Source organism: Hakea prostrata, chromosome 2 (assembly GCF_041222555.1).
Source record: "Hakea prostrata isolate BN-2017 chromosome 2, UWA_Hpros_2, whole genome shotgun sequence".
Taxonomy (NCBI): domain Eukaryota; kingdom Viridiplantae; phylum Streptophyta; class Magnoliopsida; order Proteales; family Proteaceae; genus Hakea; species Hakea prostrata.
In genome coordinates this window covers 70,104,068-70,338,869 of record NC_142601.1, presented here as the reverse complement: position 1 = coordinate 70,338,869, position 234,802 = coordinate 70,104,068, and the positions used below count along the sequence as shown (strand labels likewise).

General features: G+C 37.4%; 11 protein-coding genes and 4 pseudogenes across 17 annotated transcripts; 10 read left to right on the top strand and 5 right to left on the bottom strand.

Annotated features, from left to right (window-relative positions):
- Positions 1-488: 488 nt before the first annotated feature.
- Positions 489-3,823, top strand: LOC149026189 (LEAF RUST 10 DISEASE-RESISTANCE LOCUS RECEPTOR-LIKE PROTEIN KINASE-like 2.3). Its single transcript, XM_089146434.1, has 4 exons — positions 489-1,715; positions 2,179-2,259; positions 2,395-2,418; positions 2,523-3,823. Exons 1-4 carry the CDS (start codon positions 788-790, stop codon positions 3,641-3,643), a joined length of 2,154 nt encoding a protein of 717 aa, XP_089002560.1. The 5' UTR covers positions 489-787; the 3' UTR covers positions 3,644-3,823.
- Positions 3,824-5,622: 1,799 nt separating this feature from the next.
- Positions 5,623-8,257, top strand: LOC149026188 (rust resistance kinase Lr10-like). The gene is made up of 3 exons (XM_089143263.1): positions 5,623-6,594; positions 6,810-6,836; positions 6,941-8,257. Exons 1-3 carry the CDS (start codon positions 5,688-5,690, stop codon positions 8,074-8,076), a joined length of 2,070 nt encoding a protein of 689 aa, XP_088999389.1. The 5' UTR covers positions 5,623-5,687; the 3' UTR covers positions 8,077-8,257.
- Positions 8,258-9,986: 1,729 nt separating this feature from the next.
- Positions 9,987-26,902, bottom strand: LOC149026187 (putative LRR receptor-like serine/threonine-protein kinase At1g53440). 2 transcript variants are annotated; one of them, XM_089146431.1, is made up of 24 exons: positions 26,561-26,902; positions 25,178-25,340; positions 25,019-25,090; positions 24,726-24,794; positions 24,532-24,603; positions 24,399-24,445; positions 21,955-22,000; positions 21,807-21,878; positions 21,594-21,665; positions 21,412-21,489; positions 21,201-21,275; positions 18,985-19,053; positions 18,631-18,699; positions 18,383-18,448; positions 18,241-18,279; positions 18,103-18,152; positions 17,605-17,978; positions 17,180-17,378; positions 16,966-17,100; positions 14,062-14,171; positions 13,591-13,801; positions 13,212-13,449; positions 10,809-10,959; positions 9,987-10,557 (listed from the first exon to the last, which is right to left on the bottom strand). In XM_089146431.1, exons 1-24 carry the CDS (start codon positions 26,685-26,687, stop codon positions 10,144-10,146), a joined length of 3,018 nt encoding a protein of 1,005 aa, XP_089002557.1. In that variant the 5' UTR covers positions 26,688-26,902; the 3' UTR covers positions 9,987-10,143. The 2 variants fall into 2 exon arrangements, with proteins under 2 accessions (XP_089002557.1, XP_089002556.1); XM_089146430.1 differs by having other exon boundaries at positions 9,988-10,557; positions 21,955-22,026; positions 24,374-24,445.
- Positions 26,903-27,848: 946 nt separating this feature from the next.
- On the bottom strand, positions 27,849-28,313 carry LOC149026186 (uncharacterized). Its single transcript, XM_089143629.1, has one exon. The coding sequence runs from the start codon at positions 28,311-28,313 to the stop codon at positions 27,849-27,851; it is 465 nt and encodes a 154-aa protein (XP_088999755.1).
- Positions 28,314-43,331: 15,018 nt separating this feature from the next.
- On the top strand, positions 43,332-45,611 carry LOC149026185 (rust resistance kinase Lr10 pseudogene; annotated as a pseudogene).
- A 1,625-nt stretch (positions 45,612-47,236) lies between these two features.
- LOC149026184 (rust resistance kinase Lr10-like) lies at positions 47,237-49,709 on the top strand (annotated as a pseudogene).
- A 2,681-nt stretch (positions 49,710-52,390) lies between these two features.
- On the bottom strand, positions 52,391-64,954 carry LOC149026183 (putative leucine-rich repeat receptor-like serine/threonine-protein kinase At3g14840). Of its 2 annotated transcripts, none has more exons than XM_089146432.1 (23): positions 64,594-64,954; positions 63,982-64,150; positions 61,829-61,906; positions 61,615-61,683; positions 61,445-61,516; positions 61,222-61,293; positions 61,034-61,105; positions 60,857-60,928; positions 60,656-60,727; positions 60,476-60,550; positions 58,925-58,996; positions 58,755-58,817; positions 58,533-58,598; positions 58,373-58,411; positions 58,170-58,213; positions 56,332-56,711; positions 56,056-56,254; positions 55,460-55,606; positions 54,942-55,060; positions 54,629-54,839; positions 53,440-53,674; positions 52,985-53,135; positions 52,391-52,850 (listed from the first exon to the last, which is right to left on the bottom strand). In XM_089146432.1, the coding sequence occupies exons 1-23, from the start codon at positions 64,715-64,717 to the stop codon at positions 52,443-52,445; spliced, it is 3,009 nt and encodes a 1,002-aa protein (XP_089002558.1). In that variant the 5' UTR covers positions 64,718-64,954; the 3' UTR covers positions 52,391-52,442. The 2 variants fall into 2 exon arrangements, with proteins under 2 accessions (XP_089002558.1, XP_089002559.1); XM_089146433.1 differs by having other exon boundaries at positions 58,170-58,210.
- Positions 64,955-67,273: 2,319 nt separating this feature from the next.
- LOC149026182 (rust resistance kinase Lr10-like) lies at positions 67,274-69,508 on the top strand (annotated as a pseudogene).
- A 3,178-nt stretch (positions 69,509-72,686) lies between these two features.
- On the bottom strand, positions 72,687-99,622 carry LOC149026181 (putative LRR receptor-like serine/threonine-protein kinase At1g53440). Its single transcript, XM_089146428.1, is given in 24 exon segments — positions 72,687-73,314; positions 73,571-73,721; positions 75,998-76,235; positions 76,382-76,592; positions 76,852-76,961; positions 79,524-79,658; positions 79,738-79,936; positions 80,212-80,585; positions 80,711-80,760; positions 80,849-80,887; positions 80,998-81,063; positions 81,245-81,313; positions 81,600-81,668; positions 83,699-83,773; positions 83,910-83,987; positions 84,092-84,163; positions 84,306-84,377; positions 84,454-84,525; positions 95,177-95,248; positions 95,335-95,406; positions 95,530-95,598; positions 95,821-95,892; positions 95,980-96,142; positions 99,248-99,622. Coding segments are annotated over 24 exon segments (3,069 nt in total). The 5' UTR covers positions 99,375-99,622; the 3' UTR covers positions 72,687-72,900.
- Positions 99,623-102,676: 3,054 nt separating this feature from the next.
- On the top strand, positions 102,677-105,779 carry LOC149026180 (LEAF RUST 10 DISEASE-RESISTANCE LOCUS RECEPTOR-LIKE PROTEIN KINASE-like 2.1). 2 transcript variants are annotated; one of them, XM_089146427.1, is made up of 5 exons: positions 102,677-103,787; positions 104,108-104,188; positions 104,323-104,346; positions 104,451-104,975; positions 105,057-105,779. In XM_089146427.1, exons 1-5 carry the CDS (start codon positions 102,851-102,853, stop codon positions 105,569-105,571), a joined length of 2,082 nt encoding a protein of 693 aa, XP_089002553.1. In that variant the 5' UTR covers positions 102,677-102,850; the 3' UTR covers positions 105,572-105,779. The 2 variants fall into 2 exon arrangements, with proteins under 2 accessions (XP_089002553.1, XP_089002552.1); XM_089146426.1 differs by having other exon boundaries at positions 104,451-105,779.
- Positions 105,780-106,984: 1,205 nt separating this feature from the next.
- LOC149026179 (rust resistance kinase Lr10-like) lies at positions 106,985-109,710 on the top strand. The gene is made up of 3 exons (XM_089146425.1): positions 106,985-108,018; positions 108,236-108,262; positions 108,359-109,710. The coding sequence occupies exons 1-3, from the start codon at positions 107,382-107,384 to the stop codon at positions 109,483-109,485; spliced, it is 1,791 nt and encodes a 596-aa protein (XP_089002551.1). The 5' UTR covers positions 106,985-107,381; the 3' UTR covers positions 109,486-109,710.
- Positions 109,711-117,379: 7,669 nt separating this feature from the next.
- Positions 117,380-122,059, top strand: LOC149026178 (rust resistance kinase Lr10 pseudogene; annotated as a pseudogene).
- Positions 122,060-123,703: 1,644 nt separating this feature from the next.
- Positions 123,704-152,667, bottom strand: LOC149026177 (putative LRR receptor-like serine/threonine-protein kinase At1g53440). Its single transcript, XM_089146429.1, has 24 exons — positions 152,334-152,667; positions 150,146-150,308; positions 149,946-150,017; positions 148,901-148,969; positions 148,699-148,770; positions 148,537-148,608; positions 134,093-134,164; positions 133,946-134,017; positions 133,798-133,869; positions 133,589-133,666; positions 133,383-133,457; positions 131,271-131,339; positions 130,866-130,934; positions 130,614-130,679; positions 130,478-130,516; positions 130,342-130,391; positions 129,849-130,219; positions 129,432-129,630; positions 129,219-129,353; positions 126,531-126,634; positions 126,043-126,253; positions 125,676-125,913; positions 124,465-124,615; positions 123,704-124,320 (listed from the first exon to the last, which is right to left on the bottom strand). Exons 1-24 carry the CDS (start codon positions 152,452-152,454, stop codon positions 123,907-123,909), a joined length of 3,054 nt encoding a protein of 1,017 aa, XP_089002555.1. The 5' UTR covers positions 152,455-152,667; the 3' UTR covers positions 123,704-123,906.
- Positions 152,668-156,316: 3,649 nt separating this feature from the next.
- Positions 156,317-219,284, top strand: SEC6. Of its 4 annotated transcripts, none has more exons than XM_089146421.1 (27): positions 156,317-156,670; positions 156,822-156,847; positions 158,605-158,760; positions 172,744-172,782; positions 175,897-175,985; positions 176,131-176,221; positions 176,408-176,497; positions 176,609-176,688; positions 177,840-177,932; positions 178,939-178,965; positions 188,028-188,135; positions 188,338-188,479; positions 188,579-188,623; positions 189,417-189,472; positions 195,449-195,557; positions 207,649-207,789; positions 207,872-208,051; positions 210,086-210,169; positions 210,251-210,337; positions 211,412-211,456; positions 216,017-216,095; positions 216,518-216,587; positions 217,749-217,836; positions 217,943-218,032; positions 218,199-218,315; positions 218,545-218,607; positions 218,894-219,284. In XM_089146421.1, exons 3-27 carry the CDS (start codon positions 158,632-158,634, stop codon positions 219,023-219,025), a joined length of 2,274 nt encoding a protein of 757 aa, XP_089002547.1. In that variant the 5' UTR covers positions 156,317-156,670; positions 156,822-156,847; positions 158,605-158,631; the 3' UTR covers positions 219,026-219,284. The 4 variants fall into 4 exon arrangements, with proteins under 4 accessions (XP_089002547.1, XP_089002546.1, XP_089002548.1 ...); XM_089146420.1 differs by having other exon boundaries at positions 158,589-158,760; XM_089146422.1 differs by having other exon boundaries at positions 156,822-156,853.
- A 1,443-nt stretch (positions 219,285-220,727) lies between these two features.
- On the top strand, positions 220,728-232,935 carry LOC149026175 (putative leucine-rich repeat receptor-like serine/threonine-protein kinase At3g14840). The gene is made up of 25 exons (XM_089146419.1): positions 220,728-220,963; positions 221,051-221,173; positions 221,460-221,631; positions 222,858-222,929; positions 223,031-223,099; positions 223,197-223,268; positions 223,368-223,439; positions 223,618-223,689; positions 223,781-223,852; positions 223,951-224,022; positions 224,143-224,214; positions 224,316-224,387; positions 226,089-226,160; positions 226,278-226,343; positions 226,466-226,531; positions 226,631-226,666; positions 226,786-226,829; positions 228,254-228,627; positions 228,711-228,909; positions 229,446-229,589; positions 231,099-231,217; positions 231,322-231,532; positions 231,644-231,881; positions 232,076-232,232; positions 232,366-232,935. The coding sequence occupies exons 1-25, from the start codon at positions 220,960-220,962 to the stop codon at positions 232,729-232,731; spliced, it is 3,036 nt and encodes a 1,011-aa protein (XP_089002545.1). The 5' UTR covers positions 220,728-220,959; the 3' UTR covers positions 232,732-232,935.
- Positions 232,936-234,802: the final 1,867 nt, after the last annotated feature.

The window sequence follows — 234,802 nt, the reverse complement described above, 5'->3', positions numbered from 1 at the left end:
GCAAGAAAGTAGCATTTTTTTGGGGTTAACATCAGGCCAGTCACAAGGGCTAGGGCCCATAGGCCCAGAGAACGGAAAGTGAAACTGAATAATGAAGGCCAGGAAAGTAGAACTGAATAAGCCCACATTGGTTTGGGTGAGGGAAATCGTAGGCCGCCTCTTAAATTTTTCAAAAATGTTCAATTGGAATATGGCCATGGTGGGCCTACAGTATAAGGCCCAGGCCCTTATCAATGTGTGAACTTATTGGTTATTTTAATACTAAAATGGACAAGTTTAAGACAAAGATGATGGTGGATTATCTTTGAGTAAACACACTAATGTTGGTGATTACTGAGCTCTAATCCTCCTCTAAGGTTATTGCAGCGAAATCAATCATTCTCCCATCTCCTGATCTCCCAACCAAAATCAATAGATCTTTAAACTTTGTGAGTTTGATTCCATGGTTATGCCAGCTAGCGCTGAAGAATAAGCCCAAAAGTACGGTATCCGTCACATTGATTTATAGAAAGAGCTTTTGAGTCTTCGTTGTTATCCAAATGGTCCCCAGAATTTTGGCTTCTTTCTCCTTTCTAGTTTCCACAGATTCAAAAAGAGACGATATTGAATGGAGTCTTCTGCACTTGCAAGGTCTAGCTAGCGAGGACCTAAATTAGGCCGTGGAGACCACGGTAAACAAGGAAATAATGTATACTTCCTTGTGAATTGAATCAATGCATGAGTGATCTGCAAAATATTAGAAACCCATCTTCTGAACTGAACTTGTCAGATTCAATTTCAGCTTACCATGATGATGATGATGATGATGATGAGATCAATGGGTGGAAAGGAATTCTTCCGTTTCATATACGAGGTGTTAGTGATCGTGTTGGTTGTTCTTGTTCTGGCTGCTTCTTCTTGCAGAGTGGTTGCTGAGACTGAGAGGTCGAATTGCTCTTCCCGCTGTGGAAATATCCACAACATCGGCTACCCCTTTCGATTAAAAGGCGATCCCAGTAGTTGTGGAGATCCTTCGTATGAACTCACTTGCGAGAGAAATCAAACATTAACTTTGCTGATTAGCTCCCAGAAATATGTCGTCAAGGAAATCAATTACGAGCTTGGCAGGGTTCGAGTCATCCACTGGGACATAGAGAACGACAGCTACTGCCCCTCTCCACCGCCTGCCCTCACCCTAGAAGAACTCTTGCATCGCAGTCCATTTGTCTGGACATTTAAATCGAAGTGGGATTACAACTTCGGTATTTTTGCATTTGTAAATTGTTCGGTTCCGGTGGAAGAAGACAATTCCACGTACATACCCACCGCTTGGCCTTGCCCTGTCAACGACGACGACGACGACGACGACAGAATCAACACCACTTCCTCTTCCTCTTCTTGGCATATGTACTCTGTTTCTTCGATAGGGTTGGATTTTCAATTAGAATCAGCCGCAAATGCTTCCATTCTCCAAAAGAATTGTAACGTCGCTGCTGCATTTTCAGTTTATCCGGATGAATGGATTTCTAGAGAAAATTTCAGTGCTCATGCCCTGAACCGTTCGTACATTCGCTCTATTTTAAAGATGGGCTTTTATCTATTTTGGAGATTTCCCTCGAATACTAGCACAGAGTATTTGGTCCCTTGTTGGGACTATTACGATGAAGATAAACAAACTTACTATTATGATTGTCTGTCTAATGCCTGCAACAACAAGAGATTTTCATCCCTTCGCTGTAAGTCTTTCTTCGCATTTCTATTTCTGATTACCCACATGTCCAGATAGAACAAGGCAATTTGAAATCTGTCGTGGTGGTCGATGTTGCATTTGAATCAGACAATTTCTCTGATCTGATTCACCCCGTGTGGAGTGGACATCGTGAATTTCATTGGTGGAAACTCATGACCAAATATTTTCTTCTCAGCTCAGTAAGACTAAACAACAAATGGGCTGGGGGAATAAATGTTTAGACGGCTTCAAATTGTTTTCCCCACCAGAATACTAATTCTGGTGCAACAGGACACTCTCGACTCTCTCTCTGTGTCAACAACTTCCACGGTTTAAGTGTTCTTCTGGATTAACCTCTATATATAAGCTTTATCTTCAGAATAACATCTCTGAAAAAGGGGGAAGGGTGGGTATGAAACCTGGCCTATATGATTGACATATTGCAGTGGATTCTCTCTTATATTTACCAGGTTTTGTTTACAACTTCCGTCAAGTCATGAACAATTTTTTTCACCATGATGACTTCAATGACATCACATACTTCTTCCGCGGTAATGTTTCTCTAACAACTCTTCATTGCTAAAAATATGTTTCCTTCAAGTGTTCATTCTCTTCTACCATTGAAACAAATTTTCCAACCACATCTGCTGATTTTTTTCTCTCTCTGGATGTTTATCGTTTGTCAGAAAATCCTGAAGGCAGGATCCTTGGTACGATTATACAGGAACATTTCCTACTACAAGAACCATTCTTATTAATTTAACTAAAGGGTGATGAAGTGCTTATATTAATGTATCCGGTTCTGCTCTTGCAGAAATTACCATTTTTGGAGGAAGGGAGGTCATTGGCATTTTATGCATTTCTGCATTTTTGTTCCACAAATTTAGAAGAAGACATTTATGGATGGATACTACCGTTGAAGAATTCTTATCTACTTACAAGGATCAAACCCCAACAAGGTACTCTTACTCACAAATCAAGAAGATGACTGACAATTTTAGAGAAAAATTAGGGGAAGGAGGCTTTGGCGCAGTGTTCAAAGGAAAGCTCATCAGTGGAGGTCTAGTTGCAGTGAAGATGCTTGGCAAATCCAAAGCAAATGGACAAGACTTCATGAATGAAGTTGCCACCATTGGAAGGATTCATCATGTCAATATTGTCCGACTTATTGGGTTTTGCTCCGAAGGACTCAAAAGAGCTCTTATCTATGAATTCATGCCCAATGGGTCACTAAATAAGTATATTTATTCTGAAGAAGGTGAAGACAATCTATTAAGTTGGGAAAAGATCTACGAGATTGCCCTGGGGATAGCTCGTGGGATCGAATATTTGCATCGAGGTTGTGACATGCAGATTCTTCATTTTGACATTAAACCTCATAATATTCTATTGGATGCCAATTTTCAACCTAAAATTGCAGATTTTGGGCTTGCAAAGTTCTACCCAACAAATGACAACACAGTGTCAGTGACCGCTGTTAGAGGAACTTTTGGGTACATGGCCCCAGAACTATTTTACCGTAACATTGGAGGCGTATCATACAAATCTGATGTTTACAGTTTTGGAATGATGTTAATGGAAATGGCTGGCAGACGGAAAAATTTGAATCAATATGCGGAGAAGACAAGTCAGATTTACTTCCCTTCATGGATTTACAATAGGCTTGAACAAGGGGAAGACATGGAATTGAGATACAACGCAGAGGATGAGAAGCACATAGCCAGGAAGTTGATCATAGTGGCACTATGGTGCATTCAGCTAAAGCCTTTGGATCGTCCTTCCATGACAAAAGTTATGGAGATGCTAGAAGGAAGTCATGAACTTTTAGAAATGCCACCCAAACCTTTCTTGGCCACTGAACCTTCAGTTCCCAATGAAGTTGATGCAGTAATAAGCATGAATACAATGGAAATCACAATCACTTCTAGAACATGATCAATCATTGCGTATCACAAATTGAGAACTTTTCCTTGTAATTAGTTTATGTTGTATGTGGTATTTGAAATGTGTTATGATGTATGACACCTAATTTTTATTTTTTTTTCTCATTGCCTCTTTAATTTTCATACATTGTTGAATACTTGAAGCTCTTCTATGTTTGAATTAATAGAACTAAGTAGAAATTAAAGTTTTAGCGACAAGAGAGCAATTAAGTTGAAGAATACAAAGACGGAGGAAATTACAAAATCACAATATAATCAACTTGCGAGTTATTGTGGTCAGTGACGTCAGTCTGCAATTTATTTAGGTTAAAGTGATCCCAAAGGTTGGTGGGGGGGGGGGTGAACAAGTTACCTATAATTGATTATAAAAATTCTTCAAATAATGGCAAATTTTTACATTGATTTGGCAAATAAAATAAATTTATCAAATTTGCTCTTAAACACAAGAATTTATAGTGGCTGGATTTATCAAGTTTATGTCCACTCATCTCTTAGTCTCAGAAGATATTTCCATTAGTGATCTCTTTTAATATAATAGGTAGAGAGTCAAATCCTTACAAATCTTTGTTGGTTAAGGACAATAGCACATTTTACAATATTTATTTATGTAATTAAGGGCAAGAGAGCACCCTCTGCAAATTGTAATCTACCTAGACTAAAATTAAAACAACACAATTACAAGAATTAAGGTATGATATTATCTATCAAGGGGTGTGACACTCCCTTGAGTGAGAGTGATGCAATGTGGATGAATGTTCAAATTGAATGAATTATAATACTCAAATGTCTTCAATCACCTCAGGTTAGCTTCAATAAGCTTGCTTTGATTCCTTGGAATGTGTTTCAAGAAATGGGTATGGGTGAGAGGTAAGAATACAAGTAAGTTGGATAGATTTTGAGAGCTTGAGAGTAGTCTTGAGTGTATGATCAATGCACTTGATAGAGAGTCTTAAATTAGGGTGTTTCGGCTTAAATAGAAACCCAAAAAGTCTCGAGTTCGAAGTTATAATGGCTAGAAATCAGTTAGTTTATGACTGAAACGATGCATGATTTGGGCAAATATAACCATTTGACAAACGGTACACCGTTTTAGACAAGACGGTTTGCCGTTACAAGGTGGTGCACCAATTGGTCTCTAGAATGCACATCATACATTTTTTTGTTTTAGAGGCGGTTTTTGAAACGGCAAGCCATTATGGGCAGCAAGCCTGGACATATATTTTAGGGATTTTGGTCATTTTGATCAACCCTGTGTCCATAAAAACTCTCCTAATATGTCATAGGACATCCTGATGAAATGATACACATATTTACAAGGAATTTGAAAGCAAATCCTAAGCCCTCGGTGGACTATGTCTTCATCTTGAGCTTGACTCGATCTTCATTTTCATTCTTAAATCTGTTTATGTTTCAAGCATCAGGTCCTCATGTTCGGCACATTGCTTGTGACTGGATTATTCATTTGAGTTGGTTCTTTATTGGAGTATTTATCAATCTTATCTTTGGTCACGTTCTTCATTTGATTCACCTAGGATGATCTAGACATGTACAACTCAATTTGATTATTAGTACTTTGTATTTATTATCATCAAAATCAATGGAAGTTGATGTGATAACGATGTGGTAATACTGATATGGTATTTCTCTAACAACTTATAAATAGAATTACAAACAATGGGAAGTTGGAATCTAAGTGCAACCCTGAAAGTAATTTATTTTTGAACAAATTAGTCAATCAGGTCACCTTGTATTTCTCTAACAACTTAAAAATACATGGTTTTTTTTTTTTTTTTTTTAACAACTCAGTCAATCAGGTCACCTTGGAGTCTTGATCAGTTGATCCATTGCACTTGCCAGCTCCTCTTGAAAAGCAAAAAGCTAGTTTGCGAAAAGCCAGTCTACATAAAGGTCCATTGACTGACTCGAATAAGATGACTACTAAGATATTCGCATCGCTCCCTTCCACCCATTCCTGACTTCGGTCTCCGTATCAATTATTGCTCTGTCGTCGTCGTCGTTTGTATTTTTCTTGATCCATGCATTTGCAGAATCTATCCATAAGAAACGAAGAAATTGCGCTTCACTGCTACTTTGCAACGGACATGGCAAGGATCAGTGGAGGCTTCTTCATCATCGTGTTCTTGCCATCGTTAATCTCTCTGCTGCTGTTGATCGGAGCATGCCTAGGTAACGACAAGTACTGCCCAACAGCCAAGTGTAGCCGCCATGGCCCCGAGATCCGCTTTCCGTTTAGAGTCGTTAAGGGAGACCATGAGCAGCCGAAACATTGTGGGTACCCTGGTTTCGAGTTGTACTGCAACGGTAGCCGCACTGTGCTAGACCTTCCATCGTCGTCTTCATCATCATCATCATCATCATCAGGGCTTATCTACGTACGATCCATATCTTACCGTTCTCAAACTCTGTCTATCTATAACTCCAACAATTGTTTTGCTGGCCTCTTCTTCGATCTCAATTCTTATCAAGTCCCGTACCAATCCTATGATTTGATCGGTTCTACTGACTACTCTTTTACCAAAAATTACTGTGAAGTATACAAGTACAGAAACGCATCGATATCTTTTCATGATCGACATCAATGGGGTCAATACATGTTGTTTTATTGTTCACTACAAAATGATGCAGAAGCTGAAGTCTCCTACTTTCCTTGCATGAGCAACCATGGGCATTATTATTCGACCATCGACCCTGAAACCCCTCTAGGTGAACTTCGCCCTTCTTGCTACTCGATGAATAAGACAGTCTGTGTCCCTTATCAATACCGAAATGTCTTACTCCATGGAGGTGGTGTTTCAACAATCACTTTGACCTGGGACTTGCCGGAATGCGACATCTGTCAGCAATCTTCCGGGAAGGCATGTGGGTTCATCAATGAAACTACTGAGGAATTTGGATGCTTTGACAAACCACGCCCTGGAAAAGGTACCTCGATCATCTCTACTCCATCTCCAATTAATTATCCAGATTCTCTCTGTTTTTGGTAGTTAATATGGTTACAGATATGCATAGCTAGCTTGAGGATTCATATCTTAGAACAGTTTCATGAAGAAATTCAAATCGTAATTTCCAATTACAGTAGTGGAGCACAGATTAGCAATGGGACTAATTAAATTTTTGCAACTATTCATTCCCTGCAGGTGCCCTGGTAAAGCACACAATCACAGGTGATATATACTTTCTCACTGATCATCGATCAATGTGTCTGTCCGCATAAATGTTGATATAAAGATTGGTGTATGTCCTAGTGATTATTTTCTCAATATTGTAGGTGCGGCGGGCATTGGTTTTTTTCTTCTTGTGGTACTAATGAGCATTGGCATCAAGGTTTATTGGTCCAGAGAATTGGAAAGAAAGAAGGAAATGGAGAATCAACTTCAGGTGGAAAAGTTTTTGGAAGCCTACAACTATCAGAAGCCAACCAGGTACTCCTATTCAGACGTCAAAAGAATGACCCAACAGTTTAAGTGCAAATTAGGACAAGGAGCGAATGGAACCGTATTCAAAGGCAGTCTCCCTGCTAATGGGACTCTTGTTGCTGTGAAGATCCTTAAATCTCTGGGAGGTGATGGAGTGGAGTTCATTAATGAAGTGTGCACAATGGGACGGATTCACCACGTCAATGTGGTTCGCCTTTTGGGTTTCTGCTCTGAAGGGTTCAAGCGAGCTTTACTATATGAATTCATGCCGAATGAGTCACTAGAGAAGTTCATTTTCTCTGAACATTCTAATGCTGCTCCACCATTAAGTTGGTCGAAGCTTCAAAACATTGCAATCGGCATAGCTAGAGGAATTGAATATCTTCATCAAGGATGTGAACAACGCATCCTTCATTTTGATATTAAACCTCATAACATTTTGCTTGATGAAAACTTCAACCCCAAGATATCAGATTTTGGATTAGCAAAGTTATGTTTGAAGGAGCAAAGCATTGTTTCTATGACTGCGACTAGAGGGACAATGGGCTACATAGCACCTGAAGTATTCTCTAGGAACTTTGGAAATGCTTCTTACAAGTCAGATGTCTATAGTTATGGAATGTTATTGCTAGAAATGGTTGGGGGAAGGAAGGCCACTGATTCTACTGTAGAGAATTCGAGTCAAGTGTTCTTACCGGAATGGATTTATAATCGTATAGAAAAAGGGGAAGAATTTGGACGTGAGATGGCTGCCGAAGGAGATCCCGAGATTGCCAAGAAACTAGCAATGGTGGCTATATGGTGTATACAATGGTACCCAGTGGATCGTCCAACTATGAAAACTGTTGTTCAAATGCTAGAAGGAGACATGGGAAGCTTAACAATGCCACCAAACCCATTCACTTCAACATCAGAACAAAAAGTTACCGCATGCTGCACTGAGAAGCAATATGAAACAAAGCTAGAAGTTATATTAGAAGAAGAGTGAGATGTCACATGCTAATGGTTTTGTAAATTTAGCAAAGCAAGTATTTTGTGAGATCATTCCATATTATTAAGGTTTATGGGGGTAAAATAAGTATTAGCAATAATGAAAGATCAAAGCAACTTAATGTTGTTCTTTCAAGACACCAGAGTTATGGTGTTAAAAGTGTTTTAGGATTTCTAGCCCTGATATATATGTTACTAAAAGAAATTAAAATTCCAAGCATAAGCACTAATTAATTAGTCTTGTTTATTTTTAAACCTTTTTTAGTTCATCATTTGTTACTTCTTTTCTTTAGAACCAAGACTATATCATCAGCAAACTACGTACACCGCGAAGCTCTATCTTGAATGTCTCTTGTGCATCGATTTATCATTGAAATGATTCATATGAAGTAACCTAGCTCCCCCGGTCAACTGTTTAATCTAATAAGTTCCATAGTCCAATCATCAGCTGGGAAGAAAAATTTCGTGTTTTCCTTTTATGGGCGGGCTATCGATCTGAACTCATCAGGTTCAGTTCCAATTTCAATTCCCTTTCTTTTTGAAGGTTCGTGATGATGAGATGAATAGGTGGAAATGAATTCTTCGGTTTCATAAACGACTTGTTAGCGACCACGATGGTTGTTCTTGTTCTCTTCTCTTCTTGCGCGCAGAGTGGTTGCTGAGAGAGCAAAGTGCTCTTCATACTCTGGAGATATCCACAACATTACTTGCTGAGAGAGCAAACTGCTCTTTACACTGTGGAGACATCCCCAACATCACCTACCTATTTCGTGGGATGTACGTGCTCATTAGCTCTTTAATTTTCGTATGTTGTTGGAATTCTTGAAGCTAAGCTCTTTTTTGCCTGAATTAATAGAATAAAGAAAAAATGTTTTAGCAACAACAGAGCAAGCAAAAGAAGATGGGGAAAATTACTGAATCATGCTATATTCAACTTGGGAGTCATGTAGTTAGTCTCTTATTTATTGTAAGCCTAGGGAATTTGGACTCTTGAAGTCAGTACCGTATTAAGAGTACAGAACACTAATTAGTAATTACACGAGAGAAAGGAAACAAAAGAAGCAGAGACATAAATAGTTTTCACATTACAAACCCACAATTGTGACAACAATCACATCTTTTTTTTTTGGTAATAACAATTTGCTGGCTTGTAATTCTGTCTGATCCCTTCTTGAACGTTGGATTGCCAGGTAACCGTTGATTATTGGAGGAAGTTGTGGATCTTGTATAAGCCCATAAATATATGATAACTGTCTTAATTAGCCTGTCTAACTATTGTGGGGCTACAAAAGATCACACATAGACCTTACAATAGGATCATTACTGTGGACTAGACTAAATTCCTAGTGGGGTTATGCCAATGAAATCAATGTTTGTGCGCTCTAATAGTTCACAGGAATAATGCTTGCATACCCTATATAAGTAATTACAGAAAATAGTTAACACATAATTGTGACTACAACTATACCTCAAGGCACACTGAACAACTTCCCTTGACTAGTAATTCTATCTAGTTCGTCGTCGAACTTTGGGTTGCTAGTAATATAGACGGTCGACGCTTGATTATCTCATAATAATCGTATCTTTTGATGTTGGTTAGCCTCTCTAATTAACAAATGTGGGGTTATAAAAAGTCATGCATGGACTTTGGCTATCACAGAACACGGCCTACATAGACTTTGCAAGTAAATATTGTTTTATCAAAAAGAAAAACTTTGCAAGTAAAGAACACGGCAAAGAAATGGCAATCGCGTGTTACACAATGGGAATTTCAGTCATTCCATATTTTCAACTAAGGGTATTCCAAATGGGGTAAACAAACTCAAGGTTACTTGAGTTTTTGTACCTCATATCTATGAAATCCATCCAGTCTTTAAGCAAATGCTTAGAATAATTATTTATTAAAAAATATTTTTAATACAGACAGGTGTTGTTCCAATCTACCTCATCTGGGTTTAACATCATTCCCTCACCCACCACTGCCCACTCAAAAAAATATGAAATCTTCTGTCCAACCCTAGTGTCACATTTGCTGCTTTAAGCAATCTAAACATCTCTTCTGTAGTCACTCGGGATCAGGGAGAAGCTTGCTTTCTGAGGATCTGCGTTGTCTATCTTCTTGGCTCTGCAAAGACATCGAAGAATTAATCCAAGGCCCATCCATTGATTGGTTACTTCGCGGATGACTCTCTTGGGAAGTGCTTGAATAATGTGTTAGACTATCCAATGAAAGCTTTTCAAATGCTTTAAACCTCAAATCATCAGTAGCAGAGCTGCGCATTACAAGAGGTGCTTTAACTGCAATTTTGCCTTCAAGCATGCTCACAACAGCAGACATAGCGGGCCTGAGAGAAGGGGATGGGTTTGTGCATAAGAGAGCTAGATCTAACATCTTCAATGCCTCTTCTTTGGAGTAGTTTGACCCAAGGATGGGATCCATGAGTTCTAGCAGATTTCCCTGCTCTTGTAAGACGTAGGCCTGTGAAAAATTACAAAAGAACAAAACCAAAAGACAGATCAGAAAGGTCAAAGATATTTTAATCTTTTTTTACCAAGAGGATATCAGACAAGAGATTACTATTTGATCATGAAGCCGATTAGGGCACTCATAAATACCAACATGGAGATTAGATGTTAATTTCACACTTTCTTATTTCTAGCAGTAGAGCTATACGACCATGCAGTAGCATTCTTCTTCCCATGGAAAAAATAAAATTTGAGGTTACTTACCCAATCAAGAAGGTAAACAAAATCCTCTCTTGGCCTGTAATTTGTGTTGCTTGTTCCACTGACAATCTCTAGCACAACAACTCCAAAGCTGTAAACGTCTGCTTTGTCTGTCAAATAACCTCTCATAGCATATTCAGGGGCCATATATCCTCTACAAAATTAACATTTCGTGGTACTAATGTATTTAGTATCATAGTAGAAACTATGTCACTGCAACATTAACATATCAATCCGCAAACAAAATAAAAAGAAAACTTGAACAAGTTGCTGGATACTATTTGATAGGTAACTAGATCACTTATACCAAGGGAGGATAAATGCCATGCCATGTGAAATTGAGTAAAATAAAGTAAAACCAACAGAAAAATAGAATGAGAATTTTTGTAATCATCATCAAGGAAAACTTGTAATTAACATATACCAAAATATGATGATTTAATTTTTTTTTTCTTCACCTTCCAAACAAAACATCAACAAGAAGTGTTTTCTAATCACCTTGTTTAAGCTGTGGGCCTTTGACTATTCTTTCAACCAAAAGCCCAATTGAAAACTTCTTGCTTCATTTTTATTTAATTTACTTTACACTTACCGTCTGTTCTACCCAAAAAGGAGGGCTAAATTAAGAATGGATTGGTTAGACTCATAAACCAAGCACCTTACCATAAATAATATTCATAGTAGATGTTTTATGATATATATAATCCAATGATCAGGTTACATATTTGCTAATAGTCCACAAACAAATGGAAAACATATCAAAATTGAACATTGTGTAAAATGAAAATGTGGAGGATACGCATGTTAGAGTGATGTGCAAGGAAAATAAATGCAATTAGTAGATAAATCTTTCACATTTCTTCTTTATCATATCATAATCACAAGTCGAGGATTCTGTTCTCATTTTATGCCCATTTGGCATCACTGCATTTAGTGGGTGCATTTAACTCAAGAGTTTGCCCGGTCTTCACTATTTCTTGCATGGTTCTAGATTTCGTTATTTTTTAAATGAAATAAGACTACACCAGGTCTCTGTATTTATTTAATTTAATCAAATGACTTTCAAGTTGTACTGACACAATCAGAACTATCCTACATCAAACTAAGTATTGCATTTATCTACAATTTTGTTTACATTAGCTCATCAGGTCATTCGACCATTTATTTTTATCTGAATTTTTTTTTTCCTTTGAAGTATTCATCAGACTTATGTCAATTTGGGTATGTTTCAAAATTTAACTTTCATATTTTTTGCAAATTAATTTTGAAGATTAAATGACAATCATGTAATATGTGGTAGATTCTTCTTTTCTAGTTATTTAGATTTTTATTAGCTTGTACTATGTTTTGACATTCCTATTTGCTAAGTACATGTTTAACTTGAGTTACTTTTATTTCCTTCGTTAATTTACTCTAGCTATGTTAGGTAAATTTAGATTTGTACTAATCCAAGAATGATAAGGTGTGGTTTTGCTAGTGATTGGAATTGGATCTTGAGAATCTTTTCGGGCTCCTCTATTTGCGACCAAGTAGGTAAGCTACTCTTTGGAGCCACCATCCACCACTTATGGTGGGAGCGCAACCTCAGGAGATGGACATCCAAATCTCACCCCTTAGACTTGATTTGAAAGGCCATCTGTTTCGATGTTTCTTCGAGGCTATTGTCTCTTCCCCACCCCTGTAGCAAATTCCCCAAGGACTAGCTTACTATTAGATCCTGGGGTCTCTCTAGTCTCCACTACCTTCCAATCATCTTCTTGATCAGTTCCCCCCCCCCCCTCTCCTCCTTTGTATCTTCTTGTTGTCTTTAATATATTATTTATTCACCCCAAAAAAAAAAGAATGATTAGGTACTCAACTTGTTTCCTTTCTATTGCTTTCATTGATACGATACACTACATTAAAAAAAATGTCAACCAGTTAAAAAACCTGTCTATACAGATGGACCAAGGGCATAAGCCCTTCTCTCTCAGATGGTAATAGACTTTTAAAATTGAATGAAATTTTAGTGGGAACGAAAGAAATTCCTCACATGCATAGTTCTCAAGGCAACTAGAGAATCCAAGGCGTTGGAAAGGATGCTTAGGTGTGCAGTATATAACTTATATGTAACAACAATGATAATTTCATATGGTCATTTTGAAATGCAATAGAGAAACAATACCAATGCAATCTGATAAAACTATGCTAGTAATGACCCAATAAATAACTATAAAATAAACAAAGTCTAGAACATACATATTTATCGAAAAAAGAAGCAAAATAATCAACATAAACTTGTGGGAAAAAAAGGTGTGCTGTCATCTTGACATAAGAAAAAGCCTGAATCCATAGGCGGATCTTAGTGACCTCATGACTATACTCACATGCAAAAAAGAAGAGTAAGAAAGAAAAGAAATCGCTCACATAGTTCCAGCTATCCGAGTGCTAATATGGGTGTTCTCCTCTTCATCAAGTTTAGCCAAACCAAAGTCCGAAATCTTAGCATTAAGATCCTTATCAAGCAGCACATTAGTTGCCTTTATGTCTCTATGGACAATTTTTAACCTTGATGCTTCATGAAGATAAGCTAGACCTTGTGCTATCCCCAAGCAAATCTTGTGCCTTGTCGGCCAGTTCAAGTATATTCTTTGATCCTCACGACCTAAATGCATATCACAACTTTCCATCATTTGACCATTAATTCTTATGTAAACTTATTAATCTTTTATAGACAATGTGATTGAATATAATTCATTTATTAAAAGAGTAGACCTTATATCCAACATGATAGTATAGGATTTACCAAATAGTGCACGGGCTAGGCAATTATTTTCCATATACTCATAAATCAACATTAACTGGTTCCCTTCAATGCAACATCCATAAAGCTTCACAAGATTTGGGTGTTGTAAAGCAGAGATCATGCCTATTTCATTTACGAATTCACGGTTCCCTTGCTTGGACTTGGAAGAAAGCTGCTTGACAGCAATTACCTTACCATCTGATAATGTACCCTAAGATAATACAAGTAAAATTTGAATCATTATTTCACCAAAATGCACAAGATGAAATTTGAAACCAAACTGCTTTTCATTTTCTTTTCTAGTTATAAGCTTTTCATTTATATCCTAAATTTTTGTCTTTCCTATTGAAGACTAAAGCAAACTGACAACATTTAAGTGTTGCAGCACACTGCTACCATAGCAATTTAAAGGCTCAACCCACAAAAGATAGAAACAAGAAGGGTGAGCGAAAGAAAAAATCACTGACATACCTTATGTACAGGCCCAAACCCACCTTCACCTATCTTATTTGCAGCATTGAAATTCTCAGTTGCAGCTTTAACTGGTTTCAAACTGAAGTGACCTGTTTGTAGCTCTATGGCTTTAAGTTGACCAGAATTAGTAATACTCCTTGCACAGATGAAATTACAATGATACATAATATATCCAATCAATGATATGTGTTATGTGGCATATATAAACATTTTGCATGGACACTATTTTTGTTAGATACAAAGCATGTATGTATGTATCTGTGATACAAACATGAAGATATGAAATGAAGTGTGATGCATGGAGAAGAATGATCCAACCAATAAATAAAATGAAATATAAATAGTAGACATGTGAAGTAAAGGAGAGCAGACACAAGTTCTGATACACCATTAGAGCATAGACCTAGAACCAATCAATAGTAAGACTTGAAGACAAGAAAGCAAGCAGAAGAAGAATAAGGAAGAGAAGATGGGGGAAATTATTGAATTATGATAATTAGGGAGTTATTGGGGTTAGACTGCCATTTCATTTATAAATAGAATTACAAGCCAAGGAAAGATGGACTATAAGTAGGAACCCTACTAAAAGTACACAACACTAATTAGTAACTTGAGAAGATGGACTTCCAAATCGCAATCCCATGATATGATTTGGAATGCCATCTATTTTGATGTTTCCTTCGCTCTCTTCCCCACCCCCTTATTGCTGATTCTCCAAGAAATAGGCTGATTGTTAGTTCTTGGAGTCTCTCTTCTCCCTTTCAGTCTTCTTCTTGACTGTTCTCCCTCCCCCCTCTTCCCCTTTGTATATGCTCTCTTGTTTTCTTTCTGTTATTTAATATATTATTCATCCAAAAAAAAATTACATGATGAAAAGGAAACCAAAGAAGAGGCAAAAACAGTTATCACATCAAAAAGTCTTAACCATGACGACAACTACCATATTACTGCTAGGACAATAATACCACAAGGGCACACTTAACGACTTAACACTCTCCCACAAGCTGAAGCATATAGATCATCCATGTGATCTTTCCAAAAGGTAAGACCAAACAAAGGCTTGCTAAACATATCACCAGCTATTTCACATATGAAATGAATGTTGTCACAATCATTTTCTACATAACTGCATCCACACAAAATGAAAATGGACTTCAATATGTTTAGTACTTCAATGAACATTGGGTTGCCAGTATGTACATAGCCATTTGATTATCAAAGAGAACAGTGGATTTTTGTATAAGCCATTAAATATGTGACGACCATGTTAACTATTAATGTTTGTTGGCTTGTCTAACCTATGTAGGGCCTAAAATGGTACAAAAAGCAAGTTAATATTATATTATTTTTTCCCAAGCCTCCATCCTACAAACTACACAAAAGGAAGAGAATCATTGGGGAGGATTGAAGAGAGACAGATAAGCCCATCCCCAAAAGAAGTAACTGCAAGAGGCATGAGGGGAAATAAGAGGAAATGGTAAGAAACAAATTTTCAATAGAGAAAGAAGACACCAACTAGGGCTAGAAGGGGCACACAAATAAAAAGGAATGGTGGGCTTAAGGACAGATGGCTGAGAGGAAAAACATAGAAGAGATAGGTTGGCGACTGGGCATCAGCTGTAGGTGAGGGTTTGAAGAGGACCAAAGTAAATCCACTTTATCTTATTGAAATAAATCAACTGAAATTCTAGTTGATATCTTCTTCAAATCTTTAGAATCTTCCACAATACATGATGGATCAATGGAGGAAATTCAATTGGATAGATTCTTGCTCTTCAACCACCAGTGATCCAATCAGAAGGCAGGGGAAAGAATCCCATATTGGCATTGTGGTAGTCTTTATCCTTGGATTTAGGATAAATCATTCACATTTAAAACTATAAGTAGTTTAGTTTAGTATTGTAAAGTTATTACCATAGGTAGATGATACAGGATAAAGTGCTCATGTGTGTGTAACCTTTACTTGAACCATGTTATGATGAATTAATGTCATCCTATATGTGCAATCAGGTTTGCTGGAAATGGAACATCATGGTTTGTAGCATGTGATCTAGAGTCTAATTTCCAGAATTTGGAGAATTTTCTCAATGGTTGTCGAATGGCTCCTTCTAGTATTCAGAGTATTATTGATGATATCATGTGTATTAAGCAGGGATTTGAATCTTGTGTTTTCTCATACATTCCATGAGAGTCAAACTTTGTCGCTGGCTCGAAGAACCCTGTCGCTCGTGAGCATGACAACTTGGCCCAATTCCACTTCATGGCTTCAGGGCCTTCTTCCTGGTCCATGAGCTTGCTCGTCTCTTTTAATACAATCTCAGTTTACACCACCACCACCCCCCCCCCCCCCCCCAAAAAAAAAATAGATGAAGAAGTTATGATGAGTTAATATCAGCCTACCTGGTATCAATAGATGACTCCAATCCTTTAACCAGTAACTTAAAATATTTAAGGTATCAAAAGTTAGGATTTAGCAATCCATTGTTTCAATGAAGGTGTAACTGCAAACATGACCATGGCCTGTGGTGAATGCATCTAACCTTATTCCTTCAATCAATGTTATTATCCTTCATTTAGTTACTAGTTTATATCCATTGCATGAATTTTACTCTGTATAAGCATGTTTATTTTGTTCTCTCAACCAATAACCCTTGTTTTCAAATTAAAACTACCCCAAATGAATTACTTTTATATCGTTAATTGACTAATACTGAAACCCCTATAATTTTTATTTTATTCCTTTCCTATTAGCTTCAGACCTCCTTCCTGCTATATCTAGGATATTACTTTTCCTGACCCTAAATAATTTACCAGGATTTCTAACTGGAAGGTAATTTCATATCAATTATAATGACACCTACTCTAGGAATGCCGTGAAAATAATGCATTGTGCTTTCTAACCTTTTTCATCAAGATCCTTCCTTCCCAAGCAACCTTTCACCCAAAGAATCAGTAAAATCAATGCTACAAGGACACATGAAGCAACAATGATACCAATAATTGCTCCAACTGAAAGTCCACTGCTTGTGTCAAAATCTGCACAATCAAGCAAGATGCAGTATCATGATGAGGAGCGCAAACAATGGGGAAAAGAGAAAGAGGCTAGGTAACTTACTTGGTGTCACTGAAATAGCTGATATTAGGGGTCCATATACTCCTCTACTGGGAATTGCAGCAGTCCCTTTTCCAGACCGGTAGAGGTGGATCTCCAAGGTACTTCCCGTGACAGTAACATTGTTAAATTCCTTAATGATGCTCTTAGCAGTCCCATTAGCTTCCTCTGCAATATTAAAATCCTTCAAACATATTTCTCCCTACAAGAACGCAAAAGTATGTTGGAGAAATTGTGTTAAAGAAATGATCATCCATGTTCTTCAGAATGTAGCTGGAAAGTTAACTAGAATATATTCAAGAAACATATTAAGAAGAAAAAAAGAGAAGTAATGGAACAAGAGCATAGTTTCTTAAGGGAAACTGATAAAGAGAAACTAAGTGGCTAAATAAACAAAATACCAATGATGGAAATTATCAGTCACTCACTTGGATTGATACATCAAATATGCGCCTACCAAGGCTATTAAATGTCTGGTCTTCTGTAAAAGTTATTTCAGCAAAGTGGAGACGCACTGTATAATTACCACTCCGTAAACAGTGGCCATAATATCTTAGTGAGATAGGAGCAATTCGAGCTGTCATATATATGGATGGATCAGTTATTTTCAACATTGATGAGTTTGTGGTGAAGTACTGAGCATCATCTCTATTCAAAAAGGTTCCTGTAGTGCTAGAAGCCCATCTGTCAGTGTGATAGACGTATGATGCTGAACCATCCACTTGAGGTGTTAAATCCTCTTCATATGCCTCCCCATCAAAATTTGTCAACGGGCCTCCACAATTGATAAACAATGAATGATCTGCATGCATAGTTGGAATTAGGGGGATGTATCCATATATGATTATTTCCGGTCAACCACTTGTATATCCCTAATAAAGGCTCTAATGTTTATCATCTAAAAAAGTAAACAGGTTCATGATTACATTTAGGCTTTCCATAGCAAGGGAGGTCCTTCTTCAAGCACCAATCAACTCTGCAAAAGTTTCTGTAGATGAATTTGTTTTCTTCACAAGACTCACTAATCAATAAAAATTAGCATTCTATGAAACGAAAAAACTTACGAGTTGTCTTCTGAAGATGAATAACTGGCAATTGTTTTCCTGTTTAAGGAATAAGCAAACCAATTTCATCAGGAAAATTTTTTAAAAAAAATCATCTATTGATATAAAATCCAAAGGAGATAATATAGGGTATTGAATATACAATATAGTTTGTTCTGCACAGCTAGTTCGGGAAGCATATCCAGTAAAATTGTTGTAGGATAAATCACTGACAAACAAAGCAGATCATGTCATGGTACTGTAGTTCTTGATAAAAAAAGAATATGTCAAGACACATAAAACAATTGCCATAAAAATATCAAGTGTGAAATTCATCAAAAAACAAATCAATTGAAGCTAAAAGATCTAATCAACCATGACTCAAAACTTTTGACGAGGAGAAATACTCACATTCTTATTTGATCTGTTGCAAACAACCACCCTGGCACTTCTCCAGTTAGCAAATTCTTAGTAAGAAACCTATGTCCATAAACAATATAGTGCCTACCGTGAGAACAAAGATATCTATCATTGATATATTTAGAGAAATCATTAATAGGAAAGTTGAATTATCCTATTTATGCAATAGACCTATGACTATGCCAGCAAGAAAGTGTAATAAAGTGCTAATCACAGATAACCAGAAATAATGGGACATATTTCTCTTTGTGAGGGACCAACAAACAATTGTAATCGGATGTGAATACAATTAAACAATGACCTACAAAAGGAAAATATATAAATAAAAAATTTTCTTTTACGTACAAGAATTGCAGATTTGCTGAACTCTGAAAATCTGGAATTTGACCACTCAACCTGTTGAAGCTTAGGTCTCTACAAAGGGTGAAAAAGATAAACCACTTCAGAACATAACTAGAAAAGTTGTCTAGATAGTTTAATTTAATGGACTTGTGAATTGTGATACATTTTAATCAATGTAGGGTAAAATTTAGCAATATAAGCCCATGAAGACATTTGATCGATATATCTATGGAGAATATTGATTTAAAATAATAAATCAACGGAATTATTGTTAGCAGTCAAACTGCCTTTGGTACCAAATATACAGTTAATGGAACCCTACATTCATCGGATTATTACTTTAGTGTCAAATCCTTGAAGTAAATTTGCCTTGTGTTTTGATAATCACGAGATCAAATTTGTCAACCACAAAATAATATATGGGGTGGCAAAGTAAATCAACCAACGACAAAATAAATATCAGCCTTCAGAAATATGCACCTAGACAAAGAGTTACCTCGCTAACGAATAATCTGTGCTTGTCATATATTAACAAAATACAATTGAAATTAACACTTAGACAAAGAGATACTTCTGTAAACAATCAGTGGCTGCCCTATATTAGAAAAATATAAGATACAACTCAAATTAACCAGATGTTTGATGGAGTGGTTTTATTTTGCTAGAAAGTTGTATCTATTCTTAGTATGTCTTGTGAATCTTGTGGAAAAGACACGATGTTTGAGCATATCTCTAGAAAAACTTCTTTCTGGTCTCTTTCCATATATATGGGAGGTCAAGCCCATTTTTAACAGTCTTTTAAGATAATCCCATCTTTGTTTTTCTCGTGGGTTTATCCCTCTTCGTTGCTTACATCCAATTGAGTACAACCTTCAATATTCTTGGATGCATAGTACAAGAGCGTGCGAGTTCTCACTTTCTCCATTTAGCACATAGAGTCGCAAGTCTCAACGCCTGATTTGTAACTTCGATGATTGAATTATCATTTGAACTTTGTAATTTATTTTTGGTGAATAAAACGATGTAATTTGAACTATGAACATAATTGGTGTGTTAAATTTGTTTGAACTTTGGACTTTTAGCATTAATGTAATGTATGAGTATATGACGTGTAATAGGTTTTAAAGTTTCACTTCAGCATAGTGGTTTCCAACTGGGGTCTGAAGTGGAACTCATATTTACCTTCTTCTTTTTCCCCCATAAATCTAAGGTCACCATGTGCTTAGAAGGGCTGAAATAGGCTGGACTAGAAGTCCCAAATAACCCCAAAAACTCCTTGAGTTGAGCTCAAGTTGGAAAAAAATTCCACCTACTCAATGAGATCTGGCTGAGATATCGAGCCAACATTTGGTTTTGGGTTGCCGAGATCTCAAGCCAACTCTCAGTTTTGAGTTAGTGAGATGAGCCTTGAGATCGAGATGTTGCACATGCTTGGGGGACTAGTTAGTGGTGCAGCACTATTAGGTAGCCTCAAATTTTGGGGTTGTTTTCCCTTGGGGATTGATTTGCAAATATGCGGCTTTTCACTAATAGGGGCCTCTACAACCTTGAGGAGGGTGACAATTTGGCACACCTCTATCCATATCAGTGTTGCACTGTTGCAGAATCCAAATCTACAATGCTGTAGAATATGAATAAAGTAAAGGTGGTATACTCCTTCAATTGGTGGATTTTGCTACATAATAGGTAAGTTTTACATAACTTTCATGTAACATATTACTACAATCCTTAAGGTTGTAGATTGCTTAAGTTTTTGTCATTCTGATAAGATTATGAGAATTCAATAAAGGTAATTTGGCAAAAGAAAACGGAAAGCTTTCCTAGAATGGTAAAATATACTTAACAAGTAATCCATGGCATGAGTTCTAATTGTCACAGACAACCATTTTTTTTCTGGAGGAGATGGGCGGAATGGATAATCCCGAAGGAGGTATGAAATTGTTACTTAACAAGTAATCCATGGCATGAGTTCTAATTGTCACACACAACCATTTTTTTTGGAGGAGAGGGGCGGAATGGATAATCCCGAAGGAGATATGAAATTGTGAACTCTCAATAAACCACCATCTTTTATCATCATAGTACATTATTTATTCAATTAGATTGAGATTGTGAAACAGAATATACAAATACTGATTTCTGATGGATTATTGTTAGTAGATCCATATTGAAAAACATAATCTTAGTCAAAGGGAAGAAATTTATAAAATGAAACTCACAGAGTTTTCAAATCTGGCATCAGTTTTCCAATGTATTCTGGAATTGAACCCATAAGAGAACAATTTCTCAGTACCCTACACCACCAAAGAAAGCAAGTCCTCATGAGCATACTAAACCATAAACAAACTGGCATACGCAAATGCCATGTCATCAGCTAGATCGGTATTTCAACCAACAATAAATTTCCTCAACTGAAGCAGAAAAACTCACAATTCATTTATATTTGTCAAATTCTGCAAATCAGGGAAAGGAAAAGTCATATTTGACCCATGAAGATCAGATATCCTCCTGAAATTCAACATGCAACAAGTCAAATCTCTGTTGATCCTTCAATGTTCTCCTTCAAGTTGACTAAGTATAACAACTTTAGAAGTTCTAGATGGTATACTCACAGTGCAGTTAGGTTTTTCATGAAGGAGATGTTAGGAGGAACAGGGCCCTCCATGGAGGTGCCCTGCATATCACTGCAATAGACGGTTTGAAAAACCCAAAAAAAGGAAAACAACATAAGAACTCTTATATAATAGAAAAAATCCTTGTCATATTTGTCTACATTTATCAAATGAAGAAAATAGAAGAAAGGATGGCAAAAATCTGGTACATACAGCCTAACAAGTCCAGTCCAATTTCCTATAAAATCAGGGATCTTCCCTGAGATGCCAGTCCCATCTATCAAACTGCAAATAGCAAGTTAATTCAGGCATTCATTATTTAAAATTTTTAAAACTGACCAAGCAACCACCTCTAACTTACAATTCTTGCAAGCTTGTAAGGTTGCCATATGTTTCTGGTATAATTCCTGTGAAATTGTTTGCAGAAACAATGCTGCAAAAATAAGAAATCTGTATACACTAAGTTCATTTGAAACAATGATAATAGTAAAAAAAATTATAAAGTGAATGTTGATGATGATAATGAAGGTTTGACCCAAAAAAAATAAAATCAAATAACCCTTATTTCTTCAATACCAATACCAATCTGCAATCAGATCAATAAACTGATAAGCTTAATCTATGTGACTTTAGTCATATTCTTACCAAGCAAAGAAGATAAAGGTTTCTTAGCTCACTTCAGCCACCCACCCACACAACCCCCCCCCCTCTCACCTATCCCCTTACATAGCTGAGAGTCCATTCATTTATCGAAACAGTTGATTCAGGCATGCAAAAAACACTTAAAATATCACTTCAAACTACGATTGGCATAAGCAGAGTTTAACTATGAAGTTTGTTGTCGGAGATGCACTTTATTTGGTTATGTTGGCTAAAGGATTAGTAAGTAGTTTTTCTGAAAACATACACCACCTATGCTGTGACATAATCTTAATTGGTGAATTTTCCGATGGTTAATTCCTAGTTTGGATCCATACAATGATTATCTTAGATCATATGGGTCGTTTCAACCATTTAACACATAAGCTTGTATACATGTCTCGGCAAAAAGAACACACTACAAATCATTAGAAGAAAAAACTTGATACAAACATTATATATAATGAAGATACCCTTTGATCATCATATATAGGTAAATCTTCTATCTTGCATCCAACCCGTCTAGCATCTTTATACCAATGATGAGACCATACCTCATTTGCCTGTTCACCCATCCCATTTGGCTTGTATATCCCATATTTGGCCTAGATGTAGGTGCCTCCAGCCACTAGACATTGAATGCCGCTGGTTTGGTTCTATTTCTGGAGGTTCTTTAAAGGGTGACACTATTGGGAAGCTACTTCCAGGGGCCTGCATCTTGCACACCTGGATGGAGTGAAACTTCTGTAGATGGACCGCCAAATCTCAATCCTCTGATCAGACTTAGAAAGCCATCTGCATTGATGTGAGCTCCAAGCTTTCCTTTTGCCTCATAAGGCTCTTGTAGATTCCCCAAGGAACAGGTATATTGTTGTTAGCTGGAGACTTGATAGTTCTTTGTTAGTTTTGTCCTAGCTTGGTTCAAACCCCCTCCCCCCTTTCTTCCTCTCTTGCTTTTCTCTTCTTCCCTTCAGGGTGTTTATAATGTATATTATTCATCTAAAAGAATATAGGTAAATCTATTGCCCATCCACGCTGTTGATTCTTTCTAATAACAAAGATAGTGTGGGAACTAGACTGCTGTTTAAACACAAGGTATTGCTTCAAATAGGCCAAACTTCTCCTCATCACATTTTTGTTGACTACAAATCACCAATAAACAGTTCAATTTTTTCTGCAGCAGATTGGTTGTTTGTTTTTCAGAAAGTGAAACCATTAATAGGTTAGTGTCTCTCAGCGCAGGCTCTATAATCAAAGCTATATCCTGACACATTCAGTGGTTAGCAGAGGACAAAGTGTAAATTTTCTTTGTTACTTTTCCTCTTATCTTTTAATTTAACCACCAAAAATTAATCCTCTGATGCAAGGTCCCATTCAGTTGATTCAACTCTAAAATTGAGCAGAACAGCGTGAAAATTAAACCCAAAAAATAAAGTTTCTGTTGCCTTCAAAGTTCTCATGATTTTGTTCAAACATCTGAGTCTTCCCAACTTCAGAGCTTTTTTTCTTTTCTTTTCTTTTTGGCCATGCTCAAGGTAATCAAGGATCAACCGTCTCTAAAAACTCTAATGATCATCAATTCCATCAGTCTGTTATATCCAACTCGTAACCTACTGCAAAGCAAGCTCAGTAATGTGTGATATTCAGCAGATAGGTCCAAATTGTTCTTATCCTAATGTGCCACAGTAAGAGGGGGACAGAAGACAAAGTGAGAATCAATTGTTGTTCCTCTATCACAGGCAATTACTCAACTGATGGAACCCATATCCAGAGAAGTGACATAGCTTTTCTTTTCCTAATTTGATTTGACTATCAATATGCCTGGATTTCACCTACCCCTTATGCAGATACAAATACTTAATCTTCGTTGATGCAGCACCCTTACCTATTCTCGCCTTGAACCAAGTTCTTAGGTCAAATATCCACTTTGGGCAAGTTCACTCCAAACACTACGACTACTATCAGAAAAAAATTGGCTCCATGAACAGAAAATGTTTGCCACCAATGCACAAATATCTTCAGATGACTATGTAGGTTTTGAGGTTCTGTAACTGTGATCGGTATGCTCGAATGTGCAAGATACTTCACCCAAACGACAAGTAAGCTGAAACAATGGAATGAGAAGAGAAGACTAAGCTCACAATATCTTCAACCGAGACAAATTACCAAGCTCTGGAGGAAGGGTTCCTTCAAGTCGGTTATCTTCCAAGACCCTGTAAGTGACCATTTTAATGAAAATCAGTTTACGTGTCGATTCACTGCCCTAGCCTACCAAGAAGCTTAAGTTATCGATACTCACAGTTGCTCCAGCGAAGCGATGTTACCAATCTCCTTAGGAATTGATCCACTGATGCGGTTTCCCATAACAGCGCTGCAATGTGCCGAAGTTTCGGTTCGGTTAGATTCCGCCTGACTAAAACGGTTCTTTGAAGAACTGAAATCAAGCAGCCAAAGAATTGGAAACAGCAAATGCAATTGAAGAGACTAGCTTACATGATGACGAGAGGGATCTGAGTCCAACGAAGAGGAATTGATCCATTCAGATAGTTCCGGATTAAGTCACTGTTCACCCACAAAAGAATAAGAAAAAAAACACAACACACAGCAATATTCCTCAGTTCAAATGCCGCTGGGGAAAAAGTTTGGCGCCAAACCCTTCTCCAGCACAAGGGTTTTAATAATCGATGAAGAACGAAAAACACATGGGAGCTGAACAGATTCAATCGAACATGTATGTGATCTCAAAGCCGAATCACACCAACTAAGTAGAGAATAAGAAGACTTACATTTCTTGCAAATAAGGAAGATCTGCGAACTCTTCAGGCAAAACACCAGTGAGGTTCAACCCCTTTAATTGACTGAAATTCAAATAATAAAAGAAATGGAATTAACAACAACCCTTGAAAAGTAAAGATGATTGAAAATTTTGAAGTTAAAATACTTACATATTTGTGACGTGGCAAACAGTGGTGGAGCAATTACAAGTAACATTGCTCTTTGCCCCAGAATCAAAGGTAACATTTAAACCTACACCAACGCTGCACGAACTTGAACTCACATTCCAATGAGTGTTCTTCAATTTTGCTGCTATTTTTTTGAGTGCTACTACTGTTACCATCAATGTAAGAAAAACTTATATGAGTAGATATTTTCTATAAAATATATATAATTTAGTGATCCAATGTGAATCCTATCATATTTTGCAGAGATTCTTTTATACAATATAGTCTTAAAAAGAAAAAAGACCATGTATATATGCATACCATCAAAGGCTAGCTCAGTAACAGTGACCAATACTTTTTAATGAAGAGATTTGAAAGTTTGAAATTTCTCTGTCCCCGCACTTAGGCCTTTGGACAATTCCATTCTCTATTATGCTATTTAAATAAATAGTACAATAATCTTTGGTCGAAAGGTTGATTATCGAAATAATTTGAAAATAGTTTGGTTCAAAATAAAAGTTGAAAATGATAGAACAGGAAAAAAAATGTTGTTAAAGTGTGTGACTTTTCCCTCTCTCGCTTGAACTCCAATGAGTAATGAATTCCCATCCTTGGAAGTTCTTTGGTTGGGTTCTATTTTTAAATAAAAATAAAATTCGATGTGCCACTTTATATGATTTCTCTTTGGTCAGGCTTAAACATGCATTTTTTTCTATTTATATATATATATATATATATAAATTCCTTTTATATTAGGGGAAAAAAAAAAAATAAATAACCACATACCTACTAGCTAGTTTGACGACTGAGAGTAAAATATTGTATAGCGGTTTTATGACTAAACATTTATAATTAAAAAAATATAATATAGTGGTCCAACCTAAATCCTTATAAAACATGAAAAGTGTTTTTTTATATGTATACCACATATAGTCATGAAAACAAAATAGCTATTCTTTCACCATGTAATACCAATTTTTTTCCCTCTGGATATTCTCTGAACCCATGTTTCAGTGTAAAGAAAAAGTATTATGGAATTCTTTGTTACTATGAAAAAGATCAGACTCAAATGAAAGAATAATAAAGATCAGACTCAAATGAAAGAATAATCGAAAAAGTAAAATCTCAAAACATTAAATAAATACTGATTGGGTATTCATGCAAGAAATTTGCTTGAGATATGACAACTTTTGCTGAAATCATGTGAAAACACTCAGAGAAAAGGTAATCAATGATTCTATGAACATCTTCACAGAGATAAATTGAAATCTTGAATGGGAAAAACAGTTTTTTCTAAATTAAAGAAAACAACTCTCAAGAGAAAATATTTCACTGGTATCTGCTGGGAGAGAGTACTTCTATTATTGAGTTATGGCAGATACTCACCTTCTTTATTGGGCAAGGTCTGAGCTTCAGATGTCAAAAAGGGGAAGCAATTCAACGAAAGAACAACGATGAGAAGAACCCATGAAACCTTGTTTGGAAGCGCACGAGTTGCAGGTCTCATCGCCATGAACTCCTCCTCGTCAACTACCTTCTTCTCTACAAAAAAAAAAACTCTCCCTGTGACATAACAAATAAATTAAAAAAGCGAGCTCGATTGAGAATCTTCAGAGACAGAAACTCGAGCAAGCTCAGGAGATAAAGAGACAAGAATTCATCTAAGTGGTTTTTCAGCATTGAAAACTGAAGTTTTGCAATAGAAAGCTCAACATCAACCCGTTCAGAATTACGTGAAATGATTAGTTGAGAATCCAAGTTGAATACAATTCGGTTTAAGTCAGTTTTAAAACATAAAATAACCATGCAGGACTTGGTCCACCGAAAGTTGGATAGATTCAGTTTCCAAAGATTATAAAAGGATAAGCTGCTGAGGCCAGATTCAAATAATTGAGTTGTTTATGGCACGGAACTTAGAAAATTTGAAGTGATCCATAGGGTTTTTAACTTTTAATTGTCATTATCGATGATGGGTTATCAGTTATCTCATTTTCATCTTTTACTGAAAACGAAACTCCATAGGAACATCCTTGATGGTTGGCTCATGGTTTTGCTCACGCTGTTTGGCCATCTAGATAAATGAGAGTTTCTGAATGGTTCAAAAATGGTGACAACGCTGTTGGTTTTATAGGGTTAAAAATGCCCTTGTTGTGTAGTTTTTTGTCTTAGTTGTAAAATTCTAGCTATTGAATTTTATGCAAGAATAAACGGTGCAGTCAATGGATGGCAATGCATGATTTATTAGTTTTTTATAAGTATATTAGACATATTAACCTCAAGGGGTTGCTCGGTTGGTAAAATATCAAATTTCATGCGGTTAAGAAATTAATTTTCTTCGGGGGCCAAGGCAAAGCTTTGTTTTATAGTCAACATGTGTAAGCTGGCCTGGGCAAATCTCTTTCTTCTTTTTTTTTGGTAGAAAAAAACTTCATTAAGAATGGGCTAAAGCCATGGCTGAAGAACTCAACCAAGGAGAGGAAAGTGGCCAAATAGTCGAGCCCAAAATAGACTTGGCCTTCCGGGCTAGGGCATTCACAACACAGTTGCTAGTCCTAGGTATTACATCAAATTTATAATCCAAAAAGTAGGATTTTAGGTTGTTGATATCTAATAAGATTGGATCCAAATCAATATTAACTGTTGTGGCCGGTTGTTGAAGATGGTTGATCAGGACCTAACAGTCATATTGGAATATGACCCTCTCTATACAGTCTCCCAAAGCATCTAGCATGGCAGATCTCAATGCAATAGCCTCACCCACAAGTGCTAATCCAAAGGAGTCATGAGTTGAAACCGCTTTAATGAGTATTCCAGCATCGTTATACTTGGCGAAGCCCAAGCCCATTTGAGTGATATGTGTGCCAAAACCTGCATCGCTTCTCACGAGGTGCCAGTTGGGGGGAATGGTGACCTCTTGATTTCTTTGAATCTGGAGCTTCTCGAGATGTGCAGAGACCTTATCGTCGAACCCATTACCTTTCCAGAATTCTTCATGATGCATTGTAGCTCGAGTTGCAACCTCCATTGGAGAGTGAGTACCCAGCTTGAAGAGGGTGTCGTTTCTTGCAAGCCACAGCTCCCAAATTATAAAGCAGGTGAGACTGAAGATTTTACGAGCATCCCATTTATCCTTGGGCATACTGAGTTTCATACCTTCTAACCAGTCTGCGAAGTGGAGCGGAGAGAGTTTGGCGGGCGAAATGCTAGAGGACAGTGGAACCAAACTCTTCTAGCGAAATCACAGTCCAGAAATAGGTGACCTGCAGATTCTTCAGAGTCACAGCCCCTCGGGCATGAGTAATCAGCACCAATCTGTCTCCTCCTGAGGTTCTCTCCAGTTTGGATTCCTTCTGCACATATACGCCAGAGTAAGCTACAAATTTTGGGTAAGGTGTAAGCTTTCCAAATCATCTTCCAGCCCTCTCTAGGTATTGTTTTCCACCTTGGTTGGTGTGAGGTAGATGATTGAGATTGTTCTTCAGCAGGCTTCTTGTTTGTCAAAGCATGATATGTCGATTTGACTAAAAAAATCCCTTTTTTTTCCGCACCCCATATCTGTTGATCCTCAAAAGGGAAGATTGCGAGATTAATGCTTCTTATCACATCGGCTTCATTTTGCTGAAAGAGTGAGTTCAGCAGGTAGTCATTCCATCTTCTTGTAGCAGTATCTATGAGCTCTGCGACCCAAGTAACCGTGCACCCTTCTGGTTTTGGGGATTTAACTTTACCATCTAAGGAGTTTGGCAACCATCGATCTTCCCATATCTTTATGTTTGTTCCCATTCCAAAATTCCTATCAAATGTTCTTCTAGAAATTTTTTTTCCTTCCATGATGCTGCGCCATGCCCAATTGGGACTTTGTCCTAGAGATGCTTGTAGGAAATCCATGTTATGGAAATATATGGCTTTGGTAAATCGAGCCCACAGATTGTCTGGTTCACTCCAAAGTCTGTAAGCAACCTTAGTGAGCAAAGCTGAGTTTTGTCTTTGAGTATCTCTCAAGCCCATGCCTCCGGCTTCCTTAGACATGCACATTCTTTTCCAGCTAATCCAGTGAGTTTTCTTTTTGTCACCATAATTTCCCCAAAAAAATTTTGCTGAGTTTTTCTTTAGTTCATTGTGTATGCAGATTGGGATCTTGAAGTGAGCACTTGCAAACTGTGGAAGAGCCAAAGCCACGGATTTGAGTAGGGTTTCTTTGCCAGCAGGTGAAAGTAATTTAACTTTCCAGCTATCTAACTTCCAATGTATCTTTTCTGAGAGGAAACCAAAAGTCTTGGCCTTGGAAATTCCTATCTTTGGGGGCAATCCCAAGTACTTGGTGGGTTCTTTTGTATATGATACTTTCAATATTCTTGAGAACCATCGCCTGAAACGCATTGGTGTATTTGGGCTGAAAATTATGCTTGATTTCTCCATATTAATTGCTTGACCACTACCTTTGCAATAAGTATGTAGAATGGATTTGAAATTTTGTACCATCTTTAAGTTTAATTCTGAGAACAGTAGGGTATCGTCAGCAAATAATAAATGAGAGATTGATGGTGCTCTATATTTGATGGAGATACCTTTAATGTTACCTGCTTGTTCTTCCTAGTTGATAAGAGCACTGAAGCCTTGAGCGCATAGAATAAACAGGGCAGGAGACAAAGGATCTCCTTGACGGATGCCTCTTGTAGGTGAGATGGGATTACTAATTTTTCCATTGATTAGTAATTTATAGGAGACTGTAGTGACACAACTCATGACCAGAGAAATCCAAGATGGATCGAAACTCAGTTTGGTCAATATTGCTGTTAGGTATGGCCACTCAACCCTATCATAAGCCTTTTCCATATCTAGTTTGAGCCCCAGAAATTTCTTCTTTCCTTTTTTCCTCTTCTTGATGTAATGAAATAACTTGTGAGCCATGAATATGTTGTCTGAAATATGCCTTGATGGAATAAATGTTGATTGAAAAGGGCTGATGAGTGCTGGAAGGAATCCCTTTAGTCTGTTTGCTATAAGTTTTGAGATGACTTTTGAGGTCACTCCACACAGACTTATTGGTCTAAACTTCACAGCAGTGTCAAGATTTGGCACTTTGGGAATGAGGCAGATGTATGAAGCATTGATTTTGGTCTTGTACCTGTTGCAAAACACTCAAGCACACAGTTAGTTAAAGTTTGGCTTGTGACTTCCCATAGCTGTTGGAAGAAGACAGGGGGTAAGCCGTCAGGGCCAGGGGCTTTTAGTGGGCTCATGGAAAACAGGGTGGATTTGATCTCTTCGGTTGAGGGGGGGGGGGCACAAAGCTTGAGGTTCATGTCTTGAGTGACTATGGTTTGAGTAGCAGAAATGATTTTTGAGAGCTCAATAGGATCAAGGGTTTCAGAAGTTAAGGCTTTAGCAAAACGAGAGGTAAGTATGTTTTTGATGTCTGGTTTTTTTGTTGTCCAAACTCCATTTGAATCTTTGAGTTTCAGGATCTTATTGACTTGTCTTCTTTACAGGGTTGTTGCATGAAAGTAAGAGGTGTTGCTATCTCCTTCCTTAAGCCATGAAATCCTCGATTTTTGCATCCATAATTTCTCTTCTTTATTCAATTCCTACACCAGTAGGTCCGAGAGGATATTCACCTTTTGTTGAGAAAACACCTTTGATGGTAACCTCTGTTCCTTTTCTAGATCACCAGTAAGCTTCCTAATGTTGTGCTGGATGTTACCAAAAGTTGTTTTATTCCATTTCTTGAAAGTAGCTTGGGTGAATCTTATCTTCTTAGACAATTGAGAAGCCGCAGATCCTCATGATTTCTATGCCATATCTCAGCTGACATTGGTTTGCTTTCAGGGTGACTCAGCCAAGCATATTCAAATCGAAATGGCCTCCTTCCTTTGGTGATACCTCCTTCAAAATCTATTAACAAAGGCGCATGATTTTATCCCAGCATGGGTTGAACAAAGAGGTTTGCTTCCGGGTATAGGTGTCTCCAAGGAAGATTACACAATCCTCTATCAAGCCTGATATGAATTGTGTCTTTCCCTAATCTCTTATTAGACCATGTATAGCTAGCTCCTTTGTATCCCATATCCAGAAAACCACATCTGTTTAACAGCAATTTGAAACGATCGCAATCATGTGTGATTCTCCTAGAGCCACCCTGTTTTTCTCTCCATCCCAGGTGAGCATTGAAATCTCCTAAGCACAGCCATGGTTCAGATCGTGCTTCTGCTATTACTTCCAATCTTTCCCAGGTAATGTGTCTATTCTTTTTTATGGGATCTCCATAAATAAAAGAAGTATAAAAAGGAAGTTCATCCAGAATTTTGATTGATGTATCAATCATGCGAGAATCTGCTGATAAAATGTGAACTTGCAGGTGTGATTTCCAAAATATAGATAGCCCTCCTGCAGTTTCGATCGGTGGGACATGGAAAGATTGTGGAAAGTTTAGAGAGATCTCCAATTTCTTGACAAAAGTGGTTGATTGTTTTGTTTCCATCAAGAAGAGCATATCAGGTTGTTCCGATTGAATCAACTTCTTAAGGAAACTTTTTGTAGCAGGTTTCCCCATGCCTTGGACATTCCAGCTCAAGATTTTTGCAGGTGCCCGTGGTTCATCTGGTGTGATGCCACAGGCGTATCCATCAAAAAATGTTGAGTCACTGCGTCATGATCCATTGGTGAAACAGGGGAAACTAGAGTAGGTGAGGTCGAGGGTGAAGCCATAGCCGAAGTTTCATTACCAGTTATTGAGGAAGAAAGGGTTGGTGGATGGGCTTGGGGTATGGGAGTGGGCCTTGAAGTGTCTCGGGTAGATCTGGCTCTTTTGTTTTTTTTTTTGAAATGGTGATTGGATGGGTTATGTGATGATTGTATGGGTTGGGTAGGCAGTTGAAGATTTTCCTGGCTGATTGGGTTCTGATATGGGCTTTCATGGTGGGCCTGGGGCAGAAATAACTGATGTACTGAGTTAGCCGAAGCCAACTCTAAATTGGGTGCAGGGGTCTGAGTATGTACCTCATGGGGGCCCAAATGGTTGATGGGTAGGGGTTGAGCCATCAAATTAATGGAGACTCCCGATTAATGTGGGAGTAATTGGAGCATTTGGTGCTGCCAAAATGTTAGGTGGGCCATTGGAGTATGTTGATGATTTGCAAACCGAGGGTCCAGAGATTGTTGGTGGTAAAGGGGAAGAGGATCTTCCGATGTTGATTGTAGATTTGGAAAATTGGCCTGGGACTGGAAACAAAAAGGGTATGGATACTGTAGCAATACATTGGGCTGCAGGGTGGTGTGTGTAAGAGGCGTATCAGGGTGAGGGACGGGTAAGAGAGTGGGGACCATTTGTAGACCGTTATTCGCAGGCGAAGACGTGTTCTGAGTAGCAGACGGTAGTGTGCCAGGCGTGACAGTTATGGAAGCTTTTTCTTGTTTTTCTCCGGCCATACTTCCTTCTCCGGCACTGAACAACAGAGTAGTTTTGATTCCTATCTCCAGAAGTCTAGGAGATGGGGAAATTCCTCGGATTTTTTCATCGAAAACCGCCGACTCAAATTCTTCACAGAAATCGTAGTTATCGCATCCATGGATCTTTTGATGTGTTGTTTGATCATCAAACAAACTTTGACATCTGGTGCTCTCATGGCCTATGAAACTGCAATATTCGCAGTATAATGGTAGCCTCTCGTATTTTATGGTCACCACTGAGGTGTCTCCATTCTTTCGTTGTAGTGACAAGGACTGTTGAAGTTGTTTAGTAATACTGATGGTAGTACGAACCCGAAGGTAACGAATCTATTCTCCGAATTGCAGTCCAGAAATAGCCATTGCCTGTTTAGGTTTACCTAACATTTGGGCCAACTTCAGAGTGACACTTGTTTTTGCTACTTCCTGCGGCATTCCATGTAGTTGAATCCAAATATCACAGGAATCAAACTCCCATGTTTTCTCCGGGTTCCATTTCTCAAGCATGAGAAGATTACTAGCCATAGTCCATGGGCTCTCGTTTAGGACATTCTTAAGATCTAATTCATGCGCGAAATGAAAGAAGAAAATAGATTCAGAAAAAGGTATTACCTCCACCTGTGCTACTGTATTCCAATCTTTTAATAGTCCTTCTGTGAGAGCTCGCGTTCTGAATCTCTTTCCATCTAGGATTTTTCCAGCTAGAGTGTTGTTCGGTGAGAAAAAGGGACGATCATTGTCTTCTTCATCCAGGTGGAAGATCGAAGCTCCTGTTTCAGTTACTGGTTTGGGTGATGCAAATGATGAAGCGATACTAGATTAAAGGCAAAGGAGCAGAATAGTGAAGGAAATGGCCAGAAACATGGTTGAAACACTCGAATAATCGAGGAGAGGCACTCTCATTGGAGAGGAAAAAACGACATGGAATGGTTAGAGAGACAAAGAGCTCTTATAGCGGCTTAAGTCTCGTCCTTTAAATTATATATTTTTTGTAATATAATAAAAAGTTGTTTATATTGACTTTCCTTTTAGCATAATTTATATTTATGTTTTTTATTTGTTTGTAATTAGTCAATTATGACACTAGGTCATAAGTGATAAAGAATAATCCTTTGAGTAATACAAGAAGTTAGTTTGACATAGGTAGATGAATAATATATTGTATATCATTGTTTTGGTTTTGGTTTACTTTGTAGATATTTATTAGCTTGGGTTTTGGTTTCAGTTGCCTTTTGTTAGTTTATATTTGTTTTGATATCTTTAAATAATTATTAAAAGGGATAATTATTGTTGTCCCCTTGTACTTTGATTTTATTACTACTTTATCCTCTACTTTTTAAAATTTACTAATCCAACCTTTAACTTTGTCTAAAATTACTAATGCCCCCTTCCGTTACTAAAATTATGTGGCATTTATATATTTTTTCAAAAACCCAAAAATAACCCTACAATTATCTCTTTACTTATTTACTCTTTTGCAAGTTATAATACTATCCTTAATTAACTATGGAGAAAAATTAACTTTAAATTAAAATTTCTTTTCAAAAAAGAAACTACTGAATAATGAAAAGACTTAATTTTTCTTCTCTAAAAAGAAATCGCCAAATAAAGGAAATATGTGATTAAATAAAACTTAAAATAGAAACTAAAATATTAGGAAGGGATAATTACTGTTGCCCCCTTGTACTCTGATTTTATTACTACTTTATCCCCTCTATTTTTTAAAATTGCTAATCCAACCTTTAACTTTGTCTAAAATTACTAATGCCCCCTTCCGTTAAGCTCAGTTAGTTTACTGATGATGTGGCATCTATATATTTTTTCAAAAATCCAAAAATAACCCTACAATTATCTCTTTACTTATTTACTCTTTTGCAAGTTATAATACTATCCTTAATTAACTATGGAGAAAAATTAACTTTAAATTAAAATTTGTTTTCTAAAATGAAACTACCGAATAAAGAAAAGACATGATTTTTCTTCTCTAAAAAGAAATCCCCGAATAAAGGAAATATGTGATTAAATAAAACTTAAAGTAGAAACTAAAATATTAGGAAATATCAAATGTAATTCAAAGTTGAAAATTGAAAATCTCCTAATATATGCTAACCATTGTACAAAGTGTGTGGTCCCACCAAAACCAAAATTTATTGTAAAATATAAAATTTTAAGGATATAATTGACTTTCAATATAGTTTCTATAATGAGGGTAATGTCATATTTTTTAACTTCTTAATTTTAATGAAGGGAAAAATAGACATTATATATTTGATGTTAACACCACTTAACACCGTTAGAAGTGAGGGGGTCAACAGTAATTTCATAAAGAAAGAGGTTTGATTAGTAATAAAACTAAAGTACAAGGGGGCAATAGTAATTATTCCTATTAGGAAATATCAAATGTAATTCAAAGTTGAAAATTGAAAATCTTCTGATAGATGCTAACCATTGTACAAAGTGTGTGATCCCACTAAAGCCAAAATTTATTGTAAAATATAAGATTTAGGATATAATTGACATTCATATGTTTCAAAATGAGGGTAATGTCTATTTTACTTTTATTTTAATGAGGGCAAATGGACATTACTTTTGATGTTAACCCCACCCTAGTGGGGGCAATAGTAATTATCCCGTATTAAAATAAAGATGAAAGCAAAGTAAAGATTAGAAAGTGTAAGCATACCAAAAAAATTGGAGAGAGAAAGAAAAGTAAGTTTTTTGTTCTAATTTCTATAACTTTATCAATTTATTTTTAATTAAATAATATGTATTGCATATTTTCATTAGTGATACTCATACAAACAAAAATTACCATTTTATTATGATAAATCAGACTCATAAGAATCTACTTAAATTAATTTTTTATTTTTAAGTTATTTTCAGACCAATGACAGAGACAAAGGCACACAAACACAGAGGATGGAGGGAGAGAGAAAGGTATAAAGAGATAAATGTTCGAATCCAAGACTTGCTTGAACTTAGTGCTACTAGCTTTCATCATTTTGCTAGAAGCATCCATTAAAAAAATAATGTAATAAAATAGGAATTAGAATTTCTAAATAATATTATTTATTATATTTATAGTAAAATCATGATTGCTTAATTTAAATTGAAGCAAAAAGAATCCCTTGCGATGGCTGCTAGCAAAACAAGTGGACCCCACCTGGAAGATGATATATATATATATATATATTTTTGGTAAGACCTGGCAGATGATATTAAAGAGTTAGGCTTGTGGGCCTCCAATAATTACAAGGTTTTAAATAAACCTTTAATGAGGTGGGCCAATGGGCCAAACTAGAAAGGAGGTGTGTCATTTTCCTTTTTTATTTTGGTGAACAGGAGGTCGGCCATTGACTTGTTTTTTTTGGTCATTGACTTTGACTTTGCGGGCTTCCACAACTTGTAATATTATCTTATGCTAGTTTGTTACCAATCGAAACACTAGTTTCACAAGAAATGAAAAAAAGATCCAAACACCTGCGTAAGACTTGGGTTTACCAGTCAAAGTTGGAGAAAGAAAGTCAACAAACCCAACGCAAGAACGAAACATTTCTTGGTTAACATCAGGCCAGTCAACGGGGGGCCCATAGGCCCAGAGAACGGGAAGTGGAACTTTATGACGAAGGCCAGGAAATAATAACTGTATAAGCCTACATTTTTTTAAAAAATGTCTTATGGGCCTCCTCTTAAATTTTTAAAAAAAATGCATATGGGCTTACAGTATTATATGGTCTAGGCCCTATCAACGGATGACATTATATGGTTATTTAAATACCAAAATGGACAGGTTTAAGACAAAGATGATTGTGGCTGGTCTTTAAATGACACACTAATGTTGGAGATTAATGAGCTCTAATCTTCTAATTTTTGGTCGTTTTGAGAGAGAGATGTAGGTAGTGGATTGGTCAAGGGATTCTCCCTTCACCTCCTAGGGATTGGGTATAGAAGGTAATTTTAGTCACAACATTTTCAAGGGCAAAATGGTCATTTTTCAATTTCAAAGTTAACAGAAAAGATGAGAAAATTTAACAGAGGATAACGATTATTTTTTAAATTGTAAAATGTGGCAATGAGTAACATTCCCGACATAAGGGCAATCAAGAGTTTGACCCCAATGATATGTTGCAATGAGTAACATTCCCAATTCGTATTTGCATCCGTTAGGGGTATCCAAATCCGTCCGATTACTAATAGGATGCTTATATGGTATATCATTTTCTTACCAATTATTATCCATCCGATTAAATTATCTGATTAATTTACTTATTTACATTTATTTTTACAAATTTTTTACCTATGATATGTGACTTTTTTTTTTAGATTTTCTACTAAAATATCTACTAAATTGCTAAATCTTAAATTTCAAACCTAGCCCTCACAAATAAAATGGTAAGATGTAAACAGGTAGTCGAAAATTTGTATTCATACCCACTTAGAAGAATTTACTTAAGAAAATAACTATCCGATTATCATCTGAATCGGACTAAATCCGTCCGAAAACCGATAGGATATTATTCGAATCCGTCTGAATATAATAGGATGCGGATATGGGATTACCACTATCCGTTCCAAATCCGAATCCAATCCGTTTACATCTCTAATTGCCAATTGAAGAATCAACAGGTCCATTAACCAAATGATGACGAACTTCATGAAGGATGGATGGCTCAGGTCCATCCAAAAGAGTTAACCCATGCAACCAGTCTCTGGAAAGCCCACAGGACCATCACTATTATTAAGATCCAAAGATCCACTACGGGTTTAAATGAGCATTACAAGCCCTTTTGTATCCAAATGTTGCCCAGACAAAAAAGAATTCATAGAAGAATCTTGAAACCAATTCGCAGCAGAACAAGTTGAAGCCACGTCCATCATTTTTTTATTTTTTTTTTGGTAATAAGCCACGTCCATCATGGCAGCATTAGGAAACTTGTCTTCAACAAAAACAACATCACTAGACTTGTAGGTCTTACTCGCTAGAAGGTTCATATTGAAAATTTTCGAGGAGAAAATCAGATTGGCCGTGTGACTTATAACCAATTATAGTGGAGCAAAGATTAGCAGTGGTACAAAATTCTTGCAAATATCAATTCATGCAAGTGCCCTGGTAAAGCATATAACCACAGGTGATATATACTTTATTGCAATTTATCAATGTGTTCCCGTAAGTGTCGATAAAAAGATTAGTGTCCTAGTGATCATTATGTACTCAATATTGTAGGTGTGGACATATTGGTTTTTTTCTTGTTCGGGTACTAATGTGCATCAGCATCAAGGTCTATTGGTCCAGAGAACTGGAGAGAAAGAAGGAAATGAAGAATCAACTTCAGGTAGAAGAGATTTTGGAAGAGTACCATTGTGTTTGGTTACGCAATTCCCTTGGCCTGCAGGGAATCATGTTTCAAACTTTTTTTTAAAAACCGTTTGGTTAGAAAATGATTCGAAATCCTCATGAGTCCAAGAAATTGGGTGTTATTCTAGTGTAAATTAGATAACTCTATGGAGAACACCTCAATTCTGCGAGAAGTGTGAGACTGTTTTGAATTCGAAACTTCATCTTCTTCAATCCCTCTGCTAGAAGCATTGAAAAAAATTAAGTCAGAATTCTTGTTTAAGCTATCTCCTGCACAAAGATGAGATCAGCTGGGTCTCATCATTAGGTCCTTTTCTTTGGGCATTTTAATTTCTTTCTCCTCTTCTCGGAAAGAGTAGAGGGAACTTTCGTTCCTTGATCACTGGAATTTGTTTATTATAAAAAATCCTGATCCAAGTATTTGTGCAAAAGTAATGCTAGCTATGCTTAACTTTGAGATAGCAAGGTTTTAGTAAATAAAAGAGGAGAAATGTTTAGTGTAACCAGGGACATGATATGGAGTCAATTTATTTCCATCTGGCATCTACATTGCCTATAACCCCATAACCCCATAACCCCATTACAGGGTTTTACAGCTACAAAGGTCCAACTTTGTTATTCTCCATAACGTATCAAATAATGGCCAAATTTTTTGACAGATAGACCCCTAATTTTTTCTGTTCATTTTCTAACAATGGTGGCGATATGGTACGTGCATGCAATGGTACCCAGTAGATCATCTAACTATGAAAATTATTGTTCAAATTGTAGGAATTATGTGGCCCAACACATGTTATTATTTTACTTGCACATTCACATTGGACATTTGTAAGGTTATTTTGATTATATGTGGTATTTATTGTTTATGATGATTTATGTGGTTATTTGGTCCATTGGATTGTTTAGACTGATTTTATGGATGCATGATCATCTGGTTTAACCATCTTGTAGTCCTTGACTTGACCGCACCCATCATAATGTATTATTGTCTAAATATACATTATTGGACTATGATGGGTTTGAGGGGTGTAAGTTAAAATTGCTCAGACTATGGGAGATATGAGGACTAGTCTCTCTATGGTTAGTACACTTTGAATCTGTGGAGTCCATCCATGAAAATATATGTGTACGTTGAGTGTTGATCTTAGTGACTAGTGCTCCATTGCCAGTGAATTGACAATTGTGAAAGTGTACGCGTACCTACAGATTGCCTTTTGAAAGGATTTATTGATAAAATGATTTTGCAAAATTTGTTTTTATTTATTAGTAAAAAATTATATATTTTCTTCTCTATTTTTGTTGTAAAATCAATTTGTTTTATTTTATTAGTGGGTGTCCAGTTGGGGTGAGCACCCTGATTTTTGGGAACTGAGGTTTATCCGGGCCAACTTGCGTGCACGATTTACTTCCTGGGGGGGGAAGGGGGGAGCTTTATATTAATGCTGCCGAGTGGGTGCGAACCCCTAAGGAAGTTGGATCTTTAACCGCTTTAACATACCACCTTTAACGGTTAATTTAGTCTTTAATTGTTGTATATGGTATCCTAAATGTGTAACGTTGTTACCCAGAAAAATGTGTTACGATGGAAGCTAGATGCTTAATTGTGGTTCTGGGCATTAGCTCTTAAACTATCTGATGCTGTTGGAATCCGTGAAGGCCTACTGTATTTATATTAATGGAATAAAGAAGAAATACTTCAGTGATTAGTGTTGAGAGACCAATATGTACCACCATAGTACGGATTGGTAGGAATCAGGCTTGCTGAGGAAAAATGCTAAGGTTTTACGCTCGTTAATTGAAAATTGATGTACCCTAACATATTTTATGATCAGATTTTGTGATTTTGCAACTTTGAGCAAGTTCCCCACAACCTCAAATGTTTTTATTGCTTGCAAAGGTCCAGTACTTTTGCCGGCAATAGCGGTTGATCTAGTTTTGATTCATGAAGTTTGATCGTCAGCAGTACAAATGGAATTTTCTGGTAGTTAGTTCCACAACTACTAACAGTTTGGAAAGTACTTGTCATTATTTCAGTTATGTCATATTATGATGATTTATCTTTATGTTCTCCCTTGCCACATGTAATGTTCCTTTTATTCCAAGGGAGGAAAATACTTTCTATCACCACCCCAGTTTTCACAGGCTTGGTGGGGCCCACATCATGTACATTCCACTAGGGCACGTGACAGCTCCTCTTCGTTAACACCTCTTTATAATCAATAAAAACAAAATGCTAGACAAAACATTCTAAAAAACAAACAAACAACTTGGTTGACAGTTTGACTCATAACCATATATATGTACACAATCTATAAAGTCCTGTTATAAGCGGGGCATTACACTTTCTGTGGCTCTCTGACTTGGATGACCCTTTCAGTGCTTCGTCTGATAGTTTAGCCTATTTCTACTCGGTGAGTTTGACGTAACTAGGTCATGTGTTTCTCAGATTTTTATTTGCAGCAGCTGTTATTGCTAGTAGCCGACAGTTAAGATTTGACCACGTCATCAAATTTGGTCCAGATTAAAAACTCAAGGGTATATATATTTATATGCAAATAAAACTTTTTATTTTACATTTTAAGGGTTTCATAATTTTTAAATTTACAAACTAAAGCCCTTTATATGTACCAATATGACAGAAGAAGAAGATGACGTGTAGGTGTTATTCGTGGTCGCAAAGCATTGGAAACCCTACCCTGACTGATCTTCACTAGTTGCAAGAATCAAGCATATGTGTTTTGTCCGAAGGTTAGTCTAATCAAAGTTCAAAAATCACAACTTTGAGAAAAATCTAGGGTTTTTGTTCTTCTTCATTGTTTGTCTAGGAACTGGCGGATGCAGTAAGTGAACAGGACTGTTTATATTGGTTTACTTAATTTTCGTGTATTTTGATTTTTGTTTGTTTTATGTCCGAACTCCAAACATGACCTGCTGCTGGCTAAGCAAATTATTATCTATTTATTTGATCTAAGGTGAGGTTTCAAAATCCTATCATGTCTGATGAGACTTCCTCAAAAATGCAAAATTTAATTTTCAATCCTTCGTGCTTTTAGATGACTTTTGGTGAATATATTTTCTTTTGGTTTTTTGATAAAAGAAGAAGAGGGTGTAGGTGTAGATGAAGTTTTGAAAAGGTGTGATTTAAGAGACTGGTACGGATTCACATCGTCTGTAATTTCTTTCCCTGCAATTCCCTGTAATTTTCTCATAGGATTGTGCCATGTGGCATTTAAGTAATCCAAAGGTTATCCAACAAACTAGAGTTGAAATAAATTCAAATTTATGGGTGAGTTTAAATAAAATACAAATTTAGTTTAAATTGGATAACCATTGGATTACTTAAATGCCACATGACACAATCCTATGAGAGAATTACGGGGAATTGTAGGGAAAGGAATTACAGACGATGTAAAATGTCCCTGAGTTTGTAAATTTACAAACTCTACAACCCTTAAAAAGTAAAATAAAAAAATTATATTTATATGTAATATTCTTGAGTTTTTAATCTAAACCGTCGAATAGAAATTTGTTGTGTTGGAATGAGCCATATTCAAATTCATGCTAGAGTCATTTGATTGAGATAAATATCGTGATTTGACAAAATGATGTATTGATGTATTGAGTTTTTACCTCTCTTTCACTCCTCCCTTCTCATTTGATAAGTCAGATCATCTCTTCAGAAGAATTATATGCATTTTTTGCTTTTGTGTATTTTGTCAATGGAGGGTTAGTTGAGCAGTTAAAAGCCCGTCCGTCAGTCAGATCATCTCTTCGGGAAAAAATATGTGCATGCTCACCTAACGCTTCTTCACCAAACAATAGATGTAAGTTTTATGTGAGATTTACTAGAAAGTAATCTGGACTCTTGTTAGTTATTTTCCTTTAATTTAGAGTTTTCATTCTCATTTGTTTCACAGATGAGGAATCTTTTTCTCTCCTCGTATAGTTTTGCATCAAAATTTTATTTAACTTATTAATTAATTGATTTTTTTGAACTAGTGATCTTTTTAATACTAAAATTGAAATGCCGTCTGCAAAATTGAACTCATAACCTTTCCACTACGAAATATGAATCTTATCGCTCAACCAATCTTGCATTGACTCAAATAATTAATACCATTTACCGTTCCAAGTTATTTTAAAATCTGAACCGTGCAACTTTTCCAGCTTTCTGTACGAAATTTCATTATTGTGTAAATGTAGTTTACCATTTTTAGATATTATAAGATCTAAACCCTGCAATTTTTCTGTTTTCTATATTAAATTTCATTATTCTATAGTTGTGGTAGACTAGTAGCTTTTTAAAGTTAGTTACCTTTAACGTTGAGTTGTTCCATTAACAGCTTTTATTATTATTATTATTATTATTTTTTTTGTTGTCAATCCTGGTTTCTAAGGCTTTGCCTTGACTAATCCGGTGTTCGATCCGACTCGCACATCCTGGTTGTGGTGAGTGAGTTTTCCAGCAAAGATTTTTTACATCCACAATGTTTCGATACCGAAATTTTCTTATTAATATATGGGAGGAAGAGTTAAACTTAGAATCCATGATTTTTCGGTTAGAGATATTGACCATTGCAAATGAAAACCCTCTGGTGATAAACTGATAATCATTGTTATTTTTTTTTTAAAATAATTTATAATAATAAAAAAAAATTTAACAAGATTACAAATTTACAATATGCAGTATACATATTAACTACAATAAATAAACAAGATTCACTGTGTAAGTGTGTAGTATATTTTTTCGTTGACATCATTTATTGATTCCTGCAGTGGGGGTGGATTTCTCTCAAAATCTAAGAGGATCTCCTCCGCGCCATTATGATATTCGGCAAGAAAGTCAGTTCTGAAATTTAATTCCCCGACATGATGTGTTAACTAATTTTTATTTTATTTTCTTAAACCTGCTTCGATTTAAGCTTGACCAATCCGTAAGCGTGAATGACTTTTTTTTTTTTTTTTTTTTTGGTTAAATAACCGTTGAACGACTTTGGATAGTCAAGAGTCAAGAGTGTAAAATTACTCTTATCTTAAAATATAATTGTTATTCCATCGAAAAATAACCTTTTTGATCCTCCCACACCCGTTGCGCCAGTGTCACGTTAGTCAATTAGGTCTTCCACGACTTATACGGCTCCTCTGGAAGGCTACTTTGGAAAAACCAATCTACATAAAAAACACCAATGATTGACTGGAATGTCCATGATTCTTCTTCATCCACTTTAAAAATAAAATATCATTTCATTGTCACCAATTATGCCAAGCAAATGATGTGTTTTTCTTGATCCATGTATTTGCAGAATCTGTAAATAAGAAACGAAGAAATTGCTTCGCTGCTACTTTGCATCGGACATGGCAAGGATCAGTGGTGGCGTAGTGCGGAGAGGCTTCATCATCGTGCCATCGTTAATCTCTCTGCTATTGGTCGGAGCATGCCTAGGTAACGCCAAGTGTAGCCGCCATGGCCCCGAGATCCGCTTTCCGTTTAGACTCAAGGGAGACCAAGAGCAGCCGATACATAGTGGGTACCCTGGTTTTGAGTTGATCTGCAAGGATGGCCACACTGTGCTAGACCTTCCATCGTCGTCTCCATCATCATCATCATCATCTTCAGGGCTTATTTACGTACGATCCATATCTTACCTTTCTCAGACTCAGTCCATCTATAACTCCAACAATTGTTTGGCTGCCCTCTTCTTCGATCTCAATTCTTACCTAGTCCCGTTCCAACTTTATGAAATGATCGGTTCTACTAACTACTCTTTTACCGAATACTACTGTGAAGTATACAAGTACAGAAACGCATGGATGTCTTTTCAAGATCGAGATGATTGGGAGCAATACATGTTCTTTGATTGTTCACTACAAAATGATGTAGAAGCTAAATTCTCCATCCCTTGCATGAGCAATAACCCTGGGCATTATTATTCGCTCGTCAACTCTGGAACCCCTCTAGGTGAACTTCGCCCTTCTTGCTACTCGGTGAATAAGACAGTCTGTGTCCCTCATCAATACCAAGATGGCTTACTCCTTGGAGGTGTTTCAATAATCACTTTGAGCTGGGACTTGGGGGAATGCCACATCTGTCAATCTTCCGGGAAGGCATGTGGGTTCGTCAATGAAACTACTGAGGAATTAGGATGTTTTGACAATTAAACCACGCCATGGAAAAGGTACCTCATCTCTCCCTCTCCATTTATCCAGATTCTCTCTATTTTGGAAGTTAATATGGTTACAGATATGCATAGCTTGGGGATTCATATCTTGAATAGTTTCATGAAGAAAATCAGATTGGCCATGTGACTTGTTTTCCAATTACAGTGGAGTACAGATTAGCAATGGTACTAAAATTTTGCAACTATTCATTCCCTGCAGGTGCCCTGGTAAAGCATACGATCACAGGTGATATATACTTTCTCATTGATCATCGATCAATGTGTTCGCATAATTAAATGTTGACATAAAGATTGGTGTCCTAGTGATTATTTTCTCAATATTGTAGGTGCCTGCATTGGCTTTTTTCTTGTTGTGGTATTAATGAGCATCAACATCAAGGTTTATCGGTCTAGAGAATTGGAAAGAAAGAAGGAAATGGAGAATCAACTTCAGGTGGAAAAGTTTTTGGAAGCCTACAACTATCAAAAGCCAACAAGGTACTCCTATTTAGATGTCAAAAGAATGACCCAACAATTTAAGTGCAAATTAGGGCAAGGAGCTAATGGAACCGTCTTCAAAGGCCGTCTCCCTGCTAATGGGACTCTAGTTGCTGTGAAGATGCTTAAATCTCTGGGAGGTGATGGAGTGGAGTTCATCAATGAAGTGTGCACAATGGGACAGATTCACCACGTCAATGTGGTTCGCTTTTTGGGTTTCTGCTCTGAAGGGTTCAAGCGAGCTTTACTATATGAATTCATGCCGATTGAGTCACTAGAGAAGTTCATTTTCTTTGAACATTCTGATGCTCCACCATTAGGTTGGTCGAAGCTTCAAGACATTGCAATTGGCATAGCTAGAGGAATTGAATATCTTCATCAAGGATGTGAACAACGCATCCTTCATTTTGATATTAAACCTCATAACATTTTGCTTGATGAAAACTTCAACCCCAAGATATCAGATTTCGGATTAGCAAAGTTATGTCTAAAAGAGCAAAGCATTGTTTCTATGACTGTGACTAGAGGGACAATGGGCTACATAGCACCTGAAGTATTCTCTAGGAACTTTGGAAATGATTCTTACAAATCTGATGTTTATAGTTATGGAATGATTTTGCTAGAAATGGTAGGAGGAAGGAAGGCCACCGATTCTACTGTGTAGAATTCGAGTCAAGTGTTCTTACCGGAATGGATTTATAATCGTTTAGAAAAAGGGGAAGATTTAGGACGTGAGATGGCTGATGAAAAAGATCCTGAGATTGCCAACAAACTAGCAATAGTGGCTATATGGTGCATACAATGGTACCCAATAGATCGTCCAACTATGAAAACTGTTGTTCAAATGCTAGAAGGGGACGTGGGAAGCTTAACAATGCCACCAAACCCGTTCACTTCAACATCAGAACCAAGAGTTACCACATGCAGCATTGAGAAGCAATATGAAACAAAGCTAGAAGTTATATTAGAAGAAGAGTGAGATGTCATGTGCTAATGGTTTCGTAAATTTGGCTAAGCAAGTGTTTTATGAGATCGTTCCGTATTATTAAGGTTTATAGGGTAAAATAAGTATTAGCAATAATGAAAGATCAAAGCAACTTAATGTTTTTTTTTATCTCAAGACACCAGAGTTATGATGTTAAAAGTGTTTTACGATTGCTAGCCCTGGTATGTTACTACTATATTATATTAGAAGAAAATTAAAATTCCAAGCATGAGCACTAATTAGTCTTGTTTATTTTTAAACCTTTTTTAGTTTAGTAGTTCATCTCTTTTCTTTAGAGCCAAGACCATATATCATCAACAAAATACGTACACCGTGAATATATAATCTCCATCTTGACTGTCTCTCCTACATTGATTTATCAATGAAACGACATAAGAAATGTTCCTAAAGCTTACTCCCTACATTACTTTATCTGAAAACTCAAACAGAAGAGAAAATTACCCATCCTCAATCACCTCCCACATCGTGATTGCTGACTTGCAAACAAAAACAATGGCAAGATGAATAACAAACAAACACGAAAATTAGAATAAAATGCTTGTGTTCAAATCGAATTGGCAATGGAGAAATGTTGATAATAGACCTTGCTGCTACAGGTGGGGTTGAATATATAGGGGGTAATGTAAATATTGGTATCATGGGTAAAGGCATGTGGGCATGACTCATAAGAAAAGTAGAGGGAGACTGGTATAATGATAATGTATGATGTATTTATTTCTCTAGAATAAAATTCTTTTTCTTTTTAACTTGGTTCTCATTATTTCTATTTACAAGCTCAATTAACAACTAATAAAACCCTCAATATGACTTGGTTCTCATTATTTCTATTTACAAGCTCAATTAACAACTAATAAAACCCTCAATATGCTGGATTTCATTATAAGAAATCTCTAATTAGCCTTGTGAGCTAACCAGGCATGGGCTCAAGATTCTAACTTTGAGTTAAGGTCGAGATTTTGGCTTATCCCCACCTAACTCCGATTTTCAATCTTGAATTTAATCTTGTTATTGATCTTAATCTTTGATTTTGACCCTGGTAACTTTAAAGATAGGCTTTTCCAGAAAGCAATTTCTGGAGGTTAACTATTTAATTTGTTTTATCTTTTGTTTGTGGGTGAGGGTGAGTGACTGAGTGTGTGTGTTTTTTTTCATTTGTTTGTTGAGAAGATAAAGTTCATTACTTAAGTACATACAAGTGAAAAGATCTGAGAGAGTTACATTTATACCATGCAGAGTTTAAATCAAGGTCAAGACCTTGAGTAAGACTTGGGTTTACAAGTCAAAGTTGGAGGATGAAAGTCAACAAGCCCAACCCAAGAAAGTAGCCTTTTTTTTTTTTATTTATTTTTTAATTTTTTTATTAACATGAGGCCAATCACAAGGGCTAGGGCCCATAGGCCGAGAGAACGGAAAGTGAAATTGAATAATGAAGGCCAGGAAAGTAGAACTGAATAAGCCCACATTGGTTTGGGTGAGGGAAATCGTAGGCCGCCTCTTAAATTTTTCAAAAATGTCCAATTTGAATATGGCCATGGTGGGCCTACAGTATAAGGCCCAGGCCCTTATCAATGTGTGAACTTATTGGTTAATATACTAAAATGGACAAGTTTAAGACAAAGATGATGGTGGATTATCTTTTTAAGTAAACACACTAATGTTGGTGATTAATAATGAACTCTAAGGTTCTTGCAACAACGAAATCAATCATTCTTCCCAATTTTTGATAGCCGGTATGGCAACCCCGGTGCTTTTATTTTTGTAAATTGTTCAGTTCCGGTGGAAGAAGGCAATTCCAGGTACATACCCACCGCTTGGCCTTGCCCTGTCAACGACGACGACGACGACGACGACGACGACAGAATCAACACCACTTCCTCTTCCTCTTCTTGGCATATGTACTCTGTTTCTTAGATATGGTGGGAACCGCAGTATAAATCAGCACCAAGGGCTTCCATGCTCCAAAAGAATTGTAACGTCGTTGCTGCATTATCAGTATATCCTCCGGATGAAGGGATTTCTAGAGAAAATTTCAGTGCTCATGCCCTGAATCGTTCGTACATTCGCTCTATTTTAAAGATGGGCTTTTATCTATATTGGGACATTCCCTTGAATACTTGTAGAGAGTGTTCGGCTTATGGTGTCCCTTGTTTGCAATATGACATTGAATATTCACCTTACGACTTTACTTGTCTGTCTAATACCTGCGTCAACAAGACATTTTCATCTCTTCGCTGTAAGTCTTTCTTCGCATTTCTATTTCTTACTACCCACATGTCCAGATAGAACAAGGCAATTTGAAATCTGTCGTGGTGGTCGATGTTGCATTTGAATCAGACAATTTCTCTGATCCGATTCACCCCGACATCGTGAATTTCATTGGTGGAAACTCACCAAAGATTTATGTTAGCCACACCAGACTACCAGTTCGATCTGGTGCAAGAACACACCCTCGACTCTGTTTCAACAACTTCTGCGGCTTATTTGACCTCTAGATTAACCTATATCTCTATCTTCCAGTTTATATTCCAGTTTATAAACAGAGATGATCAAGGATTGATATATTCCAGTTTATCCTTTCTTATGTTACCAGGTTTTGTTTACAGCTTCCGTCAAGTAATGCAGAAACTTTATTACTATCATTTGAATTTCTTCTTCAATGGTAATCATGTTTCTTTAGTTATTATTCATTACATAATGTATTTTTCCTCCAGTGTTCACTATAGAAAGAATTTTTTCTAGCACATCTGCTGATTTTTGCTTTCTCTGGATGTTTATCGTTTGTCAGACACTTATAACGGCTTGTTCCTTGGTATGATTATCCAGAAACATTTCCTACTACAAGAGTCATTCTTATTAATTTAACTAAAGGGTGATGAAGTGCTCATATTAATGTATCTGGTTCTCCACTTGCAGCATCCATCATTTTTAGAGGAAGGGAAGTCATTGGCATTTTATGTATTTCTGCATTTTTGTTCCACAAATTTAGAAGAAGACATTTATGGATGGACACTACCGTTGAAGAATTCTTATCTACTTACAACAATCAAACCCCAACGAGGTATTCTTACTCACAAATCAAGAAGATGACTAACAATTTTAAAGAAAAATTAGGGGAAGGAGGCTTTGGCGCACTGTTCAAAGGAAAGCTCATCAGTGGAGGTCTAGTCGCAGTGAAGATATATGCTTGGAAAATCCAAAGCAAATGGACAAGACTTCATGAATGAAGTTGCCACCATTGGAAGGATTCATCATGTCAATATTGTCCGATTTATTGGGTTCTGCTCCTAAGGACTCAAAAGAGCCCTTCTCTATGAATTCATGCCCGATGGGTCTCTAAATATGTATATATATATTTCGAAGAAGGTGACGGCAATCTATTAAGTTGGGAAAAGATACACGAGATTGCATTGGGGATAGCTCGTGGGATCGAATATTTGCATCGAGGTTGTGACATTCAGATTCTTTATTTTGACATTAAACCTCATAACATTTCTATTAGATGTCAATTTTCAACTTAAAAATGCAGATTTTGGGCTTGCAAAATTCTACCCAACAAATGACAACACAGTGTCAGTGAATACCATTAGAGGAACTTTTGGGTACATTGCGCCAGAACTATTTTACCGTAACATTGGAGGCGTATCATACAAATCTGATGTTTATAGTTTTGGAATGATGTTGATGGAAATGGCATGCAGACGGAAGAATCTAAATACATCTGCAGAGAAAACAAGTCAGATTTACTCCCTTTAATGGGTTTACAATAGGGTTGAACAAGGGGAAGACATGGAATTGAGATACGACACAGAGAATGAGAAGGTCATAGCCACGAAGTTGATCATAGTGGCATTATGGTGCATTAAACTAAAGCATGTGGATCGTCCTTCCATGACAAAAGTTATGGAGATGCTTGAAGGAAGTTATGAACTTTTAGAAATGCCACCCAAGCCTTTCTTGGCCACTGAACCTTTAGTTCTCAATGAAGTTGATGCAGTAATAAGCAAGAATATAATGGAAATCACAATCACAATCACTTCAGAACGTGATCAATCATTGTGTATCACAAATTGAGAACTTTTCCTTGTTTAATTAGTTTATGTTGTATGAGGTAATTGAAATGTGTTATGATGTATGACACCTAATTTTTGTTCTCATTACCTCTTTAATTTTCATATATTGTTGAAATTCTTGAAGCTCTTATGTGTTTGAATTAATAGAACTAAGTAGAAATTAAAGTTTTAGTGACAAGAGAGCAATTAAGTTGAAGAATACAAAGATGAAGGAAATTACAAAATCACGATATAATCAACTTGCGAGTTATTGTGGTCAGTGACGTCAGTCTGCAATTTATTTATGTTAAAGTGATCCTAAAGGGGGGGGGGTAAATAAGTTACCTATAATTGATTATACAAATCCATCAATTAATGGCAAATTTTTACCTTGATTTGGCAAATAAAATAAATTTATCAAATTTGCACGTAACACAAGAATTTATAGTGGTTGAATTTATCAAGTTTACATACACTCCTCTCTTGGCCTCAAAAGAGATTTCCAATAGTAATCTCTTTTAATACAATAAGTAGAGAGTCAAATCCTTATAAATCTTTGTTGGTTAAGGGCAATAGTACATCTTACAATCTTTATTTATATAAGGGCAAGAGAGCACCCTCTGCAAACTGTAATCTACCTAGACTATAATTAAAACAACACAATTACAAGAATTAAGGTACGATATTATCTATCAAGGGGTGTGACACTTTATCCCTTAAGTGAGAGTGATGCAATGTGGATGAATGCTCAAATTGAATGAATTGCAACACTATTAAATGCCCCAAATGTCTTCAATCACCTCAGCTTAGCTTCAACAAGCTTGCTTTGATTCTTTGGAACGTGCTTCAAGAAATGGGTATGGGTGAGAGGTAAGAATACAAGTAAGTTGGAGAGATTTTGAGAGCTTGAGAATAGTCTTGAGTGTATGATCAATGCACTTGATAGAGAGTCTTAAATTAGGGTGTTTTGGCTTAAATAGAAACCCAAAAAGTCTCAAGTTCAAAGTTATAATGGCTAGAAATCAGTTAGTTTATGACTGAAACGATGCACGATTTGGGCAAATATAGCCGTTTGACCAAACGGTACACCGTTTTAGACAAGACGGTTTGCCATTACAAGTTGGTGAGAATGCACATCATACATTTTTTGTTTCAGAGGCGGTTTTTGAAACGGCAAGCCATTATGGGCAGCAAGCCTGGACATATATTTTAGGAATTTTCATCATTTTAATCAACCCTATGTCCTTAAAAACTCTCCTAAAATGTCATAGGACATTCAGATGAAATGATACACATGTTTACAAGGAATTTGAATGCAAATCCTAAGCCCTCGGTGGACTATGTCTTCCTCTTGGGCTTGACTTGATCTTCATTTTGATTCTTGAATCTTTTTATGCTTCAAGCATCAAGTCCTCATGTTCAGCACATTGCTTGTGACTTGGTTATTCATTTGAGTTGGTTCTTTATTGGAGAATTGATCAATCTTATATTCGGTTCATGTTCTTCATTTGATTCACTTGGCATGATCTAGACATTTACAATTCAATTTGATTATCAGTATTTTGTGTTTATTATCATCAATTAAAATCAATGGAAGTTGATGTGGCAGTGATGCGGTAATACTAACATACCATTTCTCTAACAACTTATAGATAGAATTACAAGCAATGGGAAGTTGGATTTAAGTCTAACCTTATTAAAGAGTATATAACACGACTATCACTTAATTACAAAAAATAGTTATCACATAATTGTCTCAACAACCATCACGCAATTGTTATACAATAATACCTCAAGGCACACTGAACAACTTCCCTTGACTTGTAATTATATCTAGTTCATTGTTGAACTTTGGGTTGCTTAGTAATATAGACAGTCATAACCATCCTATATATCTTTTGCTGTTGGTTAGCCTCTCTAATTAACAAATGTGGAATAAATGACATGATTAAAACATATATTTAAATAAAAAAATAATAATATATTGAATGAGGCAAACAACAGTAACATCAATTTATGAGTTATTTCCATTCTCTAGCAGTACACCATTGCGGGAGTCTCGATCCTCTATCTGTAGGGCAGGTTTGTATGTTACTCTCGATCAGGTCTAGCCACCAGATATGTAAGGGGAGGAGAGTATCACATCTGAGATCAACTTGCTCTCAGAGGTGAACCACCTTGTATTTCTGGTGCGGGAGATTTGAGGGGCGACATGCACAAGTCGATGACCCTCAACCCCTCATGAAATCTGGGCTACATATATGACAAAGTAGTGATCTTTTCGAATCCAGATTTGCCTTTTATAAAGCAAATAGAATGAAGAATCTTGTCTAGCAACCTGTCTTAATTCATCAATATCTGCAGCCATACATGAGGAAAAGAGACAGATTTTTGTTCGACACTGGAGAGCAGTCAATTAAGCTGAAATATGCAAAAAACAGAACTTTATAAATCATGACCGTTTATTGGAGTAGAATGCTTGTTTTTATCATAACTCCATGCTAACAAAAATTTGACACAAGTTGCCACAACCATATGTGCATCTGTCTGTTGTGCCAAGAAAACGAAGAAAAAAGATAAGCATAGAAATGTGTAAAATAAATTATATACCAAAACCTGTATTTGTAAACTACACGAAACTACATGTTGGTCAATGGAACACACACTCACATGAGTATATCTCTCTCTGTCATCTTGTTTTAAAGAGGAGAAAGACACAGGAGAGTATTGGCATAACCAACACTCTACTCAGTGTTTACAGTAGCCTATTTCTGTCGTTCCAGTATTGGGAATCTGGATTGACTGGGTAAAGATCAGGAACAGACCCAGTAGACCCAGTCCACGGTCCATCTATAGATGTACTATGGGTGAGGCTCTCAATTGTGGACGTGCTCAGATCTTGGTTATATTGACAATGGTTCCTGATAGCCTTGAATTTCACATCTTCACCAGTGATACTTGAATGTGGTGCAAACTCCTTAATTGTAGCTCGGCCTTCAAGCATGCTTACCACAACTGACATGGTAGGTCTAAGAGTTGGAGATGCATTTGTGCATAGCAAAGCCACATTTAACATCGTCAACACCTCTTCCTTGTTGAATTCCAAATCCAACTTTTCATCCACTAATTCCATTAAGTTTCTTCTTTCTTTCAGAACAAGGGCCTGAGATATAATCAAGGGATAAGAGTTGTTGTATTGAAGATGAATACAATCACATAAATTTATCTTCCACAACATGCAAACGTATCAAATGTAAAGACAGACAAAACTGAAATATAGCAAGCTAACAAAGTTACCCAGTCTAGAAGGTAAACACATTCCTCCTTTGGCCTGAAGCTGGTGTTACTCTTCCCACTGACAATTTCCAAGGCAACAATCCCAAAACTGTAGACATCTGCCTTATCAGTCAGGTAACCTCTCATGGCATACTCTGGTGCCATATATCCTCTGTAAAGTAGAGATAAATCAGAGATTTCAACATATGAAGTCAATCTCGACGACAAAAAATTCACTGAAATTCCTGCATGGGCAATAGTTCTCAGAGTTGAAATAGCTTTCAGAGTAAATAGTTTTCAGGATATGTGTGTATATATATATAGTCACTCTGATCAAATATTTTAAAGAAAGATATAAGGGATTTGGTAATCTCAAGATGTGAATATACATACTAATGGTAATGAAAAAAGAAATAATGGTCTTCTCTTTTTTGTTAATGCTACAGGATTTTCCGGGAGGGATTAAAATGACTCACATAGTTCCAGCAATTCTTGTGCTGATGTGAGTGTTCTCCTCTTCATCAAGCTTGGCCAAGCCAAAGTCAGATATCTTGGGGTTAAGATGTTCATCGAGTAAAACATTAGTAGCTTTGATGTCTCTATGAACAATCTTCAATCTGGATTCTTCATGGAGGAAAGCTAATCCGCTTGCTATCCCAATACAGATCTTTTGTCTCGTAGGCCAATCCAATTTCAGTTTACATTCTGAACCTTTACATTATCAAAATAAAGACAAATTAGAGATGCTCATATTACAAACAAGTGCTTCCTAAACACACATAATGATAACCCTTTCTACATGCCCACCTTAAGGATCAAAGAGTAGAGTCATTTTTTTTTTGGGAAGACAGGCTCAATATAACAAGTGTAAAGACAAAACACAAGCACAAGTGGCACAAAGCCACATAGTCAAACCAGAAAATACAAAATGGACCAAAGGGCAATAAACATAACTAAACCAATGCAGACTCCCCCGATTGATCAATGGCACAAAAAGCATTCATTGCAACAAAGTGTGGGACAAGAGGCAGATACCATCAAAGCACCATAGGCGCCGGGGCTGGTAGCATCCCAAGATAGACAGGACGAGCGATAGAAAAGGGAGAGAGAAAGAGAATGAGAAACAGAGGGAGAAGATTAAATCGAAACTGAGTTCAAACTTGATACGGAGAGATAAACAACAATGGCTCTCCCCCAATGCTAGAGAGGCTATCAAGGGCTGGATCCCTCGATGAGTTGAAGCTGAAACCTGAAACAGAAAGGGGAGAGAAAGGAAACAGAAGAACAAAACAAAGCAAAAGCGCAAGAGAAGGGGAAAACAGAGGGAGGAGATGAATCTGGATCTGAGATCGGACCTGAAATGTCGCTATTCTGTACATCTGATAGAGAGATAACAGTGGACACCATCATCTTTCAATGCACATGTATGGAACTTCAAAAACTAATGCTTAACTTCCCATAGCCCACATTTTTCATGTGGCAAACCCTAGTAGGCCTGAGGTTGATAAATGAGCAGTGACTAGGGGTCTACCTCCTAACAAAGTTTGGTTTCATGTGGTTTGCCATTTTGGTTGGGCATGTAGGAACTAGGCTCTCATTCATTATGCTTACATAATTGGGTTGTCTAACACCACAAGAAAATGTGAACGAACAAATGACACTTACCAAACAAAGCACGAGCAAGGCAGTTATTTTCCATGTACTCATAAACTAGCAACAACTGGTTTCCTTCAATGCAGCATCCATAAAGTTTTACAAGATGAGGATGTTGAAGAGCAGAGATCATGCCTATCTCATTAACAAACTCACGATTTCCTTGTTTTGACTTGGAAGAAAGTTGCTTAACAGCTATTATGGTGCCATCTGATAATAAGCCCTGCAGTGTGGTAATAAGTGTCTCATTTCTTCAAACTAAGCATATATGCATTTGGAAGGACTAATACAACAAATTAGTAATGACTGAAGCTTTTTGGAATACCTTAAAAACAGATCCAAAACCACCTTCTCCTATCTTGTTTGCAGGATCAAAGTCATTTGTGGCAGCTTTAATTTGCCTCAAGGTAAAGGAACCCGTTTGCAGGTCTAGACCTCTCAACTCTGCACGATTAGATAAGTTAAGTAGAAGCATTGTCCTACTAAGTTCTGCTTCATGACTAGTAAGTTCGATTCAACTCTCAAATCTTGAAAGTGGGAAAAAGCATGCCATCTAAAGAACCCAAGTGTGTGTGAGAAACCATACTTAATATGCATAAGGAAAGAAAGATAGGGAGATTCCATGTAACTAGAATATAAGTAACTGGATCAAACAAATATTTTAAACAGTTAGTTGATTGCATGGAAACATCAAGGTGAAACTGATAGTTCATCCATGGTGTTCCTTTGTTAGCTGATGTTAATCATGAAATAGATGAAAATGAAATTGGAAAATAGTTGTCCATTTTTTCTTATTTACTTTTTCAGCAATTCTAAGCTCTCTCTGTGTTTTTGTGTTTGTACCTTGGTGCATCATCTTTTTACGTCCTAGACAGCCTCTCCACCAAAGAATCCCAAGAACCATAAAGGTAAGGGCCACCACTGAAGCCACAATCCCAATGACAGATGCTGTAGACATCTTCTTTCCGCCTTCTGGAGGAGGTGTAAACTCTGCATGAAGAAAGAATAAAAACGGTTAAAATAATCAGATGATGTTCTGTTGCATTGAACTCAAATACACACACAGAGCAAGAAAATCTGAATTCCTGTAATTGTAATTTGAAATAGAACAACCAAACCGAATAAGCCAATAAATAAGAAAGAAAGAAAGAAAAAAATTCGTGGATTAGAATTTAAAATATAAATCACCTTCTCTGTAATTTTTTTCTACCCTATTTCAGTTTTCCATATATAACGGATAAAATTATGTCTCAACTATTTTGCCTTTTCATGTGGATTCAAACCAAAGGAAAAAGGATGATGAGTGACAAAAGGATGCATTTTATATACTTTAATCAACTGAAACTAAAGTCTATCTTGACATCACAAATATAAAACTCATGTCACCAACAAGATGATTCATAATGAGAAAAATTGGCTTCACAGATGACAATCATTACCAGGATCTACAGCAATTGCTGATATGAGAGGACCATAGTTCCCAAGAATAGGGAGTTCTGTTGTCCCTTTCCCAGCCCAATAGAACCGGATTTCTATAGTCCCATCCGTTACAGCAATTGAGCTAAAATTTCTTGTGACAGCCTTCCCAACTCCACCAGCTTCATCTACTATATTGAAATCCTTCAGTGCCAATTGTCCCTGCATAGAATTAGTTATAACCAAACCTCCTTTTCTATAAGCCACTAAAAGTAATTTATGCAATGTCATTTAAATACCTGAATATAAACATCAAATATTCGCCTCCCTAGACTGCTATAATTGTGATCGTTCGTAAAAATGATTTCCGCAAAGTGGAGGTTCACAGTGTAGTTTCCAGTCAGTAAACAGTACCCAAAGTAAGTGAGAGAGAGAGGAGAAAGACGTGCCGTTGTGTACAATTCAGGGTTTCTCATCAAGAGCGTGGACACATTTGAAGTTGTATAGGTATCAATATCGATGTTATCGTCCATGAAATTTCCTGTGCTACTAAATCCCCAATTAGATGATCTACTTAGGAAAAAGTTTGAAGGACCAGCAGGATCCCCGTCATCTTCATAAGTGGTACTGCCATTTTGGACAATGTGTCCACCACAATTGATATGGAATGAATACCACTCTGCACAGAAGACAAAATTCATGAGTTCGAATTAGATAGAGCAAAGCAGATGAACATCATTAGTATTTTTTAAAGAAAAATCTCTTTAAGTGCTTCAAGTTGGAAACAAGCAAGACGCTATGGGACAGAGGATGAAAGAGCTGGATACCCCCATTCTGTAACCCCCCCCCAACTAATGATATCAGTAGGATGACAATAGATCCGACATCTCTCTCAAGAAAAGTGCAGTCATGGGAAAAAGACAAAATACTCTCACTTGCTTGATAATCAACAATTCAACTATTTAGGGTGGTTATAAATGTTCTTCTTACTGGTTCTCAACCATTAATTCACAATTTAATATCTGAAAGTTCAATAACAATGTTTTGATAACGTTTTGAGGCAAATCATTACTTATATAGATGAGAAAATCATATCAACATCTGTAAATCTCTTTCATATGCGTTTCTTTAATGGAAAAAGAGTTGGGTAATCACTGAAATTGGTTATTGTTTTGTAGTATGTGTAATAAAAAAATAAAAGTTTTCCCTAGGCATCTCAACAAAAATAAGTTTGTCCTTTATTATGCAAAGTGATTCAGATAAGTCACCTAGAACAGCCTACATAACAGATTCTTGCATTTGGAGCCATTGAAATGGGAAATCATTCTATACGAAATATGAGATGACTAGTAATTTGTCTTCCTATTCACCTGTACGTTATTTTCAATTATTTGCAAGTTTCAGATTGAACCAACAATCTTCAGCCTTCTCATCCTCTATAAGGTATATACTCTGATGAATTTCTGTAGTCAATTATATTTACACATATACATTTAGTCTTAACTAATACTGCAGCTCTCATTTTCAAGTAGTGGGAAGACGTATATGCAGTCAAATTTCAATTTGCAGAATTTGGATAGCTTCACTTTTCCCAAGGAAAAGGTATATTAAATTCTTAAAATGGTTCATCAGCCTTTAAAATGGATTAGATCAGCTGCTTTAATCCAATAATATTCTGATTATGTTCATCTAGGCTCCAAGTTACAAACAAGGGAAATGAAGAGAAAATAAAATTGATACAAACGAAGAAAATTGGAATCTTTATACTTTTGATTGTGTAATTGTGTAATGAACTTAGATCTTACCAAGTACAATTGATGAAATTTTCAAATAGAATCATATCCCCATCAGAGTTTCTATTCAACACAATAAGTAATTTTGTTGAAAAATGAGGTAACATCATATTCAGTGAGATTTTGAATTAGTTACACTTTTGGTAATGATTAGAAAAAATTTACTTTAATTTCTTTGTTTTCATTTCTTTTTTGTTCATTTTACATTCAACTAGACAAAGTGTAAATGAAAACTATACCATGACTAGCTTAGGCGTATGTCAACAGAACCAAAAACAGGACCAAGGCAAAATTTTCATTACAACTTGAAAATTACAACTTTGAAACAATATATATATACTTACTCTTTGAGCAGGTAAGACTCTTCAAGCAAGGAACATCTCCACTTCTAGACCAAAAGAAGGTTAATATCAAGTCAGAATTATGAGATCAACAACGTTACAATTTTTTCTCGTCTTTGCATTTGAATATAATTTAAAAAATTAATTCAAATGGGAAATACATAAAATTTGTTACGCAAATTCACCAAAAAAATGGAGAAACTTACAAGTTTTTGGAGGCCAATGAAGAGCTTCCATACAAGTTTCTGTGTGGGCCAACAAATGAAAAGAAAGAAGGAAAAAAGATAAGAAGATCCAATACTAGAAACTGCCATTAAGATGAATGTTATCAAGGAAGCAGCTGAAACTACTGGTATGCATTCTTACACATTATACTGTTTACAGGTAGACGCTCCCGAGCTTCCGTATGAGAAGTTGTTGTAGGAAAGATCACTATGCATCACAGAAAATTATAATCTCAATAATCTGAAATATTTTTCATATTAATTACAAATTTTCAAACCTCAAAAATAGGTATCATAGAGTAGTAATACGAAAACCATCTTGGAAGTACCAGTCAGGAGTAAAATCAAAGGGGTACCAACATACATGCTTTTGGCATTCTTCATCCAGTCAGGAACAGCACCATTCAGCAAATTTCCAGTTAGATACCTAATCACAAGAGATGGAGTTCTTGGATTATGCAGTTTCCAAATCTTACTAGTATGGTAAGCTGACACTAATTCTCCTAGAGGTTATTACAACGGAAACTCACTTACATGAATTGTATGTTTTTCAATCTAACATAAGAGAATGGAATTTCTCCAACCAGCTTATTAAAGCTGAGATCTCTGCATACAAAAATGGAAGCAAAAATGAGGTTTTGGGTCTAAAGAAAGTCCCCTAAGAGAATTTTATCTTTTGACATCTGCTATCAGCAGTTACCTATATCAACAAAAAGAAAGAACATTTCAACATGTCGTGTGCAATATTTACGATAGGAAATCTGGGAACAAACTCCTAGTAGAAGAAACTAGCATCATATCAAACTATGTTAGCATTTATTGACGACACAGGAGCAAATGATAGAGACAGTAGCAACTAGCAAATGCAGGTGGGCACCTGCCACTTGTGTACGTTGGTGTTGTTAGCAGAGGAAGTAATGTTCACTTCTCCCCAATAGTGAATGTTTTTTTCTTGGGTGGCTGTTTTATATTTTTGGATACTCAACATCGGTTCCTATGTAAATGTCTGCTTAATATTGTCATTTAGTATTATACTTACTTTATTAATACTAAATGACAATATTAAGCAGACATTTACATACGAACTGATGTTTGAGATTCTCTTGCTCTTGCACCATTGGTTTGCATCTCTTACTCTAAAAAAAATTGGTATATATATATATTTGTATTGTTGTTTTAATTTACCTATATTTTGTGGAGAAAAATATCATTACTAAAAATTTACATTTTTCTTTCAAATATGTGTGGGCCCCACAAATATATGTAGGTTATTCTCTAATATAATAAAATAATTTAGAGGTGGGATCCTCAATAGGTCTTATAAGGGCCACACAATATGTGTGGCAAAAAAACATTAATGCTTCCCCAACGGGAAGGTTATCTGGCTTTCATTCTTCGGCCCCCTAATATTAAATCCTGGGTCCGCCCTTGATTGAGAACCTAACTGTTGCATACAACACATAACCAATTCCGAACCCATGGAGTAACTTGTCATCAAAATTCTTTTGACATCTCACATTGAGAATACTTTAATGAAGTCCAACGCAGATGTAACAGAATAAACCTTCCCTATATATATAATATAAACTGACATACTTACACTAGAGGTTCTCACTCTTCACTTCATTAACTATGGGTGGCCATGGATATTTGCAGTGGTAATATGTTCTTGGTACTTCTTTTTCTACACATTAGTTCACTCTTACTTACTTTAGCCTCTATTTCGCAATTTTTTTCTTTTTCCTTTTTTTTTGCAAAAAGTACGACTGATATGTGTTAGTTGGTGATGAATTCTTTATATTGCAGACGCTGGAGCCCAATCTACAGATACACTGTTTTGGATTCCCCCTCCCCACTGTTTATGTATAATATATATTATTTCAACAGGTTTTCAAAGATGAACTTAATTTGTCATGGCCAATGTGCAAAAAGATGAACTTATCATAATATCGTCTCATATATTATGGAAAGGTAAACGTATATTTAGGTCAACGGGTGGTAAGTAAAAACCAAAAGATAAAGAGACTTTGGTAAAGAATGGGTCGAGCGGGAGGGGGGAGGTGACAGAGAAAGGATTGTACTTACAATTGATTTGGTGTTTTCTTCCCACGGAGACAATAATCGGGCAGTCGTCCAATAATATTGCAACTCCTTAATATTCTAAAAGAAGTGATCAAAGTATTGTAACTTCAACCAGCCAAAATAATAAAAACGCACGACTTGCAATTAGCTTTGAGAGATAATATAAACATTAATTCAACTTACAGAATATTCATGCTTTTCATGTTACACAGTGAAGGAAACTCCATTTCTGGTCCGGTTATGTCACTGATCCGCCTGGGTAAAAAAAAACAAAAAAAAGTTTCATCCATACTAGCTATCCGAGTTTGCTTCAATGAAGAACACAAAAGGAATGTAACAACGTACAAACCAGAAAGATTATAGAAAGATAAGTCTTCCACTCACAAGTCAGTTAAAGATGTCAAATTAGAAATTTCAGGAGGAATTGGCCCTTCCAAACCACTTGCCTGCATGGCCCTGCCAATGATACAATAAAGACAAGGAGAATTAACCAAGTGAAAATTTTGAACTACTCTTCTCTTAGTAGGGCTCTTGGAGGGATTCTGTAAAGAAAATTCTTACAATATTTTAAGTTTTTTCCAGTTGTTTATAAAACTGGGTATCTTTCCAGTGAAGTTGTTTTGGCTTATCCGACTGCATGTCCCGGAAAAGTAAAGCATTTTGGGAAAAAATGAGTCATCATAAACCTCAAAAAGGAGGAGAGAAAAAAAAACAGAGCAGGACAGGTTGGTATAGTAGTAGAAACTTACAACTCCACCAGGTTGGTTAGGTTTCCAAGTGCCTCTGGCAATGGCCCAGTGAAATAATTCGAGGAAATCGCACTGTAATAACCAACAGATCGAATCCCAATGACGAGAGCAGTCAAGACATTCCATGACATAATAAATCTCTTAAAAAGGATATCAAATTCAAGAGGAATTAAAAAAAAAAACCCAATGAAAAAGAAAATAAGGGTTGAAAATCAAAACTTACAGGAATCTGAGAGTGCTGATGTTCCCAAGTTCCACTGGAATTGGACCCGACAAACGGTTTCCACGAAGGTAGCTACAAGGACATCTCTCCGTCAACCTAAGTTTTCAGGGACTAACGAACAAAATATCTTGATTCATACATATAGCGAAGATAAGAAAGGGAAAACTTACACGTCCGCCAATGGCACGGAACCCCATTCTGCAGGGATTGTACCGCTAAGGAAGTTGAGACTGAGCCGACTGTGCAGAGAGATCGAGAGAGAAGGAGAAAACGGGTTTGAAGTTTGAACTTTGAAGTAAAATTAGTTGACAAAGAAGATAATTGTTTCTTTTTTCATTTTTCTGTGTTAAGCCAGATAAGATGAAATACTTCAAAGACTCTTACAGTTGGCTGAGGTAGGGAAGCTTAAGCAGTACTTCTCCAGCAGGTAGGACGCCTTGTAGACCCTGAGCTCTAAGAATTCTGCAAATCAAACGGTCATTTATTAGTGCAACAGCTCAGAGATATCCTCAAAAATTGACCCATCGGACCGGATCCAATTGACCCATCAGACCGGGTCCAACAAGCTGGCAGAGTGGCAGCCAAAAGACATTCGGTCCTACTTAATGGAGATATTGGTCTTTCTATCTGAAATTAGAACCGAATTGGTAGAACAAGCCATGTTGGAATCGATTATCGATAGCTGTACTTCGATTTCAAACAAGAACTGATTGAATATTTGAATCTCGATGATCAAAGCATAATATATATATAGTGGTAACAATCTTTTAAATTGATGTTTTAATAGAGTAGTAACAGTCTCTTTATATAGACTTTCTGATATATATAATAGTGGTAGGTGCCATCATATCAATATTAATCACGGTCCCGACAGGTCGACTAGTGTCCCTGTGTTGGTGCCTAGCGACACCATCGACACGTCGACACAGGGCCGACATGTCGACGAATTTTACTTCCGAGAATCGAACACCCAATTGAAATAACCATTACAACTTGGGCAAAGAAAAAGAAACATCTCATCAATAGAGACAGAGAGACAGTGAGCACTAACAGCTTGCCGCTTCACCATTTCAGCTTTATCAAAGTTCTGATTTTTCGCCGGAGATCTATAGCAGCCTTTCATAGTGTCTTGGGCAACCACCAGAACACTAGGGTTTTTTTATCCCCGCAAGACCAGAACCGTTAATTTCCTTTGCTCTGTTTTTTTTTTTTTTTTTTTTTTAGCAGAGAAGTCTTCGGGCTCGACAATGAAGACATTGTGATTTGTGAGACAGGTGCAAGGAGCGCGCCGCCTCATGAAAGAAGCCGTTTACGCTTGGCACACCTCGCCGCTGCTCATTCCGACTACCTCTGCTCTCTCCACCTCACTGGCTCTACTCTTACCAACTTTGCTGCCGGAGAACCTCTCTCCGTCTCCGATCAAACCCCATTTGTTCTCCTTCGAAATCCCTCTTCAAGAGGGTCCTTCTGTTCAACACAGTCACCACCCTCACCATCACGTCCACTCACTACTCCATCTCCACAACCTCCTGCTTTCCCTCCTCCATCGCTAGAATAATTGCCAACTTAAGGGATATATCGTGTCACTAGGGGGTGTTTTGTGTCGTCCCCTAGCGACACACCAATTGATCGCCGTATATCGCCGACACACAGTACCGTGGTATTAATGTATTAGATTCTATTAGAATTTCAAAGTTAAGCATACTTGGGCGAGAGTAATACTAAGATAGGTGACCTCTTGGAAAATCCTCACAAGAGTGTGTGTGTGTGTGTGTGTGTATGTGCGCGTGTGTGTGCATGTGTGCGTGCTTGCTTGTGTGTGTGTGAAAAGTCAAAAGTGTTATAAAGCTGAAAGATTAGGCGGAGAAAAATCTCTGTGGATCGATGATTTCCATACCTAGACTTAGAAATGATGTGATCAATAATTCATGGAGAATGTCAATCTTTCATTAACATGGACAAGTAAAACTAATAAATTATCTGCTACCTACATTGCACAACTGTTCTACTCTTCAATTATATATGTCAAGTTTGGCTCAAAGAAAAAGAATTATTTCAAATCAACACATGGTAGAAAGCACAAGAAATATGGCATAACTGCAATTTGAACTGCAGCTTGATGCGCAGCACTAAGCTGCGTATGGTTACGATCTTTTTTAGGGGTCAAGGTCAAAATGTCGACCACTCATTTTGCATTTTTTTTATTTTTTTACAAATTGGTGTGGTTGAAAAGTAAAAAAAAAAAAATGTAAATCAAGTGATTGAGATTTCACCTGCTTTTCATTCCATCCTCACCGCACGCAACTCAATGTTGTGCATTAATTGCACAACACTGAAGCTCCATCCGGTGAATATACATCGGACAGATTTTTTTAGTAAGAGTTTATCAATTTCCCTTCCTGAATGTAGTGATCAATATCTTTTCAAAAAGAGCTCATAGATTCAACTCTATAATAGCCTTCAACCATGCATCGTTATTTAAAAAAGAAAAACCTCCCACTTTTTAACTTTTTAACCTAAAAAGATGACAAACTTACATGCTGATGACATGACAAGTACCGCCGGGGAAGGAACAATTGCAAGTGACGGCATTCTCGAATCCCCTGGTGGCATTAACTATTGCCCATCCCGATTTACCGCTACATGGATCCACACTGAAATTCCAAGTCTTCCCCAACGATATCCCTACTTCTCTCAAAGCATTCACTGCAACAACAATAGAAGAGATCGATCATTTCTTCATAAAATATATTTTTTTGATGACAAAGGTTGAGGAAACACCGTATCCTGCATGCCCGTAGATCTCTTTCGAGAACTCAAAGTTGGAAAAAGCAACGTTTTCTTGTAAATTCTCATCTTTCACGTTTTCATTTAATTCAATGAAGGTAAGTTGTGCAGGACAGCCGGCCGTGAAACTTCCCGTTTAGGGGCTTCGCGATCTTAGAACAGCTGCTACGTACAACCACTCAACCAACAGTTCATCATTTTAGTAAATGAAGAATGAATAATCAAGATTCCTTTTTCCGGAAGAATATCTGAGTTCTCCGATGATCGAGAAGGGAAACTAATAATGTAGAAGAGAAACTTCAAAAAATAAAATAAGTCAAAATTTTAGAGAATAAGTTGGGAGTATTATTAGAATAAGTAACCTTCGTCATCTGGTAGAGGAGTAGTCATGGCTCCGACGAATGAAGAAGCCAAACTCATCAGAGTAACTAACCAAATAACAACAATAACTGAGGAAGAAACACCAGAGCTTCTTCCCGATAACATCTTCTTCTTCTTCTTCCTCCTCGTAGTTCCTGAATCTTTAACTTAACAACTCCTCGTGGAGCAGAGGTGAATAGCAGCAGTAGCGAAGCAGAATAAGTTCCTGTATGTTGTTAGTCTTTGTGTAGCTAGTTGCACTCGATTCAAATGCTTTCTCAACCATTCACCATCGTAGAGAAGATGAGAAAGAAAAGCAGATCTACTTATTGATATTTGATACTCAACATACCTAAACTCTAATTAAATAACCCCGGATCATCTCTATACGAACACAAAGTGCTCCTGAGGGCAATTGACCACAAATTATAGGGGCCACAAGATTAGGGTGATGAATTTTTTTTTAAAAAATAAAAATATTTTATTATTTTTTACTTATAAGCCCCACAAATTGATATCTTTTTAATGTATTTTGCCAGCTTCAATAATACAAGTAAACCTGACTTAAGTTGAATCTTTCTCATTATATATAAAAATGACGTGGTTAGTTGTTAAATGGTTACCCATCTACAAATAATTATATATCACATGTTGAAGTATTTCTTTAAAAGTTTTCAAACATATAAAATTATATATATATATATTTAGGATGACTGAGTTTCTCTTCATCTACTGGAGAGGAAAGATTTTTCTTGCATTAAGACAAATCTGAATGGATGGTCGCATTATCTATAGTTGCCACCATTGATGAAGAAAAAATTTTACTAGAATTAAAAATAAAATAAATTAAAATTTATTGAATTAAATCTGGATTGTCTATGATCGACAATTCAAATGTAATCCTATCAAATTTAATGATAGAATTTCTTGGAGCATTTAGCCTAGAAATTTACACGACTGTTCAGCCTCTACCTTCTCTTTTTTTTTAGTATTATCTATTTGCTTAATTGCTTTCTTTTTATTTTAGGTTAGCATTTCAACAACAATATTCAATATTCAATCCAAAATCTATCAATAAATTTATTTACAAAAACATTTTCACTTAAAAAATTAAATCACTTGTTGGATAAGAGAGTACATAAAATAAAATATTAAAAATATTTAAACAATTGCAATTGATTCAAACAATTCTTTTTGATAGAAACATACATATACAATATATATAAGATGTACTCACTTGATTACATCATGTTCCACACTTCTCGGATCAGGGCCCATGATAATATGACCTTTCTTGATTAAAGCTGACGACCAAAGTCTCAAGTCATATAGAATTATTAATATTATATAAATTAATATATAGCTATGATTGGGTCACTCTAGGTTCTTGCTTGGTTCAAATCTCATAAGGGTTCAATCATTAACCTCAAAAATATATTATATTAGTTCATTACTTTCATTTTGCGTGATCTAACACTAAGTTTCCATTATAGAAATCATAAGTTATAAAAAGTCATGCATGGACTTTGCATCACAGAACATGGCCTACATAGACTTTTCAAGTAAATGCTTTATAAAAAGTAAAAACCCTTTGCAAGTAAAGAACACGGCAATTCAAAGAAATGGCAACGCGTGTTAGACAATGTTACTTTAATTTTGGACGGGTTGGAAGCACAACTAAATGAACGATTTCACATGACTACCAACAAAAACAAAAAGATGAGTCTACCAATGTCTTAGTCTCTTAGACCTCTTGGTATTCTTAGGCGTGTGATGCTCTGGTAGTCAACATTACATATATGCATGAATTGACTTGACTTGACTTGAAAGAAGGTCTGGCTGGGGCCGGGGAAACTACGCCAAAGAAGAAAATTTATCTTAGAATTGTGTTTGATTGGATAGAAACAGAAGAAGACAATTTTCTGCTGGTGCTATCAGCCTATCACAATAGTTTATTCTTAGCCAATCAGGTCACCTGGGAGTCTTGGTGCAATATTTGCAACTTGCCAGCTCCTCTTGAAAAGCTAATTTGGAAAAAGCCAATCTACGTAAAACTCCATTGACTGATGACTCGAGAAAAATGACTCCATCGCTCCCTCCTAGCTTACACCCTGTTAATGACCAAAATGGTCATTTCACTATGACCGGTCCGACCTTCTGGCTCAGCTAGGGTTAATTATCTCGACCATACCGATAATGGTAGGTCCGACCAGCTTGTTCACGGAACCTGATAATGATAGATTCCTATTATCTATCAACTTGATGAAAAGATAAGTTAGGTAAAGAACTCTTTATGGAGTTATTTTCCTAGAACAACTCATCTTAAAGTTACATTCCGAATATAACTCTATTATCTCACACTATATAAACATTTCAGGTAAACATTATGGGGTAAGCATTCATACTTTGTGTGATCAATTACTTGAATTTTCCATTGAGTAGTTGAGATCATATCATTGGTACTGACTTGCCCGTCGGAGATGTATCTCGACCACCCAAGGTCGAACATGTGTTTTGCAGGAACGGAAGGACAAGCAGGCTTTCATATCAACACACACATTCCTAAATTCTTCTCCGTATTAATTATTGCTCGATCCACGTTCGTATTTTTCTTGATCATGTATTTGCAGAATCTATCCATAAGAAACGAAGAAATTGCTTCACTGCTACATTGCATCGGACATGGCAAGGATCAGTGGAGGCTTCATCATCGTGCCATCGTTAATCTCTCTGCGGTTGATCGGAGCATGCCTAGGTAACGACAACTGCCCAATGGCCAAGTGTAGCCGCCATGGCCCCGAGATCCGCTTTCCATTTAGAGTCATTAAGGGAGACCATGAGCAGCATAAACATTGTGGGTACCCTGGCTTCGAGTTGTACTGCAACGGTAGCCGCACTGTGCTAGACCTTCCATCTTCGTCATCGTCGTCATCATCATCATCAGGGCTTATCTACGTACGATCCATATCTTACTGTTCTCAAACTCTGTCCATCTATAACTCCAACAATTGTTTTGTTGCCCTCTTCTTCGATCTCAATTCTTATCATTCAGCAGGCAACTGTGAAGTAAACAAGTACAGAAACTCATCGATATCTTTTCAACGTCCTAATTGGTTTGAAGATAACTGGGATTACGGGGTTGATTACACGTTCTTTGATTGTTCACTACAAAATGATGCAGAAGCTAAAGTCTCCATCCCTTGCATGAGCAACCCTGGGCATTATTATTAGCTCGTGTACTCTAGAACCCTTCTAAGTGAAATTCGCCCTTCTTGCTCCTTGGTGAAGACAGTCTGTGTCCCTTATAACTACCGACATGGCTTGCTCCATGGAGGTGATTCAAGAATCACTTTGAGCTGGGACTTGCCGGAATGCCACATCTGTCAATCCGCCGGGAAGGCATGTGGGTTCATCAATGAAACTACTGAGGAATTAGGATGTTTTGACAACCTTGGTATTATCTCATCTCTCCCTCTCCATGTATCCAGATTCTCTGTTTTTTGGTAGTTAATATGGTTACAGATATGCATAGCTTGAGGATTCATATCTTGTACAGTTTTATGAAGAAAATCAGATAGGCCATGTGACTTGTAATTTCCAATTACATTGGAGCACAGATTAGCAATGGTACTAATTAAATTTTTGCAACTATTCATTCCATGCAGGTGCCCTAGTAAAGCATACAATCACAGGTGATATATACTTTCTCACTGATCATCAATGTGTTCGCATAAATGTTGATAAAAAGATTGGTGTCCTAGTGATTATTTTCTCAATATTGTAGGTGTGGCCATTGGTTTTTTTCTTCTTGTGGTACTAACAACCATCAGCATCAAGGTTTATTGGTCCAGAGAATTGAAAAGAAAGAAGGAAATGGAGAATCAACCTGAGGTGGAAAAGTTTTTGGAAGCCTACAACTATCAGAAGCCAACCAGGTACTCCTATTCAGATGTCAAAAGAATGACCCAACAATTTAAGTGCAAATTAGGACAAGGAGCTAATGGAACCGTATTCCAAGGCCGTCTCCCTGCTAACGGGACTCTTGTTGCTGTGAAGATCCTTAAATCTCTGGGAGGTGATGGAGTGGAGTTCATTAATGAAGTGTGCACCATGGGACGGATTCACCACGTTAATGTGGTTTGCCTTTTGGGTTTTTGCTCCGAAGGGTTCAAGTGAGCTTTACTCTATGAATTCATGCCGAATGAGTCACAAAGAAGTTCATTTTCTCTGAACATTCTAATGCTCCACCATTAGGTTGGTCGAAGCTTCAGGACATTGCAATCAGCATAGCTAGAGGAATTGAATATCTTCATCAAGGATGTGAACAACGCATCTTTCATTTTGATATTAAACCTCATAACATTTTGCTTGATGAAAACTTCAACCCCAAGATATCAGATTTCGGATTAGCAAGGTTATGTCTGAAGGAGCAAAGCATTGTTTCTGACTGCAACTAGAGGGACAATGGGCTACATAGCACCAGAAGTATTCTCTAGGAACTTTGGAAATGCTTCTTACAAATCTGATGTCTATAGTTATGGAATGTTATTGCTGAAATGGTTGGGGGAAGGAAGGCCACCGATTCTACTGTAGAGAATTCGAGTCAAGTGTTCTTACCGGAATGGATTTATAATCATTTAGAAAAAGGAGAAGATTTTTTTACGTGAGATGGCTGCCAAAGGAGATCCTGCGATTGCCAAGAAACTAACAATGGTGGCTATATGGTGCATACAATGGTACCCAATATATCGTCCAACTATGAAAACTGTTGTTCAAATGCTAGAAGGAGATGTGGGAAGCTTAACAATGCCACCAAACCCGTTCACTTCAACATCAGAACCAAAAGTTATCACAGGCTACATTGAGAAGCAATATGAAACAAAGCTAGAAGTTATATTAGAAGAAGATGAGATGTAACATGCTAATGGTTTTGTAAATTTAGCAAAGCAAGTATTTTGTGAGATCATTCCATATTATTAAGGTTTATGGGGTAAAATAAGTATTAGCAATAATGAAAGATCAAAGCAACTTAATGTTGTTCTTTCAAGACACCAGAGTTATGGTGATAAAAGTGTTTTAGGATTTCTAGCCCTGATATATATGTTACTAAAAGAAATTAAAATTCCAAGCATAAGCACCAATTAATTAGTCTTGTTTATTTTTAAACCTTTTTTAGTTCATCATTTGTTACTTCTTTTCTTTAGAACCAAGACTAAATCATCAGCAAACTACGTACACGGTACACCGCGAAGCTCTATCTTGAATGTTCTCTTGTGCATCGATTTATCATTGAAATGATTCATATGAAGTAACCTAGCTCCCCCGGTCAACTGTTTAATCTAATAAGTTCCATAGTCCAATCATCAGCTAGGAAGAAATTTTCGTGCTTCCCTTTTATGGGTTATCGATCTGAACTCATTATCAGGTTCAGTTCCAATTTCAATTCCCTCTCTTTTTGAAGGTTCGTGATGATGAGATGAATAGGTGGAAATGAATTCTTCGGTTTCATAAACAACTTGTTAGTGACCATGATGGTTGTTCTTGTTCTCTCTACTTCTTGCAGAGTGGTTAATGAGAGAGCAAAGTGCTCTTCACCCTGTGGAGATATCCACAACATCACTTGCTCAGAGAGCAAAATGCTCTTCACGGCATCCGCCTGAGATATCCTACAAGTGAGCCGGGGAGATGAGCATCACCCTAATATCCATTCCACCGCTGGGAGGGCAAATCACTTGCGTGGCAAAATGCTCTTCTCGTGGAGATATCTACAACATCACCCTATCCATCGCATGAGTATAAGAATAAGAATGGGGTCCACGCGGATCCACATCCTCTATAATTACTTTCCATACAATTCCTTACAATTCCTTCAAAGAATTGTGCCAAGTGGGATTAAGTAATCTAACGGTCATCAATTAAAATTAAATTTGATTTTATTTAAAACCACCAAGATATTCCTCTCTCCTCTCTCTTTCTGAAATTCAGAAAAACCTTGAATCTTCTACGTTTTTTTTTGCCTCTCACTTTCTCTTCTGTTCACGGCTTTCTCCTCTCTCTTGAAGAAATTTTGCTCACAGCTCTCTTTTCTCTCTTCAAGAAATTTGGAAAAAGCCTGGATTAAACCTCTATAGGCTCACGGCTCTCTCCTCTCTCTTCACAAAATTCAGAGAGATCTCTGGAATTGGAGCGATCGTCTCACTCTGTCTTCTATGCTCACAACGGGCAGAAGATTCAGGGTTTTTCTTAATTTTGGAAAGAGAGAAGAAAGAGGAGAGAGGAATATATCTAGGTGGATTTAAATAAAATCAATTTTAATTGGTGACCCTTGGATTGCTTAATGCCACATGGCACAATCCTAGGAGGGAATTGTAAGGAATGTATGAAAAGTAATTATAGAGGAATTCGGCGGCATTAATTATATAAAAGCTCCCTTGAGAATGTAATCGTTGTGCGCGCAAGCTAGCCCGGGATGAACCTCATATCCAAAAAAAAAAAGTAATCATAGAGGATGTGGATCTGGGTCCACATGGGATTTAACTTAGTCTTACCTTTGATACATTATCAATACTCAAAGGTGGGTCCCACCTTTATGGTGTGGTGGAGAAACATGAGAGCACATATTTGGTACCACAAATTGGGTATTTTTTCTTGTTTAATTAGTTCTTGTATTGGATAGTTGTAGGCTCTTTAACTTGGGTATATGATCGTTACCTGCTTTTGTAGACTAGACAAGATTCACAGAGGGGCTAAGCCAATGAGGTTAATGCTTGCACTAATAGTTCACATGACTAATACTTGCACACCCTATACGCAAAGTTGTCACGACTTTGTAAGTAAAAAACATGGAAGCAGCAGTCATCAATAGACTTTGTATGACTTGACCTATTCACTATTATTATTATTATTATGGGCGAATCAAACTTCCTCCCACATTACAATTTCGTTTTGGCTAATTTAGAATGAGACATGAATGAAATTTGCCTCGAAGGTCCAGGAAGGACCGCGGAAACCACGGCATAGAAGTCATGACCTTTTGTTTTCTTTTCTCTGATAGAATTATGAACTTGTCTAGGAATTAGGGATGTTCCTGTGGTTAAATTTATCTTTGAATTGTCTTTGATTTGGATAGAAATAGATCGATAGGCAAATAAATACAGAACTCAGTTTTCTAGTGGTGCTGTCACTCTGTTTCGTTGCCTGTTTGTTGGTGCTGACTTTTCCTCCTATTGATGGCTTTGACCATGATTGGAGGAAGGGTCAAGGCAAGTGTGAGTTTCAAGTAACTTTTAAATGTTTCATTTAATATTTGAATGAATATAGTTTATCAAGAGAAGAGAAAAAAAAAAAAACCCTATATTCGCCTCTCTAGAGATATTCTGGAAGGAGGTGTTTAAAGAATTATATGCAATAAAAGAGGGGGTGGGGGCAAGGACTGACTACCACAAAGACGAAGAAAATTTTCTTTGAACCCTTTTGCAAAATAATTTGCAAACCTATACTTTGTTCTATTAAACACAAAGAAATTTCAAAGATGCAAAACTAGATTGATGTTTAAGGATATCCAAGACTAAGCTACTACTAGTCCAATCCATAGACTGATCTTTCCCCACTAAGGTCTAACACTGTAATCCTACTACCTGAGAAGATTGCAATTCGATCCAGTGGGAGAATTCTAGCCATGTAAATTGAGTCCTGAACGGCTTTGAGCTCATTTGTTAAAGCTGAAAAACCTATACAAATCTGGCTCTTGCTGCAACAAAAGCACCACCGATCGAGGTCCCATCCAAATTAGGCATCCATGTCCACTACCTTTTGTGGAGGCATCCCAAGCTCCATCTGAATGGATTCACTGATGATTTTCCAGCTGAGTATGATATGTTGAGGGAGCCAAATGAGTTGGAGTTTGAATATGCTGCTGTACATAATTATTAAGATTGTGTTTACCTAATAACTTGGGTAAAAACAACATGACTTGGTTCGAGAAGGATAAACACATTGAAAAAGATAGGAATTTCGGTCGTTCCATACTATTTAACTAAAGGTACTCCAAATGGAGTAAACAAACTCAAGGTTACTTGAGTTTTTGTACCTGATATCAATGAAATCCATCTGCTCTTTAAGCAAATGCTTACAATAATTTTTTATTAAAAAATGGCTATAATACAGGCAGGTGTTGTTCCAATCTACTTCATCTGGGTATAACACCATTCCCTCACCCCCCACTGCCCGCTCAAAAAACATATGAAATCTTCCGTCCAACCTTGGTGTCACATTTATTGCTTCAAGTAATCTTAACATCTCTTCTGTAGTCACTCAGGATCAGGGAGAAGCTTGCTTTCTGAGGATCTGCGTTGTCTATCTTCTTGGCTCTGCAAAGACATCGAAGAATCAATCCAAGGCCCATCCATTGATTGGCTACTTCGCGGATGACTCTCTTGGGAAGTGCTTGAATAATGTTTTTGATTTTCCAATGAAAGCTTTTCAAATGCTTTAAACCTCAAATCATCAGTAGCAGAGCTGCGCTTTACAAGAGGTGCTTTAACTGCAATTTTTCCTTCAAGCATGCTCACAGCAGCAGACATAGCGGGCCTGAGAGAAGGGGATGGGTTTGTGCATAAGAGAGCTAGATTTAACATCTTCAATGCCTCTTCTTTGGAGTAGTTTGACCCAAGGATGGGATCCACGAGTTCTAGCAGATTTCCCTGCTCTTGTAAGACGTAGGCCTGTGAAAAATTACAAAAGAACAAAACCAAAACACAGATCAGAAAGGTCAAAGATCTTTTAATCTTTTTTTACCAAGAGGATTTCAGACAAGAGATTACTATTTGATCATGAAGCCAATTAGAGCACTCATAAATACCAACATGGAGAGTAGATGTTAATTTCACACTTCCTTATTTCTAGCAGTAAAGCTATACGACCATGCAGCAGCATTCTTCTTCCCATGAAAAACTATAAAATTTTAGTTTACTTACTTACCCAATCAAGAAGGTAAACAAAATCCTCTCTTGGCCTGTAATTTGTGTTGCTTGTTCCACTGACAATCTCTAGCACAACAACTCCAAAGCTGTAAACGTCTGCTTTGTCTGTCAGATAACCTCTCATAGCATATTCAGGGGCCATATATCCTCTACAAAATTAACATTTCATGGTACTAACGTATTTAGTATCATAGTAGAAACTATGTCACTGCAACATTAACATATCAATCCGCAAACAAAATAAAAAGAAAACTTGAACAAGTTACTGGATACTATTTGATAGGTAACTAGATCACTTATACCAAGAAAAAGGATAAATGCCATGCCATGTGAAATGGAGTAAAATAAAGTAAAACTAAAAGAAAAATAGAATGAGAATTTTTGTAATCATTATCAAGGAAAATGTCTAATTAACATATACCAAAATATGATGATTTAATTTTTTTCTTCACCTTCCAAACAAAACATCAACAAAAAATGTTTTCTAATCACCTTGTTTGAGCTGTGGGCGTTGACTGTTCTTTCAACCAAAAGCCCAATTGAAAACTTCTTTCTTCATATTTATTTAATTCACTTTACACTTAACGTACGTCTGTTCTACCCAGAAAGGAGGGCTAAATTAAGAATCGATTGGTTAGACTCAAAAACCAAGCACCTTACCATAAATAATATTCATGGTAGATGTTTTCTGATATATATAATCCAATGATCAGGTTACATATTTGCTAATAGTCCACAAACAAATGGAAAACATATCAAAATTGAACATTGCGTAAAATGAAAATGTGGAGGATACGCATGTTAGAGTGATGTGCAAGGAAAATAAATGCAATAGTAAGTAAATCTTTCACATTTCTTCTTTACCATATCATAATCACAAGTCGAGGATTCTGTTCTCATTTTATGCCCATTTGGCATCACTGCATTTAGTGGGTTCATTTAACTCAGTTTGCCCAGTCTTCACTATTTCTTGCATGGTTCTAGATTTCGTTATTTTTTAAATGAAATAAGACTACACCAGGTCTCTGTATTTATTTAATTTAATCAAATGACTTTTATTCTGATTTCAAGTTGTACTGACACAATCAGAACTATTCCTACATCAAACTAAGTATTGCATTTATCTACAATATTGTTTACGTTAGCTCATCAGGTCATTCGACCATAAATTTTTATCTGAATTTTTTTTTTCCTTTGAAGTATTCATCAGACTTATGTCAATTTGGGTTTGTTTCAAAATTTAACTTTCATATTTTTGCAAATTAATTTTGAAGGTTCAATGACAATCATGTAATATGTGGTAGATTCTTCTTTTCTAGTTATTTAGATTTTTATTAGCTTGTACCATGTTTTAACGTTCCTATTTGCTGAGTACATGTTTAACTTGAGTCACTTTTCTTTCCTCTGTTAATTTACTCTAGCTATGTTAGGTAAATTTAGATTTGTACTAATCCAAGAATGATAAGGTGTGGTTTTACTAGTGATTGGAATTGGATCTTGAGAATCTTTTCGGGCTCCTCTATATGCGACCAAGTAGGTTAGCTACTCTTTGGAGCCACCATCCACCACTTATGGTGGGAGCTCAACCTCAGGAGATTGACATCCAAATCTCGTCCCTTAGACTTGATTTGAAAGGCCATCTGTTTCGATGTTTCTTCAAAGCTATTGTCTCTTCCCCACCCCCCCTAGCAGATTCCCCAAGGACTAGGCTTACTATTAAATCCTGGGGTCTCTCCACTACCTTCCAATCCTCTTCTTGATCAGTTCCCCCCCCCCCCTCTCTCTCCTCTTTTGTATCTTCTTGTTGTCTTTAATACATTATTTATTCACCCCCAAAAATAAAATAAAAATGATTAGGTAATCAACTAGTTTCCTTTCTATTGTTTTCATTGATATGATACACTACATTAAAAAAAAAGTCAACCAGTTAAAAAACCTGTCTAAACAGATGGACCAAGGGCATAAGCCCTTCTCTCTCAGATGGTAATAGACTTTTAAAATTGAATGTGGATCACAGAAATTTTATTGGGAACAAAAGAAATTCCTCACATGCATAGTTCTCAAGGCAAGTAGAGAATCCAAGGCATTGGAAAGGATGCTTAGGTGTGCAACATATAACTTATACGTAACAACAATGATAATTTCATATGGTCATTTTGAAATGCAATAGAGAAACCATACCAATGCAATTTGATAAAACTATGCTAGTAATGACCCAATAAATAACTATAAAATAAACAAAGTCTAGAACATACACATTTATCGAAAAAATAAGCAAAATAATCAACATAAACTTGTGGGGAAAAAAAAGGTGTGTTGTCATCTTGACATAAGAAAAAGCCTGAATCCATAGGCGGTTCTTAGTGACCTGATGACTATACTCACATGCAAAAAAGAAGAGTAAGAAAGAAAAGAAATCGCTCACATAGTTCCAGCTATCCGAGTGCTAATATGGGTGTTCTCCTCTTCATCAAGTTTAGCCAAACCAAAGTCCGAAATCTTAGCATTAAGATCCTTATCAAGCAATACATTAGTTGCCTTTATGTCTCTATGGACAATTTTTAGCCTTGATTCTTCATGAAGATAAGCTAGACCTTGTGCTATCCCCAAGCAAATCTTGTGCCTTGTTGGCCAGTTCAAGTACATTCTTTGATCTTCACGACCTAAATGCATATTACAACTCTCAATCATTTGACCATTAATTCTTGTGTAAACCTCTTAATCTATTATAGACAATGTGATTGAATATAATTCATTTATTAAATTAAAAGAATAGACATTATATCCAACACGGCAGTATAGGATTTACCAAATAGTGCACGGGCTAGGCAATTATTTTCCATATACTCATAAATCAACATTAATTGGTTCCCTTCAATGCAACATCCATAAAGCTTCACAAGATTTGGGTGCTGTAAAGCAGAGATCATGCCTATTTCATTTACGAATTCACGGTTCCCTTGCTTGGACTTGGAAGAAAGCTGCTTGACAGCAATTACCTTACCATCTGATAACGTACCCTAAGATAACACAAGTAAAATTTGAATCACTATTTCACCGAAATGTACAAGATAAAATTTGAAACCAAACTGCTTTTCATTTTCTTTTCTATTTATAAGCTTTTCATTTATATCCTACATTTTTGTCTTTCCTATTGAAGACTAAAGCAAACTGACAACATCTAAATGTTCAGCACACTGCTACCATATCAATTTAAAGGCTCAACCCACAAAAGATAGAAATAAGAAGGGTGAGTGAAAGACATAATCACTGACATACCTTATATACAGGCCCAAACCCGCCTTCACCTATCTTATTTGCAGCATTGAAATTCTCAGTTGCAGCTTTAATCTGTCTCAAACTGAAGTGACCTGTTTGTAGCTCTATGGCTTTAAGTTGACCAGAATTAGTAATACTCCATGCACAGATGAAATTACAATGATACATAATATATCCAATCAATGATATGTGTTATGTGGCATATATAAACATTTTGCATGGACACTATTTTTTTGTAGATACAAAGCATGTATGTATGTGAGTATCTGTGATACAAACATGAAGATATGATATGAAGTGTGATGCATGGAGAATAATGATCAAACCAATAAATAAATAAAATATAAATAGTAGACATGTGAAGTAAAGGAGGGCAAACACAAGTTCTGATACACCATCAAAGCATAGACCAAGAACCAATCAATATTAAGACTTGAAGACAAGAAAGCAAGCAGAAGATGAATAAGGAAAAGCAGATGGGGGAAATTATTGAATTATGATATACTCAATTTGAGAGTTATTGTAGTTAGACTGCCATTTCATTTATAAATAGAATTACAAGCCAAGGAAAGGTGGACTATAAGTAGGAACCCTACTAAGAGTATACAACACTAATTAGTAATTACATGATGAAAAGGAAACCAAAAAAGAGGCAAAAACAATTATCACATCAAAAAGTCTTAACCGTGACGACAACTACCACATTACTGCTAGGACAACAATACCACAAGGGCACACTTAACGACTTAACACTCTCCCACAAGCTGGAGCATATAGATCATCCATGTGATACTTTCCGGAAGGTAAGACCAAACAAAGGCTTGCTAAACATATCACCCAGCTATTTCACATATGAAATGAATGGTGTCACAATCATTTTCTACATAATTGCATCCACACAAAATGAAAATTGACTTCAATATGTTTAGTACTTCAATGAACACAGGGTTGCCAGTATGTACATAGCCATTTGATTATCAATGAAAACAATGGATTTTTGTATAAGCCATTAAATATGTGATGACCATGTTAACTGTTAATGTTTGTTGGCTTGTCTAACCTATGTAGGGCCTAAAATGGTACAAAAAGCAAGTTAATATGATATTATTTTTTTCCCAAGCCTCCATCCTACAAACTACACAAAAGGAAGAGAATCATTGGGGAGGATTGAAGAGAGACAGATAAACCCAACCCCAAAAGAAGTAACTGCAAAAGGCAAGAGGGGAAATAAGAGGAAATGGTAAGAAACAAATTTTCAATAGAGAAAGAAGACACCAACTAGGGCTAGAAGGAGCACGCTAATAAAAAGGAATGGTGGGCTTAAGGACAGATGGCTGAGAGGAAAAACATAGAAGAGATAGGATGGTGACTGGACATCAATTGTAGGTGAGGGTTTGAAGAGGACCAAAGTAAATCCACTTTAACTTATTGAAATAAATCAACTGAAATTCTGGTTGATATCTTCTTCAAATCTTTAGAATCTTCCACAATACATGATGGATCAATGGAGGAAATTCAATTGGATAGATTCTTGCTCTTCAACCACTAGTGATCCAATCAGAATGCAGGGGAAAGAATCCCATAATGGCATTGTGGTAGTCTTTATCCTTGGATTTAGGATAAATCATTCACATTTACAATTATAAGTAGTTTAGTTTAGTATTGTAAAGTTTTTACCATAGGTAGATGATACAGGATAAAGTGCTCATGTGTGTGTAACCTTTATTTGAACCATGTTATGATGAATTAATGTCAGCCTAGATGTGCAATCAGGTTTGCTGGAAATGGAATATCATGGTTTGTAGCATGTGATCTAGAGTCAAATTTCCAGAATTTGGTGAATTTTCTCAATGGTTGCCGAATGGCTCCTTCTAGTATTCGGAGTATTATTGATGATATCACGTGTATTAAGCAGTGATTTGAATCTTGTGTTTTCTCATACATTCTATGAGAGTCAAACTTTGTCGCTGGCTCAAAGAACCCTGTTGCTCGTGAGCATGACAACTTGGCCCAATTCCACTTCATGGCTTCAGGGCCTTCTTCCTGGTCCATGAGCTTGCTCGTCTCTTTTAATATAATCTCAGTTTACACCCCCCCCCCCCCCCCCCCCCAAAAAAAAAAAAAAAAAGAGATGAAGTTATGATGAGTTAATGTCAGCCTACCTAGTATCAACAGATGTCTCCGAGCCTTCAACCAGTAACTTAAAATATTGAAGGTATCAAAGATTCAAAAGTTAGGATTTAGCAATCCATGGTTTCAATGAAGGTGTAACTGCAAACATGACCATGGCCTGTGGTGAATGCATCTAACCTTATTCCTTCAATCAATGTAATTATCCTTCATTTAGTTACTAGTTTATATCCATTGCATGAATTTTACTCTGTATAAGCATGTTTATTTTGTTCTCTCAACGAATAACCCTTGTGTTCAAAGTAAAACTACTCCAAATGAATTACTTTTATATCGTTAATTGACTAATACTGAAACCCCTATAATTTTTATTTTTATTCTTTTCCTATTAGCTTCAGACCTCTTTCCCGCTATATCTAGCATATTACTTTTCCTGACCCTAATTAATTTACCAGGATTTCTAATTGGAAGGTAATTTCATATCAATTATAATGAAACCTACTCTAGGAATGCTGTGAAAATAATGCATTGTGCTTTCTAACCTTTTTCATCAAGATCCTTCCTTCCCAAGCAACCTTTCACCCAAAGAATCAGTAAAATCAATGCTACAAAAACACATGAAGCAACAATGATACCAATAATTGCTCCAACTGAAAGTCCACTGCTTGTGTCAAAATCTGCACAATCAAGCAAGATGCAGTATCATGATGAGGAGCGCAAACAATGGGGAAAAGAGAAAGTGGGTAGGTAACTTACTTGGTGTCACTGAAATAGCTGATATTAGGGGTCCATATACTCCTCTCCTGGGAATCGCAGCAGTCCCTTTTCCAGACCGTTAGAGGTGGATCTCCAAGGTACTTCCAGTGACAGTAACATTATTAAATTCCTTAATGATGCTCTTAGCAGTCCCATTAGCTTCCTCTGCAATATTAAAATCCTTCAAACATATTTCTCCCTGCAAGAACGCAAAAGTATGTTGGAGAAATTGTGTTAAAGAAATGATCATCCATGCTCTTCAGAAAGTAGCTGGAAAGTTAACTAGAACATATATTCAAGAAACATATTAAGAAAAGAAAAAGAGAAGTAATGGAACAAGAGCACAGTTTCTTAAGGGAAATTGATAAAGAGAAGTAATGGAACAAGAGCATAGTTTCTTAAGGGAAACTGATAAAGAGAAACTAAGTGGCTAAATAAACAAAATACCAACGATGGAAATTGTCAGTCACTCACTTGGATTGATACATCAAATATGCGCCTACCAAGGCTACTAAATGTCTGGTCTTCTGTAAACGTTATTTCAGCAAAGTGGAGACGCACTGTATAACTACCTCTCCGTAAACAGTGGCCATAATATCTTAGTGAGATAGGAGCAATTCGAGCTGTCATATATATGGATGGATCAGTTATGTTCAACACTGATGAGTTTGTGGTAAAGTACTGAGCATCGACTCTATTCAAAAAGGTTCCTGTAGTGCTAGAAGCCCATCTGTCAGTGTGATAGATGTATGATGCTGAACCATCCACTTGAGGTGTTAAATCCTCTTCATATGCCTCCCCATCAAAATTTGTCAACTGGCCTCCACAATTGATAAACAATGAATGATCTGCATACATAGTTGGAATCAGGGGATGTATCCATATAAGATTATTTCCTGTCAACCACTTGTATATCCCTAACAAAGGCTCTAATGTTTTATCATCTAAAAAAGTAAGCAAGTTCTATGATTACATTTAGGCTTTCCATAGCAAGGGAGGTCCTTCTTCAAGCACCAATCAACTCTGCAAAAGTTTCCACAGATGAATTTATTTTCTTCACAAGACTCACTAATCAATAAAAATTAGCATTCTATGAAACGAAAAAACTTACGAGTTGTCTTCTGAAGATGAATAACTAGCAATTGTTTTCCTATTTAAGGAATAAGCAAACCAATTTCATCAGGGAAATTAAAAAATATATTAAGAAAATCATCTATTGATATTAAATCCAAAGGAGATAATATAGGGTATTGAATATACAGTGAATTTTGTTGTGCACAGCTAGTTCGGGAAGCATATCCAGTAAAATTGTTGTAGGATAAATCACTGACAAACAAAGCAGATCATGTCATGGTACTGTAGTTCTTGATAAAAAAGAATATGTCAAGACACATAAAACAATTGCCATAAAAATATCAAGTGTGAAATTCATCAAAAATCAAGTCAATTGAAGCTAAAAGATCTTATCAACCATGACTCTAAACTTTTGAAGAAGAGAAATACTCACGTTTTTATTTGATCTGTTGCAAACAACCACCCTGGCACTTCTCCAGTTAGCAAATTCTTAGTAAGAAACCTATGTACATAAACAATATAGTGCCTACCGTGAGAACAAAGATATCTATCATTGATATATTCAGAGAAATCATTAATAGGAAAAGTTGAATTATCCTATTTATGCAATACACCTATGACTATGCCAGCAAGAAAGTGTAATAAAGTGCTAATCATAGATAACCAGAAATAATGGGACATATTTCTCTTTGTGAGGGATTAACAGACACTTGTAATCAGATGTGAATACAATAAAACAATGACCTACAAAAGGAAAATATATAAATAAAAAATTTTCTTTTACGTACAAGAATTGCAGATTTGCTGGAACTCGGAAAATCTGAATTTGACCAGTCAACCTGTTGAAGCTTAGGTCTCTACAAAGGGTAAAAAAGACAAACCACTTCAGAACATAACTAGAAAAGTTGTCTAGATAGTTTAATTTAATGATGGACTTGTGAATTGTGTTACATTCTAATCAATGTAGGGTAAAATTTAGCAATATAAGCCCATGAAGACATTTGATCGATATATATATGGAGAATATTGATTTAAAATAATAAATCAACGGAATTATTGTTGGCAGTCAAACTGCCTTTGGTACCAAATATACAGTTAATAGAACCCTACATTCATCGGATTATTACTTTAGTGTCAAATCCTTGAAGTAAATTTGCCTTGTGTTTTGATAATCACGAAATCAAATTTGTCAACCACAAGATAATATATGGGGTGGCAAAGTAAATCAACCAACGACAAAATAAATATCAGCCTTCAGAAATATGCACCTAGACAAAGAGTTACCTCGCTAATGAATAATCTATGCTTGTCTATATTAGAAAAATACAATTGAAAGTAACACTTAGACAAAGAGATACTTCTGTAATAAACAATCTGTGGCTGTCCTATATTAGAAAAATATAAGATACAACTCAAATTAACCAGATGGATGATGGTGTGGTTTTATTTTGCTAGAAAGTTGTATCTATTCTTAGTACGTCTTGTGAATCTTGTGGAAAAGACACGGTGTTTGAGCATATCTCTAGAAAAACTTCTTTCTGGTCTCTTTCCATATATATGGGAGGTCAAGCCCATTTTTAACAGTCTTTTAAGATAATCCCATCTTTGTTTTTCTTGTGGGTTTATCCCTCTTCATTGCTTACATCCAATTGAGTACAACCTTCAATATTCTTGGATGCATAGTACAAGAGCGTGCGAGATCTCACTGTCTCCATTTAGCAGGACAAGACGATGTGCTTAGCACATAGAGTCGCAAGTCTCAATGCCTGATTTGTAACTTCGATGATTGAATTATCATTTGAACTTTGTAATTTATTTTTGGTGAATAAAACAATGTAATTTGAACTATGAACATGATTGGTGTGTAAATTTGTTTGAACTTTGAACTTTTAGCATTAATGTAATGTATGAGTATATGACGTGTGTAATAGGTTTTAAGGTTTCACTTCAGCATAGTGGTTTCCAACTTGGGGTCCACATTTACCTTCTTCTTTTTTCCCCATAAATCTAAGGTCACCATGTGCTTAGAAGGGCTGAAATAGGCTGAACAAGAAGTCCCAAATAACCCCAAAAACTCCTTGAGTTGAGCTCAAGTTGTGAAAAAAATTCCACCTACTCAATGAAATCTGGCTGACATAACGAGCCAACTCTCGGTTTTGAGTTAGTGAGATGAGCCTTGATATCGAGATGTTGCACATACTTGGGTGGACTAGTTAGTGGTGCAGCACTATTAGATAGCCTCACATTTTGGGGTTGTTTTCCCTTGGGGATTGATTTGCAAATATGCGGCTTTTCGCTAATGGGGGCCTCTACAACCTTGAGGAGAGTGACAATTTGGCACACCTCTATCCATATCAGTGTTGCACTGTTGCAGAATCCAAATCTACAATGCTGTAGAATCTGAATAAAGTGAAGGTGGTATACTCCTTCAATTGGTGGATTTTGCTACATAATAGGTAAGTTTTATATAACTTTCATGTAACATATTACTACAATCCTTAAGGTTGTAGATTGCTTAAGTTTTTGTCATTCTGATAACATTATGAGAATTCAATAAAGGTAATTTGGCAAAAGAAAACAAAAAGCTTTCCTAGAGTGGTAAAAATATACTTAACAAGTAATCCATGGCATGAGTTCTAATTGTCACAGACAACCATTTTTTTTTTTGGAGGAGAAGGGCGGAATGGATAATCCCGAAGGAGATATGAAATTGTGAACTCTCAATAAACCACCATCTTTTATCATCATAGTACATTATTTATTCAATTAGATTGAGAATGTGAAACAGAATATACAAATACTGATTTCTGATGGATTATTGTTAGTAGATCCATATTGAAAAACATAATCTTAGTCAAAGGGAAGAAATTTATAAAATGAAACTCACAGAGTTTTCAAATCTGGCATCAGTTTTCCAATGTATTCTGGAATTGAACCCATAAGAGAACAATTTCTCAGTACCCTACACCACCAAAGAAAGCAAGTCCTCATGAGCATACTAAACCATAAACAAACTGGCATACGCAAATGCCATGTCATCAGCTAGATCGGTATTTCAACCAACAATAAATTTCCTCAACTGAAGCAGAAAAACTCACAATTCATTTATATTTGTCAAATTCTGCAAATCAGGGAAAGGAAAAGTCATATTTGACCCATGAAGATCAGATATCCTCCTGAAATTCAACATGCAACAAGTCAAATCTCTGTTGATTCTTCAATGTTCTCCTTCAAGTTGATTAAGTATAACAACTTTAAAAGTTCCAGATGGTATACTCACAGTGCAGTTAGGTTTTTCATAAAGGAGATGTTAGGAGGAACAGGGCCCTCCATGGAGGTGCCCTGCATATCACTGCAATAGACGGTTTGAAAAACTCAAAAAAAAGGAAAACAACATAAGAATTCTTATATAATAGAACAAATCCTTGTCATATTTGTCTACATTTATCAAATGAAGAAAATAGAAGAAAGGATGGCAAAAATCTGGTACATACAGTCTAACAAGTCCAGTCCAATTTCCTATAAAATCAGGGATCTTCCCTGAGATGCCAGTCCCATCTATCAAACTGCAAATAGCAAGTTAATTCAGGCATTCATTATTTAAAATTTTTTAAACTGTCCAAGCAACCACCTCCAACTTACAATTCTTGCAAGCTTGTAAGGTTGCCATATGTTTCTGGTATAATTCCTGTGAAATTGTTTGCAGAAACAATGCTGCAAGAATAAGAAATCTGTGTACAATAAGTTCATTTGAAACAATGACAATAGTAAAAATAATTATAAAGTGAACGTTGAAGATGATAATGAAGGTTTGACCCAAAAAAAAATAATATCAAATAACCCTTATTTCTTCAAAACCATTACCAATCTGCAATCAGATCAATAAACTGATAAGCTTAATCTATGTGATTTTAGTCATATTCTTACCAAGCAATGAAAATGAAGGTTTCTTAGCTCACTTCAGCCACCCACCCACCCACCCACACAACCCCCCCCCTCTCACCTATCCCCTTACATAGCTGAGAGTCACTTCATTCATTTATCAAAACAGTTGATTCAGGCATGCAAAAAACACTTAAATATCACTTCAAACTATGATTGGCATATGCAGAGTTTAACTATGAAGTTTGTTGTCAGGAGATGTATCTTTATTTGGTTATGTTGGCTAAGAGGAAATTAGTAAGTAGTGTTGGATTCTATTAGGAGTCTAATAAGAGTTTGTATAGGAGTTAAATTAGAGTTTGCATTCATGTAAACTTCTATTCCTTGTAATAGTCTACTTTCCACTTTATTATAAATAAGGGCTTGAGATCATGGATCAATAACCATCCGCCAACTTGTATTTCAACATGGCATGAGCCTAATTCGATTTGGGGGACCTACCTTCTTCTTCTTCTGTTTTTTTCAACCCATCGAATCTTCGTTCTGGAGTTTTTCAGTACCATCTTTGTTGGATTCTATTAGGAGTCTAATAAGAGTTTGTATAGGAGTTAAGTTAGAGTTTGTATTCATATAGAATTCTATTCCTTGTAATATTCTACTTTCCACTTATTATAAATAAAGGGCTTGAGATCTGGATCTGCCATTCTACTACATCGTTTCTTTCAACATGGCATGGCCTAAGTTCGATTAGTATGTTCTTCTATTTTTTCTGTGTCTTCAAACCTATAAACCCACGCAGATTTTTTTCTCCAAAACCCTTCGCGTTTTTTCTTGTTCTTCAACAACCTAATTCTGCAACCATCGTTTGGCAGAATTTTTCCCTTTTCAAACCCATGCCCGCACCGCTGCACTATTTTTCAGTTCCACCTGGACCGAGGAGGAAGAGGAAGACCACAACCTGCTGCTGCTTCTTGCGATTAGAAAACGATCGCGGCCACAACTGCTGCTGCTTCTTGCGATTAGGTCTGAATCACGGTGGGCTAGACCAAGAGGGAGAAGCCACCATCGCCATCGCCTTCACCTTACTGCTGTGCATCATCTTCCCAATCGTGCACATTCTTTGATTTTTCGGTGTGTGGAGGTATCGATTGTTATTTGGTTGGTTTTTTGGGTTCCTTCTGATTTGGTTCTTTAGTTCATTGTTTGGTTCAATTCTTGGTTCATTGTCCAAAATAGACTGACCGCCATATTTTTCTTTTTTTTTTTTGTCTCTGGTTCTATTGGCGACCAGATTTTTCTTTGGTTCAAAAAAAAAAAAAAAAAAGGGGGTTTGTCATATCTTGTTTGGCTATTGCATTGTGGGCGTTTTAGTTTTTTTCGGTGGCTGAGACATTTTTTCAACATGGCAACTATCGGTGGTACTCTTGCTCCCACCGCCCCGAACATTACCCAATTTTCATCCTCTTTCGGTGTTTGATGGGCAAATTATTTGATTTGGTCACGATCTGCTTACTTAACTATTCTTTGGGGGACTTGTTGGATACATTACGGCACCATTATCAAACCTTCTACCACGGGCGTTTCCGATGGATCTCGATGCTCTCTTATTATGTCATTTCTCTTGAATTCCATGATTCCAAATTTGCCCGTGGATATCTATTACTTGATCTGCTGCCCAAATCTGAAGGCTACTCGACATATGGCGTTGGGGAATGTGCACGGTTTCGAGCTACGGAGCTTCTGAGACTACCCAAGGCTATTGTGGCCCACTATTATCTTGAGTTGCGATCTCTTTGGCGAGTTGGATCATTATGGGGATTATCACCCCACTAATCCGGATGATGTGGCGACTTATAAGGCACATTGATAAGATTCGAGTATATGACTTCTTGGCGGGTTTGAGCGTGGGTCGATCGGATCGAGTACAAGTCTTAAGTCGTTCTCCCTTTCCTACACTGGCAGTCTTATGCTCTTGTTCGGTGTGAGGGTCGTCATTAGCCATGCTTCATACTCCTATTTTGGAGAATCGCTTTCGGTTGTTGACTATCTGTCCGGCTGGAGATTGTCGTGTGAGCCCGTCCAACCCTATCATACTAGGATTGTTGGAACTCCATGGGCCTGCTGATTTTGAGGGCACAAGGAATCGCTCGTATCTCCGGCGGTTTCCACGACCCTCTGCGGATGTTGGTCTCTCACGGGAGGAGTTCTTCTTTGCGCGTATTCTGCAATCTTCTTTGCCGGTCGCCTCTCCCTGCTTCCTCTACTAATCAAACCAACTCCTACCTTGCTACTTGGGTAAAACTTTTACAAGCTTCCAAGTTTCTTCGGTTTCTACTCCTTGGATTATTGATCCGGAGCCCGATCATATGCGGGTTTATCCTCTTTTTTCTTACAATATTCTCCAACTTCGGAGGATGTTCGAATTCTTGTGGCTCCTATTCTTCCATTGCTTTGGGGACCATTCGGCGTCTTAAGTTTTACATGTTCCCTCTTTCTCTACTAACTTGCTCTCTATCGTGGTCTTACACATGACTTAAATTGTAAAGTGACATTTTTCCCATCTTATTGTGTCTTTCAGGATCCGTAGCGGGAAGGAGATTGGACGTGGTAAACTAACATGGACTTTATTTGCTCGAGCCGATTGAAGGATCTATTCCTCGACTACATCTTCTAATCGGTCCATTCGGTAATATCGACCTTCATTATGGCACCGTAGGCTGGTCACCCCCTCTAGGAACTCTTAGAAAATATTTCCGATTTAGTTTCTTCTTGTAATGAGGATGATTTTTTTGTGAAGCCTGCATTTTGCAAGCGCACTCGTTCTACTTATTTACCTTCTCTTCATAATAGAAAAAATATTCCTTTTATGTTAATTCATACGATGTGTGGGGTCCCGCCGACGTGTGTCTATCACTGCCATGGTACTTTGTTACTTTTATTGATTGTCACTCTCGTTCTACATGGATTTATCTTTTAAAACAAAAAATGAAGTTTTCCGATGTTTTCGTGATTTTCATAATATGATTAAAACTCAGTTCAATGCCACTTGTGAAGATCCTTCGCAGTGACAATCACAGTATATTGATGGTGAATTTCAAAGAGATCTCTCGACTCGCATAATACATCGACTAGTTCGTTGATCGCTGCCCAAAATGGGGTGGCTAAGGAAGAATCGCATCTCTTAGAGATAGCCCGTTCTATTATGATTGCTATGAATGTACGACCGATCTGGAGTGATGCTATTCTCACTGCTTCTTACCTTATGAATAGGATGCCCGGTAGGATACTTGGTTTTAAATGTCCTAATGAGATTCTTCAGAGCCTCTTCTTTTGTTATTTCCCAAAGGTTTTTGGATGCGTGTGTTATGCCGAATCACGCCCACCGTAATGTTGGCTCCCCGCGCCTACGCTGCATATTTTGGGTATTCTGCTCTCGAAAGGGTACAAATGTTATCATCCTCCCTCCAGAAAACCATTGTATCCATGGATGTACTTTTTCATGAGTTTTGCCCTTACTATACACCTCTCAGGGGGAGAGTCCTGAGGAGAGGTGTTCTTTCCACTCTAGATCTTCCTTTCACACACCAACACAACTTAAGAGTCCCGAAGAGTTTCCACCGGGGAGACTTCGGCCTATACTCGAGGACTCTAAATCCTCCCCCTTCAATTTCGAACCATGTGAAGAACCTAGCCGGAGACCACTCTTGAGACACCTGTTGGGGTCTTTCAAACCGATTACCAAAATAAAGGTGCGACTTATCAGGAAAAATACAACCGCTGCGTGGAGAGGGATACTTACCACTTCGTCTCCCGCTCCGTAATCTTCTCCGGGTATCTTCTTCATCTTCCTATTCTTTGTTAAAAGGGTCATCTTTACTCCATCCCTGCTAAATATGTTTCTTATAACTCTTTTCCACTCCTACCGTGCTTTTATATCCTCTCTCCTCCATCCTATCTGTTCCTAAAAGTTGGCGAGCCTTCTTATAGAGATGGAAGAAGCTATGTAGAGAATCGCATGAGAAATGACACTTGAGCTATTACACTTCCTCCGAAACCATCTCAAATGGGTATTTGTGGTTAAACAAAATATGGATGGATCTCACATTAGCTACTAGTTGCAAGTTTCCCCCTTGATTATTATCAGACCTTTGCCCTTTCACTAATCGTCTTCTTTTCCTTGTGAACAACCCGAACTTCACCAACTAGCGTAAGATGCCTTCTTACTGGGAGTTCAAGTCTATTAATCCCACTGGTTTTTCCGTGCAATCTCGAGTCCTCTTAGGTCTTTGGGTTCTCTCTAATCTTGGTTTGCCCTTCACATGACTTCTTTGGGTACACGCATCTATCATACACTATTTGTCAAGTCGTACTAACATCACACTTCTCATTGTCTATGTCATATTGTCATCACATGATGTGAAGAATTCAATTAGACTATCTTCAGAGTTTATTAATCTAAGTTCTTTTCTTATTGGTCTCGATCATATATATTCCTATCCCAAAGTATGTCCTAATCTATTATCATGGGAATGTTGGTGTGTATTGATACCCCTATTGCTTTATCTTCTTGCTATATCTTTTCTTTTTAGCTCTTTTGGCTTCTCAAATATTAGTCCTTCCCCCCTGATGTTATATTTGCACAGGCTCTATTAGTATTCTAATAATCCGTCACTGATCCTACCTTAATTCTTTTTTGTCAGGATTCAGCTTATCTCTCCTTTTGTAAGATCTAACCATTCATTTTTCCTGGGATTGAAATTTCCTTCCTATTTCGTTAGCATGTAATATCTATCCTCCTAGGGGAGTGTTGTTCTATTAGAGTCTTAAGTTTGTATAGGAATTGTTGAGTTTGTATTCATATATTCTATTCCTTTAATATTCTACTTTCCACTTAATTATAAATAAAGCTTAGATCATGATCATAGCCATTCTACTACATCGTTTCTTTCCAATCTTGGTCCCACCCAAAAACTTCTTCCTCTCATTCTGTCGAAGAAAAAATCCACTTCCTCTTCCCCTCCTTCCTCTCTTTTTTTCTCCTTCTTCTCGCTCTTCTCTTTTAGTCTCCCTTCTTTTCCTTTTTCTTCCTCTTTCTCCTTCTTACCTCTCTTTATGGTTTATTTATTTTTGATTCAGTTTTTGAATTCATTTTTGATATAGTTTTGAATTCTTTTTGAATTTAAGTTTTGAATTCAGTTTTTAATTCAATTTTTGAATTTAAGTTTTGAATTCAAGTTTTGATTATTTTGTAAATTTGCTTTCGGACTTATATGTAAATTTGTATAAGTTCAATTTATTTCAAATTCCTTTTTTCGACATATTTTCATTCTGGGGAGGTAGTCTTTTGTTGTTTGCTTTCTTCTCCATTTCATTCTTAGGTTCCACTATATTTTGTCCATCAACTATTGCTCACCTCCCCTTCCTTCCTCTCTCCCTACCAACTCTTCCTTGCTATATCTAAAACTTTTACAAGCTTTCAATCTTCTTCATTTCTACTCCTTGGATCATTATCGAGCCCAGATCATATGCTTTATCCTCTTCTTTCTTACATATTCTCCACTTCAAGGATAAAGTTCTCCTGGCTCTTTCTTCTATTCTGAAAAGGAACCATTCCTTCTCCATCACTTTCTTTGTCTAAGTTTTCATTTCCCTCTTTCTCTGTAACTTGCTCTCTATCTAGTCTTCCTGACTTGATTGTAGTGACTTTTTCCCATCTTTTGTTCCTTCTCGTCCAGAGATTGCTTAACTACTCTTTATTTGCTTCCATTAGATCTCTCCTTTGACTACTCTTCTAATCCTCCATTCGTAATTCCTTCTCTGGCCCTCTGTCCCCCCTCTGACTCTTAATATTTCTTTGGTTTCTTCTTATATAGATAATTTTTTTCCTCTTTTTCCTCTTCTCTTATTTTTCTTCTCTTCTCAGACCTCTTCCTTTTATCTATTCTCTTTGGGTCCCCCTTTCTTTCCCTTATTTTGTTCTTTTTTTTCCCTCTCTTCTCTGTTTATCTTTTAACAAAATGATTTTCCTGTTTTCGTGTTTTCATAATATGATTAAACTCTTCTCCCCTAATCCTTCCTGCTCCTGTATATTTGGTATTTCGTATCTCTCCCTCCATAATACTTGCTAGTTTTTGTCCTCCCTGGGGTGGCCAATCCATCTCTTATCCCTTCCTTATTTCTTATTCCCGTCGTGATCTTCTCCTCTTCTTCCTTCATAGGATGCCCTTCTTGTTTTAATGTCCTTGATTCTTCCCTCTTCTTTTGTTTTCCCCCTTTTTGGATCTTTTATGCCGAATCACAGCCCCACCGAGTAGCTGGCTCCCCGCGGCTTACGTTGCATATTTTGGGGTATTCTCTACTCAAAAGGATACAAATGTTATCATCCTCTCTCAAGGAAAACCATTGTATCCATGGATGTAATTTTCGTGAGTTTTGCCCTTACTATACACCTCTCCGGGGGAGAGTCCTGGAGGAGAGGTGTTCTTTCCGACTAACATAGATCAACACAACTTTAGAGTCCCGAAGAGTTTCCCGACCGGGGGGAGACTTCGGCCGGTAAGCCGAGGACTCTAATCCACCCCCTTCGTTTTCGAACCATGTGAAGAACCTAGCCGGGGAGACCACTCTGTGAGACACCTTTGTTGGGGTCTTTCAAAACCAAATTGACCAGAATAAGGAGGTGAAGACTTATCAAAGGAAGAAATACAACCGGCTAAAGCAAGTGGAGAAAGGTGATACGTTACCACTTCGGCTCTCTGCTCCAGAATCGATTCTCCAGGTATCTTCTTCCAATCTTCCTATGCTATTAAAAAAGGGGTCGGATCTTGTACTCAACATCCCATAGCTAAATATGTTTCTTATAACTCTTTGTCGACTCCTACCATGCTTTTATATCCTCTCTCTCATCTGTATTTGTTCCTAAAAGTTGGCGGGAAGCCTATCTGATAAGAAATGGAAGGAAGCTATGGTAGAGGAAATGCAGCAATGAAGAAAAATGACACTTGGGAGCTAATTACACTTCCTCCGGGAAAAAACCAGTGGGCTGCAAATGGGTATTTGTGGTTAAACAAAATATGGATGGATCAGTCAACAAGTTGAAAGCTAGACTAGTTGCAAAGGGGTTTACCCGGACCTATGGGATTGATTATCGGGAGACCTTTGCCCCTGTTGCGAAACTAAATCTGTCGAGTTCGTTGTCTGTAGCTTTGTGAACAAACACTGGAACTTGCACCAACTAGCGTAAAGAATGCCTTCTTACTGGGGAGTTAGCGAGAAGAGGTCTATATGGAAATCCCACTGGTTTTTCCGATGGCAATCTGCAGGGAAAGTCTATCGGTTGAAGAGGTCAATATATGGGTTAAAGCAGTCTCCCGATGCTGGTTTCGACGCCTTGAAGGCAATGACTTCATTGGGTACAAGCAAAGCAATGCTGATCATACACTATTTGTCAAGAGTCGGTATTAACATCACACTTCTCATTGTTTATGTAGACGATATTGTCATCACAGGGAATGATGGTGAAGAAATTCAAAAGTTAAAAGACTTTCTTGGCAAAGAGTTTGAAATTAAAGATCTAGGGAAGTTACGTATTTCTTAGGGATTGAGGTGGCTCGATCAAATAAAGGTATATTCCTATCCCAAGAAGTATGTCCTAGATCTATTATCGAGTGGGAATGTTGGGGTGTAAACCAGTTGATACCCCTATTGAAGTTGGAGCTAAACTTAAAGAAAAGAGGGAGAACCGGTGGACAAAGGAAGATACCAAAGGCTGGTAGGGAAGCTTATTTACTTGTCCCACACCAAGCCAAACATCGCTTATGCTGTAGGGATAGTGAGCCAATTCATGCATGATCCATATTTAGCTCATATGAAGGCTGTTATCGAATACTACAGTATTTGAAGGGAACTCCTGGAAAAGGAATACTTATCACCCACCGATAATCTAAAAGTAGAAGCATACACTGATGCGACTGGGCTGGATCTCCGCGGTCAATTTCAGGTTCTGTACCTTTGTTGGAGGTAATCTAGTTACTTGGGAAGTAAGACGAATGTGGTAGCTTTATCTAGTCCGAGCTGAATATGAGCTATGGTTCGTGGGTTTGTGAGCTCTATGGTTAAAAGGCTTGCTGCAAGATATTGAGTCCAAGTTCCAAACCCATGATGTTATATTGTGACAACAAGTCTGCTATTAGTATTGCTAATAATCCTGCAACATGATCGAACTAAGCACATTGAAATTGCGGTTTTTGTCAAGGAAAGTTGGAACAAGGGCTTATCTGCTGCCTTTGTAAGATCCGGAGACCAAGTGCGTGTTTTTACTAAGGGTTTGAAAGAAAAGATTTCCTTCCTATTCAGGCGTTGGGCATGACTAATATCTATGCCTCGCTGAGGGGGAGTGTTGGATTCATTAGGAGTCTAATAAGGTTTGTATAGGAGTTAAATTAGGTTTGCTTCATGTAAACTTCTATTCCTTGTAATAGTCTACTTTCCACTTTATTATAAATAAAGGGCTTGAGATCATGGATCAATAAGCCATTCTGCCAAACATTGTATATAATACAAAGAGAGGGATGTAAAAACAACACACCTCCCTTGTGGGGACATAATTTTGTGGGTTGGGTTTTGGGTGGGTTGTTTTTTGGTTGGGGGCACAGATAATGTTTCTCCGGGTGGGTGGGGGTGGTTCCACCCTTCCCCCACAAAGGTTGGGTGGGGTGTGGGGGAAAGGAACACCCAACAATCATTAGAAATAAAAACTTGATGCAATTTTGAGTATCTCATGATATGATTTGCAACATTATATATAATGAAGATACCCTTTGATCATCATATATAGGTAAATCTTCTATCTTGCATCCAACCCGTCTAGCATCTTTATACCAATGATGAGACCATACCTCACTTGCCTGTTCACCCATCCCATTTGGCTTGTATCTCCCATATTTAGCCTAGATCTAGGTGCCTTCAGACACTAGACATTGAATGCCGCTGGTTTGGTTCTATTTCTGGAGGTTCTTTAAAGGGTGGCACCATTGGGAAGCTACTTCCAGGGGCCTGCATCTTGCACACCTGGATGGAGTGAAACTTCTGCAGATGGACTGCCAAATCTCAATCCTCTGATCAGACATAGAAAGCCATCTGCATTGATGTGAGCTCCAAGCTCTCCTTTTGCCTCATAAGGCTCTTGTAGATTCCCCAAGGAACAGGTATATTGTTGTTAGCTGGAGACTTATAGTTCTTTGTTAGTTTTGTCCTAGCTTGGTTCAAACCCCCTCCCCCCTTTCTTCCTCTCTTGTTTTTCTCTTCTTCCCTTCAGGGTGTTTATAATGTATATTATTCATCTAAAAGAATATAGGTAAATCTAGTGCCCATCCAAGCTGTTGATTCTTTCTAATAACAAAGTGTGGAAACTAGACTGCTGTTTAAACACAAGGTAGTGCTTCAAATAGGCCAAACTTCTCCTCATCACATTTTTGTTGACTACAAATCACCAATAAACAGTTCAATTTTTTCTGCAGCAGATTGGTTGTTTGTTTTTCAGAAAGTGAAACCATTAATAGGTTAGTGTCTCTCAGTGCAGGCTCTGTAATCAAAGCTATATCCTGACACATACATGGGTCAGCAGAGGACAAAGTGTTAATTTTCTTCGTTACTTTTCCTCTGTCTTTTAATTTAACCACCAAAAATTAATCCTCTGATGCAAGGTTCCATTCAGTTGATTCAACTCTAAAATTGAGCAGAGAACAGCGTGAAAATTAAACCCAAAAAATAAAGTTTCCGTTGCCTTCAAAGTTCTCATGATTTTGCTCAAACATCTGAGTCTTTCCAACTTCAGAGCTTTTTTTTTTCTTTTCTTTTTGGCCATGCTCAAGGTAATCAAGGATCAACCGTCTCTAAAAACTTTAATGATCATCAATTCCATCAGTCTGTTATATCCAACTCGTAACCTACTGCAAAGCAAGCTCAGTAATGTGTGATATTCAGCAGATAGGTCCAAATTGTTCTTATCCTAATGTGCCACAGTAAGAGGGGGACAGAAGACAAAGTGAGAATCAATTGTTGTTCCTCTATCACAGGCAATTACTCAACTGATGGAACCCATATCCAGAGATGTGACATAGCTTTTCTTTTCCTAATTTGATTTGACTATCAATATGCCTGGATTTCACCTACCCCTTCTGCAGATACAAATACTTAATCTTCGTTGATGCAGCACACTTATCTATTCTCGCCTTGAACCAAGTTCTTAGGTCAAATATCAACTTTGGGCAAGTTCACTCCAAACACTACGACTACTATCAGAAAAAAATTGGCTCCATGAACAGAAAATGTTTGCCACCAATGCACAAATATCTTCAGATGACTATGTAGGTTTTGAGGTTCTGTAACTGTGATCGGTATGCTTTAATGTGCAAGATACTTCACCCAAACGACAAGTAAGCTGAAACAATGGAATGAGAAGAGAAGAGAAGAGTAAGCTCACAATCTCTTCAACCGAGACAAATTACCAAGCTCTGGAGGAAGGGTTCCTTCAAGTCGGTTATCTTCCAAGACCCTGGAAGTGATCATTTGAATGAAAATCAGTTTACGTGTCAATTCACTGCCCTAGCCTACCAAGAAGCTTAGGTTATCGATACTCACAGTTGCTCCAGCGAAGCAATGTTACCAATCTCCTTAGGAATTGATCCACTGATGCGGTTTCCCAAAACAGAGCTGCAATGTGCCGAAGTTTCGGTTCGGTTAGATTCCACCTAACTAAACGGTTCTTTGAAGAACTGAAATCAAGCAGCCAAAGAACTGGAAACAGCAAATGCAATTGAGGAGAGACTAGCTTACATGATGACGAGAGGGATCTGAGTCCAACGAAGAGGAATTGATCCATTCAGATAGTTCCGGGTTAAGTCACTGTTCACCCACAAAAGAAGAAAAAAAAACACGACACACAGTAATATTCCTCAGTTCAAATGCCGCTGGGGAAAAAGCTTGGCGCCAAACCCTTCTCCAGCACAAGGGTTTTAATAATCGATGAAGAACGAAAAACACATGGGAGCTGAACAGATTGAATCGACCATGTATGTGATCTCAAAGCCAAATCACACCAACTAAGTAGAGAATAAGAAGACTTACATTTCTTGCAAATAAGGAAGATCTGCGAACTCTTCGGGCAAAACACCGGTGAGGTTCAACCCCTTTAATTGACTGAAATTCAAATAATGAAAGAGAGGGAATTAACAAGAACACTTAAAAAGCAAAAATGATTGAAAATTTTGGAGTTAGTAGACTTACATATTTGTGACGTGGCAAACAGTGGTGGAGCAATTACAAGTAACATTGCTCTTGCCCCCATAGTCAAAAGTCACATTTAAACCTACACCAGCGCTGCAAGAACTTGAACTCACATTCCAATGAATGTTCTCCAACTTTGCTGCTATCTTTTTGAGTGCTATTACTGTTACCATCAAGGTAAGAAAAACTTATATGAGTAGATATTTACTAGGTCAAAATATATATAATTTAGTGATCCAACCTATATCCTATCATATTTTGTGGGGATTCTTTTATACGATACACAATATAGTCTGGAATATATAATATATTTTCATCAATTGAATCCTAATTAATTATTTTTCTTTCAAATAAAAAAAAAAAAAAAAAAAAAGACCATGTATGCTTACCATCAAAGGTTAGTTCAGTAAACAGTGACCAATACTTCTTAATGAAGAGGTCTGAAATTCCACTATCCCCGCACCCAAATATGCATTTTTTTGTTTATATATATATAAATTCCTTTTATATTAGGGGAAAAAAGAAAAAAAAATAACCACATACCTACTAGCTAGTTTGACAACTGAGAGTAAAATATTGTATAGTTGTTTTATGAGTAAACCTTTATAATTTAAAAAATATAATTTAGTGGTCCAACCTAAATCCTAATAAAATATGGAAAGGGCTTTTTTATATGTATACCACATATAGTCATGAAAACAAAATATATTCTCATCTTGAATCGTGATCATTAAATGAAAGAAGAAAAAAAAAAATCATGTGTCTAGACAATCAAAGGATAGCTCAATTGGTAATGACCAATATACTTATTAGCGAAGAGGTCTTATATTTGGCTCTTCCTAATGGTATATGCAATAATTCTTCTCTCACCTTGTAATACGATTTTTTTTTCCATCTAGGTACTCCCTGAGTCCATGTTTCAATGTAAGTAAAAAGTATTATTGAATCCTTCCATGTTCATAAGAAAAAGATCAGGCTCAAATATTATAATTTATTGGTTCAAACTTGTCTAAATATATATAGTTTAGAGGTCCAAAACTATCATATTTTGCAGAGATTTTTTTATACACATACAATATAGTATTGAATAAATAATATATTCTCTTGACAAAAAAAAAAATTTAGAATTTTTGTTAAAAAAAAAAAGATAATATATACATACCATCAAAGGTTACTCAGTAGGCAATGACCAATAGCTCTTGCCGAAGAGGTCTCAAATTTCACTGTCCTTTCAATCTCTATATATAAAAACTCCTTTTATGTTTGGAAAAGAAACAAAACAATGCCACATACCTACTAGCTAGTATGATGATTGAGAGTGAAATACTCTACAACTATTTTATAAGTAAATATTTATAAGTCAAACAATATAGTTTAGTGGTCAACAACTAAGAGTGAAATACTGTATAGCTGTTTTATAATAAATATTTATATTAGTCAAAAATATATAATTTAGCGGTCCAACCTAAATCCTTGTAAAATATGGTGGGGACTCTTTTATATGTATACCATATATAGTCATGAAAACAAAATATATTCTCATCTTAAATCATGATCATTAAATAAATAAAAATTCATTTGCATAGACTTTCAATTAGTAATGACCAATATGGATTTTTATTTTTATTTGCGGCAGCAGCTGCCTGCTGCTGCCGAGGGGCTAGGATTAAGCCACATAAGCTAAAAGAGATCAGACGGTTTAAAATGTAAAAGCAAATCTTGATTTTTACATTTAAAAGTATAAAGCTTTTCAAATTTACAAAACACATCCCTGCTTCTATTCGATCCAATCACTCCAAACTCGTCCGCTTCATCTTCACGTCATTCCACCACCGTCACCTGCAAACTTTTCCAGGCAACCCTTTCTATGAGTTTGTCTAAATTTTGTTAGGTTGAAGCACATTTGAGATTTGTGAACTACGAAGCACGAACTGTGAACTTCTCGGTTGCGCGGGAGTTTTCCATCCGAAGAATTCCATGGAGGCTTCCACCAATCAGAACCTCTACAAAAAATTTAGTCACCTCCGCCATTCAAAGATGTTGGATCGCTGAAAATTTTTGCAGATTAACGGTTGTTCTTAAAAGCATTCACGACTCGGTTTCTCCGCTCGTCAAAACAGAATCCATTGTTTTTTCGCTTGGAGATGCTGTACTCGAAGAAAGCAACTCTGAAACTGGAAAACTTATTGGCTTGGAAAGATGTTAAATCTAAAATGACTATCTGGATTCGAAGCTGAACACTCCTCAGATAGATATATAGAGAGAGAGAATATGCACCACAACAGCAGCAGCTTTTGCCCTGGAGGAAAACCCATCTAGCAAATCAAAATCCAAAACGTGTATATGACACATCCTTACGCTGACAACGCCTGCACTTGCTTTCTCCCTCCTTAGTCTCTCCGTGTCTTCTCCCCTGAAAACTTTCCAGGCCACCATGAGGGTCACGGTCACCTCCACCAGCTTCCACGTTGTTGTAAAAACCATCATTATATTCCTGATTCTATCAACCATCTCTATCTTGGCTAGCTCCTGAAACCTAGTTATACAAGTGGGTTTAGTTCAATTCTTGTGTGTCTGTGAGAATCCCAACGCTCATACGTATACATTAAAGAAGTATAAGATTGAATTCCTGAACACAAGAAGAGGATGTGTTTTGTAAATTTGAAAACCTTTAAACTTGTAAATGTAAAAATCAAGTTTTGCTTTTACATTTTCAACCGTCTGATCTCTTTTAGCTCATGTGGCTTAATCCTAGCCATCGGCAGCAGCAGGCAGCTGCTGCCGCAAATAAAAATCCTGACCAATATACTTATTGGTGAAGAGATTTTAGATTCTGATGGTATATGCAATAGCTATTCTTCCACCATGTAATACAATTTTTTTCCCCCACTGGATTTTCTCTGAACCCATGTTTCAGTGTAAAGAAAAAGTATTATTGAATCCTTCCTTGTTACTATGAACAAATAATGATCAGACTCAAATGAAAGAATAATCGAAAAAGTAAAATCTCAAACATTAAATAAATACTGATTGGGTATTCATGCAAGAAATTTGCTTGAGATATGATAATTTTTGCTGAAATCATGTGAAAACACTCAGAGAAAAGGTAATCAATGATTCTATGAACATCTTCACAGAGATAAATCGAAATCTTGAATGGGAAAAACAGTTTTTTCTAAATTAAAGAAAACAACTCTCAAGAGAAAATATTTCACTGGTATCTGCTGGGAGAGAGTACTTCTATTATTGAGTTATGGCAGATACTCACCTTCTTCATTGGGCAAGGTCTGAGCTTCAGATGTCAAAAAAGAGAAGCAATTCAACGAAAGAACAACGATGAGAAGAACCCATGAAACCTTGTTTGGAAGCGCACGAGTTGCAGGTCTCATGGCCATTAACTCCTCCTCGTCAACTACCTTCTTCCCTACAAAAAACTCTGTGTGGCATAAACAAATAAATTAAATAAGCGAGCTCGATTGAGAATCTTCAGAGACAGAAACTCGAGCAAGCTCAGGAGATAAAGAGACAAGAATTCATCTCAGTGGTTTTTCAGCATTGAAAACTGAAGTTTTGCAATAGAAAGCTCAACATCAACCCGTTCAGAATTACGTGAAATGATTAATTAAGAATCCAAATTGAATACAATTCGGTTTAAGTCAGGTTTAAAGCATAAAATAATCATGCAGTGGACTTGGTCCACCGACAGTTGGATAGATTCAGCTTCCAAAGATTATAAAAGGCTGCTGAGGCCGGATTCAAATAATTGAGTTGTTTATGGCACGCAACTTAGAAAATTTGAAGTGATCCATAGGGTTTTAAACTTTTAATTGTCATTATCGATGATGGGTTATCTCATTTTCATCTTTTACTGAAAACGAAACTCCGTAGGAATATCCTTGATGGTTGGCTCATGGTTTTGCTTACGCTGTTTGGCAATCTATCTAGAGAAATGAGCTGAGAGTTTCTGAATGGTTCAAAAATGGCGACAATGCTGTTGGTTTTATAGGGTTAAAAGATGTCCTTGTTGTGTAAAATTTTGTCATAGTTTTAAAATTCTAGCTATTGCATTTTATGCAAGAATAAACGATGCTGTCAACGGATGGCCATGCATATTTATTAGTTTTTTATATGTATATTAGACATTTTAACCTCGGTTGGTAAAACATCACATTTCATGAGGTTAAGAAATTAATTTTCCTAGGGGCCAAGGCGAAGCTTTGTTTTATAATCAACGTGTGTAACCTTGTCTAGATTCACATCCTCTGTAATTCTTTTCCTTACAATTCCCTGTAATTCCCTCTTAAGATTGTGCCATGTGGCATTTAAGTGATCCAACGGTTACCCAACATACTAGAGTTTAAATAAAATTCAAATTTAGTTTATATTGGGTAATCGTTGGATCACTTAAATGCCACATGGCACAATCCTAAGAGGGAATTACAGGGAATTGTAGGGAAAGGAATTACAGAGGATGTGAATCCAACCTTGTCTGCACAAATCTCAGTTTTTAATATAATAAAAATTTGCTTATATTGACTTCTCTTTCAGCAGAATTTATATTTTTAATTTATTTGTGATTAGTCAATTATGACACTAGGTCGTAAGTGATAAAGAATAATCATTTGATTAAATTCAAGAAGTAGGTTTGACATAGTTAGATGAATAATATATTGTATATCATTGTTTTGGTTTTGGTTTACTTTGTAGATATTTATTAGCTTGGATTTTGGTTTCAGTTGCCTTTTGTTAGTTTAGATTTATTTTGATATATTTAAATAATTATTAAAATGAAGATGAAAGCAAAGTAAAAGTTAGAAGGTGAGCATACCAAAAGAAAATAAATAAAAAAATTGGAAAGAGAAAGAAAAGTGAGTTTTTTGTTATAATTTTTGTAACTTTATCAATTTATTTTTAATTAAATGATAAGTATTGCATATTTTCACTAGTAATACTCATACAAACAAAAATTACCATTTTATTGTGATAAATCCGACCCATAAGAATTTACTTAAATTAATTTTTAATTTTTTGAATCATTTTCAGACCAGTGACAAGGACAGAGGCACACAAACACAGAGGATGGAGGTGATGAAAAAGATGTAAAGAGATAAATGTTCGAATGCAAAACTTACTTGAACTTAGTGCTAGTAGCGTTCACCATTTTGCTTGAAGCATCCATTCAAAAATAATGTAATAAAATAGGATTTAAAATTTATAAGTAATATTATTTATATTTATAGTAAAATCATTGTAGCAAAAAGAATCCCTTGCGATGGCTGCTAGCAAAACAAGTGGACCCCACCTGGCAGATGATATTAAAGAGTTAGGCTTGTGGGCCTCCAATAATTACAGGGTTTTAAATCAACCTTTAATGAGGTGGGCCAATGGGCCAAACTAGAAAGGAGGTTTGTCATTTTCCTTATTATTTTTTATTTTTATTTTGGTGAACAAGAGGTGGGTCATTGACTTTTGAATTTGCGGGACTTCCACAACTTGTAATATTATCTTATGCTAGTTTGTTACAAATCGAAACACTTGTTTCTCGAGAAAAGAAAAAAATCCAAACACCTGCGTAAAGACTTGGGTTACCAGTCGGAGTTGGAAAAAGAAAGTCAACAAGCCCAACGCAAGAAAGTAACAAAAATGGAACTGAATGACGAAGGCCAGGAAATTAGAACTGAATAAGCCCACATTGTAAAAAAAAATGTCTTATGGCCTTATGGGCCTCCTCTTAAATTTTTAAAAAATGTCTACGGGCCTACCTTATTATAAGGTCCAGGCCCTATCAATGTATGACATTATATGGTTATTTAAATACCAATATGGGCCAGAAAAAGGACAGGTTTAAGACAAAGATGATTGTGGCTCATCTTAAATGACACACTAATGGTGGAGATTAATGAGCTCTAATCTTCTAATTTTTGGTCATTTAGAGACAGAGAGATGTGAATCCATGTAGGTAGTGAATGGGTCAAGAGATTCTCCCTTCACCTATATATATATAGGGGTTGGGTATGTAATTTTAGTCACAACATTTCCATGGGCAAAATGATAATTTTTCAATTTAAAATGAATAGAAAAGATGAGAAAACTTAACAGACGATTATTTTTCAAATTCTAAAATGTGGCAATGAGTAACATTGCCCCACAGAAAAGGGGCAGTCAAGAGTTTCACCAATTTAAGGGCGGCAGGGAGCCAAGTAAATAACTCAAAAAATATATATATATATATATATTTTTTTGCTGCTAGTGTGGAATCTATACTGCAAAAATCATTTGATGTGTTTATTTTGTTTGATCACAAGAAAAATCCCCCAACTTAAACTTAGTGGTGGATTTCTTAATTTGGATAAACGTTTTTGATTGAGCTATAGATTGATTTGCCTATTATCAAATACCTTGATCTAGAAACTCTATTAGTATGATAATCATGGAATTGGTGGGTCAGCTTTTGTGCACCACGATTATATCCTCAGGAGAGTTTTTATATAATTAATATAGAAAGGTCTTCGCCCCTAACTCCGAGAAGATTCAAATTCTAACATCCTATGTGGAAGCGTTGGTCTTTTGCCAACTAAATCACTAAGTTGTAAGAAAACCTTTTTAAGTCTTCATTCATATCCAAATGGTCCCCATATATTGGCTTACTTCTGCTTTTATATGATTGTATCACATATTTAGAAAGAGATAATGAATGGACTTCGACTTGAAGGTCTAGGAATTAAGGACATTAATTAGGCCGTGGAAACCACGGCGAAGAAGGAAATTTTGAAAACTTACATGCCAGTGCATCAGTGATCAGCAAAATATTGGAAACCCCGTCTTCTGAACTCATCAGACTCAATTCCAGTTTGGATTCCTTTTCTTTTGAATGACCATGATGATGAGATTAATGGGTGGAAATGAACTCTTCGTTTTCATATACGACGTGTTAGTGACCGGGCTGGTTGTTCTTGTTTTTGCTGCTCCTTCCTGTTGCAGAGCTGTTTCGGTGAATGGTGGGATATTAAAATGCTCTTCATACTGTGGAGATCTCCAGCGAATCACCTACCCTTTTCGATTAAAAGGCGATCCCAGTAATTGCGGAGATTCTTTGTATGAACTCACTTGCGAGAGAAATCAAAGAGCAACTTTGCTGATTAACTCCCAGAAATATGTCGTCAAGGAAATCAATTACGAGGGCAATTACAGGGTTCGAGTCGTGCATTGGGACATAGAGAACGACAACTACTGCCCCTCTCCACCGCCTGTCCTCACCCGGAAAGATCTCTTGCTTCCCAGTCCAATTGTCTGGACATTTTCTGGTGTATGGTTTAACGACCCCAGTTTTGTAGCATTTGTAAATTGTTCAGTTCCGGAGGAAGACAATTCCACGTACATACCCACCGCTTGGCCTTGCCCTGTCAACGACGACGACGACGACAGAATCAACACCACTTCCACTTCCTCTTCCTCTTCCTCTTCTTGGCATATGTACTCTGTTTCTTCGATAGGGTTGAAACGGTACATTGCACAACCCCCAGTTGCTTTCATTCTCCATAAGAATTGTAACGTCGCTGCTGCATTTTCAGTTTATCCGGATGAAGGGGTTTCTAGAGAAAATTTCAGTGCTCATGCCCTGAACCGTTCGTACATTCGCTCTATTTTAAAGATGGGCTTTTATCTATCATGGGACTTTCCCCTGACTTGCAGAGAGTGTTCGGCTTATGGTGTCCCTTGTTGGCAATATGATGAAGATGAAACACCATATTACGAATATGGTTGTCTGTATGATACCTGCGTCAACAAGAGATTTTCATCTCTTCGCTGTAAGTTTTTCTTCGCATTTCTATTTCTGATTACCCACATGTCCAGAACAAGGGAATTTGAAATCTGTCGTTGTCGACGTTGATTTGAATCAGACAATTTCTCTGATCTGATTCACCCCGTGTGGACATCGTGAATTTCATTGGTGGAAACTCATCTACTCTATGTCAACAACTTCCACGGTTTAAGTGTTCTCTGGATTAACCTATATATATATAGCTTTATCTTCAGAATAACATCTCTGAAAAAGGGAGAGGGGTGGGTATGAAACCTGGCCTATATGATTGACATATTCCAGTGGATTCTCTCTTATATTTACCAGGTTTTGTTTACAACTTCCGTCAAGTAATGAACAATTTTTTTCACGAAGATGACTTCAATGACATCACATACTTCTTCCGCGGTAATGTTTCTCTAACAACTCTTCATTGCTAAAAATATGTTTCCTTCAAGTGTTCATTCTCTTCTACCATTGAAACAAATTTTCCTACCACATCTGCTGATTTTTTCTCTCTCTGGATGTTTATCGTTTGTCAGAAAATCCTGAAGCCAGGATCCTTGGTACGATTATACAGGAATATTTCCTACTACAAGAACCATTCTTATTAATTTAACTAAAGGGTGATGAAGTGCTTATATTAATGTATCCGGTTCTGCTCTTGCAGAAATTACCATTTTTGGAGGAAGGGAGGTCATTGGCATTTTATGCATTTCTGCATTTTTGTTCCACAAATTTAGAAGAAGACATTTATGGATGGATACTACCGTTGAAGAATTCTTATCTACTTACAAGGATCAAACCCCAACAAGGTACTCTTACTCACAAATCAAGAAGATGACTGACAATTTTAGAGAAAAATTAGGGGAAGGAGGCTTTGGCGCAGTGTTCAAAGGAAAGCTCACCAGTGGAGGTCTAGTTGCAGTGAAGATGCTTGGCAAATCCAAAGCAAATGGACAAGACTTCATGAATGAGGTTGCCACCATTGGAAGGATTCATCATGTCAATATTGTCCGACTTATTGGGTTTTGCTCCGAAGGACTCAAAAGAGCTCTTATCTATGAATTCATGCCCAATGGGTCACTAAATAAGTATATTTATTCTGAAGAAGGTGAAGACAATCTATTAAGTTGGGAAAAGATCTACGAGATTGCCCTGGGGATAGCTCGTGGGATTGAATATTTGCATCGAGGTTGTGACATGCAGATTCTTCATTTTGACATTAAACCTCATAATATTCTATTGAATGCCAATTTTCAACCTAAAATTGCAGATTTTGGGCTTGCAAAGTTCTACCCAACAAATGACAACACAGTGTCAGTGACAGCTGTTAGAGGAACTTTTGGGTACATGGCCCCAGAACTATTTTACCGTAACATTGGAGGCGTATCATACAAATCTGATGTTTACAGTTTTGGAATGATGTTAATGGAAATGGCTGGCAGACGGAAAAATTTGAATCAATATGCGGAGAAGACAAGCCAGATTTACTTCCCTTCATGGATTTACAGTAGGCTTGAACAAGGGGAAGACATGGAATTGACATACAACACAGAGGATGAGAAGCACATAACTAGGAAGTTGATCATAGTAGCGTTATGGTGCATTCAACTCAAGCCTGTGAATCGTCCCTCCATGACAAAAGTTATGGAGATGCTAGAAGGAAGTCATGAACTTTTAGAAATGCCACCCAAGCCTTTCTTGGCTAGTGAACATTCAGTTCCCAATGAAGTTGATGCAGTAATAAGCATGAATACAATGGAAATCACAATCACTTCCAGAACATGATCAATCATTGCGTATCACAAATTGAGAACTTTTCCTTGTTTAATTAGTTTATGTTGTATGTGGTATTTGAAATGTGTTATGATAAATGACACCTAATTTTTGTTCTCATTGTCTCTTTAATTTTCATACATTGTTGAATACTTGAAGCTCTTCTATGTTTGAATTAATAGAACCAAGTAGAAATTAAAGTTTTAGTGACAAGAGAGCAATTAAGTTGAAGAATACAAAGATGGAGGAAATTACAAAATCATGATATAATCAACTTGTGAGTAATTTATTTATGTTAAAGTGATCCTAAAGGTGGGGGGGGGGTGAACAAGTTACCTATAATTGATTATACAAATTCTTCAATTAATGGCAAATTTTTACATTGATTTGGCAAATAAAATAAATTTATCAAATTTGCTTGTAAACACAAGAATTTATAGTGGCTGGATTTATCAAGTTTACGTCCACTCCTCTCTTAGTCTCAGAAGAGATTTCCATTAGTGATCTCTTTTAATACAATAAGTAGAGAGTCAAATCCTTACAAATCTTTCTTGGCTAAGGGCAATGGTACATTTTACAATCTTTATTTATCTAAGGGCAACAAAGCACCCTCTGCAAATTGTAATCTACCTTGACTAAAATTAAAACAACACAATTACAAGAATTAAGGTATGATATTATCTATCAAGAGCTGTGATACTTTATCCCTTGAGTGAGAGTGATGCAATGTAGATGAATGCTCAAATTGAATGAATTGTAACACTATTAAATGCCTCAAATGTGTTCAATCACCTCAACTTAGCTTCAATAAGCTTGCTTTGATTCCTTGGAATGTGCTTCAAGAAATGGGTATGGGTGAGAGGTAAGAATACAAGTAAGTTGGAGAGATTTTGAGAGCTTGAGAGTAGTCTTGAGTGTATGATCAATGCACTTGATAGAGAGTCTTAAATTAGGGTGTTTTGGCTTAAATAGAAACCCAAAAAGTCTCAAGTTCAAAGTTATAATGGCTAGAAATCAGTAAGTTTATGATTGAAACGATGCACGATCTGGGCAAATATAGCCATTTGACCAAACGGTGCACCGTTTTAGACAAGATAGTTTGCCGGCCGTTACAAGGTGGTGCACCAGTTGGTCTCTAGAATGCACATCATACATCTTTTTTGTTTCAGAGGCGGTTTTTGAAACGGCGAGCCATTATGGGCAGCAAGCCTGGAGTCTGGACATATATATATTTTTATGGGACTTTGGTCTTTTTAATCAACCCTATGTACATAACAACCCTCCCAACACGTCATAGGATATCCTGATGACATGATACACATGTTTACAAGGAATTTGAATGCAAATCCTAAGCTAAACCCTCGGCGGACTTTGTCATAGTTTCTTCTTAGCCAATCAGGCCGGTCACCTTGGAGTCTTGGTCCAATATTTGCAACTTGCCAGCTCCTCTTGAAAAGCTACTTTGGAAAAAGCAGCCAGTCTACCTAAAACTCCATTGACTGATGACTCGAGAAAAATGACTACTGCGCGCATCGCTCCCTTCTAGCTTACACCCATTCCATTCCTGAATTCTTCTACGTATTAATTATTGCTCTGTCGTCGTTTGCATTTTTCTTGATCCTTGTGTAGTTGCAGGATAATCTGTCAATAAGAAATTAAACGAATAAATTGGTTCACTGCTACTTTGCATCGGACATGGCAAGGATCAGTGGTGGCGTAGTACTGCGGAGAGGCTTCATCATCGTGCCATTACTAATCTCTCTGCTGTTGATCGGAGCATGCCTCGGTAACGACAACTGCCCAACAGCCAAGTGTAGCCACCATGGCCCTGAGATCCGCTTTCCGTTTAGAGTCATTAAGGGAGATCATGAGCAGCCGAAACATTGTGGTTACCCTGGTTTCGAGTTGTACTGCAACGGTAGCCGCACTGTGCTATACCTTCCATCGTCGGTCATCGTCATCATCATTTTCAGGGCTTATCTTTGTACGATCCATATCTTACCGTTCTCAGACTCTGTCCATCTATAACTCCGACAATTGTTTTGCTGCCCTCTTCTTCGATCTCAATACTTACCTAGTCCCGTTCCAATATTGTGAAGTAAACAAAAACTCATTGATATATTTTCAATATTCACATGGGGGAACTGATTTCATGCTCTTTGATTGTTCACTACAAAATGATGCAGAAGCTAAAGTTTCCATCCCTTGCATGAGCAACCCTGGGCATTATTATTCGCTCGTCGACTCTAAAACCCTTCTAGGTGAAATTCGCCCTTCTTGCTCCTTGGTGAAGACGGTCAGTGTCCCTTATCAATACCGACATGGCTTACTCCATGGAAGTGTTTCAAGAATCACTTTGAACTGGGACTTGCCGGAATGCGACATCTGTCAATTTTCCGGGAAGCCATGTGGGTTCGTCAATGAAACTACTGGGGAATTAGGATGTTTTGACAAACCTGGTACCTCATCTCTCCCTCTCCATTTATCCACATTCTCTCTGTTTTTGGTAGTTAATATGGTTACAGATATGCATAGCTAGCTTGAGGATTCATATATTGAAAAGTTTCATGAAGAAAATCAGACAGGCCATGTAACTTGTAATTTCCAATTACAGAGGAGCGAGCACAGATTAGCAAAGGTACTAATTAAAATTTTGCAACTATTCATTCCATGCAGGTGCCCTGGTAAAGCATACAATCACAGGTGCTATATACTTTTTCACTGATCATCGATTAATGTGTTCGCATAAATGTTGATATAAAGATTGGTGTCCTACTGATTATTTTCTCAATATTGTAGGTGCGGGCATTGGCTTTTTTCTTGTTGTGGTACTAATGAGCATTAGCATCAAGGTTTATATGTCCAGAGAATTGGAAAGAAAGAAGGAAATGGAGAATCAACTTCAGGTGGAAAAGTTTTTGGAAGCCTACAACTATCAGAAGCCAACCAGGTACTCCTATTCAGACGTCAAAAGAATGACCCAACAGTTTAAGTGCAAATTAGGACAAGGAGCGAATGGAACCGTATTCAAAGGCAGTCTCCCTGCTAATGGGACTCTTGTTGCTGTGAAGATCCTTAAATCTTTGGGAGGTGATGGAGTGGAGTTCATTAACGAAGTGTGCACCATGGGACGGATTCACCACGTCAATGTGGTTCGCCTTTTGGGTTTTTGCTCCGAAGGGTTCAAGCGAGCTTTACTATATGAATTCATGCCAAATGAGTCGCTTGAGAAGTTCATTTTCTCTGAACATTCTAATGCTCCATCATTAGGTTGGTCGAAGCTTCAAAACATTGCAATCGGCATAGCCAGAGGAATTGAATATCTTCATCAAGGATGTGAACAACGCATCCTTCATTTTGATATTAAACCTCATAACATTTTGCTTGATGAAAACTTCAACCCCAAGATATCGGATTTCGGATTAGCAAAGTTATGTCTAAAGGAGCAAAGCATCGTTTCTATGACGGCGACTAGAGGGACAATGGGCTACATAGCACCTGAAGTATTCTCTAGAAACTTTGGAAATGCTTCTTACAAATCTGATGTCTATAGTTATGGAATGTTATTGCTAGAAATGGTTGGGGGAAGGAAGGCCACCGATTCTACTGTGGAGAATTCGAGTCAAGTGTTCTTACCGGAATGGATTTATAATCGTTTAGAAAAAGGGGAAGATTTTGGACGTGAGATGGCTGTCGAAGGAGATCCCGAGATTGCTAAGAAACTAGCAATGGTGGCTATATGGTGCATACAATGGTACGCAGTGGATCGTCCAACTATGAAAACTGTTGTTCAAATGCTAGGAGACGTGGGAACCTTAACAATGCCACCAAACCCATTCACTTCAACATCAGAACCAAAGGTTACCACGTGCTGCATTGAGAAGCAATATGAAACAGAGCTAGAAGTTATATTAGAAGAAGAGTGAGATGTCACATGCTAATAGTTTTGTAAATTTGGCATGGCAAGTATTTTATGAGATTGTTCCGTCTTATTAAGGTTAGTGGAGTAAAATAAGTATTAGCAATAATGAGAGATCAAAGCAACTTAATGTTGTTTTTCCTAGACACCAGAGTCATGGTGTTAAAAGTGTTTTACATTTTCTAGCCCTGATATGTTACTCCTATATTATATTTAAAAAAAAAAATTAAATTCCAAGCATGAGCACTAATTAGTCATGTTTATTTTTAAACCTTTTTTAGTTTAACGTAGTTCATCATTTGTTACTTTTTTTTTAGAGTCAAGACTATATCGTCAGCAGTTCATCATTTGTTACTTCTTTTCTTTAGAGCCAAGACTACATCTTCAGCAAACTACGTACACCGTGAAGCTCTATCTTAAATTTCTCTTGTGCATCGATTTATCATTGAAACGACATAAGAAATGGGCCTAAATTAAGCTAAACTCCTTACATTACTTTATCTGAAAACTCAAACAAAAGAGAAAACTAGCCAAAAGGTGATGATTGATAACTTGCAAACAAAAATCATGACAAGATGGATGATTTCTTTTGTCTTAGACCCTGGCATGGAGAAATCATCCATTGGTGATTTATGTTTTCATTATTACTTGCTATTTTATTTGGAAGGAGAGGAATAGCAAGCTATTTGAAGAAAAAAAAACCCCAGCCCAATGAGAGTCTTAAGAAACATCTCAGTTTGGATCGATGATCTAAACCTTAAACCATATGACATGGCTGAATATCCAAATACCATGACAAATGTAGAGGTTTCTAGACTGGATACTTGTTTTTGTAAAAGCGTTACTAACTTAAACTTGTGTTCAACTTTGCTATGTGCATCACTAAACAGCACAGGATGGAGTGTGGGAGTAATCTGGGAAGGCCAGTTAAAATACTTAAGCACAAGAGGATTAGGGAAGGGAGATATCAATGAAACACTCTTGGTTGGATTAAAGGATGGAATAGCCCAAGCACAAATCAACAACCTTAAAATGCAGGAAATATGGTGTAATGAAAAGGAATTAACGACCCCCCCCCCCTCCCCCCCCCTCTCCGCATTTCCGTTCCTTTCTTGTTCTTTCTCTCTCTCTTTTTCCTGTCTTTCTCTTTTTTTTTTTCCTTTCTTGTCTTTTTTTTTTTCTCTTCTGCTTCTTTTCTTTTTTTTTTCTTCTCCTTTCTTTTTTGCTCTCCTTTCTCTTCTCGTTCTCTCTCTTCTCTCCTCTTCTTTCCCCTTTTCCTCTCTTCTCTTTTTCCGCTGTTTTCTTTCCCTCTTTTCTGTTTTTTTCGTGGATAGCATTGCCCTTGTATCTACATTTTGAGGCATTTTTAACAATGTCAACATAGGCTCAACAACATGTGTTCAATAATGCCATCATAATGAGTATTTTTTAATTATTTTGTATTTAATCAATCACTTATTTAATCGAATACAAATAATACATCTATTTCATAAGAACATTTTATACAAATGAAGATCTAAAGTATATATTGATGCTTACACATTCTTAAATCACCTCCATTTAGGGTTCCAATAGCTATACAAAATCCCAAAAATCAACATGAACATATTATCACACACCCTGTTCCAATCAAATTTCCCTAAGACTGTAAACTCGTTCCCCAATACACCGTCGTTCAACTTTGATAGAGCCAAATTTAGGGTGGGACTCTTAATTCAGCATAAGTTTGTCCAATTTCCTCCTCTTTGCTTCGGACTACTAGGAGAATAATTTTCTCGTGACCCAACTATTACTTCGACTGTAACTCTAGCATACAAGGTCCAGCTCCCCCTTGGCGGTTGTGGCTCGATGGAATTAGCTTGTTGCACCAACTTTAATTAAACCGTTAATCAATAACACATCTTTGATCGGTTAAAGACATTTTAACAACCTCTCCTGCAAAATAAAACACAAAAGCACCTCCAACCACTTAATCAAATGGCTTCTTAATAAAGGGAACTAAAGCTGGCCAGAACTTGCAAAACCAAAACAACTCATATATTCTTTACCTTGTCTATACATGCGTGAAATAAGATAAAGCCTTCTCAATGTCCATGGTTTTGCTTTATGAAATTGCCACGACGGTGCAATCTCTAATGGCCTATCATTTGAGAATCAATTCCTGCCCGATTTTTATACCCAATCGCCGGTCGATATTTCCTCAATTTTATATATATTTTTAATATAGCTTAACGAAGAGGTTAACAAAGGGATAAGAAAAACAGAATATACAACTAATTGTGCTTAATCTAATTCTTGAAAGCTTCAGCACGGGAAAGGGGAAAAAATTGATCTTGAAACCTTAGTATCGTGTGTTATATTCCCGCTATTGATCTTGAAACCTTTCAATGGTGATCTTGAAACCTTTCCAATTAGAGATGTAGAGATCCGGTGAGAAGAGAATCCGCTCCTTTGAAAAACCCTCTTGTCAAATCCTAGATAGAAACCTAATTAACGCTTAAACTTTCGCAAAAAAAATAATTATAATAAATAAAAAGAACCCATCTTTCAGTGATAGTTGTAAACCCTAACATCATCAAATTGGAGACAAATCGCGTTGTAGAATACTGAGAGAGTTGTCTAACCTTTTTGCTGGTGGAGACTCACTCTATCATGTTATTTTTTCAGCCATTCATCTTGAAGCCTTCCAATGGTGATCTTGAAACCATTTTACAAATTAGAGATATAGAGATCTGGTGAGAAGAGAGTCTGTTCCTCTAAAATATCATGGATTGAGTTTTTTCAATCCTTAGGGATCAGACATTTCTCGTTAACTTGGATCAATCTCACGGCCTCATTGAAGAAAACCACTAAGATGAAATAATTGCTACGATCTCCATCTTTGTTTTCAGTTACTTTCTTTTATAAAAGTACTATAAAGGTATTAGAAGAAACCTATTTTGTGGGAAGAATTTCATTTAAATTTTCTATATTGAATTTAAGCGGAAGTGTATTTTTTGTTTTTTGGTAAGTAATGGAAAATATTCTCTTCAATATTTTGGGATGAAAAGCGTATTCCATCGTTTCAATGTACATTTACTTTTTTATTAAAATAATCATGATATACTTCTATAGTAAGAATAAATATGTTTACTACAATTTTTAACCGCAGTTCTATTTATGTGGCTAAAAGAAATTGTTCTGCAATTACAAATCTGCAATTATTATATAAAATATATTACTACATTTGAAAATGCATATTATTTTGGTAGTTAAAAGTAGATGTTGTTACACTTTTAATTCCGCAACATTAAGTTCCACATATTGCTATAATTTTTAGTTGTAGTTTTGTTTATGTAGTTACAAGGTTTTTTTTATTATTACAATTTTAAATGTTGTAGTTTAAAATGTCTTAAATTACTACAATACATCCGTAGTTATATTTGTATGTTAGAGGGAATATATTCTGCGTTTTGAATACCGTAGGAAAAAGTAGTATATATTACTATAAATTTTAGTTACACTTTTAAAACTACATTTATAAATGTATTTGTTACTCCAGTTCTTACATAGTGTAACAATACCTGTTTTATATTACTACCCATGGAAAACTGTAGTTAGAAGAGACTTGCTGAGAATAACTGTTTTATGCCCTTTTTGTTGTAGTGTGCTGAGAGAGCAAAGTGTTCTTCACACTGTGGAGATATCCAAAACATCACTTGCTGAGAGAGCAAACTGCTCTTTACACTGTGGAGACATCCCCAACATCACCTACCTATTTTGTGGGATGTGCGTGCTCATTAGCTCTTTAATTTTCGTATGTTATTGGAATTCTTGAAGCTAATTAAGCTCTTTTTTGTCTGAATTAATAGAATAAAGAAAAAATGTTTGAGCAAGAGAGCAAGCAAAACGAGGATGGGGGAAATTACTAAATCATGTTATATTCAACTTGAGAGTTACGTAGTTAGTCTCTTATTTATTTATAAACAAAATTACAAGCCAAGGAAATTTGGACTCTTTTAAGTCAGTACCGTATTAAGAGTACAGAACACTAATCAGTAATTACACGAGAGAAAGGAAACAAAAGAAGCAGAGACAAATAGTTTTCACATTAAAAACCCACAATTGTGACAACTATCACATCAATAGGCACATTTAACAATTTGCTGGCTTGTAATTCTGTCTGATCCCTTCTTTAACGTTGGGTTGCCGATAATATATAAGTATATAACCGTTAATTATTGGAGGAAGTTGTGGTTTTTTGTATAAGCCCATAAATATATGATAACTGTCTTAAGTAGCCTGTCTAACTATTGTGGGGCTACAAAAAGTCACACATAGACCTTACAAGTAAAGGACACCACCGGAGTGTGGTCTAGTGGTCTCTAGCTCACTCTCAATTGATTTGGTTGTTCTCATGTCTTAGGTTCGAATTCCCTCTCCTCTAATTATTGTATTGGGTGGTTGTGTGCTCTTTAACTTAAGAATAATGCTTGCATACCCTATACGCAAGGTTGTCACTCTAGCGTTAGTCACGACTAAAGTAATTACAAAAAATAGTTATCACATAATTGTGAACACTTTGGTAATACATCACCAATGACTTATTCAGTATGATGTGGGGTGGGAATCAAACTTCCTTCTATATCATGATTTGGTTTACACCGTTTCAGAAAAGAAAGAGACATGAATAGACTTGAGTCACTTGACTTACACTAATAATAGTTCACACGACATACACAAGATTGTCGCTATGGCCGACACCGACAGTCAGTCATGCGTAGACTAATATAGTAATATGGAAGAAGCAGCAGTACTCATCATGGACTACTACTTTGTAAATAATGAAAATGACTTGACCTGTTCGATCACTATCATTATCATTATGATGGCCGAATCTGTTGGAGTTTGAATATGCTGCTATACATAAGACAGTCTCTTTTTTTTTAGATCCATACGAGACCCCCCGGCCGCCTCCCCGCCCCCGGCCGCCCCCGCGCCCCCCCCTGCCCCTCTCTCCCTCCCCTGGCGGCTTTTTTGTTTGGCCGTTTTCCTCCTTCTCTTCGTGCTTCTCCCTCCTGCTTTCCTCCCGGCGCGTCTCATGTCATTGTTTATTTTTTAAGTAATTTATCATTTGGACAGATTTGATCCAACTAAATCAGATCATGTTAGATTGATCAATTGCCAGATCTTTTCGAAAAGTCAGTTTGAAAAACCCAATCCATATAAAACACTTATGGCCTTGTTGGACGGTCAAGACACTTAACTTGAATGTAATTCTCATCTGGACGGACCTCTTTAGGTCTCCTAGAAAAATCAATTTAGAAAAACAATCCGTATAAAACACCCTTGTGTTACCATTTTTCTTATAGAATGTCGTGTTCAGAGTTATTTTTTGTGACAAAACAAAAGAAAATTATCTTCATCACTCATGCAATGAGTCATGGCGGTTTAAAGAAGAAGAAACACCTTTTTAGTCTGGGTTGGGTTAATAGCATAAAGAAGAAACCTTCAGTGATTAGAGTTCAAAGACCAATACGTACAGCGTACCTACTCTTCCTTTCTTTTTTTTTTGCCTATTACTTATTCCCTACTCTTCTTTTCTTCCTTTTAGCCTTTTTTTTCTTCTCGCCGAAAGCCTATCCCCTACTCTACTTTTTTTCTTTTTCAAAGTTTACTCTTCTTTTCTTCTTTTTTGCCAAAGTTTACTTTTCTTTTCTTCTTTTCTTCTTTTTACCAAAAGCTTATCCCTTACTCTTCTTTTCTTTTTTTTTTTTTTTTTTTTTTGGCCAAAAGCGTGTCCCTACTTTTCTTTTTTTTTTTTTTTTTGCCAAAACTTACTTTTCTTTTCTTCTTTTTTGCCAAAAGCTTATTCCCTAGTCTTCTTTTCTTTTTTTTTTGGCCAAAGCTTACTCTTTTTTTCTTTTTTTTTGCCAAAAGCGTGTCCCTACTCTTCTTTTTTTTCTTTTTTGCTGAAAGCTTGTCCCCTATTCTTCTTGTTTTTTGTGAAAGCTTACTCTTTTTTTCTTCTTTTTTGCCAAAAGTGTGTCCCTAATCTTTTTTTTTTTTTTTGTTGGCTGCCCTATTTCTTTTTTTGGAGCATCTTTTTCTTCTTTTTTGCCAAAAGTGTGTCCCTACTCTTCTTTTTTTTTCTTTTTTGTTGAAAGCTTGTCCCATATTCTTCTTTTCTTCTTTTTTGCGGAAAACTCGTCCCTACTTAGGGGTGTCAATTTTCAACCCAAACCATTAAAACCGGCCCGAACCGGCCCGAACCGATTGTTAATGGGTCGTAATTGGGCTGAGCGTCCTTAGCCCGAACGGTTTCAGGCTGGCCCGACCCAACCCGTGTGCGGCCCCGTCAGCCCGTTAGTCTTTTACATAAATAAAATTAAAATATTAAATGTAATTATTTTTTTTAGGTATTGTTCAAATGTAATTAATGATCCATGAATTTCGGTGTTTGAGACGTTGAAACTTGAGTTTGAGTAGTTGAGAGTTGAGTGTTAACACGTTTGAGGTTTAAGTTTTAATTTTTTAAATTTCAAATTTCATTTAGTTTTATTATTTTAAAATTTAAAAGTCTTAATTGATAACTCTTAAGTCTTAATCTTAATCGTTAATTTTTTAATTTTTAAATTTCATTTAGTTTTATTATTTTAAAATTTAAAAAGCTTTACTCTGCCGCTGAGTATTCAATAACGTTAGCCATTCGATTCAGTGGGGGCGCGCGCGTCCGTTTTTCAGCTGGGTGAGCCAATAGCGAATAATATCTTAATTTATAACTCTTAACTCTTAAGTCTTAATCTTAATCGTTAACGCTGTTTCACCGTTTACACATGATAGAAAAATCTAAATTCTTTATTTTTTGAGAGGTGGAGGGTGGTTTGGATCAAGCTAATGCCATCACTTATCGTTGAATCTACTTGGAGTCTTCATCATCTATCCTTTGTAGTTTTGTGTGTGAGAAACTAAGATTTGGAGTTGAGGAAAAAATAAAAATAAATTTAAATATTGATTTTTAATTTAGTCCAAACCATTAGCCAAACCGAATCCAAACCATTAGGCCAAACCGTTAGTCAACCCGAACCCAAACCACACCAAACCGAAACCGCACCGAAACCATTATCTTTTAAATGGGCTGGTTTGGATGGGGTTTTTCAGCCCGAAACCGCTCCAAACTGCACCGTTGACACCCCTATCCCTACTAGTTAGGGATTGGTAGATTTGAGCTTGCAAAGGGAAATAGCCAGGCCTGAAATAATAATGGAAAAGTCGTTCTCTAATACTCTTTAGATTTATGCAGTTGATCTCATTTAATTGGGATGAGACTATATTATATTATTGTTCAATGAATCGTGAATATGATTTAAACGGCATTACCACCTACAGGATGTTAAAATTACTCTTTCCTTCCATGTTTTTTGAGGAATCCTATGGATAAGAAAAGCGAAATCTTAACAAGCACTCAATATATATGCACCCAGTTCTCTATAACAAGTTAACAACTATTACCCTTCCTTCCTTCCTTCACTGTTCCCTTTTTGTTACACTTTCTCCTTCGATATTTAGGGTTTCATTCTCATTTGCTTCCTCGGTGTTCGAAATCTTAAATTCAGAGATTAAGATTTGGTTTAATTTATCAATGAATTAATGTTGTTTGCCATTTCCAAATATTTTAAGTTCTGAACCATGCAATTTTTCTGCTTTCTATATAAGACCTTATTATTCTATAAATGTGGTAGCATTTTTTTTTTTTTAAAACTCAGTTTTCTGTTGGTCCGTTAACGTGCAGTTTCACTAATCTCTTGGTTTTTTGGGGTAAAAGCTTTGATTAATTCATAAGCGTCAATTACCGTGGTTTTTTGTAATTTGGTTAAATAACCGTTGACCGATTTAAAATATGAATCCTTGAAAAATTGGAAATGATTTTGGCTCCTCCTCCTTTGATCATCGCTACTTCTGAAATTGCCGAGAAGCGAGTTACCTCTAACACCGATTCAGATTTGGGAAAGATTTATAAAATGTATTTCAAACTATCATCCTCTTCATCGATTCATGATGTTGCAGGCGAAGTCTTTTGCCTGCAATTGATCCAACTCAGAACACAACTCCTCTGAGTTCTCTGTTCTTAGGAGCGCCTCAATCTTGGTTCAAAATGAATTGGTTTGAGTCGCCTGAACCGTTTGAGTTAGGTGGAAAAACCGGAACTGTTCACTTAAGTTTTTTTAAATTGCCCATGTTGATATTGTGTGGTCAGGATTTAAAATTTATTTACTCCTTTCCATCCAGCCGTTTGCTACTTGGAGCAATACCACGTAAGCACTGCCCCCAAGCAAAATCCCCCACTTATACCCAATCACATTGTGAGACGCATTTGGAGGCACCAAAACCTATCTTCCATTATGAACCAAAGTGTTAAATTCTTCATGCATGGCCAGACTCCAATGTAAAGAACGGGTTGCATATCATCTTCACGACATGCACAACGACTCATCTTATTTTTAAGCTTTAGAGTACCTGTTTTAGAACGGGTTGTCATAGAGTGTACATTGGTAGAAACAGATGGAAGTGGAGTCAAATAGGATGCTGATATGGTATATCCAAACCAGTTCTTAAGATTGAACTATGCGCACGAGTCACGAGAAGCAGAAGCCTTATTAATAGCATTTTGATCCAAGGTTGATTATCAGTAAGGGTGTAATGGATAACTGAAATCTGCTTCCGAATTCGTATCCGAATCCGTCCGATTATTAATAGGATGCTGATATGGTATATCCATTTCTTACCGATTATTATTCAGATAAAATTATTCAATTAAATTACTTATTTATATTTATTTTCTTGTTTTTATAAATTTTTTACTTGATATGTGACTATTTTTCTAGATTTTCTACTAATATAGCTACCAAATTGCTAAATTCTTAAATTTAAAACCTAGGCCTCACAAATAAAAAGGTAAAGATGTAAATAGGTAGTCGTAGTCGAAAACTTGTATTCATACTCATTTAGAAGAATTTACTTAAGAAAATAACTATCCGATTATCATCCGAATCCGAATGAATCCATCTGAAAACGATAAGATTTATCCGAATCCGTTCGAATATAAAAAAATATGGATATAGTATTACCACTATCTGATCCGTTTACACCCTTAATTACCGGTTGAAGCATCAGCAGGTCCACTAACCAAATGACGAACTTCATGAAAGATAGATGGCTCAGGTCCATCCGAAAGAGTTAACCCATTGCAACCAGTCTCTGGAAAGCCCACAGGCCCATCGCTAGTATTAAGATCTAAAGATCCACACTACGGGTTTAAATGAGCATTACAAGCAGCAGTGGTACTAAATTCTTGCAATTATCAATTCATGCAGGTGCCCTGGTAAAGCATACAACCACAGGTGATATATACTTTCTCACAGTTCATCGATTTGTTCGCATAAGTGTCGATATAAAGATTATTGGTGTCCTAGTGATTACGTACTCAATATTATTGTAGGTGTGGGCATTGGTTTTTTTCTTGTTCTGGTACTAATGTGCATCAGCATCAAGGTCTATTGGTCCAAAGAACTGGAGAGAAAGAAGGAAATGAAGAATCAACTTCAGGTAGAAGAGATTTTGGAAGTGTACAATTGTGTTTAGTTACACAATTTCCTTGGCTTGTAAGGAATCATGTTTCCAATTATTGTTTTTAAAAATCCGTCTGGTTGGAAAATGATTCGAAATCCTCAATAGTCCAAGAAATCGGGTACTATATATTTTAGTGTAAATTAGATAACTCTATAGAGAACACCTCAATGGGTAGTTAATTTCCGTACTCTTTGTCCTCAGTTCTGCGAGAAGTGTGAGACTGTCGTTTGACTCTGAAACTTCATCTTCTTCAATCCCTTTGCTAGAAGCTTTGAAAAAAATTGTGTCAGAAGTCTTGTTTAAGCTATCTCCTGCACAAAGATGACGCAGGGGCGGACCCACTAAGGGGCCGAGGGGGCCATGGCCCCCCGGATTTTTAAATATTTTTAATAATTTCCTTCTTATGTCACTTTTTGTATTAATTTTCTTCATTTTTTCAGTTTTTTTCTCTTCTCACATGTGGAATGTCACTATTTGGCCCCCCTCAATTTTGAGAATAATTTTTAAAGGTAAAATAATGGGTATAATTGTCATCCCTAGTTAAAAACTAACTCCTCAATCCCTATTTATTCTCCCCTCTTTTCTCTCTCACATATTTTCTTCCTATTAATTCTCTTCTCTTTCTATAATCGTGGATTAAAGAAAATTTTTGAAAAAGAAATTTCACTAGAAATTCAAAATGTCATTCCTAATTAGAAACTAACTCTTCAATCCCTATTTATTCTCTCATTTCTTTCCTCTCTTCTCTTTCTTCCTATTTATTCTCTTCCGTTTATTTTTTCCTATTTATTCTTTTTCAACTTTCTATAAGCGTGGTTAAGGAAAATTTGGGGAAAAAATCTTCTTCACAATTAGGTACTTTTTCTCTTTCTCAATTTATATATTGTTTATATTTTTTTCATTTTTTTGTTTTTCTTTATTAGATTTTATATATATTTTTTTATTTCTTTTGTTATTTTTGTTATTTGATTCTATATTGTAAATAAATGTCTACAGCTAATAAGGTAAACTAACTACCATTAGTTTGCATCTCTTACCAAAAAAAAAAAAAGTTTGCATCTGACTTTTTAGGGTTGGAAGTCATGTGTTTTTTTTTTTGTATTGATACTTTAATTTACCTACATCTTGTTGGAAAAAAAATATCATTATCAATAATTTACATATTTTTGTCAAATATGTGTGGGCCCCACAAAATATGTGGGCATATTCTTTAATATAATAAAATAATTCATAGGTGGAAGTCCCAATGGGTCTTATAAGGGCCTACACAATATGTGGCGAAAAAGCGTTTGTTCTTCTCCAATCTAGACTTTCGTTCTTCGCCCTCCCTCAATATTCAATCCTGGGTCCGCCACTGGTGCAAGAACACACTGTTTCAACAACTTCCGCAGCTTATTTGACCTCTGGATTAACCTATATCTCTATCTTCAGACGACGAACACTTTTCTGCAAAACAGAGATGATCAAGGATTAAGTCCTGGCCTCAATGATTGATATATTCCTGTTTATCCTTAATTTCTCATGTTACCAGGTTTTGTTTACAACTTCCGTCAAGTAATCAGCAACCTTTATTACTATGATTCAAAAAACTTATTCTACGGTAATCATGTTTCTTTAGTTATTATTCATTTCATAATATTATTTTTCCTAAAGAAAGAAATTTTCCTAGCACATCTGCTGATTTTTTCTCTCTCTCTGCATGTTTATCGGTTGTCAGACACTCCTGACGGCAAGCACTATGGTATGATTATCCAGAAACATTTCCTACTACAAGAGCCGTTCTTATTAATTTAACTAAAGGGTGATGAAGTGCTCATGTTAATGTATCCGGTTTTCCACTTGCAGTATATATCATTTTTGGAGCAAGGGAGGTCATTGGCATTTTATGTATTTCTGCATTTTTGTTCCACAAATTTAGAAGAAGACATTTATGGATGGATACTACCGTTGAAGAATTCTTATCTACTTACAACAATCAAATCCCAACAAGGTACTCTTACTCACAAATCAAGAAGATGACTAACAATTTTAAAGAAAAATTAGGGGAAGGAGGCTTTGGCTCAGTGTTCAAGAGGAAAGCTCATCAGTGGAGGTCTAGTCGCAGTGAAGATATATGCTTGGAAAATCCAAAGCAAATGGACAAGACTTCATGAATGAAGTTGCCACCATTGGAAGGATTCATCATGTCAATATTGTCCGACCTATTGGGTTCTGCTCTAAAGGACTCAAAAGAGGTCTTATCTATGAATTCATGTCCAATGGGTCTCTAAATAAGTATATATATTCCCAAGAAGGTGAAGACAATCTGTTAAGCTGGGAAAAGATCTACGAGATTGCATTGGGAATAGCTCGTGGGATTGAATATTTGCATCGAGGTTATGACATGCAAATTCTTCATTTTGACATTAAACCTCATAACATTCTATTAGATGCCAATTTTCAACCTAAAATTGCAGATTTTGGGCTCGCAAAATTCTATCCAACAAATGACAACACAGTGCGAGTGACCACTGTGAGAGGAACCATAGGGTACATTGCCCCATAACTATATAACCGTAACATTGGAGGCGTATCATACAAATCCGATGTTTATAGTTTTGGAATGATGTTGATGGAAATGGCAGGCAGAAGGAAAAATTTTAATGCATCTGCGGAGAAGTCAAGCCAGATTTACTTCCATTCATGGGTTTACAATAGGCTTGAACAAGGGGAAGACATGGAATTGAGATACAACACAGAGGATGAGAAGCACATAGCCAAGAAGTTGATCATAGTAGCATTATGGTGCATTCAGCTAAAGCTTGTGGATCGTCCTTCCATGACAAGAGTTATGGAGATGCTAGAAGGAAGTAATGAACTTTTAGAAATGCCACCCAAGCCTTTTATTAGCCCATGAACAATCAGTTCCCAATGAAGCTGAAGCAATAATAAGCATGAATACAATTGAAATCACACTCACTGCTAGAACATGATCAATCTTTGTGTATCATAAATACATTTTTTTGGTGAAATTAGTCTTTGTTATATGAGGTATTTGAAATGTGTTATGATGTATGATGTGGAGTTTTTGTTCCCATTGTTCCTACTAGCTCTTTAAATTTTATATATATTATATAATTATTCCACATTGCACACTTAACAACTTCCCCTTGGCTTGTCATTACGTGTTGTCACTTCTTGAACATTGGGTTGCCGCAATATAAATAGCCACTTGATTATCGCAGAAAATAGGACACTTAATATAAGCCCTTAAATATCTGATAACCATTTTAAGTGGAGTTCGGATTCCCTTCCCTTCAACGGAGAGGTATGTTCATCCCTCATACTTCTTTATCATGTAATAAGGGTGAGGTCCACGTGAGACCCATCTAGGTTCCTACGTTTAATTCATTTTGTCAATACTTAGAAATGAGTTCCACCTTATGTGTGTGGTGGAGAAGCATGAGGGAAGCACGTCGCTCTATCCTGATAGATAAAGGATTGAGGCTAATGTTTATAGTCTTGGAAAAAGAAGGTAGAAGAAAAATTTTGAAAGCATATGTAGAGAAGACAAACTAGAATTACTTCCTTTCATGGGTTTACAAGAGGCTTGAACAAGAGGAAGACATGCAATTGAGATACAACACAGAGGATGAGATCATGAGAAGGTCATAGCTAGGAAGTTGATCGTAGTGACAATGTGGTGCATTTAGCTAAGCCTTTGAATTGTCCTTTCATGACAAAAATTATGGAGAGATGCTAGAAGGAAGTCATAAACTTTAAGAACAATCAATCCATTTCCAAAAGAAGTTGATCTAGTAATAAATTAGCCTTTGTTGTATATGGTATCTAAAATGTGTTACATGTGTGAAGCCTAATTTTGGTTCTCTTTTAACTCTTGGACATTCTTATGTTGTTAGAATTCTTGAAGGCGTTTTATATTTGGATTAATAGAATAAAGAAGTGTTGGATATGTATCATATAATAACTTGCCCGTTAGGTTGCTAGAATCAGGCTTGCTGAGTAGAAATGCCAAGATTTTACACGGGTCAATTGAAAATTGATGAACCCCTAAAGTATTCATAATTTCTGTTTGAATTGGAATTCCCCCTTTACAATTGGACTCTCACAAAAATAGGTTATGAATTTTTGTTTGAAAAATTTTCAAACCAATTCAAACTATTCCAAGCGTGTTGGAATCTTTTTTTTTAAAATTAAATTATTTCAGAAATTTAAAAGGTGGTTGTGTTGGAAGTAGCTAGAAATCACATTCATGCTAATCCAAATGATTGAGATAAATATTCTAATTTTTTTTTATAAAAAAAAATATATTAAGGACTATCCATCAATCCAATGGTCAAACAGGATCATTAGTTTAAAACAGTTTGATAAATGAGGATACTCAAAATATCTTCCTTGGAAGAAGAAAAAAACAAAAGATTAAAAAAGGATCATAGACCAACGGTATCATCATGAATTTGTCAAACAGAAATTTTACATTGGTCTTCATCATATTGAATTTCAGATTTAGATTCGATCACGTATATTCTTATGACATGCCGTTATATATTTTAAAATTATTTATTTATTTAACAACTTTTTTATATCTTGGCTATGAGTCAGCTGTCACTTAAATCCGTGAAAAATTAGAAACGCTAGTGGCCTGAAAATTACAGTTTGGGGTCTTAAGATAACATTACTATCACTTCTCTACTCGATATAAAAGAATTTGAATGTGTATCCATGATTCCATGGTGCTTCCAACTCTTACATAATTACATAAATAAGCCTGGAAAAGGGTGTCTTAAAGCCAACCCAAAAGCAACGCAAGAGGGAAAAGTCACACACGATCAGGGAGAAGGTTAGCTTTGGAGGAAGAGCCTTGTGTCTCTTCTTTGCTATTACTGGACATGGAAGAATCAATCCATGGCCCATTCGTCGATATGCTATTTCGCGTGTGACTTTCTTGAGAACCACTTGAATATAGTGTTTGACTGTCCATTGAAAGCTTTTCGAAGGCCTTAAACCTCAGATCCTCAGTCATGGAGCTGCGCTTTACAAGAGGTGCTTTAACTGCAGTTTTGCCTTCAAGCATGCTCACCGCTGCAGACATTGGAGGCCTAAGAGAAGGGGATGGGTTGGTGCACAGAAGAGCTAATTCCAACATCCTCAAAGCTTCTTCTCTAGGGTAGTTTGACCCAAGGACTGGATCAACAAGTTCTAGGAGACTTCCCTGCTCTTGTAAAACATAAGCCTGTAACCCAATTGGAAAGGGAGGGTAAAGGGGACAAAAAACAAAGCAAACAGTTCAAAATGGTCAATGATTTTGTTCACAGAAATGATAAACATCCTTCCCTATATTTCCAATTAAAAAAAAAAGTTTGCTCAGGTTGGTTACCCAATCAAGAAGGTAAACAAAATCCTCTCTGGGCCTATAATTTGTATTGCTCGTCCCACTGACAATCTCTAGCACAACAACTCCAAAACTGTAAACGTCTGCTTTGTCCGTCAAGTAACCCCTCATTGCATATTCAGGGGCCATGTATCCTCTGCAAAATTAGAAGTTCATGGTAATGATATATTTAGTATCATAACATAAAGTAAATTAATGGCTAGTGTAACACTAAAAATTACGTCACTGCAACATTAGCAAATCAAACTGTCAACATGGAAAATGAAAAGTCGAATAAGAGTTACCAGTTAGACTTGGATGTCATAAAATCAACAATATCTGATCAATGAATTCCGAATCCTCATTAAGTTTTAAGTGAAATCAAGTCAAGTTAAATAAAACAGTATGAGAATGGCAGGAATTTTTTCCAACCATTATTACCAAAGGAAATTGTGTCAACAAAAAAACATGCTACTAATTTTATTTCTAATTTACCTTTTTTTGGAGAAAATATCAAATTAATATTAGGTTCTACTGTTCTAGGCACCAACTGTTTTGAATTACTTTGCCTCAATACAACATTCAAACCGGATACCCCAATAGAAAGTAGTTCGTGATTCCTTTCAATTTCATTTTATAACCAAAATTTTCAATTTTATTTCACCGCCAACACAAACAATGCCTGAATGACTATTGAACTGTAGAAACTTAAAACAATCATCGTATCATCAGCGATACTCACGGCAAATATATAGTAATATTCAACCATAACATTGCACGATTGTTCACACTAAACTATTCAAAATAAAGTTAAACTTTAAAATTTTGAAGGAAAGGAGATATATTTCCAATGTCTTGTTTACATGCACCGAAAATAACTACATATGATAAATAAATCTTTTAATAGATACTGATAAGTAAACTCAGACAAGATGCACCTCAGTGTAAACTGTAAACAAAGAACATGAAACATAAAAAGAGCTAAGAAAACACTAGTTTCATAAACTTGAGGTTTAACTAGAAACTTCGACAAAAGAACCTTTCGAGATGGCTACTTCATACAACATCCATCCCATCCCTGTTGGCTTCTGGGAATTTAATACTCTCAGCTGACCCTCCCTCTCTTGCATTCCTTTAGTCTGCTTCATGAATGCTGATTCTAAAATATTGAATAGATCACATATATAGAAGCAAAAAGAACTTAAAAAAACACTTACATGGTTCCAGCTATTCGGGTGCTGATATGGGTGTTCTCCTCTTCATCAAGTTTAGCCAAACCAAAGTCTGAAATCTTAGCATTAAGGTCCCTATCAAGCAATACATTAGTTGCCTTTATGTCTCTATGGACAATTTTCAGCCTTGATTCTTCATGAAGATAAGTTAAACCTTGTGCTATCCCCAAGCAAATATTATGCCTTGTTGGCCAGTCTAAGTTCATTCTTTGATCTTCACGACCTAGATGTGTACCACACAATGTATCATAATTCAACCATAAATTCTAGTATAACTAGAAGAGTTAGTTGATAGCATTCACTTAATAACAAAAAGCAACCATTATATTGAATAGCGGAGTATTGAATTTACCAAATAGTGCACGCGCTAGGCTATTATTTTCCAGATACTCATAAACCAATAAAAGCTGGTTTCCTTCAATACAACATCCATAAAGCGTCACGAGGTTTGGGTGTTGTAAAGCAGAGATCATGCCTATTTCATTTAGAAATTCACGGTTCCCTTGCTTAGACTTAGATGAGAGCTGCTTGACTGCAATAACGGTCCCATCTGAAAGTGTACCCTAAAATGAAACAAATAAAAATTAAATCACCATTTCCCAGATAAAACAACATGGAAACTGAGACAGAAAGGTTTTCAGTCTCCTTTTCTTTCCCCCTTCCCTTAAAACTTTTAATTCATGTCCCTCACACTGTCCTGCTGTAACATTTTACTTTTCCCCTTTTCCTATGGAAGACTGAAGTCAAAAGGAATAAAAGCCTGAAAGCTCAACCCACAAAATACTCAGATTGATGGTGATAAATGTGAAGGATGAGAGGAAGATACGAATCCATGCTTACCTTATAAACAGGCCCAAACCCACCTTCACCTATCTTATTTGCAGCATCAAAATTCGCAGTTGCAGCTTTAATCTGTCTCAAACTGAAGTGACCTGTTTGTAGCTCTAGACCCATGAAATATCTGTACATTAGTGATGGTCCACACATACACAATCCAAACAATGACACGCGTGCAGACATGGGACATATCGGCATTGTGCATAAATACTGTTTTTTTGTAAACACAAAGCATGTGCACTCATGTGAATCCGTTATATGAAGGTACAGTACATGGGTGATACATGGAAACAATAATTGAAACAACACGTAAATGATCTACATATGAAGTAAAGGAGAGAGGAGGATAAATTCAAACCAAACACTTCAATTTGGCCAAATTTTATATGGCATGTGCTCAACACCTTGCTTTTTGCTCTATCACTGTGAGAATGTATCCTCAGTGGCTTGAAGATAGCTTGTCCACACTCTTTTGAGCCACATGGGGGCACTGATCCCTTCCAACCAAGTTTTGAATAGGTAGTACTCCCCATTGATTAGACATAATTTGGGATCCAATTTCAAAGATGTGATCCACCATTGTTAGATTTAAGCATTTTAACTCTTTTACCAAGGTTGAGTCTTCAACCATTTTTCCAAGCTTTCTTTTTGATAGGCCCCAGGAGCAGGCCACGTGAAGGGAAGAAAGGTTGGGAGGTTACCATGTTTCGGTAGGGATAAATAGGGGGTAAAACATGAGGAGAGGCGTTGGTTAATTTGTGAGAGTTCGGGCAGCCTTTGGCTGAGGGGCATCATGTTGCTGTAGGACTGGCACCATTGTAACCAGATTATCTTTCTTATTTTGCTTGTCCTTTCATATTTTAAGTGATCGTTAAGAGATTGCTATCACTTTTCTCCAGGTTGGAATGTATGTTGGGACTAAAGTTAACAAATGCCAAAAACATACAGATAAAATGGAGATAATAGGGCAGTGAAGAGAATGTTCTTTTAACTGGACTTAATGATATTTTTAGTTATTTAAAGATTTGTTTCTTATGTTCCCAACAAATTCAGAACAGTGGAATTTGGACAGGATTGAGAAAGTAACTGGCAATTTCAGTACAGATTCAGTTCTCTAAAGGAAATTTTGATTTGGAATTTTTCCATCTTTATATCTAAACCTTATTGAATTAGGTTATGCTTAATTGCTTACTATTATGCTTTCCATCATCAACAATTAAAAAAGTCAACTTTTTATAGAAAACTTTTACTACAGATGAGCAGCTATTTAACATTTATTTGCACAAAATTATGATTAATATTTGTTCTCTGGTCTTTAAATATGAATCCAAGTCTTCAACTATTAGTAAAAAATACTAAGCACATCTCAACATGTGATTTTCTTGTGGTGCAATGGCGCAATAAATGATTTCAAGGAAGTTGTAACTCCAAACATTAACAGACCAACGATGTAAGACCTTCCCCCTTGAATCATTTATATTCATTCATTTGTTTGCACAATAAAAAGGGGTGGAAAAAAATTAACAGGCAGGGATTCCCAAGAAATTCTTTGATTTCTTCCGGAAGCAGATGAATAATCATCTGCTTCTCACGTTTCATGAATAGCCGGGACATTGAGGAACATCCAAGAAGGCATTTCAGGAATCGGATTGATTCTATCTTTGTTCGTTCCATTTGAAGAAAGGGAAAGCCTGACGGAGCAATGTCACGTGGAGGAAGAAGGCCCACGGGTAGTAAACTTCTTTTCCCGGAGAAGAAGCAATAACGGTATATGGGGAATAAGCATCGGCTAACTCTGTGCCAGCAGCCGTGGTAATACAGAGGATGCAAGTGTTATCCGAAATGATTGGAAGAGTAAAAAAAAAAAAAAAAAAAAGAGAAGGGGTCGACTGCTCTTCATTAGAATATACATATATAATTCTAGTAAGAGCTTGTTCATCGGAAGAGAATATTGAAATTCAGTTGGAAAAAAATTTCCTATTATCTAGATCCCTTTTCCTTTCTAAATAGGAGGGGGAATAGGAAAGGAAAGGGTTTTGTGGAAAATTGAAAATGTAGGTTCCATGATAAACACAATAACATTTCTTTTTTCATTTCCCTCCCTTTCCACAAAGTCCCACCTAAAAGTATAGGACTTTTAAAACAGACAAGGTGCAAAAAGTTGGTGCCACATCAGTAATAAAAAAAAGAAAAATTAAGGAAGCTTGTCTACTCATTTTCCCATCCCAGTGAACCAAACAAACCATGTTTTGGGATTTCATTGGAAACAGTGTACTTTTCTCACCCTTTTTATCCACCTCATTTTATTCCCTCAAACAAATGTATCCTTATGCCTTTCATGATTACCTGTTTAGATCCATTACATAAATTACTCTTTATCAACCTCTCAACATTGTTCTCAAACACCTTAATGGATTACCCTGTGCTGTTTTCACCCAAAACCTACTCCAAAATGAAATACTTTGGTTTCCTAAGTTGACTAAAACCCTATATTTTCCTATTTTATTTCTCTTGTTGGTCACCTAACCTCCTCTCTAACCAACATCTAACATCTTCAATTTTCCACCGTAATTAACCCCCTTGGTTTCTATTAAAGATGGCTTATTCATATGAACTAGCACACAACAAATTCTATGAAAGCTGTAACAAAACATTGTGCTACAACATAAGTTTTAGTTCCAGCTGCCTCACCTTTGTCATCGAGATTCTTCCCTCTCAAGCAACCTTTCACCCAAAGAATTGCTAAAACCATTGCTATGAAAATGCATGAAGCAGCAACAATACCAACAATAACTCCAACAGATAGTCCAGTTTTTAGGTCATAATCTGCACAATGAAGCAAGTTACAGTACCAGATAAGGAGTGAGAAGAATAGGAGAAAGAAAAAGTGGGCAGATGACTTACTTGGCATCACTGAAACAGCGGATATAAGGGGTCCATATACTCCTCTATCAGGAATTGCAGTAGTTCCTTTACCTGACCAGTAGAGGTGGATCTCCAAGGTACTTCCATTGACAATAACATCATTAAATACCTTAATGACGCTCTTACCAACCCCTTTAGCTTCCTCTGCAATATTAAAATCCTTCAAACGGACTTCTCCCTAAAAGAATTTGAAATAATGTTAAGGAAGTTGTGTCAATCAAAGAATAATCATAAATATTCTTCAGGAAGTAGATGGAAAACTTGTTTGAACTACAAGATAATTATTTGAAAGAAAAAAAGAAAAAAGTGAACCAGATATATTTTCCTGATTAAGTGGGGAAAATGCAGTGGTATGATAAATAGAGTATCAATTATGACAATCTGCTAGCCACTCACTTGGATCGATACATCAAATACGCGCCTACCAAGGCTGCTGTATGTCTGATTCTCTGTAAACATTATTTCAGCAAAGTGGAGCTGCACTGTATAGTTACCACTTCTTAAGCAGAGGCCATAATATCTTAGAGAGATAGGAGCAGCACGAGCAGTCATATATATGGAAGGATCAGTCACATTAAGCACTGTTATGTTTGTGGTCAAGTACTGAGGATCTTCCCTACCCAAGAAGACTCCCATAGTGCTAGAAGCCCATCTATCAGTATGATAAAAGTTTGATGCACCATCCACCCTGGGGGTCAAATCTTCTTCATACTCCTTCCCACCAAAATTCGCCAATGGACCTCCACAATTGATGAACAATGAATGGTCTGCACATGTAATTGGCATCAAGGACATGTATCTATAATGATCACTTCTCAAGACCGCTCATAAAATCCTAATGAAGACTATAATGTTTTAATATGTCAGAGTGAAGAGATTCTACAATTACATTTTTGTTTCCCAGAGCAGGGGAGTTCCTTCCTCAAGCACCAAGCAACTCTGCAGTAAGTGTGCATAGATGAAATCACTTCCTTCATATGTTTCATCAAATGAGAAAAATAAACTTTCCACGACAATAAACTTACGAGTTGTCTTCTGAAGATGAATAACTGGCAATTGTTTTCCTATTACAAAACAAGCAAACCAGTTTCATAACAGAAATAATAAAACCATCAATTATTTAATAAATCCAAAGGAAATAATATAAGGAACTGAATGTACAGAGTAGTTTGTTGTGCACAGCTAGATTCTGAGGCATATCCACTAAAGTTGTTGTAGGATATATCACTGCAAGACAAAACAGTATCATGTCATGGTATTTGAGTTCTCAATGAAAAAGATAATAAGCCAAAAGACATGAAGTGGTTGGCACAAATATCTCAAGTCTGAAATTCATCAAAAAGGTAAGTCACTTGCTGGTTAAAAGATTCTAGGAACCATGACACAGTGCTTTTAATGAGTAGAAACACTCACGCTTTAATATTCTGTCTTTTAAATAACCAACTTGGTACTTCTCCAGTCAGCAAATTGTTACTGAGAAACCTATATCATAAACAATAGAACAATAGAATGCATACCATGAGACTAGAGAAATTTATCATTGATAATTTAAGACTAAGAATTGACAAGTAAAATGATTTTCTGGCCTGTCCTGTGCAATAGAGATCTATGACAGTGCAAGGGAGAAAGTGCAAAGTGTGAATCATAGTAAACAACAAATAACGGGATAAGACAACCAAACAATTGGTGCAATTAGGTGTGAGTCATAAGTAACCACAAATAATGGGATAAAGCTTTTTTTTATCGCTCGTTGTCACGTATGAATAATTAAAATAAAAATAGTCAAAAATTAAAAGGAAAATAAAGCAATTTACATACAAGTATTGCAGATTTGCTGAACTCTGAAAATCTGGAATTTGACCAGTCAAACTGTTGAAGCTCAAGTCTCTACAGTGGGCAGAAAACAAACTCCCATCAGAACATAACTAGGAAAGATTGTTTTCAGAGTACAATTTGGTGGGTTTGTGATCATTTCTAACCAACTGGGTCAAATTTCAAAATTCAAGTACATGAATATGTTCACTTAATATCCCTCCAGATATACATGTTGAGATAATTGAGCAATAGAAATACTGTTAGTAGTGAAACCGCCTTTGGTTACCAACTCTGCAGCTAATGTAACCGTATAATCATCAGATTCATCAAGCATTGGTATAATGTGAAAATTTTGAAGAAACCATATGTTTTGACAATCACAAGATTAAGTTTATTAGCCACATGGTAATACAAAGGTAAGGAAAACTAAATCAATGAAATAGGAAATGAAGAAAACAGCAGTGAATCAGATGAGCTTGTCGAAGGATAATTGAAGTATATGCAACACTCTAATCTTGGCTGGGGAATTAGTACACCAAATGTAGAATTAACTATGTCAAAAGCTACCATGGCTGACCAGGAACTCTTCAAGTACTCCTCTAAGGAATGAAGGAGCAGATCTTTTCACTGCTAAAAGATTAGACAAGTCCAAGTTGAATGAAACTTTAAAAAACTGGTTACTTTAGTGCACCTATCATGCATGTGTTTACTACAGATATTAAGGATTCTAACCTTTGGTGTAGGCTTTTCTCCAATGATACATTTTTCAGGAAGAAACAAGAGTAGGGATGAATGATAAGTTAAAATAATGGATATAAACTTATGAATAAAAAGATTTTTGGACAAGCTGAATGTAAGCAACTTATGAAGTGTGATCTTTATAAAAGTAGACATGAAAGTGGGTCGGTGAGAATCGATGATAGGGATACCTCAAGCTCAAAGTGATATTTTAAGAAACCTAGGTTCAATCATAAATAAAGGGACGCTGCATACTGGATCAGACTAGGGTGGCTGAAGGAAAGGGACCCCCTCTGAAGTGTTGTCTGATTATAACACATTCTGCTAAAACTCAAAAGGAAATCTCTTACTGGGTCAAGATAAGAACAGAATTATCAGCTAATTGTAGGGCGCTGAAGAAACAAGATATAAGCAAAATTAGTGTAGCTGAGATGAGGGTGTTGAACAGAATAAGTGGTAAAACTTTACAAAAAAATTACATTAGAGGTGACAGAAAAAGAGGGAGCCCACTGCCGAAGGCTTCCACACAAACAGAATCCCCCGGGGAGGGGGTGGGGAGCAATTTTCCGGTGCAGCTTACCCCACAAATTTCTGCTGAGAGGCTGTTCTGATATTTGACACATCACACTTGAAATAAATAAAAGAAAGTTGTTTGCTGAATCCTGCAGTATAAGACCTTTTCATGATCTCTCAGCAATCAGATAATTCAGATTGGAAAAGTTAAAAGAATAGAAGTTACATATAAACAACTTCAGGAGAAAGGTGACGAAATACATGCGTTGATTTGATTGGTAACAGGTACGGTTTTGAATAGAGTTGAAACGAGAAAAGAGGACCATGTAGTGGAGCCATGAAGTCATAATGACACTTAGTTCAGCTTATTAGTCGATGAGTCACTCTAGTTTTTCGTGATTGTGGTGAACCTCAATACTTCTTGGAAAGTTGGAAGAGTCATGTCAAAATCCATTTCGACTGTTTCTAAACTTGTTCATTCATAAATTTATTTCCTCTTCTGAAACTTCAAGTTTGCTGTAAATATTTCAAATCCGTAAATGCTCATTTTTCCCTATGAAAGAAGGTCGTCTTCTTCCCATTCATCCTTCAATATACTCAACTTATCAGGGCAGTCCGTGTAGTGGTAGAACTATACATAGAAGTCTGTTGTGAGTAACCCTCACCATAGTAGATTGTTTCACATCACTTTTTTGGGATTGTTTATTCCCTCTATTAGGGACAAGAATGTAATACAAAAAATTGAGAAAACCCAAATGCTGATTTCTGTTGGCTTCCTTTTTATCAAAATCCACCCAGCAAAGTTATAAGTGAAGCTTATGAAGCCAAACATCAAGGGGAGAAACTCCATCTAATAAAACTCACAGGGTTTTTAAATTTGGCATCAGTTTTCCAATGTATTCTGGGATGTCACCTTTAAGGGAGCAATTTCTCAGTACCCTACAACACCAAAGAAAGCCAAGTTATCAAGAGCAAACATAACCACTGACAAAATGACATGCTAATGTTGTTTTCTCATTTGGCTCACAATCAACTGAAAGACTGAGGAGTGGGGGAGAGGAGGCACTCACAATTCCTCTATAGATGTCAGGTCCTGCAAATCAGGGAAAAGAAAACTCACATTTGTTCCACCAAGGTCAGACACTCTCCTGAAATTCAAAATGCATTAAACCACACCTAATTCAATCCTTCAATAATTTATCTCAGTTCATAATCACAATAAGGCCAATGGACAAAACAGACAAAAAAAAAAAAGGAAGTTGTTCAAAGGTGCACTCACAGTTGAGTTAGGTTTTTTAATAGGGAAACATTTGAAGGAACAGGGCCCTCTAAGGATGTGCCCTGCATATCACTGCAATAGACGGCTCCAGTTTCAAGAAGACCATAAAAGAATCTCCAGATAATAACAAAAAAACATGGTTACTCACAGTCTATCAAGTGCTGTCCAGTTCCCAATGAAATAAGGGATCTTCCCTGAGATGCTGTTCCCATCTATCCTACTGCAAATGACAAGACAGTTCAGCCATTCATTATTTCAAAAGTTTGATATATCTGGACAACTACCTCCAACTTACAAATCATTCAAGCTAGTAAGTTTGCCATATGTTTCTGGTATAGTTCCATTGAAATAGTTCGCAGAAGCAAGGCTGCAAGAGCAAGAAAGCTATAAACAATGAGTTCATTTAAATTGAGTAATAGTAGAAAGAATTAGATACTGAATGATGATGGTACAAGTACAACAACAATGAGAATTACATATTTACATAACCACTGTCTATTAAAGAAAACAATCATCTGCAATCGAATTACTTCACCAATAAACTTAATGATACTTAGGCCACGAGGTTCTAGTAATATTTCTACCAAGCAATGAAGACTTTCCTCATTTATCCATAGAGAATAGTAAAAGAGAATAATATAAGTCATTAGCACTGCTGCTTGCAGCTCCTTAAATTAGTAAGTGTTCATTAAATTCTACCCATGACAGAAAAGGTGTTTATCATAAGAAGAAAAGAAGTATAACAAAGTTGATCTTCATAATATCCACTTGGTACTTGTAAAAATGAATATGCTTCGCTGCACTTTCTTGCTAGCAGGTATGATCTTGGAATGAAACCTGTATGCAGAAAATAAGACTAATTGCACCATGTAGAAAAGTTAAGGACGAATTAGAAGAGCCATAGTAGGATAGTAAAAATTGATTAGAGCTGAAGACATAAAATAAATAAACAAATACTTTCAGTCTACAAGGATAAAACCTTGTCTCTACAACTAAAATCCTTCCTCAAGAGTATCTGTCTTTATGATTTTCTGTCTGCATATAAAATCCCCAAACAGAAGCCATACGGCTGGACCATGTTTGCAATAAACGCTTGAAACATCACTTCATACCACAATTGGCATGAGTGGAGGAATGAAGTTTTGCTGCCATTATATGTAAATTAATTTGATTGTGGTGGATAAGAGGAACAAATTTCCTTAGTTACTTTACCTAAAAAGATTGACTCTTCTATTGCACTGTCTGTTTCAAGGATCGAATCCCTAGACAATCATTCACTGTCTAGTTTTGTGGGTCCTTCAATCATCGACATCATTGGCAAGCTCGTAATCTGTGCCTCTATCGCTCACTGCTGGTTAGAGCACAACCTCCATAAATGGTCCTCGAAATTCCACTTTCCTAACACGATTTGTAAGGCCATCTGCAAAGATGTCGGCTTCAAACAAGCATCCCTCCACCCCAAACCCCATACAAAGTCCCCACAGAATATGGCCATTGTTGTCACCTAGGGTCTAGATTCCTCTATGTAGACTCAGCCACCCATCTCTTAGCTGGAGTCCCACCCACCTTTTATTCCCCTCCCCCCTTTTTCTACCATTTCGCGTTGTTAAATATATTTATTATTGATAAAAAAAAGTTACTCTATCTGTTGTGAAGGTTTTTTTTTTTGGATGAATAAATAATATATTAAAGACAAGGAAACAAAATACAAGGTCTTTAAGCCGAAGACTGAAGGGGAGAACTAAGGCCCCAGGAAACAACAATGAGCATGTTCCTTGGGGAATCATCAACAGTGGGATGGGGAATGGCACACAGCCTAGAACAAACATCAAAATAGATGGCGTTCCAAATCCGATCTATGGAGCGGGATTTGGAAGTCAATCTTCTAAGATTGCGCTCCCACCAAAGATGATGGATAGAGGCACAGTACACTAGCTTACCAATCCAATCGCAAATGGAGGTTCCAGCAAACTTTCTCAAAATCCAAGGCCAATTACGGGAAAACCAGAAGGAACGCCTCGAACGGGGCCAAATGGAGGCTAGGGCTTTTCCCCAGAGCAATCTGGAGAAAGGGCAAGAAAAAAAGAGGTGATCAGATCTTCCAAACCATTCCAACAAATGATACAACTGGGGTTGACTGGGATATGGCGGCTGATAAGAAAGGATTGGGTGGGGAGAGCAAGGTTAAGGGCTCTCCAAAGGGTTAGGGAATGACAGGGGATAAAGGTTTTGAACCAGACCAAAGGGGGCCAGGGGGCCTTAGGGCTATGGGGACAGAGGAGGTTCCAAGCAGAGGAAGTGGAGAAGGTTTTGGAGGGGGAAGGCAACCAAACTGTGGAGTCATGAGAGGAGCTAGAGACAGGGGCGAGAGACTTCAAAACTTGTGTGAGAATGGGGTGGGGCGTCAGGGACCAGGAGCCATGCAAAATGAAAGAAGACAGGGGCGCGGATTTGGGGATATGGGTGTTATAGACAGTGCGGGGACCAAAATGATTGAAAAGAATTCCCATCAGATGCCATGGGTCAAGCCAAGAAGAAAGTGGACGAACCAGAAGCAATGGAAGTAGATATAGCGGAGATGGCGCAGGGGTGCAACAAGAGAATTTTCCTCCAGACCCATGAAGGATTGGACGGCATTAAGGGAGTCCAAAAGGAGTCAGATCGGAGGAGGTAAGAATAAACCCACTTAACCTAAATGGAATCTTGCTTTGAGGCAATTTTCCAGATGAGTTTGAGAAGGCAGGCCATGTTAACATCATTGATCCGGCAAAAACCCAGGCCTCCTTCAGAGGTAGGACGGCATAGGGTCGACCAACTAACCGGATGGAGGAAGCGAGAGGATCCTTGTCCTTTCCAAAGGAAGGCACAGAACAGGGAGTCCATTGCATGGATTGTTGATTTGGGGATGGAGAAAACTCCACACTAGTAAAGGTAGGAAGATCGGAGGACTGAGCGGATGAAAACCACCCTGCTAGCAAAAGAAAGAAGCTTTCCCTTCCAAAGCTGAAGCTTCTTATGGATATGATCAAGCATAGGGAGACAGTGGTGGCGAGTGAGTCTACCAGGGATAAGGGGAAAGCCAAGGTAGACCATAGGAAAAGAGCCGGGATTGAAGCCCGAGAGCCAAAGAAGGGAGGAACGAAGTTGCTCAGGGATGCCGGAGAGAAAGAAAGTGGATTTGTCAAGATTGACGCGCAGACCAGAAAGGGATTCGAAGAGGGAGAGAGCCGAGAGAATGGAAGAAATGGAAAGGTGGTCCGCTTTGAAAAAGATCATAAGATCATCCGCAAAGGCAAGATGGGTAAGATTTAGGGATGGGAGAGATGAGGAGATGATCAGTTTTGGATTGGAGAATGAGGGAGAGAATCTCAAGGGCTAGGGAGAAAAGGTAGGGGAGAGGGGGCATCCTTGGCAAATACCCACTTGGGAATGGAAGAATCCAGTCAGGGAGCCATTAACAAGGATGGAGAAGCGAGGGGTGGAGATACAGGTCATAATCCAGTGAATGAGGGAGGAGAACCGTGGAAGAGAGAATATCTCTGATGAAATCCCAACAAATAGAATCAAAGGTTTTATGGAGATCAACCTTAAGGAGAGCGGCCGAGGAGTGGGCAGACCTATCAAAACCATGGACAATTTCTGCACAAAGAAGGATGTTATCCGTGATACTATGGCCCGAGATAAAAGCCGATTGATTTTCGCTCACAAAAGAAGGCAAAGCCTTTTTTAGTCTATTCGCTAGGACCTTGGAGATGAATTTGTAGAGAAGGTTGCAAAGGAAAATGGGACAAAAATCAGGGAGAGAGCATACTCCTTGCTTCTTGGGGATGAGGCAAAGGAAGGTTTGGTTAATGGAAGAGAGTTGAGAAGTGTTGAAGAAGAAACTGCAGATGGCATGGACAAGGTCAACTTCAATGAAATCCCAAGAGGCTAGGAAGAATCCCATGCTAAAGCCATTGGGGCCTGGAGCCTTATTGGGCTTGTGGGATCGGATGGCCAAGAGGATCTCTTCCGAGGAGGGGATGGCACTAAGCGTGCTGATGATGGCAGGGTCAAGGAATTTATTGATTAGGTTGGAGGGGAGAGGGGCACGGGCAGGGAGGGAAGGAGGGGAGAGAAGGCAAGAGAAGTAGGAGACGATCTCGTTCTTGATACAGGGAGAGGTCGAAATGCAAGTCCCGTTGCTAGTGATAAGGATAAGGATGGAGTTAAAATTGTTTCGAGCCTTAAGGGAACGGTGGAAGTAGGCAGAATTGGAATCGTCAAGATGAAGCCACTTAATTCTAGCTTTATGGCGAAGGAAGCTTTTTTTAGAGTTGAGGAGGGAGGAAAGATCAGAGGAAAGGGATTTCTTATCATCAGCAAGGAAACGATTGGAGGGATCACTTTGAAGGAGAGATTGGATGTGGTGAAGATTCGAGCGGCAGGAATCGACTCTAGAAGAGATATTACCAAAAGTAGACGAGTTCCAGGAGCGAAGAGCTTCCTTGGTATTGCGGAGTTTGCGAGCAAAGGCAATAAGATGGAGAGAGTAACAGTGGACAGGCTTAGCCCAAGCTTTAAGAACTGTAGGCAAGAAGGAAGGGCTCGAAGTCCACATGTCAAAAAAATTGAAAGGCTTTAGGCCAAAGGAAGCGAGAGGGGAGAGACTGATAAGACAAGGAGAATGGTCAAAGAGGGAGGAGTTTGAGAAGGAGGCATGGGAGGAAGGGAAGGAGGAAAGCCAAGAATTATTAACTAGAAATCAATCAAGTTTAGAGGCAATCCTGGCAAAACCCGAGCGACGATTATGCCAAGTGAGGGGATGGCCCGACCAACGAAGATCGGCAATTCCCGAATCATCAATGCAAGCATTGAAGTCTTCAACAGCGGCGGGATCCGGAGAGGAGCCTCCAGCACGCTCGTGGTAAAAACGGATGATGTTAAAATCCCTGCCAATACCCCAGGGAAGGTCCTGGGAGAGAGAAGAGATGGAACGGATATCCTCCCAAAGGGAAGTCCGATCAGCAGCATGGTTGAATCTATAAATAACGGAGAGGAAGGGATGAAAGAGATTAGGGAGAATATCGAGATGAATGAGCTGGGGGGAGGATTTGAGGAGGTAAACATGGATTTGCAATGGATCCCAAAGAATCCAGATACGACCATTGATGGAATTCTCTAATTGAACATGGGTTTTCAAAAGGGCACAAAGGGGGACCTTTGAAGACTTGATGGTATTCCTAACCTCATCTTGCTTTGCAAGAGAATTGAGGCCTTTAATATTCCAAAAAAAGAACTCAGACATTTGAGACATATGGGGTAGGGGCATCATCTTCGCTGTTGGGGTAAGGGCAAGGGGAGGGGGAGTTGACACTTGAGGAGAAGAGGTTGAAGTGAGGAGTCTCACATAGGGGGGAGTCAACAGGGGAAGGAGTTTCAAAAATGTCTGGGTCTATGGAGGAGTTGGAGGAAGGGGAATAAGGTTTTAAGTTTAATGGGAATTCACAGGAGAAGCTTGGATGGTTAGCTCACGGGATGGGGGACGGCTAGGTGAGGGAGAAAGAGGGTGGAGGGTGAGGCCTCAGCTCATGGGGACAGTGGGTTGGACTGTAGGAGAGGGGTTTATGGAAAGAGAAGGCCCACGGGAAAGTAGAGTTGGAGGCCCAAAGTTGGTGCTTAGCATTAAGCCCATGAGAGTTGGGTTTAGAAAGGGATAAGGTATTGGTGTTACGGGCTGAGGATGAGAGAGAGATGGGCTTGGGCTTACGGGTCAAGTTAATTGGGTCAAGCTTGGAGGATAAAAGGGTTAAGGGAAATGAGGGTAGAAACGGTAATTCAGTTGAGGGAAAGGAGGACAAAGGAGTTTTATCAAGGTTAAGTGTTGTCAAAGGTTGCAAGTGGGAGGGTTGCAAGGGAGCAGTGGAGATCGCAGAGGATTCCTTCGTTTTAGGGTTCCGAGAATGGCAAGGGAAGAGAGCACTTTACCTAGAACCTTCTTTACAGGCGATCTTTTTTCCATAGAAGTGGTAGTGGCATACAACAGTGCAGCGTTTGTGGTGGCAGCGGCAGGAGTGGCAGATCTAATCGGTTTTTTGGCATTTGCAGTGGAAGCTTTTGGAATTGCAAACTGCAAGTCTCTGCCGGTAGAGTCGCAGAGAGGAGCAGATGCAACAGGATTGTTCAACAGGTCTTCAGAAGACGACAGCAGCAGGTTCTTTTCCTTTCTTCTGTTTCTCCGGTAAGTAAAGGTTGGAGTAGATTTCAGAGCTTCAAATTTTCCGGCAACAAAATCGAGCTTTGGTGGCTCTGAAACCGTAATTTTTTTCCAGCAAATCTATTATTCTTTGAGGGCTTTCGGGAATCAGAGCCATCATCTCAGAAGGAGACGCTTCAATGACCAACGAACTTGCAGGAAGGGATTGTGAGACAGCAACAGCAGGTGCAGGAGGAGTGGTTGAGCAGGAGGAATCTCCGTGACCAAACGACGAGCAAAGGCAGCAGCAGAGAGGGATCCAATCGTACACAATAGTTTGTTCATAACAAAGACCCAAGTCATCGGCAATAGAGACGAACATCGAAAGGGGCTTTGATGCAGAGATATCAACACAAATGTGGGCCTAAGAAAGCCTCTCCATCTTGAGAGTCTTCCAGTCGGTACGCAGAGGCTTTCCAATGGCAAACCCAATACGACTAAGACGATCACTATTCCAGAATTCAAGAGGCAGACCAGGAAGGTTGATCCACAGGGGAAGAGAATTGAAGTCGACCCTGCGGAGAGGAGAGGAGGGAGACCAAGGCTTGATGAAGATTTGGGATTTCCCAACAGACCAGGGCGATCCATCCAAGGCTCGGGAATGGCAATTCAGGGAGGAGAAGTTGAAAAGAAAGACTCCAGACTCAAGCAACTAAGTATCCATAAGCCCCAGAGCATTCCATTGTTTTGCGAGACAAGTTTTGATGATTCTAGGGGGGAGGGAACAGGGCCAAGGAATTGGCCAATGATGGCTAACTTCCATCTGTCAATACCAAGGGCAGTGGACGATGAGGAGCAATGAGCTAAGGGGTGGGAGTGGTTGTATGAGGAATAGGGGACAAAGGAGAGGCTAAGGTTTTCAGACGATGAGGTAGGTTCTGTGAAGAGGGAATTCCAAGCTTTGGAGGGGGGAAGAAGGGGAAGGGGAAGAAACGCGGAGTTGAGGAGGGCGAGGAGAAGGCAGGGGGATGGGAATCCATTAATTCAAGGGAGGAGGGACGAAGAAGACAACAATTCTTTCTCTTTCTCACCACACATGAGTCACTCTATCCGTCGTGAAGTTATCTTATAAATTGGTGAATCTGCCATCACTTGACTAAATTCCTTGTTTTTCTTAAGCATTTAGATCTCATCTGTGAAATCCAGCCCAAACCTAGCTAGGGCACCCTATCTATTTTGAGTGAAGAAGAGCTTGTTTATGTTAGACCTTGATGTTGGACCTTGATTTCAATGTTACTATCTTTGAAAGTCTTAGGAAGACATGTCAGACCTTTCCCTTAGGGTAGATCCAATGTCCCGAAGTGAAGGAAGTTGTCTCTGTGGGCCTTCTCTGTAGAAGACATTGTGTTTGACCCGAAACCTATGGAGTTTGATAATGGTGCTCCATACTTGGATGCATTGTCAATGTTTGATAAGAAACTGCACCTTGAAGAAGGGGAGATTAGTTGATGGACCTAATGCACTTCCGGACATGATTCGAAGGTAATTCTCTGACCTAGACTAGTTGATTGAGTTGTAGGAGAAAGCCCAAGTGAATTTGAGATGATCTGGCCCTCCAATTCCCTACCACAAGTTGTTGTCATTGCTTGGTCGACTGGCTTGGTCGACTGAGCCAGTCAACCAACCCAGTTGACCAAAGGATTATTAAGCCTGAGAAAATCTGATTTTTGGGCCTTTTTCAGCTCTATTTAAGTGGTCTTCGAGGCTTTAACCCTATTATATTGCTGGGACTCTCTTGGAACGTGGAGAGGCTCCTCTTAGGCCATTCCTTGGTGTTGGTGAAGATCTTCTTCAAGAATCATTCTCTCATTCCCAAGATCATCCCCAAGGTATGTATTCTCTCACTCACTCTCTAATCTACTCTCACCTCTTCTCTTCCTTGCTGTTGAGACCATGAAGATGGTGCTGCAACCTTGCAACCACCACTTTATGAGCTTTCTCCTTTTCATTTGCTTAAACCCCTCTCAATCCATCTATGTTATGCCCCCATTTTGATTCTTATCTATGCATTTACATAATTCTCTTCATAGCAACTTGATTTCTTAACCTAAACTGATTTCTATAGTATGCTAAGTCTGATTTTAGGTTAGTAATTGATCATAATCTATCTATTGTCCATCATTTCATTGCTTGAATCCCTATATTCTCTTTGCATTTGCATTTGATTTCATTGAAAACTATGATTCTAGCATTTAGAGATTAGGGTTTCAAATTGGGGATTCCTAATTAGACCATTATGTGATGTTAATTCCTTGTTAGATAGTGTTCATTTATTGTTCCTAACAATCCCTCCAAATTACGAAGTTATCTGAGCTCCGGAAGATAGGTTTCAGATAAAAAATCACTATTTCAGCCCGACACTGTTCCCTTGGTCGACTGCTTGGTAGATTGTGTCAGTCGACCAAGCCATCAACCAAGCCAGTCAACCAAAGGAATATAACATTGTGTATTTGTCCGATTTGATCCGTTCGACATCCGATTTTCTTGATTTCTCTTCTAATATTGCATCTCTGTTTGTCTAGGGTCTAACTACTATCTTTAGGACCATTCTCTTTTGATCTTTGGACTATCTTCATCTCGAATTAAGGTAAGGACGGTTATTACCATAATTACGTAGTTTATGTGAATCTTGCTGCTATGTTGGAAACTTAGTAGTTTCATCATAATTGTTGTATTTCTAACATCATACGACTGTTGTATGTACTTTAAGACAGTAGTACCATGTTTATATACATTCTTTGGTTATCATGACTATTCATTCTTGTTAATTACATATATGATTAATCATGTGATGTGATATGTCTTTCTATATGATGATGTATCATTTGTGTATGATATGATGGAATTGGAAATGTGATTGAATAGTATGATTTGGGTTTGGGGAATGTCCTATTGACATTTTTGTCCTTGGACATCAGAGGGAATAGTATGGGATGTTTCCGATGGTGCCCATTGACGCTTTCCCGGATTATTGGATGTCATACATAGGACTTGTCTAGTGGTGTTGGCTAGAATGTCCTTGTCGTATCAGACCCGAATCGGAAGGGCATTGAGACCGAATGACCCATGGTAGTAATGGGGATTTGTGGGCGCTCAAGACTAATAACCAACCCGTGAGAGGACATAGATCACATTGTGGATACTCGATAGAGGCCATTTATTGGTTGGGTTGCAAATAACTAAACTTGGGCTCACGGGCGCTCAAGACTGGTAACCAACCCGTGAGAGGATGTGAGAGCTTCCCGTCTATTATTTGTGGATGACCAATAGGGTTGATGAGTCCGTAGTCAGGGACTATGCTGACTCTAGTGTGAAGGATACTGGAAATGATCATTAGCGGCGAGGAATGGAAGTATCTGGATCTGACTTGATACGACTGAGTAGATGACTTGCATTCGGCTAGGCTTTACCGTGACATGCACCAATACTTATACCAAATGGTTATGTGAGAGAGCGGTGACTTAAACCCCAGCCATGGATTATCCTAAGGGATGCAAGACCCATTGCCTACCGGAGCCGAGTGACCGGACCTACCCAAAGAAAAGTATGGTGCAATGACTTAAAGCATGTCTGCCATAAAGACCAACATACATAAAGTTAGATTCATACATGCATCGTCTGTTTCATATCATCTTGCATTATGCTATGTTTTGCATTATGTATCTATGTTATTATCGAATAACTTGCCTTGCTAAGTTCTTTTGACCTCACTCCTTTTTGCAACATCTTTTACTAGACTCTGCTGCAGGTACTACTACTGTTGACTATGATGGTCAACACTATGAAGAACAAGTTGATGACTCATACACCACTGGTTATGGTGACTACGGTGAAGACTATCAGTACGAGACTAATATTCATCAAGAGCAGTTCGGCTTTTGTACTTTGTGTGCCAGCGATGGGATATCGACCCATTCTCTTTTTGACCTCTTAGTGGATTCGTTGAGACCGTAGTTTAGTTTGTTCCCCTGTCATTTGGGAACTTGTTGTAACCTTTATTTTTATTCGATCTACCTTCCGTTGTTGTTGTAGAGTGGATTTCCGCCTCATTTCGCATGTTGACTATTTATTCTATTGGTATCGTTTTCCGCACTCTAATATTCTTTTTTATCCTTCTGAGATCCTTTCTTGACTTTTATTATTAAATTACTTGAATACAAAGATTTGTTCTTGCTTTTGATTATATTATTGTGATAAGTGGTTATGATCGTTCCTAAACTGGATCGTCGGGACCATGGATCACTTCCCCAGGTAATCCAAATAGGGTATCTGTAATGCCCCGCATCTTTTTCTATTATTATTTTATTATTGTGGGTGAACGTGTCATTGTGGTCAAGGTCAAACATCACTTGTGGGTCCCACAACAGTGGAATTAGATTGAACTGAAAACGAGAAAATGATCGGCATGATTTTCGGAACTCAGAGGTACTGATATTAGCACCTCAGAGTGGGCCCTGCATAAGATATTACAGCGGGCCCACAAGCCCATAACAAAGCCCATTAGTCCTATAATTAAATATATATTATATGTATAATTATATATATATATATATATATATATATTATATATAATATATATTATACATACTATAAGAGGACCGACTAAGAGGGATGAACCGACTAAAGAGGAAAGAGAGAGGGAGCGGAAGCCATTAGAGGAGCAGAGGAGAAGTGAAAAGGGAGAAGTGAGAAAAATATATATATATATACAGAGAGAGAGAGAAGAAGGCAGAGGAGAATAGAATTGTGCAGGAGAAGCAAGAGAAGAAGAGTAGAAGAAAGGAGAGAAAAGCGAAGGGTTGGAGATTTGCAGAAATCAGATTGCAGAGAAACAGTTTGAAGCTGAGGATAGAGAAGAAAGAAAAGACAGAATAAGAGAAAGAGAAGTAGAGGATAGAGAAGAAAGAAAAGACAGAATAAGAGAAAGAGAAGTACCAAGCAATTAAGAGGAGAGGAGGAGAGAGAGAGAGAGAAGAGACAGAACGTGCAAGAGGAGAGAAAGAAAAGTGAGCTAGAGGAGAGAGAAGAAGTGGAAGTGAAGTCAAGCATAGAGGGAAATAGAGATAAAGGGCAGCCATTAAAGGCCTTAGAGGAGAACGTGGAGAAGAGGAGAGAGAAGAAAACCGTGGGGAGGAGAGAGAAAGGAGGAGAGAGAGAGAGAGAGAAAATAATATAAAAAGGGGGAAAATTCCCTGTTGGCCCCTGCGTTTTCGTAATTTCCGTTGATCGGTCGAGATGCAAGGAGAGCGAATTATGATGGAACCAAGGTCAGGACACGCACGGAACAGGTAAGTAATATTGACCAACCTATGTATGATAAGTTGGTGTTTTTCTTTAATAGATATGTAGCATGCACATGGCAACATAAAGTCTATGTTATTTATTCGATGATGCAATTTGTGTATTGAACAAAATGCATGGAATTGGATGACAGTTCAATGATTAGATTGAATTGGTTGAAATGGAATGTGGATAGTGTGTTTGAACTGTTAATCATGAATTTGCAAGGATGTTTATGCATGTTAAATGTAAATTTTCATGCTCCCATATGTAAATGATGACTGTGTTCAGATGAGACTGAATGATGCTTATGCTTATCAGATATGGAATTGTCATGCTCTTATATTTAAATGATTGAATTGCATGAATTGTGTTCAGATGAAACTGAATGATGTTTGAAATGAAAAATGTACATGGAAATATGCAGAGCATGGTAAGGCAATTTTGAAAGTGAATATAAGAAAGAGTAAAAGAATAAAATGTTAAAGGCTTCTGTAAGACCTGGTACTTATGTACCCAAATGGGAGGGCATGAAGCAAGACTGAAAAGTGAAAAGAAAAGAAAGGAAATAAAAGAAATAAAGAAAGGAATAAAATGTAATGGCTTCTGTAAGACCTGGTACTTATGTACCCAAATGGGAGGGCATGAAGCGAGACTGAAAAGTGGAAAGATATACTAGACTGATGATGGCCTCCTGTAGAGAACACCTGGCCTTGAGCCAAGAGACTGATGCCACTTGTGTGGTTGAGACTGATGCCACTTGTGTGGTTGAGACTGATGCCACTTGTGTGGTTGAGACTGATGCCACTTGTGTGGTTTAGACTGATGGTGCTCTCTCTACAGGTAGCGCTTAGGTCTAGTTTAATGAAAAAGGAAAAAGGAAAAGGAAAAGAAAAGGAAAAAGGAACAGGAAAATGATAAAGGAAAAGAAGAAAAGAAAGGAAAGTTTGGAATGTATGATGTTATATGATCTTGATGTGATAATCGATGCATAATGAATTGCCTGACTTACTTACATGGTTGTCTTTATTGCTTACTGGGCTGCAAAGCTCATTATTGTAAATGTTGACAGGTACTTAAATTCATGATAAAGGCAAGATGTTGCCACCTGTCAATGCCTTTAAAGATGAAGATGTAATCTCATATTCCTTTCGTTATGTTTGATGTTTATATAACTGGACTGTGCAGCTATATATTCTTTTGCCGGGAAAAATGTTTTGTCTAGCATTTTGTTTTTATTTATTATAAAGAGGTGTTAATGAAGTGGAGCTGTCACGTGCCCTAGTTGAATGTTATGATGTGGGCCCCACCAAGCCTGTGAAAACTGGGGTCGTGACAGTATCCCCTGGGTGAATTTTGCGGGATGTGACATCATCACATCATATGAAGTATGAACCAACACTAACCTTTTAACAAGACTGTATACATATTTTGACAAATAAAGAAGGCATCATGAACCTTATGAAGAGAAAAATAACTTGAAGTCACTTTGAGCATCTCATGAATCCACTTGTTTCAACATCTAAATCAACAAAAACCCTTAGATCATCAAATACAGCTATCTATTGTGCCTGTGCTCTGAAGATTACTGTGGACTGCTGTTGATTCTTTACAGTGACAAAAGAGACTGTATGCAAACTACTTTGACCAGCATTGGACTCTCTCATGTCACTGTCTTGTATCATATAGAATTTCTTAACCATATAGTTTTGCTGTCAAAAGTCAAGCTTCACCTCATCGGTTTATCTACATCCCCAATGACTCAACCTGCAGTTCAATTTTTTTTATACAGTAGATCATCATCTTCTGGATGTTTGTTCAGCTCTGGAAAGCCAAATCATCATAAATGGACTCTTCAAAACCTCAATGAGACAACAGGTTACTGTCTCATTCTAGTATTTGAAATTAAAGCGGACCCTGACCATTAGATAGATGGGTTTTCCCTTTTTTTCTAACTAAGAACCATGAGTCTGTTCTAAAAGCGAAAGCTTCATTCAGTTACTACCTAATTGAAAGAACAAATATTTAGGGCATGATTCTGATCTACCATCTAAGCACTCTTCTACCTTCTAGTCAAAGCTCAGGGGACTGAATGAAATTTTGTCCCTAACAGCTGCTATGACTACCAACATCATGTCTGTTACATCCATGTTGTAACCCATTTTGAAGCAAGCTCAATAACGTGTCATATTCAGAAGATATGTACAAATTATCTTATTCTTGCAGGCCATGGTATGAGGGGAAAAAGGAGAAGAAAGGGGGGGGGGGGGGGGGTTGAGTGATTTAATCACAATAAATTTTCTTTCCTTCTTTATTCTAGATTATTAATGTTCCTCGACAAGAGCTAGGCTACCACCTTCTGTTTTCTATTTTCTATCATACTATTGTTACAAAAGTGCAATATGGAAGATGGTTACGTATTTCTTCCAATAATACCTCAAACGTTCATTGAAAATATACAATTAATTATGTCTAAAATCGTAATCCTAAAATCTCAGTTAATTATCAATTCTCACCATTATTTCTCTCCTTCCCATTTCTTCAATAAAAAATAATAATAATTACTTGATATCTTTTATTTTCTCTCCTATCCAATTCTCAAGAAAAAATAATAATTACTTGATATCTTAAATCCGATGTAATTCTTTTTCCCCCAATAAACAAAAGCCTCTCTCCAATCAATTATTAATAAAACAAATCTCTTTGTATTATTTATTCTCATACAAAAGAGATCACACTAAAATTGCCAATTTTACAAGAGAAGTATCACATAACACATTCCTTTATAGAGTAAGCTGAAAAATGTGATTACGTCCCCAATCCCTTCTCAACTATAAAAGGAAAAAACAAGGAAAAACCCCATAAAACCAGAAGGAAAAAATAATTTGATGGCTATTGTAAAAAGAACTACTAATAACCAAGGTACACTTAAAACAATAGAACTGTCCTAGTTTAAAAAAACATGTAATGCAAAACTTAATTCACATTCAAATAGATATCAGCACGTTGCAAGTGCAGCTTCATTAGTGTAAACTAAAACAGTTACAACTACTTGAGATACGACTTGAACCCATGAACTAAAGACTGCCAGAACAATATGAGTTCCCCAGCTGAGTATTTGTGGAACACAAAATTTCTTCAATTGCTCAAGAATGCGCAAGATAATCACCCAAAATGTAAGTATGAACGCAAAACAATGTACTGGAAGAGAAGAGAAAACTTACAATCTCTTCAACCGTGTTAAATTACCAAGTTCTTCAGGAAGGGTCCCTACGAGATCGTTATCTTCCAATACCCTGCAATTGACAATTTTAAATGAGAAAAAATCGGTTAAGAAGTCATTTCACTGTCCTAACTTCCGAGAAGCTTAAGATATCGATGCTCACAACTCCTCCAACGTAGCGATGTCACCGATCTCCTTCGGAATTGATCCACTGATGCGGTTTCCCAAAAGTGAACTGAAATTCACCATTGTCGGTTACGTTAGGTATCCTGATTTAATGGTTTTGTGAAGAACTAAATCCAATCATCTGTAGAGTTAGAAAATTAAAAACGCAACTAGAAGAGGTAGAAGAGTAAGTAACTCACATGATGACGAGAGGGAGCTGAGCCCAAACAGCAGGAATTGATCCATTCAGATAGTTTCGGCTGAGGTCTCTGCTCACAAAAACATGCTTCTCTCTCAGTTCATATGCTAGATGCAACGATTTGAAAATGGCGCCAAAACCCCTCCCTGGCTCCAGGCGGCGAGGCTTTCTATAGCCTCGTCGAGATTTCAAAAGACGGGGTCTGGAACGGAATCGGTAATATAGCGTTTTAATCGGAATCGGTTTTAGGTACCTAGACTAGTAGACTTTAACCTTTACCATGGTCAAAATCGAATCGGTTCGGAATCGGGAATCAATTTATAAATCAATCCAGGTCAGATGATTCATAAAGAAGGAGAATTGTCCGATGTAATTCCGATTTGAGAAGTAATGAGCGTGGTAAAATCAAAAAGTTGGCTTAATTGACAATAACACCATTTATTAAGAGGTCAAAAGTTTGAGTCTCCCATGCTAATATAAAAGTACAAATTTTACCTTGAAAGGTAGATGTTTATGCACCCAGGAAAATGCTTGGGAGCAACACAATCCACAACATAGATTTAAAGTTGGGTCTATTTTAAATCTAGACCATTAATGTGAATGGTCCTGATGTGGACTACTTGGAGCAGTGCTGCTCTCAAGCAAAATCCATGCTCTTCTCATACTTCTGTCACAAATTATAAGATAAACTCACCTCTCAATTCTAACAATATCAAAAAATAATTAAAGAGAGCTACCCACTAAAGTCCCATATGTATGTAGTGGGCAAATGTAAATGGAGTACATACCTCTACCCTAAATTCGGACTCAAAAGGTCAAATTTTGTCCCATGAAACGAATACAAGACATTAATTGATTGGTGCATGCATAAAAGCCAAACTCCTCATCACGATGGATAGGACTCTTATGTTATCAAGGTCAAGAGTGTTTATACAATTATAAATACAATGAGAAAATCTCCAGCCTTAAAAAGCAAATTTTAAGTCTCCTATAACTCTTTAGGTAACTTGATTAATTGGGTATTTTCACTAGGGAAGAGTACTTACATTTCTTGCAAATAAGGAAGATCAGCAAACTCTTCAGGTAAAATTCCGTTGATATTTAGTGCCTTCAGCTGACTGAAATCCAATGGAATCAAAAAATAAAGAAGAATGTGAAGAAGATAACGATAAACATCTTGCTAACACATTAACTCCGATCCCAAAACAAAACCAATTGAAAACAAACTTTAAGTTGGAAACCTTACATGTTTGTGATATGACAATCAGTAGAAGAGCAGTTACAAATGACTTTACTGAAACTTTCAGAGTCAATGGTCACATTTAAACCTTCACCTCCATTGCAAGAACTTGAAGTCACGCTCCAATAGCTGTTGTTCAATTTATTTGCGATGCTTTTCAATGCTTGAACTGTAAATTATTTACCATGATAAAGCGTGGGTTAGCTAGTTCACATAAATAGACTCTTAATTGACATGAACAATCTGTTGGTTAGGAAAATTACTTTTTACTGTACACAACAGTGTGTTTATATACCAAATAAATAGTTGAGAAAATATAAAAACAAAAGACTATTGAAGATTTTTATTTTAAATTTAAAGTAAATCATTTAATTACTACATTCTATTTGGTATAAAAGTACACTATTGTTTGTACATCAAAAGATTTTTTTTCCTGATTAATTAGTTATATTAGATAAATAATAAATAAGTATTAACTCAAAAAATTAATCCAAAATTCTTTTAAAAATAGGATATTTTTTCACCTGATCTACGATTATTTTTATTATTTTTTAAAGAAATACCACATACACCAATTGTTAAGACCTATGGCGTCCTATTATGAGGTCACATAATCTACATTGATTTAATTTTTTAACGAAATTGAGATTCTCTATCGTCAAAAAGAGAATAACCTTAACACTAACATTTCCTTCACCATATATTTAATAGGGTGTTTCACCTCCAGACATTGATGTATGGATGGCTCTAAGTGACTCAACAGATTTGGAGGGTTTGCCCCAAACCCCCGCGGTTGGTGGGGTGTGGGGCTAATTTGGGTTGCCTCCTAACTTCCATTGATTGCTATCCTTTTTGGAGTTCATCTGTGGTATTTCGCTTTTCCTGTTGTCCTGTTTTGTTTGTTGGGCTGCTCCGTTCCCCTGCGGTCGTGTGTTCTCCATTCGTGTTTGCCTTGGCTTTTGTTTTTCCTTGGGGTCCACATATCCAGTCTTTTGGGCCCCCCCAACCCACCTTGTCTTTCCACCTTCCCATTCGGGGTTTGGTCTGTTTGTTCGAGGGGGGGGGGTTTCGGAGAGAATAGTGACTTGGCCTTGGCTTGCTGTGTCCTCTCTTGGTTGCTTGGTCCACTGCTCCTCCTCTGGGTTTTTGTCTCCCGTACGTACTTGCTTGGTTATCATGAATTTATTAGTTTTCTTCGTATTCCTTCTTCTGTCTTGTCTCCCTGTTCTGGGTCTTGTTACTTTTTTTTTTTATTTTGTGGCTACGCCCACGCTCCCAATTCGGCCCTTGGCGGTTCGGGCCGTTCGCTCGGGGTTGGCACCCCTGGCCTAAATAACTCACAGATTTTTATTTTATTTTTTTGTGTTGAAAAATAACTCACAAATATATGTACACATAGATTGGTCAAAGTTGACAACCATGGTCTATCCATGACTTTGCAAAGGTATTCAAAAGGAGACTTGTTCAACCAGCCAATGCATATTTACGTTGCCAAATTCTTAGATAAAGGTTTTTTTTTTTTTAATAGAATAAACGTTTGACAAAGACCGTACGTACATGAGAATGATGAAGCTTTAAATAATTATATCAATTACCAAAAAAAAAAATTTTACAGCTGTACTAAATTTTTATCCCAAAACAAAGGACAAAATTTGTACCATGCAGACACATATGAATTAATATAAATACTAAAACGTACTATAAAAATGGTTATGAAGAAAAAAAAATGTTGATATTTTCTAAGACACAATGGAGAAGGTGAAGAAACAGAAAATATTCAAAGTTCAAATGAGACATTAACCTGATAAATGGAAAAGGCACCGGGTTTCAACTTTCAACTCTAATAACTAAAACAGTTAGAGTTGACATATAATCAATAGAAAGCAGTTCAAATTAAAACGGTGAAGGAACAACATACTGTTTAATAAGTTGCAGTGTTTAGCTATAACAATTTTCGATGGAGATTCTGGAAAGGGCAATCGTTCATGCACTTTCGAAAGATAAATGGAATTAAGGAAGATGGTAAACTAACCAAGCCAAACTCTTAAACAGAATCGAATGGAACACAATTATAAAACGGAAAGTTGCAGAAAAACTAATAGCTTTTGGAGTTTAGAAACAGAAAAAAAAAATAATGAAGAGAGAGAGATTTTTCACAGGGAAATAGAGCTGAATGATTATTTTAAGTACGCACCTTCAGTATCTGGTAAGGTTTGAGCTTCTGATCTTAACAGAACGAAGCAATTCAACAAAAGAAAAACGGAGAGAAGAACCAACAGTATCTTGTTTGAGATCAAAAGAACTGGTGGCTTCATCGCTTGACTTGCTCTTTTACTTCTTGTTGGCAAAACATGAGCTACCACTCAATCTCCAGAACAGCATAAACAAGCAAAGAAACACGAGAGATTTTATAAGTTAGAGGGCAGAAACACGATTAGTGGAAGCTTTGGGAAGTGGAACAAAAGGAAATGAAGGGAAAAGAAAGGCAGTCGACGTCAATTTGGGTTTGCTGCTTTTTTATATTCTATTTCCGTGTAGATATTGAGTTGTTCTACAAGGAGATTAATCTTACTTTATCCACTTAGAAGTGAAACGCACATCAACTACCATGGGCGAAACTACCAAATATAAAATGTACAACGACTCGGAAATGGAGACTTGACTGCTAAAACGGTGTGCAGGTTTTGACGTTCACGCAGACACCAAAACAAACGTGTTAAAATGTTAGAAAGTTCTGAAAAGGTGAAGCTGCCATGTTATCTTTAGACTAAATTATTTGTTGCATGCCCTACTCCTTCTGATGATCGTATGTCGTACAGCTTTGCTGGTGCTGTTGGTGTAAGCCCTCTATGTCAGCTCTTTGGAAGGCCAATCGAATCTCTGCTTGATTGGCCGTAACTGCATGATTGATCGATTTATCTTGATCGATCTCAAGAAGATTCCCATGTAAATATATGAAACTACAGCTGATTTAAACTTTAGATTGCATGCTTTTAAAATTATAGATAGTACACTCTCAAAATAACAAACTGTAAACTATTAACATTCTATCCAAGATTCTGCTAGGGCCTGTTTGTTTGGTTATATGAATTCAGATATTTAATATCTCTAGATTCATGCATATCCGTTTAGTTGTGAAAATCTCTAGACTTAATTCTAGATTCATTTTTTTACACTAAAAATGTGAATCTATAGATTTATGGGTATGGGGTGAAATCCAAATATTTCATCCATGCTATCAAAAAGCTAAACATTTACTTATTCACAAAAATCATAGATTATTCCACAAATTTCATTCCACATATTCGATTAACCAAACAGTTCATTTTATAAAATATGATATAATGGATTTGAAATCTCTAGACTCATGTAATCAAACAGGCCCAAGACACAAGTATAATAATCATATTATACTCATTAGAGTCAAATGACATAACTATTCCTATTTAAATCCTTCCAAATTAGGGGGAAGTAATCCCTTCACCCACCAAGGTAATATAATTTACTAATGAATTAACAGAATTTTAGATTGAATATTAGGAGTGTGTATTATAATTTTGAGAATGTATGTACAATCTAATTTTGGACACTAAAGAATGTAATTCGGAGTTTAAATCAACTAAAGCATGCAATTTTTAATTTAACTCTTATTATTATTATTATTTTATAAAATTTCATTTACAGGGACCCACATATTGCCCCAGTCTCGAGACCATTCACGTAATTGAACAAGAGCTTCTATGGTCAGTTGAGGAACTTTCTGTATACAATGTTCAAGGCAGTTGGGATGAGATGATCTTTCTGTACACGATGATGTTCAAGGTAATTGGTAGGGAAGGAGCGGACCAGGTCGCCGATTCGGAAGCTGCTACCAACAATGAAACTTCTTCAATTGATGATGGTTTACGGAATGTCGGAATCCCACCCAATCATGCATGCCCTTTGGGTTTACCATCAACGGCTGAATGGCTGATCACATAATCAACGAATGATGTCAAAGTGTCAAGTTTTTCACATTTTTGCAGCTCAGCAGCCTCAGCTCGTAGCTCATGCACCTATATTTGATCAGGACATAGATCCGACGGAAAAGGGTTTCCTACGTGTCCGCCTCGCCTTTTTCTCTGCTTTTGATAAAAGCAAAAGACTTTTTGTTACTTTTTTTTATTTTCGAACCTATGACCATTAGGTTTGAGGGATTCTTATCTTAATTTAAAAAAAAAAAGGAATAAAAGTCAAAAGACTCAAAACCACTTTCAAAGTAATCTGGGCTGACATGCAGAGCCTAGCGATCGCTCGCAAGCCCAAGTCCAAGCCCAATCCGGCCTGGCCTAGAATCTATCAACAGCCGAGCCAGGTTTTCATAGCAGAATTGTCCAACCGTGATTGATTTGTTGTATCGAAAGTTTGTCACTAGTCCATAAAGGCAACTTTAGGTGGATATGCTTCTAGCACAATGGTGTAGCCTTTTACATGTAAACTTCCTTAGCATTGGAATTTTCTCAATGTTAGGTGAATTGAAGAAGTTCTTAATATTGTTTGGATATTGAGAAAAAGAAAAACATGATTTATGGTTAGAATAGAGTGGAACGTATTGAAAATTAAAAGTTAATACTTTCTAACTCAACAAATTAATTGCAATAAAGGATAATCAACCCTCTCAGTAGAGACTGTAGAGGTCGTGGGTTTGATCTTGAAGTTAGACAAGTCTTATCCTTCACTTTATAGGGTTGAGTAAGGCAAGGATGAATTAATTACTTAACCTTGACTCCCAGCGCCACCACCCACCATGAAACGCAGTTTCGCGAATCGCCCATTTTGCCCAGAGGGCGAAATAAAAATGGGAGTGAAACCGACATTTCAACTTTGATTTTCCGGCGAAACCACGATTTCAGACTATATTTTCAAACTTTCGTCGGAAAATCGTTGAAAATCGACGATTTTCCGGCCAAACTTCAAAACTTTTTTTTCTTCTTTCTACTGCTCTTTGAGTCTGAGATGGGTAGCAGGCTAATAGACGCAGCTATTTCTGCCGGTGAAGAAGAAAGAGAGAGAGAAAAAGACATATCTGCTCCTTGAGTCTGAGGTGGTTAGCAGCCGTTTTTGCCGGAGAAGAAGAAGAAAGAGAGAAAGGGAAAGATGTCTAGTTTATCGCCGCCGAGATCTCGGCGATTATTCGCCATTTCGCTCGGTTCGCCGGGCAGCGAACCGAGCGTAACCTTCGAAGCATCGTTCCATGCCACCCACAAGGTGGTAGGATCAAGTTGGATTGATTCTGGTTAAACACCCAACATTACCTAATGGGTTGATCCTATCATGGTCTGTGGACGATAATTTTAAGCCCAAATCCCTTCTGAACTCATTTGGACATGAGCAACTTGGAACTATCAGAACCAATCATTTCGTTGGTAGAAAGAGCTCATCATAACCAAACTTTTTTTTCTTATTTTTTCCCTATTTTTTACTCTTTTGGTGAATCGCCATTTCATTGAAGAAGAAGCGAAGAACTGGCTGAAGACAATGGTTCCCTCAGAGAGTGAGTGGAACTTGGTCAAACCATTACCCCCTCAAGTGAAAAGGCCTCCTTGGCCGGGGAATGTGCTACAGATTAGCATCCCTGGAATTTTAGGAGAAGGAACACTCGGTTGGGTGGGTGCTTGAAAGGTATGAGTCGGACAAAACAATAGATAGATAAAAAGGGGTGAGAGAGCTCCTGAGTCCTGATGCAAGATGAACCGTATCACTGAGTGGGAATCCGACTCCGCCTTAAAAAGTCCAGCCCACACTTCGTGGTCTCTAAAAGCCCACTTCTGATGGCAAGGGCCTCACCCACTTCGATCTCATTGAAGTTTAGGCCCACCTTTTACCCCAAAAAAAAAAAGAACTTTAGGCCCACTGGCATAGTCAGGATTGGCTCTAACCGCCAATCTCAGCGTTGCATTTGGCCTCATCGCAAATTCGTTCCACTTCCACCCCTCAAAACAAAGGAAGAGAAAAGAAAAGAAAAGAAAAAAAATAAAATGTAAGTTTCATTTAAATTTTCTCTTACTACAAAGGAATTTATTGCAATAATATACTATTTTAGTTTTTTTTAATACTATGGGACGGCTATTTGTCTTTTTATTTTTTTGGGTAAAGAACGGCTATTTTGTCTGGAAATCAATATTACGCGTAAACTCGTACTGGAAAAATGAAATTAAAAAAAGAAAAGAATTTTCCATGTGAAAAAATGAGTTAAACACAATTTCCCTCTGAATCGTCTCTCCATCGCCTCAGCGGGATGTCTTGCAGATCGAATTCCGTTCGCCTTTCTCCGGTATTCATTTTTCCCCTCAATTTTGAACCGATTTCTCTCTCTCTCCACTAGTCACCTAACTTAAATCTGGAAATCCAATCCCCCCTCTCTCCTTCATTTCCTGATCTGGAATCTCTGTCGCTGCTCTCCTCTCGCTTGTTGAGTTTCGAACCGTAACTCGTGGCTTGACCGGTGATAAATGTCAGAATCATCACTTAGATCAATCTTTTATTAACGAAGTAAGATCTCCTGACTACTTCAGTTTTTCTAGCTGTTCACGTCATATGTGATCGATTTTCTTAACCTTTTTAAAATTGTTGAATTCTCTTCGTGTTTGTTACGATTCAAGTGCTTCAAATTTTAATACCACCTGTTTCTACAAACTTGCAGGTGATTTTCTTCTGTGGCATATTGGGGTACGGGTAAACGCCACCTCTTTCTACTTCCAGTTTAGCTTTGATGTTTATCTTTCTCCCGGTTGTGATGAATGACAATTTTCATAGCTATTATATATTCCGAGATTCACTATGATTTTATTTTCTGTCATGATTTGATCTTGTAACAATATGGAGTTGCGCCTTCTTGACTCTAATGCACCAATATTAATGTCTACCTAGACTGCAATTTTTATACATACACTACAATGGCTACTGCCATTTATGGACTTTCTATAATAAGGCAACAATTGCAAAGATATCTCGGAACCGCTGACTTGAGTAAGCAGAGTAACAACAGCTCCCGTTAGCAGAAGTTAGTGACTCTTGACAATATCTCTAGAGAGGAACAGAATTAATAGGCTGCTGCCTTTCCCAACTGTTATAACAGCACAATCGACCAGAGGACAAGGACAATGTAATTAAATACTGGATACCTGCCACAAGTGCAATAGTAGAGCTGGAGACTGTATTCATACTCCTCAGGCCTGCTTCCATTCTCAGATCTCAATTAAGTTTACACGCATAGTGAACTTCCTCACTTTCCCCTTCTCTTCTACATTATCCCCTACTTTTTTCTGCTCCCTTACTTGGGGTTGGTAATGGATCCAAAAAGAAAAAGAAACACATGCTTAGCCATAGGGGTCGGCCTTGACGCAAGCCGCAACGATCGATGGACCACAGTTGTAGCACCGATGTTAAGCATTGAAGCAGCCTCTTGGGTCTTGGCAAATATTGTTGGGATAAGACTGTGTAGGAAAAGTACCCCCTGGACTCTGCTTGTACGGAGGCCTTTGGCACCGGATTCAACACCCATGCGCAGCCATGTTCAATGAATAAAGATGCTAAGCAATCATCTGAACAAAATCCATTTGTGCATGCTTTAGGTAAACCTGTAGTTTGACAACTTAGTAATCTACTTGGCGTAATGTTCAAGAGTGTAAGAAGCTGTTGACCAACATCTTTGTGGGCCATACTGCTACAGTTTTGTTTTATGTTTTTTTAGTTTCCCTTCAAATGAGTTTTACCCGAAGAAGTAAAGCCATTGAAGGCCTTCTTCATAATGCTCGCAAGTGGTTCTCACAAGTTCATCCTCATGAAGGCATGAGCAATCCTTTCGAATTCATTCCAAACTTTGGATATAGTTTTTTTGACGTCTATTGTGATGGTTCTAAATCCTCAAAACTTTTTCTTTCTCTTACTCTTTTTGTTTCCATCTCATCTTCCTCGTTATTATTAGCCCTAGATGGGTTGTGCTAGGATTAGGAGCTAATGCAGTACTACAAAGAAGATATTCCTCAAACTCTGCAAGTACTCTGTCAAGTGTCAACAGATATCTAACAACAACCTACAAATATCCAATGATAACTAATTAAGAAATTGACTAAAACTGGCGGAGCAAATCACAATAACTTGATTCATCCATGTTTCAAGGCAGGCATTTCTCAACTTCTAATTAGCTTTGATATATTTTTCATCAGTCATCTGTTTCTTGAGAAAACTGGCTTTAACCAATGAGATTGTTTTTGGTAGTCTCTTCCAGCAGAAGTTTGCTTCTAATTGACAGCTTATTGCATCTAGTAGTCCTTTCATTTAGTTTGTTTGAGATTTGGTTCTCTTTTTCCTTAAAAACACAATGATCTTGCTGGTTTATTTAAAGGAAATTGTATCATTGCTTGAGTGAAATTTCACAGGTTTCTTAGTTGGTTTTCTTAATTCTCAGGGTTTGACCTTTTTAGGTTGAGATTACTGTGTATGTTACCATAATGATGGGTGAAGACCTAGGCGTTGAAGCTAAAGAAGCCGCAGTTCGTGAGGTTGCAAAACTGTTGCCTCTTCCTGAGCTTTTGTCATCCATAGCTTCCATCAAGTCAGATTACATAACTCGTCAACAGGTATCAATTTGATCATTATGGCACAATTTTTGAGATCAAAGTGTTGTTTATATGTACCAAAAAGAAGTGTATTTTACATGGTGCACAAGGTTGGTTCTTACTCTTAACCAAGTCCTACTTTCATTCATGTGGAAATAACCAACATCTCCCACGCCCCAAAAGAAAAAAGAAGAAAAGAAAACCATATTGTTTAAACTTTATCATCTACATGTCAATGCTCTGTCTATTGGCTATGTTTTCTGAATTGGGTCTCAGCATTATTTATTTAAGCTTAGTCTGGGGAAAAGAACTCTGGGATAACTTTTTGGCATTCCAAGCCTATATTTGAAATGATGTTTCTTATTTCTTAATGTATTAACTGTAATTGGGACTCCTGGCTGAATTTATTAATTTTAAAACTGTTGAGAGAAGGACAAAAAAATTTCTGTCAATCTATGGCATTGAGAGGCATCATCCCTCTCCTATTCGCACTGGGACTCCACTCCTATTTTGTATTGGAGTCTTGGATTCCCTCTTTTACTTATTTTCTACCTTGTTTTTATTTCCTATTTCATTTCTAGATTGGTTTTCTGTTCCTAATTATATTTATATTCCTTTTCCTACTTAAAGTAGGATTTTCTCAAATTGATGGAGCTATCAATATATTCGACTTACTCTGAGCAATTACCTCTCAAAGCTTACAACATTGTAGCAGACATCAGGCTCTAAAATTTCTATCCATTCCTCTGGAGGATTCTTCACTAAAACATAAGCTACTATTCCTCTTCTGTTGCAAGAGCTGGTTCTTCCTTTTTTGCAGCTTGGCTTCTTCAATTTTCTGTAGATCTTCAACAAAAGCTTGTGACCATTACCCTTGAAACTCAGGATTTTCCACTTCCAAGTAAGTTGCTGTTTTTTTAAAATTTTTGGAGCCCTAGCCGCTGCCTCCATCTTACCTAAACTTTGAGGGGCAGCAGTAAGGGAACTTGATGGACCAATCTGCTGTCCTCTTTCTTTCTTTCTTTATGACGTAAAATGTGAATTAAAAATCCTATTAGGTTTGGCCCAGAACCCGGTCTCATCTTTTAACCTGAATTTTTTTCCAAAAAAAAAGAACTCTTCTTCCTTGGAGACCCTAAAATTGCGAGAGATTTGAGGTAACCTTTTCTTGCTGTTTTCTAGCAGCTTACCCCATTACACACTATTCCTTAAGGGTTGTAGCCAAGTATTAACTCAGCATCCTTTTTTTTATTGTAATTTTACGTTTTAAGTAGTGGAGTGCGGGGGACAAACCCACATGAGAGAGATTTGAGGACATACATTGAGGGTTTGAAGCCTATTTGGGATCATTACGGGGGTTATGTCATTATGTGTGATGGTTGAATTGGTCCCACTAGATAATCCATCATTAGTTTCATGTTGAACTGTGATGGGAGGACGGTGTTCCTCAAGCCAGTGGACGCATCCAGGGAAAAGAGGATGCAAAGTATATTTATATGCTATTAAAAAAGGTTGTGAAAGAGCTGGAGTGGATCATGTTCCAACTTGTCACAAATAATGGTCCAACTTCGAAAAGCTTGGGATGAAGATGATGGAAAATCCCAAGTACAAGCTCTTCTGGACTTCTTGTGCTACACATTCCTAATGTTGAAGGACATTGGTCAAGTGAAGATTGCGAAACGAGTGGTGGATCAAGCACGACAGGTCGGAACCTTCATTGACCTGATGTTGAAGGATATTGGTGAAGTGAAGATTGCGAAAGGAGTAGTGGATCGAGCACGATAGGTTAGAACCTTCATCTATAACCATGTATTTGCACTACAATTGGTGAGGGAGCGGTGTGGGGGTGATCAGGTTTGCAACCAATTGGATTGCATTGCAGAGCTTTGGGAGCAAGAAGGCTGGCTTGAGGTCCTTGTTCACATCAAAGGACCTGGTATTGGGGGGGGGGGAGGTTTTCTTCAACCTCAGGTGGAAGGGCAACACTAACCCCATTCCTAGTGAGGGTTTTTGAGTTAGTATGTGGATTGTAATAAAGATCCTTGATCACCACGTACTGCAAATGGTAGATCAACAAAGAAAACCAACTCTACCACACATATGGGTTTCACTTGACATGATGAAGTAGAAGGTTCAGTTGGTCTACCTAAGGGGAAACAAAAAAATTCCTCGACATCATCCAAGATAAATTGGAGAAATAGTTGCAACATCCACTACTTAAGGCTGGTGAGTTTATACTTTATAGTTAGTAGGTTTAATCTTTAATTTATTATTCGTTTTGTGTTTCTCACTATTTCTTCTTATTCCTTGTTAGTATTCCATGTACCACTATGAGCTTTTCGTTAGGATTATACAAAATTTGATAATTGTGGTCTAGACTGTAGTGGAGAGGATGGAACAAGATCCTCTTTGATAGTCAATCATCAACTCGGAGGTGAGATTGTTGACTTAGGTTAATTATTTAATTTCATACTAGCTTAGTTATTGTTTATCTTAAATGAAGTCCTTTAGGGTTGCCAATGGGAGTTTTGGTCACTCCGTGGCAATATCGGCTCGTGAAACCACCACTGGGGGTTAGTCCAAATATATATCCTATCTTTTAGTTTTTCTCCTATGCCTATTACTTATGTATGACACTATAACCTTACTAATTGAATTCAATATATTTGTTTCAGCTGAGTGGAGGCTGTAATATGGGACCGACTCACCCAACGTGTCAGTGATTGCATGTAAAGTGCTCTCGTAGACATGTTTTGCCATTGGGTGTCAGCGTGAAGCACTTTCAACCTTATTCACTCGAAGAGGCGCAACTGATTATGTGTGAAGTGGCTAAAAGAACTTGTTTATTTGCACTATAAGATGAGACTGAGGGAGGATCACATTAAACAGTGAATGGATAGTGATAATGGCCTAATTGAGTTCTTTAACGTGTTTGAGGTGGAAGTTGATTATGAAAACCCTTATTTGAGTGGGTTAGGGATAGAGGAAGCTATTGTTTGATGAGGAGGGAGGTTGTCCTAGTAGGCATATGGTGCAGGAGAATGGGGGTTGATGTGGAAGGCCACGGAGGGGAGAGTGCATACACAACTTGCTTGTCCATGCGTGCCACACCCCAATGCATCGACGAATAGTGAAGATATTATACAGTTTGACTCCGAGGATGATGCCACTCACCCACCTATTGAGGCTTAGGGATCTGATGATGATGATAATGGTCATAGTGATGGTCAAGCACTAGTTAAGCCTAGCTGTAGAACGAGTTCTTAGCGTGAGGAGGTACCACCACCTGCACTGAGGTCCAAATGGGAGACTTAGCGCCAAGACTCACACTCATGTCACTTGGGTATAGCTAATGCACAACAAGAATACGGTGACGTTGTTCTCTTCATTGCGTATCTGATAACCATATGCCTTCTTGGTTTCTTGACTTCAAAGCTCCTAGAGTTGTCCTTGGGAAGAACCCTTTATCAGTTTCCCCTGAGTATTTGGTTGTTTGTTATGTTTGTAGTCATCATTGCACTAGCTTGATCCACGAAGCATTCAGTGTGTCTTTGTGAGGTATTCTCCTTCCCAGAAGGGATACTGCTGCTACCATCTTGCATTCCACAAATTTTTTGTTTCCATTGATGTCGTCTTCGTAAAGCCTCATCTTATTATGCCTTAACACATCTTCAGGGGGAGAATATTTTTGGTGAAGGTGCATTAACTGACCTAGATGTTTATCGAACAATTGAAGGTGAAGTTGATTAACAACCACCTGTAGAGCAGCTCGACGACATACCTAGTGAGGGGGAGCCACAGGTGTCTGGTAGAGGTATCTTGAAGGCACATGAGCAACAAACTCTTGGTAACGATCTTTTGAAGTCATGGATTTGCAAACATCGATAAGAGACCAATCCTGAAGCTTCTTTACCATTACAAGAGTTCTCTCTAGAACTAGAGCCTATATCTTCACCTACTTCATGTCTCGATAAGGATCCTTTTAGTGAAAAATTGATAGCTCTCCCAAAAGTTGTTAGGAAATGCGTTTATCCTATATCCCATGTTGTCTCCCTTGAGTTGTGACTCTCTTTTACCTTCCTATTGTCATTTGGTGTCTTCCCTTTCTTCTATACCTATCCCATGGAATTGGCAGGAAGCTCATTTGGATCTTAAGGGGAAGGCTAATGTCGGGAGAACTGAATGCATTTGACGAAAATGGAACGTGGGAGCTTGTTATTCTTCCTTTGCATAGAAGACCTTTGGTTCAAGTGGATGTTCGTTGTGAAGCAGAATAGTGATGGATCAATAGATTGATACAAGGCCAAACTGGTCGCTGAAGGGTTCATTAAATGACTACAGGAAACGTTTGCACCTATTGCAAAGCTGAAGCTGCTGAACATATTCATTGTATTACTTGCATGAGCTGTAAACTTGGGATGGGATCTTTAGTAGTTGGATGTGAAGAATGCTTTTCTACATGGAGAATCAGAAGAAGTCTATATGGAAATTCCTTTTCTCTGATGAGAAGGCCCAAAGAAAAGTCTGCAAACTTTGACGTGCACTATATGGGCTAAAGTAGTCACCTTGGGCATGGTTTGGTAGATTCCATAAGGCAATGGTGTAATAGGATATGAGCAAAGTAATGCTGACCTCACCCTCTTCCTAAAAGACAAATATACAGGTTAGTAGGTTACCATTCTAATGTTGACCACGTAGTTCTGAGCAAGGTCCGACGTGTTGGACCAAGTCGCCGTGTCGGTGGCTGGTGACACCACCGACACGGTGACATATCGTCGACATGTCGGCGATTTTTGTGGTGAGGAAACTTCAGTTGCACGGTATCCTTTAATATTCAATCAATTAAAAACAAATAAAAAACTTAAAATATTTGAAATATCTCTCTTAAAGTCTCTTTACAAATTTGATGGGACGTCTTTGACTCTTTACTCAGCATTTTGTACCCATTTCATATTTAAAAATTAAAAACTGACAGTCATCACGTGAACACAACAAACAAACTGAGCCCTTTATCTCGGTTTTCATTATCTCTCTCTCATATCTCGGTTTTCATTATCTCTCTCTCATTCTTGGTCTGGCGGTGGTGTTGAAGGTTCTCGACTTCTCAGGTTTTATGTATCTCTTTCTCTCGTTCTTTGCCGGCGGTGATGAAGGTTCTCAGGTTTTCTTTATTCTCTCTCGTTCTTGGTTTATCGATGGTGATGGAAGGTTTTCGGTCCACTTCGCAGAACATCGGAGCTAGGTTTCTCTTCAATCGTTGAGGCCACCAATGGTCTGAATACCGTTCTCTCAGGGATTCCGATAGTCTCGACACCCACACATCCTCCATCGCCGCCGGCAAGTACATCTCCCTGCCTCCACTCTGGGATACTGGATACGTAAGTGGCATCGCCGCTGGAATGGCCCCTAAGGCTCGCTCACTGTTTCTGTTGGTCTGTTTTCGTCTCTGCTTCGCTGAAGTCGATGAAACTTCGACGGAATGTCGCCCAATTGGCGATATATGCCGATAAGTCGACGACTTAATGTAAAATCGGTGTTGCTGGAGGGTTTCGTGTCGCCCCCCAGCGACATGGAGAAAAATCGCCCCGTGTCGGCGATAAATCGCCGACATAAGGTACCTTGGTTCTGAGTCTTGTTACAAGGGTGAAGAAATACAAAAGTTGAAAAAAAATTCTGGAGTCATGAATTTGAAATAAAGGATTTAGGAAAAATACTTGTAGGGATTGAAGTTGCTCATGCAGCTAAAGGATTATGTCTATCCAAAGAAAGTATGTCTTATCTGAGACATGCCTGCTGTGTTGTTATCCATATGATACTCCTCTAGGAGTTGCAACCCAACTCAAAGATAAAGAATGGAACCCGTTGATGAAGGATGCTTTTTCAGTGACTAGTGGGAAAGCTACTATACTATCTCGTTCATGTCTAGACATTGCCACCGCAGTTAGTGTTGTGAGTTAGTTCACGCACGGTCTGGATTGCAATCATATGCCAGTCGTTTCTTCACTATCTCAAATCAGCTTCGGGCAAAGGTGCCGTCTTATCCTCATGTGGTCATTTCCGTATTGAAGCCTACACTGATGCAGATTGGGGAGGTTAACATGGTTGGAAGTCCACTCAGGATACCGTACATTTGTTGGCGGAAATCTGGTTACTTGGCGAAGCAAGAAGCAAATTGTTATTGCAAGGTATGGTGCTGATGCAGAATTTTGACTAATGATGCAAGGGACTTGTGAGTTATTAATATTTATTATAACGTGGTTTACTAGATTTGGGTATGCGAGTGCCCCTTACTGTGATGCTCTATTATGAGTCTGTGACAACAAAGCAACTATGAGCATTGCCTGTAATCCAATACAACATTACAGGACAAAGCATGTGGATATGGATTTCATAAAAGAGAAGTTGGATAGCTGCATAATCTGTATCCCATTTGTGAAGTCTGAAGTTTCAACTAGCATATGTCTTCACCAAAGGGTTATCTGGATGATTGTCTCACCCATTTTTAACCAAGTTGGGCTGCGTGATATCTATGCCCCAATTTGTGGGAGAGTGTTGAGAGGAGGACAAAAAAGGGATCATCCATCTCCTATTCGCACTAGGACTCCACTTCTGTTTTGTATTGAAGTCTTAGATTCCTTCTTTTATTAATTTATATTTATATTTTCTTGCCTTGTTTTGATTTCCTATATCAGTTCTTGATTGGTTTTCTTTTCCTTCTTGTATTTATATTTTCTTTTCCTACTCAAAGTAGGATTTGCTCAAACTGCAATGAGTTAAGGGAGCTAATGCCTATATTTTGAGGTCTACAAATCGTGGTGAATATTTGGCTGTACAATATAAAAGTTGGAAGGGGGCATTAGGTATATGGGCTAAAAAAGTGTCAAGATAGGCATTTTCATATGGACTGCTCACAATGAGTGAATTGTTCATGCAATTCTGAGGAGAGAAAATTGTTTGGCTTTTAAACCTTGAAGGCAACCTTGGAAGGTTATATGCAATCTTGTAGGATGAGATAGTTGTTCGAGATTGTGGTGAAATTTATGCGCTGTGAAGATAGATTGATGTGGTGAGTTGCATATTCTCTGTGTTCCTCTGTGTCGATAAATGCAAATCTGGATGTTCCTTCCAATGCACCAGGTGTTCAGCAAGGGATCCTATGTCTTAAAATTGAAAATCTTTGAGAAAAGCTATAGACTCTGAGATTTATGGTTGATAGTGGCATAGTGTTATATATTAGTATGTTAAGAGGTTAAATAGGTGCCATATCAATGCAATATGATATAACTATGCTGCTAGTAATGGTCTAGATATGAGAAACTGTAGGATTCTACTAGGAGTCCAATTAGAGTTTGTATAGGAGTTAAATTAGAGTTTGTATTCATGTAAACTTCTATTCCTTGTAACAGTCTACTTTCCACTTAATTATAAATAGAGGGCTTGAGATCATGGATCAATAAGCCATTCACCACAATCATTTCTTTCAACATGGCATCAGAGCCTAAATTCGATTAGGATTTTTTTCTCTCTTTCAAACCCATCGAAACCATCGTTCTTCAGTTACTACGATTAGGTTTTTTTTCTTCTCGTTCTTCAGTGCACGATCTTTTCTGTTGTAAACTTCGAAGACCAAAAAAAAATAAAAAATAAATAAAGAAGAAGAGAAGGACAATCACCGCTGCAACCAAGCTTCTTCTTCTTCATCTACAACATCTCTTCTTCATCTGCAAATCCCATCACACCTAACAGATCTGCTTAATCCTTGCTTTCGCCATCGACCAAAGAAACAAAAAGGGGGAAAAAAAGTTCATCGACGCCAGGTTTGCTTCTTCTGTCGAACCACTACCAGGTAAACTTTCTGAAATTGATTTGCCTGGTTTTCTTCCATTCTCGATTTGGGATGATGCTTCTGCAATCTTGAAATCCCATTAAGATCATCACCTGCTGCCTGCTTTGGTTTTGTTTTTCGATTTGGGACGATACATATGCAATCCCATTAAAACCTATCGCTTGGACTAAACCAGACCAGACCTTTTTTGGTCGAACCATATTTTATTCTTATGGTTTGAAATTCTAATATATATATATATATATATATATATGTTTTCAGGGTTTATTAGTAATTTTTTTATAGTAAAAAAAAAAAAAGGGGGAAAAAGGAGATTTGATCATATCATTGTTTGGCTATTGCATTTTGCGACGTTTTAGTTTTTTTTTCAAAAGGTGAAGACTGAAGAAATGTAGACAATTTTTTCAACATGGCCACTATCGATGGTACTACTGCTCCCACCGGCCCTGAACATTACCCCACTCTTCATCCTCTTTTGGTAAGATTTGATGGGACAAATTATTTGATTTGGTCCCGATCTGCTTACTTGACTATTGCTGGAAGAGGATTTGTTGGATACATTACGGGCACCACTATCAAACCTACTACCACAGGCGTTTCACAAGATAAATGGATCTCGAATGACTCTCTTGTTATGTCATTTCTCTTGAATTCCATGATTCCAAATATTGCCCGTGGATATCTATTACTTGATATTGCTGCCCAAATCTGGAAGGCTACTACTGAAACATATGGACAGTTGGGGAATGATACACATGTTTATAAGCTACGAAAGAAGCTTCATGAGACTACCCAAAAGGAATTCACTGTGGCCCACTATTATGCTGAGTTGCAATCTCTTTGGCAAGAGTGGATCATTATGGGGATTATCACCCCACTAATCCAGATGATGTGGCGACTTATAAGAAGCACATTGATAAGATTCGAGTATATGACTTCTTGGCAGGTTTGAACGTGGAGTATGATCAGATTAGAGTACAAGTCTTAAGTCGTTCTCCCTTTCCTACACTATAACAGTCTTATGCTCTTGGTCAGTGCGAGGAAAATTGACACTCGTCGATTAGCCATGCTTCATACTCCTATTATGGAGAAATCAACTTTACAGTCTATTCGCACTAAATCTGATCTGGCTAAGGAGATTGTCAAGTGTGAGCACTGTCAAAAACCATATCATACCAAGGAAAATTGTTGGAAATTGCATGGGAAGCCTGCTGATTTTGAGCAAAAACGAGCACAAAGAAAGGGAAAACCAAAGGCTAATCTTTCTGAGACAGTTTCCACCGCACCCTCTGCAGACATTGGTTTTTCACAGGAAGAGTTCGCTACTTTGCGATGTATTCTGCAATCTTCTACTGCCGGTACAGCCTCAACCACTGCTTCCTCTACTACCCATACCAACTCCTACCTTGCTACCTCAGGTAAAACTTTTACAGGCTTTCAAGCTTCTTCAGTTTCTACTCCTTGGATCATTGATACAGGAGCCACAGATCATATGATAAGTTTATCCACCTCTTTTTTACAATATTCTCCAACTTCTGGAAAGGATAAAGTTTGAATTGCGGATGGCTCCTATTCTTCCATTGCTGGAAAAGGGACCATTCAGCATTCTCCATCACTTTCTTTGTCTAAAGTTTTACATGTTCCCTCTTTCTCTACTAACTTTCTCTCTATCAGTAGTCTCACACATGACTTGAATTGTAAAGTGATTTTTTCCCATCTTACTGTGTCTTCCAGGACTTGGTCACGGGGAGGGAGATTGGACGTGGTAAACTAGACAAGGGATTTTATTTGCTCGAGCCGATTGGAGAATCTACGTCTGCTTTGACTACATCTTCTAATCCGATCCATTTCGTAATATCAGACCTTCATCAGTGGCACCATAGGCTAGGTCACCCCCCTCTAGAAACTCTTAAGAAAATATTTCTTGATTTGGTTTCTTCTTGTAATGAGGATAATTTTTTTTGTGAAGCTTGCATTTTTGCAAAGCAGACTCGTTCTACTTATTTACCTTCTCTTCATAATAGAATACCTATTCCTTTTATGCTCATTCATACTGATGTGTGGGGTCCCTGCCGACGTGTGTCTATTACTGGCCATAAGTACTTTGTTACTTTTATTGATTGTCACTCTCATTCTACATGGACTTATCTTTTAAAACAAAAAAAATGAGGTTTTCCAATGTTTTCGTGATTTTCATAATATGATTAAAACTCAGTTCAATGCCACTGTGAAGATCCTTCGCAGTGATAATGGCACAGAGTATATTGATGGTGGATTTCAAAGATAATTCTTTGACTCTGGCATAATACATCAAACCAGTTGCGTTGATACGGCTGCCCAAAATGGGATTACCGAAAGGAAGAATCGGCATCTCTTAAAGATAGACCGTTCCATTATGATTGCTATGAATGTACCTGACCAATACTGGAGTGATGCTATACTCACTGCTTCTTACCTTATGAATAGGATGCCCAATAGAATACTTGGTTTTAAATGTCCTAATGAGATTTTTCAGGGAGCCTCTTCTTTTGTTATTCCCCCAAAGGTTTTTGGATGCGTGTGTTATGCCAAAATCACATCCCACCAGAGTAAGCTGTCTCCCCGCGGCCTACGCTGCATATTTTTGGGGTATTTTGCTACTCAGAAAAGGTACAAATGTTATCATCTTCCTTCCAGGAAAACCATTGTATCCATGGATGTACTTTTTCATAAGTTTTGCTCTTACTATATACCTCTCCAGGGGGTAGAGTCCTAGAGGAGATGTGTTCTTTCCGACTCTAGATCTTCCTATCACACACCAACACAACTTAAAAGTCCTAGAAGATTCTCCTGACCAGGGGGAAACTTCGGCCAGTATACCTGAGGACTCTAATCCTCCCCCTTTGATTTTTGAACCATGTGAAGAACCTAGCCAGGGGGAGACCACTCCTGTGAGACACACTGTTGGGGTCTTTCAAAACCAGATTGACCAGAATAAGGAGGTGCAGACTTATCAGAGGAAGAAATATAACCGGCTAAAGCAGGTGGAGAAAGGTGATACGTTACTACTTCAGTCTCCTGCTCCAGAATCATATTCTACTGAGGTCTCTTCTTCTGATCTTCCTATTGCTGTTAGAAAAGGGGTCAGATCTTGTACTCAACATCCCATAGCTAAATATGTTTCTTATAACTCTTTGTCTGACTCCTACCGTGCTTTTATATCCTCTCTGTTATCTGTATCTGTTCCTAAAAGTTGGCAAGAAGCCTTTGCTGATAAGAGATGGAAGGAAGCTATGGTAGAGGAAATGCAGGCAATGAAGAAAAATGACACTTGGGAGCTGGTTACACTTCCTCCAGGAAAAAAACCAGTGGGTGCTGCAAATGGGTATTTGTGGTTAAACAAAATATGGATGGATCAATCAACAAGTTGAAAGCTAGACTAGTTGCAAAGGGGTTTACCCAGACCTATGGGATTAATTATCAGGAGACCTTTGCCCCTGTCGCGAAACTAAATACTGTCAGAGTTCTGTTGTCTGTAGTTGTGAACAAACACTGGAACTTGCACCAACTAGACGTAAAGAATGTCTTCTTACATGGGGAGTTAGCAGAAGAGGTTTATATGGAAATCCCATATGGTTTTTCTGATGACAATATTGCAGGGAAAGTCTGTCGGTTGAAGAGGTCAATATATGGGTTAAAAAAGTCTCCTAGATGCTGGTTTGGATGCCTTCTGAAGGCAATGACTTCTATTGGGTACAAGCAAAGCAATGCTGATCATACACTATTTGTCAAGAAGTCAGGTACTAACATCACACTTCTTATTGTTTATGTAGACAATATTGTCATCACAGAGAATGATGGTGAAGAAATTTAAAATTTGAAAGACTTTCTTGGTAGAGAGTTTGAAATTAAAGATCTAGGGAAGTTACAGTATTTCTTAGGGATTGAGGTGGCTCGATCAAAGAAAGGTATATTCCTATCCCAAAGAAAGTATGTCCTAGATCTATTATCAGAAGTGGGAATTTTGGGGTGTAAAGCAGTTGATACCCCTATTGAAGCTGGAGCTAAACTTAAAGAAAAATAGGGAGAACCAGTGGACAAAGGAAGATACCAAAGGCTGGTAGGGAAGCTATTTACTTGTCCCACACCAGGCCAGACATCGCTTATGCTGTAGGGATAGTGAGCCAATTCATGCATGACCCATGTTTAGCTCATATGAAAGCTGTTACCAGAATACTACAGTATTTGAAGGGAACTCCTGGAAAAGGAATACTTCTGTCACCCACCGATAATCTAAAAGTAGAAGCATACACTGATGTAGAGTGGGCTGGATCTCTAGACAGGAAGTCAATTTCAGGTTACTGTACCTTTGTTGGAAGTAATCTAGTTACTTGGAGAAGTAAGAAACAGAATGTGGTAGCTTTATCTAGTACCGAAGCTGAATATAGAGCTATGGTTCGTGGAGTTTGTGAGCTACTATGGTTGAAAGGCTTGCTGCAAGATATTGGAGTCCAAGTTCCAAACCCTATGATTTTATATTGTGACAACAAGGTTGCTATTAGTATTGCTAATAATCCAGTGCAACATGATCGAACTAAGCACATTGAAATTGACAGGTTTTTTGTCAAAGGAAAGTTGGAACAAGGGCTTATTTGTATGCCTTTTGTAAGATCTGGAGACCAAGTAGCAGATGTTTTCACTAAGGGTTTGAAAGAAAGAGATTTCCTTCCTATTGTAGGCAAGTTGAGCATGACTAATATCTATGCCTCAACTTGAGGGGGAGTGTAAGATTGTACTAGGAGTCCAATTAGAGTTTGTATAGGAGTTAAATTAGAGTTTGTATTCATGTAAACTTCTATTCCTTGTAATAGTCTACTTTCCACTTAATTATAAATAGAGGGCTTGAGATCATGGATCAATAAGCCATTCACCACAATCGTTTCTTTCAACAGAAACCAACATATAATAGGTAAAGTATGGGAGATGGACCTCCAATTCTAGGATCATGGACTTCATTTAGAGAGTCATCTGTTTTGATGTTAGTTCTGGTATTCAGATGCTACCCCACCCCTGTATTAGAGATACCCCAGGGAACAGATGCGTTGTTCTAAGTTGGGGCTTGAGTCTATTTGTTTTGTCCTCCCCTTAGGCCTTTTGGTGCCTTCATCACACCAATCATCCCCCCTCAAACCCCTTCCCCATCAGATGCAGCATAGAATATAATTATATTATATTCACCCAAAATATAATATAATATAATATAATTATATTCAGCCCCAAAAAAAGAAGCATTAAACAATTTTACCAATTAAGTGTCAACAAGACATGCAATTGCTCTGGACCAAATAAAAAGCTTGGTCCCTCTAGGTGACACCTTGACAACTATGTCCATCACCTAATGCCTGTACTCAAAGTTGCTTGAGGGGGGGGGGGGAAGGTGTGGGCCAGTGTATCTTTGTGGGTTTTTTTCTCTCTCTCCAAAAGTTAAAGGCTCCCTTACATACAGTTGGAACTTGGAACAAGGCTGAGTTGTTTTACTCTCTCACATTCGAGGGGGGACCCTGGTGCAGCCATTAGGTTGCTTTTGCTCCATTGTGACCAGTTGGTCATGGAGAGTGGAGACAGCATACATTTTTTCCCTCCCCAGACCCCATCTTTTTTTTTTGGGCAGATTGGAATTGCTTGTATTGCCTTATCCTGTCCTAGATAGGAATCATTTTGGCAGCTTATCCCATTTTTGAGGGGATGCCAAAATTGGAGTAGCAGTAAAACTAACAGATTAGATTGGAAAGCTGATATAAACAAGCCCTAAAGTTTTGTTAATTGGCAAAACAATGTTGGATTGTTTTAATGATGCTGCATGATCATTGATTGATTAGTGAATGCTTGATGCCTCTTCTTGGTTTTTCACATGATAGCTCCTATGAAGTAAGAAGACCAAATATTAATTCACTTAGTTGACTTGGTCAGGATAACATAGCCTGAAAGGGTCCTAACTAACCCCTTTTTGTGCACGCTTTGACCAAGAATGCACACCTAGGCTATTGGCAGCTTGAAAACTATGATCTTGCCTAATCTTCAGCATATCATATATATGCTGAGATGATATCACTTTATTTGTGTTAAATTTTAGAGGTCCCTTTTACGTGCTTAATGTTGCTTTTGCTCTGTGCTGTCAGGCAAATGATGCACAGCTCAGTACGATGGTTGCGGAGCAGGTATAACTATCTTATTTTCCTGATCATGCTGGTGTTTGTACCGACTCCAGCTTTTGTTGGATTTGCTATTGCTTTCTTATTTACAAGCTGATTACAACATTTCTGGAAAGATAAAAACCATAGCTAATCTATCATGATGTATTTCTTGCTTGGGTTACTGATGTCAAAATAAATTTTTTATTTTTTTTATATTGGAAGATATATGAGATTACTTGCATAACAAGACATTTAAACTGAATTCTCAACCATAGTGCAACATTTTGCCAACATTCGCTTTCGGTGGTAGGCGAAACAATATTGGGGGCAAAAACGAGAAAGACAAAAAATCGCCGTTTGGGGGCAAAAAGAGAAAGACTAAAAATCGCCGAGATTTTGGCGATATCTCGGAAAAAATCAAAATTATCGATAAAATCATCAAAATATCGCACTTTTTAATGTCACATTCGCTTTTTATTTATTACACTTTGAAACCCCAAAGCCCAAACGCAGTTTCTAATGTCACATCATTGTAATCATTACACTTTTTCCTTAAAACCCCCAACCAAACCTAATAGCCTTTTTGGAAAATTGTATTTCAAATCTCCACTGTTTGATTTTTTTCTAACGAACTTAAGATCTTATTCAACGTTTTCCCTTCTTTTTTTATATTAATATTTCATAAAAAACTGTGAATTGCAGCTACTTTTGAATTTCCTTTCTTTTGTCCTTTTGTGTGTTAACCTTGGATAGTCAAATAGGTGCTTCTGGATGTTGGATATTTTAAAGAAATAGAAGCACAATTATCAAGGATTTCAATTAGTACAGTTTTGAGTAATTATTACCGCTTTATCACTTTCTAACTGATGAGAGACCCCAGTACACAACCTACCCCAGACTTGAGGTGCCAATGTGATGTGCATCTATTCAAGTGTGAAGCATGGTAAATATCATTATGTATCGGCTGTATCAGTTTAATACCTTTAGAGACTAGCATTGTCATCATGTTACCAAACCAATACATTAAAGAATTTATCTAGTGAACTGGTACAGGCGAATATAGTATTGATGTGGTCCAAATACACTTGGTACATTGGGAGTGAAAACCCAAAAATAGCTTTCTTGAAAACTTGTGATTTGGCCAAAATTTAAATGGATTCCATGATCCCGTCAACAGTCAAAAAGTGACCTAGAAAGAGGTTTAAACTATAAAAAATTTGCATTAAGCTAGTTGGCATCTCGCCTTTGGGGCGTCATGACTCTGAAATCTCCAAATGGAAGAACTAGTTAATAGGTTACTGTCTTGGGAGCACATCTCTTTCAAGGTTGTGAAGTTATCTCTAGCTAAGCAATGGTTAACCCTACGGACCGTGAATACTGGCTTCTAGAAACTGGAGATTCCTTTTTAAAATTCTCTGAAGATGATAAACTGAAAGCCCTTGAGAGTGCCCTTGGCATGCAGGAAAAAATCTATCTATTTATGCCAATGGGATTACCATCTGCAACTCGTTTGCTCCATCACTCCATGAATCACACTTCCAGGCCTTCCTCTTCACTTCTGGTGCACAACAGACCCCTTTTCTCTGATAGGAGAGCCAAAAAGGTTGATTGGCTGACGTTTACTTGGATCTGTGTTCAAGTCTCAACAGATGCTCTCCCTTCATCGGCAGTCATTGTTGTGGATGATGAAGGCTTCTCTTTTGAAGAGAAGATTCACTTCGCAAGTGGTGGAGGGATGGTTAGGACAAGAGGGGAACTGAGAAGAAGTAGAGTTGCAGGAGGAAAAGAGAGGGGGAAAAAAAGGGGAGGGGACACATGCACAGTTATTTCTTGCACAAATTTCAAGTTCCAATCACTCAATTTTTTGATGACTTCAAATCTCTGCTCAAATAAGATCATTGTGAATAATTAGAACATAGTCTTGCATAGGATTAGAAACCTATCTAAAGTGGAAACAACCTGAATAAGAAACTACTAGAAGAACCATATCTCAGAAAAAGCATACTACTTGGGAAGCTCCTATGTACTCCACCACAATTATTGCATTATAAGTACTGTTGCCAGACCAGATAATGGGTTTATCAGCAGCCCTTGATTTGGGCCTCCAAAGTGGGTCCATCCAGGCTAAGGGAACTTCATCAGCTTTTCTCCTTTAAAAGAACTTGACTCCCTCGAGTTTGGATAAGGTCCAAGAATGCCATCCAAACTTGCTATTGCAGAATGTACTTAGCTGGGTCTTGAGTTTGATAGATGGAAGAACTATCTGATGGGAGGAATTTCACCTCGAATCCACTGAAAGGAACCTGTACTCTGAACCATAGTAGTTCACTTTGTTGTTGTAAGCAGTGTGTTTGTTGGTCCCTCATTCTTCTCTTCCCCAACCCTATGGTGGCCCTTCTACGATCCCTACTCCTTTCCCATTCCTGATCTTCTCTGACCCAGCACTGTTTTTCTTTGGATGATCCTGCTGTGCTTAAAGGGCCAGTTCCTTCTTGCCATTTCACTCATTGCTCAAACCATTCTTTGTTGGACTACTCTTGTTGGGCCTAAACTCCAAAATTGGGTTAACTCCATCTGAGTCCTGGTCTACTGTCACCCCTACTCCTCCTGTTTTTGCAGTTGTGACCCCACCTCCCTCTTATTTTCTGAAAATCTTTAGTGTATTCCCTGCCCTGCCAAGAGAAAATTTTGACTCTGAACTTGGATATCAGAGGTAATGCGCCTCTTTGTTGCCAGATTATGGATCTTTTATACAGTGATTTTGTTGAGGCTGGGCCTGGGTGTGTGGTTGCCTTCTGAGGGCAGATAGTTTCCCCTTTCTTTCTTTTTCTGGGGGACTCTAGCCCCTTACTTATGCTAGTCCCTGCCTTCTATGGCAGGATTTTGTTTTTGGCTTGTGCGTGCATGTACCCTCTCCTTGCTTTTCCTTTGATAATGAATTTCTCATCCATCTAAAAAGAACATAAAAGACTGTTCTCTATTCTATTGAAGGGAGGGTGTCAGCTTTACCCATGCATTTTATAAATGTAGTCATGCAGCAGCCCTATATACGTATAGTAATTAGTGTGTTTGTTCACATGAAATCGACCATCTTCTGTTGGAAAATTGCAATTTTAACGGATAAATCTTTCCTTACAGGTTGAACAGGCACATGCTGGGCTAGAAGCTCTTGCCTTGTCTCAGAAGGCAATAAACCAGATTCGGGAAAACTTTGTTGGTATTGAAAAGTATGTTGATTCCTGGTTCTTGAATTATCCAATAATTTCAGTTCTCTTGAATGGATCTTGTCATTTAGACAGGCCCTCACTCTGTTAAAGTTCTAATGGTTGAAGCTGTGTATTATTTGTTTTGTCTCACTTTCTCATGCATCAGGCTGTGTCAAGAATGCCAAACACTGATTGAGAACCACGATCAGATAAAGCTCCTCAGCAATGCAAGGAACAACTTAAACACAACTCTGAAGGTTACTCCATTCTTGAATGTTGTTGCTTCAATCTGTCTCTCAGTTCTGTTTCTCCCTCAAAACAAACCTTCAGCACAAATTTGAGCCAACCGTAAATAGTTGCTTGTTACTGATCAGAGTTTAGTAATTGTGTACAAATATTTTTCTTAGATATTAATATATTTGTCTGCTGAATTGATTTCATAGGATGTGGAGGGTATGATGTCTATTTCTGTAGAAGCAGCTGAAGCACGGGATTCTTTGGAAGATGATAAAGAACTCATTAGCACATACGAGGTGTGCTTGTCAACTTGAAACCCCTCTTTGTGTTGCATTTCTATTTAACTGACTACAGCTTGAATTTCCCAATGACATTGCTTTTAATGATGTTTGGTTTTGTTGGAGTAGAGGTTAACAGCATTAGATGGAAAAAGGAGGTTTGCATTAGCAGCTGCAGCATCCCATAAGGAAGAGGTTGGCAGGCTAAGGTTAGTTCTATTTGTGCTTTTTCTTTTTGGCAATCATGAAAGCACGAACTCAATAGACACGGCTATATTTTTGCTTCTCAAAATACCCTCAGTCATTAGCTAAGTGGATATTAGTAATTATGTAAAAAATAAAAAATTCTATTTTATGATTTCAATAATATTAATATTAATTGTAACGTTACTTATTCTTTGATTCACAATTAATGAGTTGTTTATCACTATTTTGCAAAACACTTAATCCACGTCATCTCTTTTTATAGTTTATAATTATAATGCATAATAATTAATAAGTTTATCTACTTTCCGAATCTGTAATTAATGAATAATTTATCTCCAATTTAAGAGGTTCCTCTTTCAAAGATAAAGTAGGAACCTCGGTTACATTGTATCATTAATAATTTAATAATCTTTTTTCCCCCTTTTTTAACGACGAAAATCTAAAAAGGAACGAATTAGTACAATTTGGAGAACTAACCAATTTTAATAGGTTCCCTCTTTACAAAGCCTTAGAATAGGAATACAAAAGGGCTGTTCGGTTTTTTAACATCTAACCTTTATAAATCAAATAATTATGATTCGATAAATAATTATTATTAATAATTCAGCAATTTAATTATTTTATTTTCATTTGTATTTGGCAGACATGCTTTTGCACGTGGGAATTTAACTAGTTTATGTCTATGTCTATGTCTATATATATAAGTCAATGCTTTGATGAACCTGTCTAGTCATTGATATGCTGCTTGGTGCTAGTGGTTACATGATGTCAAGTGAATCTTTATTGATCATGTTTCTGGTATGGTGCTGTGAGCCTAGCTTTACAAAATTAATCATGTCCAAATATGATGGATCAGTTATATAGGCATTATTAGGTTTTTATTTTTTAAGGGTTTGTTTCCCGTGAAATGTTGTGGATATATTGAAGTTCAAATGCAAAAGGAAGTAAGGAGCTACAGAATTTTTTGTTTGGATCAGTTAAGGTTCCTTGTATTCATTTCCTTTTAACAACTATTTTTTTAATTATCAGTATGGATAACTTATAAGGAATTAGTGCTTTTCTATGCTTTCTTGTTTCATTCAACATGATGGCTGTGGTATGTGGTAGGTTGAATGTTTTGTATTGTAAAACTAATGATCTGATAATTTAACAGGGAATATTTTGAAGATGTAGATCGGACTTGGGAAACATTTGAAAAGACATTATGGAGCCATGTTGCAAATTTTTTCAAACTTGCAAAAGAAAGGTACTCTCTTTTATAGAAACTTTGGGATTTGGAATTTATCTGTGGAAAGAAGTGTCATATAGTGGTTAATGGAATTGTTCAGGATCCTTGTTTCTTCACCAACCCCCCCCCCACCCAAAAAAAAAAAAAAAAAAAAAAAAATCTCATCATTTATCTCCTATATAGAGGCTTTAGTAGCTCCTGCAAAGAAAATAAATGTCTACATACTTGCTGTGGGGTGGTTTAATTTCCACCATGCCACCACTAAAAATGAAAATTGAGATACGAGGAAACTGCTCTTGTAAGATAAATTAAAATAAAATTTACTATACTGTAAAAACTGAGCTTAAGACTAAAATGGAGAGCTGGTGGGTGGGATTGGGAGTGGGACTGAGATGGCATCTCTTGGATTTGATTTGGGCTTGGGTTAGTGGGACTGGGTCCCAAATGTCCTGCATCATGGAGTCTCTGGATTTGTAAAATGTCCGCACATTTTATACATCTGCCTTATTTAATTGACTTCAGCGCATCTGAATATCATTTTTATTGCTTTTGTAGGAGCACTATGTTTTATTTTTATTGCTTGTTTATGGAGTACATTGTTTTAACAACACCAGTTTTGCATGTTCCCATGCCTATCTTGGGCATAGTCTGCACCTCTTAGTTTTTTCTGGGGATATGTAGGAACACCTAGCTGAGATGCTGTCAGATGATGGTGCACTGCATTTTGTTTATGTATAGCAGTTTTCCTTTAGAATTAACTTTGCTCATGATTTCAATCTTTTATTTTTGACGCTCATTATCTGGTGAGTTTTTCATGATATTTTGGGAATTTGGGACCATACATCTGAATTCAATGAATTATATTGAACTTTGTGGATGATATCTGTCAGTATATTTATTATTATTAATTTTTTTGTTGTGCTTTGTTTGCTACTCCATGTGCTAATTGTGTTTTCTGTATTCATTTATATCTGATCTATTGTGATATTTCTAATTCTCTTTGTTACACTTCTTTGTTTTGTAGTCCGCAGACATTGGTTCGTGCTATTAGGTATGATCAATTTATGAACCGCTGGTATAATTTTTTTTCTCTAGTTTTACATTTAGTTGTTCAATGCTATATTGCTATATTAATTCGATTTTTAGATGCTTTTAGCATTTAGAAAAAAATTGTTTGAAACTTGAATTTCTTTCCTAGAAAAGGCCAAAATTTTCAAGTTTCGACCGAAATTTCGGTTGAATTTTGTGATTTTTTCCTTGGAAGTTTCAAACTTCAATTTCGGGCCTCATACGGACTTAAAATGTTATGGATTCTCGCATAGTACCTTATTTCAAGCAAATAAACACCATGGAACTACTAGTTTACCAAAAAAACCATTGAAATGTATCATTCAAGTATATAATATATATGAGAAGAAGCAAGAATATTACCAATTACAAGCCTACTCTATTCCACGTCTCCTTCTTCCCTCTGCACCCCATACAAGTGACAATACGTGTCCCATGATGTTTGCTCCATATAGTTGTCGACGTAGTCGGCAGCTGCAGCTTTGTATGTGGCCTCATCCACATGCCTAAGATGTCCTGATGGTGGGAAGTTGGGAATCTTTGGATAAGGAATTGGCTCAATTGCATATAGAAAGGCTGGTGGTGGTTGTGGAATAGAGTGGAGGATTTGCTCAACAAATGAAGAAACACCCTGGTCGTCAGTAAAGGTAGAGACACTATAAGCTCCATACTGACAATAAGGTTCCAGTGGCTGACTCCGATGGGTGATAGTGGGAGGGACACCATAAGCTCCATGACCATAAGGCTCCATTGGTGGCAAGGTTGTTAAGGCGGAAAGGCGACCAAAGCGATTGGGGCTACAACTGGGTGATTAGGCGACCAAAGCGGAGTCTAGGCGGCAATAAGGCGACCAAAGCGGTTGGGTCAATTTTTTTTCTTCAATACAACTACATTTAAACTACTTTTAATACAACTACTTTCTATAATAAGATGAACAAACATTCAATAGTCACATTCATCCAAAAAAGAAAGCATTCAAGAATCATAATTATGAAAAATTATCCAAAAAAGAACTCAAACATAAGTTCATCTCATCAAGCATCATAACATGATTATGTACTAACAGGGCCAACATGATAAATTAATAGATCTCATTATTCCAATTTCCAAGTAATTGTCCGGTTAATGATTCATTGATTCTTGATGTTGCGAATGACTCATGTTTCACATTTTGTTGCTAACAGGCATGGGGTCCTTTGCAATTTAGGCCTCGATTCTTAAATGACTAAGTTATTAAATTTATATACGGCTTTGGAAAATAAATTTTGATTTAAAAAAAAAAGTTAAGGAAAAAATATTATGTACAAAATGTAAAAAAAGCGGTTGCTTTAGCATCTAGGCCGCAATAAGGTGCACAAAGCGGCAGCAATAGCACTTAATTGAAAAAGTAGCAAAAAAACAACGCATCAATTATACGGTTCAAAACAAGGCGGTTGAAAAACCTCTTTGACGCCTAGGCAGTCGCTTTGACAACACTGACTGGTGGTTGATAGCCAAGAGGGATAGCATAAAGTCCATAACCATAAGCTCCATAAGTTGACCTAGTAGAACCAATACTCTAAACAATAGTATCATATGAGGACGTTACAGGCCTATGCCATCGGGATCCTTTGGAGGTGGAGTCTCTAGAATCATTTATGCTCATCGATCTTATAGAACCCGCCAAATTCTCTGCATCAGCCGGATGGCAAGACACATATGATGACATGTCCTCCATGCCATATCCATGCTGTCTCCCCTTCCCCTTCCTTGAATATGTTGCCGAAACATTTTCGCCTCGAGATGCAACTCTAGTATGGTCTAAATCCTGTGTCGCATGGGTGAACTTATGGTGGGAGATCTCGCGAGATATCTCGCTATTTTGACATAGCGAGACGAGATGAGAGGCGAGATCTGCGAGATGGGAGATCTCGCCACATCTCGCCAAGATCTCGCCATATCTCGCCATATCTTGCCGAGATCTCGCCTCTCTCTCGCTGCAACCATAAAAAATTGCCAGAAACTTGATTTTTTGTCGGAATTTGTTGGGGATTCCACTTCTAAACATCTTTAAGACATCTACAACATCAAATTATCATCATTCAAGCCTATTTCAACTAGATCTACAACAAAGGTAGATTTTCCCCCAAATTTGAATTTTTTCAAATAGAATATTCTATAATGGGTGTGTGAGTTTAGTGTAAATATATGTTGATCCACAAGCTTTGATCTAACTTTCATGGAAACCAATTTAATGTGATATTTAAACCTATATGTGACATACTATAGTGATGAGTTGACTTGGGAGTCATATGTGGCCACCGTTCATAATCAGTTGATGCAGAATGTTGAGTGATACTCTTGCTGTCTTGTAGTTTTGTAATCTTATTACTCACATACTTTTGTGATTGTGATTGTGAACTTACGGATTATGATTTATGACTTAATAAAAGTCTAAAACTTCTTATGGTTGTAAAATTTTGAAGCCATTTAAGTTCTTTGATAGTTTGATGTGTAATGTATTTAATACTTTATAGTTGATAACATGAATTACTTGATATCTCTACATTTCAGTTTTGCACATAGGGTTGACTTAGAAGACGTAGTTAGGGTTATTTTCTCACAATTCTAAGGCCACCAATGTGTTCAAATGGTCTTAAATAGATTAAATACCAAATTTCAGCCCAACCAGGGCCCTAAAACCCACTGAGATGGGTCACCGAGATTACGCCAAAATTTTGGTAGATCTCGACCGAGATCTCACCATCTCGGTCGAGATCTCTCTATTTTGGAGTGGCGAGATCTCGCTCGAGAGCGAGATCTCCCACCATGGGTGAACTTACTCTCGCCTGTGAATCTTAGTGGTTGTCCTCCCCCTCCCTGACTCTCACGTACTGTTGGTGGTGGTCGTTTGTCCCTAGGATCAATTGAATCCTGATCATGAGGTCTAACACCCTCCTCGTCCCCTCCATCATCATCGTCATCATCACCATCGTCGTCATCGTCACCATCACCATCGTCGAGGGTCTGAGTCATAAATCATCCTCGGTGTCGGACTAGAAAATCAAATCTTCACTCTGGGTGGATGAACTAGGGTGTGGCACAAAGGGACGGGCGGGCGCTACATGTGCACTCCCCTCCTTGGCCATGAAGTCCTCCACATCAGCCCTCATCTCCTTTGCAATCTGTCTATTGGGATGACCTCCTTCCTCATCTAGCAAGGGTTCTCTATTGTCCTTGATCTAGTTAACTACTGTGTTATCATCATCATCCATCTCAATTATGTCACTCAACTTGATATTGTTACTCTTTGTCTAGCTCGTGTCTAATATGATCCTCTCTTAGTCTCATATTATAGTGTAGATAGACAAGGTCTTCTATACTCTTCACACCCAATTGGTTGTCTCTTTGAGTGGATGAGGTTGAAGGTGCTCTGATTTCGCTTCATAATTAGTGGTGGAACATGTCTGGGAGAGCACTTTGCATACAATAGTACTCAAATGGGGTGAGTCATAACCAAATTACAGCCACCATTCAGCTGCAACAAACACAAACTCCAATCAATACTTAAATAACTAACTAAAAGATAGAATGTAAGTAAATAATATAATAAATTAACTTACTGCCAAGGGTTGATTCCCGTCCCAATATGGCCACGGAACGACCGAAACTCCTAGTGGCATCCCTAAATGCCTCCATCTAACATATAAAGAAAAAAAAAAAAATAATTAGGTTAATACTTAATAACTTACTATAAAATTATGAGTTGTGAATATCAAATCACAATCTCAACTCCATAAGGATGATTGCTTGTTTAGATGGGGCCGGTTCCAACCTCTCCACAACAATTTGGACGACATTTATCAATGTCTCATCCTAAGCATGTCTTTGTAATGGTACTTCGGATTTAGATAATATGTTGTGTCAAAAAAAGAGAGGCAAAAATAAGAGGAAATAATCAATATTTAATAGTGTAATAAATTGATAAAATAATGAAAATTAAGTTCATTAATAACAACTCACCAACCTTATGTAGTGAATGTTGCAACATAGATTCCCATCTAATTTGGATGATGTTGAGGATTTTCTTGTTACCATGTGGGTAAACTTGAGCAACTTACTACTTCATCCTATCTATTGCAGCCCATATGTGTGGTAGAGTAGGTCTTTCATGCTGATCTACCATTCTTAACATATACACCATAGGCTCAAGCATCTTCACCACTATCCTCACTTTATTCTAGGAACTATCATCCAATATGATCAACTGCTCTCCTTCTTCCTACGGATGAAGAACTGTCCCCAGCTAAATTGCTGCTTTGATGCAAACATGCTCTTAAGGCCAGTCTTCATATTCTCAAAGCTCTGCAGTGCTATTCAATTGTTAGCAAATTTGGTTATGCCTGGCCTCACTAAGTCACCTTAACACCTATCTCTCATCATTTTTAGTGCATAGGTGTGGTTATAGATGAAGGTGTTAACTTGTTGAGCTTGCTCCACGGTTTTCTTCTCAAGCTTGACCTTCCCCATGTCCTTTAGTATTATGTCAATGCCATGAGCAACACATGAAGTCCAAAAGAGCTTATATCTGTCCATCAAGACATCAATATAAAGTCACAAAATATATATCAATATATGTATTTATGTAATGTAATATTGTAATATGTATTCAAAAATGAAAATTAGTACTAGAAGTTGAAGCATGTTTTAATACCTGAGGTTCTGCATCATCTTCAACCTAGCTTTCTTGTAGTTGGAGCCATTGTCAGTCACAATTTGGATCACATTCTCCACTCTAACCTCCTTCACCACTTGCTTAAATAATTTGTAAATGTATTTTACATCCGTCTTCTCCCTGGATGCATCTACTCACTTGAAGAACACTGTCCTCCCATCACAATTCAACTTGAAGTTGAATGGACTATCTAGTGGGACCAGTCTAAGAATCAATCATCATAGTTACCCCATAATGAGCCCACATGGGCTTCAATCCATTAATCTACTCATTCAAGTCCTCTTTATGCTTAGGCAAATATACATTATGTATCTCATGTGGGTGGACCCTTGTATACCACTCACAACCCTAACTATCTCCTCAATCATATCCCTATAGTAGGGCCCTTAGACTGTATGTGCTGGAATACTATGGTACATAACCCACTTGGAGAAAGCCATCCCTACTTTCTCCTGTACACTCCCCCATAAGTGCTTCTGCTTTTGCTCATGCCTCATAAATAGGGCTTGATTATTGCGAAGAATCTCCAAATCCGGATCTGTAGCATGTGTTTATGAAGCTCGACCCCTTATTGGGGCCTGTGGGATAAGAACCTCCTGCCTCACACTCTGACTCCTCTTCATAGGGACTTGGGAGTTACTTGTGCCTCCCATACCTGTTGGCTCTCTAGAGGATCCACAGCCCTGATCCCTTTTCTGCCTCCTCATGTCATCAATCCTCGCTTGCTCCCTACTCATCATCATCGCCCTCCTGATCTGTGCAGACTCTGGATCGGGGTTACATCCATACGCTCATGGCTCCTATGGTTCAAAATCTTGCTCTCTTGGCTCTGGAAGATCATCTAGCCATGCATCCTCGAACTCCTTCCTCTGTAGTCTCTTCTCTTTCCTTTTTTGCTCCCCACCCCGCGCTATGAGGTGATTGTCTTCTTCACATCTGAGGGCACCTTGGTGCATCCTACGACTTTTTTTTTTATTATCTCCCCCAGCTATTTGAACCTTCAGTCTAGTGGCCCTACCTCCTTCTAGTTGTTTCTTGCAGTAATTAGACTTAGTCTTCTTCCTATCACCTGTCAGTGGCCTCCCGTGTTGCCAACCTATGTCTGACGTATTTGAAAGATAGTGCCTGATACAAGAAATACAGACTAAATTTCTTAAAAAGCCCCATATATGCTCCAAAAATTACGTACATGCTTCTAATAATAATCTTCTATTTCTAAATGTAAAATAAAAATTAATTAGTTATTTTTAATATCTAAATAATTTAAAAATATGTAAAATACACACTAAGTATCTTAAAAAGCTCTACCACATGCTCCTTCCACTAATACATGCTCCAAAAATGACATACATGCTTCCACTAATACTCTCCTATTTTTAAATTTAAAACAACAATTAATTATTTTGTTAATATTTAAATATTTTAAAATTATTTTAATATCTTTCAAAAAAAAAAAAAAAAAAGATAATTAACATTTTTTTTTATTCAACACCATCACAACAAAATGATGTCTTACATACATTAATTTGAAGCTCATATATCTACTATACATATACAATTTTAGCAATATACATAATTTACAAAAAAAAAAAAAAAAAAAAAAATTGATTCAACACCATCACAGCAAAATGGTGTCTTACATACATTAATTTGAAGCTCATACATCTACTATACGTTTACAATTTTAGCAATATACATAATTTACAAAATAATTTTAAAACAGAAAAATAAAAAATAGTAGGAAGAACTAAAAATTAATTTTGACGCTACAAATTCATAGATCAACACTCTAGAGTAACATACTTAAATTTGGAAGTAATCCAAGAAGATTTAATGCACAAACAAAAGAAAGAAAAAAATGTGGAAGTTGGAAACTCACCTTGCAAGATTTGAGATAATCCACCAATGGAGGACCAAATCTAGTGGAGTTTCAGAAATTAGGTGAAATGAGGGATGAAAACAAAAAAAATCAAAATTTTTTTTGCTTTCCGAAATAGTTGGGAATTTCGTCTGGTTGAACGACCAAAACTAGTGAAACTTCGAAATTCTGAATTTTCTGGTTGAAACAATTGATTTTATAACCTGTCAAAGTATTGTTTCCGCTGAAACGTGTCGGTACCGAAATTTCAATACTTCAACCAAAATTTCGGTACATTTCGGTCGAAACATGTCTTTAGGGAATTTTTTAAATCTTGTTTTGTTTTCAAAATTACCAGATATTTTGTGTTTTGACCAAAATTTTCCCAATATGTGTACCCTATTTGTTGCACTTCCTTATTTTTGTTAATTCTACTTTGTATTGCTTATTAATGGTTGCAATGTTCTGTAAAATGATCTCCAAAGTAAAAGTAAGTAATTCTTTATGTTTTGTAGCAATGTCATGGTTGTGGTACCTTCATTGGCAGTAAATAATGAGAGATCCATCAACATTTTTTACATCAAAAGTGTTCAACTTAATTTGCTAGCAAGTAACAACACTATCAAATGAAAGTAAGAGATACTTGTGCCCAGGAATTCGGCACAATGTATTCCTACTTTTATTATATATATACATGTTTTTTTTGCTAGGCTTATCAAGTTTGGTTTAAAAGGAAAAAAAAGGTCAGGTGCGTTTGCTCTTGTTAATGGGGCTTTTGCAACTGATGAAACCATTTAAAAAAAGTTGAGATCTGTTAAAGTTAATGAAGATTTACTTTATGTCATAAAATTTTAAAATCTTCTTGGAATTCACTGGTGGGTTTTCCCGTGGTTTTACTCTTAGCATTTGTGTTGGGACTAGTTTTTTCAGTTTAAAATCTTGCATTATCTTTGTCGGCTTCATGAGGGTATGACTGTATTTTAGCATTCCTTTGTCATACCTTGTGCGAATGGTTCTTGAATTAGGATTTCTTTTTTGGTTTATTTTGTGTTGGGGAGTGAGGAGGGAAATCTAATTCCGTGAATTTCGGAAACACCTTTTGGTTATGGATGTAAATTGGATTTTTGAATTTAAGTTTTTCTTGATGGTAAGATTCTGACTTTGTTAGAGATTTGATGGGAAGTCTATGGTGATTGGGAGCAAGTTAATACGTTGAGATGAGAAAATTAAACCGGGAGGTCAAGATCTTTAGAATTAAGAAGGGGGGGGGGGAGGGAATAAACAGAAGAGAAAACAACTAATGGCACTAAAGCTTTTGCTCTTGAGATGGTCTTTAAGAGGACAATGAGATTAATCCAGGAGGTTTCCAGATGATCAACCTTTCTGGTTGTTACTTGCATTAATCCTTCACTTCGAAAATTGTTGAACTTAGTTAGTTGTGTTGAAGGAAATTTTACTAATGGCTGCAGCCTAGATTTGCTATCTGAGCCAAGGTTCCTTATCTTGTTTCATTTCAGGGTTTTGTTCATGTTGAAACCACTGAAATACCAACAATTTTCTGAAATGATGCATTTTGTGTCTGCTTATCCTGATTTGTTGTTTCAGTGGCAAACATCCATGGTATGCTCTGAACTTCCGGTGAACCTTTTTTTATTTATTTATTTTTGGGTGAATAACTTCAGGGAAACCTATATTAGGTGAGATGGGGGCATGTAAACCTTCAAATTTTGTCCCAAAGTTCACTTTAATCTTGATTCTTGACGGTATATGAAGTAAGAACAGCACCTGTAGAAGTCTAATATCCATCAAGGATAAAGATTTTAGTGCCAGCCAAGGTTCTGACCAGGCAAAAACCCGAATTTTATTGAAACTGATTGAGACGAGGCTGAAATCTGTTATCATGGGTGATAGAACTTCACATGTGATTGGCTGGTTGATGCTGGTTGAAACTGTTGAAACCTATCGAAACTAGTTGAAGCTAGGTGGGTTAAAAGTTAAAACTAGTCAAAATTTAGCAATTGTTGGTCAAAACTATCAATATTTTCAAAATCTCGTTTAAAAATGTCGAAACTTTGTATCTTTTAATCTTGCTTTAGGCTTCATTTCGATGACCTGTAAAACTGAGATATCTTGGTAAAACTGCAGCTTTTGGCCAAGATTTGATTCTATTTCTCCATTTTAGATGACATTGATTAAGGGTCCTTATAGTTCCTTTCTTGCTAATCTATTCCATATCAACACTATTCAAACTTGTATTGGTGTCTCTTTGATAAAGCAAATGCAGATGACAGATGGATATTAATGCTCTTTATCTATGAACTGTTTTTTTTTCTAAATCATTGTGGATAGATCTTTGACTTGATGGCCAACTTTTAGGTGTTATTTACACCAGATTTTTGTTTCTCTTTTTGTGCTTTTGAACAATCTTTCCTAGTTTTGCCCATTGCCCTCATTACTTTTCGATTTCTTCCAGAGTGGTTGAAATGCAAGAAATACTTGATCAACAACTAGCTGAGGAGGCAGCGGAGGCAGAGGGTGGTGGTGCCATGGCATCAGTTACTAACCCTCGTAGATCTGCCAAGTAATATGTTTGGAGCAATATTCTTTCATATGTTAACATTAAACCTGGTGCTGGTTGTCCTGTTTGCAATTAGTTCCTCTTAGTGCCATTTTAAGATTGCTTGATGTAACCATCCTTTCAGTTTATCTGGAATCTACTTAATGTCAGTTTTGATGCTAATTTTGTTTGTATTATCTGTTTGCAATTGTTCCTTCCCACCCAGCAAAAAAGATACTAGTCAAACTGCTACTTCCAGAAACGTAACACAGCAGAAGTTGAAGGTTCAGGGGAAAGGTTATAAGGATAAATGCTATGAGCAAATAAGAAAGACGGTTGAAGAACGTTTTAACAAGCTGTTGACAGCGGTACTTTTTTCACATTGTGTAGTAGCTGGGGGCATAAATATTGATGTTTCTGTTATGTACATTTATATTTTTCTTCTTGATGGTGATTTCTATGTGCAGCTTGCCTTTCAAGAGTTAAAAGCTGCCTTAGAGGAGGCTCGGACGGTATGTGAAATTGTAGCCCAAATTGCAAAATTTCCCTCATTCTACCTGGTTTACTATTATTATTATTTTTTCAAATGAGGAGCTTGGGCTTCCAGGATTCTGTTCTCCCCCTCCCCCCTCAGGTGGGCGCCTTCTCCTGTCCTTTTCAGAATTTACTAGCCTGTGGTTGGTGAAGGGGGAAGGAAAACAAAAAGGAAAAGGAAAGAAAATGTGGCACAACTATGAAGGGCTTTTTCCTCTTGTTGTCTAGTAAGAAGCCCCTGTTAATGTAGGGAAGAACTTTCAGAGATCTAACTGCATAGACCACTAACAACACAACCAGGAAACTGGAAAATAAAATTTAACTAGTGTAATACGTATTTGTAACAATGAACCATATATTCATTTCAAACATTAGTTGTCTATCACTTGCCAGATTAACTCTATAGGGACTGAATCATAAGGTTTATCTTGGTCAATAGAAGACCATGTTGGAGTTCCTTCTTACAATCTTTAAATGTTTCCATGAGTCTTTTGAGAAATTAAATAACCAATTTTTGGATCTTGCTAGCAAAAATCAAATTGGTTCTTCATAATAGTGGTTTCTTGTCTCAACTGAATTTCAATCCTAACTTCATAGACTCCTTAGTTTTATGACTCTTTTAGTTATTACAGCTTTGAATATCTTCCTTAACATCTGAAACCCACTTTGATATATGCACACCTTGGTCACTTATGTTACAAGTATGCATATGTGTGTGTTAGGGGCAGTCCAATGTAATTACTGGAACTGATTCTGTGTTTTCATCTGCAGATTGGAGAAGAGCTTGGAGATATATATGATTATGTTGCTCCTTGTTTTCCTCCAAGGTTTTTCTTAAAAATCATTACCACTTGTATTTTTTGAATAAATTAGCCTTTCTGGTATTGCATGCTTTGTGACTCATGGAAAAGCAAGGTTGGTTGTTTCACTTTTCAGCCTGGTTTCAACTAGGCTTGGGATTAAAATGTTTTGACTGAAACAGGAATTTTGGTCAAAGCATGTACCTATTTTTTTCTCCTGAGTTTCAATGGCTGATTTCGGGGGTCACATCCTAAATTAGGGACTGCAACTTTTAGGACACCTTATTTTAGGCACCATAAATATAGTGGAACCCTAAGATTAAAAAAAAATTGCAAAAAATCACAATGACAAAATGGTACTTAATGTTGTAACTCCTCACATGTTGTGACTCGTCCTCTAATGCTTACTTAGACAATCTGATGCCAACAAACTGTTGTATGTACTTCCTCTTCGTTACCACAAAGTGAACAAGTCCACCAAATAGTGCACAATCCTGTAATAGCACTCCAATTTCCAAACAAGATAATAAGGCAGCCATGTAAGGTAGGATATAGTGTAGCTCAATGATGTTCCTATATCTATGGAATGGAATAATGATTAGAGTAACCTTCACATTTACTGTCACTAGTGATTTTTAACTGCAGGTTTCAACTCAGGAACACTATTTTCCACATATCAGCATCACTCGATCTGTTATGTAGTAATTGCAAGCAGTAGTATGACATGTGATGCAGATCCAGCAACGAATTGGCCTATTTTCCTATGAAATCAACCTAGGTCGATGGATATAGGTGTTCGGTCTTTATTTAATAGGTTTATTCGGTCATGGGGCTATTCTCCGAAAGTTCACTGTGTACGCTAAGTGCGTTTTAACTAATGTGAATTCTGTGTAACTTTAGTAGTTAAATTATAAGGACAGAATAGTCTTTTTATATTTCAGTTTTAAGAGCTTAAGTCAGTTTAGGCTAGTTAGACTTTGAGTTAAGAGTCCAACTTGGAGTCCAAATCAGCTTAGGACTCTAATATATTATGTATAAATAGATCCCTTCAATCAATGGGGGGGGGGGGGACTAGATTTGAAGAATGAATGAAAATATACTTCCTTCGAGCACCTCGTGTGTGTTCCTTTTGGTTCAAGTTTGAACATTCACGTGGTAGGAGTTCTGGATCTGTCAATTAGTTTGAAGATCCAAGCCCTAGGAAGGTTCTAAGTGAAGTCCAGCTTAGATCTTTGATAGGGGCTGAAAGGGACAACCTTCGACCTTCATCTTCAGGTGAATCTTAGCATCCATTAGGTGCCATCCAGGTATCTAGCAGCCTGCACTCCATCCCCCTTCTCATATCACCCTTGTTTCTATTTTTTTATTTTTTTTGAATAGTTGGAGTTCCCAAGACACTCATAATTCAAGGTCAGATCTATTCCAATCTAACCTTTAGATCTGTCCCACACTTTAGACACATCATCCCCCCTACCTGGGTGAACTTATATCCTAGTTTAACCCCATTCTGTCTGTCCGGTTTCAAGATGTGAATATTTTCTTAAAGTTTTGTACTTCCTAAAACCCCTGAAAGAACCTTCATATCTTCTAATTTAACCATCCAAACCCAGCCAAACTTGGGGGATGATATCCTTGTATTATTTCCTATATTCCTTCGAAATTTCAACACACTTGTAGACCCTCGTTTTCAATCTTAAGGAATTTATTTCATATCTCCCATGGGATGGGCTATGTATGCTTGAGATCCTAAATATCATTTAAGAGCATTTGATTTTTAATCGCAAAGCCCCGACTCAACCTTTGTCCCTAAACATCATCCCGTATAGCCCATGTCACAGAGAACCCAGTCATATCCCATTACCAAAATTTTGAGAAACCCTTTCTTGGGGCAGCAACATACACCATCTCCCTCATCACTGGTAATGGTCTGTTGGGCTGCTTTCCCTTCAGGTATGTAAGTATGTTTGATCTAGGTCATTCAAACCAATCTTCACTGGCAAGCATGGACCTTGAACTCACCACTTTGGATTGGAAGCTATTCAATGCAACATAATTGGTGGTAAATCTAGTGACACCTGGTCTCGCTAGACCACCACCATACTTTGTCCTCAAGAGTTGTGAGGCATACCCATGGTTGTATACAAATGTGGTTGCTTCCCTTACTTTTTGGACCACACTACCCACAGACTTCCTCTTCTTAACATCCTTCAACATCAAATCAATGAAATGTGCATCAAAAGGTGTCCACAAGAGATTAATCGTTCTACTCTTCTTGTTTCAGCATCTCCCCGACCTTCTTATAATTAGCACTGTTATTCGTAAAAACTTGGATAATGTTACTTGCCCTTACCTCCTGCATCACCTATCTCTACTCCTTTACAAAAAATCTGCATCCTTCCTTGGATGCATCTAAAGACTTCTGAAAATTGTCTTACCATTGCAGTTTGATATAAAGTTTTTAATGGACTATCTAGTAGGTCCTTTCCATCCATCAACCGTCTCTGTCACCCCATAAGTCTCCCATAGTGGCTTCAGTGTCTCAATATACTCATCCAACTCCTTCTGCTTGGGCAAGTACACTTCCATCAACTCCCACGGTGTGGGTCCTTCCATTCTTGGACTAGCCCTCCTAGCTGCATCAAACATTGCTTGGGAATGTGTGCCCTGGGCTTCATTAAGGGGATGTTGTTGTAGAACATTTTGCTGTTGGCATCCTTTGCTTGATCTTCTCTACTACCGAAGACATTAGGATGGTTGGTTATTAGTAGTCTTGTTCCCTAAAAGTGGTGGGGTCTTGTTGAAGTATCGGATTTGGGGATGGTACTCTCACGTATGTCAGTCTTTCCCATGTTTAATCTTTCTCTTCCTCTCACTTTCTTGCTCAAATGCAGGTGCAGCTGAGCCAGATGCGCCTTCTTGGCTTGCTTGTTCATAGTCTCACATTCTTGAAGTGCAAGGACTGTCTACTTGCAGCAAAAGCCACTTGTAAGTTTCTCTCCTCAGCCTGGGTTCTACCCTAAGACTTCTTCTCACCCTCTGATCCTCCTCCTCCTCTATAGGCTGTCTCTGTAACATAGCCTCATCAAACTCCCCTTTATTGTTTTCCCTTCTCTATGCTCTTCAGTCTCCCTCCTTCGGAATTGTTCATTATTGCTTGTTGCATTTCATAAGGAACTTTGAGGCACTTGGCCAGATCTCTGTATCCCCTCACCAAGTGTTGCTTCAACCTAGTTGCACCTCCAGAATTCAACACCTTCTTACAAGTCACAATATCAACACTTGGACTAATTTTTTTGGTAGTTAAGGCATCTCCATGTTGCCATACATCAAGCATTCACATACACTAATCTAAACTATTACTTTCAGCCCCCCCCCCCCCCCCACCAAAAAAAAAAAAAAATCTAAGCTATTACACTAATACATTAACATATTCAGACACTAAAAACACTACTAATTAATTTATTTTTTGGTTAACTAAAAGCATATAAAGTAATTTTTAATAAATGATGTGCACTATGTTGTGAAAGCTTAAACATAACATGGTTATTTTAACATCATTGTATTTTTTAAATAGACAAGGTAACCTAAGAATCATTTTAAAAAACAGATAAATTTCCATAATTTTTTTTTTGTAATTATGTAAATTTAAAATAAGCAACCATAATTGATGGGAACAAATTTGATTCCATGAGGTTGTAGGCTTCCAGTGGAGTCTAACATACATTAGAACCATTTCCAAAACATTAGTTTTTTTTTTTAATAGAATTTTAGTCTTAAAAATTTATATTTAGTTTAGAAAATCCCAAAAAAAAGAAAAAAAGAAAAAGAAAAGAAGAATATCGTTTTCATGAAAGTGTAGATCAACTAAGTTGTTCAACATATTTTTAATCAACATCAATGAAACAAGTGTCGAACATAGTTTTTGAAAAAAAATAAAAAATAAAAATTGCTTGAAAACCATTTGAATTTTTGCTGTAGATGCTGTAGGAGGGTTCAGGTGTTCCTGCTGAGATGACTTGAGCGAGATTTGGGGGTTTCAAGGAAGGGATTAAACTGAAATTCCGGTTGAACTGAGATCTCTTCTCACATTTTTTAAAGAACAAGATATCTCGCAAGATCTCGATGAAAACTTGTGAGTTCTCGAACCATCACTAGCAGTGAACATACTGTTCACTGAAAATCAAATGGCATATTGATCAGTAGCAGACTGGTTAGGACTAACTGCAGATAAGTGGTAGAATTCAATTGCAGATTTTTTGTTGTAATTTTTATACCTTAAGATCAAAAAATGAGAAACTATGGTTGGCTATTGGAAAAAAGGAATGCTGACTAGCTATGCTGAACTACAGTATTGGAATTTGGAAAGGTTACATACTGGCACAGATAGCAACCGTTGGGGCTCATGGGGCTCTCCTCTTTTCATGAATGATCTCATGTTATGAGCACCAATGAAAGAAAGAAGTTAAAGTCTCGTGTAAGATAAATGAGATCAACACAACTGTAATCAACCCATACAAGAAGATAACTGTTCTTATTTTTTCTTAAAAATAGATTTTGACAATTCCTCTTTTATAGATGAAGTGTTGGACTGCCCCACTAATGTGTTGTCCCACTCCCACCATTGATGCTCCTGTACTAGGAAGAGACAGGGGATTTATAGTTTTTGTGGATGTTCGTTCTTTTTTCCTTCTTTTTTTGGGAAGGTGGGTGTGGAGTGTTTCACAACCATGGTGGGAGATCTCGCGAGATCTTGCGAGATATCTCGGTTTTTTTATAAACCGAGACGAGATCAAGATCGAGATCTGCGAAATGGGATATCTCGCTAGAATTCTCAAATTTTGCCCATTTTTTCGGATTTCAGCCAAAATTTCAGTTGCAACTACTTTTAGCACATCTACAACATCAAAGGAAGTTCAATCATTCTCTACTTGTCTTATGAACTTATGCGTTAATGACTTGTATGGAACTTCTAACGGTTGTATAATTTTATCATTTTATTCTCGAAAGTCAAGATTGTAATACTCATATGGATGGAATCTTGATGACATTTAAGTTATTTGATGTATTTGATACACTTGCCTATTTATTATATGCCTTGATGGTTTTATAAAACATGTTATATAACCTTGCATTCTCTAATCCTATAGCATTTCGGTTTCACACTATGGGTAGGCTTAGAAATCATATTTAGGGTTGTTTTCTCACAAATCCAAGGCCACTAGTGTGTTCAAAAGGCCTTAAATAGGCTAAATACCAAGTTTTAGCCTAACTGGGACCCGAAAACCCACCGAGATGGGCTACCAACATGACGCCCAAAAAATGGCATATCTCGACCGAGATCTCACCGAGATGGTCGAGATCTCGGTATTTCATGGTAGCAAGATCTCGCTCTCAAGCGAGATCTTCTACCATGTTCACAACTTTGCGCATTACTGCTCAAATTTCTCTTTGCTGGTACGACATCTCTGTATGGGGGAATAGTGGAGGTTTGATTTAAGAAGAGATGATCAGACGAAAGAGAGACTTCTGTAAAATGTGCTCTGGAAGAAAATCTTGAAGGATGAACTTGCTCTCCTAATTGACTAGTTTTCTGTAAAGTGTACTCTTGAGTTAATTGAATTCGACTGTTGTAGGAGGTCTTAGTCTCATTCTTGATTCAAGGATTGAGGGTGGATCATAGTCCATATGGGAAGGACCAGAACACTAAGATTAATGTCATCTATAAGTAGTGTGAACTAACAGGCTTTTTTTCTTTCTTTTGTTGTTTATTTTGGGGGTGAAGAGTTTTTCTTCATAATTGTTATGATTATTATTCCCTCTGTTTTCTGGATAACTTTGTCTTCTCGCTCTATTATCTTGAAAGTGATCTTGGTTTTTATCCTCCACTGTTTGTAATCCTGTTTGTGTTATTCTTTGTAGTTGTTTAACCATGGAGATATTGCACAATGTCTATCCTGTCCAAGTTGGGTTATTCTTTGCTCTAATTATTTGTTATTGTGTCAGATATGAAATATTCCAGCTCATGGTTAATCTTTATACCGAGAGGTTTATTCAGTTTCTCAGATTACTCAGCGACAGGGCAGATATGTTAACAAACATTGAGATTTTGAAGGTATTTCCATGAAATTTCGTATTATGATTGCTTGGCAGAAGGGAAAATGATCAAACAAATTGAGCATTTTTAACCATATGGCCATCTTGGTTGCATGTTATATCCATCGTTTTTTGGGTTGTCATCTCATGAAAAGATCATTCCTGTTTCAAATTGATTGGAAAGTTATATTGATACTCAAAATGTTCAAATGTTTCTGCATTCTAAATGCAATGGTTCGTTAACCACGTTCTCATTTTTGTGTTTGAATGTATGAATTCCTAAAATAGAATGGCTCCTTCTGAATGCCAGACTCTGCAGACAATATAGACCTCAGATTTTGTAGTATCAACTTGACTTTCTGTTTTTTGTTGCTTCATAGTTGTCAATGTAGCTGGCAGACCCAGGTATTATAGGGGCACCTAGGAGACAAGTCACTTGCCTAGGCATGTATATGATTAGCAATGATAATATTATGTACAGGACTATCAAAATGATACCTCTATAGGTGAATTAGAACTTGTAATCTTCTTTTGATTGTCCCCTCACTTACTTGTAAAAATTTAAGTAATCCAAGGGTTGAAATGGGAGCTGACGATAAACCAAGGGTTGAAAGTGATTTGTCATTTTGCCTTTATTAGAAGTTGTCCTTGTCTTTGTACATTTTTTTTAATAGAAAAAGGAGAAATGAAACGATTCACCCTCGGAAAAAGAGAGTGGATTTTACTTTTAAGGGTGAAAATAAATTGCATTACAAAATAATTAGACACCTTAAGCGGGGGGGGGTGTTTACAAAAAAGGTCCCTTCACATTATTATGTTGATATGCAAAATAGGAGTCATATCAGTGGAATATGATATAGTTATGCTAATAATGGCCTAATATGAGAAAAAAATTGCATAACAACAAAGTATTCAATAAAAAACAAAGCCATAAATCTTAATCACTGTAGTGCTGTTGAGTGTCAACAAAGAGTCCTACCATCTTGGACCTTAGAAAGAGTCTGGATGCCTAGTAGATGCTTGACAACTATGTTGATTTCCCAGTAAGGTGCATGGGAAGCGAAAGGTGAAGGGGTCTCTTCACACAGTGATTATTGACTACATAATAGTTGTCAGGGCATTGCTTATGAACCTTATTTGTCCTGCTTTGACTTTCATACGCTCTTCAATGCCTTGGGCAAAGACTCTATGACAACTATTGGTTGCATTAGCGGATTTTTCTTTCCCTTATGTGCACCACATTTTCTGAAGAATATGTTTCATAACTAGTGAGGGATCTTCCAAAATTATCACTGCTAATGATTTTCCTTTATCTTGGGCACCCACCCAAATGTACCTTCCACATTTTCTGTTCTTCCGTCCATTTTTCTAGGATGCTCGTCTTTGTGTCGATGTCTCTGCTGACAAGCCTCTTCCTTCTTGTATCTCCATTGAAGATGACTTTGGCCTATGCTATGACCAAATTATTGTCTACGACTGGGTCCCTAATAGGTGCTCCGTTTGTGCTTCCTTCAGTCATGACAATGTGAACTGTGTTGCTGCTTCGAACTCTTGAGCAAACTCTTGCCTGATGACGTCTCTTTCCTTGCCACTGCCTGAAGACCAAGTACCCTTTATACAGCTGGGTTCTTTGCGTGCTCACTTGCCGCCGCCGATTGAAGATAAGATGCTGCCCCTTGCTAATCCTTCATATTCCTCTCGCCTAATCATTGACAGGCTTGAAAAATGCTCTATTGATGTTGCCGCTGCTACCTCAAAATCTTCTTCTCCTCCTCCGGCTGCAAATAATTTTCGGAGCCGATGCTGTCTGATTGCGACTCATTGCTGATGCTGTCGCTGCTGCCCCTTGACGACTCTTCTCCCTTGCCATTGCCGTCGATATTGCCTCCCCTTCTGCCTGATAAGTCTTCTCTGCTGCTAGAAAAGCCTTCTCAACTGCTTGAAATTTCTCCGCCGCCTGCCATGGTTTCTCCTCTTGCAACCCCTCCTCTAGCGGCTTTTAGCTTGTCCCTCGACGCAACCACCACTGTCGTCGCTGGCCATGTCCCTCATCCCTCTATTGTGCTTACTTAGACTTCCCACGCTCCATCGATAGAAAGCCTTGCTCATTAGATCCTCTGAAAATCTAGCCTTCTCTCACGATAAGCCCTCTGCAAGTCCCTCACCCTTTGCTTCCCAAATCACTGCCACCATCAATCATCCTAACCATTCTTCCTCCTCTGAAAACCCGCTGAATTTTGTTCGCCGCCGGTTACCTGTACATACCGGAGAAGTAAATTCAAACCTAATTCTACTCCAACAGGGACAGCTCCTTGCATTGTCTCCCTAGTTGCTCAGTCCTCTGCGAATCTCTGCCACCACACTGCTGCCGAAGACCCTACCACCCCTGTTGAAGTTTGGGGGCCTGCCTCATCCACAGCTGCTTGTCCTGCTTCTTCCCCTTTCCATGAAACCACCACAACCGAAACCGATGCCTCCCTATCTCCGCCTCTCTTTCCTCCTTTTTCGGTAAAAGACAATCTGAATATTAATCCCACCGACTCTCCTATAATCCCTCCTATGTCCCCTCACGACCATTTCACCTTGCCAATTTTACCCCCTCCTAATTGTCCCTTTTTGGAACCCATGGCCCATGGGCCTATGTCCCTCAACCCATGTATCCCTCAGAACCACCTTAACCGATCCTCTTTGGGCCTTTTAGCTCTTGGGGCTAAGCCATCCAACCCTTGTTCTGCTCATGACCTAATCTCTTCTGAGTTCGATTCGGAACCTCCTTCCTCCCCCCCCCCTCGCATATCCTTGATAGGGCCGAGCATAGAAGGAGCAATCGTTTTGCTAAGGGGCATAACCCATTCGGTGACGACTTCTTCGTTGACTTCCTCCAAGAAAAAGAAGAAAAAGAAGAATAAGATAAAATCCACCACTTAGTTTCTGGCCCTGTTCGGCCCATCTTCTTTGGGTCCTGCCCATTTTGCTTTCCAGTGCTCTTTGCTTTTCGCTTTATTTCTGCTATGTTGTAAGCGTGTTGTTATTTTAATACAATTGTTTATTCATCAAAAAAAAAAAAAAAAAGTGGGAACCTAAGATGAATTAGAGTGGTACAAGGGAAGAGGGATAAAAAGAATCAGGAAGTAGAGAAGAGAAAGAGGGGTGTATTTTAAGAAGAGAACACTGGGGAAAAAAAACATTTAACTCATATAATTCCTATTCAATACTTAATAGGGTGATAATAAGTGTTTAAATAATAGAAGAGACATACTTTAAGAAGAAAATACCTATACTAGGAGTCTAGGACTCTTAGCAATTCAAAGCAATTCTTGAGTATCCTGCCAAAATTAGCTTACATAATTATCCCGAAAAATTGCCAAGGAAAATACCAAGCATTTAATAAGACCTAATTGGAAAAACTGTCCATGGTACTGTAGCATGAAAAGTACCAAGGTTCTTCCTTTCACCAAATGAATTCACTCTTCATCACAAGCTAGGTTTCTGTGTCCACATGATCAGTTGTTCTCTCCTACAAATGGGCAAACCATTAACTGACAATTTTTGGAAACAATATCCTTTAAATCAGCTATCTAGATGGTAATAAAATTCCTCAAATATAGGTTGGTAAGGCTAGAAGTTGAGCCAAGATAGAGTGGTTTGATGGAATTAAATCCAGGATATTGGCATAAAAAATTTAATGTGGTTGGAGCTCCATTTCAAATCAGGTTGCATCAATTTTCTCCCTCTGGAAAGAAAAACTCGGTTTTGAGTTATTGTAAAACAAGAAGTGGTCTTGTATAGAAATGTTTGTATCAGGATAGTTCCTTTTATCTTTGGGGGACATGGGAATGAATGGAGGTAGAGTTTTCTAGTGTTATTGTCAATCATAGTGTCAGTGAAAAGGTGAAGAACAAATTAGGGAGAAAGATCACAAAAAGAATAAGAAATGGCAAGGGAGATAAACTAGGAGAGGGATTGTGGGTTACCCATGTTTGGGCTCTGAGACCAATTAGTGGAGGATATAATAGAGAAGAAGGATATAGAAGACCCCAGGGGGTTGCGAGCGCACAAAACTCAAGCTTTATTTCACATTTTCTGTTCCATACTCAATAGGTTGATTACATTATTTAAATAAGAAAATGACTATACTGGACTCTTAGAAAAGCTAAAACTAACTAAAACTATTCTTTGGTATCCTACCCAAATTCATTGTGGGAAACTTCAGTTTGACTCTCCATCTCGGTACCTACCAAGATGACTGAAATTTTGAAACTTCGGCAAAATTTTGCTGAAATTTCAGAAATTTTAACAAGTCTCTCTCCTTAGTTTCAGTAGTTTTTTGGGGTTATTTTGGCTTGGTTCTCGGTGTGCAGCCTAATTTAAGGTCAATAAACACGCTAAGAGAGTTAGAGTTATTTTTGCCTAGAACCTAACCCAAAGTGGTGTCTTTGATTGACACATACCCAACTGTATGCGGGCAAACCTAGAAATTTGGAACATGAATTTTAACCAATGTAAGTATGGATATGATGAAAGAGAATACAAGATCTTCAAACTAAAATTCAATACACAAGTAGTCAAGTACAAGTGTAGAAGTCAGTAGTAGTGCACAGTTTAATTGTTTAAACAGTATGAGTGTATAACATAATAGTATACGAATGAATTACAAATTAAAATGCACATAACCCTTGGCCTAGGTTGCTTTGTTAATAATGGACATACTCAGCCCATGACATCCTATGTCTATAGTTGTCCAAGTAGCCAGTTGTTGCCCTTTTCTATGTAACATTGTCTGTATAAAACAGTTAACCCACCTTATGCAAAGTGTCATGAGGGAAATGACTATTATAGCCAGTGCTCTGCATAGGATAGTCATCACTTGAATCCCTTTCAGGGTACACAATTGGTACTTCTACTTGTACTACTAGTGGCCCTGATGGATATCCAAAGATCAACTACCCAAATGATCCGCCTGATCCATCCCACATCCATATGCAAAATATTGTTCGAATCAGCAAATGAGATGCCATATGCTCATATGCCCCACCATATGCACTCAAACTAGCAAATGACTCAGCATATGCCCCACCACATGCTCCACCACACACTCCACCATACGCTCCCTCATATACATATTTGCAGGTAGACCCATAAACCCCGTAGGTGCAAACCCCACACTCTCCCAGCCATCCAGGCTCATCGATCCTATCGAGTTTGGCAAGCTAGCCATGTCAGTGCCCCTTTGGGTTTGGTGGGTGGAACTGGCTATGGGGCCCTCCGATGTAAGTGCCTCTAGGTATGGAGCCCTGTCCTTATGACTAGGCATGCCACCATGGTGCTCACCTTGGGTGGCATGGGTGAATTGTCTAGTTGGCAAACTTATAAGCGAAGGTTGTGACTTTGGTAGTGGAACCGCCATACGCATTGGAAGTCCTCGTCCACCTCCATGACGATCATCATCGTCATCATCATCCTCATCATCATCCCTCTGTTACGTCTGACTAGGAGTCAAGGTCTCATCCAGATCTTGAGCGTATGTGGAAAGCACAAAATCATCGTCTTGCGGGGTCAGCTTCCAATCCTCATCTAAAATACTAGCTTCTTCTTGTGCGCGACTTCTATCATCCATGAATGCATCAACATCGACCCTCACATGACGAGCAATCTCTAGGTTAGGCCTTCCTTCAGGCTGGTCCAATACTGGCTCACCTTTGTCCCTTACCCATCAATTAGGTGGTCCTCATCATCTGAGTCCACCTGGAAGAAATCCGCAAGGTCAATGGTTCTGCTGCTTGCCTTGATTCTTCACCTAGCTCTTTATGTGATGCGTCTTCAATATGAGGTTATAGTGAATGAACACAGGATCCTTTCGGCATTGAGATCCCAATCTGTTCCGCCTCTTTGAGTGGATTAAGTTAAATGTGCTCCAATTCCTTTCACATCTAGAGGCGGAGCAAGCATACGAGAGGACCTTGATTGCCACTTTCCTCATCTTTTGCACTAGAGCCATAGAGGACCCACCAATCAGCTGCATTATGACTAAGGTATTAAGTTATTGGTTATTACTCAATAAAAAATCTAATAATTTGTAAAATGTAATAAATTTGTACGAGTTATTGATCTACGTGGGTTTGTGTTACTGGTCCCTTCACAACAACATCTGTTACAAAGGACCTAAATTTGTCACTGTATATCTTGATCTACAATAATTTCTAATGATGGTTAGCTAAATTCTTCCAAAAATCAAATGCAAGTCCCAAGTCCTAATTCCTTACTATCTCATTTCATTGTTATAGAAGGATTGGAGCATCAAGTCTGGGCCCAACTTTGCTACCATGGCCATCACGACCTCAAGTAGCTCTGGGTCTAACCCCAAACTGTAGTTGTTTTGGTATTTGGGGTTAATTTAGTAGGTTGCTTAGTTTACAACTCATAGAGCCACAGTTAGATTTAAAATTTTCATTAACATAATAATGAATGAATTACCAACAAATTTCATATTTACTTACTACCTTATGTTGTGGATGCATAAGATGTCTGGTCAATTGAACATCGATGATGTCCAAAAAACTATTGCAACCTCTTGGATTTGCATGTTGTACGACCAACCTCATGGCTTGAATGGCTGCATATAGGTGGGGCATAATGGGCCCCTTCATGGAGTTCACCATATGCATGACCTTTATAATAAGCTCTATGGTTTGCAACACTATCCCCACTTGTCTCAAGAAATCATTGGAAGATACGATAACCTGTGCTGTGCGCCCTTTTATTGGTCTTGGTTTATAACAAAAATATTTAGTTATTACTTAATAGATAATCTAATAATTTGTAAAATGTAATATTCTATAAAAGTTATTAATCTAACCTGAATCCTATCTAAACAAATCATGCCTGAGATGCAAACATGGATCTCAAACCTGTTCTCTTTGTGACGATACTCTTCAAGACAATGTAGTTCGTGGCGAACCTCGTGACACCAAGTCACACCAAGTCACCCCTACATGCTTCATCATATCAAGAGCATTGCCATGATTATATATAAAATTCATGATCTTTCAAGCATTGTCTGCTACACTTCCACAATCTGGCTCTTCCCAATATCCTTCGGCATGATGTCGATATAGAGAGCCGCATAGGGTGTCCAAAATAGATTTGTCTCCATAGACCTCATCATCATCTCATTGCCTTTTTGAAGTTGGAGCCATTGTTAGTTGCGATCTGTTCAACATTCCTTTTACCCACATGCACCACATCCTGAAGAAGTCCAAAGATGTACCTGTGGTCTCTCACCTCACTAGATGCATTCACAAATTTTAGGAAGATGGTCCTATTATCGCAATACACCATAAAGTTGATGATGGACTTTTTTGTCGGACCGGTCCATCCATCAGACATGATGGTGACTTCGTATGTCCCCGAGAAGGGCCTCATCTACCCTATGTAAGTCGCTAACTCCTTTTGGTGTGTGAGGAATTTGTTCATGACCTCATGAGGGGTGGGGACATGGTATCTAGGATCTACCTTTGTGATCGTGTCTATCATGTTCTGGTAATAAGGCCTCTATGATGTGTTGGTTAGAATGGTGTTATAAAGCATCTATTTCGCCACTGCTTCCTTAACCTTCCCCTTCCCCTTCCCCTTCATGTTCTTCCATGCACCTAGTATTATGGATTGCTTCACCCCCTTCTTCCTAATATCAGAATCCATATCTAGTATCAGATCTTGTTGTTGTGGAAAACCCGTTGAGGGAGAAGGAACACCGCTCTGACCAACTGCTGCATCTTTAGCTTTAGTCCTCTCCTGCTCCTGTTGGTGTGATGCCTTGCTCTCTGCCATTGCCCACCTCAACTCCCTGGCCTCCTCCTCTTTATGTACATTGACAGGATCAACATGCTCATCACCATGGTAGAAGATCTCGCTCTCGAGAGAGATCTCGCCACCTTGAAAAAGAGAGATCTCGACCATCTCGGTGAGATCTCGGTCGAGATGTACAATTTTTTGGCGTCAACTCGGTGGCCCATCTCGGTGGGTTTTAGGGTCCTAATTGGGTTGAAACTTGGTATTTAGCTTATTTAAGGCCTTTTGAACACGTTGGTGGCCTTGGATTTGTCAAAACAACCCTATGTATGATTTCTAAGTCTACCCATAGTGTAAAACCGAAATGTAGTAGGATTAGGGAATGCAATGTTATACAACATGTAATATAGAACCTTTAAAGCATATAAATGAAAAGCAAGTATATCAAATGCATCAACTAACTTAAATGTTATCAAAATTCCATCCATATGAGTATCACAATCTCAATTTTCAAGAATAAAATAATTATACAACCATTAGAAGTTCTATATAAGTCATTAAATCATAAATTCATAAGACAAGTAGAGAATGATTGATCTTCCTTGTTGTAGATGTGCAAAGAGTAGTTGTAAGTGAAAATTCAGCCAAAATCTACAAAAAAAAGGGCAAAAATTGAGAGTTCCAGCGAGATCCAGGGCGAGATATGGCGAGATCTGGCGAGATCTCGAGCGAGATATCCCAACTCGCAGATCTCGACCTCCATCTCGTCTTGCCAAGGTTAAAAAATGAGATATCTCGCGAGATCTCGCCGAGATCTCGCGAGATCTCCCACCATGCTCATCACTATTGGAATCAGTAGCGTATGTCAAAGATCCTCTTACCACCTCATCCAGTGCTCTAGCCACTCTCTGCTTCTCTGCTTTCCTCTTCCTAGTGTAATCCCAGAATTAGGGTTCACTTTCAGGACCTTGTATACAAGTTGCAGCAGCTAAATGGAAGGTTTAGTGTTTTGGCTAGGGCTGGTAGTTGGTCTAGTGTTGCTGTTTTGGTAGTTTAGGGATACTAAAAAGGGTTTATTAAGGGCTAAGATAGATCTGGGAAGTTGGGACAGAAATAGGTAAGTTTCAGAAAAATCTGGAAATTCAAACTTTCTGCAACTTTCTATGAAGAAGATGAGTTGCAGAAAATTTTCAGATTAGGGTTTAATGGTTTAAAGGGGCCGAGGGCTTGGGGAATGTAATCCTAAGCTTGGTGCGATTGAGACTCTTCAGGGGCTGGGGAATTAGGGTTTTTAATAGACTATTGCTGTTGCTTGCACAGAAACAAGGGAAGGAAAAGGGGGACTTGCGGACTCTAGGGAATGACTTAGGGTTTAGGGAAAAGAGAGGGGAAGAGGTGGGGGTGATTTGTGATTGGGAAGGGAGAGGTTTCAAGGTCTGAAACTAAGATGGAGGGCTGGGATGGCTGCGGGCAGAAGGGGGGGGTGAAAGGGCTAGGGGAGGGGCTTAGTACTTACTTGGTGGAAGACGAACTGCAGGAACTTCAGTTGAATGCTTGTGACAGTGAATAAAGGTCTTGAAGTTGAAGAAACAACACACGAAACCAGCTGCAGGTTCTCCTCCCAAGATCCCCACAACTTTACCAGTCTATTTTCTCAAAACTCTTTTTCATTCAATCAACTTTGAAGAAAAAATTACACTAGAGAGGCTATTTTATAGCCTGAACAAAAGACTTAAACTCCTACTGAGTTGTCCTAATTGCTAGGGTCCCACCACAACTTAAATTGGACTTTGATAAAGGTATCTAATTACTACGCAATCTCAGCCCTTGGATCTGAGATCACATTTTGAGTTACCTAATATTAATTAGATAATAGACAAACTGGACTCCAAAAGGAAATAAAACTTTCCTAATTTAAGTTATCCTTAAAATAGGACGTGCTAAAAGGAAACAATGCTTTACAACTCTATGACTCTCTTCAAAATAGACTAAAGTAATGGACTTTGGTCTTCAATATAGCTTGATCTAGGGGTTGGAATTGACCACTCTATTCTTGGGATGAATTCGGCCTCCCTGGCTTGGGCCTATTTTTCGAGGGGTCCAACCCTGGATACATCACTTCCCTATCCCCTTCTCCAACTTTTTCATTGCTTTCACTACCTCTACTGACACACTGGTGCATGTCATAACATCCGACGAACGATAGTGATGTGTGCCTTGAACCTACTAATGCCACCTCCCAAAAAATTGTTAACCATAAAAATTACACTGTGTCTTCGCTCTACTACCATTAGTCGCCATGCAGGGTCAACCCTCTCTCTGGGAGTAGCAGCCTATGCTTGTGTCTGCTTTCCACCCTACTCCTACCTTTGTGGCTATGAACCATGCTTACCCCTGCCTTTGTGATTGTGATCTTGATCGTTTTTTACTCTTAGACATGATCACTATTGCATACAAAATGATTGCACAAGTTACTGAATAACATCAAAATAGTTTTTCTCGACAAAGAAACAATTATGTACCTAGGTAGTAATTTTTCCCTTGCCCATATATATATTTTTTAATATAAAATGAAATTTTAAAAAAAAAATTCAGCAAGAAAATTGGATGCCTATAGCAAAACTAGTAATGAAATTGTATGGACAACACTTAAAAGGCACATACAGAGCCATCCATATTTTTCACAATCTTTTCCCATATTTTTCAATAATTATTTAGATTTTTTTATAAATATTTTAATAGCTTTTAAAAAATAAAATAATTATTTATTGGGTGAAAAAATATTTTCACTCTGTTAAATTGTAGATTGGCCCATGAAGTTCAACATTTATTTATTCCGTCACCATATGAGGCAAATATCATGTATATTTTTCGCATTTTATTATGTGTAGGAAAATACATATTTGACACTCGCCCACTTTGTGAAAAAAAAATCAACACCGTGAGTCCGTAGATCAGCTCACAGTATCCAACATTATTATTTCCATATCCATGCGACAACATTATAACATGCATTTTGAAAATAATCTAGTCTGAAAAAATGGTTACCTCTTAGATGAAACTGACTGAAATGCAATCGAATCTACGCGATGCACACACTTGCCAGCAAGAACCACACAAGAACATGCAGAAGGTGATGAAGTTCAACTCAAACAAGGAAAAAATTAGAGTTGGAATGAGATTTTTCACTCACCCTTCGTTTTTTTGCAAGGTAAAAAGGGATAGGAAAAATAAGCCTGTTGGACCCACTTGTGGGGTGGGGGAACAGGAAAGGAAAGGGTTTTGGAAAAAGTTAAAATTGTGGATCCCACTTTTATCATTTCCTTCCCTCTTTCACAAAATCCTATTAAAAATGAAGGACTTTAAAATGAGATGGAGTAGGAAAAGTGGGATGTCACGTCAGCGGACAAGCTTCCTTAAATTAAGGAAGTTTGTTTGCTCGTTTTCACACACCATTGAACCAAACAAACCATGTGTTGGGATTTCATGGAAAACTTTACTTTTCCCCACCCTTTTTTCCCACTGCGCTTTAAATTATTCAAACAAACGGTGCCTTGGGGTTGAGGGGTCGAAATTTGGCTCATCCCTCTCGATCTTAAAATGGTAAAGATGGTCAAAATTCCGCTGCAATTTAGACTATCTCATATCGGGCTGCATTTCGTTTTGGTGGGCATTAAGAGAGCGAAATTTCCTGAAATTTTAAACTATGTACAAATTAAACCTATACTACATAATTATCCTGATAAAATTTCTAAGGAAAATCCCAAAGATCTAATAAGACCTCACTCTGAATACTGTTCACGTTGCCGTAGTGTGACTGTGTGAGCAGTAACCAAGGTTCTTCCTCTCACCAAACACTTCAATCTTGATCTCAAGCTAGCTGGCTGTGGGTCCCACACTCAGTTGCTAGTCTCCTAGAAATCAACAAATCATCAGCTGGAAATTATAGGAAATAAAATCTATTTAATACAACTACTCAGGTGGCAATAGAATTCCTCAAATATAGGTTGGTTAGGCTAGAAGTTGCCCTTAAAGTAGCAAAATAAAAGAGGCAGATATTCAGTTCAGTTTTGCAAAATATAAACTATGAATAGAGAGGCTTATAGAGTTATAGGCTCTATGACAATAGAAAGATGAATATCCAAAATAATAATTTCAAGATCCATGTGTAAGTGAAAAGGATGTAAATGTTAATGGTAACAGCATGGTTGTATCCCTCCCTCTTAGTTTTGATGTTGTATCATGATATAAGATTGTGGTTTCTGGTTGTGAGAAATTTGAAACTTATTAGTATTATTAAATTGTTTATTGATTGTATATAGGTAACAGGTTGGGTAGTTGAGTACCAGGATAATATGATTGGGCTTGGTGTTGATGAGTCTTTAGCTCAAGTTTGTTCTGAGAGTGGTGCAATGGATCCTCTAATGAATTCATATGTTGAGAGAATGCAAGCTACAACACGGGTAACCATTCAACATCTTTATTTTTTGTTGTGCTTACTTATGGCTAGCTGATACTAATTTCTTTTCATCCCACTTTTTATAGAAATGGTACCTAAATATCTTGGAAGCTGATAAGGTACAACCACCAAAGAAAACAGAAGATGGGAAATTATATACTCCAGCTGCTGTTGATTTATTTAGGATCTTGGGAGAGCAAGTGCAAATTGTTCGTGATAATAGCACTGATGTCATGCTGTATCGAATTGCTCTAGCTCTTATCCAGGCGAGTGCAATCTTATTGTGGTTTAGCTTATTTTGGATATGCCATTGTACTAAAAATGTGTTAACTTGTATTGCTGAATTCTGAGAATATGGTTATTACCTATCTGCATGAATTTTTCCAGAAGAAACAATAAACAATGCAGGATGTGCAACATATTGCGAACCTTCCCCTCTCTTCTTCTCTTTCCCTTACCTAGCCAATTAAATCCAAAGTTTTTGATTTATTGGAAGAAAAGAGTTAGAGCATCCATATTTTGTTGAGAATTTCTTATTCATAATATTTTTATTTTCTAACAGAACCTTAAAATTACCTAATGCCAGAAATTCTCCAAAATTTAATAGAAAAATTCAAATTTTTTTGAGAGTTGAGATTCACCACAATGAATTGATTCCTGTTAAAGCAACTTAGTAATTCTTAGAGCTAGTTTCTGGGATTAAAATGAATGATCTAGGTCTCCTGATCCTCAAGTGGGAAATGATTCTTGAAGAGATGATTCTTGAAGCGTAACAAGCCTTGATATAATAGAAGGTCACTGCGATGGTGGCAACATTCCTCAGACAAGAAAAACCTTCTCAGTGAAAGGTTCCTCATAGAATATCTCTGGCTTTAATGGTAGGATCTGTGAGTATTTGTTCTTGTTAGAGAGGGAAATCAAGTTAACGTATAGATACCTTCTCTCTCAAGTCGCAATCCATCAAAAAAACAAAAAGAAACTGAATGTTGAAGTTTGTTTAAAGTAGGTTACAACTTCTGCTTCTAACCTACTTGGTTACAAACAGATGCACATTCTAAATTAAGCCAATTACAATTAAGTCCAAGAAAAAACAAGGTCGGACCTATAATGTAACTACTCAATTGAGAGTCTTCTATGTTTACGTCTCGGGGATCATAATCTAGTAGTCTAAAGCAACTGCATTGATTCCCCTAGGCTGAAGCTATGTTGTTGATGTATCCTCATTACATTATCAACACCAAACTTTTTGTTCAGAATGAGGAAATCTGTAATGCACAAACAAAATCCACAACATGGAGTCCTTTCTCTGATGTGGACCCAGCATCAAATTGTCTTACTTTCCTTTGAAATCAACCTAGGGTTGCTACTTGATAGATATGGGTGTTGGGCCTTTCTCATAGGTTTGTGGGGTCATGGGCCTATCCTATGGGCCCAAAAGTTAAGAGCCTAGGTTAAATATGGAAATAGTTTAATTAATTTAAATTCTGCCTAAGTTAGAAGGGCAGAGTGGTCTTTTTTAACGTTTTTATTTCAGTTTGAAGGTTCTAGTCTAAGTCAATTAGTTCTTATTTTTAGTTAGAGTTTAATTAGCATTTCAAATCACGTTAAACCTCCATCTTATTATGTATAACAAGGCGGCAAGGCCCCTGAACTTGATGGGAAGGCACCCAATTCAGATTATTAAATAAAGTTATTCTCAGTTCAGGCCCCAAATTGGTAACTGTTAGTCTGTTACGTTGAGGTAAAACAATATTGTAGAAGGATTTTACTTTTTCTTGTATTGTTTCCTATTGTCTAGTGTAGACTGGCTTCATTCAATATCTACTGGATGGAAATGGTCGATATGTATTGAGATTTAAGATGTAATAGCTTTCTAGAATTGTTGTTTCTATAGATACGTATTAGTTCGTTTCATGTACTTCTGTATGGATACATGCCATTGTGGAAAGGTTGATTTTCTGAAGCAGACATAGCATAAAATTGTTTCTTTGGACCCCATTGCATTATAAGAATGTCTGCTTTGTTGTAGTAATTGGCTGCCTTTTCATATTTCGCTAATGTGTCATAATAGAAAACTTAGACTTTGTTATCTTGCAGTGGTTTACATATTGTCAAGGATTACTTATTGATTCCATTTGAAATTTCAGTTATGTGGTAGTATCTCATATTCTTGTAGTTATAGTAAACTATTCCCTAGGTCTTTTTGCTGTTTATGTGTACAACTGGTACTCACATTATGCGGTTGGTCTTAGGAGGCCTGGTGCCTTTGCCTCTCACTGTGATAGCTTGCTTGTCTTCAGGTAATGATTGAATTTCAAGCTGCAGAACGGAAGAGGCTAGAAGAACCAGCGTCTGAGATAGGTTTAGAACCTATATGTGCAATGGTTGGTCTGTTTCCATCTTCTGTGTGCAAGATTTTATGATCATGTTTTAGTTTAGTACTCACCAAACTTGAGTCTGGACAGATTAACAACAATCTCCGGTGCTATGATCTTGCAATGGAGCTTAGTAACAGCACCCTGGAAGCCCTTCCACAGAACTATGCTGAGCAGGTTATAACATGTTGATGTGCTCTTGAACATGTTTCTTGGTTTTAAATACATTTTGATCTTTACCACGTTCTTCACTTTTTCTTCATGCCTCATTTATCTCTGATGTGCCTAGAGAATTGCCATTTTAGTCTTCCCTTTGGCCTTTTCTTGCTTGCTTCTCTCTCTTCCCATCTTTTACGTGTTTTTTTTATTTGGGGCGCATCCCGGGGGGGGGTGTTGGGATGGAGGTGGCAACAATGCCATAAAACTGTACACATTTTTTTGGCTCAGAATTATTGTGATCTGTATGATTTCTGTCCATTCTTTCTTGCTTTAACTATTCCTAATTACTGTTATAAATCAGGCTGTGGAGGATGTCTTTCATTCTTTTACTAAGTTCTCTTTTAATATAGATTTAAGCCCACTCCAGATGATAAAGGAGCTTAAGCAGCAGCCAGATTAGCTTTGTTTTATTTATCTTTTTCATTTAATAGCTGCTAGTAGGTCGTCAGTGAAGTTGAGGGATGCCTGCCATACTTTATTAGTGGGTGGTGATTAGAGATTTTTGCAACCCCCACCCACCCCCAAAGGAAGGAAAAAAGAAAGAAAGAGAGATTAGGATTGTGGAGTACTTTATTATTCAAATAGCTGTAATTCTATTGGCTATTCTTCATCTAATGGACTATAAAAGGTTTTGGAGCCCTGTAACCCTGGGGTTTTGGGTCCCTTTTGATTACTAGCATTTCCATTTTCTGATACCATAGCCTGGACCAACTACGTCCCTCTGTCAGGATTAATGTTGCATGGAATGATCCTGATTAAAATATTATCTTTAAAACCTGAGATTATGACTCCGCAGTTCTGGAAGTGATACTGGCTTGGAGTCTGTTAAAAGAATCCATTTATTTTGACATGTTCGTGGCCTATGTAAACCTGAGCACTTAATATTCATCATTTTCAAGCTTTCCAATGCATCACTTGCTATAACCTGAGACTGCAAGCCTTTCGTGAATGAAATTATATAGCACAAAGATATAACTGTGATTCCTTTCCATTCCTGAATTTTATTATTTCTCACTGTTGAATGTATTTCAGGTCAATTTTGAAGATACTTGTAAGGGCTTTCTTGAGGTTGCAAAGGTCTGTCAATGTTTCCTTTCACCTTTTGCCTACTGCACTATGATATAGCTGCATGCTGAACTGAATTTTGTGTGCTGACTTTTGCATTATGTTTTTAGTTTTGCAAATGGATCTAAGTTTACTGTGACTTCCATATGCTTCCAAGGAATGGGACAAAATTGATGATATAATGGATTCTCCAAGCCCTACTCCATCTGCACCCGTGATAAAAATTTCTTCTTACGCTCTAGAAATTTCAAGTCTTATTTCATCTGGGTTTTCAGAGGTAGGGCTGCAACTGGGCCGGGCTTTTGCAATCCCAAGCCCAGCCCTATATGGTATAATTTGAGCCCATTCCCGCCCTGGCCCTAGTTCAGGGCTCAATAATTATTGTCCTTGGCCCTAAGCCTTACAGGGCCAAGCCAAGCCCATTCCCGCCCTAATTGGCCCTAATTGGGCCGGGTCGGGATGGGTTGGCCCTGATTGGCCCTGTCCCTGGCCCTAATTGGCTCTGTCCGTGGCCCTGATTGGCCCAGGCCCTAATTGGCCTTGTCCCTAGCTTTAATTGGCCATATCTTTGGTCGTAAATATCAAATGTAAGACAGGTAGTAATTAAAATACATATTAAAGTAATTAAATTCTTAAATTCCAAACTCAGTTCTAGAAAATAAAATAGTAAAGATGTCAACAAATAATCCAAAACTTATATTCAATATGTATTTAACTATTTATACCCATTTAGATTTTAGAGAAATAGAGAAATCCAAATTTCTAGGGTTTTTAATTTGCTATTGGATGAAAATTATGGTTATTATATGTAAGCTCGAAGGGAAAAAGAAAAAGATTTATCTCAATTCTCAATTAATTTCTAACTTCTAAGACAATGGTCAAATTTCATTCCAAATTTCCAATTTGTCTCTCTCTCTCTCTCTCTCTCTCTCTCTCTCTCTCTCTCTCTCTCTCTCTCTCTCTTCCAAGCTGTTTTTTCCAAGCAAAGAGTTAAAATTATTCATGAAATAGAATAAGTAGAGAGAAGAGTTGTAATTAAATTTAGGCATATTTGAAAGTCAAGTCAATTATAGAGAATGTCACACAAACTCTTTTTGTAAACTTAGAAACATCAGAGATTCAGAATTCAAAAGGAATCTGATAAATAAAAATTTTATCTTCAAAGTCAAGAACTTAAGCCGTAGGTAGGTATGTTTTCATTCACAACTGTTCAATAAAATTGATATCTTTATTCAATACAAAAAATTCATATTCAAAACCTTTTTAACAAGTAAATCGACGATAATTTAGTATTCAACAAAAAAAAAATGTATTTTTTTCATAGTTAAAGAAAATGATGTTTTAGTTACAAACATAGCTATATGTTTTTAATAAATTTTTTTGAAATATCACAGTAGATTTGTTAGATGTTCATGATGAGAAGTTGGGGTATAGGTTTGTTAGATATTAATTCTTTATGTAATAGTTTTTATTATTTATAATATATTATCTCGCCTTAGTCAAAAAAAAAAATCAGTATTTTATTGAACTAAAAATGACTTTGTTGGAAAAATAAAAATTACCTTATAAATAATATGAAAAGTGAATTTATAGTCTAATATGATCAAAGTGACTAAATGTCAAAATCAAGACTCATATCAATGCTAGTATGAAGATCAGGGTAAAAATCTAGTAAAATTAAGGTCAGGATCAGGGCCAAAATCAAATAGATGCTTGTTACATTGGTAATGAGGTTATAATTTATTTTTATTAATTTTCTACAAAACATGATAATGTTTCTAAAATTTGACACGTGTCAAGTATCCACCCATATGTATTACAAATAATTCCTCTCCATGTGGGTGGAGGGTCCAGAGTCTTTAGACTCAAATTAGGGCCAGGATCAGGGCTAATATCAGGGCCAAGATTAGGGCCAGGATCAGGGCCAAGATCAGGGCCAGGATCAGGGCTAGGATCAAGGCCAAAATCAGGGCCTGGGTCAAGGCCAAAAATCAGGGATGGGCCGGGATGGGCTGGGCGGGCCAGAGAGTAATCCCAAGCCCGCCCTTGGCCCTAGTTCAGGGCCAGAATATTTTGGCCCTAACCCACGCTTAGGGCCAAAATCTTTAGCCCAAGCCCTATTCGGGCTCAGGGCTGGGCTTAGGGCGGGTCAGGGCCACCAGGGCCAAACTTGCACCCTTATTTAGAGGCATGCCTTTCTGATATGTTTTTGTTACTTGCTTCAAAATTCCTGAAGTTATATATTTATTAATTTTCTGGTGAATAAGACATATATAAATAATGGCCCAAAAGGAAGAATACAAGGGGGGAAGAAAGTGTATTTTATACTTCATAGGCTAGTTCCCAATGCAGTATACTTCATAGTGCTAGTTGTAATGTTTTGGTCAGTTTTGACATACAAACATGCTGATCCTGTAAACCTACTTTTCGTACTGTTTGTGACATAACAAACAGTCAGCAGAATTTTGACATAGTTGGTCAAAAGCTTGGCAGATTAAACTTCAGAATTTTTCAGAAGAAGAATAGAACCAGACATCAAGTGGCTGCAGCAACATTGGAGATGTAGAAGTTAGATGTGGGGCATTAGTTCTGACTGGAGAACAAAATCCAGAGGATACATTTTTGCTGAAAATTGGAGGGTGCCAATCCTAGGTTGCCATTACCTGCTCATGGGTCAGACCAAATGCAAATATAGTTGCTCTGGATTGTAATGGAAGGCTTGCCAATTTGAATGCTACCTTTTTGTTGGGGTCTCTCTCTCTCTCTCTCTCTTTTCCCTTTTTCTTTTCGCGTCTGTTTTTTTTTTTTTTTTCCGCCGGGGGAGGGGGGCTAATTCGGAAGGGAGGGTAAAGACATCAGTTTGTGTGTGTGCACGTGTGGGGAGGGGTGCTGATTTGGAAGGGGGGGGTAAAGACATCAGTTCTGGCCATGGCAGTGCAAGCTGTTTATAAGGAGTTAGATTCTGTGTTGAAAGACCTTGCTGGATGTGTCGATCAGATCAGACTCTAAGCTGGCAGTAGACATTATTTAAAGCAGAACTCAAGGGCGTTGGAAGGTGCGAGCAGTGAAAAGTAAAATTATTCAGTTGATCCCTATGCTTAGACGGAAGGAGGTTTGGCATGTATGGAGAGAACAAAACCGGCCAACAGATGTCATTACAGGAATACAATTAGTGGATTTATAGATGCTAACCGAATCCTGGGGAGTTTCCTACTGTGTTGTCAGATCTCATTAGAAAGGATGCAGAATTACAAATCTACTATTGAGTGTAAGAGGGTTTCAGTATCTGTCTGGAACAAGAATGATTGTTAAGGGTGTGTGCCCTCCAAGTTAGGACACCCCCCCCCCCCCCAAAAAAAAAAAAAGGGGGGGGGGGCTCTTTTCTGGGGGTTTCTAGAACATGCCTTCTGTGTACTTGGCTCCTGATTTATACAGATTTACTTGTCACCTATATGTCTAATCAATCAGCATTAGGCTTACGGAATGGACTGTTTGCTCCAGTTTTGGTTGGTTGTTTTCCTTCAGTGTCATGCATGTTCTGGAGCGTTGGAAGGTGCTGGCAGTGAAAAGTAAAATTATTCAGTTGATCCCTATGCTTAGACGGAAGGAGGTTCAGCATGTATGGAGAGAACAAAACCGGCCAACAGATGTCATTACAGGAATACAATTAGTGGATTTATAGATGCTAACCAAATCCTGGGGAGTTTCCTACTGTGTTGTCAGATCTCATTAGAAAGGATGCAGAATTACAAATCCATTATTGAGTGTAAGAGGGTTTCACTATTTGTCTGGAACAAGAACGATTGTTAAGGGTGTGTGCCCTCCAAGTTAGGTCCCCCCCACCCCACCCAAAAAAAAAAGAAAAAGGGGGGGGGTCTTTTCTGGGGGTTTCTAGAATATGCCTTTTGTATACTTGGCTCCTGATTTATACAGATTTACTTGTCACCTATATGTCTAATCAGTCAGCATTAGTTTATGCTAGACTTATGGAATGGATTGTTTGGTCCAGTTTTGGTTGGTTGTTTTCCTTCAGTTTTATGCATATTCTGGGTCAGACCAAAACCAGACTGAAATTTGTTTGGGTCAAAAACCACACTGAGGCGATATCTACTTGCTTACTTGGTTTCTGTCTGTTGTTGGTCGCTTTTAGTTTTTCGTGTGTGTGAAAGAAAGAAAAGGAGGGGGGTGGGGGGTGTTTAACAGCTAGCTATCTGTCTGGTGACTCTAGTCTCAATTTTATTATATAAAAATGGAAGGACTTTAGTTGGTCATTGAAAATTATCAGAAATTTTTCCAATTTTGGTCTAGATGTTTGGTCTTGTTGGTTGGTTTCTGTCTGTTAGAAGGATTTAAGAACCGAAACCAATACGAAACCAATAAGGAGAAGCTGGTCGGTTTTGACAGTTCTACTAGGTAGGCCTGATATCTTACATCCCTACTTTATACTTGAAGTAATATATGTAGCTATGGCATTCAATGTTATCTAAAACTCCACTGTATAATTCAAATGATTGCATATTTCCCTCTGGAGGTTGGAGATTTGTCACATTCGAATTATCCTCTTTGCACCAGGAAGCGGTGCATCAGACTGTTAATGTTATCTTTGAAGATCCAGGTGTGCAGGAACTGCTTGCCAAGCTATACCATAAAGGTTATACATTTTTCTTACACATTCTGTGTATAAAAGCTTTAATTTCCTTTCTGCTGTTTCTTGAATAACTAGTGTTTAGTGTTACATATTTAATATTTTCTTACTACTGTATTATCAGTTGTCCTGGTTCTCATGTGACTCTCATATGCTGTTCCAAATTGGAAGTTTCTTCTCAGTGCCAGTGTGCTGGCAGCAATATTTGAGTTCTACTTTTTAACCAGTGCTGAGGGTTGATTTGTTTCAGTAGATATGTCTTCTTTTAAGTCAACCCATTATTGTAGACTATTGATTCTCCAGAAAACTACTAATAATTTCTGTTCTGTTTAACAAAATACCAACAAAAGATGAATTTCCTTGAAGTTTCCAAATTTTTTGTTGGAACAATCTATAACCATGCTATTGTTTTCTTTAATGAATTTCAGACTGGTTTGAAGGATTGGTTACTGAGTATCTAGTCGCTACATTTGGTGATTATTTTACAGATGTGAAGATGTAAGTTATTCATTCACCTATAAGACACAGCATTACTTTTCAACATCAATAAGTCTAGTTAACCTTTGGTACTGAATTTATTTATTCATCAAAAAAAAGAAAGGTTTATTTCACCTTTAGGTCTTTTACCATTCATAATACTCATTCCGTCATTGACAGGTTAGTGTTCTTTCCTTCATTAACAGCTAGAATATCGTACTTGTAGGACCATCAAACTATTTGTTATATATTACACCCTCTTTAAAAAATATATCTATGGCTGTAAGGTTGGATATAAAAGCATCCCCTAGAAATTCCCTGTCTCCTCCCAAGATCATGTAGTGCAGCTTCTTTAATATGCATCTTGGCATTGTTGCTGATAAATAGTGAAAACCTCTTCAAAGTTAGAACAATGGATGAAAGAAATCAGTGACCTATCAGATGGGAATTGGTCTGTGAAGTTCAAAACTAGGATGACAGCTTATCAAATAGACTGGAACCAGGACTAGACCATTTGTTAACTGGTCAGTCCAGTTCAGCTTTTACTTGGGCAGGCCCTGTCATGATTGTGCTCTGGCTGGGTTTTGTTCCCCCGTTCAACCTTGGAAAGCACCATATGGGAGAGACACTGCAATTGCATACCTAGCCTAATCAGAAGTCTGAAGTTCAAGTTCATTCCAAGACATCCAAGGGTTTCAAATTTTCAAGCCTCCAATCAGGGAACTGAAATCCAGTTTGGAGAAGGAACACTCCTTCCAGAATGAGCAAAACAGTGAGAAAACAAAACAAAGCTAAAGAAAAATAAAAGTTCCGTGTCGTAGGTGATGTCTTATCATCCTAGACAGGTTCCATGTTGGGAAACGCATGGTAATTGCAGACCACCCATCTCTATGGTGCTTGTTGCCTAGTCAATTTCTTGAAGATTATGAACTTCAAACCCTCCAGGCTCCTTTATTTTGGGCACAGTAACACCTTTCCAAAGACATTTTAGCCGAGGTGACCATACCACTGCGGTTTTTAGGAAAATTTCCCTGGATCCGGAATGTTGGGATATCAAGTGGATTATCATTGTGTACATATACTGATATACCCTACCTAGTCCTCTCACCCAAAGCCATTGAAGAGGTCACCATTCTCTTGCTTGCTCATAGTTCATTGGTTCCTTTCATTGTTTTCTTTTAGGTACATTGAAGAAAGATCTTTCAGGAGATTTGTTGAAGCTTGTTTAGAAGAAACTGTGGTCTTGTATGTTGATCATCTTCTCTCTCAGGTTTGTCTTTTAAGGTTGCTTAACCTAAACATGCATTTTTCTGGAAATTTTTACTTGGTATCTGTATTCCATGTGATATACCTCTAATAATGCTTTCTCTTGTTAGAAAAACTACATAAAGGAAGAAACCATTGACAGAATGAGGTTAGATGAAGAGGTTATCATGGACTTCTTCAGGGAGTATATAAATGTATCAGTAAGTGACTGAGAAATTTTGTTAGAAATGTTTGATTAGAAATGTGCTTTGAAGTTGATATTCTTTGTATACATAAGTTGTTCTGTCTGTTATTGTTAGTGTTCATTTCTTTGTTAATTTAGAAAGAATGGTTTTTCATTCATCTAGTCTGTAAATTTCTCTGCAGAAAATTGAGAACAGAGTGAGGATTCTGAGTGATCTAAGAGAGCTCGCTTCAGCAGAGAGCCTGGACATGTTCACACTCATCTATACTAACATTCTGGAGCACCAACCTGACTGCCCGGTATGTAATACCAGCACATCCTCAATGCAATTTTTGCTTATTTTTTCCCCCAAATTTCTGGTATTGTAAAAATGCTCCTGCTTGAGTAATCTACTAATAACAACTGATGAAATTGGGAAGAAAAATGGTGTATAAGACTATAATTCATCATGTATATTTCTAATTTGTAGTTCATTTCCTCATTTTGAAACAATGTGAAGTGTGAATTTATTACCATCTTGGAATGCAGCCTGAGGTCGTGGAGAAGCTGGTGGGATTGCGTGAAGGCATACCACGAAAGGATGCTAAAGAGGTAATGGCACCCCTTTTCATTTTTTTGACTGTTATATGTTCCTCAAATTCAATCATTCTATGTGGTCCACAACCAGAATAATTTTCAAAGTTTTAACAGGACATTGTCAGAGCTTTTATGTTAGAAAATGTTATTTTCCTAGGGGTGTACTTTTCCAAAAACGAGACACAGAGCAATTCTATACTTATTGCTGTTCTTTAAACCAGTTTGTTTTTCCTCGACGTATATAGTACAAGAAGAGGGTTTTGAGGTTTGTGCTATACTGACTGATACCTTCTGCATGTAGGTCGTCCAAGAGTGCAAGGAAATTTATGAAAATGCACTTGTTGATGGAAATCCCCCAAAGGCTGGTTTTGTCTTTCCAAAGATCAAATCTCTCTCTCATTCCAAGGGATCTATATGGAAGAAGCTGACATAGTTTCTGGCACAAATTCATTGGTGTAGATAGGTAGGTATTATTAAGTACATGTTGAATCCTTTTATCCATGTTTTCCCCTATGTAGAGCGTGGATTGATCTCAATTTGTTTAATTCTATTTGAGACATGATTGAGACTATTTTGCCTCATTCCTTTCAAAGATAACTTAGATTGTCTTCAATTGAAGTACCCATGGATTGTGAAAGTTATAACGTACTCTTTTGGCACCGCCCAAGCAAAGGAAAGTAGCCTGCCAGAAATTCTAGCTAAGAGGTGAAAACTCCTGTTTTCCTAGCAGCCAAAGAAATTTTCTGCTGTCTTTTCCTTCTTTTACGTTGGAGACTTGGAAGTTCACAATCACTTGGTAACGAGCCTTTCAAATATGGTTGCTTCTCCTATAATTGTTGGGATCGCTAGTATTGGTATCTAGTATTATATTGATCAGTTGATTTTAAGAGACATATTGTCTTGTATCGAGTACTACATATCGAATCAGTCATATTCAATATGAATATGTCATGTATTTATCGTGAGACACTTTAAACCTTGACTGAAAACCTATAACTTTGAACGGGGCAAACATAATCATAATGGCAGCCTCTTGAACCTTACGGGTCTCTCATGTTTTGTTTGATGAAAATGATTTACTCTTCAATCTTGCGTTGGAATTGGTTGGGGCCATCAATAAATAGGGGAAAAGAACATTGTATAACAACTCATAGAAGTTCAATATTGCTTTAGTTATAGGATCCAACGCTGGTAAGTGAAAATGTAAATAATACTCAATGCCAGTTGCTACAGGGTGAACCCATGCTTTTGAATGAGCTCCCTTTCTAGGACCTAAACTTGTGATTAAAAGTATTAGTAACTGCCCACTTGTCGAATGCACCAAGCACAAATTTGTTTCTTTACACTAATAAGTAGAAGAAACATTGCATTCCAAGAATTGGCTGATAAGACATGAGTCTTGGCGGGTGGGTGGGGTTTGTGTTTTTTTTTTTATACTTTTTTACTACACATTAATAGGATGGCTATTGAGGGTTTATCAAAGAAAAGAATTGAAGGTTTATCTCTATTTTGTAGTATTTTTTGGTTTTACTTGATTACATCCAACTCAAGACATTGTGCGCAGACCTTGATTACATCTTCAGGAAGGAGACACTGTCTGCAAGAATGGAACCCACTACCTCTCCACCGATAAATATGGATCTCTATCAATCTACCAATCCTCCCTTGACCACCAATTAATTATTAATTATTATTCATTTGATTGATAAGATTTTTTTTTTTCATTTTGTTTTAGATTTGAAAACATTAGGAATAGTATGAAAAATAATTAAAGCATTAACATTTTCACGAGAAGTTTTACATTCTTTTTTTTTTTAATTGTGAGATTTATCTTGGCAGTTGTGTTAGAGAAGACAATGTCATCTAACACAAATTATTCTTATTTTAATTAATTTTTTGTCATTTTTTGGCATTTTTTATTTTATTTGTCATTTATGCCCATTACGGCGTTTCCAATCAAAAAGCACTTATCCATACGGTAGTAACGGTACGAGTCGGAAGCAAGAGCTTTCACTATGGCCCTAACCCAGTAACCCTAATACAACTAAATTGCGAGGGCAAAAACGTCACTATGAACCAAATGTAAAAACGTTCTTTTAGGGCATGACACGTGTAACTCAGTTTCCCGCCCTCGTGTAACTGTTTTATGTTTTTGAATTTTGCCATTTATCATTGAAAACACTACTCTTTTTTGTAGAACGATTATTCTAACTTCTCAACACAGAACGGCAACCATGGTTTTCTTAAGCTAGAGCATTTGTGGATAAAAATCGGAAACGGCTAGGTGTAGCCAAAATGAGAGAGCGCGGATAAGATGAGTTAGTTTTAATTTGAAATCGAAGGCTAGTCCAACAGTTACGAAGGTTGATGAGTAAGAACACTCATTCTTCATTATCAATTCTCAGTTTCTTCATGATTTCTTCAGTCTTTTGATTCGGGAAGAAATTCTTGAATCCAGCGATCCAGATAAAGAAGATGTTGTTTTTCAGATGGCGACGGAGATTATATTGCGTTTATGTTTTGGCAATTAGTTTTTCACTTCCACTAGCACTTGTTTACTCCCTTCTGCCCGATGATGAAGGTAGTTGATTACTCTCTAATTGAAATTATCTTTACTTTCCATCTTCTCTCCGAATTTGATCAGGAAATTGATATGCGAGAGCGCTTCTTTTTTCTTTTTAATCAAAGAATTTAAAATTATTTTACTGGAGAGAGAAGTATTAATTTCTTACTTAATGGGATCATTGAGGAGTGAGATGGAAGACTTAATGATTAATGGGGTTATTTACTGCAGATACGGTTTCGGTCTGTGTCGTCTCAGAGAAAAACTAATCTTCATTTTTTGTTTGGCATTTTTTTGTGGGCAGTGAACGCTTTGAAGCAAGTAGCAGAGACGTTAGGGAAGAGAAATTGGAACTTCAGCGTTGATCCATGTAGTGGTGAATCAGGATGGCTCAACCCTAATCCATCCAAGTTATCAGAAAATGCTGTCACCTGCAACTGCTCCTCGAATGGTACAATCTGCCATGTCATCAGCATGTATGTAAATCTCTGTCTCCACAAGTACTGCATTGCATCCTGCATGCCTAAAGGCAAAAAGTAAACAAAGGAGCACTTACAGCCTTATAGGAACCACTCGGTATCTGATATCTGGTTTGCACTAAGATCTAGGATCAAGCTTTGATCTTCTTTCTTTTCCTTTTTTTTTCCTCTCTCTTATTGAGTAAAGGATCAAGTTTTCTTCACATATTGTGAATGAAGACCATTTTACACACTAGAATTATTGGAATAGTAGAACAACATTTTGGACTTATAAGAATAAGTCTTGAGGGTTTAGAAGTAAAAAGGGGTGGGAAATTTGTAAAATGGATTAAAATTACTATATATTATCTTTGCATACATTGTAGGACTGTTGAAGCATTTGGTATGTAATGTTGTCTATTGCATCTCTTTGATTCATGCCCTATACAATTCTAATTGGTGAAAAGAAGTGATGTATGCAACATATCAAATGCTAGATATTATGATTTAAAAAGAAACAAAATCTAATCCAATTACAGAACGTGCATTGATTGATGGATACTGTTTGATTGGCAATAGGAGGTTTGGGAAGCTTTTCCATAGGTGATGGAGGGTCACCTAATGATTTTTTTTATCAGCCCTCACCACTACTGTTTATGTTTCTAAGGCCAAGGTGGTTGCTAAAGCGAAAACCAAAATTGCCTTTTACAGGAGTAGGGAATTTCTACTTCAGCTAGCGGTAACCTTATTGTTCTGATTTATATGTTTTGAATGCGAAGGTGATTTCTTGCAGCTATAGGCTAAAGTTGCATTTGGTGGAAAGCTCATATTGCTGTTTCAGCTACTGAAAAGCTTTCCACTCTGATGTTTATATTTGATCACCAATGTGATCACTTTCAGCCAGTGTAAAACTTTATATTCTGATGTTTATTTATTTTAAAAACATTATAATATAGTATGCTAAGGATTAACTTGTCCATCTGTCACTTCTATATCCTTGGAAATGGTTGAAGTATGGAACAGTTATAGCATAAAAAGCTGAACTGATTATTAGGTTGATGACTTGATATGTTTCTGATACATGCTTTACAAGGTTTTCAGGTTTAGGTCTCTGTAATTTTAAATTGCCAAGAGATATAGAAAGTGATCAATGCAGTGCATTTGGTCAGATCACTCACTGCATATGCCAACAGAGATCCTCTAGTATTAGGGTCTAAATGCCTATATTATTCTCTTTCATGCAGTGTTCTCAAAGGTCAAAATCTTCCAGGAGCACTCCCATCAGAGTTGGTTAGGCTTCCTCACATTGAGAATATGTATTTTTCTTACACTTTGCACTCTCTCTGTATCATTTCCTTAGTATTATGCATTTTATTCTCAGTATATTACTTGCCTGTCTTTTGTCCCTTTTTAACAGAGATTTCTCCAGAAATTACCTTAGTGGTACAATCCCTTCAGAATGGGGATCCTTGCAGTTGGTGAATATGTAAGTTAGCATCCCATTCTCTTCCTATCATCCCCACCAAGGCTTTGCCAACGTACAAGACTGTCTTTTAGAATTTAATCCAAAGTTTCTACTGCAGGTCTCTTATCGGAAACCGTTTATCAGGCCCAATTCCAAAAGAGATTTCAAATATCACTACTCTCAGAGAACTGTGAGCTCTCTTATTGGAAACCATACCAAACTACATGTTTCATGCTAAAGTAGCTTGACTTGTTTGATGGTTTCCATTCTAAGCAGTTGAAATTTTCAGGACCCTCGAGTTCAATCAGCTTTCTGGGGAGCTACCTCCAGAGATTGGGAATCTGGTCAACATAGAGAGAATGTTAGCCTTTCCCCTTCTTTTCTTGTCTTTTATTATTATTTTTATTCTTTTGTTTTGTTTTTTTATTTTTGTTTTTTTATTTTATTTTTATTCTCTTAATCTGGTTTTCTTTTGACTGCATGTTTGTAAGACAGGCTGATCTTTTATTCCCTTTCTGTTTTTCCAATTATTGTTGCAGTCTGATTTCATCGAATAATTTCAGAGGGCAGTTGCCTGAGACTCTTTCTAGGCTGACCAACTTGAGGGAGTTGTAAGTTTCTGATAAATTATCCAACTTTGATGTCACCTTTTGGCTTGCTTTTCATTGTTAATTCTTCCTTCCTGTCTTCTACGTAATTCAGTCGAATAAGCGACAACTACTTCAGTGGAAAATTACCAAGTTTCATTCGAAACTGGACCAAACTTGAAAAGTTGTAAGCATTTTCTCCTCCAGGTTCACTGCTTTCTAGTGATAGATATACAGAAATTCATAGACTTTTTACTTATCTCATGAGAATTTTGTTACTGGTAGGGTCATACAAGCAAGTGGTTTGGAAGGTCCCCTTCCTTCTGAAATTTCTCTTATGAAATATATATCTGATATGTGAGTAGACTTTTTTGTATCATAAGTCCTAGCTGCTTGTTTCAAGTGTCAAGCCATCGACCTCTCCTTTTCACATTAAGCAATTTCTGGTATTTACTCTGGCTGAAATTTGGTGCCTAGGAGGATCAGCGACATAGAAGGAACAGAAGCAGTTGTCCCATCATTGAGAAATTTGACAAACATTAAGATACTGTGAGTTTGGTATTTATCTCTCTTTCAGTAAATGGAAGTATGGATATTTGCTTAAGTAGTTTAAAGTTACACTAACTTTGATTTGGTTTCAATTCTTCTAGGATATTAAGGAGTTGCAATCTTATTGGAGATATACCTGCATATTTTGGGGAAATGAAAAAACTAAAAGACTTGTAAGTCTTAGTTTTTTCCTCACTCAGTACTAGTCCTGCCCTATGTAGTTGCTGTTGCATTTGTGATCAGATTTCGTTGGTAATTTCCTGTGTGTTAACTTTGAAGATCCTGGCTTTGTTGCCTAATTCGTTGAGTTAACATCAGTCACTCAGGAATTTCTGACTTGCACTAGTCACCAACCATTTATTAGCTTAGTGAGAGGTCTTTTGTTCATTTATCATTATCTTAAATTTTCTCATTTTGCTAATTTATTGTGCATTTCAAAAGGTCAGGTAACTGTAGGAACTCATTTTTATATTTCATTATATTCATTAGATCAAGTTGATCTTACAGTGGCAGTGTGGTTAGGAGGTCACAAGTAGTGGCAACTTGTTTCATGTATTTAAGAATGTCAGATCCTTCTATTACATTATTCTATTATTTGCAAAATTCTAGTGACAGTCTTCACTTTGTTTTGACTGATTTTTGTACTGTGGTGGAATTGTTACACTCCTTCCTTTGTTTATTTGTTGATAGATGTATTAGTAGCACTATATACATCTGATACAGCTTTGAAAGATCACTTTCACTTTGGATGGGTTGCTTGACTGGCAGATGGTAGTAGATTATTTTACCAGAAAGCTTTCTACACAAGGTTGAAGTCTCTGATAGAGAAACTATAAAATTGATGGGATTGAGTTTACCTCTTTAAAAAACCTATACGATTATTCCTTGGGAATATGGAAGAAGGAGAAGATGGATTGCTTAAATAATAGCTTTGCTCAAGAAACTGAAGGCAAATGAATTTTTTTTTTTTTTTTTTTTTTTTTTGGGGGGGGGGGGGGGACAACAATCACAACATTTCCTTGTTAATTTTATTAAACCTTTAAATGAAGAAAAAAGATGCTGGAAATCTTGATGGACATGAAATTTGAAAAAGCCAGAGATCACAATACCAACATTGAAGTAGATTCTACATAATTATTTATCAGCAAAAAAAAAAGGAAAAAAAAAGGAAGGAGCTCAATAGGGAGCCATCTCTTATCCAGCCTGAAGATAAATTGGAGAAGGAAAAAAAATGAACTGAAAGAGGAGAAAAAAGCATTGTCGTGACAGCACCAGTATGATTTGTCATTTTAACTGTAGAAGGCTAATGGACAATAGGAGAGTGGTACCCACACCCAATTACTGGCAAAACATCCAAGAAGGATCTTATAAAAGGTAATATTTTAATCTAAAATGTAAGTGCGGTGCTTTAGTTGTTTTTCAAAAATTATCAAAGAACCCAATATTTAATTGGAGATTTAACATTGTCGCAAAAACTTCACATGCTGACTCTAAGGTAGAGAGTGAAAGAAGAAAGAGACACCTATCTCTTATGTTTTGAATGATTAGAAAAGGAAATCTCAATATCTCATTGTCAGTTGTTACCATGTGTGGTGACAAATGCTTCAGTTGCTAATATCTAAATGACAACTATAATACAAAATAGAACTAATTTAAGACTTTTTCGCTCTCCCAAGTTCTCGGAATTCTTTGTCTATTGCTTATGTGTTTTTCAGGTGATGCTTTATAAGTTATGTTATTATGTTTACCAACAGTGTGTACTGTGAATATCGTTTCTTCATTGGTAAACAGACTTATGATGAAATTATTCAGAATGTAAAATGGTGTTAACCAGAGGATTTTATTAATATTTCTCTTCATGTCTCTCCTCACAGGGACCTGAGTTTTAACAAGCTGACAGGAACTATTCCGAGCAGCTTTGAAAGCTTTTCAAACTTGGATTTCTTGTAAGGAATCTAATTCGTAGCTAGATTCATCTTGTAACAAGTCAGTGGTGGCTCTTACAATGGTAGATAGTAGTGGCAACTGCTCAATCTCAGATAATCAACCTGGATTTTTATTAGGTGTCTGACTGGAAATGTATTAAGAGGTCCCGTGCCTGATTGGATGCCAATGATAGGGGAAAGCATGTGAGTTTCTCTTCCTAAAGTTTAATTATGATTTTGTTTGCCCATAGAATGGACTGTACTTTATGATGTGTTAGTGATTTTATTGAAGAAGGTGATGTTTGGTATGCATGCTCAATGTATAGTGATCTTTCCTACAACAACTTCACATTGGGAGGCTCAGATGTACCTAGTTGTCAACGGGGGCATGTGTAAGAACACTGTCCCAAAATAATTTGTTCTTTTGTACTTTCCAGTTACACCTATTTTGGGTCAAAACTGACAAGAATATTTGAATCTCTTGATTTTAGGAACTTGTTCATGAATCCTTATTTTGAAAACAATTTGTAAGTATATGATTCCTCTATGTGAATTTCGAGTTAGGTTTATTTGTTTGTCCTGTATCATGAAATTCATCTTTAAGCTCACACCGCTGACTTTTGTTTTGATTTTTTCTAATACCCAGAGATGGAATATTTACATGCCTGCAAACCTTGAATTGTCCACGAAGTAAGTCTGTGCCTTCCAGACACTGCTGTTTATCAAAATTGCTTGGCAAATTTGTATTATGATTGCAATTTTCTCTAAAAAATAATTATATGCAATCAGAGTAATCCATAAGTAAATTTTTTTTATACTACAATTGAGTGTTCTAACTGGGTAACTTTGTGGAAATTTTTGAATGTTATACAACTTTGTAGTGTGAAAGATATCTTAGACGGCTCATTGAAGTGTTCTGTCTGTGACATGCAGCAAAGCAGAGAACTGGCAAAGAGAAGAAGAAGAGGAGTTGGGAGAGTTGCACAGAATGCTTTGACCAACTCTCCCCCTCAGGAATCATCTTTATATTATAAGACACTGGGAATATAATTCTTCTAAACTAATTATAACTTAATAAGGAAAGTCAATAAGCTGAAACAAGAAAGTATATTAAGCCTACAGACAAATTGAAATACAGGAAATAGAAACAAGGTAAACATACATGACCACCCAAGTTTAGCCCCATTGTACACATGGATCATGTACTCATTGCTCATTAACAGTGTCTATTATCCCCACTTTTAAAGTTAGTCATGATGATTGCAGTATAGGATATTAGGAAAATAGATGCAACCAAAACCAGCCATAGGATGCACCCATGGTTATCATGGCTATAAGGGCTACCTGTCAATTGAGTATATCTTGCTGTATGTATTTGCCCACGGATAATGTTCCAGCATGGCAATTGTTCCCCCAGAACTATGCTCTTAATACAATCGTAATGAAACTCAATGGGAAATCTAAAAAATAGAGGAGCAATATTTCTACATATAAGAATGACTATTATTTAGAACTTTGAATGATGGTGAAGTGGAAAGGGTGGTGAACAGGTGAAGTTAATAAAGCTTTTGGATGCCAATGTGATTTTTTTTTTTTTTTTTTTGAAGCCGGGGAGGGGGGGCATGGGGGAAGCTATGTAAGGATGTACAGCTAGGCAGGGGAAGATCAGCTTATTTGGGAAAATATTTCTTGTCAGTTGGAGCTCACCAGAAACAGAAATCAAGAGAGGAGAAGAAGTGAAGAAAAGGGAGGACGGAGAGTTCCATAGAATGCAGTTCTCCCCCTCATGCAGCTGCTTTGTATTAAAAGAGAAAAGTGGAGCTCATCTCTTTAGAAAGCCATATTATTTAAGACTGTCTTGTTTCATCTAAATTTCTTGTAACTTCTATTTTGAGGTTGTTGGATTTGTTGGTCATCTTACATCAGATTTTGGTACAGCAAAAATAGTTCATGATGTATTAACTCATTATTCTTAGTTCTTACATAATCTACTTATATGTCTATGGAATTAACTGAGTCGATTTTAAGCAAAATTGAGTGACAATTTTCTCCTTCGTGGTATCTGTTATCAGTTTCTCCTATCTGATGAGATATTCCCTTTGGCTTTATTCTAGGATGGTATTTGCTCTACATAAATTGTGGTGGCAGAGAAGTAACCATCAATGGAAGTACATATGGAGCTGATCAAGACACTGCAAATCCTTCAAAGTTTTTCCAGAGTGGATACAATTGGGCATTTAGCAGCACTGGTTCCTTCTTAGATGATGGCAAAAATATTGATGAATATATTGTGACAAATACATCCAGACTCTCGATAGATTCCCAATTGTACACAACAGCACGCCTTTCTCCTCTATCTCTTACCTACTATGGATACTGTCTGCTAAATGGAAATTACACTGTGAACCTTCACTTTGCGGAGATAATGTTTATGAATGACAAGACATATAGCAGTCTTGGAAGGCGCATATTTGATGTCTATATTCAGGTAGTTGATCACAATATGAAGCATTAACTTCCTTAACCTTTGCGTGGTTATCAGTTTATATACCAGTAATCTGTTTAGTGCAGGGAAATATGGTCCTGAAAGACTTCAATATAATGGATGAAGCAGGTGGAGCTGGCAAGGAAGTCACCAAAACATTTTCTGCGATAGTTGTAGCAAGTGGTACATTGGAAATCCGCTTCTATTGGGCTGGGAGAGGGACAACCGGAATCCCTTCTAGGGGAATCTATGGTCCTCTTATATCAGCCATCTCTGTGGATCCCGGTAACTATAATGCTACCACAGAGCTCCTTCTAGGTGCTCTTTATTTTTAGAACTAGACATCGTATGCTTTGATGAGCTCTGATATTAATAAGTAGTGATATAAGTTTGCTGTTTTTATGTTGCAGAATTGTTTTGCTTAAATTGAATTAGTTTATTCTGGTTTTTCTTCCCTTACACCTAGTTATTCTACGTGCTAAAATAATCCTGTGTGGCTGTGTGCAATAAATGGGAAACAATTTGCAGAAGCCAGCAAATTTAACATCAGCCAAGGAGAAGTGCATTGTATGACAGTGCTTGTTGTATAATCAAATCAAAGTCAAATTATTCAAAGAGAACTCCTCACTTTTCCTTTTGGGATTCTAGTTACTCCCCCCACCCCCAACATTTTGGTGGTTGTCTCAAGTCAGTCAACTAATAATTAATTTTTTTCCAATTTGTCTTCCACTCCTGTCCAGTGATTTATGAGGCCCCTTATATGATTTGTCAATATTCTAAGCTTTGTGTTCTGATTTTTTTTTTCTTTTTCCTTCATGCAGATTTTGTACCTTCTTTAGAAAGTGGAAAGAAGATGAGTGCAGCTGTTGTTGGCATTGTGGCTTCAGTTGTATGCCTTATTTTGTTGCTTCTGGCTATCCTTTATCATAAAGGATGCATGGGATGCAAAACCAAAATGAGCCAAGGTGAGAAGAGAAAAACTATAAATTTGGGTAATAGAAAACAACCTGAATCTCATAAATATTAATGAGAAAGAAAAAGGAAAAAAGTCCTAACTCTAGTGTACCACCTGTAAGGGATGGTTTCTGGAACCAACAGTTCGTTCTGCCTAGTGGAGAGGATTATATGGTGATTTAAACCATTGAGTAGATAGGTTAACCTCTAATGCCCATGTTGATTTAGTGGCCCATTTCTTCCATATGGTTCACCTTCTATTGGTTTCTTCTTTTGACTTCAATGGTCTAAAGTTTTCAAATAGAACTAAAATTCTGAAAGAGCATTATATTTCCAATATCAAAGTCAAATTGGACTAACAAGCAAAAATAACCCATGAGTGGATAATGTGCATAACTGCACTTTGAATTCTGAATGAACCTTCGTCTGGCAGACGTTGACAATCAGTTCCAGAGTGACTTCCTACATTTTTGGTGTCAGAGAACCACTCCCTATTGACAAGTTAAAGTGTACTTTCTTCCAGTATCTGATTCATTGGGTTTATTGAGATGAAAATATTACTGCCATACATGCAAGTTTGCCTCCATGATTTATAACTGGTTACCTAAAATGAAATTCAAGGGAAAATGGTCACCCAAAAAAAAATAATAATAATATGCAAAATGAAACCAAAACAAACATCAGATGGTTGTTACCTGCAATAATTGTGTAATGAACTTAAAAACTTACAAGTTACAATGGTAGCTAAGTTTAACTCATATTGCAACCAAATTACTGGATTTGAATAGGTAAGGCTAAGGATATCATCATCATCATCAAGCCTTGTCCCAACTAGATGGGGTTGGCTACATAGATTCTTGCCTTCCAATCAGCTCTGTTTGAGGCCATGCTAGATACAGCGTAAATCGTTGAAAATTCATAGTATCATATTGCATATATATGTAAATTAGTTACAGGATCATGATTAGAAAAGTTTCCAGTTTGTTTTTGTTTTGATTTCCCTTTGCTTCATTTTTTTTCACTTCTAACCAGCAGCCATTGCATTAATGATATTTTGTTTTCCATTTATTATTGTTCACACCATTCAAGTATTACATATATTATCTTCTCCATACAAATATTATATGTATTGTCTTATGGACTCAGTTTCTCACACTAAATGTACTTCTCCAAACAAGTCATTGACATGTGAATCACTGTACAAAACGGATTCTGATCAGGAAGTACGACAAATTTTTGTTTACTTTACCAGGAATTAGAAATGAATGTTTATTTGGCATCTTTGTGAAAGGGTATGTGTGGGCCTATGAACATATATTGAATTCTGAAATTTTTGTATAGATTTATGTTTTGACCCATTTAAATTTGAATGAGAATTTAAACTACTGATAAATTGTTTTCATTGCTACTCTGTTACATCTTGCTTCTGCATAGATATCCTTAGCATGATGGAAGTCATCAATCACTAAGCAGTTTACTTCCTCTTTAAGGAGTCCTTTAATCCAATGCAAAATGAACAGATCTGAGATCTTCGGACTTGCAAACTGGCTCCTTTACCTTGAGGCAAATTAAAGCTGCCACCAATAACTTTGATGCGGCAAACAAGATAGGTGAAGGTGGTTTTGGTATTGTGTACAAGGTATGTTCTTTGTAATAGTGTTTTGATCTATTATTTTTAATCAGGATGGAAGCAGCTTAAAATATGTGACATACACAAAACCATACATTACTTTTCAAATGCAGGGTCTTCTATCAGATGGCACTGTTGTGGCAGTGAAGCAGCTTTCTTCCAAATCAAAACAAGGAAATCGTGAATTTGTGAATGAGATAGGCATGATTTCTGCCCTACGGCATCCTCATCTTGTTAAGCTTTTTGGCTGTTGTATTGAAGGAAATCAAATGTTACTTGTATATGAGTACATGGAAAATAACTGCCTTGGTCGGGCTTTGTTCGGTAAGCTAGACATGCTTTTCTTTAACCACATTTTATTTCTGATTCATGAGAGCATATCTTCGATGAAATGGATTAGTATCTCTGACTCCTTTTTCTATTTGATGACTAAAGGTCCAGAAGAATGCCAATTGAAATTGGACTGGCCAACTAGGCACAAGATCTGCATTGGGATAGCAAAAGGATTGGCTCATCTCCATGAGGAGTCAAGATTGAAGATTGTCCACAGAGACATAAAACCTACTAATGTGCTGCTTGATAAAGATCTTAGTCCAAAAATATCTGACTTTGGCTTGGCCAAGCTTTTTGAGGAGGAGAAATCACACATAAGCACTCGAATTGCCGGAACCTTGTAAGTCACCAATCACCATGCTTAGCATTTCTTTGCAAGATGTAATTATTATTTTGCAGAATATCAAATTCTATGTTGAAAAAGGGGGAAAAGTGGAGACGTTATTTCTAAAATCATGGGGAATCCTTGGACAAAACATAGGGTTTAACATCATGTTTGGGAATATTATAACTTTGTGATATTAATGTTTTCAGTGGATACATGGCACCGGAATATGTAATGAGGGGTTATCTAACAGACAAAGCAGATGTCTACAGTTTTGGAATTGTTGCTTTGGAAATTGTCAGTGGTAAGAGTAACACTAATTTCAGGCCAACTACAGAGGAGGATTGCGTGTGTCTTGTTGACTGGGTAATCTAGAAATTGTTCTCTCTTTCGTTCTAAACTTCTTGAGTGTTTTTTCTGAGGTTGGTCCACAGTGATTTTCATGATTGAATTTTATTTTGTGATGAATTCTCATACCACTTCAATATTTATTTTTCAGGCAGTTATCCTGAAAGAGAGAGAAAGTTTGATGGAAATATTGGATCCAAAATTGGGATTGGAATTTAACGAGGAAGAGGTGATCAGGTTGATTAATGTTGCTATCCTGTGTACTGATACTTCTCCCACACTGAGGCCTACAATGTCGGCTGTGGTGAGCATGCTTGAGGGCCATGCTAAGTGGGATGATTTGGGGCCCAAGGCCAGCAAGGACCGTTATCGAAGGAACCAAGGCCAGAGCATTGGTTGGAACCAGAAACAGAGTATGTCATTGGAGGGTCCTGCTGATTCTTTATCTTCTGATCCTGAGTCTCCTGACAACTATCCAATCAATCAAGATTCTGAATATTGGAAAAGCAGAGGTTGACCAGTTGGATTGTATCTATGGGTAAAGGGTCTCTTTCTTACGTTGCTGATCTTCTGTAGATAAACTCCTATTTCAGCTAGTTGGGCATAACTTGGTCCATAATGGGCGTTTCTTGAACAGGATGGCCATTGAGTACAACAGGGGGAACGGATAAATCTTTTAGAAGGAAAGGCAGAAAAACACAAACACATATATATACGTATACATTTACCTATCAATATTTTTATGTTAATAACATATGTGTTTCTTCCCTTTTCTTTTCTATCTACTTTTTATGTTTCAAGCATAGCATAAATTCTCACTGCTTTTGATAAGGTTGATATTTCAAATTAATCATTTGAAGCAGACCAGCAACCCTGGCATGTTACAGAAATTTTCAGTGATATTTGACTTAGGTTTTGTTGGATTTCATAGTAGTTATTACTTATTACTCTATTAGTTCATTTAAAAAAGTAAAAAAAATTAATGAAGACAAGACAATGAGAAAGAATAAGAATAAGACAACTTATAAGATGAATTTTAAATACTTGTTGTAGATAAGACCATGGTACCTTGTGTCGGCGAAAAATCGCCACACGTCGCTGGGGGGCGACACGAAACCCCCGGCGACACCGACTTTACCAAAAGTCGACGACATATCGCCGACAATCGAATAGTCGAGCAATCCACCATTCCTCCGGTGGTTGTTTCCCCCCCCTCCCCCTTCGGTCTCCCGTCACCCGAACCCATAAGGTCACTGTTGCAGAGCTGAAAGGAAAGAGTAAACTTTTGAGAACGAAACACAGAGAGAGATTGAGAGCCACAGAAACAGAGAGAGAGTAAACTTCTGAGAGCAAAACAGAGAGAAGAGAGAGAGAGAGAGAGAGAGAGAGAGAGATTGAGAGCGAGAGAAACAAAGAGAGATTTGTTTCCTCTCTCTTTCTTCAGATCTGAGGGAAAAATCAAAAAAATCAGAACAAAAAAACAAGAGTCTGGTCGATTCCCAAATCCCAAGCATGTACATAGCCGCAACAGGCAACCGATGACCCTGAGACTTGTCTTGTGCCGCCACGGAAGGGTTCTCCACTGCAGACGATGGTATCACAAGTTCTCGACCCCAAACCTTAATGAAACGACCTTGAAAAACCAGCCACCAAAGGAGAAGGAGGAGATCGAGTGGTATGGGGATAGCTGACAGCGAGTATCGGGGAAGGAGAGAAAATTGCAGAGAAACACGGTTTTAGGCTTTTAGCAAAGAAACACGGTTTTAGAATATTTAGGTTTAAAAAATTTAGTATTTATGTTTAAAAAAATCGGACGACATGTCGACTGTGTCGCCCGTGGTCCGACACGGTCCGACATGGGTCGACATGTCGGACCTTGGACAAGACAAGGTGAGAGAATAAGGACAATGCAAGTAAGGTGACAAAAGTTAAGCTTTGAGAGAAGTATACATGAATTATATTGAGCCACCTTTAAATCTTCAACACCACACATTCTCCCATTTGCTTTGAGACGAGATGGCTGAGAAAGAAGGAGAGAGGGGTGGGTGAGTCAGACACATTGCGTTTGAACTTTCATTTATAAATGGAGAAAAATTGCAGGATTTCGATAAAAAAAAAAATTAGCTGCTATTTGGTAAAAATTTGTATTGATGTTGTTTTCGTATCGTTAGCTTCTGAAAAAGCGAAATATCGCTGAGTTCGCCAATTTTTACTACCATGCCTGCAAGATGATTAATATAGAGTGTCAAACACTCAAATGTAGCGAAGCATGAAATTTTCTATTTGTGTTAGTAGGATTTTGCAATTCCAGCACAAAATACATCCCACAGTTTGTCACCAAACTCAGTTTATTTAGTGAAAAAGCACTCAAAACCATTGGATATTTTGCATGCAGAGACATGGCCTGATCTCAACAATCCACAGCAAGCGCAGCAGGGCCTCAAGGCAGCAAATGATCAAAATACTCATCGCCAAAGGTACCCACTAAACTACCTGCTCAATATGAATGTGACTGACCAATTAGGGAAGAATTGAGTTCCAAGTCAAATTTAGGGAAGACAACTGTCTCTTTCCAACTTGTGAATAAT

Excerpts from the sequence above, each read along its gene's own strand:
- LOC149026189 (XM_089146434.1), top strand. The coding sequence starts at position 788 with ATGATGATGATGATGATGATGATGAGATCAATGGGTGGAAAGGAATTC. Across the intron at positions 2,260-2,394 it reads CATCACATACTTCTTCCGCG|AAAATCCTGAAGGCAGGATC; the intron begins GTAATGTTTCTC and ends ATCGTTTGTCAG. Across the intron at positions 2,419-2,522 it reads TCCTGAAGGCAGGATCCTTG|AAATTACCATTTTTGGAGGA; the intron begins GTACGATTATAC and ends CTGCTCTTGCAG.
- LOC149026188 (XM_089143263.1), top strand. The coding sequence starts at position 5,688 with ATGCATTTGCAGAATCTATCCATAAGAAACGAAGAAATTGCGCTTCAC. Across the intron at positions 6,595-6,809 it reads CAAACCACGCCCTGGAAAAG|GTGCCCTGGTAAAGCACACA; the intron begins GTACCTCGATCA and ends CATTCCCTGCAG. Across the intron at positions 6,837-6,940 it reads GGTAAAGCACACAATCACAG|GTGCGGCGGGCATTGGTTTT; the intron begins GTGATATATACT and ends TCAATATTGTAG.
- LOC149026187 (XM_089146430.1), bottom strand. The coding sequence starts at position 26,687 with ATGGCGATGAGACCTGCAACTCGTGCGCTTCCAAACAAGGTTTCATGG. Across the intron at positions 21,879-21,954 it reads CTTACAAGCTTGCAAGAATT|TTTGATAGATGGGACTGGCA; the intron begins GTAAGTTAGAGG and ends TGCTATTTGCAG. Across the intron at positions 21,276-21,411 it reads TTGACAAATATAAATGAATT|GGTACTGAGAAATTGTTCTC; the intron begins GTGAGTTTTTCT and ends TTGGTGGTGTAG.
- LOC149026186 (XM_089143629.1), bottom strand. The coding sequence starts at position 28,313 with ATGCCCAAGGATAAATGGGATGCTCGTAAAATCTTCAGTCTCACCTGC.
- LOC149026183 (XM_089146432.1), bottom strand. The coding sequence starts at position 64,717 with ATGTTATCGGGAAGAAGCTCTGGTGTTTCTTCCTCAGTTATTGTTGTT. Across the intron at positions 61,907-63,981 it reads ACTTGTCATGTCATCAGCAT|AATTCTTAGAGCTCAGGGTC; the intron begins GTAAGTTTGTCA and ends TTTGATTTGCAG. Across the intron at positions 61,684-61,828 it reads CTTCCCTACCTCAGCCAACT|TCGGCTCAGTCTCAACTTCC; the intron begins GTAAGAGTCTTT and ends CTCTCTGCACAG.
- LOC149026180 (XM_089146426.1), top strand. The coding sequence starts at position 102,851 with ATGACCATGATGATGAGATTAATGGGTGGAAATGAACTCTTCGTTTTC. Across the intron at positions 104,189-104,322 it reads CATCACATACTTCTTCCGCG|AAAATCCTGAAGCCAGGATC; the intron begins GTAATGTTTCTC and ends ATCGTTTGTCAG. Across the intron at positions 104,347-104,450 it reads TCCTGAAGCCAGGATCCTTG|AAATTACCATTTTTGGAGGA; the intron begins GTACGATTATAC and ends CTGCTCTTGCAG.
- LOC149026179 (XM_089146425.1), top strand. The coding sequence starts at position 107,382 with ATGGCCCTGAGATCCGCTTTCCGTTTAGAGTCATTAAGGGAGATCATG. Across the intron at positions 108,019-108,235 it reads AGGATGTTTTGACAAACCTG|GTGCCCTGGTAAAGCATACA; the intron begins GTACCTCATCTC and ends CATTCCATGCAG. Across the intron at positions 108,263-108,358 it reads GGTAAAGCATACAATCACAG|GTGCGGGCATTGGCTTTTTT; the intron begins GTGCTATATACT and ends TCAATATTGTAG.
- LOC149026177 (XM_089146429.1), bottom strand. The coding sequence starts at position 152,454 with ATGAAGCCACCAGTTCTTTTGATCTCAAACAAGATACTGTTGGTTCTT. Across the intron at positions 150,309-152,333 it reads AACCTTACCAGATACTGAAG|TTCAAGCATTGAAAAGCATC; the intron begins GTGCGTACTTAA and ends AATAATTTACAG. Across the intron at positions 134,018-134,092 it reads CTTACTAGCTTGAATGATTT|TAGGATAGATGGGAACAGCA; the intron begins GTAAGTTGGAGG and ends TGTCATTTGCAG.
- SEC6 (XM_089146421.1), top strand. The coding sequence starts at position 158,632 with ATGATGGGTGAAGACCTAGGCGTTGAAGCTAAAGAAGCCGCAGTTCGT. Across the intron at positions 175,986-176,130 it reads AACTTTGTTGGTATTGAAAA|GCTGTGTCAAGAATGCCAAA; the intron begins GTATGTTGATTC and ends CTCATGCATCAG. Across the intron at positions 216,096-216,517 it reads TGCCAAGCTATACCATAAAG|ACTGGTTTGAAGGATTGGTT; the intron begins GTTATACATTTT and ends AATGAATTTCAG.
- LOC149026175 (XM_089146419.1), top strand. Across the intron at positions 221,632-222,857 it reads ATCTGCCATGTCATCAGCAT|TGTTCTCAAAGGTCAAAATC; the intron begins GTATGTAAATCT and ends TCTTTCATGCAG. Across the intron at positions 223,690-223,780 it reads CTGACCAACTTGAGGGAGTT|TCGAATAAGCGACAACTACT; the intron begins GTAAGTTTCTGA and ends TACGTAATTCAG.